Raw genomic sequence first — 236,410 nt, 5'->3', positions numbered from 1 at the left:
TTCACCCTGTGCCATGATGAGTTCACAGAGCTCCTTACTGAAGTCACGGGACTCTCTTGGGGCTCAGCATCATGCTGGACTTGAATTTGCCTGCAGAAAGTGAAGATCAGAGTCTTCTGCACTTACAGTGCCAGCTCCTGCTTCCATGACAGAGCAGGGCTCCCTGTGAGCCCAGTGCTCATTCACATTTAAAAAAAAAGCTGCTAATTACTTTGCTACAGCATGAGCAAGGCAACAACCATGTGGTATCTGCTGCCAGAGAATCTCCAAGTACCAAGAGGCTTGTGATGAAGTAATCCTTCCTGCAACCCAAGAGCACACTAAGCCTACCAGTCCTTGGAGGGACAATGACCTGCCTTCTGCAAAGCAGCCTTCAGCTCTGAATTCTCCCCCTGACAGAGGTTTTTCAGTCACCTCAGATGCCAGCAGGAGGATTATGCAAAGCTTTTTCTCCTAGTCTCCTGGTCTGGGCTTTTGGTGCTCAAGTGCTTCTCCTAACTCATCTCAAACTAAATGTTGGCCTTGCCAAACATCAGGCCACTTCCAAACTACACCTCTACCCACCCCTTGCACCCATCAGAGCACCTGTGCACAAAGATTTGGTACATGCTTAAATCACAGCACTTACACAGAATTGGCACACACTGCAAGCAGAAAAAAATGGTTTGGGATGAAAACAGGCAGTAGAGAATTAGTTTTCAGGCACCCACTGACACTAAGGTAGGCAAAACTGTCTGTATATGTGTGTCTGCCTCTCCCACACATTTCTAAAGAGGAGTGGAATGTATTTCTGGAATACTTGTGCTAAAAATAAAACCATCCCTTCTGTCTATGAAGAGAGGCAGGTACAGCCCTGCTTTCTGTAAACCCATGAACTTGTGAACTGCTGGGAGTCTGAATCACTAGAAAGACCCCTATGGAAATTGTAATTGCTAGTGCAGGAAGGGTGACAGATTGCTTGGAAAATACAAACCAGGCTCTCACATCAGCATCTGGGGTTAGCACTATTCATTGTGATGAATGTGCTTTACAGACTGCAGCTTTGAAAGGACTCAGATCTTGGGATAGGCATTATACTTGTTCAAATATGATGATTATACATACATACATTTGCAAATTCAGTGCTCAGATGAGACTAGGGGATCAGATGGCCTGTCATTAAAATGAAACCACTTCTGGGGAAAATTAGTGATTAACACTCAGCAATTACAACCCAGTGGCACTTAGATGTTGTTATGCTGCTCCCAGTAAAGTTAAAAAGCAAAAATTCCTGCTGCTTCCTTTCAGTGAGTGCAATAACAGATCACACTTAACTTTTCCAGACAGTAATTTGAACTGTCATTCTAAATTTATATGAAAAGAGTATGCAATTTGCACAAATTTTTTCATGGAAAAAGAATGTATGAATGTATATATATATATATATATCTATATAAGGAAGTCCATCTTTCACACACACTTAAAACTTTGTATGCTTGGCAAGGATGAGAATACAGACATGAAAGCCTTATGGAGGAGCAGTAGTTTTCAGCCTTTTCTGACTTGTATCCCATCCCTTAACACTTTCTCCAGGGAAATAAGTGGTGTTATGCCCTACTGAGAAAGAGGTTTTTTTTCTTTATTACTTTAGCTGCAAATCCCAGAGAAGAGGTATGCAGACCCCAAGGGGTCAATGGACTGATCACATGCACAGAGTCCCTAGTACATGAAAACAAAAAAGTGGAACTGATTATAAACAGAAATAAAAACATCACACCCTGGACTAGGAAAATGCAAGCATCAAACTGCTTTGGTTGGAGAAAGTAAATGGTTTATAATTCTCCAAGCAGTAATGAGCAATGGGCCTATTTAATAATCTATGAGAGCAATATGACTATATTGAGTTTTCAGTTGTTTGTTTTTTATCCAGCAGACCAATATAGGTTCAGTTCTTACCTGGCAGCCCCAGACTGAATTGTTTGGTGACTGTTATCACAGTCAGTGCATTAACCTGATCTCTGGGCACTGGGCAGGTGAGTTCAGAGCATTGACTGAACAGAGCAGCCCCAGGGTCATATTAACTGAAAAAAAGCAGTGAGCTGAGGACTGAGACATGTCCCAGAGCAGGACAACACTTTTGTCTGCTCTGCATTTTGATCGCCACACTTGCAGGTAGATATTGCTGTGTCCCACTCCAAGTCTTGCAAGGCAAACATTTCTCTGGGGGTGTTTCTAGCACCTACATGCCTGCTTCTGGATGTCTCCAGGAGTGCAGCAGCATTCATGTTGAGCAAGGAGTCATGGTGCACAGCAGATGCTGTTCCACTTGCCCCCTTGGGACAGCCCAATATCCTTAGCTTTTTTTGCAGCAAGGGTACTCCACCTCCACAAAATCTGTCTGGATGGGGAAGCGCGTAGCAGTTCTATCCCATTCTTTCAGCATGTCAGCAGCGTGGACCCAAATCCCTTCCCTGATCTGAATGCACACCTCCTCTAATGACAAAAATGCTCCCAGTTTCTGGGGAGGATGTGTTCTACTCATTCCTCCTCTTGCAGCCTCTGCATTTCACAACCTGTTGGAGGAGAGAGAATGCCTGAAAATGAGTTGAAGTCTCCAGTTTTCCATTCTCCTCTAGGATGCATAGGACTTGCCTTATCATCTGTATATTTTCTACTAAATGTGAAAGCATCACTTCAGTTGGATTTTGTGTAAAGGTTTGGCCATACCTATCATTCTTCCCTGATTCTAGGATGCAGAAGAGACCTGAGGGTCATAAGGAAGGAAGAGGCCTCAGTATTGCTTTACATATTTTCTCACCCATAGTTGAGCAAGATCAAAGCTTTATTTTTCGCTCAGCACCTCCTGTAGCCACCACAGGCCATGCTGCACATGGTATCAGGGGAAATGACAAGTACATCTCTGTTATATTCCTCTCTGACTGTATCCTCTTCGGGGTCCAGCCTCAATATGCATCCAGTTTTGAGCCAAATTCTGTCCTGACAAACCCAGATGAGTAGATGTAGGTGAGGACAGAAGGGTCCCCTTCACCTAAGCAACAGTAGCAGTCCTGTGGCCTCTTCCCTTGGGGCCTTTTCTCCACCATGCTCAAAGGGCTTCTTATCCACCCCTTGCACAGAATCTGTGCAGTGAGACAGATGCTCAACAAACTTTGCTACATTAAAGGTTTGCCTTTGTGATTGCTGGCAGACACTGATTCCATGGTCTTTTTGTCCATTGTTTCAGCTCTGTGAATACAGCCTTAAGCTCAATTTAAAAATAATTTCTACAGTCTGATCTGCTCCACATGCTGCTGCCCCATCAATACCACCCAGACTTGCAGGTGACTTCTCTGGATTCCAGCCCTGAACACTCATCCTAAAATTCTGGGTAGTTCCTGGGCTGTGGCACCAGCCTGGGGCTCAGCAGCCCTCTTATGGCTTTCAGGGACAAAACTTGGGCTAGAAGGATTTGAAAGACATTGCCTCAGAGACAGTTTTAGCAAGGAGATCAGTAACAACCATATCCCACTTGCTTTCCCCAAATCACACTGACTCTTCAGTCAGGAGCTTCTGCTTTTGCCAGTGGACAGTCACCTCACATATATTGATCATATCTGCAGAACCCCAAAAGGATGCTTTTGTACAATTGTTTTACTATTAAACACAGTGCTAAGAGCAGAAGATAGGTTCAACAGATAAGAAACTAAAGGAAATTCTAAGCACCTAAGATGGCTAAATTATTCTGCAAGTAAAGGTTTAATCCCAGGACAGACAATGAATAAATTTTTTAACTAAAGGTTAAGAAATGACCACACTTGTAACAGGCCAGATAAAGAAAAAAATACCTGTAAATAGCCTGAGTGATCTAAAAAGTAATTTTTAAAAACACTATGTGGAAGTTTGTGACATTTAAAAGTATTAGGACAAATGCATTAGGTATTTTATAAACATAGCTATTACCCATCTAATATAAGAAAAGAGGTTGGAGGAATGTGGGGCCAGTGGTCTGGTGTAAATATTTCTTATTTACAAATCACAAATCAGAAACCACAAGCTAATTAAAATAGCTGGACAGCAATGATGGGAAACATAAGGTGCTATTTTTAGGGGATCATATGAGACCTCAAGCAGCTAGAAATCTAGTCAACCAGAGGTGTCACATGGCTGCCCTCAGAGTCCTTTGCACTGTATCACCCCACCACAGAAAACTACTCAGTATGATTTATGCTGCCCTACACCCTCATCCAGACTTCATGCAATACTTTGCATTTTACACAACACTGTGGCTGAGTTTCCTTCGAAGTTTCCACAGAACCATTATCCCTGTCCTGTGTCAGGTTCCTTTGCAACTGAGAGATGGGTTTGTGGCAGCATTTGCAGGGTTGACTTTTCCCCAGATGCTGGAGAATGCCATGTTTTACAAGAGGAAATTGTATTATGCTGCAGTAGAGCTGGTACAGCTTACTGCTTCAAATGTGGTCTTATCCCTGGAAAGAGAAAAGATAAAACAATAAAACTATTAGCTGATAAATTTGCCTGAATTACATGGGCTTCATTTTTGTGGTTTGCAGAATACACTTGCTGTGAGCCAGGAAGAGGAAAAAAGTGAAGCAAGAAGAAGAAAAGATGAGAATTGTAATCATCAGCAGTCACTGAAGTTTCAAAACATACCTGGATTATCTCAAGAACTTGGAACACTGCAGAATGTGTTCAGAAAATACTGGAATGCTCCCAGCATTCTTCCTAGCTCAAAACCCTTCCCAGAAAGAGAGTACTGGAAACCACTAAAAGTTTTGAAAAATACTTTAGTTTTGCATATCTAATCAGAAAAATGGGCATCACTATTATGTAAGCACAGAAAAAACAATCCCTAACCTGTTTCAAATCCACTGTAACATCAGAGCACTCCAGTTAACTGTGAAATGCAGCATAGCTTTCTTCCTTTTTCCCATTTCAGTAATTCAAGGAATTATAATCCTGCATTTCTAATATTATATAACTTCAAGTCACATATACAAAGACTAAGTAACCTAAAGCAGGCATTCGGTAAAGAAGGGAACTAGAGAGAGAATTAGAAGTTTATGCCCAGCCTTGCAGAAAAAGCCCACGTGTAATTGTTCAAGGCTTTGCTGAATGTCAGGAGTGGAAGATGAACAAACTGACAAGTAGTGATGCAGTGGTATTATCAGTGTTAAGAGGGAGGGACTGACACAAACACAGAAAGGCCAAGAACAGCTAAAAAGTCTATCTGAAAGATAGCAAATGTGCTTCTCTAACTGAACAGTGCTAAATAACACCTGAGAAGAAAGGAGACAGATGAGGAACAGAAAGTAACCACTGCAGAAAAATGGGAAAACAGAAATATGGCAATTGGAGACAGAGCTCAGTTGTGCAGATTTGCTGCAGAAATCAGTCACAGCTCTTCCACTTGCTGCACACCTGGGACTCATCACCAGAGTCCATGACCTGGCTGCAAGGTCCTTGGCACAATTTACCTAGGCAGTTGGGTAGACTGGAAAACTAGGCATGGATCTTCATCCTTTCCCTGCAGCTGACCTTGAAGAACAGGGTCATTGAGATATGTGGAGTAGATAGAAAGACAGCATCAGAGAACCTTCCATGCCTAAAAACTATGTCTCAGCCCCTTAATGAGGATTAATCAGATGAGTTGCGGGTAATCAGAGACTCCCCTCAGCAGTCAAGTGATTTCTGGAATTAAAATTCACTGTACCAAATATACTAAAGTGGCAGGTATTAGTAAACTGACAAATGCAAATGAAAGAATTCCTCTTTAATCTCATTCTATTAAGGAAAGAATATGTGATTTTAATTATGATAGCATAAATCACTGATTTCAGGCACTTTTTAAATGTCTGTAGTCTGCAAAAATCATTAGAAAACATATGCTGTAAATATTTGAAAAAAAATGTAATGTGAATATAGAGCTAAATACTGTCTTTCAATAAAAGTACCTGCTGGTTTCCTTTAAACTTTACAAAGGTATTTCAAGCAAAAAAAGATAAATGTAAAACAAATAATAAAATTATTACTGATGAAAATCCTAATTCCTGCAGAGATCAGGGGTCCTTCTCTTAGGAACAAAACCGAACATGTTCACAGAATCAAGGATCTAAGCAAATCCATGATATTAGGCATAAAGATATTCTCAGTGATTTCAGTAGAAGTTTTGACACACAATGTAGAGCACAGACCAAAGCATTTAAGCACTGAAAGCTCAAAGTCAATTTTTTATTGCAACCTTTTTGTTAGCAACAGAAAGTTAGCAACAGAAATTCCCAGATCCAAGGTATATCTGAAATCCATTAAGAAAATGACTGTGCATGCAGGCAGGCCTGATCCAGGAGGCAAAGTCTGATGTCTTCACGGATGACACTTTTAACAGTGACCATGTCATTTGGGATCACAAAACCCATTGATTTCAGAAGCCCAACACTGCCAAAGGACATAGCCTGGATGGGAAAGCCACCAAGGGATGATATTTATTAGCACATTCTGCCTTCTGCAAATTACTATGGTGTGGTCATAATGCCTTTGCACTTTTATCTACCTACAGGAAGTATTTAAAAAGTGCCTATTGCTTTTGAGTCTTGAGCTGCATAAACAACAATAATATTTATAATTAATATCTTTTGCAATTATCTTCTGCCAAATGAAATCTCATCTTCAGCTTCAACTAGATACATTAATCTGTTTTAAGATGTTGTCTAGGGTGTTGTCTATGGATCACCTAACTGCTGATACGTTCTATCTTGAAGGTAGCTCTTTGGGAAACTTTGAAGCTCTATAAATAGAAGACATCATTAGTATTGGGAGGGGGAAGAAATGTAACAGTTCAGCCTCAGGGGAGGAAGACTTAAGAATACTTGTTTCAGCATTTAGATGTACAGATGGTTCACAATCAGTGATGTGAAGAATAGAAAAGCCCTAGCACTAAATATCCTGTATGAGCAAGAAGATGAGATGCAGTGAATGGAATCCATCCCACCCAGTGCTGGCCTTTCACAAGTTTCAGCTGGACATTTAGGTTCCCTTTCTCATCAGTGGAGGTTGGGAAGTTTAAAATGTCTTTCTTGATGAAAGAAGAATCACAATTTCAGGACACAGTCCTCCCTAAGGATGAAAGAGGAAGCCTTCCTGACTGGAACTGAGTGCTGAGACAGCTGAAGAAAAGTGGTAGGATTCTGGTCCCCAAAAAGGAGACTGAAACCCAGCAATGGTGAAGATCCCCAGAGAGAGGAAATACAAATGAAATACTCACAAGAGGAGATATAAAGGGAATGGGGACACTGGGAAAATCCTAAAAAAAGATAAGAAAAGAATAAAGGGAAAATTATGGCAGGAAAAGTCATGTTTTTTCTTCTAAACTTTGCTGGTCTGGTCCTATTCAAGCTGACCCCTTGAGAACTTTCCCACAAGAAATAAGAGCAGATTAAGATTTCAGATTATCAGGCCAAAGGTGCCTAAACAAATGAAGCATGATCCTCCAAGTCTCTTCATTTCAGCCTTTCTTAGCAAACCACACCAAACCATGACTCTGCCTAAGAAGCCCTGTGACCAGTCCTGATGTGCTCTCAGTACTGGGCAAGTGTTTTCCCCCCGGGATGTCTTTGCCATAAGCTTTTGCTTTCAGATATGACTGTCATTCTTGACCACTGCAATGCTGTGGGATTTTAGAACTAAGCTAAAAAGTGGGAGAGAGAAGGTGGATGCTGAAACCATTGGTAAATTTGAGCAAGACAGGGTGACGTCTCTTGCCAGCAAGAAGTTCACATAAGGGAATTTCACTTCAAAATCAGTCAGGAAACAGACTTTCATGAAAAAAGATTAACCAAAGAGATATGTACCCAGTTATCCTCACAGAGAAAATCTGCTCGTAATGATGCCCTCCTTCTCTCACAGTTTCTAGGAGGACTGTAGGAATTGGCAGTCGCATGCCCTGAGCAAATGAGGGGTTCTGAGCAGTACTGGGTGTCTGAGCAGTACTATATCCCCCAGGACAGACACCTAATCCCTCCCCTTCCCCCATCAGCACTATGAGTGTTGCAGTATGATAACGTTTCTCCTCTTTCTACATCTACAGTCAGATGCCAAAAGGGCATTTTGGGCAGAGGCCATGCTACTGACAGGAGCAGGAAGCAAACACTGCCTTCACCTAAATAGACAGGTGCTGTTTACCAGTTAAATGAGCCTTTAAGTCTGCTTTCTTTCACTGTTAATCTGACAGCCCTGGAATGAGTACCTGTCCTTAGTTTTCAGTGTGCTGAGCACAAAGGCTGAAGGATGGAGGAGGGGGAGGAAATGGCTTTACCCAACTCAGCAGCTCTCTGCCTGGAAGCAGCTAAGGGGGTGACTTGTTACAGTTCAACTCCCATTCCACCCAAATTAAGAATTTGCATTAACAATCTCTCACTTTTCTCCTGAATAAGCCCCAAAAAGGACTAGGCTAATATAACCTGCTTCTGCCCAGACGTGGGCAAAGACATCAGCAACTCTCCTTGCTCTTGCTTGTTCCCACAGCTGGGGAGCTCAAGTATCAGGTTAACACTCACAGAACAGCATGGGAGCCAATGGGCTGAGAAGAGTCATAAATCTATAGCCCTGAGAAATGGCCATTTGTCCTGGTTTGGGCCAGGATAAAGGTGATTTTCTGTTTTGTACTTTTACTTTTAGCTAAGTCTCTTGTAAGTAGTTGCACTTGATGAAATTAACAGCAAGTTTCTCAGACAGTGTGTGTTTCTAGGATTGATAACACTTGATGTTTATAGTTACTGCTAGAGACTGGTATGCAGAGCCAAGGACACTGCTCAGCTCTGAGGAAAACATTTTACCATCCAGGAGGATACAGAGGTCCCACCTGAGCCCTCCTTTGGGGAGGAACAGACAAGATAGATGCCAGAATTGACCAAACAGAGTATTCCATCCCATATACGTCACGCTCAGTATAAATTTGAGGCATCACGAGGGCCGAGCCAGATCTTTTCCGGATTTCCAGATTTCCAGACTTCTGGATTTCCTGATTTCCCTTCCTCCCTTCCTTCACCCGGCATCCTGGAAGGATCCCATCCGTTCGTTTGTCTGTGGTCGTGATCCGTGCAAGCCCATATCTGTGTGTTCCTGCCTCCGGTTCCCGACTGCTGCCGACTCCAGGAGTCCAGCCTGGACTTTCCCAGGGCTGCCCTGCAGCCTCGGTGGTGACGTGAGAGTTATTGGGGGAGAAGGGGGAGGAATGTGGTATCCATTTTCCTGTATATTTGTATATATTTAGTAATTTTACCTATTTATCATTACTGTTTCATTAAAGTTGTGTAGTTTAGTTTCCAACCCATAAGTCTCTCTCCCTTATTCTCTCTCCTTTCTCTATCAAGGAGAGAGAGATTAATAGAGAGCGTCTGTTATTCGGTTTAATTGCCGGGCCAGTGTTAAACCGTGACACCGTTGGTAATTTGGCTCTGAGAAATGCTGCTAGTTTGAATATCCTTGATTAATACCACTAAAGACAAGAATTCCTGCCTACCTAGAACTGGTCATCTGCTGCCTACTAGAAATGAGACTATTTATGCAGCCTGTATCAAAGAATCAGATATTATTGCATCCTCTGTAAGAGCTGTACTGTCCACACAATGAGGTAGGTCACCAAATCCAAGTGAATGTAGGTACCATGGTTCAGCCCAACCTTTCCTACAGTAGTCTGGCATCTGTCAGGATATGCCTCAGCAGGTTAGCCAAAGAAGCAGCTTCAGAAAGATCCTTTGTGCGCCCATTTGACTTGTCTTTGTGACGGGTGACCAGCACAAACCCCAACCCTCTCTCCCAAGCAACCCTATTATTCAGTGTTGTGCAAGAACAGAGAAAAAAATATCTTGTCACTGACTGTGGCCAGGATTATCATCCCATTAGTATTATGTGGTCTGTAGTTCCTAGATTGTGGAAATGGTAAATAAACATTTCCCATCAGTTGTCAGTCTTCTAAGATGAAGAATCCTACTTATTTTATCTTTTCTCATGGAAAAAGGTATTCCATACCTCTTCCCACTCTTAATATTTGTACGTTCTCTAATCTACTCTTAAGACTTTTTTGAAGTGACAGCCATTACCACAGCCAGTACTCAGAATGGGGGGGAAACAATACTATTCTTGATCTTTTACCCTGTTTTCCCTTTGCCTTTCTAACCAGTGAGTGTGAAGCAGACATTTTGGAGGCATAGGTCCAGCCCACCAGCACAGAGAGACAGACATCAAACCTAACACAGCAGTACGCTTCAGAAAAACACCTTGGAAAACCCTGCTCCTTTTAGCTCTCTGTCCAGCCAGTGTCTCCAAGCTATCCCTTGAATGTGTGCTGCATCCACAACAGAGTCAAAGCTTCAGTAACTCTTGATGCAGTGTGTGAAATTGGATATTTGTTTTAGCTTGTCCATGATCCCCTTAACTACTCCACTTCTTCATGCCTGATACTAATCCTAGCAACCATCACTAACAAAAAACTTGTTTCTTTTTCCAATGTATTTGTCGACCATTGCCACAGCCCCATAGACAGAGAGCACTAAAGTCATGCCCATTAATTTGTGTTCAGTGTAAACTGTACCACTGATGAAGGATGAGTCCTGAAAATGCTTAAGCATAGTGATAAAGGAGTGAGTAAGATAAGGAAAGTTATTTGCAAATGCCTACAACGTAGGCTGGCACTGGTGATTTCAGGGCTTGATGTTACAGTCACTACAAAGGGCTGCATTCTGTCAGTCTTTGATGACTTAGCTCATAAGTTCAATTTGATTGGACATTTCTAGGTCCACATCTTAGTCCTGGAACTGTTTGCAGACTTATGAGTATTTGGTCTAGGTTGCACTGAACTGAATTCAATCCCACTGAATGCCTTTCTGTTAACTGCTGCTGGGTTTTGGGTTACCCAGCTGAGACAGCTGACATCCAAATCATTTAGGGGCTGAGATACCACCTTACCAACTCAGCATGTGCTGTACTGGGGGGTTTGCTGCAGGGACCTCAGCCTGGCACCTAGCACCCTCCCTCTGGCACAGGAAGGCATCTGAGCCTGGCAGAACTCTTAAGAGCAAATTGGCTGCCCAGAGCAGTCGTGTCCCAGGGGATGCAGCAGCTCAGGTGTTGTTGCTCAGAGGTGTCTGCACCACGGAGACACACAGACTGAGCTCATGAAAGCTAAGCCCACATACCATGGCAAGACACCTGGGAAAATTTTCCACTAGAAATTCTTGCATATCTGTCATGTTGCTAATAATTTGATCCCAAGCATGATCTGATTGCCTTGAAGTCAGAATTGCCTTCCATGTGGAGTTAATTCACTGTCTTAACAACACTAGAAGGCAGGTTTTGTGGTCAAATATATTACCACATTAATAACTTCAGAATATTAAATGAAGTATGAATAGAAAAGAATAAATTAACAGAAGAAGCCTGCATGGCACACTAGAGAATTCAAGTGCCATTTTATTACACACACCTTAGAGTTAAAGTTTTAATTTTCTTTTAAAAATAGCAATATATAATTTTCATCCTCCATATTCAAAAACAATTGGAGAGGATGATATGTTCTTTGTGAGGGTCCTGTAATGTACAGAGCAAACAAAGCTATAGTCAGGTGATGTTGACCAAATTCCTGCAATTTCACAGTGATAGAAGAATTATGGTTGTGTTTATCATTGCTCTAATAAGGGACTTTTCTCCAAGGATCCTGACGTGCTTTAAACACAAGTGAATGAACCATCCCTGATGTCTTGTGAACGGTTCTGTACTCTTATTTTATAAAGAGCCTGCAAAGGAGTACACTGAGTCAGAGAGAGGCTACTGGCCTTATTTTCACAGCAGCTGACTTTGAAACAGTTCCTAGTTAGTGTCTGGGCTCAGGTCAAAGCTCCTGCTCAAAGTCAGAAGCAGCTCCAGGAATAATTCGTAGCCTCCTGCCTGGGACATGCCCCCTGTCCATACGTATGGCTGCATACATTCATACAGTACAAAATACAGTAAGTGCTGTCACTTGGGGCTTTCACTTGCTCTGCTGAGCCGGCAGTGAGGAGCTTTTAAAAGTAGAAAGGCATTCAGAGGCATCTTTTTCTTTTACAAGCTGCAGACATTTGTCTCTTAGCAAAGAAGGTCACCAATCAGGCGTAGAGATCTTGGTGGATATCACTGCATTACAGTTTCCAAATGGCTCCTCCATCCAAAAGCTCACTCCACTGCCTTATATTGCAGACCAGCAGAGCTATATTTGGAGACAAATACAGGGGTTATGTTCCCAAGAGCCTCTGATGGAGTAAGCTCAGAGTGTGTTGTCATGATGGACGTGCACACATGTGCCCTAGCAGAGTAGAGGTCAGTCATCATTCATGAATATGTGGAGACCACTGTGGAACAATTGCTAGAATTGTTAGAAATTACTCAGACTGCATTTGTGCTCTTTAAGTAAAGGTACAGCATTTGGAGCCAGTGGAATGTGGCCAGTGTACCATGACCACCACAGACATGGCCCTCCCAAGGGTACTCGGTGTGGTAATTCCAAGGGAAATTTTACAGAGGGCTGAGAGGAGTGGAGACCCCACAGCCATTCTCTGTGGCAACAACCCCAACTACCTGCTCTTTGACATTCCGGGCCAACAACCTGCCACCCTTTGACAAATGCTGTTCCTGGAGTGTATTTTTGCTCATTATATTCCCATTTTAATATACAAAACAGACCTCCATCCCTAAAGCTACCCACGCCTAAAATGTGACCACCCCTTATGGAGGCTGCTCACTGAATTTTTTGTAGCCTATACCTTTAAACACGAAGCAAGAAACCTTTGCACCAATCACAATAAAGATCTGCTTGACTAGTCACTCAAGTCCCACCTGTCAGGTAAAACAGTATAAAAATAGTTAGCAGGGGAATGGATGTTAGGGAAGGACACCCCTGGAACCAGTCAGCAGGCTAGGCCTCTCTTCTGTTCCATTGGGACATCTCTGGTTAAGATTTGAACAGTAGTGTACCCCTTTCCTATTCTCCCTTTACCTCTGTAGAGTCTCTTGAATACTATAAATCTCTACATGCATAGTTTCTGGCTAGGTTCTTCCCCTTTCCCCATCCTCCCGAGGGAATCTCTAGAGTACTCATAGCCTGGGTATTTTGCATGTGCTTCTTTTTGCAGTCAGGAATCTATCACTGGTAACCCAAAAGAACTTGTGTACTGTTGCTTTAATAAATCACACTATTCATTAATCTGGTGATAAGAAACCTCGTTTAACGTAACTGAGTCCCAGTGCTTGTCCACAGCAATTTCTTTACTAGATGGTGTTAGCAGTGCATCCAGACCCTTATTTCTGACTATCACTCAGAATCTAAGCCCAGCTCCTCTCATATATAAGGGTCAGCTAGATTGCAAGGGGGTTTATTTTCAGCCAAATTTCTTTACTCACTTTAATGCAACAACCACTTGCAGTCCAGTTACAGCATTCAGTACTAACGTGTTTCCTACCCACCCTACTTTCTCCTCAGTAAAACTGCAATATATTTAATGCCTTAGTTAGCTTTTGCTCATTGCAGCTCATGGCAAGCCAAATGGCTAAAGATTTTGAGATGAGATTTCAATTTCAGAAGAGGAATCCTGCCCAGCCAACCCTACACCTTTAATATAATTATTAATTATTCATAAATAACTACAAATGCACCTAGTTCCTGCAGTACCATTTGTCTTTGGAAATGGCCTTGCTGAAATTGCAAGTAGGTGTCTGGCTTTTTCTCTGTCAGTGCATCCACCTGTAAAGCAAGGTTGCAGGCCTCAGTACTTCTATTGAGAGTCAAAATACTCAGCTTTTAATACAGATGTGTCCCCAAAACATATAAATTTTTTGCACTTCTTTTGGCACACACAAAAAAAATCATTTAAAGGGAGGACAGGGCAGTTAGATGCTTTCTACATAAAAGTCAGACCTCAGCCCCTCAAAACTCCTTAAGTTCACATTCACAGGTACAGAAGCAAAACCTGAAGCTGGCTGATGTTGCAAAGGCTCAAAGTTCCAAGGAAATATAAATAATATGAAGCATCTGCTTTCCTGAAATCTTGTGTTTTTAAGAGATGCTATAAGCCCCACCAGCAGTGGTAGATGTGCTCTGCTACGAGATAAAATGATGTTTCTCTAAGTGCCATGTGATTTAGTCTGGGAGCATGAGCCTATCCAAGGGACTTAATTGAAACATCACTGACAATATGAATTTTGTCATCAGAAGTTGGCTCAGTTTTAGTGAGTTTAGTAAATTCTGGTGAACCATATAATCTGAGTTTTGGGAGGCCTTGGTATATTCCCAGACATGGAAAGAAATATTTACTGATAGGAAAGAAAAACCAAGTGAAAGATACTTGTGTGGCTTGATGAAAGTTTTAAGAGTTTACTGATCTTAACCTTAAACAACAGTTTCATTCAGGGTAAGAAATGTGACTAAACTGATCGTTTTCATTCTCTAATACTGTTAGCTGTAGGAAAACAGGAATGCTGGCTCCATGAAACCTTGGGGCAGTTCTCTTCCTGTTGCTATTATGCTCCTTTCTTGATGGTGCCCTTCCCAAATAGGACAGAGCTGAACAATAAGCTGTGCTTCCAGACGAGGGAAATGGTCTTCCATCACATCACACATAGCTGTGTATGCAGGCAGAATAAACCTGTCACACTGTCAGGATATGATTCTGATACTCTTTTCAGTTTTCAGTTCATGTGAGAGCTTATCTTCACTTTTTGCAGATGAGCAAGGAGATAGCATGCTTCCTTTCCCTCCCTATCTCACAGTTACTGAAGGGATAAGACATGGTCTTGCTTTTTCCCACTTGGGAGCAAGCATGTTATTTTCCTACAGCTTCCTAGCAGGAGTATTTCGGACATTTCATCTTGCTGACAACATGCTTTTGGAGTTTACTATTCACAGTTCTACTCTAGTGCTACAACTGAACAACAAACTCTAGTAAACATGACAGAAACTAGCACAAAAGCATTACCAAAACCAAATCATTGATATAAACCTTCAAGAAAGTTCCATGACAGATAATTTTCTGCCAAAAACTCCATGCACTGATGTCTTAACAAAAATTAAGAAAATGAGTCTATCAGTCAAGATACCTATCCACTAAAGGTCAGTCAGCTAGGCTAAAAAATGACCAACCAACAAAAAAAAAATTACATTTTAAACCAGATGGAGGTGTCAAATGTTATATTTACAAACCTGCACAGCTGGAGAGAACACTGTGACCACTGAGCTAAGTCCTGAAACTCAGTATCCAATCTGTCTCCTGGATGATTATTTCAACAGCAACAGCAGCCAGTGGATACCCTAATGATGCAACTTCTTTACTACACTACTGAATTGCTTTGGTTTTCAAGTAAGTCTGTGATACCATAAAATGCCTAGTTTAGGTATAGCAGTGTTTGTTCAGCTGACATCTGCTTGATGACTTCTTCAAAGAAAATGCTCTGTGAGGACATTCTTCTTTGAGAAGGGGTGACTTAGAGGAAGTGCAAGAGGGGAAGACTGCCAGCATCAGGCTCCCAGAGCACTTCCAGCTCCCCACTGCCTAGGGCCATGGGGCTGGAGCTCTGCAATCAAGTCATTCATTGCCCTCTTGAACTTAGACTCTGCAGGCAGAATCAAAGCAAGCAATCAGACCTCACCCATTTATCTTCATGCTCACACTCCAAAGTCCTATTTTCTAAAGCAATGTGAGTGCTTAGTTGAGAATTACCAAATAAAAATTATTCTTTGCAAGTGGCACAAAGTCTCTTTGGCAATTCCAGAGTCGTATCTTGGCCTCTGCTTGTGCACTATGGCTGGCAGATGGATTTATGACAGTCCTTTTGCAGAGCACAGCTCCTCAGGCTCCTAGAAAATATTAATTTCTATGCTAGAGAAAGCCAACATTGACCAGACCTATCTGAGTGGGAGTCTGGACTAGAAACTCTGGAGGTTTCTCTCTACCAATATTCCCATGAATTCTGACTCAGAAAGGAGAGTGTGCTGGCAAAACTAATCCTCTCCAGCATCCTTCAGCACAAATATCCCCAGATTATCTGTAACTCAATTTATTTCAGTCTCTTCAAATCACTCTCAGTTCAGGAGCTGAAACACCGAAGAATGTGACAAAAAGACTCACTTATAAGTCATTCCTATCGGGGATTCCACTGTGTTGAGAGGAGACTGAGATGTGCAGTTTTAGATCTGTGCTGGGAAGAGCAGATCACACCCTTCCCCTACTGAATAAGAATTAAGGAATGCATTTTTGTTGAAGATTTGATAGATCAGGCATTTCTGCTTTAATACCATGAAGTTCAAGAGAGATTGTATGTATGTTCAGAGGAATGACTAAAACTTTGAGTTTACAGTAGACTGTAAATAAATAAATGAAGTATTAATCATCACTGCCATCAAACTCTGGGAGAAATATATCTTTGTATTATTTGGATGAGGCTCTGTCATTAGTTCAACCTTGCCATTTTTAGAAATTATTAGAGTTTTATAGCAGGTCTGAAGCTCTGCCAGTGAGACTGTGATTTGAACGCATATTAATGGACAAATAGGGGAGGGGAAAGGAAGTTGGTGCAATTCCCTTATAGAGAAGAATGCTAAATAAGAAGATTCCAGCTGTGCAACAGGAAAGTTAAAATGGTTTGTTTGCATCATTAATATTGCAATGAAAACTAATTAAACCTAGAGATACAAGGAAGAGCTCATCAGAGATTTGAATAGAGGCAGCACAGCACTCAGCAGCCTCCAGTTTTTAGCAGTTGTCTTTATCACACCATGTGGGATACCAGGAGTTCACTGAACAGATAGAGGATAGTCTGAAGAGCCAATGGAATATGAAATCCCAGTCCAGGGGATGCATCTGGAAGATGTACCTGACTGGAACAGGCCTTCTTGACAAAACCTTGTGTGAGTTTTGTAGCCCTGCAGACGAAGCCCTTTGACTGGGTGTCTGCTCAGACTGACACCAACACCACTGTGCTCTTTACTTCCACCTTCGGCTGCAGCCTTGTCTTCTCCAGTGCTATGAAATTGTCTTCTTGGCTCACTTGAGGCAATGTTTGAAACCTGAGGCTTTACCTAAAATTTCCTGAGGTAATTAAGGAAGAGATTCACGTATCCCTATATTACGGGGCTTCTGTGTGGAGCTGCAAGCAGGGGTTCTGTGGGATGCAAGGAGGCCATGGGGGGTGGAAAAACAGGATCAGAGGTGAGAAGAGTGAAATAGCTGTAGGAGGATGTTGATGTTCACAGACTTCTCTGCAGCTGCTGAAGAGATAACAGGTGCCTCCTGTCTGTTTAGCACTGTGTAACAAATCAAACTGAAGTGTTTTACAGAAATGCTCCCACACAGAACCCAGACCTATGACCTATGGGCAGAAAACTGCCCCAGAGACTGGAGGAATGGCACTTCTGTGAAGACATCTACAGGCACCCCAGGAGAGGATCATTTAAGTGGCATTTAAGGATGTGCATCCCCAAAGGGGCACGATTTTGATTTTCTGTGGCAAATATGGGCATATGTAGATGTGACCTCTTCCTCAGTCCTCATCCTCCAAACTCTGGCTTTGCTGAACCCATGAAGAGATGTGGTGCCCACAGGCAGGTTTGGGCTACACCAAATCCACAGAGATAATAAGAGTCCACATGATGAAAAAGGGTATTTCAGATTGCCCTTGACTAGGAGTCCCAACCTTAATTTAGATACATGGGTGTACACTGAACCAGATTTATACAAACTCTGCAAAATTCTCACCAAGACACCTGAGGTAATGTTATCTATACTGTTCCACTTTTTCCTTGCAGACAAATAGGTGAGTTAGTGATGATGGCACTTCTGCCTCTGAATGGACTACAGTCCTGAGGACCTACATTCCACTTTCTATTTTCCCCTCCCTGATACTCACCCTCATCAACATAGTTTTGGAATGACAAAACTTGAGTGACTGCAGTAACCTCACATTCCCTTTTCTCCTGCAGTGTGCATAGTACAAATTCACATAGCTCAGTCAGCCCTTGAATACTTCACATGCTGGTTCTGCTCCTCCCTCCCCTGACCTTGACACCTTTAAGCAACCCTACTGCCTCTGAATTGGTTCAGCTTGTGTACTTTTGTCTGACAAACAAGAACAATGACAAAAAAGGGGGAAGGAAATTAAGAAACATGTTATAGCCAAGGGCTTGGTTTCCTGCAGAGCAATAAAGACCAGAGAACACTGGCTGTGTTCAATGGCTACCACTCATTTGTTTTCACCATGTAAGGTTTTTGAGGACATCTTCAAATAAAACTAATTCACAAGGTGCTTTTGTATAAGGGAAAGTAGGGGAACGGGAGACCTCAAGATTGATAGAGATGAACAGTACAGGGAATGGCATCTACCTGAATCTGTGGTGCTTCAAGGATTTAGTGGGAAAGGAAGTCTTGTTTCAGATTCCTCCAAAACAATTAATTTGTGTTGTGACACAGGAATACTTTACTAAGGCAGTAAAAATTTAATGTTTCAGCTGTCACCTGATTGTGCATTGTGATGATTTTACTAGCAAGGTGACAATGCACTGAGATACAGTTTCTGCTAATTTCCCATCATTAACACTGCAGCCACAGGAAGGACCTCAGGTCTGATCTGCCAGAAGGATAACATTGGTTAAATTCTCTAACCTTATTTACATAACTTAAACCATAATCTAGGTGCTTAAATTCCTGCTGGAGGCGATAAAACAGATGTTTAAATACCTAAATCTACATATAAATGCTTAAAGAGAGCAGAGTGGTTAACAGAAACATATTTAAGCCTCTCATTTCAGGCATCCAAATTTGGATGTTGGTGCACTTCTTCCTCATTTGTCCATAAGCCTCTCCTTACTCTGACTGGCATTCCAGAGCAAGGCAGACACAGCACTACCACGCAGAGCTTGGGATTTTGAGAAGCCTCTGTTTGGGGCTTAAAGCTTTCAGCTTTCCTCAGCACCATATGCAACAGCAAAATTACTGTCTTCACAGGTAGATAACATATTTGCATGGAATCCACATGGAAATGAATGATGAATGATTGCTTTGTTTTAACTTGGTGATTTTGAAGATTGCCTAATGAGTTCTGGTGCTTTTCAGTGTTTGCTAAATGAAAAAAAAAAAAAGAAAAAAAAATGAAAACAAACAAACAAACAAACAAACAAACCCAAAACCCAATATAATTTGAACCGCAAAGCTGGGAAATTGGTTTATTTATACCTATTATATTCCATTAAAGACGAGTATCTGCTTTATCTCAAGACAAATGACATCCTATTTATTCCTAGTGTAATATTAGCACTAAACTAGGAAGCAGTTAGGTCTAATGTCATGTCACCAGCATTGCTCATACTATATAAAAAGTCAGTTGTCATTACTTTGAGGCAGAACTGGATAATTTGTTTCAGTGACTTTGTTCTATGTGCATTCAAAATCTGCTTCCAACATCAGAATTTCAAGAGTAAAGTGCAATATAAATATACATTTGAATAATACTACAAACGTGCCTGTTTGTCTACTATTCACTAGTCACTGCTGCCCTTGTCTACCAGTCTGACATGAAATTGTTCCCTTATTAAAACAAACACCAAAAAAATCCCAGCTGAAATTTCTACTCAGAAGCTTACCAGACTTTCTTGTGGAAGTTGCATATCCAACATTTTGTCTTGTCCTTTGATAGCTGAGTTCACCATAATCAAAAAAGAAAAAATCCCTGGATTCATCAAATTGTTGGTGTTCCAGAGCAATGGATCTTCCTGTCCTCTGGTTATAGCATGTCATAACAATGCAATTCAGTGGTGACCCAGTAAAAAGAGGTTAACAGGGATGTGAACTACCTGAAATATAACTACTGTGGAGCACTGCATATACATTCTCAAAACTGAAAGCCTTTTTTTTCAGAAATTAATTTCTAATAGAAGCTCAATCTTTACACATTTACATCACAGTTTCTTGAAAGATTTATTCTCTTGAAAAACCTATTTTACACATAGGAACAGAAGAGAAAAAAAGTTTCATCCATTCCATTACCCATGTTCCTCAATGGGTCATTTGGAGGAAACAACCTGAAGACTTTTGGCCACAAAAAAATCAGCTTCATCCATCCAGGAGGAAAAACAGCAATGGACCCTGAGCCTTCCACACATTGCGTGTCCACTGAAGCTGCAAAGTGGCTTTGGAAGAGCATCAAGTATATATTAGTACTCTGTACCTGCAGCAGGGTGGTCGTACAGAGCCCCACAGTCACTGAGCCACTTTGCCATTCAACAGCAGCCAAAATTGTTCTTGCTTTAGTTGCAGGTGCAGTGGGCCTAACATTGTTCTTGTTTCACTAGCAAGGGCAGTAGGCTGATATAATTCCACATTTTGACACTGTTATTCTTGAAATACTAATAAACCACTTAAATCACCACATGGTGAAGAGCTACTTTCCCCACATTCAATGCCCAGCACAGCAAGTGATCTTTTTGTTGCCCACAGAGGCTATAAGTGTACATTCTCCTGGACCAATTGTAAGGAGGAGCCAGATGAAATCCTGCTGTCCTGACCTTTCCCTGTGAAACACTGAGGCTGTTCACTGAAATGCCTCTGTTGACTGCAGCTGTTGCATGGAAGAAATGTCCCTTTTGGCTTTATTTGTGAAAATGGTGAAATTAAGTTTCTCAGTTCTTCCACCACCCCCAAAAGCTCCATCCTGTCTTACACAGGACTCAAAGGACCTATTCTACTTTCCTGACACACACATGCAGGTAAGAGTAAACCACCAGATAACCTTCACTAAAGCAACTGAAAGCAAAAGCAAATTGTCAGTTCTTGACACCATCTCCTCCCATCCACCTCCCTCATTCTTCCCTTCAAAGCCTAACTGACTGTTAAATTAAGTGTTATTATAGGTGGACAATTCATTATTCCTATCCTCTTATCGTTTACCCTTAAGAAAAAGGATACTTAGTAACTCTAAAACCTGTTAATAACCCAAATCCTTAAGATATTGTGCTGTTGTGCAAACACAGTGAGAGAAGATAAAGCTAAAAAACAGTAACCAAGTGACCTGTCTTGCTTGTCTCATATCCTTTAAAAAGGTAAATAATATGTATGTAATACCTAAAAATGTAAGTGTCTCAGAAAAAACAATAGAAACATTGTGATTTGACTATGGTGCTGTTACTTTCGTACCTTTTGATTTCTTCATTTCCTTACCATGCACCTTTAGGTTTATAGGAACACAGGTGTTTATGTTCGTATTCTTACAAACACTGGCTAGAAATTGTGCTCCATATCCGGAGTTAGCACTCATATAAACAGGATGATTTTCAAAAGTACAGAGCTCCTCTTGCAGAGAAGAAAATTATGAAGCTCTGTACCATGACAGCAGCATCAGGAGGAATTTAAGGTGAGCAGCACACAATCTGAGAGTGACTGGGATCTGCCTCCCAGTCCTGAACCAATGAATTGCAAAACTCTACACATTATCTGCCCAAAACAAACAAACAAATAAACCAACCAAGTTTTCCTTTGCAATTACAAATCTGTGCTGCCTGAGGAGGGCTAAGCAAAACCTTGTGTCTTTACAGGTACTTCAAAATTTCTGATGGTTTAACTTCCTCTACAGTATAGCTCCAGATTGTCAAAATCTCTGATATTTTTGATTCTTTTTTTTTTCAGTAACCCTTGGAAATGTCCTTGGAAATGCTTACCCCATTTTACTGATATGAATTACTCATAATGACTTCAGTTGAATCGAGTCCAACAGGCTTTTACAGAGTACAGATCAACAGGAGATTAAAGGATAGTGGATGAGAATTGGAAATACTTTGCCCTTTCTTTCTCTTGCTCTGGTTTTTCCGGGCCACTGCATTTTTGCTCCATCACCATACATGCCACCATCAAAGAACAGACACGCAGCCATTTTCAGAGGTTGCTTATAAACTTTCCAAGTTATCATCATGCACTTCAATGGTATTTTAAGACAGCTGATTGTATCAGAATGTGCAACAATGACAAAGTCAGGCTGCCTGGGATGTTTTGGTCATGCTGTATGAAAACCTACATAGGAAAAATTCCAGCAGAGCTGTCTCATCAGAGAAATTTTATCAGCACAGAGCCCTCCAATGACTGAGAAGTTTGCTAATTAGAGGTGCAAATAATATGATCTGGTGAGTACTGAAGCCTTCACTTAGGGTCATCTAGCCCTAAACCCATTGCTCAGAGAGCCACCCTTACCCTAAGGACATCTTTAATTAGGTTTGTGGGATTACCTTCCCCCCACTGCCTCTCAGCTCAGAACTTCTTTTCAAATGCTGTGACTTGCAGTGCTGCTAAGAATATACAATATGTGGAGAAATCTCCTCATCCAGTAGCTCACTCAGATAGATGCAAGCAATGAGACAAATGCAATGCAGAGAAGTTTTCCTACTGGCTGTGGAATATACTGAGATTCACAGGCTTTCTAAAGAGGGTCCCTTCTCTCCCTGAGAAGACTCAACTCCAGCCTGGAGCTGACCAGAGCTCCAGAGAGGAGCTGGTAGCCAAAGCCAGCCAAGGAAAACAAGCGGACACCTCCTTCCCCATCCAAACTTATCTTTATGATGAAGTCAGACCAAATGGTCAAAGGTATGAGCTGGTGCATATAATCAGCTTTGCAGGGATTAATACAAGTTTGGCATGGGAAGGCAGATAATAAATAAGGCCTGATAGTCTCACTAAATGATGGAAACAAAGAGGTATATTGGACAACTGCCTTCTTCACTCTACCTCATTCATTTTCCACTTCAGATGAGATGAGGATCAGGGAGGACTGTGTGCCATAGTTCCATATTACTAGTCCATACTTTCATGGAAATATGCAACAAGTGGCATTAACATGTCTTGGATCTGAAATTTCACATGGTAGCATAAAACAGTAATTCCAAAAAGCCCCAGTGCAATACAGTGCTACTGTTATTTTGGCAGTGTTTCCTAGGTGTATGTTTTGGTTTTAACTAAATAAATAAAAATCCAGACTTTGTTCTTTGACTTTATAACATGTGTTCAGACATCACCAGAGGAGTTAGACTCTTACATTTTCCATACTGTAATAGGTATTTTCTACTCAATGAAAGAAATCCACCTATGCAATAGAGTAAAAGCAAACCATAAGAAAAAAAAAAACCAGTCAAAAACTGAATGTGTAGTCCACATGGGAGTGCACACATTTTCAAGGCAGGATATTTTCAAGAGGTCATGTGGGTGAGACTCAGAACCTACAGGTTCTCTATGGCACGTTTCCCTGGAGCAACAAAACTCCTATGATCACAGTCTGTATCTGTGCTCCTCAGTAGTCCCAAAGGTATCTGAACTTACTGAACAATTTCAACCAAATTTAAGAGAGAGTTAAGAGCTTTACCAAGTTGGTGAAGTTTTTGTAATTTTAAAAGAAATACCTCTCTAAAAGATACCAGAGAAGAAAAATAATCCCTTTCAGGTGAGAAAGAAAGTCAGATCAGATGGTCTCAAGTTGATACTAAAATGTGACCTGGTTCTAATGGAAATAAAATATCAAGCTACAAAGAAAACAGACCTTCTGCTTCTATTGACTGTTATTTGGTTTCGAAGGAACATAGACCTTTTTAGCATAACACAGAGTCAGTTTACATTAGAAATACAAAAAATCTTCACTGGGAAGCAAAGAATAACAACACATACATGCAGTCTACTAGAATGAATAATCCAAATGCCACTGGTATGGAATAAGTTAAGTTTAGTAAAAGTGAATAAGCTCAGTAAAAGTGAAGACACAAATTTTATAAACCTAAGAACACATCAAGATCTGGTGCAGGATATCTACAAATGAATAGACTGCTCAGAGGAGCTACGGACTGTCTCAGCATTTTCTTTCATGATGTTGCATGAAAGGTGCTTGAGTACTCATGTCACAGGGATTTTTATTTTGCCTTCTTGCACCTCTCTTAAATGGCAATATGTACTAAGCTACAGCGTTAAAGTAAAATCAAGTATTAAAATCAAGTAAAATCAAGTATAATTATAGTATTAAAGTAAAATCAAGAAAACTTGTTTTTAAAATTCACCATCTCTGTCACATAACATATTCCTTCACAATGAAAAAAAACTAAACCCAAAACCCACAACAAAACCCCCAAACCAACAAAGGAGCAAAACCAAAATGTTTAATGGTTTCCCATTATACTTAATGTCAAGGGAGGAAGGCACAAGAATAAGTGGTGCGGGCACCACTTTGTTAACACACCCGACATCTGTGATTCTGCTGTTTGCTGAGATGTGGAATTCCTCCCAGTTGTCCCAGTGGCTCAGAACCCTGACAGAGAAGGAGACGGAGAAAATAGCAAAGGAAAAGCAGCTGTGAGTTTTCAAACATAGTTCCCATTTGTTCCGGATGCCCATAGCAAAAGGGCCTTGATTGTTGGCAGTAACCAGCCTGAATGTGATTTCTCAATTTGTTCTGTGATGTGAGATGACACGTCAGGCACATCATGTCCAGGCACACCACACTGCCCTGAGGTTGCCTAATGCCCACTGATAACCATCAAGCTAAGTGGACAAAACCTCAATCTTTTTCTAAGACTCTTTTTCAAGCAGATTCCAAGACTTACTTCAGCATGATCTGAAAGCAGGTTTTGGGCCAGAGGACTGGAGTTTTCATTAAGAGCTGCTTATGAAACAAAGAAAATTGCTCTTCGAATCAGACGAACAAGCCATTTCATTCCCTGTTTTCCTGCAGCAGTCAAAATAGGAGCTGTTATCAATGGTTACACATTGGTCAGTCAGAATCAGAACATCATGGTCAGTCTGGAGGTTGGGTTTTTTTTTTTGAGTTGTTACTTAGAGACTGATATCCCTGACTCCAATGAATCCCATTGCACTGGAATTTCCTCTTTCTCTTCAAATAGGCTGTATTGACATTGTTTAATGAGTGTGTTTGCTTTTTAATGTTTCATGTGTCCTGCTGGAATTCTTCATTTCACACTTGTTTTCTCTTTTCTTGTACATTTCTGTGAGATTCTTTAACTCATGCTGTCTATGGCTCTGTTGTGCTTCCTTATATTATTGCCATGCTTTTGCTCTTACAAAATCATGTGGCTAGTCCTTGTTCAAACAATTAACTTAAATGAGAAAATATGAAAAAATGTGAATAAAAACTTTGAAGAATGCACTCCTAAATGCCCAGATTTTAGTTATTAGAAAATTTTAGTTAAGCAGTATAAATCAGGCCATCTCCACAAACAAAAGCCATGTTACACCAGTTATAAAAACAGGAGGGGGAACAAGTATATCTAGTCCCTCAGAATCTAAGATCCACTTTTGAACCCACTACAACTATCCTGGCACCCCACACAATCATAAGCTGCTGACCTGGACTCTGCTTTGTCCTGTTTAGTGCAGTTTGATTCAATTTTTTCACACGGGACAAATTCCACAGAGAATCAAAGTTTGCCAGAAGTGCAGGTTTCTTTTGAACCTCAGAGAGGGAGCAGCATTTTATGTGTGCTTCTAACTGCAGACACTGTGGCAGTTCATATGTGTAGCAGTAAAAATAACCATAAACCTACCTCATCATTAAAGTAAAGCAAACAGCTCCTCTCTGTATCATCATACACAGGCACTGGAGTTGCTAATAAACTGAGAAAAGCACTGAGGCACTGGAGGAGCATCTTTCCTATCTCCACAGTTTCTTAAACAACTTTAGAGGCATATTTTTATTAAGTATATGCAAGGCAGATGATCTTAAACCTCAAAAAGAGTCTGTATAATAATTGTGTGTTCTTCTAATGCTCTCCAAGGACCTATTCAGAGTCCATTCTGAAAGACAGTAATATATCAAGAACTTCTGCAAACTTCTTCCTAATGAACACATGCCAATTTGAGACCAAGAATTCTGGCCTCAGAGGACAAAATAACCACTGCTCTTAGTCTCTGGGTGGTTTGCTACTTTATTTCAGAGTGATTCAAAATCTAATTAGATTTCTAAACTCTAATGAAATTACAGAAGAAAAATCATTTAGGATTATATTATATACAATTACTCACAGCTGAAAATTACAGTTAGCCTCTTTCACCAGGATAAGGTCTCCTGAGAAATCCTTGTTATTCATATAACATATAAATCTGATATTACTCCCACTATTTACAGGTCGAAGGTAAAAGCAGAATTAATTAAAAATATATATCCTGCCCAGTGGCCAGATTGTGGGCAGTGGGTAATAGAAGGAAGGTTGATAATGACAATGCTAGAAACCGTATTTCCCAGCTTGGTCAAAAATAAGAATAAAACTACTACAAATCAGGATTTTATCAAGCCTGGCTTATTCTGCTTAGTGCTTTTCCTTACTGGAAGTATGCTATGAATGAGAATAGTGAAGCAGACATAATCAGCAGGGTGTGGCCAGCTAGCTGAGCTGTCTGAAGCATTTTTTGGGGAAGTGGCAGCAGAATAAACTAAGCAGCTTTAGAGTTTAGCCAGATACTCAGATGTTTGGTTCCTTCTTTGAAAAATTATAGCCCTTGAGATCACTGACTTGATCTTGTTATTCTGTTCATAAGAGGTTCTCATGAACCTTGGAGGTTGGAATCATTTGCAGATGAAATTTAGGATGTTCCTTCTTCTGGTCACCAGGGACTTCACCTGACTTGGCAACTACATGTGCCAATTTTCTCAGGACTCTGGGATGCATCTCATCAGGTCCCATAGAATTATCTATGTTCAGGCTCCTCAGATGGTGATGAACCTGATCTTCACATACAGTGGGAGAGATTCTGCTGTCCTGGTCCCTTCCTTGTGGTTTTTTAACTTGGGAGGTGTTGGGAGAGAGGTGAAAGCACTTCTGCCAAGTACTCCTCTCTAGCAGGTTCTCTTTCTGAGACACAAAACCCACTCACATCTCCATGGATTTTGAAAACTTCAGCAGATACCAATTCACTATAGTAAGACTATTTCTATTTTGTAAAAATAAGTGGTAGCATGTAAAGGTCTCTTAGAGAGCAAAACAGCTGACCTGGACTGTGACTGTTGGCTGTCCACCTTCTTCACAAAACACTCAAGGGTTGGACTTCATGATCTCAGAGGTCCCTTCCAACCCAGCTGATTCTATGATTTGCAGGAAGGGATTTTATTTATATGTTGAACTTAAATGCAAAACCAGAATTTGTATGCAAATATAACTACTCAGGATGTCACTGTAGTTTCCCAGTATAATCACATGACCTGCTGAAAAGGTTCTTTCTGTTTTTCTCTGAAGATTCTACAGAAGAGCAAGTTGCCAAAACTCCAAAACTTCACAATGACCTTACTAATAAGCTGGATAACAGTCCTTATGGCATTTCCTCTTCTCTTACATAGGTGATCTATCATACTTCTTTTCTGTCCTTTCTGAGAGTGTTTTTTATTTTCCTGAGCTTGGTGAGGTTACTTATTTCCCAGTATTATATATGTATATATCTTGTATTTTGTTGAAAACTCCATTAAGAACTCTGTTTCTTGAAGAAAGAACACTTATGAAGACTGTGGGGTACTTTGCTAAATTTTCTAGCTAACATTTCCTAGACTGAGTGCTAGGGCATCAGCTGTACATGGTCCAGAAGATGCCATGAAGTTTGACATCTGCATCTTTGCAGCTGAGATGACAGAGCTGTTGAGCATCCTGTTTAGTAATGTATAGAAAGTTGTACTTTAGCAGAGCATAAGGAAGAAGATGATCTGTGTGCATGCTACCTGCAAACCACTTTTGTGCAATGTGACTTGCAGGACTTTGATGCTGCTGACCCAGGATGCTTTTAATGCTTCCTGCCAGTGCAAAGCAACTTCTCTTATCCTCACAGGCTGCCTTTTCCTTCACAGTTACCTTCTCTTAGTGCAGGGAAAATGTGGGGCTCGTGGATTGGAAATGTCAGCAGGAATCACATTAACGCTGGGAGTAATGCGGTTTCAATGCGTTACTGCTGCCTCCGAGACGTTGGGTTGGCACCCTCTGGTGGCAAAAGTCTCCTCTTTGCCTAAGGGACATCACTCACCCTTCACGTAGAAAATTCTTAGAGAATCATCGTCTATCCTTGAAGAATTCCACAATGGCGCTTTGCCCCATCTGAGGTGTGCAGGCCAAATATTTCAGCTTGCATCCACTGGATATCCAACTCCTGCTTAGGGTTATGCAAGCAAAGCTATGCATGGATCTACAGCAGGCTCTTTCCTCTTAGTCCTTCTCAGGAAACACACAAAAATTTGTTGCTCTCACTATTTTATTTTATTTTTTTATTATTATTATTTTTTATTTTTTTGGCTCTGTAAGCCCTTCTAAGAGACCAGAGGAATGGAGACTGTCCCCCCAACAGGACACAGGTTCTCACAGAGCTCAAGTCAGCAATAACTGCACCCTGTTATTGGTTTGTTATTGCTCAAACATCAAATGGCAAAAGTCCCACTAACACAGCAGCATTTGCTTAAAGTAGAAAGATGCAAACTCAAGAGCAGCAAGACATGTTCTACAGCAAAAGGCACTTCACAACAGATGGAAGGAAAATGCATTAACATGCCTCCCAGTATCAGATGGATAGATGCAAGCAATGACAAATCTACAGACTTTGGCTGGAGGGGTGCCTGTCAAGGACTAGAAAAAAAAAAAAATCCTGTCTTCATGTAAGAATGATTCCTGTCCTCATCTATTACTACAAAGGAGGATTTTGCCTCTAATTTGAGGACTGAGGAAGGGCTCCATTAGCCTGGATGCCAACAGTACCTGTCCTATTAAATTTACATATAGCTAGGAATTTTGCTACAGTAAATACCAATCAAAATACTTTTCCTTTTTTTACTAATGGGTTTCAGGAATGGTTTCCAGCATGATCTTTGTCTTCAACCTCTTCACTATCATGGGCGTTTCTTGTGTGACTCTGCAGTTACTTAGGCACCCCACTGTGAGCCATCCCTTTTTTTCCATCTTACTTCTGATAGTTGCTTCCTTTCTCATTTCCTAAGCCAAAGATGAATGGCACTAAACCCCTGGCTGCTGCAATGCCTCAAGATCAGCCACTGTCTGTTGCAATGAGGGGAAACCTGAGATGGGGGAGAGTGAGAATGTCACATGGAAGCAGAAGGCAACAGAAGTAAAGGGATTAAAGAAAGTGCTGTCCACTAAGACAAGGCACATGTTGCTGTTTGTCACTGCAGGTTGTGCTGGGAGTTGTTCACAATATCAATAATAAGGGGGTGGGGGGGTAAATCTTATGCCCAAATTGCATTTTGCACCACTTTCCTCACTTCACTGCCCCGCAGGAAAGGCACCCCGTAAGCATGGGTACATAGCAGAGGGCACATGGAGAACAGCATGTCCCTCAGGGTGGCTCAGAAGTTGTTTTATGTTTAGCCCAGCTCCATGCACAGCAGGTCTGAGAAGGGCTAAGCCTGCTGGGACATTCACTGAGCTCACAGGCCAGGGATTCTCAGGCCAGTGTATTTATTTGTGGGTACATCACCCTGTCAGCAGATGGACCTTGAGGGTGGCAACTGTGCTGGCAGCAGACTGCAGTGGGCAGGCAGAAGAAAAAGCTTCCTCAGCTGCACACCTGGTTGCACCATTCCTGACCTAGCCAGGCTCCCCAGGCAGGCTGCTGCACCAGATTCACACTTGGAGTTTCTCCAACCCCACCTCTAATGGAAGGCCTGCCTAGCCTACAGTCCCATCTCTGGACCTGCTGCCAACACCACGTGCACACAAACTTTCCCCCACCCATTGAGGATACAGCCCATGTCTCCCCCCAGCCTCCTGGTACTGCCAGGGCCCAGGAGCCACATCCCTACTGTGCTGCCAGCTGCGAGCTATGCCTGAGCTAGGCTCACAGGAGAGAAGAGAAAGAACCATCAGTTGCCTTGAGATCCTTTGAAAAATGATCCACAAGTCACTCAGGTATGGATATCAAATTCATCTGCAAGGCTCTTCCACTCAGAAGCAAATATTCTCCAAGTCCAGGGGGTTTGCTTGAGGCATGGGAATCAGTCAAAACCCAGGACACAGAGACAAGGAGTCAGAAAGCTTGCACCAGGAATGGATGCTGCAGAATCTGAGGCATAATTTCTAACCCCCCCCTATACAGACATGTTTGTGTACATAGCCAAAAGACCTAAATTGAAGATAGTACAAACAGAAGCCAGGTGTCTAACACAGTCCTTAAAAGCAAATGGTACTTAAGCAGCATTCAATAAATTATATTAAACCTTAATTAAAACCACATTAAAGTATGAATTTAAAATGTTCTTTCCAGTTCTGTTTTCAGACATTTCCCACTCTCCTTTTTTAAAAAGAAACTGTTCATTTAATCTCAATATTTTGAAGTGACCTACATAAATTTTTCCATGTAAAATATTGTTTCTGCCATAAGCCACATAAGTTGTCAGTGGTTTAATTCCATTAGAAAGTATACTATAAGCTATATGTATTATGATAATTAGGATAATAATAATACAGTATCAGTTTTATTACATTTGAATTTAAAAAATTCTTCATATGAGCACAAAGAATAATAAAAGGCATGGAATAAAGTGTGGGTTTTTTTGTGTTTTTTTTTTAATTTCTAATGAAATAGATTCACAGGTCAGAGTTAAGAGACTGGTTTTTAACCTGGAAAATGAGGAGCTATGCTTGTCACACACACTGGATAATCTTAGACTTTTTGTTTCTAAATTCCCTTTCCTTTTTAACTTTGATTTTTGTCATTTTGTATAGCCAGCTTTTGTGATCATAACTGAAACTGGATTCTCCACCTCTCCCAACTTTCTTCTCTGAGTATCTTGGGGATTTTGGAGAGGAAACATTTCTGTCTTTATAAAATAAGCTTCCAGACATTTTAATCTTGAAGAAAAGTTTTGGGAAAAAAGGACTAACAGAATTACAACTGCTCAGAATTACAGCTACCAAAATAAATCTGTTTAAAGCTCAAGGGTTTTTTTTTAAACATCAGGTTTTTGAAGCTTGGTTCATAATTTATGAAATCCTGGGATTAGAAATGTGATTAAGACCAGGAAATAAAAGTAAATCTGTTGTGAACCACCCAAGATGTCAGATTTTTCTGAAATAACCACAGAAGCTCCAAAGCCCACACTCAGCTTGAGAGTTTCAGCATAGTTTCATGCTTATAACATTCATTTTACTGGACAAGAAATGAGAGCAAGAAGATTGTGATTTCTCCACAAGAAGTGTAAGAGAGCAATTTCTAGCAATCAGTTTTGTAGCAATAATAATCCACTTGATAAAAACACAAATTATTTACAATATCTTTGGAGGTAAGAAAAAAATACTCTCAGTTTCTTATTCAGAGACCTAGATCTGTTTATGTTCTGATACAGCAGTTCTGAGCTTCAGAGTTAGGAACTGTATATGTTCTACAGCTCTAGTCCTTTGAAGAACTATTTTAAAAGTCTCTGAAATGCTGGAGTCTCTGTAACTGTGGATTCACATTTCATCATATCCAACTCTGCTCTTTAGCCTTACAAAAGATTTCATTTCAGCATACCGTCTGGGTATCTTTTTGGAATAATAAAACTTGTGCCTATTCAATATAAACTAAAGAGCCTGTTGGATGGACAAAAAGGGTCTCTCACTTCTAGGCAAAATTACTATTTGTTTCACTGATTCCCTTCAAAAGTGACTAAAAAAAAAAAGCAGTTTCCATCAGAACAGATAGCAAAACTCTAACTTTTCCATTGTGATTGATTATCAGTTTGCCACAGGAAAATGTTTTTCATCTGAAATAGGCAAAAAGTTTTTGATCTAACATAACAGACAGTAACAACAGCTCCTTTTGACTTCAGACCAACAGTTTACAGTCCATGGCTTTGGATGCAAATCCAAACTCGTGAAATCAAATTGAACAATTCCCATCACTTCAGATAGACAGAAGTAAGTGACTGGCAGAATTGTTCCCCTGGGCCTCCCCAGAGGTAATGCTGGTCTGTGGCCCTTCAGGCTCTGCACAGAGCCCCTCTTGACAGGACTCCAAAGTGCTTCATACAGCACTGTAGAGCAATTAACTGTGATGATTTCTTCCACTGCTGATATACAACTATCATCTGTGGAATAATGTAATGGCACACAGTAACACTCAACTGCAGTTAAGAGCTGGAAATAAAAAAGCACAGCAAAAACAATAGCAACAGATAGTGGCTAATGAGGAAATGCAAAGTCCTAACAGGTTGACCAGAACACTATAAGCTGCTCTTTTCTGAGAAAAAAACAAACCAAAACCAAACCAAAAAAACCCACCCCTCACCAAACCAGGGACATTCCTAAAGCAAATCTTTGCAACATATATTTTGCTTGTCAAGAGGTCTGTACTTAATAGCACGTAAAAATTTGGCTTGGAAGAAAACCATAGCACAAATGGAAGAGAAGCAATTCATAAAATATGCAGGGAAGTAATCCTTACTGAAAGAAGAAGGACTATAATAAGAGAGTTTGAGGACTGAAGGTATTGCTCTTTGTGTGGCATCTTCATGGTGAATTTCAAAAGAACACTTTTGCAGTTCTGGTTGCATGCTGCACTGTTTTAATGCTGGGCCAGCAATTAACTGAATGTCAGATGCTCTCTATTAATCCCCATCCCCTCCCTGATAAAGAAAGGAGACAGAGTAAGAGAGAGAGACTTATGAGTTGGAAACTAAACTACGCAGCTTTAATGAAACAGTAATGATAAAAAGTAAAAATCATCAAATATATACAAATATTCAGAAAAAAAATACCACATTCCTACCCCTCTTTTGACCCAAAGCAGAATATTGATGTTATCTGGTGTTTTTCTACTTCACTTCTAAGGGAATAATTTCTCTTACTTTTGTTAGACTATGCTTGGGAAACACAAGGTACTCAAAATCAAAGCATTTTTAGGTAAATAGAGGAAGGCTTGGAGTATTATTGCACCTTGAAAACCTTCAGTATATGCATTGTATAACTCTAAAAAGAGTGCCAGGGGTCACAGTGGAGGTGAAATCATACACTTGGAAAATACAAACATCAGAGATGGATGCAATGCATGTGTCAGCCTAAACATTTGAGGCAAGAACATTTTTCAGTGTTCAGGTCTGCAGCCAGCTGCAGGGACAGACAGGTTTCAGTAGTGTTTAAGCTCAGGTTGGATGAGGCCTTTTGCCACCTGATCTAGTGGGAGGTGTCCCTGTCCAAGCAGTACAGTTGGCTCTTGATCTTTAAAGTCCCTTCCAACTCTAACCATTCTATGATATTTTCCCCAGCAGTAAGGTATCTCAGTTTTCACCCTGCAGATACCTTAAATGAGGCTATTTCATTCTTTTAGTTTCATTCAAACTATAGCCTTCCTGCTAAGTCCCTCATGAAAAAGTTAACGTAGGATTTGTCTGGACACCTTTGCAGAGGGAAATCAAATCAATGACTTATTACACAGAATGTGTGACCACTGAATTGTCAATCAGTACAAAGCACTGGCATCACTGTCAACTGCAGATGGATATGAAGAAGCATGTATTTGCCTAGACATAAAAGTCTAGTTCTATGTCCCCAGGAAATGGGTGCTATATCATCCCATCTATACCTGCAAGATTATAGTCTATACTTTCCATGTTTTCTATTGCTTAAACATGTTCTCTGAGGTGCTTCCAGATGTCTCTTATCTTCCTGGTTCACCTCTTCCAACACATGCAATGCAAGAAATACAGGGATAGGAAAGCAATGTGTTAAGCACAGTCACTTTATTCTGAGGAAAGCACTGGAATGTTATCAATCTTCTCAGAAGATCAAGTCTTGGTACTCAATGGTTTGAAAAGGCGAGCTGGCTTAGCCTTTCCCACAAAGTCCCAGCTGCTTGGTCCCTTCTCAGCCTGGCATTTGAACATCAATAATGAAGAATCCCAACTTTGAAAATGTACTTCCTCCTTTAAATGTAACATGATTCCACCTACCATTCACTCAAACATTCTCAAATTGCAAACTCAACTCACTAGCCTTGCAAAAAAAGGAAAGAAAAGAATAGTGACTTATGAAATGGAAGAGTTATAAGAACCAATTCAAAAACAAAGGCACTTAATGAGTCTCTCATGAGCAGTCCTTCCTGAGGTGTCTCATATTTCTGCATTAGCAGAACACTGCCTGGAACAGACTGAATCCTCCAAGATGCTTTTCAACAGCAAACATAAAAATCAAGAGTTCCAGCTGTCAGAAACTACAGCTGCTATAAAGACACCCGGCAGAAGGCAGCTCACACTGCAGCACAGATGGGACTCCCTGGGACAACAGTCACTTCATACAGTCCCACAAAACCACACCACAGTGAAATTGTTTCAGTCCCCAGTTACTCCAGTTACCTTCCTTTCCCCTCTCAGCTCAGTTTTGCCCTTGTTGCATACAGCCATGGAATTCCTACCACAGAAAAAAACCATCTGATCTGGAAAGGGGAGGTCTTGGCAGAGGGGCATGGGAAAGCAGAGAAGAAAAAACACTGGAGAACATATCAAAAACCTGTCTGTGACCACCACTATCAGCTGACAGAAATGATAGAGTGCTCTTGCCCCTTAGTCTATCTGTTTTCCCACCTCTCATCTAGCTATCTTTCCCCATGCCCATGGGCTTTCTTCACCTCTCATCTGTAGCCTGCAGGTGTCTGTTTCTTCCCATGTGAAGGAGTAGACATGGTGGTGCTCATAAAATACAGTACGCCACAGGTCTCCCCATACCTTGCAGATCATGGTCAGCAGGTTGGCTGGCAGGTACTGGCTAGGTACTGACAAGCTTCCCTCCTTCCACTTTCAGGAGACACCTCTGGGTGCCCTGGAAGGTCCCCAGGGGCTGGGCAAGGCAGGCTGAACTGAACTGTGAGAGTGCTGCAGGACAGTACAGGCACTGCCATGCCACTTTATAGAGCTATGTTGACTCACCCTAGCCCCAGTCTGGAGAAAGGAATAAGAGAGGAAACAGCAGAAAAAAACAGGTTTACCTCTCTGCTTCTGGCCTATATATACCTCACCATATGGTCTCCCATGGATTATGTGTTAAGTTCAAACTAGAAAGATGAGAATCAGGTCTTAAATCTTTATTGAAGACACTAATGCTTAGTGCATTATAGTTCATGTGAAAAGAAAATTTCAGCACAGCTTTTTAAAAGAGAGATGTGACAAAGTTTCTCTCAGAAGGGAAAAAAGACTGAGATAAAAAAGGACATTTTTGCCTGCCAAATGTCCTGAGTTCTTTTTCTGGCAAAGACACCAGAGAACACTCAGCTAGTATTGAAGGGACTAAAATGGATATATACAATTTGAGAGCTGCAACGGTATCTTATTTCCAAGCACTGACGCTAGATGGAGTAAAACTGAATAAAAGATGAAGAGCAGTGAATGAAAGAGTGGAAAGTTCCTCAGTTTTTCCCAGCTGTTTCTTTGGATGCTGATCTGGATTACTGCTCTGAAGGACACAATTAGTATCTCATTCTCTATACTTTGCCAGTCAAATATGGGACCATCCTAAAACAGGTATGTTCCAGAGGAGTCTTGGTGGAGTAGGGAGATGGAGTGACACAGCAGAGGCAAAGATACATTTATGTAGATAGAGGAAAAGGTTGCACAGCAATAAAAGCTGTGGCGTTACCATGAGTTCTTACTGAGAGCCCGTATCTGCCTGCCAAACACTCTGCATAGCCTAAGGCAAGTAGTTTAACTGCCTTTTTCTCCAGCTTTCTAGTAGTTTACCTGGTGTATCCTAACATGAGGCACAGGCATGCTGCTAGGCTGTCTGTGTTATGACATGATCATGTTGCAACACAGCTGCCCCCTTGTTAGGAGGTACTTCTAATGGTGAGGTCAGGGCAAGATGCAGCCACAAGATTGATCCAGGCACTGATCAGCTGCTCCCTGCTCATGTGATCAGAAAATACTGGGAATTGTACTGAATACCTTGTGATGACGATCCGGAGTCTGTAATGCTGAGAGCAGTTCTCATAATAGGATGCTACCCTAAGATACACTGATTGCTGCAAGTGGATTCCTACCTGGCAGGAGAATCGCACACCTGTTCTGTTAATTCACTTGTGAAGATAAAGGTTCCTCCAACAATAAAAACACCTAGGAAAATAAAGATTAAGGGGGTGGAACTGCAAGAATGCAATTCCTGCAGCTCCATTAAAAATTTCCTGGAATTCCTGTATTTTTTTATCTGGGAATCTCCCAGCTCTGCTTTTAATATGTTACTATGGATCATTCCAGGTAAAACCAAAGTCAAAAAGTTCTTATTAACCTATAATGTTTCTTTCTTTTCAGAGGTGATGTTAATGTACTAAGCAAACAATGTACTGATCAATAAACCTTTTGAAATCCACAGTTACCTGGTCTGAGGATCAACAGAAGTCTCTTCTGCACAGGCAGAAATCTCACCGATGCTAATTCCTTTCTTTGTTCTTTAATTGAAAGCCTGTGTGATTGATTACAGGAAAAGCTCACAGTGCATACTAACCTCAGTCACCTGCACAAAAAGAGCTTGCAACCCCCAGCAGCATGTGTATGAAGGGAACGTATGAGGAAAAGAGATTAACTCTGCTCATTAATAAACTACGTTTAGTCAGTGATAAGTATCTGATTGATTTCTAAAATCAGTTAAATAAAGGGTAATAAAAAAGTAGCAATACATTTCAGCAGCAGAATTCATGGTCATGCCCATATTTCAAGACAGGCAAATAATGACTGAAGTAACTTTAAAAGCCATTAGACACTGAAGCAAAACAAGGCCTCCCAAAATTCTCAGGAAATATTTATTTTGTGTTAATAGGAAAATATTTCATTCACCTTAAAGAGTTTTTTTGGTTTTGTTTTTTTTTCTTTGCTGTTGGACTGATGCCTTTGGTTTAACTGTAGGTGGTAGTGACAGTTTCAGATATCTTAAATAAATTGTGGTCATCTAAAATGAAAAAAATATTTTGAAAAAGGGGTTTTCATGTTTTGTTTTTAGAATGCATTTTTGTATACTAAAAAAAGTTACTGGACATCTGAAACAAAACACTTCACTTTTACAAACAAGTTAATCTGACATTTACAAAATTTGCCCATCCCCTTATTTTAAGTATAAAACAATGCACCAAATTCAGTCAGTGAATATTTTCAGCCTTTTAGCCCCTTCATTCTTGTTCTAGCCTTATATATTCTGTTGAATTTGATTTTATCAAAATAGCTTCACCTGGCTCCAACTACAAGCTCTTACCGTGGGAGTGACAGTAAGAAAAATGTCTGAGCACATTTAGAATACTTTAAATAACTTTAAATTGTTTAAACCTGTTACTTTTTAAACACAAAGTAACCTTTTGCCAAAGCTGTAAACCCTGTCTCTGGACTCGGTTTAGAAAATAATGCTTTAGATTCCATTGTGTTTAATACACTTCTTTCAAGAATGCTGTACTGTAACAGCATCATTAGGTGCAAGAAAAGCAGGAAGTTTTTTGTATTTCAAGCCAGGCTTTGCTTTCAGCTTGTGAAGAAAAGGTACCCGTGGATGCTCAGTGAGCACTTGGCTGGCAGTAATACCACACTGGGCATCCTCTGCTATTCCTACAGCTCCCCTCAGGAAACCCAGCAGGACTCAAAGGCTTGAGAGCCTCAGGCAGATGTCACACACAACATTAAGTAACATCACAATATTTCACAGGCACATCTGCAACATCTGTAGTTTCACAGGATGACTCCAACAGGATGACTCCATATTACACTATGGAAATTTAAAAATAACCACTATCTCAGTCCAAAGACCACAAACTGTATATAGATGGGATCTTCCTAAACTTTAAGATTAGGGCAATGCCTATAAACATCTGGATTTTTTTTAAACTCTCATCTAACAACCATTCCTAAAGTTAGCTTTTAACCTAGTGTCTGCTCTCAGTTATGTCATGTGGCAGATTATATTAAACCAAGTTCTTTCCAGTTCTTCACTACTGTAATATAAGAAAAAAAATAACCAAAACAAACAATGTTAGACTGAAATTCAACTTAGAAGTTCTGTATATAATTAAGAAATATCACTTAAAAACCCATGGAAAACAGGGCCTCCTGTTCGATGATAATTTTCAGATGATGAAGAGCTGCAATTAACCCCACACATTACAAGCAGAGATGATGTACTGAGTCAGGACCTTAGAGTCAACAAACTACCAGAGCATAAGAGCAGATACATCAGAATTTTGTTCCTCTGAAGTTTAGGCTACTGTACTACTTGTAACTGCAACTGAAAAGATTTGAATGTTTGTGCAAAGGAAACTGGGTTGTAGTTTTCCTGCACATTTTGAACAACAAAAATTAAAGTTTATTTTCAGAGAAAAATAGTATATTGGAAAAATTCTCCTGGATTCCTAGATACCTGTTACTCAGTTCAATAACAATGCAGTTTATTAGCAGCTTTTGCTAAAAGATAAATGAAAACAGTAATGTGATACTTAAGAGTAATTGTGTGTGAATACATGTGGAAGTGAATGAAAGCATCTTGTAAGGAACATGTTAACTGATTTGTTTCCTTTAGTACTATTTTATTTAAGTCTTGGAATGGAAGAGAGCATGTACACAGGGAGGGAGGATATTACCTTCCCTTATTTGTGTGAACAAATGTTTATTTTACATAATGTCAGTACACTCTGGGAAACTTTATTTATTTAAATTATATTTAAATTTATATTTATATAATATATATATTTATATAATCAACAATAAATGGTAAGTTACAAGGAGTAGAGGAAAAAGTCCTACAGAACTAAGGTTAGTAATCTAGATCAGGAAAATGAGCTGGGATGGTGAGTAGATGATGAGCTATCAAAACCTTCTGGTGCATGCCTTGTCTCCCTCATTATGGAAAAGTACAGGCAGTGCTGAGAGAGATTGCTGGGGACAACACCCACCAAGCTGCAGCTTCTGCTGCCACTGCAAAGTTTGGGCTCACTCAACTGCTACCCCTGCATGGGGCTGCCCTGGTGGCAGTAAGCAGGACCCCTTAAAATGTAACTCTCCCACCCCATAATTATAGCAGCCAGACTGGCTCTGTACAGAGAATCAAGGTTGCCACAACCATTTTGCCACCCAAAGGAGATGCTGGGCTTGCCAGTTCTTACAACAAGCAGCATGGCTTGCAGCATCAGAAGCTCCTGAATTTGGGCCATGCTGCATGGCACTGCTTGGAAATAGTCAGTGCAGGAAAACTTGGTGAAAAGGGAGCATTTTGTGTAGAGAGACATTGTCAACCAGGTGCCTCGAATTGCCAGTGAGTGGGTGTGAGTCCACCTGTGCCTGATTAGGACAGGCCCCTATTGGGCATGAGCAAGGCCAGGGGGCCAATAAAGGTGGAACACACACCCACAGAGAAAACCTCAGCTCACTCTGGTGCGAGGCATGGAGAGGCCAGCAGCTCGTCGAGCCTCTGGAGCAAGAAAGGCTCTTCCCACTACACTTCTACCCTGGAAGTGCTGTGTGGTGGCTGGAGTCCTGGAAGAGACCAGCAGCTCATCGAGCATCAGGAGCAAGAATGGCTTCTCCCGCTACATTTGGTGGAGAATGCGGGCAACATAGAGAAGCGGCAGTGTGAGAAGCTGGCAACAGGAACATTATCCCCGATTTGAAAAAATGCCTGGGCTAACACTCTCCCTGAAAGGTATGACCAGCAAGCTCTTTGGTTTGGAAACCCCTGAACAGAGGGAAGCCAAGATAAGGATTCTCTCTTTGGAAGCCCCTGAGCAGAAGGAAGCCAGGAGGATGGAATCCCATGGTATGGAATCCCACGGAGGAACCAGAAACCCATGAGGAACCAGAAATCTCTTTGGAAACCCCTGAGCAAAGGGAAGCCAAGATAAGGATTCTCTCTTTGGAAGCCCCTGAGCAGAGGGAAGCCAAGAGAAGAGCAGATACAGGAGGGAGAAAGAACAGAGACTTTGTGAAAAAGTGCCTGGGCTGACACTGAACGGTTGCCTAAGCTAGGGTTAAATCCCGTAAGTTGTAAGTGTATTTTTGTGTAAAAAAAAATTTTTGTGTGTAAAAATCCTGTATGTCTATGTCTAAATCCTGTATAAGTGTGTTCTGTACTGCCCCTCAGTGCCCCCTCAATGCTCTTAGCTGAGTGTCCCGTGGGGCCCGAAGAAGTGTAAATATTAGTAAAAATCGTGTTAAATTGTGTTAAAATGTTTGTAAAATGTTTGTATTCTGTAATCAGTGTTAAAAAAAAAAAAAGGGGGGAAATGTAGAGAGACATTGTCAACCAGGTGCCTTGAATTGCCAGTGAGTGGGTGTGAGTCCACCTGTGCCTGATTAGGACAGGCCCCTATTGGGCATGAGCAAGGCCAGGGGGCCAATAAAGGTGGAACACACACCCACAGAGAAAACCTCAGCTCACTCTGGTGCGAGGCATGGAGAGGCCAGCAGCTCGTCGAGCCTCTGGAGCAAGAAAGGCTCTTCCCACTACACTTCTACCCTGGAAGTGCTGTGTGGTGGCTGGAGTCCTGGAAGAGACCAGCAGCTCATCGAGTATCAGGAGCAAGAATGGCTTCTCCCGCTACAATTTTGGATGCATATAGTTAAAAGAAAAAAATGCTTAGCTCCACTAATTCATGATAAAGGATGCAGCCCAGGCAGTCCACAACCAGCACAATAGACATCTGCACTCACCTATTTACCTGTCCAGCACAGATTATCCCTTCCCGTGCTGAGCACCCCCAGCTCTTCCTGAGCTCTCTGGCATTTGTCTGAGTGGATAACTGTGGGAGGGACTTCTGAGTCAGTGTTTGTAAATCAAGTAAATCAGACTTCACTGAAATAAATCTACACTGAAAAGTGTGAGGAAAACTCTGATTCACCTCCTCCTAAACAGAAAAGATGACAAATGTTATAATAGACAAAACAGTATAACATGAATCTTTCTGGGCCTCCCTCATGCCCCGAAATGAAAAATCAGATCACTTCAGTCAAGTATTTCTTCTATTTCTTGTAGCTGTACTTAAGCAAATACAAAAGACTGACTTAAAAATGATTTGACTCACCAGCCAAATACGGGAAACCAAGCAAAGGAAAGAACCTAACTAGCAAGTCTGATAACAAAAGGATGTCTATCTGATAAAAATAGGAATGATTTTCAGACTTCTGAAAATTGCAATTGTTACTCACAGGGAATATTAAAATAGCCATCCAAGGTCTGACTGAAGTCTACCTTCTCCGATATCCTCTTTGCCACAGAGGCTAATAGCAAACTTCTAAATGAAATCTAAGAGCACTACAAGCATGTGCCAATGCTCTCCTGGAAGACCCTACCACTCCCTGTCCCCAGCAAAATTCTGTTTAGAGTCACAAACCAAAGCGATCCTGTTGAATTTAATATCTTCTGATATCCTTTCCTTCCATTGTCAGAAGTGGTTTGTTCCATAGGTACTATATATTTATACATAAATCATAAAGGCCTTTGCCCACCCTGTCACTAAATCAGTGAATTTGCATGGTCATTACTAATACAGTATGAGAGTAACTCATGAAAGGAGGCAGATCCACTCTTTACAGAGAGGGGAAGTGAGACATGGAGCTGCCCAAGTGTTTCATCAAAGGCAAATGCTGGATCAGCAGAGCAGGGAATACAGACAAAAGCTTCCAAGTTCAGTGGGAGTGACCTGATTATCATTCTTCTTTACTGCTGCCTCCAACAAAAATTCTGGGTTTGGATTTAGTAGATTTAGACATCTGGGTTTAGGTATTAAATATTGCAGCTGATTGAACATATGTGGTCTTGATTCTCGTATTTCAGGCTTTAAGACCTAGAAGAACCCTGTGCTTTCATTCAGCTGCATCAAACAGGAGCCTCAGCAAGGTCAGTGACATTACAATGGGGTTGAGAAATGTGTGAACTAATAACAAGAATATATTCTTCAAATTCAAACTGGCAAAGTGCACACATTCAGTCTTCTGCATTCAGTCAGAAAATACATTTCCTGCTCTGCAATACATGCAGTGCTTGCTGGAGGCTGGTGATGTTTCATTCACATCCCTCACACCACTGCTGATAGCAGTCTGTCCTCATGCAGACAATCCACAAGGCATTTCCTCTTGTCACAGTTTAATGCTGGGCTGGCAATTAACCAAATGCCAGATGCTCTCTATTAACCCCCCTCCCCTCCCTGATAAAGAAAGGAGAGAGAATAAGGGAGAGAGACTTATGGGTTGGAAACTAAACTACACAGCTTTAATGAAACAGCAATGATAAAAAAAGGAAAAATTACTAAATATGTACAAACATACAGAAAAACAATACCACATTCCTCCGCCCTCCCCCAGTAACTCTCACATCACCACCGAGGCTGCAGGGCAGCCCTGGGAAAGTCCAGGCTGGACTCCTGGAGTCAGCAGCAGTCAGGAGCTGGAGGCAGGAACACACAGATTCAGGCTGGTGTGGATGAGGACCACAGGCAGAGGAACGGATGGAATCTTCCCAGGGTGGTAAAGCAAACCGGGACAGGTGAAGAAGGGCGAAGGTGAAGGATGAAGAGGAAGACCAAAGGAAGGTGCATGACCTTTATGATCCCTCAAATTTATACTGAGTGTGACATATCTGAGGTGCAATACTCTGGTCAAATTTGCTCATTGATCTTGTCTTCTTCTCCCTAAAGGAGGGTTGCAGGTGTGACCTCTTTATTACTTTTCTCTTTCTGGAGCGTAAGATGTTCCTCAGAACCAAGCAATGTCCTTGGTTCTGCACACCATTCTCCAGCTGTAACTATAAACATCAGTGTTATCAGTCCTAAAAGCAGACACTGACAGAGAAACTTACTGTTAATTTCAGCAAGTGCAGCTACTTACAAGAGGCGTATCTGAAAACAAAATACCAAGACAAAAAAATTGCTCTATCCTGGCTCAAACCAGGACATCTCTACAGATCAGATTCTACTCAGAACTATCAGAAATCTTCCTGACTCAATGGGCAGTTAAGATAATTACCTTTAATCATATTCTTCAATTACTCCATAGTACAGAGGAAGGACTCACATGGCTGGGACCAGATGCAAACATATTCTGTTGTGATTAAAACTGGCTGAAATGCTTCAGTGAATCTAAAATACTGACTATTCATCCCTTTTGGGAACAACCCCTGTATGTTTTAAGCTGCTGGATATTTCTATTCATTAGAGTGGTACCAGGGAAGAAATGGAAACCTGCAGCAAGTGTACAAGGGCTCCTCCAGGGACCTCTTCAAAGGAGCTGCCACCTTGAAATGCATACAAACCACAAACCAGCTACTTTCCTCATATTCATGGTATGAGCCCAAGAGCAACTAGCAAAGCAACTGTAAAAACTGGGAGGTTGGTTGGTGAATCTGCCCCTGACACACTGGGTATCCCTGAAAGCTCTGGGACCTTGCTATTCCAACCCAGGTCCCCCTTTGGGAAACTACTGGCATCTTTTAGTCCTGAGGGAGGGTCCCTGACCTCAAGTCTCAAGGATTACCTGTACCCAGCTGTTTCCTTTGGGCCTATCCCCACTGGAGGCTTCAGTTACTTCTTTCCAAAGGGATGAAGTGCCAAAAATAGAGCTGAAGAGGCTCTGAGGTACCTCTGAGAGTCCTGGTATGGGAAGCTAACAGGATGCCAGAGCAGAAGTCCTTATCTCCCATCTCAGCACCAGTTTGATCCCCGATCTGTGCCCAGATGGAATGGTTGTACCAGCACAGAACGCCCCATGGCTCTTCTGTGCTCACAGTTGGAGCTTGAAGCTTGAGCTACAAGCCCAGCAACATCCACTAAACCTGAGCAGCCTCAGTGCACACAGAATGCTGAAGCCTTCTCCTAAAGGAGTATAGCTATGTGCAGTGTAGTCCCTTAGGTACACTGCATTGAAGGGCTTAGAAACACTCTGCCTTCAGAGTCAAGCAGAGCTACCACTGCTTTTCATTTCTCCACTGAGTTTAATAGGAACAAGGTGAAGCTGTGACAGTACCTTCTGTGTAAGCCAAGTTTTCCCACCATGACTAAAGAAAAATAAAATAATTCATCTCATGTCCTTACTTATTTAGTAAGCAGAAACCAGTCATTGGCCTAGAAGTGTGTATTTTCAGGTGTCCTTCTTGGAGACACGGTGCTATTGATTTGAAACAGTCCAAGGCTCAGAGCACATGGGGGAAAGCAGCAAAAGGTGGCTATGACTGCTGCATGACTTCGCTGTGGCAGGAGCAAGAAAATCACAGAGGGTCAGGGTCAATCCAGGAGCAGCACCAAGCCCCAACCCGAATAACAGCTGCTAGTTCTCTGCTCCTAAGCCTTCCTACTGACTTATTTATTATCTCCTCCTGCATAATTTGTCATAATCTCTGACTCGTCAGGCAAATTAATCATGCTTCATAAAAAAATGAGATTTCTCAGAAGGAGATTATCTGTCTCTGACAAACAAGGGATAATTCAATTAGCTTCCTTTTCTAAACATTTATTAACTGTTTTTTGTAAATTAGTCCTTTTTGCAATTTAGCTATAATTTAGGAAGATCTAATATGTCATTAGGCACACTATATTCCATGTTAATATAACATTATGGCTGCGATTTTAATTACCCCAGAGTCAGGAACTGTATACAAAAGTGGCTTGATTCCCACATGAAAGCAGCTGATAGTAAATATACACAATTCTACAGAAATTCTCCTTAAAATCCCCTCTTCTTTGAGCTAAACACACCCTTAATGACTCTGGAGAGGAGAATGCTTTCTCTGACTTGGGTAAGAATACCAAGAATTAATTGAGAGAGGGAAATATTTACCTATTTATGTGCAGAATTTCTACATACTAAAGATGTAGTTACCCTCAAAAGGTAATCCTTCCTTCAAAGGGAATTACCTTTGGCTGTCATCTGCGTGTGGTCATAGGATGTGACAAATACCAAATCTGGTTCTGGGCTCTCCAGTTCAAGAGAGACAGGGAACTACTGGAGAGAATCCAGCAGGGCATGCCTGTGGAACTCGAGTCCAAAACATCAGTATGTGACATGGCACACAAGCCAAAACCATTTAAAACAAAGAATTGAAAACAAAGTGAGAGCCATCATTCTGGAGGAGAAGGCAAGCAAGCCCTGGGAAGTTCAGCAATGGTAACACCAACACTTCTGCTTCTGGTTAAGTCTGGAGAGCATGGCTATAAAACATAATTTGGCTGCCAGCTATGGGATGCTAACTCATTTTGCCTCTGATGGGCAAGTCAATGCAATACCAGGAACAGTATAAGCACTACACTGTGGGCAAGATAGATCAAAGTCAAAGCACATAAAGAACTGTGAGAATCAGATATATGGACAATTAAAAAAATATAAATAAGACAAATTTCTAAGACGAGGAAGAAGGAGAACCTTATTGCTGTTTTTAACATGGTAAGTCTGATCAAGACAGAGCATCCGTCAGAGAAAGAATGACCAAAACAACTACAGAAAAGCTTTAGAGATACCTTTCAAGAAAAAAGGAAGCTCTCAGAGTGCTGACCAGAGCTGAAAGGATAAAATTACTCTAAGACACCATCTCTCATGAAAGCTCTTCTTGCCCTGAAGAGGAGACAAGCTTAGCCCAGTTCCTCTGGGAACACAGGGAAGAAGTATCAGGCCAGTTGTTGAACATCTGCTCTGGTTGCTGTAGGGAACAAAACAGACAACTCATGGAAAGCCAGGAAGTCCTTGACAATATGTGCTGATGTAAGCAAAATAGAAGCATGGCTCAGAGTATGGTAATTTTTTAATTGAAATTTTAAATGTGTTTTTGCACGTTTTATTGACAAAATGTGCAGCATTTAAAACTGGAAATATCTTAGCTAGAAAGAACTACAGATGTTAGTAATTAGTGGCACATTACTCACATTTCACTGTAAAACAGATGTGTGTATTATTTTAATTATAATGACTAATATAACATATGCCTTAGACAAATATATAAGCATAATGATTTCTTTAAGGAACTGCTTTAAGTATGATATTGATTTTATTTACTTCCTTCTGCTTTTTGGAAAAGGTAAGTGTTATTTGCTACATGCTAACAGACAGAAAAAAGCAAAGAAAATCTTTGTATATTTTCAGAAACCTGTTTTTTGACAGTATGCATTTCCAATTGGGAAGTGGAATGTTATGATCGCCAGATTTACTCAAATTACTTCTTTTTAACAAGGATATTTTCCTACCTTGAGGGTATACCACAAACAATTATGGAGCATTTTAGAGCCTACATTGTGTGCTACTACTTTTAAAAGATAGTATCCTTCTTACCTTTTTGCCCTACAATCATTTTTTCTTTAAAACAACTGTAAAGAAACACTCCTTTTATTTATTGATTTGCAAATTATTTGCAGACGCCATGGCTCGTACTATGGACATTTAGCACTGTGGCAATTTACTGTATGGTTAGCTTTTCTTTTCAGTCAAATTGTTGGCCACAGCACTGACAGTCATTTAGGTGTCTCTATATATTTATAAAAAAAAAAGCAAATCAGATGTCAAGAGCAGAATTAGTACAAGACATTCAACAAGGTACTAATATACCTCCTATGCCATTCAGGGAGAAATTAGGTGCTTTCACTCACCTAACCTGTTTAATTTTAGTTGTTACCACGTTGCAGACTTCCTAAGAAATCAGCATTGGTGTCTGTCATGAGTCCCAGAGAAGGAGCTGAGTCCTCCCTTATTCTTTGCATCTCTGCATACCCACTCAAACACACAGAAACCTTTGAGTTCCTCCACCAGCCTGTTGAAGTCTACTCCAAGTGTGGGACATAACGGTTTACACCCTTCAGCATAAATGCTCTCAACTGGAAGGCCTTTGCTCAATGTCAGCTATGGACAATGTATATTTTGATAAAATTGCTACTCCAAGTTACAGCATTGCTTTTCTAAATATAATCCCACAGACACATAAAAGGCAACAGTGTGGTATTGACCATACCTATGCACTGATCTTTACCCTGAGGAGGACAGGATTATTTTGAAGAGCCTGAAGCACTTCACCTAGAAGTGATGTACTAAAAACAAAGCATATTACAAATTTCACCCTTTCATGCTCCCCTTTCAATTTTCTCCTGTCCAATTCAAAAAATAAAAAGTGGATGAAGCACTGTCATGGAGCACCTTCTCAAGGATTTAGTAGATTGCAACAGATGCAAATCAGTAAAGACACCCTTCTTTCCTAACTGCTGTCCAACAAAGTGCCATGAAAAGTCCCCATCCTGCTACAGTTACTGAGATTCAACAGAGACAAGAAGCCTTGGATAACTGGCTTGTTGGTAGAACCTGATGTGTGTCAGCTCTGCTGCTCTCAGCATTGCTGATACAATGTTTGCTGGCAGCCTCCCTGAAATTTTTCTTATCTGACTTCTTAAAAATTTCTCCCTTCAATGTTCACATTGCTGTACCACCTCTGCCATTGCACTCAACCACTGCTTACTGGCATCCTCCATCAGTAATTCTCACCATAACCCTTCATTCCTATTATTAATAATGTTTTTCAGATCTATCGGAGTAGAAATTTTCTATGCACAAGTTCACCATGAGTTTTGGTGGGTTTTTGTTTTGTTTGATTGATAGTTTGGCTTTTGTTTTGTTTGGAGTTTTTTTTAAAATTTCAAATTTTTTTTCTTCACTCCTATGGACTGAGCAATTAATAATCCATTTGAAAAATAAAATTAGGGATCTTTGGCAACAACTGCCTTAAAATTAATACAATAAACTTTTAATACCTTCATATCTGGGAAAAATAATTTGTCATGTTTCCAAAGGACAATCCTGCCTGAGTCATTGTGAATCATTTCATACAAGGTTTCTGCCATTTAGAAAGAGCAGGGGAACAAAATCTGTTTTTATTTGCACAAAATAATTCCATGGATGCTCACTTGTGTTTCTGCCCTCATCCTTGCTGCCCTGCACAGACTACTGTTTCACATAGCCATGGAGCCAGCAAATCAGATGGGACAGAAACAAAAGGGATCTGGCTGCTAATTCACCACATCAAAAGCCCTAATTTTAATGGGTCATGATCTTGCTTCTTTTATTAAACAATGCAAATAATTTGGAGCCTTTCTAAGGCCCACAGTCAAAGCAGCCATCTTCTCCCTGCTTTGGAGATACACGAGGAGCTTTGCCTATTGCATTCTGAAAGGAAAGGAATGCAGGAAAAAAACATTGATTCCTTGTGGTTTTTTGTTTGGTTTGTTTGTTTGTTTGTTTTTTGTCTGTTTGTTTAAATAAGTAGTGCAAATTCTAAAGCTTATAGGAGGCTATTTTTAAAAGAGAAGAAATACAGAAAAAGAATACAGAAGAAATACAGAAGAAATGCTAATTTTGTGATATGGCAACCCTACATCTTTCCACATGGCCACATTACTAAGAAAAATATCTGTGTTTGGGTAAAGCGTTCATCCCAGCATACGGTATGTTTGGTATGAAAGATGTGGCTTCTTTCATATTCTCTGCAAAGAACTATTTCAAAACTATCACCAAACTTCTGTACTTAAAAAACCAATCAAGCAACAACAAGAACCCCAAAAAACCAAAATCAAAACAAAAACCAACCAAAGAAACAAAAAAAAACCCAGATAAACATTCTCTTTTGCTCCTTTTTTTTTTTTTTTTTTCAATCAGAGCAAATGTAGGGTTCAGCAAATTGGAGCATCTCTCTTCTGAGGAAAGGCTGAGAGCTGGGACTCTTTAGCCTGGAAAAAAGAAGGCTGAGGGGAGACCTTCGTAACGTCTACAAGTATCTAAATGGTGGATCCAAGGAAGATGAAGCTGGACTCTTCTCGGTAGTTCCCAGTGGCAGCGCAAGGGGCAATGGGCACAAGCTGGAACATTGGAAGTTCCGTTTAAACATAAGAAAAAACTCCTTTACTGTGAGGGTGACAAGGCACTGGAACAGACTGCCCAGGGATGTTGTGGAGTCTGAAGATACGAAAAACCCACCTGGATCCTGTGTGATGTGTTCTGGGTGATCCCGCTTTAGTGGGAGAGTTGGACTAGGTGATCTCTAGAGGTCCCTTGAACTCTGATAATTCTGTAATTTACTATATCCTAAAGTATTCCCTAATTGAAGGACATAGAATAATTTGGGTTGCAAGGGACCTCTAAAGGTAATCTGCTCCAACCACTCTATAGTAAGCAGGGACACTCTCAAGTAGATCAGGTTGCTCACAGCCTTGTCAAACCTCGCCTTGAATATCTCCAGGGATGAGGCCTCTACTGCCTCCCTGGGCAACCTCTTCCATCTTTCCACTACGCCCATGGTAAAGAACATTTTCCCAACACCCAATCTAAACCCACTCTTCTTTAATTTAAAACCATTGCCCCTCATCCTATCACTCCAGGCCCTTGCACACAGTCCCTCTCCAGCCTTCCTGTAGGCCCCTTCAGATACTGGAAGGTCACCATTAGGTCTCCCCAGAGCCTTCTCTTCTCCAGGATGAACAACCCCACCTCCCTCAGTCTGTCTTCATGGGAGAGGTGTCCCAGCACCATTATCATTTTTGTGTCCCTCCTATGGACCTGCTCCATCAGCTCCACGTGCCTCCTGTTCTGAGGGCTCCAGAACTGGATTCAGTACTTCAGGTGAGGTCTTACCAGAGCAAAGTGGCAGAGTTCCCTCTCTCCATCTGCTGGCCACGCTTCTTTTGATGCAGCCCAGGATGCAATTGGCCTTTTGGGCTGCAAGCTCTCACTGTTGGCTCATGTTGTCAAATATTTTGTTTATTTAAAGCACTTCAGAGATCATCTTAGAAACACAAGTGAGGTACCTTTTTGAGCAGTTCATGGACCTGACAGATATTTGAATGGATATTTGTTGCTTATTTCCCTTCTCAGTGGGAAACATAATCCTTGTCTCATCCATAGCTTCTCCTGAAGCTCAGAGTTCCAAGTTAAGCCACTACTTAATCCTATATGGCATAGAAAAATTGACTGGAGCTTACTGATTAAGCTGTCTCTGGCAAAGATCTTTACTGAGAGAATTCCTTAAGAACAGTAGGGGTTTACTTACATTTTTAAATGTAAAGAATCTGTTTCAAAGTTAGCAGCTTCCAAACTGTAGCAATACCATTTCTGAAAACAGAGAAAAGGCAAGGACATTTTCCAGGGACATTCCTGAGGTTAGAGAAAGATTCCCTGCTTTTCTGACAACAAACTCTGGTTGTGAGTACATGTGCGGATACTTTTTTTTTCCAGACAGGAATGTTTTTAAAAAATGCAACACACAGAGTGGCAAGATTTAGTATCCAAACTTAAGAAAAGCAGAAACAGAAGAAAGTCTTGGAGATTATGGTAGAAAATCAAGGTAAGAGGGCAAGATGCTGTTTGTGTCTGAGTAGTTCAAAGTAGGTCAGAAACAAAATGTTGATATTCCTTGGGATGTGAAGACCTTAAATATATTTTCTGTGGTATATTTGAGGATTTAGTATTTCTACTAAGGGAGACAAAGACAGCATAAAACAGTGTCAAAGAAAATAAGGCCAAGAAAGCTCCAGATCTGATTTAGTCCAACATCCTTCTGAAAAGCTGACCAAGTATACTTATCTGATTTCTGACAAATATTTTTTCTAATCCATATTTGAAAATCTTTAATAAGGAGTGCCCCTCACCCCCCTATTCCAGCCCTTCACCAGACTCATGGTTAGAAAGTATTTTCTAATATCAAATCTTGTTTCCTGTAATTTAGTTCTGCAGTTTCTAATTCTTCTGTTAGTGGACATGAGTGGTTGTTTATTCCCCCTCTTTACAAAGATCATACAACACCTGAAGCATTAGTATGCTTCTCAGGATTCATTAGGTAATCCCAGTTTTTCAGTGCTTCCTCACAGGCCATGTTTTCTAGAGCCATGATCTTACTTGCTGGGCACTTCTCTAGGGTCTCCCCAGTTGGTGTGAATGTTTTTTTCAAATTTGTAGTTGCTTTCCAGCTGTGAAATTCATCTCTTCCCAAAGGTGAGTAAGCAACTTCTAAAGTGCAAATAGTAAGTTGGCTCCACTTGTTAGACAACAGAACTAGCATGAGCTTCACAGTCAATTTTCCTAACAGACTTCCTGGAAAAGTCAGGCTCTATATATACTGTAACTCTGCAGGTAGAAATAATACCTAACACATAGGGAAAAAAGTCATATAATATCAGTTAGAAGCAGTTTTGGTTCACATATCATCCATCTCTTCACCTTAATTCACCTTCATCCAAACCCTGTGTTCCACGACCATTTGTTTCTGTGCTTGGATGGTACCTTCATCTTTCTCTTCCATGAATGTGGCTGGGTAAGGGCAGACCTGAAATAGATCGAGGCAAGGGGCACATCTCCTGTGATATTTCTGGACTGAGAAGAAGCAGGAAGGCTGAAGGAATTTATGTGTAAGCTTTTATTCTTAAGACACATTCCAGGGTAAATTTGCTAATTTAGGAAAATTGTTGAAAAAATGTTTGAAAACGTGAGATAATAAATGTAAACATAACATACAAATGTCAGCAAGTACATTATACCCTCTGATACTAGTTCACTTCTTTTGCAGTGGGACTTTTCATGAGCAATGTAACACCAGCTGACAGCAGTGGCTGTTTAATTGTCCTCATGCAGGTTCAGTGACTCTTTCATGAGCTGCTTCACTTCAGAAAGCTTTCTCTCTGTAACCACCAGGCTTTATTCTTATCATGGTGACATCAAGCCACAGAGGCACTCTGGCCAAGGAGAAGGGATACATTGGCAGACTTCTATCTCTTCAGCTCAGAATGAAGTGAGCAGGCACCACACAGTGTGGTCGGGTCTGATCACTGAGGTCAGACAGACAGCATCTTACTGAGGGAGCCAGAGCTGCAAACTTTCATATGGAATCTTGGAAGAGTCTCCTGGGAACACAGTAATCTGTGTTTGCCCTGCCCATTCTACACTTCCTGAAGTGTTTGGTGTCAGCCACAGTCAGAAAGAGGAGTGTCATCATTTGAACAGGAGGAACTGAAGAGGAGGGCTTTCTGAATGCAGAGGGAGGGATCAATTCCCTCCCATTTCCTGCCATACTCTATAAAGATCGGGAAAGCCAGCAGCTCCTCCCTCTTTTTCTTTCCCGTTGCTGCTGTTTGCGCTGCTCTTCCCCTCCATTTTTTTACCACCAGCTCACCACATGCTTGCCAGAGCCCATATTTATCGGGTTATATATATATATATATGTATATTTGTATATGCTTGTATTCTTTGTTACTGTATCCCTTATATTAATACCTTTGCCCAGCAAATCTGTATCCAATTGTTTCCAGTCTCCAACTTAAAGTCTCCGGTCTTTATTCCCCTTTTATCTTCCCTTTTTGGGGGGATAGAGAGATATTCTGTCCTTTGGTTTGTGGTCTGCCCAAACTGCTCAGCTGTGACAAGGACCTCAAGCTACATGGATCATTGCTCTTTCCAACTTCTGTCATTCTTACCTCTCTTGTTGACAAAGAGGCAGTGGGATGTCTCTTGAACTGAAGATCTAGAGATGAACTATAGACACAAAGTTTTTAATATGGTGCCTGCACAGACCAAAATTCCATTAGATACAGGTTTCACAGATAAAAAATGGCAGTGCTTAGTCCGTTTGGATTTTATCCATCTCTAATAACGGAGCATTTATTTGTAATTGGGATTCTTTGGGTCATGGAAGCTATTAGCTGGTGGAGTCCAAAGACCTGTCCATAACTCACCCATGACTGGGTTCAGGCAGGCAGGAACCCATCTCATCTTTGCTCACTGCCTGGATGAGACATGGGAAGATAAGCTGGTAAATGCACTGATTATTCCAGGTAAAGAAGAGAAGTTGAGAGAGAGTTTATTGTTTTAGGTGGGTAGAAACCCATTCAGAACAAGCATAACTCTCCTTAGCAATATATCAGGTATAAAAGTAGGCAATCAGCCCACCCCAGTCTATCTACATGCACACAGATTGAGCATAGCAGTCCCAAAGACATTTCTCCCAGTGTGTGAGTTGCAGTGGATGCTGCTGTATCCCCCCACTGCACTGCAATATTGCTACCAAGGCAAGCCACAGTTCTGCTCACAGGAATCTTGCAGAAGGTTTTGGAGGCAGATCTGGGGACTTTATTAAGACTTTTCAATAGAAGACCTCAGGTTAAAAATATCAGCAAGGGAGGGTGCACAGGACAGCACAAGCCAAGAGGCTGTAGTTGCTTCTCCTGATAGATGTGATTTTTGCAAGGAGACAAAAGGAGTTTACACAGCAGGTCTGCCCCAGAGTGTCTGATAATACTGCCCACAGGGTGTGAGAGGCTCCAAGCTCTGTGAGCAAAGGCAGTCTGAGCTGTGTCAGCTGCATCAGAGTGCTGAGTAAGCACTTTCAGCATGAGAACATACTTGTTCCAGCAGGAAACAAGGCCACGTAGATGCTGCCAAAGCCAAGAAAGATATATCCTGCGGGTCAGAGGCTCTGCTCACAGACACCAGCACACTTCCAGAGAAGCTAAGGGAGGTGCACCAGATTACTGAGCTGTGTGCCTGGCCTGTGGGTGAAAAAGGGAATTGTACTGCATGCTCATTTGGCCTCTGGTATTTTTGGTGCATAGGTAAACTGTGATGATATCCTGTACGATGCATAAAAAAGCCTGAATAAACATTTCACAAAAGCAGAAATATCTGATACAAATCAGTTAAAGAGATGAAAGACCAGCAGTGAAATAAAGCAAACTACATAGTTGAAACCTTTTCACCAAGCTTCAGCCCAGAGGTTGAAACTGATTTGCATCAAATAATCCAAAAAGTCAGCAGCAAATCTGAGAAGATGTCAGCAATCTATGTTTCTCCACAGCTCACTAGCCTGACTAGCACTGTCTGGCTCATGAGCATATCCCAAGAGACTGGCAAAATGTAGATTTATTTAGGTATGTTAGGTTCTGTGTTGCTTAACGAGTGCTGCTGACAGTACATGTTAATAGCAAGAGAGCAACTCATGCATAGAAACTTGTACGTTCTGTTCCTAGCTGTGGAAAGAACTCTCCCTTGGTAAAAACTCTGAAAGAGCAAAAGTATCACCTGAATTATTTATGCATTGAAGAGTATAAAATATTTTAGCCTAAACCATTTTAAAAAGTACATTCTTAAATTTAGAAATGTGCCTTTAGGCATAATAAGGAATACTGTTCATGTTCTTATGTTAAGAAATTTCAGTGGAGGGGAAATGAATAAAATAATTCTACCCAAAAAAGAATCCAGAGACAGGGAAATCATCAGCTGCAAAACAAAAAAGATATGTTTTCAGTAAATTGGCCGGCATGTGAGACTGAAGAAGCCCAGAAAGACCTCAGACTCTTTTATCTAACTTCTATCACAGGGAAATACATCATAAGAAGTCTTTTCACCAACCGATCAATCTAGCTCTGTCCCAGAACTCATTAGGATTCTTGATGCAATTAAAGAAACTGGTAATGCCATTGGTATCTGGGATGGCTGATAAAAAGTGAAACATTGATACTGATTCTCATAGGACTTCTTTAAGGTCTGTAGGGTTCAGAAGCTCACATGAGAGCTTAGACAGACCTTACTGATATCTTTACATCAGTATTTTGCATACACCATTAAAATATTAATAGATTTATGACAGCCATGAAGTGGGCCATGACTGAGCCTAGCAGAATTCTCTGAGAAGGTCCAGAATGTCCATCCACCCTACTATCTTTTATCCAACAATGGCTGGCAGGAAATACTTTGGAAAAGAATATGCAAAACCAGTCATCCATGCTTTTCCTCTCAATCAGCAGTTCAAGGACTTCCTGAGCTGGAGATTCCATCAGGACTATTAAATTAAATAACTGCTGGTACAGGGTTTTTTGTTAATTTGCCTGTTTCTTTTCAAATTAGCTTATCTCTTAGACAGGATTTCTCTTTACTATGTTAAAGGAGCAGACCTGAATCTACAAATCTTAATTAACTCCCCAGGCAGTACAACTTTTAACAACTCCCTCTGTTCCCTCAAGTCTGAGCATAATTCAGACCGGTCATTCTCTTGAAATGAGGATTTGCTGTATGGACACAAAAGCCTGTTTCTGAAGTAAATTAATTGCATGATATTAAAGGCAGTGTTCAATCTCACAAGGATCAGATGAAGCACACACTAAATTTTCTGTGATACTTAAATGTAGACTTGTATTACCCTGCCTAAATGATTACTAGGAGAGGGGTGGAGTAGCTAAATTGGTACTTATTGTCCTATCCAGGGAAACCAGAATACCAAAGTGTTTTTATCATCCATGCAACATTAACACTTAAATCAGGTATAACCCATCATACCTGGTGGCATGAGGATTAAGACCATGTCTCTGGAGGTTTGTGGGCTTTCAAATGGCAAACACTTTCAAAACAAGCAAAGTGGAAAGGCAGGAGAAGGCTGCCAGGTTCCAACTTCCCATGCCCTTTCTGGCCTAAAGCTGTAGGCAAAACAAGCACAGTAACCTTGGGGAGATGCAATTAAGATGCTCTATCAATTAATTTAGGACTTTTAATGAGGGTGTCAGTGGTCAGTAGTTGAGCAGCCACGTCATTGGACAAAATCTGCCAAACAGCAGAGCACTGTGTGATGCTCTGTGTGATGTATGCTCTGTGAATGAATCCCCATGACAGCTAAAGGGTCTCTCCTGCCTGCTAGAACTTTTTATTCCAAGGTTGCCACCAACAGGGCCCCTCAGCAAGGGAGACAGCCCTTCAGACTGCCTGGAAACTGCAGTTCTGTTCCAGTTAAGGAGTGGGATGAGGGAAATAAGCATGAGGGCCTGCAAAATTTCAAAAGCTTTCAGGAAAGCAGAGAGCATGCATAACACAGTCTTACCTGTCACAGAATCAAAGAATTGTCGTGGTTGGAAAAGACCTCTAAGACCACCACAGGCAACTCAGCCCAGAGAAATAAAACCCAAACAAACAAAAAACCAAAAATCCCAAAACACCAAGCAACAAAAGCCCATCACAAAAATACACCAAAAAACCCCCAAACAAAACAAAACAAACCCCATTATCACACTATCATGCCTACTAGAGCATGCCCTGAAGAGCTGCATCTACATGTTTTTTAAATATCTCCACAGATGGTGACTCCACCACCTCGCTGGGCAGCCTGTTCCAGCACTTGACTACTCTTTCAATAAAGAAATTCTTCCTAAATGTGGTTTAAACCTCTCCTGATGAAACTTTGGGCTATTTCCTCTAGTTCTCTCCCAGCACCCTGCCTCACAACCCATAACTGCCTGTCTCACCTGTTTGCAAAGAGACTCAATGTGCTCAGAAAGGTGAGTTTTCCACTTGCCGTCTGTACAGATCCATGTCCTTGAGGCAGGGACAGTGCACAAGGGAGGAATCTCAAAGACAGCAGATGGAGCAGCCCTATCTCGCCCTAGTGCCACCCCACAGGCCTGGGTGCTGAGTGGAGAAAAAAAAGAGAATGAAGGCGAGAAAAAGGGGAGAGCTGAAGAAGGGGCAGGACGGTGGGAAGAGCAGAGAAACAGGGAGGGAAGGAAGAAAGCGGAAAAAAAGGAGGGGAAAGGGGAGGAGATGAAAGAGAAGGGGAGAAGGGAGGACCGGGCGCGGAAGAGGCGAGAGGCCTGGGAGGAGAGAAGGAAAGCGGCTCAGCAGAGAGGGAAGGGACGGGACGGGACAGGACGGGACCCGGCGTCCCACGGGCCATGCGCCTCCTGGCCACTGCGCTGGCCGCCCTCCTGGCCACGGCCCCGGCTCCAGGTAAGCGGCACCGCGGGGACGGAACGGCCCAGAGCCCGGGCTCGGCAGCCCCTTCACGGCTCGGACGGGACAAATCCTCTCCGCCGCCTGCGGAACCTCGGGCTCCACCTCGGGCTGCCGCCCGCCCCCTTGCCCTGCGGAGCAGGGTCTGGATCCCCTCCGCGGCGGTGCCACCAGGGCAGAGCTTGGGGCAGCAGTTTGGAGCCGACACCCTGGGGTTCGGGCAGCAGGAAGGGGTCCCGGTTAGCGGGAGGAGAGGTGGGGTCTGCCGCCCAGGCACTGCCGAGAGCGGGAGTCCCTGCCGCCCCGACCCGCTCCCCCACTCCGCTCTCTCGGCGCTCCCGGGGCTCCCGGCGGCAGCGCTGCCGCACGACCCGACCCGCAACTGTGTTTTTACAAAAAAAAAAAAAACAAAACAACAAAAAACCCCAACAACCCTTCTTATGCAGAAGTTTATGGAAACGTGTCCTCTGCCACCTTCTGCGCCAGGCGGGACTAAGCTTAAGCTGCATCGAGAACTGCAAGCAAAGTTGAGGGCAAGAGAGATTTGGCATTGCGTTTGCCCCAGGATGCCGCAGGCATCCAGTGGAAATAGAACCCCTAAGTCAGTTCTAAATACCTTCTCCAGTCAAAAGCCTTCTGCCTCTAAAAGCAAAGGCCAGCGGTGTGTGCTAAAGCTGCAAAATGAACACGGAGTCAAGATCTGAACTTGAGGATGTAGTGAGAGTAAGGGGGCGAGGAAGCCCTGTTTGCTCAAGGTTAGTAAACAAAGCTGGATTTGGATCTTCACCTCAAAAAGGCAGATGATAGAGGCAGAGGCTTGGTTCAGGTCCATCTTTAGTCACGGCAGCAGTTTTCCCAGAGAAAAAGCGTCTGACTTGTGAAACTTGCAGACAGATCCATTCAACTGAAAACAGCTGGTTGATTTTGGTGACCTTGCTAACCAGTGCCTCAGTATTTTCGTTCATTCAGAAAAAAAAAAAAAAGAAAAAAAAAAAGAAAAAAAGAAAAATAAAAAGAAAAAGGAAAAGAAAAAGAAAAAAAAGCTTTGCTTCTTCCTGGCTTATCTGCACTTCTTACTTTTTAATTGTAGTGAAGACAAAATAAAATAGGCTTTGCCAAAACAAAACAAATTAAAACAGGGGTAAAACCAGTCCCATATGTTTCTTGTCAGGCAGATCTGAGATCAGAAGGTAACAATCCTGGTAGCATGTCTCTGTAGTTAGCATGCCTCCTAGGTGTCAGCAGGGGCTGAGGACAAAAGTCCTCTCAACCCTGAAGGGTCGGTTGAGTTCTGCCTGCCAGTCTCCATGGAGGAAGGAAGAGGAACTTGAGTTGTGAGTAGTAGTGCATAGAAGCAACTCTACTCCTGAGTGTCTCCACTGAAGTAGCTTGGGTTCTTCCATATAAATGCAGCTATGCTGAAACTGCTTATCAGATAGAAGGACCTAGCAGTCACTGTGGGTCCTCTGCTACTACACCAGTACAGACAAGAGCGGATAGCCCAGTCAGTCAGAGATGGGTTTCTGGTTCCTACAAGTGTAATTTGATACTCTTGGCAGTGCCATGGAAGTGTTTTAATATGGTGGACAACTAAGTCCAAACCTAACTAATACCTAGAACTGAACTCTCGTTAGCAGAGGTGCACTGTTTTCATAACAGGACTTTTGATGTCAGAGTTTAGTCAGCAGTAACCTTCCACGATTCCCAATAGGCCCGTGTGTGTGGGTGGAGGGTACCAAAGAAACAAACAGCTAAAACATTGGGATGGGGACAACTAAGTGGGCTGGTTGCAAATAGGAGAGAATTGTTTGATGATTAAGCACACTGCAAAGGAATCCTCAAGTCTGTGACTCACTCTCCTCCCCTTTTCCATAAATAGTCTCCCTTTGCAAGCAGAAGCAAGACTACAACTCTTGTGAGATCCACCTGAGCAGCTACATCATGCCATACTGGGAAGGCAAGTGTAGAAAAACAATTATTCTGTACTAGAAGCAGCAATCTGAAATCTAGAAATTCAGTGCTCTGTTGACACACAAGGCTGCTCTCAAGTTGTGAAGGAGTCTCCTATCTTGGCAAGAAGGCCATTACAAGGGTAAACCTTATGTATGGGGTGATCCAGTGCCTGCTAGACAGGAGGAACATTTCCACTAGTGTCTGGAAGCCCTAAATGAGCTCTCTCTTTCCAAAATCCACCACTGTTCCCACTCTGGTGACAATGGAAGGACAGAGTAAAAAGGGCACTGTTTTTTTGTTTTATATGGAGCATCACCTGACCCTGTTCAACATGGAAAAAGCATCAGGAAATTTCCAAAACTCTCCTCATTGCTGCATTTGTACAGCCTCACAATAGGAGACACAGAAGAAAGATAAGGAGATGGGTTCCCACTGATCAGACAATGTAAAGGATGCAAAATTTGTAATTCTTAATAAAAAAAACATCTCCCCAGAGGAAAAGTAGAAGCCTTAGGTATAAAGTGTCAATGTTTGTATGACTTTAAATAGCTGGGAAGGGATCAGAGGCTTCACATACAATGATTTTTTGTCTTCCTGCAGAGGCTTCCATCAGCACCACATCGGAGTTCCTTTGTATTTTCTCTTGGGTACCTTTTGGCAGTATGTTCTGCTTAGTTTTGAATTTAGCAATGAATCTTTAGCTTTTTATTTTGGGACTCAATTCCACAATTAATTCTAGCCAGCTTTCTCAACCAAGAAGCTCACATGTCCAGAAAATGACATAACTGTTTTTCTTTACAGTTTCCACGACATGTTCATAATTTCAGTAGAAAAGGTTTGTGTTTTTTACTTACCCAAACCACATTTTTATAAATTATTTATTAAACATTTATTGCCTAAGTAATTATGAGAACCCCCAACAGTGCTGAAATTCTTAAACATATCCTGTGTTTACTGTGCAGCATAACCTTCAACATTTAACCTTATTTCTATGGCAGAGGCAACCATCTTCACATGTGCCTGTAAAGTACCAAGGTCAAGTAAATCCAGCAAATAATAACTGAAGTTTCATGCCTGGAAAGCTTTTGGTGTTACTCAGCCTTATTTTTAAAATTTCAACATCCTGTCCTACTTTTGTGTTTTCTACAATCCAAAATAATGTCTTGCTTTGCCTCTTACCTGAACTGCACACACAAATACACTGCAGATAGTTATGTCAGTAATCCAGGCCATGCTTAGCCAAGTTTCTTAAAGTTAAAAAAAAATAAATTCCCTCTTCTTCTTCATAAAAAAACCCCCAACAGTATCTACTTAGAAAAATACACCATTCAGTAGAGATTTCTGTTGTAATGACACATAATCTTTATTATGCTAATACTTCTTTTTGGTTTTTATAAATCAACTGCTATGTAACTAATTTCGTGGATTTACCTTAAGTAGAGTGATAGAATTCCCCACTTCTTTACAGCCTCACTGGGACCATAAAACCAGTGTCTCTGTCTCCATTACTCCTTCATAAATAGAATGGAAATACTTTACTTTGTTATTTTGAAGATAAATATATGTTTGTGTTTCAAAAGCTGATGTCAGACAAGAGTCTCTGCCAAAACATTCATCCCTTTTGTTAAAGTGTTCCTAGCTGATGTGCTTGAAAATGTGTCCAGATATAAAAAAAATTAAAAAAATAATATATATAAAAAAATCACTCTCTCAGAGTTGTAATTCTTATCAGTATTTGAGTACAGTATATTCACGTAACAGGAAGCTTAGTATTCACATTTTAGAAGATATTTCAAGTTTCGTAGACTGCATATCAGGGACTGCTTACTCACTGTTGAAATATGGATGCTATCCATAGTGGATGCTATCAGACTGGTAGATTACACATAACCAGTTACTTAGGGAACCCTTTGCCACAGTATACCATTTGTTAAAAGTTGATCTGTTTCTGATGCGATTGATAAGAATATTCTTAATGTACAAACCTACTCTCATTCTATGACAAGGTGACCTGCTTAGTGGTTCAGGAAAAGGCTGTTGATGGAATCTGCCTGGACTTCAGTAAAGCCTTTGACACTGTACCCCATAACATCCTCATGGAAAAGCTGGCTGCCTATGGCTTGGATGGGCATGTACTCTGCTGGGTTAAGCATTGGCTGGGTGGTCAATGGAGTTAAATCCAGTTGGCAGCTCAGTCATGAGTGGTGTCAAGCAGGGACCAGTGGTGGGGCCACTCCTGTTTAACACCTTTATCAATGATCTGGTTGAGGGGATTAAATGCACCCTCAGTAAGTTTGCAGATGACACCAAGTTGGGAGGGAGAGTTGATCTGCTGGATGGTAGAAAGGCTTTACAGAGGGACCTGGACAGACTGGATCTTTGGGCTGAGACCAACCATATGAAATTCAATCAGGCTGAGTGTTGGGTTCTGCGTTTTGGTCACAACAACCCCAGGCAGCACTACAGGCTTGGAGAAGAGTGTCTGGAGAGCTGCCTGGCAGAAAAGAACCTTGGTGTATTTATTGACAGTCAGCTGAGTATGAGCCAGCAATGTGCCCAGGTGGCCAAGAAAGCCAATGGCATTCTGGTTTGTGTCAGAAATGGTGTGACCAGCAGGACCAGGGAAGGGATCCTGCCCCTGTACTTGGCACTGGGGAGGCCCTACCTCGAGTACTGTGTTCATTTTTGGGCAACTCAGTACAAAAAGGACATTGAGGTGTTGGAGCAAGTCCAAAGAAGGGAAACACAGATGGTGAAGGGTTTGGAAAACATCCCTTATGAGGAGTGACTGAGGGTGTTGGGACTGTATAGTCTGGGGAAATGGAGGCTGAGGGGAGACCCTATCACTCTTTACAAATACCTGAAAGGAGGTTGTAGTGAGAGTGGGGTTGGTCTCTTTTGACTGGTGACAGATGACAGGACAAGGGGAAATGGCTTCAAGTTTTGTCAGGGAATATTTAGGTTGGATAGCTTTACAGAGAGGGTTGTTGAGCACTGGAACTGTCTCCCAGGGAGGTGGTTGAATCTCCGTCCCTGAATGTGTTTAAAAATCATCTGGATGTGTTTCTTGGGGACATGGTTTAGTGGTGGGTCATCAGGAATAGAGTAACAGCATTAGGACGAGGTTGGACTCAATGATTGTGAAGGTTATCAGTTAGGTCAGAAAAGAAAAATCTTCCTCTAATTAATAGCTATGAATTTCTTCACCTATACTGGCCTGGTTAGAAATAAAGCAGGCAGGCAAGTAACTGGTCTAAGCTAGGTTCATGATGAAGAATGGGAGAAAAAAGAATTAAACTAATTAAAATCAAAGACAAACTTTAAACCAGAACCAATGAATGGAAGTGCTACTTAGGTGAGTAGAGAAGTGGAGATGGTACTTTGCTAGAGGAGACTAACAAAGCTTGGCTTCTTCAGCTCAATGAAACAAAGTCTGAGACAACAGATAATCCCTTTCTATATGGAGTTAGGAATAGAACACTGGAGAAGAAAACACTATTAAATCTTAAAGTTGGCACAGGAACAAATAGGCATGAACTGACTTGAAAAAATTTAGCCTGGATATCCTAAGAAGGATGCAAGTCATAGAACAGTGTTCCAAAACACATTCTTGGCTCTTGCTCCAAGCTAGTTTTAGATGTTCAGACTGATGACAGATTATGTGATGTTTGGCCTATGACTGCAGCAAGGTGTCCACTTCAGCCCCAACTTAGTAGTTAGCAACAGCAAGAACACTAGAGCAGAGTCACTGAAGAAGGGCCTCATACCATCTTTAACATTCACAGAGACAGATGTCAGGTTCTAAAAGCCCTGTTAATGCTGCACACTGCATGAATGCTATCAGTTGCTGGGAACTTGTGCACTGGGACAGATTATGGCACTGGTTGTGGTGATACGGGGGATTCTCACCATCTTTTCTTTCCTTTGCAGATGTTTGTGAGGCTTTAAATGTGACAGTCTTTCCAGGACCAACAGTGCAATACTCTGAAGGAGATAATGCTACCCTTTATTGCCACATTTCTCAAAAGAGAAAGACAGACAATTTGCTAGCTGTGCGGTGGGTCTTTGCTGCATCACCTACACAGGAGTATCTGATGATCAAAATGACAAAGTTTGGGTCTGTTCAGTATTATGGAAATTATACTCATCATTTCCACAAGCAAAGACTTCATCTTCTTAAAGAGAAACATGGAAGCATGTACAAATTTCTTATTCTAAGCCTCCAACCAACAGATCAAGGACATTATATATGCAAAGCCCAGGAAATCGGCAAACGCAGGAATAAGTGGACAGCATGGTCAAATGGCACAGCAGCGACTGAAATAAGAGGTGAGAGACTACTGATTTCAGTTCTTGTCATTTTCTTGGCACATCTGAAGTTCAGTTATTTTTAAGCATTATCTGTGAATAAGACAGGAAAACCTAATACTCAACTTCTTTACTCACACATTACAATTTAAACATTATTCAGCCTATAATAAAATGTCAAGAAGTGATAGATTTGTGGAAGATGGTCTATTTCCTTTGCTTTTTACCAAATGACAGTAATTAAAACTCCTATACATTCAGTTAAAGTCTCTACAGCTTTGCTAGTCAGAGTAAACAAATTCCATTGTTATTTGAATACAAAGATCCAGAAACAGAAAGAAATATACTTATTTCCTGAATAATAGTCTAGTCCTAGTCTAAACTATTTGGCCATGTAGGGTATGCAAAACTTGTCTGGAAAGCCTCTAAGATATTAATATGGGATTTCCTCTGCTCCCTGGTTGCAGTCAGGAACATAACTAATGACAGCAAAACCGAAGTTCAAACTGTAATCCCAAGACTGAATTCATTAGCTTCACATCTCAAGAATAGTTTCTTGTTTAATTTTTGTTGCTGTTTTCCATTTTTGTTTTTGTTTTTGTTTTTTTTTTAATGGGTGGGAAGTAAAAACACTAGATCCCAACATCCCCTGAACTTAGCCTTCATCACAGGAGGGCACCAAGTTTTACAACCACTGACGCCATGTTGAGTGGCTAGAGCCAAGACACAATGGTTTGTCTTGTAGCCACACATGAATATGAAAGTTTATTGCACACATGATTTAGCCCCACAGACTTCAGGCATTAGCTTATTCACATGCTCAGCAGTCTTTCTTCCTTGCTGTTCTTGTGTTTGACTAGGAACTGGCTGTCCTCCTCCTATCTCTATCTCATTCTCCTTCCTCCTTCTAGATTTGGCTGAAAGAAGAGATTCAGTTCCTGTTGAGAAGAAACAGGCAAGCAGGGGGACTGATCACCCCAACTGCCTTAGCTTGTTACCTTTGGGAAGGGGTAAAGCTGGTGACTGGTGTGGTGAATGGAAGCCAAGAAGGAAAAGCAATATAAATTATTGTCAGGCCACCTGTCATACACCTCCTCACAAGAAGCCATTCTGCATCTTTCATAGCTGCTCAGCGTGTTGCCAACTGTAATACATAAACTTAACATTGCTCTTCCTAGCTGAAGTGTGGGCTTCTGATCAATTCAGTTACTGCAAAGAAGGAAAACTGAAGCTGTTCAGTCCAGCCCTTCAATACCATCCCCCTCATTTTTAGTATGATTTGTAAATATATAATCAGGGTTGGGATTTGAGACTCATGACTGCATCTTTCTCACACTGTCCTGGATTTCTTTTCTCTGCTTCAAATGTAATGTAAAGCAGAGCAGGAAGCTTGAGGCAGAGGAGGAAGGCTGTGGCCCACCTGTAGACCAAACACATCAAAAATATGACCTGTGGGGGTCTGAGGCTGGCACCACCACTACCCCACCCCCCAATTATTAGAATTATTCTTATTCTAAATTAAGATTAAAAATATTAAAAGACTTCTGGAAAATGACATACCTTTAAATGCCATAGCAACTGTTTTACTGTTAAAAGCCTCTTTATTGCAAACAAAGGACAACCTTAGCCAGTGTTTGGTTATCACACTGTGAGTGTACAGGACTTGCTACACATGGGAGGGAAGGAAACTCTTTTCAGGGTGGTGATAAGAGTCTCCAGTGTCCTCACTGGTAACACTTGGGCTTTTCAAGGAAATTTTCTTCCAAACACATCTTGAATTTTATATTATGATTGGTTATGTTTTTTATTGCAAAGGGATTTACTTATATTACAGTTAGGCCCAGGATGCAGCAAATGGAACAATACAAACTGCCTTAAGCATTTGGATGCTTAGATTGTATTGCTTGTGCTTTATCAAATAAGGTAACAGTATTCAAAGAAATCACAGTTGCTTTCTTGTCTAACATTTTGTTCGAGTTAACGTGTCTGTATCTATATAAAAATTCAAAATAACATCTTTAAGCTAAAGCACTACACAGATTTCTTACAACCTTGCATTTCAAGTGCTCACAGAAATAGCATTTACTTTTTTTTTTTCATTTTTTTAAAAATAGGAAAAAGAGGTCACTGTGAAAGACAGACATTTCCAGTAGGAATTAAAGATTCATTCTGCTGCTTCTAAATCTGACTTGCTCTAGAAGGAGAAAAAAACCTGGGGAAGTTCAGTTCATAGCCTTTGTCAGTCACCAAGAATTCAAAGGAAGCTTTACCAGATTACAACTGGCTCTGTAGTGTTAACTTACATTCAGATTTTTATTTTCATTTTTTATTTGCTAGCAAGTTTGCTGGTGTGAATTGCTATAGGCCATTAAGAATCTGCAAATGCATTTTTTCATAACACAAGTTTATACAGATACACATACTGTAAAAACAGTTTAGTTACAGGCAACAGTTTCTTAATGTGTAATGATGGAGGTTAAAAGTTTAGTTAAAAGTGTCTTCTTTAGTGTTGTACAGCTCTTAAGACATTGATGTTCATCCATTTGCTCAGGGCTCTGTATTCTGGTCCTCCTTCTGAAACATCACAATTTTATGCAAAATCTGCATCTATTTTTCCTTTGTTTAATTATAACATAATAATTACCTCAACCCTTTTTTTAGGATGAAAAAGCGAGCTGGTACAACTTGCGGTCATACAGTCTTTCTGGGAAAAAAAACAATCCCACCCATAGGCAGGAAAATTACTCCAGCTGAGAATTTAAGCTATTCAGCACTCAATAGTCAATTACTGTAATACAGCAGTTACAAAACAATTTAATTAAGATGTGTGTCCTTCAGTAAACCTAATGCTCTTCCAATTACTTTTTCCGTAACCTAAGACTTGGAAATAAACAACAGTGTTAAAACCCCTTTGTAATATATAACTACAAGGGAAAATATTCCCATTCCCTTGAGCAAAAGTTGTTCATCTTTTCTCTGAGAATCAGAATCATCAAGGTTGGAAAAGTCCTCTAAGATCATTGAGTCCAATGGTCCACCACATAAACCCTAACCACTAAATCATCCACTGTAGATCTTCATCTTTTGAAGCTCTGTCTTTTGAATACCTCCAGGGATGATGCCACCCCCACCTCCCTGGGCAACCTGTTCCAATGCTTCACTACTCTTTCTGTGAAGAAGATTTTAATATTTAAGATTTAATATTAATATCAGTATTTAATATTAATATTTAATATTTCAATGTTTAATTTTTTAATATTTAAGATTTAATATCCAACCTGAACCTCTCCTAGTGGAGCTTTAACCCATTTCCTCTTGTCCTGTCACTGGTCACAAGAAAGAGGAGGCCAGCGTGTGTCTCATTACCACCTCCTTTCTGGTAGTTGTAGAGAGCAGTAAGGTCTCCCCTCAGCCTTCTCTTTTCTAAGCTGAGCAGCCCCAGCTCCTTCAGCCTCTGCTCATAAGCCCTGTTCTCCAGACCCCTGATCATCTTGGTTGCCCTTCTCTGCACCCTCTCCAGCCCTCCATGTCCTTCCTACGCCGCGGTGCCCAGTGCTGCACACAGTACTTGAGGTGCAGCCTCGCTAAGGCAGAGTTTAGGGGCAGGGTCACCTCCCTGGTCCTGCTGGTCACACTGTTTCTGATGCAGGACAGGATGGGGTTGGCCTTCTTGGGCACATTGCTGGCTCATGTTCAGCAGGCTCTCGATCAACACCCCCAGGTCCCTCTCTGCTGGGCAGCTCTCCAGATACTCCTCCCCAAACCTGTAGTGCTGCTGATGGTTGTTGTGGCCAAAGTGCAGGACCTGACATTAGGCCCTTGGCTACAGCCCATCAATTGAGCCTGTCCAGGTCCCTCTGCAGAGCCTCCCTACCCTTGGGCAGATCAACACTCCCTCCCAACTTAGTGTCATCTGCAAATTTACTGAGGGTGCACTTTATCCCTTCATCCAGATGAGCAATAAAGACATTAAACAGGAGTGGTCCCAGCACTGAGCCCTGGGGAACATCACTTATGACTGGCCACCAGCTGGATTTAACTCCATTCAGCACAACTCTTTGAACCCAGCCTTCCAACCAGTTTTTTACCCAGCAGAGCACATTCACTTCTAAGCCATGAGCCGTCAGCTCCTCCAGGAGAATGCTGTGGGAAACCTTGTCAAAGGCCTTGCTAAAGTCACAACATCCACAGCTCTTCCCTCAACCAGTAATCAGTTTGCTTTATCATAGAAGGAGATTAGGTTAGTGGAACAGGGCCTGCCCCTCGTGAACCCAGGCTGACTGCCTGATCACCTGATGGTTCTGCATGTCCTGTGTAACAGCACCGAGGATGTTCTGAGCAGTCAAATTCTCTGGGACTGAGATCAAACTGAGAGGCCTGTAGTTTCCCAGGTCATCCTTCTGTCCCTTCTTATATATGGGGATTACATAAACAGTTTTCCAATCTGCTGGTATCTCTCCAGTGAGCCAGGACTGTTGATAAATGATGGAAAGTGTCTTGGTGAGCACTGCCTCCAGCTCTTTCAGCACTCTTGGGTGCATCCCATCTGATCCCATAGATTTACACACATCCACATGGTGCAGCAGGTCACTAACCATCTCCTTCTGGATTATGGGGGAATCTCTCTGCTCCTGATCCCTGTCCCCGGCCTACAGAGTTGAATTCCCTGAATACAATTGGTCCTGCTATTAAAGACTGATGTGAAGAAGTTTTTAAGCACTTTTGCCATTTCTTCATCATTTGTTACCATGTTCCCTCCACATCTATCAGGTGATGGGGGAGTCACCCTGGTCTTTCTTTTATTGTTAGTATATTTATAAAAGCTTTTCTTGTTATCCTTAACCATGCAGGCCAGATTAATTCTAGCTGGACTTTGGATTTCCTAGTTCCCTCCCTGCATAGCCTCACAGAATTTTTTTAGTTTTCATGAGTGTCCTGCCCTTTCCTCCAGCAGTTGTGAATTCTCTTTTTTTCCTTGAGAGACAGTCAAAGTTCCTTGTTCAGCCAGGTTGGTCTTCTGTGCTCATAAGTCACCTTACAGCTCTTGGGAATGACCTGTTCCTGTACCTTCAAGACTTTCTTCTTAAAGAGGTAGCCTGTTTTGGGACAGAAACAAATTGCAACCCTAGAGGTACAAATTCTGGGTAACTGAGAATAAAAAAAACTGGATAAAACCATCTACATAGAGCATTAATAGCAGCCGTTTCCCTGGGCTACTCAAACAGTCCCCAGAATGCCATTACAGACCTTAGAAGCACATGGCCACTCAATTCTAAGGGTTGGCTTTTCTAAAACCATGTTTCCATCTTCTTGCTGTACTTCACCGCATTAACTTTTGATAGAAAAGCCACACATTACATCTTCCCAGAATAAGATGACAACAGTGAGGCAGTCCCACAAGCCATATAGCACTTAGGAGGGATGTCAAGCCACCTTCTGGAAGACAATTTTATAATGCTGTTTTACAACTGAAATGTTTCATTGAAAGGTAATTATCCTGTGAGATAAAGCAAGGTCTTAGTGCCCTGAAAACAGAACTACATTTACTTGAAGAGGTGCCACACATTTTCAGTTCTTGACATGTTGCCTTTTTTTTTCAGTGATTTCACCAAAATCTTCTGATGATCCCACTTTCAAGAAAAGCCATGAAGCCTGGAAGTTTTTTGAAGGTAAAGATACATCTAACTGCTGCTTGTTTTTTACAAGATGTTACTTTAGTTCATGTTACAGTCCAACTAAAGTCTTTAGTTCCATGTTACAGTCCAACTAAAGTGCCCCAGTTAGGCTCAATTTTGCTAGTTCCTGTGCAAATGCAGGTCTTGCCAGAGAGAGTATTGCACAGAATACAAGGGGTACTGGAGCAAAGAGAATGGGGCTGTTACAGTGAATGAAAAAATAACCTATGCCTGGCTAATCATGCAGTGCCAATAAACCCCCTAATCCAGGAAGGTGCTGAAGAGATACCAAGCAATCTGCACCCCCATTATCTTAGAAACTCTCATCAGACATGCTCTGTACTGCAAGAGCAGCCTAAAGCTCCCTTGATTTTTTAAGGCAAGAGGTATTTTCTATGTGGATTAGTAGACAACTGTTCTAGAAGACTGAAATCTAGAACTTGCAGGCAGTTGGGATTTCCTTCTGTCTGCCCTAATCCAGAGCACCAGCCAAGCACCAACACAGCATCTGCAGCCACTCTGCTGTGCTGTCAGGAAGCAGTGCTTGCTCACAGCCTGAGCTGGGTTCTGTGGGAAGCTATGCGATTTAAATAACAGTTAACAAACTATATTATTGTACTGTATAAGGGCAACAAAGCACAGAATTGCAGGTCAGGGGTCTAGTTCCAGCAACGCTATTTTCCACATCAACACATGACCTCTGAGGCTTAGTTTCCTCTCTGCAAAGCAGGAAAGAAGCCAGTATTTCTCCTTTAGGAGATTTCAAGGAATTAGCACGTAGAGAATCCAATCTCTATTTAAAGTTCTAGTAAAAGCAGAAGTAAGTCATTAAATATTTCTTCTGAACAAAATACTCCATCTTGGTCTGCCACAGCACAGCTCATATCAGCTCCAGAGGGAATGTGTTATGGCATCTGAGTAAAACCATAAGGGGAGGGTGAGGTGGTAGATAAAAAAAAAATAATTAAAAATATATCTACAAAAATTTCAAGCCAGTGATACCACCAGAAGCAGCAATCACAGATGTTCTTCCTTTCAGTAGTCCCCTCCCGGAACTTTTTTGTTTTTTAGAAACCAGTTTGAACTGGGAAATCCTTTTGGTTGCCTCACAAAAAAAAAAAAAAAAAAAAAAAAAAAAAAAAAAAAAAAAAAAAAGAGAGAGAGAGAGAAAGAAAACCCCAAACCAGCTCTTGTAACTACACCTCTTTTCATTTATGGAGACTTCAACAAAATTTCACCCTGAACAGGATACCATATAAAATTTTCATATGATTTTTCATAAAGTTAAATTACTTCTGAACTGTTACCCTAAATCTTTTGAGCTAGAGTCTGTTTAGATCTTATAAACACAACTTTTTTTCTAGCCTGGAAGCATGAAGCATTCAGTTGCAACACTGACGACCATGTGTGTCTTGCTTTCAGATCTGTATGTATATGCAGTCTTTGTGTGTTCCATAGGAATCATCAGCGTCCTCCTTTTTACACTCGTGATTCTCTGTCAGTCACTCCTGAACAAGAGGAGATCCACAGGTGAGTGAAATGTCATTCTTGCTTGCTGCAAGGCTCTCATCAAAGGGGGAGAGGGGTTACTATTCCCAATCCCTGGCTCAAAGGCTTGGAGTATTTACTATAAGGCAGAACAATACACACCTAGAGATGCTCAAAAGCGTGGCAGCAGGGTACATAAGCATCCCCATACTCCTGAAGGGTCAGGCCTACCTACAGTCCAGCCCTACATCTGAAAAGGGCCAGACAGGGAGATGGGCAGAATAAATGGACATACTGCCTCAGCTGGCTTAGACATGGCCTTTGTGTTAGCCTTGTTCCTAGTGGTCTCAGCTCCCCTTTGCTTAGGACTAAAATGCACCCCCAGGAGCTCTGTAACTTCCTTAGAATGGGACAATTGAGGTGATACCAAATCAGAAAACTTTTCTGTAGAGAGGCATAATCATGTTGTCAGGTTTTCCTGACCTTTCAAAGAACCCTGAATGTGAAAGGAGAGGGGTGTCTGTGCTGTCTTCAACCTGCTCACCTCATGGCCTAGGGATGCTTCCTCTTCTCCTGAGAAGTAACTTGGCAGTAGGTCAGCCAGAAGCCTCTCCTGCTGCCTTTATGTCTCTGCCCTCAGCATGTGGCACGTCTTGGGCAGAACACAGAAGCCTCTAAGCCACAAAAGAGCATCTTAATAGCCCTGGCTCCTAAAAGGCTGCGGCAGGGGAGCTGTTCTTGTTCAGGAACAGGAAGCAGAAGGATTTATCCAGTTTGCACACACTGCTGTCACAGAGAGGATAGTGGCTGGACGGGATCTCTGATTGCCCAGAAGGCAATTCCTTTATGCCTGAGTCCATAGTCCAACTTAAATGAGGAACAGCAGTGGCTCCTGTGGGTGAATGTGTTATTTCTGACTTCTGGAAATAAACAGAGGCACCACAAGGGAAATAGAAGGCTTCAAAGTAAAATTACTAGCCTGCTGTGCTATTCCTTAGCAATCTGTATTTTGGCTGGGCTGACCACTGGAATGTGTTGCCCAGCACTTCCACAGCTGATTTTTGATGCTGTTTGATACACTCCCCTCTCCCAGGTCTAGCTGTGTCTTTGGGTCAGACTACATTTTAATGCACAACATAATGTATGGGGATGATTAGCAGCTCTGCCAGTGTAACAACTTGGCAGCTCCACAGTTTCAGCAGCACAGGTCTATCTGCAGTGTCCATTTGTGACTCATAAATTTTGTAGGTGTGAAGACACATTTTCTTTTTTTTCTTTCTTTAACAGTGAAGCATTACCTGGTGAAATGCCCCCAGAACAGGTAGGAGATTACACTTGTCTTTACTATAATCCAAGACACTAGTTATGGGGTTTTTTTGGGTTTTTTTGCTATGTATGCTGAGGAAGATGAGCAATGTTTTGGATGGCAGGAGGATAAAGAGTCCCAGGTCCCTGACTCACGAATGTGCCAGCAAGCTGACATCTGCTGTGCTTGATAAGGGAGATCTATCTGCTCCTGCAAGTGCTTCAGTGGCAACCCTCTCATTGAGGTTCTGAATTTCTTTCTGGAGAAGCCTGCTTTCATCCTGTGACTCTTTCTAGGGTTTCTTAATAACTACCCAGATGATAGTCATTTAAACCATCCATGTACATAGGACAAACCACAAAGTTACCCAGTGATTTCTGCCCTCAGGAAAAGGGAGTGGGGCAGCAGAAGACTCGAAGGGATGGGAAAAATTCTATTTCTGCTGCAGCCATTAATCACTGTCTTGTTAAACACCACGGATTGCCTAAAGTTTTTGATTGTGTGGTTTTGTAAAACTTATTTCCGTCGCATGATCTTCCTGAGATAAAAATGCTGCTAGAACTTCGTTAAAGAACCCCAAACAAACATAATTTTTTGCAAACAAAAAAATGAAAGAAGGATGCCTCATAACACAGAAGAAAAGCTGTTTCCCAGCTTTCAGTGACAAAAGCATGTGTTTCTAGCTTTGTAGTTTAAATCCAGTGTCACTTGGTATCACTAAAATACTATTTCTCATACTATCTTTTTAGATGCTATGAGATTCAATACCGAGTATAGCATTCCCTAGATCCTCAAATAATGCAATTTTTTCTCATTGGATTATCACTATATTCAATCTAATCAACACTTGGATGTCAGTGAAGTCACAACAAAGCAACAGAGAGGGCAGGAGAGGCCAGTACAAACTAAAACATTAATGTTATTCATGGATAGATCCTGGTTCTGTGAACTTGACCAGTCATTGAACCACACCAAAAAATTGAAGAGGAGGTAGCTTAGCATTTTTCCATGGATGTTTTCTTTTGCCCCTTCTTTATTAGATACTGGAATAAAGTTGGAATTACAGAAGCAAAAGAAGGAAGAGGGGAAAGAATTCAAAGTAGATTGGTATAGAACACAAGAGGAGAAAAATGACACCTGACTGAAAAGATGGCTGAAAATATAGGTATTGAAAAACGTGGCGGTCAAGTAAAAAAACTCATACTACAGGATCTACCTCTCTGGGAGCAGATGATGTGGTAGTGTTGCTACTGCAAATACTAAATTTAGGAGGCTGAATAGCAGGGGGGGAAAGGAGTCAACATGATTTCTTCAAAGTACAATGGAATCTCCGAAAGCAAAAGGAATATATGACTATATGGATAACAATATGCTTTCATATATCTCAGTGTGACAAGATAATACTAATGAAAGCCCTGATTCCATAAATGCATGTCTAAAGAGCATTGAGTTCAGGGCTTTAAAATTAAATTTGCTGTGAAATTGGTGCCAGGATCATAATTTTTATTATGTTTCACACTGGATGCTATTTATTTTCCACTCTCTGCTCAAAACACAAACCATTAATTCTTTTGAACTCATTTCTCTTTACCTGCACATTTCTTACCTTGAAACTTAATTCAACACAGTTAGACCCAAAACCCAGTGTATAAATATCCATGAAGCCAAACCAATGAACTAATTCACACGAGATTCCTGTCAGTCAAAATTACTACACTATGCAAAATTCAGCTTTGATTAGATAGGCTACATTCCACCTCCCTTAGTGATATTTCAAATTTAGAGCAGAATCCAGTTTCAAAATAACATTAATAGTCTGGTGTCTAAAGAAATGTCTACTTCCACTGCAGGAATATCTAAACATTTTAAACTATTTAGTGTCTTGACATCATAATGGTGTTTTTACTTTATTGGAATCTGAAGCACAGAGGGATAATTGATTTACCCCAGATCTCACAAAATGGCCTTGGTAGAAAATAAAATTAAATCCAGATATCCTGAGTAGAACAAAGCAAATGTTTGGGGTTTGGTTTGGTGGCTGACCAATAACAAGGGAAAAAATAAGTTAACCAAACCCCATTTCTTTCCCACATTTTAAAAATAAACGACTAAATAAAAAGTATAGTTCTTTTGGGTTTTCCAAACTACCTAATTCCATTTGGTGGATTTTCTTTAAATGTCCTCTTTATTATTATCTTCCTTGTTACAGATAATTTTGTCAGTTTTCAGATCCAGAGGTCCCTTTGAAAATAGGAATTATTTTTTATATCTTTGTTACTTGTTTTGACTTGAACTCAGTGACTGCCCTTTTGGAGACAAATAATTTGAGGTGAAAAAAGCATTCATCTCAGAAAGCTGTCCATCTCAACACCTTGGTTCACAGTACCAGTCTAACATTGTAGGAGTAAATACTGGCAGACTGAACCAGAACCAAGTACCCAGTTCATTCCTGGCACCTTTTCACACAGCTCCCTTATTTGGAAAATATAAAAACAGCCCCCAGTTCACTCAAGTGAATTTTGTGCAGACCTTTGACAACAGCTGACTTAGATGACAGCAGGAAAAGTCCCATATCCATTACTCTAGTAAGGATAGTAAAGACAAAACTGTATCATTTTGCCAACTCTTGGTACAGCCATGACTTCCAGGGAAACTGCTGCCCTGGTAACCTTGATTGTTAGATCACTTCCATAGGTTTTTCCTCCAAACTCCTGTATTTTTCCCGTTCTCTTCATTAGATATTTTGAGAAATGCACAATGTGACACTGCTGGAATAGAAGTCAGGAAGCTGGAGGAGGAGATGGAGATAAAAAGTTAACTTTCCTTTTAGACATAAAACAAGGCAAGCTCACAAAGGGGCAGTGTTTCAGAGCCAAGGAATCTTTTCTGAGCTGCCTTGTTTGGTTTGAGAAGACAGCAAATAACAGTTATTTTGTCTCCTAGAATTAGTTAACCCTGTATGGCCCTGGCATTTAAAAGAAAAGCCTAAGCCACAAATATATTTCTCTGTAGTTTCTCTTTTTCAGTGGCAAAGCTGGAATAATAACTAATGCAATGAGTTGACACAAAGCCTTTTCATATGTTGTGCTTAAAGTAATTATACCAGAAAATACTATGTTTAAGATACACTTCTGCCTTAAGGATTATCAATGATTATTAAACCCCAAAATATTAAAGAAATAATTCTCATCCCCTTTTTGATATCTTTGTTCTTTGCAGTTTGCTGTATTTGGGCAATGGAGCCAGGCAAGAGAGTTTCATTTCCTGTTGTTTTTTAACCATTTCATGTTTTATTTTTAATATAGAAACAAATGGTTGGTGTAGGATAGACAAGCAATAGTGCAGGCAGACTTTGAATGCAAAACTGATTTTACATTAATGACGTGATTTATTTGTAAATCATGAAAATATTTTACCTTTAAAATACTTTAAAAGACATTCAACAGCAGGCCTATGTTTTGGACTGAGTAAATGGAACAGAACTCAGGAAAATCAACAAACCAAAGCTTTTTTATAATCTATGCAAGTGTAAATCCTGAGTGGTGTTACCAGTGGCAGTGACATTCAGCTTTACAGATTTAAAGCTGTGTAAAATGATGTCTGTTATTTTGTTATTCTTGCATGGCCAATAGCCGAGGCATCTTAAGTCTCATTAAGATTTTGGTCCAGTTTAAATACTTTATTCTATTAATATAAAGACAATGTTTCATTGTGCAAACAAAACTGGAGGGGAACAGCAGCTTGGGATAATGATTTAAAATTCAATGAAATCAGTGTTGTCAGTGTTATGATTATTGAGACCCTGGTTGGATCCCATAGTATAGCTCACCATACAAAACAGCATCTGAGCAACAACAGGTTACCAAGTCACCTCCACCACCTTAGTCATCCTAACTAACTGCCATATACCTCAGCTGTAATTTAAGGGTTTTTTTTCTCATTACCAGTTAAGCCAATATGTTTTTATTTTGGTTTGCAAGGTAGGAGACAAACCTGCACAGTTGGTTGCCACAGCTCAGCTGGCACAGGGTGACAGTCACTGCAACACAACTGTGTATCCAAGCAATAAATATTCAAAGCAGGATATACTACCTCAGCCTCTGGGAGATGCTCAGGGTAAAATACACAGATTTAGAGGATGTTATACTGTAACAGTCCAAGCAGAGAAGCTTTCTTGGGTAGGAGGCTACTTACAGTACAGCTTGTACCCTCATGCCTACTAGTGCTTTTCCAGCATGGATATACTTGTGGATGCCCAAGTTTATTGACTAGGACATGGTTTCTCCAAACTTTATGCGCTGAGCACACGAGCCACTTTTAAATAGCTGGATTTTTCAAATGTGGGTTTGTGAGTTCTCTGCAGACATACTGCAGACCCTCCTGGCCTGATGACCCCTCAGCCCGTCTTAGCCCAGAAACCTCATTGAAGACCTTGCTTTTCCATACTCTCCCTCTGTGACTTTAATGCAAGTCACCTAATCTATTTGTGCCTCTTGTCCTTGAGGACAGAAGGGTACAAGCTCATTCTGGTGCAGCAGTGGGGTCATATATATTTTTAAACAATAGGTACTATGAAGAGAATCTTATTTAAATCTGATGCTTTACATTTTCTGCCTCAGGACAGATCAGACTCCTGAGTTTCTCAGGCAGGCTGTGTGATTGAAAAAGACCCACATCATTTCCAACCCCCGTAAGAGATTTTTCAGTTTATTCCCAGGTCAAAATCCAGACTTTTGAGCAGAGCCACTCACAAGTCGAAGGTGATGTGTTTGCATGAACTCATGGGGACAAACTGTCTTTCCTTACGTTGCCTTCACATGTCCTCACATATGGGTCTCTGCTTTGCAGCTCAGGGGAGACAGTGACCAGTGTGACAAGCATGTCCCCTTTACAGCCCAAGAGCATAAAGAAAAAGAAAGTGGAGCAGCCACCAGCCATCCCAGCAAAAGGTATGAAAACAGAGGTGCAGGGGTATATCAAATCCTGAGTGCAGCCTTAGAGGGAGAGAAGAGAGTGGGACATCAGAACTCCTGCAGTATCCCACTGACTGTCCGTGACCCATGCTTGCTTCTATCTGTGAGGAAAGAAGTGGCCTTCTGATGGCACCAGGGCTGTCACCTCCCTGCAGCTTTAGCTATTGGAAAAGTAGTCATTGAATCCAAGCAATAGGTCTCAAGCTGCCAATAATCAGAGGAGGAAAAGGAATCTCCATAGCAATATTCACCCTGGTCGAAGAGAAATGAAATTGTGAAAATTCTTTCCTGTAATAATCCAAAGATAAACAATGTTAAATGTCATTAGAAATAAGGAAAGTACATCTCCCTATAGATTAAATGATTCATCTTCCCAGTAATGTGTCACCACCTGGCACCCTTTCTTCAGGTTAAAATTTTGTGTTGGGAATAGACTGGAGAAGCCAGCATACTGCACTCTTAAAATTGCAGGTGCACTTAAAGGCAAGCAAGCTGAACAGATAAAGATCAACCTCTTGGGGAACATGACTTCCAAAGAGAATTTGCTATTGCTTCCAGGTTCAATCACACAAACTCTCAGCCCCTGAGCACTATTGTTAGTGCTGAGTTCCTGGGAGAGGGGAGAGAAAGGATCTGAAAGTTTGCTATGTGTTAGATCAGAAGTGATCAGTTTTCAAGAGGTATATTTGCTCTGGCTTCTGCACAAAACCAGCATGTTTTGAGTATCAGATTCTTTAATCTAAACCAAAACTTTTTTTAATTCATAAGCCCTGTGCTTCATTGTAAATTATGTTTATGGTTATGTACATGTTTGTGTAAATTGTAAATGATGTAAAAATAGTTAAACTCTGGTATATGTACATGTATTTGGTCCTAATCTGCTATTAATCTGTAATTTATAAAATGCTAATGCATGTATGAAAAATGATAGTGAATCATGATAATATGAAATCAACCCTTGATATTTATTTCTGTAGCTCCAATACCCAGTAATTTTCCTAAGCCCAAGCTCTTGAAACCTCAAAGAAAATTAATCCTGGTAAGTAGTCTTCTATGACTTTTTTTTTTCTCCATATTCTTCTCTTTCAATAAAATTGCCGTAATATTGCCAGAACTCAAGGTTCAGAAACTATAAACTGGCTTAAAAATCATACAAGCCAATTGTTTTAAAGTAAAACTTTTTAAAGTGATGAATTCTTTTGGCTTTTTTAATTTTTAGCATTAGGTTACACTGGATTATGTTTTCCAACTTCTGGCAGTTTTGTTTGCAAATTTAGCTTGTTCTTAAATGAAACCTGCTATTGATTCTCACGTGCTTCTGGCAGCTGTTGTTTTGGGAAAAAGTACTGGTTCCTGACAGATACACAACCATAATGGTCACATTGCTCTTGACACTTTTCAAATCAGAAATGGGGGAGCTGATTCTGCCCTAGTGTGGTGTAACTCAGGAATACCTGAAGTTGCAGGAATAAGATGCATGTATATAGCTCATATCAGGGGAATAAACAACTCATGTGGTAATTTCTGTTAGATATGAGTTTCTGTTTGAAAGAGAAACCATGCAGTTACATGCCAGACAAATCAAATAGATCGTGAGATGTTTCTCTGCTTCAATAACAAGGCAGTACCTGGACAACATGTCCAGGGGTTAGAGATGCTTTTAAATGGTTTTTCAGTGAGGCACTAACTGAAGTAAAAGAAGTTTCAACAAAGATACAAAATAGCAAGAATTATGGAGGGAAAGATGGATCAAGTTCATCTAAAGGAAACATTTTATTGATTTTCAGCATACTTGCTTCTCTACGTTTTAAATTCTAAATTTCTCAGATTATAAATTTTCCATCCGCTTTGGGAAAAAAATTACTGTCATCATCCTGTGAGATCTCCAAAGGATAAAATATTTTTTTCTTTCCAAATATAATTATTACACAGCTGGTGTCTGCACAAGGTCTCTTTTTCATTGATGGCACATGGTTACCAGTTAATCACTGCAAAAACAGACTCAAATTTTTTAGCTTTTGGGCTGCTTCTGCAGCTTCCCTTTGCAACCCAAGGAGGATACCACACCAGGACACCAGGAGAGTATTCTATAAAACTAAGCAAACAAGCTAAAGTATAAGGGAACATTACAAAATAATTCCAGTGTTCTGGGAAATTTTTTGTAATAACTTAAATACCAGCAAAATTATTTCCAGAGGACATGTGCTTCTGGTTTCTTGAAAGATGTTTATAATAAACTAGAGAAATTCTGTTGTTGTTAACGTGCTAGAGTGGGTTGCAGTATAATTTTACAAGAACACAATAACCTGGATAAAATATGAACATAATCTCAATGAAAATTAAAGAAAAAAAAAAAAAAGGAAAAAGAGAGAAAGCCTAATATCTTGTTCAATCGCACAGCCTTGAGTAAATACTTTTAAAAAGTCTGCTTAAGTCATATTGCTTTTGCTTTAGCCGAAATAACAATTCTATTCTCCCCTTGTTGCAACAATATTCCCCATCAGTGTCATTCTCTATTAGCATCAGTGAGAAATGGGTACAGATCAAAGGAAATAGAGATGCTGAAATGCAAAAAGGGATGTTTTTTTTATAGCATGCAAGAAGCACAGAGAGTCATTAGGAAGAGGAAAATTCTAGGGGCCCACAAATTCTGCTCTCTAAGGACTGTTCTACTATAGCCTTAAGTACTTAGACCTTTGAGTTGGTAGAGATAAATCTTACATTTCCTCAGCCAAATTTTCTGTTTAGCCTTTTATTGCCTCCTAGAGATTGGTTGTCATAGCCCAAGAGTTTCAATTGTAGAATATAATCTAAATGAAAAGGTTTCTGTGTCTTTTCATGAAGGTTTGCACCACCAAGCTTAGAAGCTCCTGTGTGATTCACTGGAGACAGTGGAAAGGGTGTGAGACTTCAGGGTGGACCAAATCCAAACTTTATTTATGTAAATTTTTTGTTGACTTCAAAATTTTCAGACTGGATAAGAGGTTATAAGGAACCTTCCTGATTTTGCTACTGATTTATGTGGCCTATGCTGTCATATAATTGTCCAGGCTTGAAATCAGGTTGAAATCAACATATCCTGAATTACAAAGTATTCCTTTGGACTTTGTTCTTCAAGCCCATGGTACATTTTAATCACACAGTGCATGGGTTGGCTTCTGCTGCTCCTACACTGAGTAACTGCTTGAATAACCTCTTTACTGAAGCACATCTGGCTTCTTCTGTTCCCCACCACAAAACACGTATCAGTCTTATGACTTCTGAAGCAGAGTGCTTCAGTGACCATAGCTGAGCAATATAAGAGAACCTTAAATTCTACCTTGAGCTCATAGAGCATAGATGGCATTGCTTATCTCAGCTACTGAAGAGTTAGGAAGGGTCTGTGGTTAGCTAAGACTGAAGGAAATTTCTTGAAATAATTTTTTTAACTTTGAATGAAAGCATAAACTTCTGCACTTGTTCTGCCTGCCTACCTTTTCCAGGCACCACTTGTGTATTTTATGGAGAGATTTGGAAAGCCAGCTTAGAGATCTGGATTCCCAGGTTTTTATAAATATAAATGGGAAAGCTTATGTTTCACTCTCCAGATTTTAAAATCCCATCCTTATTTATCATTACAGGCTAAGCGCTGACAACGTACTGAGTGCTTACTCTGTAATGAGTAACATGTCTGAGTCTGGAATTTGGAAGTATTTATTCAAAGGACAGCTTCCCTGCTCCTGCTATGTCCAGAAAGCAGGAGGGTATTGTTTTGAGTGGAAACCTGACATAGGTTTGACTGGGGAACTGAAAAGGCTGTGACTTGGTCTCATCATCTGCATGTACCCAGCAAAACCAAGCTTTCAGCATTGCACATTTAGTTCAGTGTTCTACATTGGTGTATAATTGGGAATCAGGCTGGCAAGAAGCTTATGTTTACTTCACTGGAAAAAGCCTTTTGATTTCTGTTTGCCGTTGTACAACAAATGAGCCCCCTCCCCTATATGCCAGAACAAGTGACCTTTAATTCCTTTTGGGAAATAAGTCCAGATGTTGGAGTGAATATCTGAAGTCTGATTATCACATCAGAGCTGTGAATGTGAAGAACTGCTTTTGTTTTTTGATTGCTGGGCAATTTGAGCCTTCTAAGCTAAGCTCTGGCCTGCTGTCCTGCAGCTTCAATCTCACAGCAACCTGGGAGCCAATTTACACATTTCAGGATTGTACTTGATGGGCAGAGTTGATTTTTTCGCCTGTCTTCTTTTTCATCTTACAATTAAGCACCATGTAATTCACTCTTATGTAAATGTACAAAACATTTTTATAACCATTTGCATGAAACTAGCTAGGAAAGGTGGGCTTTGCACCACTGCTTGTATGCTCATTAGTCTTACCAGGTGTGTACCATTGTTCCTTGCTTTGAGAAAGAAAATGGAAGTGAAATACATCTGTTCAGTAATTTGTGGATTCTGGATCTGGGAACAATCAAATCTTTGTATTTCGTGAATGATTTTAAATGAAAAGCTATGCCACCTTCTGTCAGAAGAGTTGTTTTTTCCACAATATGTGACGATGGGTGATGGTTTAAGTTCCTAATTTCTTAAGTTATTATTGATCTCCACAGACTTGAACATACATATGATATAAAAAGAAGTGGTAAACATTTTTTTCCTTGATTCCTTGTGATTCTTAAATGCTTCCATTCAATCTATGTAGTTTTTCTCTCTGCAAGGTAAGACTCTTTAGGATGTAAGATGTCTATAGGAACATGGACATAATTTACAGATTCAGGTTGACATTCAGAACACAGGATAATCAAAACTGCTGAGTTATGCCTGCTTTCCCATTCATATTGGAAGTTGCTGTCTTTATCCTCAGGAAGGAACAGATTGTATAAATACAGAAAATCAATGGCCTTGAGGAGAACTACTGATTTCAGAACACGAAAGACACAAACTGGTTTTCCAGTGTACATGAAAAATGAGGACTGAAAGGCTAATCCTTTTTTTCTGTGAAGCTGCAGTGAGCTTTCTCACTCTTAATTTAGGCAAAATCCTGCCAAACCCCACTGCTGGCATGTGCTATCTGCCCCTGTCCTGTCCTGCTGGCCCAGACAATGGAGTTGCAGCATGTCCACCAAACAAACTTCATTGCAGCACACTCCTGTCTTCAGCTCCATAACTCAGCCTTCAGTGATGGCTATGCTGGCAGCCATGAGCCATCCCCTCCCACAGCTTAAAAAAATAAAAATAAAATAAAAATTAAAAAAAAAAAAGAAAAAAAAAAAAAGAAAAAAGAAAAAAAAAAAAAAGAAATACTTATGAAAAGGAGATATGCAGAGGAGAAGATAATCTTTTCCTTAGGTTGCACACAGTATGCAGTTTCCTCCTATCTGGGCATTCATGCAGGGAGAAGCAGCAATATGTTCCTCTGGCCAAAGTCAGTTCAATTGGCCTGAGAGTCCTGTCTAGACATTTTCTGACTGTGTGTGCTCAAGCAGTGACACAGGATGCTCCTCATCTGTGCCATCTGGACAGTATCTGTATTTTTCCTTTGGATCTCTTTACCAAGTGTCAATACAAACCAGGATGTTTTTCAGATATGAAAGAATAAAGGCCAAAGTAGCCTTTGCAAGAGAAAGGGAGAGAAAAAAAAATGTAGTTCCAACATGTGCTTGATAAGCAAAAGCAATTTCATGGCAGTGGGGAAGGGCTGCATGCTTGGTGCAGTGGAGCCATCTGGACAGAAGTGCAGTTCCTAGGGACTGGATCAAACAAACTTCACCACCACATCTTGACTCTGTACTTTTTCCATTTTTCTTGCCTACAGCATCCCCTTGGCACCACAGAACAGTGTGGCCAGAACATAGGTGGCAATTTGGCATGTACTGGCAATCAGAGCAGCAAACCTGTGCATAACTGGCAAGTGTTTATAGTTGCTGACCAAATCCAATCCCCCATGAGTGTAGGGAATGCCAATGAGGGTGGGGTTTCATTTTCAAGTGAAGCTGCAGGAAATCCAAGTTACTGAAAATATTATGAAGCTCTGACTGAAACTTGAGACATGTGCCTATTAGTTCCAGAAAACTCAGAGGCAAAAATTCACTTTGGTGTATAAATATTATTTTCTTGCCCTGATCCAATGCTGAAGTCATTCTCCATCATATCCCAAACAAAAACTCCATCATGGGATCATAAAGACACCAAATTCCAATGCAAATATATGGAGCTAGGCATTGAAATACTGAAGATTGAAGTAAATTGAGAAGTGGGCCTTTTTCTGCTTATTTTTGATAGTAAACTAGAACCAGATGGATTTCTTTTTTTTATTAAAAAGCCACATTCATTTTGCTGTATTTTTGTGCTACAATTTTGTGCTACAATTTGTGCTGTATTTTTGTGCTGGTGGTCATGGAACAGTAAGATTACAGCAATCCATAAATCCAAGGTGGCATCAGTTCTTTCCCAGACAAATTAAATTTATGAGATTATTTGCTTGTTTTCTTCATACTTAATTATAGTTTTGATAAAAAGGATCTTAGTTGAAACTTTCAGAACTTTCAGTCTGTTGATGCTGACAGTAAACATCCTGAAGTCTGAAAAGAAACAAACCAGCTAAGCCTGGGAAAAACAAAACTGATATTCCTAGTAATTGTGACATAAAAATCTGAGTAATTTTCATTAAAACCCCAGCCTTTATTGGTATTTTCTAATGTATTTCTTTCCTGGACAAACACAATAAAAAATATTTGAGTTTATCTTAAGTTTCACATGATAGAATTTGCAGATTTTTTATTGAGAAAATATTACTGTATTTTACTCTTTAAAGTAGTTGCACATGGGAAGCCCTGTGACTTGAATAAAGAAAAATTAAACTGGAGGAAATCTGGAAAAGGAATCATTTTGCATTTGCCAGAAGATGTGCTAGAAGATGATGAATTTTCCTAATTTTATATTTCTGCAAAGTCTGTGATCCCAAGCTGAGAAAAGAGACATACAAGATAGAGCCTGCATCTAGAAATATCACTTTGGAACAGAATTCTATTTGAAGATATTTCAACGTTATTTTAGAAAAAGGATGTTGTGTTTTAGGACATGGTATTGTAGCCACAGAAATCCAAGTGACTTCCTAACGAAGAGACAGGAAGGGAAGAGAAGGATGAAAGGTCAGGCATTCACTGTCTCTTCTGAACAAGTATCCGTCCCACCTGTAATATCTAAAGTCATGATATTGTTCTAAAAAGGAGGTGGTGGCAGGATTCCAGGTTTACACTACCAAAACACTATCCAATCTGACTGAGAAATTAAATCATAGAACTTCTTTTCTTACCCTGCCTGTTAAAAAAAAAAACAAACCAAAAAACAAACCAGCAACAAACTTGTTTTGGATGAACAAGCCATCAAAATTGAATTAAACATGTGGCTGATAAATGAAGTACAGGAGAGTGTATGGAATAAAACTGGCTATCATAGCTACTTTAAAGTAGCGTTGGCTTCCGTGCATGGTTATTACACATCCTTTTCTGAAAACTGTATACCCTTCACAATTTTGAACCTCCTGTGTGTTTCCTCATATTTTCAATCAAATTATTACATACTAGAAATATGCATAAGGGAAATTATTCCACACATTTTATGGTGTGCAGTTACTTTTAGCAGTAATTGAAGTACCTTTTCCACTTATGAAAGTACTAATTTTATTTGGTTTTATTGCTTTTCTAGATGCAATTATTTATTTAGTGTGTTTTGGCTTTATTAAATTATGTTTACTATAGGAACATCATAAAAATGTATGAAAGCAACGCATCAGCTACTACTGCCCAATGACCTGTTTTGGGGAATCTAGTGTTATTTTTCATATCCAAACATAATAGAATAAAGTAAAAATAAAGAGATAATCTACACTGGAAAACAATGCAAGTTTGAGATAATGTAATAAAACACCTGGACAATATGATTTCATAAATCTTAGTTCTAAAACTTACATGAGCTGGTTGTTGGGTTGGTTATTTTAGGACATGGGGCATTTTTGAAAAGAAAACATAACATGAAATACAATTAAACAGCAAAGGGGAAAGCATATACAGGTTTAGCTTGTTCTGAGCAACTGATTTCTACAGAACAATGAAAATATTTCTTCTTCAAAAAATACACTGTGTCAGTCTTAGGAAACACAGAGTTTTACTCTGTCGGTGACCAAAAGCTTGCTTGTAAAGTTGTATCGAGTTCATTTATCTGTCATAAACATGCAGTTTATCATTCTGCTTTTAGGTTCTGAGGTAACACCCACTGAAGTTACCAGCAAAATTCCCAAGACCTTCAAATAGATCCTAAACATGTTATCATAAACCAAGAATTAAATCTTCAGCATTTGCTGGTGTTACTATGATGTCCAGCATCAACTTAGCTCCTGTGTTTAGTCTCTGCAGTACCTACTAAAGAGATGGGAAAAAGGGATATTTAGCAAATCAAAAAAAAGACAAAACCAAGTAGCAATTAAGGCTGATTCTCTCACAGGCTAGAAAGACAAAAGAAAAATCAAAATTAAGTATTAGAGCACTTGACCAAGAGTTTTTTCTAACTCTTTAAAATAAAGCCAGGATAGATTACTTTATAAACACTGTGGTTCAGTTAAGTCTTGATACATGAACAAAGAAAAGAAATCTGTGATTTTATTTCTGTTACATTCAAGATCAAGCTGTGATCTACAGGAAGTCCTTTTATATAATCACACCAGAGAACTCAGTGAAAGCAGGAAATCTGTGTAGTCAGTCAACAGAGGCTAATTTGACAGTAACTGAGGACCAGAAGCTGAGATCAAATAGGAAAACCTATGGAAGAGGGGGAAAGAGGGAAGACCTTGTGAATAATCACGTGCAAAAGATTACAGTCCTGCAGTGAGCCCTGGAAACAACCTTTATTCCCATGTAGAGATCATCTGAGTTCAGTGACACCACTTGCAGCAGCAGCAGATGCACAAAGTATTTCAGAATCAGATCTGCAGAGAAGAAATAAGATTAAACTAATGATGGAAAAATGTAAGCTGCTCCATCCAGAGGGAAACAATCTGAAATCCAGAGTGTGAACAATTGTCAAGTCAAAATGAGAGGATTCCAGTGCAGTACAAAAGACAGGAAGCAGGGAGCATAGGGACTGATTTCAGAAGAAACCAGATGTTTATCTTTTTAGACATAAGACAATAATTCAAACAGATTTCAAGGAAACAGGGGTGTTTATGTTAAATCAGAAAAAAATAAATAGCAGTAAATGAAACATAAAGGAAATGCTCGACATTGGAAAATAGGAAAATGTTGTCAATTTCTTCATTATAACATTTAAGTAATGTATGGAAAAGCTTGGTTAATAACTTTGATTCAGTTTTCAATTTAAAACTGTCAAAGCCTTTTTTGGTCCCAAAATGAAACTTCTTCTATAAGCTGTAGTCCTGTAACTGCAAAAATTTGCATGGAGGAAAAGTTTTTTGTTTTATTTTAACTGTCCTTTTTAGGCTTAAACTTGAGGATACCAGTTATATTCAGGTAGAGCACAGAACCCAAGAAGATAAAAGAAAGTTTTATAGTTTAAATAGTCAATCAGATAGCTTTGGTGTTATGGTCTTTCTTCTAAGCTCTGAACTCATCTATAGCATGGCAAAAGTGATGACATCCCACTGAAGTGACAGTAACACAATTCTATCTGTTTTTGCTGCCATCTGCATAGTTCTAAAATTTTTTTTGTTCTCTTAATAAACACAAGGAAGGGTATCTAGAATGGTTGTGATTAGAGATGTGGCAGGTCCAAGATTTACAGCTGGGAAGCAAATCTTCAATATGTATTTCAAATTGTGAAATATGAAATAATTAAATTAAATTGGAAATTTTAGGATGAAAGATGCTGAATACCCTTCAAAGTTGAAATATTTGGGTTCTCCAATTGAAGTGTTCTGTGTTTGAGAAACAAGGAGAAATTGGAAATGAACCTGAAAATCCTAGTATTTTCTGTTTCCTATTTTTAATTTTTATTTCATCTTTTATGAACTAACTCTAGCACGGAGTAAACTGATTAGCAGCACAGTAGATTACCACGTGTGAGAAAAGTATGGACAATTCTGTAGAATACTTAAGGCATCTTTTTCATTCAGTGTTAACAACATTATAACTGAATGAACATTAGCATTATAACTGAATACATTAATAATATAATAACAATATAACTGAAATTTGTTGGTTCTGTTTCCTAGCCGAAAATTGCAGAGGAGAATTTAACATATGCTGAACTTGAACTTACGAAGCCAATTCAGGAGGCTGAAGGCATTCCCCGTGTGACAGTCTATGCACAGATACTCTTTGAGGAGAAGAAGCTGTAATAGTTCATGCCTGTGTTAATGTCTTTTGTCTGTGTTCTATTTAATTCCTTCCATTCTGTTTATTTATAAAAAACATATAAATGTTCTTTTTTTTTTTTTTTAATTTCCATTCATGCACTTCTGTTTTTCTACGAGGCTTTAAAAAAATGTATTTAGAAGTAATCATAGAAAAAACAACTGGTCTACAAGTAACATCCCAGAGACAACCTTTGTAGTGTTTGTGCTGTTGTGTCTGTCCCTTCCCACCCCGTTTTAAAAGGAATGAAGTTCCACATTGGGCATTTTCAACACTAAACTTTATTCCTTCTTTGGTGCTAATGTAATTAGTCCAGATGCAAATATGAACACCTCAGCAAGCCTCAGAAGAATTAGTAGCAGGATCCATGCACATCAGCCTGCTGCTGAAGACAAGTGCTAGTGACAAGGAAATTTGTCAATTTAATGCTATTTTTCCCATCAGAAAAATATTAACTCACTAAGCTGAGCATTTGGGGGGTTTTTATTCAGAAAAAGAAAAACTAAAATTATTTTTTCTGCTTTTTTTCCACCTTCAGAGATGGTTATAAAAAGGTTTGGTTTCTACATTTTCAAATTCCCTTCACAAATGACATTGTATTTTTAAAATTATGTTATTTTTAGTAAAGTTCTTCTTAAGTGCTTGAAATCAAACATTTCAAAATAATCCAAAGGAAAAATTAATAGCTAAAACCCAGTGATTTGAAGAACATTTTTATCTTTGCAACATTTCCCACCGTTTGGTCTTTTTAAAATTCTGATGGGGAAGGAAAAACTTGATAGTGAGTAAAAGACTTAGAATCAGAACACTGCTTTTAGCCTTCATCAAAACTGACGCTCCAATACCTGCAAAAGTTTCATCCTGAAGTTTACAGTACTGAACTTCTGATCTAGAGGAAAAATCACACAGCTTCTCCTCTAGTATGGAGCAGAATCCATTAAGTCCATGTTCATTTATTTTAAAATTATTTCATTGGAAAGAGCAGGGTTTGGGAGATAGGGACGTGAGCCTGGCCTCTGTGTGAGAGCACAAACCTCTTCAGCTCTTGATAACTGAGAAATGATTCTGATTCTTCATTTTTTTTCAATATACATTCATGGAAAATGGGCTACTCCCCATGGCATCATGGGCATTTCAGCTATGATGGATAGCTACATTGATCTTTCCAGCTCCTAAATCTCCAGTGCCAAAATTTCATCAACTCTCAGGGAAGGTATCCAAAATCTTTCACCCCATGGGAAGCTTTAGCCCTTGGTAACTGCAGAGTTAATGGAGAAGTAGAAGCTTGGCTCTTTAGCTCACCATCAACGTCATGAATATCTTATACTTGGCATCTGCCAGGTCCCCTCCAGCTCTGGAGAGAAGCCTTTCCCTAGGCTATGCATTAAGTACTATTTAATGTGGATTTTGGAGTAGCTCTTGCAGACCTTGGGGTTATAAAATCCCAACTCTGGTGGATCCAAGTTACTTCCTTCTTTATAGATCAGGCCTTTTTAGTGATCCACCACCTTCTCACCAGGGCTCAGATCACAGCTGGGAACAGCCACAAGAATACTCATGCCTTGATTCCTGTTACTGCATGGAAGTGCAGGGGAGGAGGGCAGGGATGACAAGGCAGCTATGGGGGCATTCAACAGAGGGAAAGAGCCCATCACTGCCTTTTGAAGGGTTTCACCAAAATAAGCAAGTCTGTGTAAACTGCTTTTTAACTTTTTTTGAAAGGTGGGAGAAATCAGTTTATGTAATCTGTAACTGTGTAGCTATGTTGTGTACATGATCTTCTTCCACGTTAGATAAAAAATTAACTTAAGAAAAGATTGTCAGGCTGGCCATTATGTATAGCACTAATTGCAGCTCTAGTCTCTCATCAAATAGTTCTTCTGAAACTAAGGGCACCTTTTATAAATAGGTTTGCTAATAATTATTTGCATTTTTAATGTTTGCATTTGTGAGCTGTCAAGAAAGTGTTTGTTTCATCATTTCATTATTCCAGGAGTTCAATCACCAAAAGGGCCTGGTCTCTTTCCTTTGGGTGATTGCCTTTAAATGGCAATAGTAATCAACTTACTAACCAAAAAGAAATTAGTGCTAAATAGTGATCTAACATTCTGGAATCAATTTCTGAGCAGCCAGAGTTTGCCTGACTATTCAGAGAGGGCATCTCTTATGCCTTAGAAAAGTATAGAATTTATTAGTAATGTCTTTGGAATGAAAAAAAAAAATCTAACATATTAATAGTTCACACCAATATTTCACACTTAGGTGTGAAAACTTCTGGAAGTTTGGTATGTAGACATTCCTTTTCCATGTAAGTGGTCATTGTGCCCATTGTTCAGAAAAATCCTGAAGAAAGGTAGGTCCTGTTTGACAAACCTGATCATCTTTTATGACAAGGGTGACCTGCTTATTCGATAAGGGAAAAGCTGTGGATGTTGTTTATCTTTTTAGTAAGGCATTTGACAAAGTTTCTCACAGCACTCTCTTCATGAAATTGGCTGCTCATGGCTTGGATGGGCATACTCTTTCCTGGGTTAAAAACTGGTTGAATGGCCAGGCTCAGAGAGTTGTGGTCAATGGAGTTAAATCCAGTTAGTTGTTGGTCACAAGTTAAGTCCACCAGAGCTCAATACTGGGATCACTCCTGTCTAACATCTTTAACATCAATAATCTGGATGAAGGTATAAAGTGAACCCTTAGCAAATTTGCAGAGGACACTAAGCTGGATAGAAATGTTGACCTGCCTGAGGGTAGGGAGGCTCTGCAGGGCATGTTTACAGGCTTGATCAATGAGCTAAGGCCAATTGCATGAGTTTCAATAAGGCCAAAAGTCAGGTACTGCACTCCAGCTACAACAATCCTCAGCAGTGCTGCAGGCCTGGGGAAGAGTGGCTGGAGAGCTGCCCCTCAGAGAGGGATCTGGGGGTGTTCATTGACAGCTGGGTAAGCATGAGCCAGCAGTTTGCCCAGGTGGCCAGTGTAAGGAATGGTGTGGCCAGCAGGACCAGAGAGGTTACTCCTGTGCTTGGCACTTGTGAGGCCACACGTCGAATACTGCGTGCAGTTTTGGTCCCCTCACTACAGAAAGGATATTGAGGTACCAAAGTGTGTCCAAAGAAGGGCAACAAATCTGATGAAGGGTTTGGAACACAAGTCTTACAGAGAGCAGCTGAAGGAGCTGGGGTTGGTTAGCCTGTAGAAAAGGAGGCTGAGGGGAGACTTTATTGCACTCTACAACTGCCTTAAATGAGATTGTAAAGACGTGGGGATCGGTTTGTTCAATGAAGTTACAAGTGATAGGACAAGAGGTAATGGCCTCAAGTTCTGCCAGCGGAGCCATTATACGACTCTATTACTTACTTCAGATGACAGCAGAATCCTGAAAGGCAACAGACCATCTGAGTGAAAGGAGGTCATGAATACTACTCAGGAGAACAACTGTCTTCTTGAGCAGACATTTCCTATGCAGTGTCCACCCAGATTTAATAATGTTAGATCATAACTATGAAGAAAGAAAACCATCATTCTTTACCCTGCGATTAATTGTACATATTTAAGTGTAGAAGCAGCTCACTTGAAAGACAATGGAGAACAAATGTTGCCTGAGTATGATGGGTTTTAGTAAGAGAAATGCAGAGTAAGTTGGATTCAGCTCCTACTAACAGGAAATGCGAGGCCAAATTAATCTCCAGCCTACCTTCCTTTTGGCTTCAGCAAAACAACAGCAGAACTGAATGTCATCCACTGTTCTTTAATGACAGGAGCTCCCATGAAGACTCTTAATACCTTCTTAAGCAGCAGTTAGGAGTCTGCAGAGTCATACTATTTTGGTTACTCCTTCTGTTGTCATTGGTAAAACAAGGCCTGTCACTGAAATGTTAACAAATACAGTTCTATTAGCTTCACACCAATTTAGTATCAGATTGTTAAATGTTAATGTAGTGTGGCCTATACCTTTAAATAGAATTAGAGATGTTTACAGCTTTGTTTAAACGCATCTTGTTCCTCCACATTAAATTTTATTACTTAAATCCTCCATCAGCAAAAAGGAGTATATCATATTAGTGTCATGGGCTCTGTGTGGGTTGATTCTGCAGCTCAAGGAAAAGGTGTTTTATTGCTCTTTATTACAACTTTCTAAGGTGTAGGTGTGGTAAGAATATAATTATCTCTGCAATTACAAGCAAAATATTTGTTTTAGAATAACTGTAACATAATTGTGGGGTTCTCATCATTAAGAAATTCAATAAACTGCTGTCCTTAGACAGGGCTTGGCCAGGTTCTGCTGTCGAAGGACTCGGACCAGATGAGGTACTATTTCATACCTGATTTATAGGTCAAATTCTACTTTTTGTGAGCTTCTCCAAAACATCTCTGGTGTGTGACATTAGGGTGCAAAGATCTGTTTTTGGCTTCAGTCTGACAGGGTAAAACATAAACCCCCTAAAATCCACAGCATAACAATTGCCCTTCTGACTTTCCTGCACTAATCTGAAATATACTCATTTAGAGTGCTTTGTTCCACCACCTGGTTTGACATCATTTTACTACTTGAATAACCACATGTCAATAAAAGAAACAGATTTTGAGATGCCAGCTAGTCTGTCACTTGATCTCAAGACTGGACCAAATTAGCCTGACTTAACCTGGTAGAGGTTGGTGTAGCCTTTTCTTAGAAACTTACAGTGATAATGTTCCATACTCTCCTCACCATCCATTTCCACAGCCCTAATCATTAATGATATTTCCAGCACATTGGCTTTATCTTGCCTTTTTCCCTGTAGACACACAGAACATCTCCCTTTCCTCTTTACAGCCTTCTCCATATTTGAAGACTGTTGACAGGAACATTGAAAAGAGAATTAACAGCCTCAATTCTGTCAGGCTTTCCTATTGCAAAAAACCAAATGATTCCCAACACTGCTTCTTTGGAAAAAAATTCACAATTTACTTCAGAGAAAAGAGCCCTGGAAATTTAGGGAAAGGTTAGCTTGGGTTCTGAGCTGGCTTACCAGATTCCATTCTGAGCACAGCCCACAGAGGAAAATGCCTGCTGAAACATTTGCACAAAACACACCATAGCTCCAACTTGTGGATCTCAAACAACCCCTCTCCCTAGCTGACCCAGTTCCAGCAAACTTCACAGCAGCTTCACCTTTCAGTATTTCCATTCAGAGGCTAAATGCTGAAGCAATGGGCTCTACTGACTGCACAGCAATTGGTAAGGCAAGAATCCTACCTGTCCTGGCACCATGTTGTGTCAGGGTCTCTCTTCATCCTCTCCAGCACTTCTGGGTTGTTTGCAAACCTCACAAGAGGCTGTTGAGTCTTTAGTCTCTCCAGTAAGAGATGTTCTGGTGGCAATTTTTGAGCCTCCAGCTGAGACCTGCTCAGGTTTTCATCTGAGTACATAACACATCTGGTCAGTGCAGTTGCATTTCTCCCTGCTGTGCAGGAGCTGGGACTCTCCTGCATCTCACACCAAGGAACAAGTAGGTTGCATTCACAGAGTTCCCACCTGGAAACTGCTCAGCACCATCTGTGAAGGTATTTTTCAGGCAGCCAGTTAAGCAGCTTTACCAATCTCATTCCCCTGCACTAGTCCTATGGGAGACAAGTAATTGGAGAATCCTGACCTAAGTGCTCAGATCAGAGAGAATCAACAAGACTGACAGCCAGCTGTTAGTATTTTATATGACACAAACATCTGAAATGGTCCTTCTCTGCAATGGTACTGTCCTCAAAGTGACACATGCCCTTCAAATCCCTCATGCAAGCATGGCTATGCTTATTTCTACCTCTGCTTCCTCCTCGCTTGCTCTCAAAGATTAACCAGAGGACAGAAGAGCTCTGTCCTGCCAGAGAACTAACTCAAAAGCCAAAATTAGTAAATCACTGTGAACGTGAAAATGGCAAATCAGAAAGTCCATTCCTATGTATCACTATAGAAAATAACATTAATTGGTATTGTTTGCAATTTCCTGTACAACTCGTAATTAGGTTAGAAATAAACTAGGAGTGTCAAAGTGCTATAATTGCCTAAATTAAGTTATTTTGAAAGTGGCTCGCACGTCGACAGTTGAGAGTTCAGAGTAATTGGGGTATAGAAATCAAATTGCTTCTGTTATTTAAAAGGTCATTTTCTTCTTTGGTTAGATATATGAGGACTATTTTCCACTCTACTGAGCCGTTCTATTTGGCACAATTAGACTTGCCTGAGTACATTCCTAGTGGGCCTCCTCCCACTTATCACAATCCCAGCACTGCCACAGGGAAGGGCCTGTAAATATACAGCCCAAATATGGAGTATATGTTCAACTCATAGCTGGGCTCTGAATAGCCAAGAACTGCCCAGAGCATCTAAACAAACACCCAACATGAGCACCTCAGGATGCTACACCCAGCAAGCTGGCAAGTAAGTCCCTACATAAACAAAGTCACCAACAGCAAGTTACAGGGAGAAGCCAGTCTGTCATGCAAAGGCTTTGGAGTAAATCAGGATTTCACCTTTCCAACCAAATTACCTCACAGTCTGTCAGCACCTCTTGTTCCTTCAATAATACTGCTGGAATTCCTTGGCTATTACATGTATGTTTCCCCCCTGGAAGTTGAGCATCCCACCAATACTGGAGTATCTGTGGAAGCATGAATCTTCATTGTTCTCCTGGACAGGGAGTAGGTATATGAGGGAGAAGCAAAGTCCTTTGAGCCTTCTTCCCAAACTAGACAAGCAGACCATTTCTGACCCGAAAGAGGGACAGCTTCTATGCTGCTGTTGCCATCACTGGCAAAGAGACAGCATCTCTCCCAATAGCAAGAAATCACAATGTTCTTTCCACCATAGGACCCACCTGAATCAAGCTCCAACCACCCACTCAGCACAATCCCTGTTTCTCCCCCAGTGACTGCCCTGTGCCAACAACTTTCCACGTGGATTGGATTGCAGCACTTGAGTGTGATCACTGAACACAGACACGTTACAGGGCCTACAGTTGCTCAGTACTCATTACAGCAAATATTACTCATGGTCACCAAGATCCCAATGTACTGCTGAAGGCTGCTTGGTTCTGGATACCAGGTTTCCATAAGACATTGAATTCCAGTGCAGAGAATGAGGGGGTTCCTTTTTAAAAATTTAATGCAACAGTTTTACAAAAGCCTTTCCCTAATTCTCAGGAAAAAAACCAAAAACAAAAAACAAAAGAAAACATGAGCATGGTTTGCCTTTGTTCCATGAGGTTACTTGTATTGCAAAAACACTGGTGCTTTTGGGCCTGTTTTCAGTGTGTTTCTCTGACCACAGAAAGGTATTTGAGTCATCAAGTCACATATTTGGAGATTAGAAAGAACAACCAGCCAGGTCATCTGTATAGACTTAATGCATCCTTCCTTGTATGTCTGCATCATAAGCTAGCCTCTAATTATTACATTTTCCACAGGCAATTACCTCACTCACTGTGGAGGTGTGGGGTAGGTTGCAGGGAGGACATGGCTCAGCACTGTGTAAGGAGGAAGCTGCTTGCCATAGGAAATCTTGCTCATTCAGCAATATAATTCAAAAGAAGCCATGAACAAAGCAGTGCCCTACAGGAAAAAGGAAGTTGTTGGTGTACTTAAAGGAAGACTGGTAAAAACCTGTCTTCTACTCCAGATTTTTCCTAATGATGCTTGCAAATAGCTAGCATGAAGATTTTGGCATGTAGCAGTGCCTCACGTGCCTCAATCTCTGGCTGTCCTGGAACACACAGGATTTAACTCTTGCAAATCTAACCAGCCCCAATGCTGTGGAAATCAGGGAACACTCTTTTCTCTGTCTTTTCAGGGGTGTGTTTGGTGTTATGAACACACAGGAGCCTTCCTGGACATTATGTCCTTTGTGTTCATCCTGGCTCTGCCCTGACCCATTATTAGGCTGTGTGGCTTTCTGACATAATCGGGGAAGTTTTATTTGCTAGGTATTTTCTGTGAAATACAATGTATTATGCAAAATTCAGTATCTAAAATAACATTTAAAATACAAAAGTTTTCTCAGGACCAGTACTGCAAAGTCTCATTGTATATGTGCATGTCTGTCAGTGTCTCACAGCTTTGTAGTCCATTCTCTAATTTCAGAGTTGACTGGACAGTCCAGCAACTTTGATATCCAGTCCCCAGCCATAGACTTCCAATTTCTTTGTTTCTTTCATGCTCTGTAATTTTCTTTCTATCCAAAAGCCTGAAAAAACAAGGATTCTTGGCTATTTCTTCCTACTAATCCACAGACCAGCAGCAGACTCTTCCCCAGTCATCACCAACTAGGATCTTGGAGGAATTTCTTGAGAAAGAAGGAAAGAAAAAGACAAAAATGTTTAAGAATAAGATGCAAATAGGATCAAGACTTTCTCTTGCATGTGTAGCAATTAGGACGATGCAGCATTCAGGGAACCAGGTTATTGTTAATGTTAAATTTGAGCAATAATGTTATAAAGTGGACAAAGTTTTGCACTTCAAAGACTACATTAGAATTGGATCAAAACTTTCCTGGAGGTCAGTGGGTTAGTTGTGGACAGTTTAGTCATATGAGAAGCTCCTACCCTTCTCTGGGACTCTATAATGTTAAATAATCTGGTGGCCAAATTCAGACTTGTGAGCCCATAATGTCATGGCTTCAGAAAGTGAGATCTCTGCTGTCTGCAGTGCCACAGACATTATGAAATTAATCCTTCCTCTAGAAGCCCCCGAAGTAACACAAACTCCAGAATAAAACTGAATGCCTGCAGGGGAGGCAGTCAGGATGCAGAGGGACAGACAGTACCTGGACACTGCCAGCGCTGTCACCGCGGGGCTGCTCTTACTGAGTTTTCCAGTCAAGGCAAGGCTGGGATTCAGCTCCTGACACAGTACAAGATGTTTGTCACGCTTGTTACCTGTTGTGTGGTTAAAAAAGAAATATTTAGAAAGTGTCCAGGGGCAGCATGGAGGGGATTGTTATTATTTATGGTCAGCAAGTTGTTAAGTTGAAAACAAATATATTTAATCTCAGCCTGTGCTGTAGCAAAATAGGCCCATCCCAATTTAATTTGTGGCTATGATAGTTACATGCGCTGACGTGAAGCTGTATCAATTGTATACTAAATTGAATTTGTGTATTATTGCTTTCTAAATTGCATGCCTAGTTCAGCAAAATTGTTCATCAGTTTTCACTGGCTCTGTGCTTAATAAGATGCCTCACAATACCTTGCTGCCAGGATATAATACAGCCCATAATTGCCTAGTAAAAAGAAATTACATAAAGCCCTGGTATTACCAACTTACCTAAATCTGCTCATAACTGAATCAATAATTAAATGCAGGCAACATTGCACATACACACACATACATATATACACACACCTAACAACATAACGCAATAACAGTTACTCTGGTGTTTTTAATGACTGTTTTGTACTAATTTTATTTTCTTTAGTGCATAAAATGAAATTTGGGACTATTTGGACATTTTAAATAATTCTGAAATAATCTGATAATAGTAATAGTGTAAAGGATCATGTCACTGCTTTGACTACACCTCTCAACTCTTTAATAAAGAACACTGTTGCTATATGCATTTGAGACCATGTTTCCTTATGTTCATGTGTGAACAGGTGTGTGTATGTCTACACATCAACAGATGCCTGGTCAATGCTTGTCTTGTTTTATGATCTTCTCCTAAAAAGGCACAAACAGGAGTGCTGTGCTCCCATGGGCAGCTTTGAAGCCCTACTTTGGAGAACTCTTTAAGATATAAATTTTTAAAATATCTAAAATCTCATTTTGCTCAAAAGCATTCCTATGCAATTATACCTCAGTAAACAGGACATGGAAATAAATGAGACAAAAAGCTATGGGCAAGAATGTAGGAAACTCTTAGAGCAAATCAGATGTTTGTACATATAAAAAGAATCTGCAAAATGGCCACATAATACTACAAGGATTTTGTAAGGAATGTGAAGTCTTTTGCTTTGATTTACAGCAATGTGATTAGAGACCACAATCATAACAAATACGTAGCTACCACAGTCAGACTATGTTACATCTACCACCTCTGCTACTCTTGCACCTTCCCCAGAAGCATCTGGCTCTAGCTACTCTCAGAGACATGACAAAAGGTAGGGTGGGCATCTGGTTTGGCATTTCCAATATGCCTCTCTATGTAAATATTTTCACATAGCAATCTAAATAATTTACATGCCAAGCTCCACCAACAGCTGATCTGCTGAGGTTCTCAATGGTAATGCCCAATTACTGTATAACATATTTTATGCAGATGTTATATCTACAAGTATATATTTATGCAAATCGTGTGCCTAAAACTGGAGTAGTAATGCCTGTAACAAGGATCACAGCAAATAAGTGGTGTAAATTATACATACGAACACCACAATTCCTTTATCTTATAAAATGTGATGTGAAGCAGGCTGTGCTATTTAAGATGTGCCTTTAAAGCTCTCTGGCAGGTTTCAGCTCCTGTAACTGTTAGAACAGAGAAGTGAGCTTGAGTTGTTTTTAATACCAGTCAGCACTGTAGCCACATCATCTTGTTAACCTTGGCTCTGAGAACTCGAGGGTATCAGCTTCAGCTTGGCACAGCCTTAAATAAACAGCTCCATGAATTAGAGCATGCTGCTGTCCTCCCCCAGTTTGAAGGGCCTCTGACCTTGTATAAAGTGGCAAAGGCAACAAACTTCAGTACCAGGGAAGGATCTGACAATCCCCTTTCTGAAATGCCAGGATACTTTAGTACAAGCCACCACCAGGAATGCCAAGGGAACAGGCTTTCTGGAACCAGTATACTTTATTAGTTTCATAGTTTTATGCAGAAAGATGATCTATCAACCTTGACACAACTCATGGCAGAGCCTAGGAAGAAGCTTTCAGCTTGGTTCAAGCAGGATGTGTCCTTGAGACTGGTGGCTCAGAGGTGCTGTCTCTAAAGTGAGGCAGTGGCTACCTAAAACTTCTGCTGCTGGTTACAGTAACACCATTACCTGTTGCATTTTCCCTTCACACCACTGTGCTCACACACCTTCTTCTTCCTCACAACTAAAAAAGGCCTGCAGCACACAGTCACACTGCAGTTCACATGCTGTGGTCATACCCATCCTGCCTGGCTCTTCCATTGTGCCTCTCTGCAGTCTCGCTCCAGTAGCTTGCTCTGGGTTATTGGTATATTCAGTCTTCCACAGCTGTGCCAGGAAGGAAATGTAAAAAGTAAAAATGGAGAAAGAAAAGATGATAACAATGCAACAAGAGAGGGATGTAGCTGTCTGCTTTTCAGCAAGGGGTGGAAATTGGATTTCTAACATCAAAATAGGATTTCACAGTGTCTCTCCCTCTGCCACTGTGCTGCAGGGAGTCACCTGTGAGAAAATATGCAGGGAGCTGGTAGGGTTGTGAGACTGACACTGTCACAAGGATCCCAGTAATCCACGAAGCTTTTCCATGAGAATGGAGATAGAACCAGCAGTGATTTCCTGCTCTCTAGAAAGACTGACTTGATAAACAGAGCTGTGAATCAGCTCTCAGAAACCAGAGTCAAACATATTTCCCATGGCCAATATAATTCTTTATTTTAAACCAATGTCAGAATGAAAATTTTTGAAACTCTTTGAAAAGAGACTCCTCCATTTAAAAGCTGGTAAGAAGCAACATTTTACTTTTCAGCTTTTGCCCTCTGCTGCCCTGTTAAGAAATTGGCACAGGCTGTTAGCAGCTCTGTTCCTCCATTTAGGATGCAAAATTAGTGTACAACCTATCAGGATCCCCTTCCCTGCCTCCCATCCACCTACCCTCACCACTCCATCTGTGCTCCCTGTGATGATGATGCTGCGGATGTCCCAGTCCAGCACCTCAGCAAAGCAGCAGCAGCTGACACGGCTTTCAGGACTGCAGGTGGTGGTAACGTGTGTAAGAAGCTGCCCATTGACTGTCCACAGATACAGGTAAGATCCAGCACAAGAGATAATATCACCCTGAAACAAAACAAGAGGCCATGGTTCAAAATCCTACACTCATCCTACTCTAAACTCTTAAGTGCTGATTATAAATTACAGAGTTGCTCTCACTGTCTGGGGGAACTGGGGAGTGTTTAGTTTGGAGGAGGCTGAGGAGATACCTGATTGCTCTTTACAGTTACCTGAAAGGAGGTTGTAGGGAGGTGGGTGCTGGCCTCATGTCTCAAGATAATAATGATAGGACTAGAGGAAATAGCCTGAAGTTGCACTTGGGAAGATTTAGACTAGATATGAGGAAGAATTTCTTTACTGAGAGAGTAGTCAGGCTCTGGAACAGGCTGTCCAGGGAGGTGGTGAAGTCACCATCACTGGGAGTAATTAAAAAATGTGTAGATGAGGCACTTCGGGACACAGTATAGTGGGCATGGCAATATAGTTTATATTGTATTATATTATATATAATATATATTATATTTTATATATCATGTGTTATTACATATTATATTACTACATTATTACATTATATTTATTATACTACACTCTATTTGTATTAAATTATGCTTATTATATTTTATTTATTATGTTATATTTATGATATTATACTGGGGGGTGGATGTTGATGGTTGCACACAGTGACCTTAGGGGTCTTTTCCAACCATGACAATTCTCCATGATTTTGTGTGTCACTTAAATTCTGACTTTTGTTTTCCTTCTGGGCAGATGGTATAAAACAGAGCTGACATTTTTTTCTCATGAAAAATCCTGACAATTTTGCATTATAGAAACTCAAGCCAGTCCTCTCAGATTTAGCAAGATAGTGTGGAAACAAAGGTGTTTTCATTCTTTAAATGTTCCCATTCTATTTTCCAGAAAATCTACGCTTTTAGTAAAAAAAAAAATTGACTGACAGGGACTGCACACAGGTGATCCACAGCACAGGTTATGGACAAGGACTCTTGTTCTTATAAGTTTCACATGAGCATTCTCTTACCCAAGGACATGGTATTCACCTGCTTAGCTGTGAAGTCTTTGGTGTTTTCCTAATACTCCTCTGCCCCTCACAGGGAGCTTAATGTCATCACATTTTTAGATGCTGTTGTGAGTTTGACCAACGATCAGCTCAGCATTAAGTGAGCTGCAGTTCTGCAGAAAACATTCTTTGCAACTGAATCTCTGTTTTTCCCTCGTTTCCATGCAGCTTTATAGATTTACTGCAGACTGAACAAATGCCCAGGTAATCTCTTAGGGGCAAGAAACATACAGAACCAGGAGCCAATGCAGCAATTTTTTTTTTGCAAAATGCAAAAGTGCATTTTGATCAAGTTGCTAATTGAAATTCTACCTAACCTTTTCACCCTTGTTGCATGCTAAGAACAAGCTAAATAGAAAACCATAAGCAAAGCCATCTGATTCTGACAAAAGTCAGCGTGCCCTTAGATTAGTGGCACACATCTGGTTTTAATCAGCTAACAGTACTTCACCCCTGCCTGATTTGGGGCCAGGGTTCTTCACACTGCTGGGCAGAATTCTGAAGATAAGAACAAGAATAGCACATTTCAAACAGGGTTGCCAATAATTAAATTTCAGGTACTTTATCTGCATGAGAGTACATAGTGTCCAGGCATTTGGTAATGATCTACAGTGTTTTTTAAGCCTAGATCAGGGATTTAAAACTAACTGAATTTAGTTACAACAAGCTTTTACAATCCTCTTTAGCTCAAACTTTTTGGGACAGCCTTTTTATTTTATGTGTATATGATACAAATACCATGAGGTCTGGATCTATAAATGGAGTTTACATATGTTCAAGCAAAGACAGAAACCAAGAATCACATAACAAGGAGCTGCATAGAGTTTTATTTCACAGAAAATTACGTGGTTCAGATGTTCTTTTACTTTCAAAACTTTTCTTCAGAAGATTCTGAATTTTCGAGGTATAAAACTTTTTAACAAACATGTAATTTTGTGTCAATCAAAATATTTGTTAGCACAATGATTCCATCTTCATGTTGTATGTAAAAATGTATTAAAAAAACTAAACAAAATCAGATTTCAGAATTAAACATCCCATTTTCCTAATGTCAGAATAATTTTATCATCCATAACAGATGGACCCCTTAATTCTTTTTTTCCCTTGAAGCTTCAGTCATCATTTCCTAAAGTTTTTCCTCTTTTAAATGAACATTTCTGAACTTTTCTATTGTCCAGTCAGTTTAATCATTTGCAGTTCAGCAAGCTGGTGAACTGCATTTGAGTCAATCACCAGACTGTTCTTGGCACAGACAATCTCATTTTTGGACAGGTCCAAATGAGGAGCTAAAAGCTACTGATAATGGTGGGGGGGTACACAAAAATATAGAGCGGACTACATGCTCTTGGGGTTTCAAGCCCATGCTCTGTGCTAGCCCACCTACTCATTTCTGAATGCTTGGCACTGGTTTAGCTGACTTCAGAGGAGACCACCAGGACTGGATTTTATACTAACCAGGCCCCTTGGGGCAGGGATTTGAGCTGGCACTAAACAGACTACTTAGTTCCCACCCTCAATTACTAACCATCCGGTTGCATGGTTAATTAATCTCTGAAATGAGATTACTGGTTTTGCACAGAGTAAGTAGAGAATTTCTGCCTGGTTTCATACTGCTACAAACTCAATTTTACCTCTCTTGGTTCAAGCTCTGGTGCTTGGTCCAGCCTTGAATTATCTAGGCAGTTGGAATCCTGTTCTAGTATATTAAGAGACAGAAGATACAAATGTACAAATGACATTTTTTGGAAGGTAAAAGCTTGGGAAAAAATCCCATCCAGTGTTTACTGTGAAATCCAATACAGAGATTTTCTTATTGGCATGCATGCAGTTCAAGCTGGGCACAGACCCCAGCAGACTTACTCCCATTGCTCTCAAGACTGCCTCCCACTCCCTGGGAGTGGAAAGGAAAGCAAAAAGTCAGCACTTTTACTGCAAGGTGTAAGGAAGTTGTCAGTCAAGGTGACAGACCCTGGCCCAAGATACCAGAGCTGACATGGCTCTGCTGCATGAATGTCAGGAGAAATTAATGAAATAATGGAGGCAATAAGATAATGGGTGAGCCAAATCCAGGAGGTAGTCTATGGTCATACTTCATGCTCAGTAAACTAAAATTTCTTTAAGCCTGCTATCTATCCATCCAAAGATGCTTCTACTTAGCTACTCAGTCTAAGATGTTGCTTTTAGTGCTTGCCTCTCATCATTAAGAATACTATTAGCAATTTCTGTAGAAAGAAAAAAAAATCAATGTATCAGACTCTCAGGATGTTTTTATGTTAGGAAGAGCACCCAGTAAATTATCATTAAATGTTCATGGATACATCAGAAGAAAGATGATAAATTAAGATCTTACCGTTGAATTGTTGATGGCAACAGAACAGAGGTTTGCCCTGTGGGCAGGAAGCTGGTTTATGTATGTCAGCTGGTTCAGGTCCCAAATGATGCAGGTTCTGTCATCAGATCCACTCACAAAGATGCTATAGGTCACAGATGCAGCAAGACAGGTCACTGCTTGAGTGTGCCCATACAGAGCCTGGTGGGGAAAAAGCAACCAATAAATCACAGCAGAGGGTGGCTGATTTCCTAGGGGATTATAGTGCTACTGTCATTTGCTTAGTAAGAACAGGCAAAGTAGTCATTCTATGGACAACTGAAAAAGGTATGTGGGGGGAAATCCCAAAGGATCCTATAGAAGCATCCTCGTCCTCAACTTCTGGCTGAGAAAAGTTGATCCCCAAACATAATATGCATTATATGCCCCAAGCTGCATACTGACTGTGTCATACAGTTAGTCTCTTGCTCAGAAGCAAATCCTCATTTTCCACTTTAGTCCATTTAGTTTAAATAAAATTTATGCTTGGAAATTATTATTTCCTAAGATTGTAAAAAAACAAACAAACAAATAAAACTTATCAGGATGTATTTTAGCAACCTTCTCCAGTCTTTTTTTTCTGTTTTTCTGAACATGTACCAACATTCTTCCAATTTTAGTTAAGAAGAAAAACAGTATTTAAGGATAATTTTGGATGATTTCATATATGAATTCCTTTCTCTTTTATCATTATCCAGTATCCCTCTTTTAGGTTTGTTTTGTAGGTTCTAGAGACACAAAAACCAGTTCTCACTTTAATTTAGCCTTAAACGGTTTCATAAAAAAAGACTACACTTAGGGCAACTTCATAGCACAGATAGAAGCAATGGATAGAAGTCTACTGGTGACAATTATTCAATGCAGCATTCTCAAATGACAGCAGTATACATTTTTGCTGCATAACCACCAATGGCAGTACAGCCTGTAGGGCAACAGAGAAAAAGTCCTTCACACCTTTCCTCAAAATATTTTCAGGGCTCAAATTTTAGTTTCTTTTTTGTGAAAAAATCAGAAGCACCATTTTCAATGGTGGTTTTAAACGTAAATTCATAATCCCTGATGTCTTTCTTTACATAACATAAGTAGCCCATCTTCAGGTTCTGTCTCAGTTCAGCATGGGGCAAGAGAGCCATGTGTCCTGGATGATTTTTTGCAAAACACATCTCCTGCTCTTTTCCAGTGTGTAATTGTGAGGCTGCACTCTTGCCAAACCTGTGCTGCCATTTCCTAAGGTAACTGGGACAACAGTATTCAAACATTAATTCATTGGTTAAGAAGCCAAGCTGCAGCAAACTACCTACTACTGAAGGTGACCTGCAACTGAGAGGGATGAATTCCAGCTTGTGATTTATTCCACTCACAAGAGCTGTTGACTAAAAGTACTGACACAAAAAAAGAGGTTCTCAAGAGTGGTTTTCAGAGGTCAAAATCATTCTCAACAAAGCACAGAAAAAGAGGTTTAGCAATAGCTTTGGAGTGGCAGAACAGTCTCTTTGAAAAGGACCAGGCATAACCCTGTGCCATTGTTTGAGAACTGTGCAAGACCCCTGCAAAAGGACAGGGCAGGTTCAAGGGCTCCAAACTTCTTTCCTTTCTCCAAAGCATAAGAGAATATGTACTCACTGTGACAGCATCCAGACTGCCAAGTCAATCCAAGCTAAGCTTCTGCTCAAGTTCTAATAAAACACTTTTTTCCTTTTTATATCTCAGAAAGGTCCTACCTGGTTCTGAAGTGTTTTTAAATACAATCTGACTGTGGAAGAGAGGGCTAGACCTGAGCCTGGTTGCAATCTCAGCTTCAGACCACCAGTGTCTCAATGCATATTCATGCAAAATTTGTCACGTGCTTGTAGCTCTCTACCATCTTCTCATTGCTGGTCTGCAAAGACTGACAGGTTTTCCCTTAATGGGAAATACTCTGCAGCATATCTACAGCAAGAACTGTGAAGCCTGTGTCCAGAGTAAATCCACAAATACCAAGACAAAAGAGATGAACAACTTTACTGCAGGAATGATCAGCCCACTAAAATTAAACCAAGTGTGACCATCCCACTTAGCTGCCTGACATGGACACTGCCACTTCATAGCTGTGCTCAACACACATTCTATGTGGCAGACAGCACAGCTTGCCCAGATACTTCTTGAAGTCTAATATTTCATTTAGCCCAGAAATTCTGGGTCCTGGATTTGTACAGATTCCTCCACTCTTGAACACTGAGGGAAATGGTGAATCGCATGGATCAATACTGAGGCTATTAGACTCAGTCTTTAACGTTCCACAAAACTGTGGAAGCAGCCTCTGCTAGAGAGGTAAAGAGACTTTTTCTGCTGAAATATAGTTTCTATACTTTACCGTACTCCAAACCAGAATGTGTAAGTCCCATGAGAGAGCTGGAGAGTGAATAGTATCCACTTTATAGCACATCAGCTTTACTTAAACAAAGCTTCCTCTCGGGAAAGATGATACATTTTTTTTGTTCAGCAGAAAAAGCAGTCACTATGAAACAGTGAATTACATGAAAGCAGCAAGTAATTCACTGAAAGACATTTAGAACTATAGTTTAAATTAACATCTATGCCAGACAGTAATATATATATAAAAAAAGTAAAGAAAAAAGTGCTTTTGCTAGCAAAGAGAAGGAAAAAACCCAGAATTTTTCATAGCATGATCTCATGCCACTCTTTGGACTTTGGGTAATGCCAGATTAATCACAGTGAAACTCAATAGCAGAGCCGATTTTACAGTGCTAAAGAGAATGGCATTATATTGGAGATAAAAAGCAACCTCTTCAAACAGTTGTCTGAAACTCAAAGTGTCCCTGACCCCCTGACTGTATCATTTTGATGTGTTGATGAGAATTACTGCTTATGTTTTTCTCCACTACTATGTCTTCCATGTCTGTGCCTGTGTCCTGGTTTGGAATAATAAATACAAATAAATAAATTAATAATAATGGGATAATAACCAGAAAAGGTAATCTCTGAAGGTCTTGTCTCATATTTTGGGCAGGAAACAACATAAACCTCAGAAGATAGAATACACTAAACACAGTTTCCCCTTAATGTCAACACACAAGAACTTCAGATAAATGAAGATCTATATAGTTCTTTGACATCCCAGCAGATATTGAAGTTTTCACATAATTTAATGACAAAATATGTTTTGGCTCAGGGAAAGCAAAGCACTGAAGTATCATCTGAATATCTCTCCAGATCTTCTCACAAGAATCCTCTAACATTTGCAGATCTTGCTGATCAGTGAATCCTTTATTAGTTTCCTTAAAGTATCAGAGCACTTTCTGTCTCTTGATTTTTTAGGGAAATGAGTCCCATGCTGTCTTTCAGATATGACATAGTTGTACCCAATCTTTACTTGTAAAGCTGAGAACTTAGCATAGCTGAACCACATAAACCTTGCATGAAAATTCAGTTTGTAACTGCAACAACATTTATGCAGCTGTTGGATGACTATACAGGAGCTCCAAATCAGCTACCACTAAAGGACTTTGGACAATGAGGACACAACCTATGTCACTCTTCTTAGGTGCATTCCTACCTCATAGAGTGACCTTTTGCATTCTGAATTCAGGTTGAGATAAAAAAATCAGTAACTTTGCCTAGCAGACCCTTCACCTCCATCAGCTAAGGTATTTCCTCTGCCAGTCATCAAAGGAATAAATTAATATTTTGTTTCTCACTTGGTTTCTATAGCAAAAGAGCTACAGTACTGACCTGTCTCAAGTTGAGATATTTCACTTTGTCCTTGGCCAAGGAAAGTTCCCAGACACACACAACTGAGCTTGTTCCAGATGTGATGATGGTAGTTGCTGAAGGGCACACAGCACAGAGGCACTTTCCCCAGTCTACCATGCACTCAAATGTAGTCACATTCTGTACAAGAAAGCAGCTTTAAGTCAAATATTCATCTGATGATACCATGAATTTATTAATGCCAAATTGCAGATTCAGTTTTCAGAACTGAGCCTCCACCTCTTCACACCCAGGAAAGAAAAGCTCATCTTTACCAGTCTCTATTCTCCCAGTACAGCTGCAAAATAGTGTGCATGCACAGGCTGTGGATGTATTCTGCTCAGCCCTCCTCCAGGGACCAAACAGGAAGGCTCCACAAAAGTCAGTGGTTATGTTTGGACACCCAAGTCCCAGTCCCTCTTGTGGTATATCCTTGCTATATAACTTCAGGCAGGGTCATTCTGCCACCATATAGTGACAGAATGCAAACATTCAATGTAAATTAAAAAGAAATCTCAGGTTGTGATACCCACCACTAACAGAGATAGTGCCAGGCTGCACAATCCTCCCCTTACTTCTACTGAAATGCCAAAAGCCAAAGCACCAAATTCTTTTGTACCAATGGTTCTGTTAGAAGCACCCAAACCAGCCTAAACCAAGGTCAGGTCTATTACACACTGCTGCAATTACAGCACATTCTTTTGCTCACATTCTGTATCAGCTATCTCCCACACAACAGGGACAACACTGTGGTGTTAATGATTCTGGTGGAACTGGATGGCACAGCTACAACAAACCCCCATAAAACAGACAGAACTACATTTACTACTTACAACGAAGACAAACTTTTCTTTTAAACTAATGTCCAGAGGCACTGTTGACCCACAGAGAACTCAAGTTGGACTCCATGCTACTTCTCATAGTGGCTGTGTAGCCATGCTCAGTGTCACTACCTTCATTGACACTTGGACTTCTGAAGACTCAAATAATTCATATGTACAGCAGCACTATGAATTGCTAAGAACTGATTTGAATTGAAATCAATGGAGAAAACTCTCAATAATTATATACAGGGAATAGAAAGTAATATACTTCTAATGGCTTTTTCACTTCCATTGACTGAGGATATGTCTGTAAAAATATAATTACATGGCTTACACAAATACCCATTAGTATTTTACTGAATGCTGTATTCTACTCAAGAAAACTCAGATGTCCTTGCATGTCATAACATTTCCCCCAAAATATCAAAACATCAGTCTGTTGGTGGTAAAAAAAAAAAGGCCCTGCCAAGTGTCCTAATAAGCAGTGTGATGACACAGACTGTTGATTTTTAACAACAAAGAAATAAGTGTATTAACTTTGTAGAACAGAAGACATCATTATTTTGAATGAATGCACTGGGCTAAGCTTGTGAGCAAGAGGGGTACTGCCAGATGGTCCTGTCTTAATTCCAGCAGAAAGTTCTGTACTATAAAATTTCTATTCAGTGGTCAGGAGACCTTGTGTTGTCCTTACAACCTATGAAATAGGGTTTCTCCTTCATTTGACAGACAACACAGTCACTTAAAGGAAAACTTCATATATATCAATTTAGTAGAGAAATACCACATTTTCCAGGAGTTTAGCAAATACTGAAAGTGAACTTTGTTGAGATATCCAACTTAAGATTCCTCTAGAAGCTTGACTATGAGGAAGTCCTGTATGGCATCTGCTGAAATCAGCTCCCCTGTGGCCTCTGAAATGGATGCCCCAACCAGCCCACTTATCATTAATTTCTGGAGTGCTTAGACCTCTCCTTGTTTACCTTCTCAGACCCATAGTTGCCAAAGCAGCAGGTGAAGTCCTCGAATCCCCAGCAGAATGTTTTGCTCCAAAGAGGAGGGATCAAAACTTTATTTTTTTCAACAGCCAGAATGCCTTTCTCAGTATGAACGATGTGCCCAATAGCTCCCTTGGGATAGTCTGTCAGGACAGAGAACATATTTAATTCTGTTGTTTTAGAGCACTAACATGAAGTTTCCTCCTTGCACAACTTGTGTCGTGGGGCTGGAAAGCCCCAGAACTGGGATCAGTGCTGTCTGCCCACAGACAGAAATCCACTTTACAAGTGAAATTCCAGACAGAATAGTGGAAACACTCCTCTGGAAGGGAACACATAAATCCAGGACGTGCTCCACAGGAGGGAGTTTCACAGTAGTGTCATTAAGCTCTTTTTCATTGGCAGGCTGCCTTATGCCATGCATTACAGAGGATGCTGGGCATGTCAAAACAGCCTCTGTAGTACAGTTATGGGAGCCCTCTGTCCCCACAAAGATGTGTCATGTAAAGAATACCACCATGGAATGAAAAAACAGACATGTTGAAATTTTCCAGGCTTCCTCATAGAAAAGAGGAAAAGTAGCAAACTAAGAAAATGATCAAGAAAAAGAAAAGTTTGGAAGATTGAGAAGTGGGGAAAGACAGACAGTATTTACTTCACTGCTGAACATAAAAAGAGAGAATAAGAAGGGAAAACAGTGAGCTTTATGTTTCAATGTAACATTAAAAATGTAGAAGAGAGAAAACATTTAGTTATTTTACAAAAATAGAAATGTTAAGAATTATGGTATTTGAGTGTTTTCAGCACCTGCTCACAAAATATACAAAATAGCAACTGTCAGAAGGGACCATACCACCCCACATAAAGCTGTGTGACTATTTTTGTGGTCTTGAAAATTCAGATTCACCCCCTCAAAGAATTCTGCACTTAATATCTCAGAAACTGGAGCACAACCCCTGAAGCACCTTTTGTTGTTACTGGTGAGAACTTCAGATTTTTCAGGCTGCTCATAAAAGGAGGGAGAATTCCACTTGAGTGAAGGGATAGCACAATCTCTCTTCCTGATGAGCTTTTCCCATGGGCATTCCTGGATGGATGTGGTTTTGTGAAGAGCTAGAACAAAATAACAGCACTGAAAAAATTATCTCTATTTGCTAGATCAGTCAGGATACATACCTTAATCATAGACTCCAGGACTCTCATACATAAATCTCTTCTCTAAAATAAAACTATATCTTATATTTTCATCAAACATCCCTTCCTCACAGAGACAGGAAGATAATCTTAGTGATCCAGGTGAGGAGAGAAAAGTGTAAGTGATAATTTGAGCAGCTTTTATTTGACTGTACCCATTTCCAGACTAGTGATTACTCATGTGACTACTGAAAGAGCAGAACCCAGATTTGATGCCACAGCTGTATAGCATACAACAGGAACAGCATGATTAGAAAATGGAATCATACCCATGTGAGGGTGCATAATGATGTAGTACACAACTGGGACATGTCTGTAGTCTTTCATTTGATTTAAATCAGAAAATGTCATTGATTTAAGTTTCTATACTTGCTTTCCAGTTTAAATACCACAAGATCAAAATAAATTATGCTCTCTTCTCTTATGATAATATGGTACCTGCTTTGGTATCTGTCCAAAGTTACTGATAAAGCCCAGAATGGTGCTCTTAATTAAAGGATCTTTAATGTTGTTGAGTTCCATCTTGTCTCCATAGAAGTAGGGGTGATAGGTGTTAACTGCCTCCACTGCAGCTGAGCCATGTTGCTTGTATCCAAAAATGAGATCTATCCAGTGATGGAGGTGTGCACTGACATAGTCACTTTCCAGTGCCTGAAACAAAAAAAAAATTAACTCAGTAGAGTGTATCCAGTACAAATATGCTATCATTTTCCAGTCTCTTCCGGAGACTTAAATTCTCTACAAGTGAATTTTCGCACTTTCAGCTCCTACAGTACCATCCTTCAGAGCACACCCTCACAAAATATCAAAAAGATGGAAGGTGCATCCCCACTAGAAAAGGAAAAGTGGATCGTAGCATGCCTGACTTAATAGACATGAGGAGTATCCTTAGAGACAACACAGGCAGGTTCCAGAAAGGAAAGTGCAGGAACTCCAGAGTTTTTGGCATTTCCTCCAGATTCCAGGACATATGAAAGGCTGTGTCATCATATCTTCACCAAAACTGTTACTGAAAAGAGATGGTTTAAATGAGGGAAACATTTGCTAGCATTTGTGTCCTGGTTTGGGCCAGGATAAAGGTAATTTTCTGTCTTGTAATTTTTGCTTTCAGCTAAGTTTCTTGTAAGTAGCTGCACTTGCTGAAATTAACAGCAAGTTTTTCAGTCAGTGTCTGCTTTTAGGACTGATAACACTTGATGTTTATAGTTACAGCTGGAGAATGGTATGCAGAACGAAGGCCACTGCTCAGTTCTAAGGAACATTTTGCCTTCTGGAAAGAGAAAAGGAGTAAAGAGGTCACACCTGCAGCCCCCACCTTAGGGAGAAGAAGACAAGATCAATGACCAAAATTGACCAGAGTATTCCATCCCATATGTGTCATACTCAGTATAAATTTGAGGGTCAAACCCCTTCCTTCCTTCCTTTTGCCCTTCCTTCTGTCCTTCCTTCCTTCTTCACCTGTCCCTGTTTTGCTTTGGCATCCTGGGAAGATTCCATCCATTTCTCTGCCTGTGGTCCTGATCCATGCCAGCCTGAATCTGTGTGTTCCTGCCTCCAGCTCCCAACTGCTGCTGACTCCAGTAGTCCAGCCTGGACTTTCCCAGGGCTGCCCTGCAGCATCAGTGGTGACGTGAGAGTTATTGAGGGAAAGGGGGGAGGAATGTGGTATAAATTTTCCTGTATATTTCTATTTATTTAGTAATTTCTCCTTTTTTCATTAAAGCTGTGTAGTTTAGTTTCCAACCCATAAATCTCTCTCCCTTATTCTCTCTCCTTTCTTTATCAGGGAGGGGGATTAATAGAGAGCATCTGGCATTTGGTTAATTGCCAGCCCAGCCTTAAACTGTGACAATTTGTTACCATCACTTTGGGCAACAGACAAATGACAGATGAATAAATGTTTTAATCTATTTGTAGAAATATGTCTTGGTTATGGATCACTCTGAGTAGCAGAGATTTTATTTGCAAAGATATATATGAACATATGACTGGAAAGGAAGAAGACTCACAAAAGGGTTTTAGGTTTGGTCTGAAGGATTCAGCAGCAGAAGCTGCATGCCATGAACCAGCAAAGAGAATGCAGATCTTGTAGTCAAGTGGCAAGGGGTGCTGCAAGCCAAAACAAGGAAAAGTTTTTACAATAGCAGAGTTAGGGTGCAGCAGGACAGCTGTATGACAAGTTTCAAGAGTGCTTGGGCTTGCAAACGTTTTGCTATCCTTGCAGAACTGAAGCAGACAATCATAGCACCAGGTTTCCTCATCCTGGAAAAAATAAGGATCTGAACTTTTTTCTACAAAATAAGAAATGTTTAACTTTGATTAGATTTTCCACTCATAGTGACAGGTATGTGGATTAATGGGACCAGAAGAAGCAATTACTACTGAAGAAAAGTGGGAGAAATGCTATAATGCAATATACCCAACACAGTGTGGGCTCCCTAGGAAAGCTCAGTGAAACCCTAGTGGAAAACTTGTGCTTGGAAGAGCCAGACAGTAAGTTCATAAGCAGTGAACACAATTTTCAGTTAACTTTTGCCCACCTCCAATTAGCCAGCTTTGCCCATGAGGCTTAACTAAATGCTACTGCTGCTCCCATCACCTGCCTCACCAAATTTGTTTGCAGTCCCAAATGGCCTTGCCCAATGACTGAAGCAGCAGTATTAAGCATTATTAAAAAGACTTTCCTATCTCCAAATCACTTGACTGTACAATACTCCCTGATGCTCACTTAAAGGTCTCCCAAGCAGACCAGCTCACCCAAAGGACACCAGAAATAAACAAGCTAATGGGATCCAGGACAATGGCTCATTTCACAGAGCAGACACTTAGCCCACTGCAGCTGGTTTAAATGACCCTGCCCACAGCTGTAATGATCACAGGGCAGCTCAAAGAACAAACACAGCATACAGTCTGTCCCCTGCAAACAACTGGAAAACACAAGCAGACTCAGAACTCATCCTCATTAATAAAAGCAGTTAGTCCATGAATTATAAACTGTAAATTTTGTCTGGCATCACTACCAGAGCAAAACAAAGCAACCAACACAGTTGCAATCGTGCTGCCTCTCAGTATTTCACTAAGCACGACAAGCCCAGTCACAGAGGGAGAAGTTGTGGTCTAAGGAGGAACTAAACAAATTTTTTTAGTAGACTATATTCCTAATTTATTACACACAAAACAGGGAGATACTCAGGGTTTTATGTCAAGAACAATTCTTTAAAGCAACACATCCTTTAAATCAACATGTTCTTTAAAGCAACAGCCAAACCTCAGAACAGTGTTGACTGATCTGTTTAAAGCATTAAATTCACTGTAAAGGCTTCTAAAAATGATGATGATACCAGTACATCCAACAAGTATATCCAGTATATACCCATTCCAGGTTTCAGAGGAGAAAGAAATCCTCATGTTTTAGAATTCAAGATCTCTAACTCTTTACTTCATGGTTAGACAAACTTTCTCAGGCAGGCTAATCAACTTTGTTTTCGTGGCAAGATTTCTTGCACCCTGCAGGGTACATCTAGCACTAGCTATATTGGAGAGAGAATATTGGACTGACTGTACATGAGCTACAGGTGTGGCAAATCATTAAGAATACAAGTCTGTAAATGTGCTCTTTATTTTGCTAACTGTCTCCTGCTTGAGATTTGAATTAATTTGTGAAAGTTGTGTGGCTCTATCAGCTGTGCCAATGTTATCAAACAGTGAAGCTCAGTGAAAGCCGATCTGTGGAACAGAACAGATGGTAGAGAGGGCCCAGTATCCACATTATGTGCACTATGGGGACTTTATTTCAAACTAGATCTAGTATGCTCCCACAGGCTGAATGCCACCAGCATCTGGAGTGCACAACTGGGGTGCAGCTTTTGGTTTAATTTCATCCAAAACAAATCTAGTTCACACAATCTGAGATCACTCTTCAATGAGAGCAAACCCATGCTATGCAGGGATGATTGATATATTAATTTCCAAATAGCACCCACACTCCAAAGTACAAGGTGAAAACAGATGTTACCCTTTTTGTCTAAGCACCTCTGGCGTGCCCACAAGCAATTATATTTTACTGTATACTCCAAAAAAGCCACAACATGAGAGACAGCATTTCTCCAACCATGTTTCTTTAAAAAACATCACAGAAAATTTGCAGCAGCATTCAGACATCCATGGATTTCTGTCTCCACCACCTCTGTTAGGGAAGGACAGCATTGTCTTTCCCATGTCTGGGAAACTTGAGAATGGAGACCAAGCACTTTGGAAGTTCACACAGACAGAATGAGACAAAGCAGAAAAAGGAACCAGAGCACTCCAAACCCGACATACCTTAATTAGAGTCATAGAATCATAGAATAGGCTGGGTTGGAAGGGACCTCAGAGATCATCGAGTCCAACCCTTGATCAGCTACCGCCACAGTCACTAGACTATGGCACTGAGTGCCATATCGAGTCGCTTTTTAAATGTCTCCAGGGACGAAGAGTCCACCACCTCCCCAGGCAGCCCGTTCCAATGTCTGATCACCCTTTCCGTGAAAAAATTCTTTCTAATATCCAACCTAAACCTCCCCCGGCACAATTTAAGACCATGCCCTCTTGTCTTACTGAGAGTTGCCTGGGAAAAGAGACCAACCCCCGCCTGGCTCCATCCTCCTTTCAGGTAGTTGTAGAGAGCAATGAGGTCTCCCCTGAGCCTCCTCTTCTCCAGGCTGAACAGCCCCAGCTCCCTCAGCCTCTCCTCATAGGATCTGTGTTCGAGTCCCTTCACCAGCTTGGTTGCCCTCCTTTGGACCTGTTCGAGGACCTCGATATCCCTCTTGAACTGAGGGGCCCAGAACTGAACACAGTACTCAAGGTGCGGCCTTACCAGTGCTGAGTACAGGGGCAGAATCACCTCCTTGGACCTGCTGGTGACACTGTTTCTGATACAGGCCAGGATGCCATTGGCCTTCTTGGCCACCTGGGCACACTGCTGGCTCATGTTCAGCTTCCTGTCAATCCAGACTCCCAGGTCCCTTTCTGCCTGGCTGCTCTCCAACCACTCTGTCCCCAGCCTGTAGCGCTGCGTGGGGTTGTTGTGGTCAGTGGGGAATATCAGAGAACTGTTGCATGTTTGACCTCAGTGGCCAAAACCTATTTTCAGTGGGTGGTGCTGAGTTACTTCTCTGCAAGGGAAGGCCACTCCCTCAGTGTAACCCTTCATCTTAGCAACAAGCCTGGAGTGCACACAACCCCTACACAATGATCTCCTTCCTCATGGTCAATTTATTATCATGAGGTTAACAGCATTGACAAAAACTCAAACCTCTCTTCTCCTCTGCTCCCTTTCAGTGTGACTAGAACTCTGAGTTTCTGAATCATTCTCTGGGCACACATCTCTGTAGATGCCTGACCCACTGATCCCTGTGATTCTGTGCCTATGGGAACTTAAGCAGTTTGAACATGGCTCTTAATCTTCTGCATCTCAATTCTTTGGCATAAACATTCTCTCCTTATCTCCTCAAACTAACAGTCTGCAAAAAAGCAGGGAACAGAGTCTAACTTAAATATGGAAGTTAGGTTCTGGGGGAAATTCAGAAACTGAATAGTGCTTTCTTTCAAGAACAAAAAGCCCAACTTTGTAGTAGTCTCATGTACCAAAATCCACCCTGCTCAATTCTGAATTTGGAAAAACTGTATCCCTTTACTCTAATGAACCTATGCAACTTACAATATTAGCTATAACAGCTACCTCACAAAATATTTTCAGTTCAGCCAATAATCTAATATAAACATTGCAATGAAAAGATAACTTTGAAATGTTTTGGTAACAAAGACAGAAAGTTGAGATGATTTATTGAGACATTTTCTTTTTACTAATGACACACTTCCATTTCAACCTGAGGTTAATTTTCTGGTGAAAGACTCTCCGTATTACTTTTTTTCCCAGCCAGGGCAACACACTGTGTGCTAGGAATACTGGGCTATGATCTGAGCGGCACCTGTAACTGCTACAGAAATAAAAGGTAAAACAAAGAACAAAAAGTTTCATGTAGCTTCTGTAAAGGAACTGATCAGTTACTAAATATGCTGTAAATTCAATGTGGTGGCTTAGGTTCCTAAGCTGTGTGAGAGCACACCACTGAGTCATGCTGCTAGGCAAGGAGACATTTGAGACTTGCTATTAGTAGGAAGCAGCTATTCTCCACACCACATAACTTGGGATGTCATTAATTCATCAGCTTTTGTGTACTGAGGCAGGATTCTGGGGCAAAAAGTGACTGTTTTCAGTCATGTTTTTAAAATTATGAAGTCAAACACCTTTAATAAGTATATACATAACATCGATTTCAAAATAAGTGAAGTAGCAAGACAGAAATGTAACTTATTTTAAAAATTTTTTTAGCATTACAGTTCTGATAAAGACTTAAAGTGAAATGTTCAGGTCATGAATTCACAATAGAGATTAAAGGGAGTCTCTTAATAATTAAACCAAGAATTAAAATATTTCAGTATATGCTAAATAGTCCCAAGAAACAAAGGCAAGACTACTGTAAAAAAAAGTAGGCAAGCACAGTTCAGATCATATCCATGTTCACTCACTGAAGTGGACTAAGGATGTATAAATTAATGCAGTGTTGAACAGGCTCAGTTTTATACTCACTGTTATTCACAAGCCAAAGTGCAACATCAGGAACCTATAGAGACAGCATGGGATGCATGTGCTACAAAGCACTGACTTGTGTTTGGAATACAATGTTTTAACAAAAAGTTTTAGTAAAATATGCATATGATACACACTGTTCTCTTAAACTTGTTTAATAGAAGAAAGTTTTATTCAGGATGGATTCACAGCCCACAGAACGCCTTAGAAAGGACTTTTATTTTTTTAAACATGGGTAAAAATGACATTGCCAAACATGAGAGTAGGATAGATGCTGGAGAGATCATGAGATGTAAGAAGAGGCCAGAACAAGTAAATCAAACAGATATATAGGATTTCAAGAGGGAAAGAAGAAACATTTTAGGGATGAGGAGTGGAACCATACAGAAACTAAAAATATCAGGGCATGAAAAAAGAGATTTGTAAACAGTGCCAGACTATGAAGAAAGTCTTCTATTTGTCTCTCTACTGATTGGAAACAAAGTATCCAGAGAGCAGAAAGAACGAGACAGAGATTCAAGACAATGACCAAGAAAAGAATGGAAATGATTTTGAATTATGAACAGTCACAAAAAACATAGACTTTGAATGCATCTGTGAAGTGCAAAGTGAGGGACATGAAATTAATGGTAACTTAATGGGAGCATCATGGTTGCTGTTAATGGTTAAGTGAACAGGGGAGAAAAGATAATTTACAAGACAAGAACACAGCCACTTAGCAACACCATGGAACTGTATACAGATAAATACCATGTGCATGCATTACATTCTGTTCACATTTGCTTAAGGACTGAGATAGGGCCATGCCACAGACCTAGATACACATGCAAAGTTCAGAACCCACAGAAACTCTGCAAAAGCAGGAGGTGTTTGGATCTATCATATGGGGTTGTGACACTGGCCTTCACAGTTTCACTTTCAGTGGGACACAATTCATAATTTTGCCACAAATCTTGATATTCACTGACCTGTCTGTGCAGGAGAATGAATTTATGGGGGTCTCCACCTGACCAAGGAGGAAGTTGTACATCTCCCAGTACTGTTCCATCCTGCATGCAGCCTGCAGGAATTACAAAGGGAGAATTTTAAACAAGAATCCCACACATTGCAGATAGGAACAGCTTTTCTAAAACACTGAATTCAAAGAATACTGAGGTGATTTTCACACATATAGTTTCAGGTTCTGCATTAAATATAGTGCCATTTAACACTGCAGAACCAATTTATCCTGAGATTTATGTTCTAGAAATAAAGCACTGAGAAGATGTTTTAGTAACTGTTACTAATACAGTAAAAACATGCATGACCTCAGCACAAACCACTTTAGTACAGATGACAGATTGAGACAAGACAAATCTGTTGTCATAACTTGATTTTTCATACATAATTCTGTGGGTCCAACTGCCAGATATTCCTACTAAAGCAGCCACTCTGAGGGATTTTGTTCTCAAGACCTTTGCAAGCTGATTCCTTTCAGAAGTGGAACATATATTCTTTAATCAGGGCACAGTATTGTGCAGCTGGATGAATTAAAATTTAAGTTAAGGCTCAGGTCTGGGACTTCAAGCTATTTATTGTGTAGCAGTGAACAGAGAGTTCGTGGCTTTACCTACTGCAAAATATTCCTGTATATTTGCTCTCTAGCTGCAAGATATTGGTGTGGTTTTTAGGTCACTTCATTTGATTCCACACAAGTAAGCCTCAGGATCTTCTTTTCCACAAGGCTCTCAAAATGAAATTGCTGTAATTCTTTTTTTTTTTTTTTTTTTTTTTGATATCTTCATATCTAACATATTTTTCCGATTCTACTCTTTTTTAGCATGTCTTATTTCACCGAAGTAAATACTATCATAGTTCAACACCAGGAGTTGAGCTGCCTTTGCCATTACCAATTTAGGATGATTCTTAAGGTATTTCTTCTCTGATAATGTTAATCAACCTGCATTCACTACAAAAAGCAGCTTTGCATTGCAAAAGATGTGAATTTCTGGTAAAGTGGAGTAAATCATAACTGATGTGCCTATTCCTGAATATTGTTTTTTTGGATCTTCTCTGATCCTTCAGCACTGATGCAGAGAGGTCTAGAGGCAGTGTATATTCAGGAGGGATTGTGATGTTGCTTGAGGCCAGGGATAATGTATCAAGTTCATGCCACTTGTGCAGAACCTTTCAAGATGATAGTGAGGACATTTAGTACTTTTAATCACTCAAGACATAGGATCTAAAAAAACACTTTCTACCAACTCCATTTAACAACTGTTTTGTCTCTAAAAGTCAAATCAAAATTAGTATTGCTCATAGATGTCATGACACAGAAAAATTTTCAAAACTAGCTATTTTATTTGTATCATAAATCCACATTTGTCTGACAAAATGTGTAATTCCTTTGCTCAGTAATTAGTAGGAACCACAGCCTCTTCTGAGCTAGAACCATGGTTCATCTCATATCATTCACATATAAGAAGCTTCTATTCTTGAGCCTTACTTTAATAAAAATTTATTTCTCATTGCTTGAGAGACTAATCAGTTTGAGGGACCAACTCTCAGCATGTGATATGGATCCTTTCCCATTCGCAGGATGCCGGGGGTCACTGAAGTCTCTTCTAGAACTTACCAAGTTCAGAGTCATTCACATTGGTTAGGAACTCTGGCAAGTAGAAGAATTCTGGGATGAGTTCTCTGACATCACTCATGTTGTCCCTTGATGCTGATTCCCATGTGCTCTTGACACTGTGAAACATCCTGTCTGCAACATCAAAACTCCCACCCTGTGAGATGGAGACAGTCAGATTACTGCAGTATTCTGTCATGTATAAAGCAGATGTAGAATTGCAGCCAATTCTACAATAATCACCTCATCACATGTTTGATTAGGTGATACCTCCAGATCTGTCCCAGATCCATTTACTGTGATGTTATATTAGGTGCCATCTTAGTTCTGATTTGTAGATATGTAGCTTGAGAATACCATAAAGCTTGGAGCCTTAGCAAAGCTTCCAATAACACAGAGGCAAGCAGAAATGATCATGGGCAGCTTGAGAATATTGGTATACCCATTATCAGTGCTTCTGAAGGCAACCCATTGCTTTTATCCCAGAGTGCTTTGCAAACACTGGACACAACTTCAATGTTTTCCCTTCAGCTGTGACCCAAAATAATCTCATGTCCAATCCTCTGGAAAAAAACTTTGGGGAATGCACAGTTACCACTGAAATAACATTTATAACTTTCATTAGATCCAGACAAACAGGAAAGGTTCAGTGGTCAGGGGCCTGCAGGGAGTGTTCATTCTTTATGGGAAAGAGGGACACTGTGAAGAGGGGAGGAAAGGATCCCAAGCTGAATTTATGTGTGAGGAGGTAGAAACAAAGTGCCTTATGTCCTGAGAGCATTTGAACATCTTTAGTTAAATGAGAGTCAAACTCTAGACAAAAGCAGCCATAGGTGTATCCCTGGACATCACTCTGAATTGAAGCCTCAAGAAGAAAGAAAAATAATAATAAAAAAATAGCACTAAATGAAGGGTATATGCCTTACATTGGAATCTTATTTCTGACAGCATGTTCTAATGGGATCTCAGGTACTGTATCCATTTGTTAAAAGCCAGGTTCACCTTTGCTTAGAGATCCCTACGCAGAGCATGAAATGATTTATTTTACCATAAAATTTCTACAATAATGGAAATAACCAAATAGAAAGCAGTTTTTGGAGATCATATGAATGATTTTATCAGAACAAGCAAGCTGTTTCAGAAGAAAGATGCCTTTTTAACTGGATAATGTTACAGAACTAAATTGTTTCTCAATACCTACTTCAGGTACTGGCAGTAGTTTAGCTGCCCAAGTGCAGCATTCTCCCAGACTACTGTAAGTGTTTCTCATCAGGGTTAATTAATTTTGGATTGTATGTCATGGGACATAACACTACATCCCACTAATAGGGCTCAAGAGATTGTCAGATCAAGCATCTTTAAACAGTTCTGCAGTGCAGTGAGGATGTATGAATGATTGCTCAGCCTCAGCCATTCAATCCTCAAAGCTGTTTCACTAGGCAAAAAAAAAAAACTAGGGGGACTGCAGAATGAAGACACTAAAACCCAAAGATGGGTTAATCTGTCAATGAATAAGAGATGCAGTCAGGTTCTGCCTATGGCTGACTTCTCAGGAAAACCTGGCACCTTTTCGTTTTCTCTTTGCCTGTGGACTGTTGCATGTGCCAGATGCCAGGGATGCCACCCTGCACACTAACAGTGAGCTGAAGCTTTGACTTGCAATCTATTAAACAGGTAAACAACATCTAAACATTCTCATGCTGTAGGGGTGCTTTTGAGATGACTCCCACCAGAAGCCAACACATATTCTAGACGGAAAGACTATTGCTACTTCCCTTGAGGTGAATTTTGACTAAGCTTTTAGTCCAACCTCATCTCTGAATAACAATATAGTTCTACTTTATTTCCTTGTATTGCGTGTCCTTTTTCCTTAGATCACTGACAGTTGTGAAGCCTTCCCACACCCACTCAAGGGACTGAGTGAAAAAGTGCCTAATCACATGAGTAAGCCTTGCTGGAGTTAATCTGATGCACAAGGTCATCTTGTTCTTCATCATTATTAAGCAGGGACCCTTGGAGTCAAATTCAAATTGAAATTAAAACAGAGTAGAAAAAGAACTATAAATAAATCAACAGCTAACAAGTATCTCATTGAAGAATATTAAAGGGCTTTGTATATTTAATCTGCACACAGCACACAGTGCCTGGTGGTAACTGATGCTTTTTCATCTTTTTTTTGCAGTTTTTATGAGAGCTGATGGTAGTCTCCTGAGAAACAATATGATTTGTAATAAAAAGATTACCTGCATTAAATAAAAATAATATATACATAGGAAATGCTGTTAGCGTGACAAATCTGGTTAAAGATATTACCACCACAAAACAATGTGATTTTTTCTCTGGCTGTCTAATTCATTTTAGGGAAAAGTAATATCTTTAAAACTTAGGCCTGTATTATTTATAAAGGAAGCAATAACTGATTTTCCCATTTCCTATATTAATGAATTTATTTGCATATATTTATATCAGAATTAATGAGTTTTCTCTCTCCATGAATGCAAAAACAGCACTGAAAGGGAAAGAGAACAGAGATTTGCTTTATGACTTTAGATTGAAGTCAACATAAACTCATGCCTTTTCTGTCACTAGAGACAGCAAATGTCTGTTTCCTTTCAGCAGAGGCCTTACATTGTCACCAGGAACACTGCAAAAAATATGCTTTTTAAAACTACAGTTTAGCAGGGTATATCCAAACCAGCTAGTCAAGGGGGTCTTTAGAAAGAAATTAGAACTTCTCATATTTGTAAAACTAAGCATAACTGATTCTTGGTGGTGCTTTAAACCCAAAGGCCTCTAAGTGTTTCTGAGAGGCCAGGAAGGTACAAAGACCACAAACCTAGGGATGCTGAGAAGAAATTACCTAAAGTCAGTGCCTAAATGACTGCTCAAGACTCAGTGACACAACAAAGAGTAAGAACCCTATTGTCTGGAAGTGCCTTTGAAAGGCAAATGTCAGGAAAACAGATGAGGCTGATAGCTGAAATGCAACAGGGGGATAAGAATACAAGGGGGTAAAATCTGAATTGAATCCAAAGCAAGTGTCACTTATTATAGAGGGCATGGGGTCCTAGAATGCCTTTACAAAGAAGACATTAAACACACAAACCTTTGCTGTTTTATTGTGGTACTGAGACCAGTTTCTGAAAGGAACTCAAGAAAGTCCTTGACTAAAGTGAAGAAGAAAGTACCATCCAACAGCTGTTTACTGGGTCAGCCTGTCATCTATTCTAGTTTAACATGCAAAGCACATACACACTTTTCTCCAGAGTTAGATCTCAATACATTTAAATAAAATGTGAAATAAGGTTTTGTAAATTCCTGTACAGTTCCCTTACTAGAGGCAATACTTCCTCACTACCTTTTTCTGTAGTCAGGTGCCAATCAATTCTTTGGTGTGAGAAAGAGGATGGTATGTCAATATCAATTTTTCACAAGGGGTACACCCAGGGTGTTGCATTTCCTTGTAATTTGCATTCAGACTGACAGTTTGCAGTTATAAGAATAAGTTTTCCACTTTTTAAGATGCTAAGAAGCTGCATGCTTCCAGGATCTTAAGTTTGGAATTAGCCCTCTTCCATCTTACATTTGACTTGAACATACAGATTTCAGGAGGGCATTTGACACTGTCTCCCACAGCATCCTTGGAGATAAACAGAAGTGTGGCCTGGATGATGGGGTAGTGAGGTGGATCAGGAACTGGTTGAAGGAGAGAAGCCAGAGAGTTGTAGTCAATGGGATGGAGTCTACTTGGAAGTCTGTTTCTAGTGGAGTCCCCCAAGGGTCACTACTGGGACCAGTACTATTCAATATATTTATTGATGACCGGGATGAAGGAACAGAGTGCACTATCAGCAAGTTTGCTGATGACACAAAACTGGGAGGAGTGGCTGACACCCCAGGAGGCTGTGCTGCCATTCAGAGGGACCTGGACAGGCTGGAGAGTTGGGCAGGGAGAAATTTAATGAATTACAACAAGGGCAAGTGTAAAGTCTTGCATCTGGGAAAGAACAACCCCAGGTACCACTATAGGTTGGGGACTGAGCTGTTGGAGAGCAGCATAAGGGAAAGGGACCTGGTGGTGCTGGTGGATGGAAAGATGACCATGAGCCAACAATGTGTCCTTGTGGCCAAGAAGGCCAATGGCATCCTGGGGTGCATTAGAAGGGAGTGGTTAGTAGGTGGAGAGAGGTTCTCCTCCCCCTCTACTCTGCCCTGGTGAGGCCACATCTGGAATATTGTGTCCATTTCTGGGCCCCTCAGTTCCAGAAGGACTGAGAACTGCTTGAAAGAGTCCAGTGCAGAGCACCCAAGATGATGAAGTGAGTGGAACATCTCCCTTATGAGGAAAGGCTGAGGGAGCTGGGTCTCTTTAGCTTGGAGAAGAGAATGAGGAGTGACCTCATTAATGTTTATAAATATGTAAGGGACAAGTGGCAGGAGGACAAAGTCAAGTTTTTCTCCGGGGTGACTGACAATGGGACAAGGGGCAATGGTTATAAACTGGAGCACAGGTGATTCCATATAAATATTAGGAAGAATTTTTTCACTGTGAGGGTGACAGAGCACTGGCACAGGCTGCACAGGGAGGTTGTGGAGTCTCCTTCCCTCGACACATTCAAAGCCCACCTGGACACGTTCCTGTGCGACCTGCTATAGGTGACCCTGCTCTGGCAGGGGGCGTTGGACTGGATGAGTTTTTGAAGTCCCTTCCAGCCCCAAACTTCCTATGATTCTATGGTTCAATAATGGAAGAAGGTCACAGGTTCACGGGATCCACATCCAGACAAAAGCTGAGTGGTACAGCTCTCAGCAGACTCTGAGGACAACTGTCCCCACAAGATATGATTAATTTAAAGAAAAATAAATAAATAAATAAATTAAAAACCCCAGCACAACTGCAAAGTACTTGGTAAGCTGCAAGAGGCATGGCCTGGCCTCACCATACAGACAGCAATCTCTGAGTGTGGAAGGTTCTAGCCCAGCTGTGTCCCTCACATCCTTCCATAAGGATGGGCTGATTTCAACACGAGACTCCTTAAATACACACTTTTGAGAACCTGTTCTCTTGGTAGATCCTGCTGTAACACAACGCATATTACAGAAATAAGGATAATGTTTGTCAGCTGTAGCCCAGGTGTCTGTGCTTGTGTCACCAACTGCCTGCTGAAAGGGTGCTCAGAAAATTTGATGGCCCTGTATGCTGACCAGCTGGGAAAAACAAGCACAAAATTAAATTTCCATTATATTAAATTCTGTGACAAATGCTTTTGATACCAAAAAACCATCCTGAGTAAGGAACAATCTAAAACAAACTACTCCTTCTAGAGCACTGAATCCCCACTTCTCCTTCAGGGAGTTGATCCCATGATCCTTATCATTCCCCATCCACCAGAACCTGTGCATCCTCATCTGGCTCTTTATGTCATCACAGCCACATCTGTTTGCCTGCAGATGCGTTACTACATGGGCAATTTGGCTTAGAATACCTACTATAAAAGTCTTACCTGCCCCAAAGTCAGAAGCTTATGTTCAGATAGCTAATAAAATAATGTTTAGGTGTTTACATGCCTGAGCGCTCACAAAATGCATCACAAGATCAAAACTAAATAATCCTTCTTCCACAGAAAAAAAAAAGTTAATCAAGCATTGATTATGCTCCTATTAAGATGTTGTCACTGACTTCAACAGACAAAGCACCAAGCTTTCAGTGAGCCCAGAGTCCACACAGAGTGTACAGAAAATGTCAAAAAATTAATCCACCTTCATTACACTGCCACTATAATGTGCTACATTATAGTGATGGTTCACAAAGAGCTGTGAGGGAACCTATCTTGCCCCCTTACCTGCAGAGAACAGAAAGTCTTTGTAAATGGTTCCATTCGGACGAGGTAAGATGCCACTATTATTGCTGATGAATAATGAGTACAGTAATGGCACTGGACAGAGAGGTCTCCTGGAAATTGGACACAAATCAGATTTCAGTTCACAATATAACCATCTCAAGCCCATAGCATCCAGGTACCACAGGACAACTAAAGAGGCAGCAGATGTGTTCAAAGATTTGTGAGCAAAATCACAGCTTGCATATTTGCATTGAATTTAATATACACAGTTACTACTATCTCTATATGTTCTTTTTTGCCTTCCACATTACATTTTCTGAAGTGTACAGCCTTTAGGTTTTCAAACTACCCCCTTTCCCACTAATACCACAAAAGGTCTTGATCTCCAGAGGTCAACAGCCTCAACCTCCTGTTTCCTTTCCTTACAGTAGCTGTTAGCTTAGCTGTGCACAACAGTCTTCTACATGCAGCTTAGCTAATACCACTCTGTACAATTTAGCAAACACAGTGTCTTTTCTAGGGAACACTGTTTTTTGCTGTAGCTCCTCTTCCTGCCCAAGAAAAGAGGACACAGTGCAGCAGTACAAGGCTTGCAAGAGACTTTTCTCCTTTAATCCTCAACCAGTTTGTACCCAGAAGTGAGAAGATCTCTTTAGTAAGATGCTTCCATTAACCACAGCTATGGAAAGCTTTGGGTGACCTTTTCCAAGGGATTCATTCCCAAAAGCCTGAGAATCAAGCCTCTCCTTGTTAGTCTCTTAAAACACTCACCCTCACTATTCTCCACCTCATTGTAGCGCTGGATGAACTTGCATTTCCTCTCCATGGTCTGTGCTCCCATGGGCTTTGTCAGGTCCCGAAACGTACGAGGATCAGTAAGGTTTAGAGTCTGAAAGTCACAACAAAGATGTGAATTTTTAGACCCCTATGATTTAGACATTATGACTAGCTCAGTGACCTTGGACAACAGCAAGGCTGTGTTGGAAGTTTCACCTGAACAAGATTGCCATAGACTCAGTACCAGAATGCTACACTGGGATGGGAGAATGGCAACACTTGCCATTGAAATGACAGCATGTACATGCTATGTACAATGAGCTTCAGAAATAAAGGACCTGGCAGGCCGCACGCTACTCACAAGGCTCTTCTGTTCAAAACTCTTGGTCAGGGGTTGCAGAAGCCTGCCTATCTGCTGAGCCAGTGCAGCCTGCCCTTAATTATGTGTGTATTTAACAGATGTTCATCCACCTTTCTAAGGCAGAATGTGATTCTCAGTATGCTGATTTGAAGATACAGCTAACCCATAAAGAATCAGTGCAGTTCAAAGTAACTATCTCAAATTTTGAACCCTTGGTCTAGACCCTTCTGCTTCAATGGCATAATTCAACAAGCCTGTGTATGGTTGCTATGACAGAAAGTAGAGAATGCTGCAGCAAACACTGACCTCAGAGTGATAGTCAGCAAGGACCCATGGAAATACAGGATACTGCATGTAATCATTGTAACTGCGGCCAGCCACCGTGTTCAGGTACATGAGGTAATCAAAGTTGCTGATCTCTCTCTTCTGCCAGGGAAAGGAAATAAGCTTTAAAACCTCCTAAACAGACACCTGAAAACCATGCCTCAAAGGCACTCTTAGATCCCTGCTGTTCTCAGGGCAAGAATTATAAATAATCAATCACCCAGTGCAATTCAGATCAGCACAATATGTCTCACACAATAATCCATTAAATGGAATCTGTGTCTTCATTCCGGCTCTTCTTCAGACAAGTAATTTTTATTTCTCTATAACCACCCAATGCTTTTATGCTGTATTTGCATAACAGAGCACTTTTTTCCCAACTTTAAAAGTGAGCCAAATGCATGCAATGTAAACATTGGAAAATCCCAGACAACTTCCTGTACAGAAAAGTTTGCACAAAGTACTATATATAAACAGGAAGGTACAGATTTATTCAGTGTGTCTTAAGTCATCAAGATCAGTGGTACTGGAAAGAAAATGCATTTCTCAGGTCAGCAAAACATCTGGGAAAATGAGAATTACACTGATACAGATGTACAGGTGATCTGTAAACAGTCATTCAACTAGGTGGCTCTCTCTGGTCTCAGTTTAAAATGTGCATAAAATCACATGTAATCTGCCATCAGTAGCACCATATGTTTCACATCAGGAAGAGCAAAACCTCTGCAATAATCAGTATAAATCTTCTGGTCCTCTTGCCAATAACCTCACCTCCAGCAGTGAGAAAACATCTTGGCTCTTAAAATACATATGTACACATACACAAGTATCTGTGCCCAAACAGAAGCTGTTGCTGAAAATCTCTGCTTAACCATGTGCAAGATTTGGCTTACCTGCCACTTGTGGAGCATTGTCTTTTCCCCTCCTGAGCCTTTCCTGTATGAAACAAACATTGCACTGAAACAGCCTGCTTCAGAACAACAGAACAAACAACAAAGTCAATACATTAACCTTTGTGCCCCTGGTGCCCCCAGCTTCCATGCCACAGAAACAAGAGGACATCAAGACTAGAACAATGTTCAGGTTTCATGATTGACCACATAATTCCAAAATCAGAGTGTCAGTAGTTTGGTTAGCGCTGCATAATAGAAATGTCATTACTGCTTCCTTTAGGCGGGAAGGCTCTGTCTGATGAACAGGGAGGGCCAGGTTTCAGACAGATGATGATTTTTTCACTGTCATCCACTCTTCCTATGACTCTCCCTAAGCTACTTTATAGTCTGGTCCTGAAGTAAGTGTCACTTAAAGTGTGATATTTAATAAAGAAAAAAGAAGGAAGTGGGTGCTAAGGATGGATTCAGTTTGCTTTAGGAGATTGCTGCAAGCTGCAGCAGTGACGCCACATGGTAAACTGCAAGAATTCAGAAGCTGACTCACAGGTAGAGAAGATGTCTCTGTAACAGAGGTAGAAGAAAGGTGGTTACAGCAACATCCTCAGCTATTTCAAGATAATACACACTGCTAACCAGTTTGTGCTACCAGTATTATCCCACTATAGAGCTAGAGTGCTGGTGTCAGGTATCAATAAGGCTGCCTGTTTCTCTTCTGAAGCCTTATTCTCAAAGGCTCATGCTTTTCTGAAGCTTTCTTAAACTACTAGCTTGAAAAGAGAGGTGTTTCAGTCTCATTGCAACAGATCTTTTTTGCATGAAACACTATGAAACTAATGCAGCCCTTAAAAATAGTTTACCATTTTAATTTTTTTTTAAGTAATGGAGTAAATATGGCTTTACCACTTTCTTTGTTCTCAAAATACAACTTTTTACTGAAGCTAGCGGAAAGAGCCCTTCTTGCTCCTAGGGCTGATCCTGAGGCCTCGGGGCTTAGCCCATTCCTGGACGATGTCCTAGGGCTGTTCCTGGGGCTCCAGGATCTACCCCTTCTTGCCTGCTCCTGGGGCTCCTTGAGCTGTGGGCTTCTCCATCCTTACTGAAGAGTGAGAGCTCTCTCCGTGGGTGTCAGCTGCTCTCTTATTAGCCTCCTGCTCCTGCACATGCTCAGGAGGGAGGCCAGACACAGGTGAACCCACACCCACTCATCAATAACTCAGGGCACCTGGTCCTGTCTCACTACAGAAGCTTTACACAATAAGACAAACCACCTGAAGGTAGATTCTAGACAAGGGAATTCACCTGAAAATGTGAAATGGTCAAAGGTTCTGAGCAAAAAAAAGTAACATTTCAACTATGCTGAGATAGAAAGTATGTCATCCTCTGAAGACCATGGGGTTGCTCTTGTCAATTTAAAGAGAACAAAGTGAGATAAGTGACAGCTTCTAAGCTAAAGGAATTTTTGATCTGCCAATGAAAGCAGGGTTACTGACATGATATATGATATAGATGGTAGGGGATGCTTTTCAGTTTGAGTGTACAACTTAAAACTAACCATGAAGTCCTAGCTCAGAGACAGGATTGCTAACTTCATGAAGTGTAAGAAAATCAGCTCAGCCATAGATTATAACCTTGCTATAGCCTTAGCTATAGCACTCTTATGCTCACACTCCACGTCCACAAAAATAATTTTAAAGCAGCCTCAAAGATCTAAATAAAATACTAATATCTACTATATAATAATAACACTATAATCCTTACCGTTTTATCAAATTTGCAATAGGAAATTCTTGTAAACTACCTCTCATGATTATGAATCATTATTTTACTGCCCATTCACTCCTGGACTAGTTACTTGTGTACATAAAGGAGAACCACTACAGTTTATTCAACATAGTATTTAATTTCTTGCTTAGGCACCCTCATCAGATAAACATTTGTATCTGAGAGAAGGATATTGGACAGCCTAAGTAGTAACCAATTCCACGAACAAACAAGAAACCCAGGACTGTTTCTAGCTCATGGTCTAGTGGTTTTATGTTTTATTTAGTTCTCCTAATAAGCATGAAACCTAACAATGATAGGCTACATTTATAGAAACCAGGCAACACAAAAAGGTGTAGTTTGTATTTGATACAGGAAAATAGGTTTTCCACTCTTCAACAACAGAAAAACCCAAACAGATTATATGATGATCTAATTTGTAGACCAGAAGAAAGTCTATTGGCTAGAGTTATGTTGGCTTTGCACTCACTCATAGCTCAAGAATGTAGGACTTCTATATCACAAAACACATACTTTGAGTCCTTATTCTTTATAATTCTGCCATCTTGCATTGTTTGTAGATTTCACAGATCTTTGCTGCTCTGGCCTTTTTAATGTCTCCAACAGACATGTGGAACTCATATGGGATGGAATGGGATAATGATTTCTGGCACTGTTTGAAGTGTTGTTGGATTGGGATGCTTGTCACTCAGGGATCAGGTTAGGTTCTTCCCTTTCCACAAGAGCAGACAGACTCACTAAAATTTCCCAAATTTATTTTGAAATTATGGCTAAGCTAGAAAACAAGAGACTATGTAATATGCAAACATGTTCAATCCATCAGTCCTCCTACACTGTAAAGGGGAAGCAATATAAAATATTATACACAGGATTAACCTGGGTCAGTATGTGTGCATGTTTCACAAATATGCATAATACATTTTGACTTGTGGGTGTCATCATCCTCCAGTGGAACTCCTGCTCAGCTTTTCACAAGCCCTAAACAGCTAATAAGGACTCACGTGGGTAAAACAATCCTCTCTCTACTGACTTTAGGAAGTGCTATATATCTCAGAGACATTGATGAAAATACACATGGCTAAATGTAACCACTTCCCTGTAAGAGCCATACTTCTACATCTCAGGGAACCAGGCAGGAGGCTGCCTTCAAGTCTCCAGAGATCTGGAATTCTACATTTTCCTTGTCGATTTACAGGGGCTCAGAACATGAATTGCATTACAGGCAGCTCAAGCCTATTACCCCCTCCTTGGTAATCAATCAGCATTCCTCCAGAAAAAACATCTCAGCACAACAGGAGACAGCACAGCAAAAGCTCAAAGTAGATCAACTTCAACAGTCCAACCACAGTAAGTGGTTTGTTTATTTATTTATTTGTTTATGAAATAAATAAATAATCAAAGGCTGATTTGAAAAAGAAACAGAACAAATGCTTTATAAATGTAAAAAACAACTTCAAAAGGAAGTGAAAAAGGGAGTGAAATTATGTGAAGTCAGAAGAAGTACCCACATATCTAGGTATATCTATAAGGTGTTTGTAGGCCATTAGCTACAGCAGAATCTAAGCATGATTTATACTAATGATGATCATCCTTTGCCTACACTATACTTCAGTGTATTAATCCCTCTTCCATTAACATCAGACTATGATCTCACTCATGATTGCCAGTCCTGTCCATTTACTAGAGACTGGTGGACCTCTACCCATTTGCAGATTCATTGCAGATGAGATAATCTCAAAAGATCAGATTTTGTCCTCCTCTGAAATTAATATTAAAATTCAAAGTTTATTTGAATTTATTTGAATTGGGTTCTTAGATTCCATAAAGCTTCTTTCATTTTCTTCTTTTCTTCCACCCTCCAGGCTTAAGTCTGCAAAACAGTGCCAAGGCTCTCCTAAAATCACTTTTCTTAAAGAATCTTTGCAACTTCCAAAAATACTCTGAGGAAAATCCAGTTCCTGGCAAGCCATAACCTAAACCCAAGTGCTAATATTAAAAGGTAAAAAGAAGGCAAAAGGAATTCTAGCTTTTCCTGTGAAACAATCAAGTCTCTTTCAAATTGAACTAATAGGTTCAATTATTCTAGATTAAAGGTACAGGGTCCTCCTTGTTTGATTGTACTAGTCCATCTTCTGGGTCTTCTTAGTCTAGGTTCAAAGAATAAAGATATAATGAAAAATTTATAGAATCGTTGAGTTATAATAAGTATAATAATTAGAATAATAAGTATATTATAGAATTATAAGCAAATGTAATATTAAAGTAGGGTTCCTTGAAGTTGGATGTCTTGACGAGGCTACAGAGGGAGCATCTCCTTCATTTACAGAATAGTGTTTGCACCATGTGTATTCACAGGCTTAAATCAGACACAGGGATAACATTTCCACTGTGGAAATGCTGCACCCAGGCACACTCCAGGTTGCAGAAGAAAAACATCAAGTAGATGAAATAAATATGCTGAGGAAATGGAATGCAATCTCCAGCCCTGGAATCATGCAAGCACATCAGCTTTATCAGCTTATGGACCGATTATGAGCAAAAGAGGGACGATACCTACCACAAAAGACACCTATTTCTTTTCCATAGTTCATTTTTGTAGATACTATTATGCAGTTACTGCAATCAGCTCGAGCTTGATAGAGTCAGAGACATAGAGAAAACCTGCAGTAAATTCATGGTACAAGGGGAACTGCACTTTTGAAGGGCCTCAGATAGACAAATATAAACTGCAGCTCAAAACCTTTCTGCTGCACTTTTGAATGAGCTTTCTCCTCTTTGTTTCTGTCTATCCAATCTGGCTCCTGCTAGGGATGGTGTCACAAATGTCCCAAGTTTTGGCACACACATACAAGTATCTCACACCGTGTTAGGGCCAAGTTACATCAACCAACCAAGCGGGCTGTTACAGGCAACATTAGAAGCTGACAAACAGCTTCTAGTCAGGCCCAGATGCTTTTTCTTTCTGCGTAGTTTGAAATATAATATTTCCAGGCATGGAAAGGCTTTTCCCTCCAGCTTGAACTTGCATGTTGGAACCAAACATTATGCAAATTATCTCCAAGGACCCAGTGTGTCTGTTGCTTAGAAACAGAAATTGCACAGGCTGGGAAAGGAAAACTGAACAGAAACTGAAGCTAGGGAAGTCCTTTTTGCTACTCGTGAACACTGACATACTCAAGCTTCTTGAAGGGCTATTTTCTGTCAAGGAATGCAATTTAGAATTTGAAAGATTGTGAAAAAGAAATTGTCCTCTGCTCTTTGCACACAGTTTCATTGAAAGATTAATCCATTACTCATTACTTAAAGAAGAGCAGACAGAGGACAACTTCACAGCAACACACCATGAAGGTTCATCTCACACTACTGAAAAAACCAAGGAGCTTGTGACATCTGAAGCTAAGACTTCCTAGCTGCTAGTGGTAAGAACTTACCCAGGGAAGGAGGGGAGGTGTAGGGTGGTGAGGGGGAAGAGCAGGGAGAAGAAGTGGGGCAGTCTGGCAGATATGTTATAATGAAACAATATTTCTGTTCATACTTGGTGGGCCATGGTTTTAAAAATGACCTTGCACTGTGTGTTAGCACAGTTGCTTTGAAATGATCTAGAAAAGTAAGAAAATTAAGGAAGGAAACTACTATCTAACTGTTCATGACAGTACTTAGCTTAAACTTTTAGCAAGAAAGTGTTTAAGATTGTCAGTGAATCAGTGAATGAGTCTCTCTTCCACAACAGGTTATAATCAGCAACGCAGAAATGCTAACAGGTTTCTGAGCAGAGAAATAAAACCATATGGCTTCATGTAAAATCATTCACTGTATATAAATCCTGGTTCTAAGTTTTATATGGAAGTATTACCATAGAACTCTTCCATGGGTGAACTGGATTGTGTTACCTCGCTGCCTTCCTGCCTCCAGAGAACTGCAGGGCATGTGCAGCTCCTCTGGGCTTAGCAAGCCTGCTCTGCAATAAGCAGACTTCCATCAGGAAAGACAGGGGAAACGTTTCTCACAGACCAGTTCAAGATAGTATCAAGATGATTCTGTGCAGCTTTGGGTGCAGTGAAGTAGTAAGGAGCAACCTATGGGAGTAAAAGGCAGAACCATGGGTAAGGAGGTTCTGAAACACCCAGTGTCACAGAGAGAAGGCCCATTCTGTTCCTGCTACCCCTTTGCTGAGAAAGGAAGAAGAAAGCTTCAGGTAGATAAGACTGCATCATCAGGGTCCAAATCTGTATTCTTCGGAGATCAGAAGTCCTAGAAGAGGCTTAAGCTACCGGTCATGGTTCCCTCTTGTCATAATAATTTCTTAGGTAGTAGGGAAACACATGTACCTCTCCTGATGCTATCCCAGGATATGCCTTGTGTGTAGGAGATAGAATGGGCATAATTAACGTTTATAGCAAGAAAGGCCCCTGTGATTCCTGAAATTTTAGTATCAGTAGCTACAGAACTGGTCATCTTATATAGAGATGAAGAAAATGAGACGTGGCTAAATAAGTTCCATTATCTCTAGTTACAGCCCTGTGAAACACTGATACTTAGTTTACAAACTTTCAGAGACAGGAGAGCTATTCAAGGTGTCTGGTGTGCCACAGTGTTTCTGCAGAACTCCAATGCTAGTCTTTATATTTGGGATTAAAAATTAACTTTTTCTAAGTTTGAGACATGACTCAACTTTTAACTGAAAAGAAATAGCACTTGGGAAGCATGAGAACCCCCTAGGGGCTCATGTTTTCCTGATCAGAGTAGAGGTCTACAATAGGACTTTAAAAAATTCATCTAAGGGAAGTAGTTAAATGTCTTTGAAATGTGGGCATTATCCAGTTTATCACACATAGATCTCTCTTCAGGAAAATTGTCCTGATCTGCTTGTTTGGATTTCTCCAAAATTTGAAAGGTCCAGGCTCAAGCTTTGTAACAAGCTGTCAAGGCTTATCGACAGAAAAGCACCAAAATCCCAAAAGATTAAACTGTACTGTTCTTGAAAAGCCTCCAGCAATTACTGTTCTACATCAAGGCTCCCCCTAGTACTCCCAGCACACAGAGCACAGAGGGACATCAGCAGTGGGAAGCAGCATTGACAGCTGCAGAACAAGACAATTTTTTTGGCTAGCTGGTTTTGGATCAATGTTTCCCCCTTGGATTTTAAATGAAAAGTAATAGAAAAAAAATTACAGGGAATTGAACATTTTTCCCTTCTTTCTGAAGATTCCTAAGATGTTTAAAAAAGCTTTTAAAAAGAGATAATTTTTAATTTAGAAAAAAAATATTCTCCTTCAAGGTTCCTTTCACTTTTTAAAAGGCATTTTTGGCTGAAAAAATTCACTGATCAAAATAGACTAAATGTTTTGGTCACCCCATCAAACACAAAATTCAGACAAAGGGAAAGTTAGACCCAAATTCATAGAATTATAGAATATCCTTGGTTGGAATAGACCTTCAAGATCATCCAGTCCAACCTTTGACCAACACATTAAGCTCACCACTGAACCATGTCCCTAAGGATCAGGCTCACACACTGTTTAAATACCTCCAGGGATGGTGACTTCACCACTGCCCTGTGCAGACTATTCCAGTGGCTGACAACCCCTTCAGTGAAAAAATGTTCCCTGATATCCAGCCTAAACCTCCCCTGGCATAGCTTCCATCCATTTCCTCTGGTCCTGTCACAGGCTGTTTTCCTCCTCACCCCAAACTCCCTTGAGGAGTTGAAGAGACCAATAAGGTCTTCTCTCACCTCCTCCTCTCCAGATTAGGCACCCTCAGCTCCCTCAGCCTCTCCTCACAGGACTTGTGCTCCAGGCCCTTCAGGATCTTTGTTGCCCTTCTCTGGACATTCTCCAGCACTTCTGTGTCCCTCTGATAGTGAGGTGCCCAGAACTGAAGACAATATTCAAGGTGTGGCCTCACCAGAGCTGAGTACAGAGGGATGATCACCTCCCTGTCCTGCTGGCCACAGTGTTCCTAATACAAGTCAGGATGCCATGGGCCTTCTTGGCCACCTGCACACACTGCTGACTCATAAACAATACCCCCAGGTCCCTTTCCAACTTACAGCGCTCTAACCACACTTCCCCAAGTCTGTAGCTTAACACAGGGTTGTTATGACCCAGGTGTAAGACCTGGCATTTAAACCTCATTTGAACCTTTGACCTTATTGAACCTCATACAAATATTCTTAGTCCATTGGTCCAACCTCTCTAGATCCTGTAAGATTCCTTACCTTGGCTAGATCCTAAGGTAAGAGTCCTTACTCTCCAGCAGATCGACACAGCTACCTAGTTTGGTGTCATCTGCAAGTTTACTGAGGGTGCACTCCATCCCATCATCCAGATCATTAATGAAGATACTAAAGAGAACAAGCCCTAGTAATAAACCTTGGGGGACACGACTTGTAACTGGGCACCAGCCAGACTTAGTTTCATTTACTACCCCTCTTCCAGCCCGGCCATCCAGCTGGTTTTTTATCCAGTGCAGAGTGTATTTATCAAGGTTTTGTGCCGTAAGTTTCTGAAGACAAATGTTGTGGCAGGCTTTACTAATGTCCAGGTAGACAATGTCCACAGCTCTTCCTTCATCCACTAAGCGAGTGAATTTTGATTAAATTTTATCTTTAGAACTTCCTACCCACTGTCACTCCTGGAAAAAATATTTAAGCTAACATCATAAGCTGTACAGGACTTTGCTTCAGTTATCAATCTATACTATGTGAAGAATATCATTGACATTTCCCCTGGGACACTGTAAGGTTAACTACAGCAAAGGGTAAGAGGCCTTCAAATATAATGGTAATATGGCCTCATAAGTACTGGTGAGAGACAAAAATGTGGTAATGACAGACACAGACAGATTTAACTATGTTTAAGTATTGTGATATAAATTAACCAAGATTTAATTTGGAACATACTCTCAGGGGAAGACTGACCCCACTGTGATGCTTGCAGGATTTTTTTAAGCATCTGACTCATTAAAGAGCTCCCAGGAGGGTGGGTGGTAACTGGCAGAGAATTCCCTTGATTTTGCATTATTTTTGGCTATGACATGTAATTGAAGGAGATGAAATCCTTATCTGTAGCCTGAGCTTCCCCTTCATGTATTTGCACGTGATTAATGAGTTGCCAAAAAGCCTGAAGGGTTTATAATGAAGTCTTTGTAACAGTGAAATGCACTGTAGACAAATCCATACTTTGTTCCAAACAATCATTTGTCAAAGGTGCAATTTGACTCTTCACAATTAAATACCAGAGTACCCAGACTCATCCTGGAGATTAGCCAGCTGTAACCCATGCTCCTTTCTGGGTTCTGGCTGAGAGGAACACTGTCATCTGTTTCCAGGAAATCAGTCTATTTCTTTTGTCACTAGCTATAATTAAGTGTTGTATTTGCTGGCGTTCAATTAGAGAGATAGCTCAGCAAACCTGAAACTACAGTGGACTGCTACTGGCCTCAATTCAACAAATTGAACATGAATAGGAGTCAGAAGTCTGACCAGGACAACCACATGCATTTTTCAAAGGCAGGACACCTTCACAGTGGGAGTTCATCTATCCCACAGCATGGGTGGAATGACAAGGTTAGAGTATCTTGTGTCTGTCCCTGAAAGCACAGGGAATGTTTACTAAGGTCTGGTGTAACATGGCATTAAGCAGCACTGGCAAAAATCCCCTGTTGCAGTCTGCTCTGAAGGTGGTATGTGAGCTGCAAGCAGCCCTTGTAAATCAGGGAGCCCACTATACTCCTTAGGTTCTGGTCAAAACAAGATTCATTTGCTTTAAATATTTAATCTTTCAGTAGTGTCCAGAGCCCAAATCTCTCTCAGGCCTATAAAGAAGTCAGCCCACTGATCTGGTAGAATAAGTACAATTTTGGATAGGTTTTTGAGTGCAGTCATAGAATCATAGAATGGTTTTGGTTGGAAGGGACCTTAAAGATCATCTAGCTCCAATCCCCCTGCATGGGCAGGGACACCTCCCACTGGATCAGATTGCTCAAGGCCCCATTCAACCTGGCCTTGAACACTTCCAGGGAGGGGGCAACCACAGCTTCCTTGGGCAACCTGTTCCTGTGTTTCGCCATCCTCAAATTAAAAAATGTCTTCCTAATGTCTAATCTAAATCTCCCCTCTTCAAGTTTTAAACCATTTCCCTTTGTCCTCTCACCACACCCCATGTAAAAAGCCCTACCCCAGCTTTCTGTTAAAGCCCCCTTCAGATACTGGAAGGTTGTTATAAGGTCACCTTGGAACCTCCTTTTCTCCAGGCTGAGCAACCCCAACTTCTTTAGCCTGTTTTCAAAGGGGAGGTACTCCAGCCCTCTGATCATTTTAGTGGCTCAAATTTAGTGGCTCATGGCCTAAGGACTGGATTGAGACCCACAATATGTTTTGCTCAGGTTCTCAAATACCTGAGGGATAGCAACACATTTCATTCAGTTTCACTACATGCCGAGCTCAAGTGAGTATATAGGGATAAAAGACAGCAATTTTTTCTGACTTGAAACTCTAATGCAACGTAGCTGTTACAATGCAATAAAATAATATTGTAAACTACTAGAATTTCACTCAAAATACTAGAAGTACTTTCAGGAAGAACATTGAAAGTTGCAGATCCACAGCTAAGAAATCCTGACCTTAACAAAACCAACAAGATCTCTGAAGAATCCAGTAGTTATATGTTAATTTATAACCAATTTTCTTGGGTTTAATTAGGTAGTAATAGCATCTGCTCCCAAAAAATTTACTGGAGTTCCCACACTTCATCCACAGAGTCTGGTGTGTCTGTATCTCAGTGGAGAGATGGGGAAAGAAAAAGGTCCAAAAGGGAAGAAGATCACCTTGAAAATTGCCAAAAATTCCATTCGGATATCTTTTGATGGAGGACGTCGTCTTGACTTAAGCAAGATGGGTATCACCACCTTTCCCAAGTGCATTCTGAAACTGGCTGATGTGGATGAGCTGGATTTGAGCAGAAACATGATAAAAAAGATTCCAAGCAGCATTGATAAGTTCCAGAATCTGCGCTGGCTGGACCTTCATAGTAACCAGCTGGAGGACCTGCCCAAGTCAATAGGTACACTTCAGAGTCTTTTCTACCTGAATGTAAGCAACAACAAGCTGACCAGCAAAGGTCTACCAGAAGAGATAACCCTTCTCAAGAACTTGCATATTCTCAACCTTGGCTTGAACTGTCTTGACAGTATTCCCCCAAGTCTTGGAGCCCTGAAGGAACTTAGGGAGATAGGTCTCTTTGACAATGCCTTGACCACAATCCCAAACAGTCTAAATAACCTCCCCAAGCTCAAGAAATTGAATGCAGATAGAAACCCTTTCCCAGTTCCAACAAATGAAGAAGAGCAGGTCGACTCCATCAAACGCATAGAAACCCTTTACTTAGTACAAGAGAAAGACCTGTGCCGTTCCTGCCTGAAGACATGTCAGGATAAGAAGGATAAGCAGAACAAGTTTAGGAATGTGACACCCAGCCCCCCAAGAAAGCCAAGTTTCCCTTTACTCATTACACCCAATTCCTCTGCAAAGGATAACCAAGAAGAATGGAGAATAAGAGGTGAACAACTCTGAAATCAACCAAGGCACTCCACAGACCGTGACCCATGAACTCCAGCCCAGGTTAATAAAAAGCTAATCACTTTCCTCATCCCTTGTCCTGCAGTTGTGTTCCTTAAAAATCTACTCAGTTTCAGAAGAAGCAGATCTGTGTGGTCTCTAAAACAAAATCCAAATCAACTAAACCAGATGCATATTTGGGAAAGAAAGGAAGGACTATTCCCTAGCCTCTGGGTCTATTTCTGCAGGTTCTCCATGTTTGGGTTTGTGGTTGGTTTTGTTTTTTACTTCTTTTGTGTCCAGTGAAGGAGTCTTAAAGAAATTTTCGAAAAGTTTTTTCCAGTAACTCTACTCCCACAACTGAGCCCCAAACATTAATCTGTTAATTTTCATAGAGCAAGACACGGTTAGGTTCCAATTCAGCAGAGGCACCAAACACAAATATCATGCTAAGTGCAAATATTATTCACCAAGTAGTGAAAATACAATGCTTAGAGCTAACCAACCAATGATATTGTTTGCAATAAAGGGGCCAGATTTTGCATAAGCAAATTATCTGGGATTTTAGGTTCTATACCTGTGTGCAGTGATCTCTACTTGCATGACACAATAAGCATAACTACTTATACTAATTGTTTTGTTTGTCTCTGAGACTCCCTTCAAGAAAGGTAGAGAAGGAGAAAGAGGTAGGGAAAAGGGTTTAGGACGTATCATTTAGGCAGTGACTAAGAGATGAGTCACCCTCTTCCCATGATCCAAGAATCAGCTGGTGAATTGATGAAATCAGGTCTGGTGTCCTCACATACTTTTAGCTTTCTGTTCACATGTGCACCTCAGCACACATTAACTTACTCAAATCACATTCCTAGGGCAGTGAGCTCTTTCAGCTGGCAAACAGCAATAGACATGTACAAGCAATAAGCAGATTATAAGAGCAGTCAAGCATGATGTGAGAAGAGGTGATGGCTGTGGCCATAGTCACATGGTTACAGCAAACATTCAAGTATATTTAAATGAAGAATTAAGTGCCACGGGCAAAATACTCAGTTGTTCAGTAACAGCCCATTATAATTTTTCCAAATGACTGTAGCAGAACCATTAGAAGAGAGCAACCATTATAGCAGAGAGTAATCAGAACTCCTGTATATTATACCTATGGTCTAAGTGCAAAAACTGGTATGGAGTTTCCCAAAAATACTGCTACCTTAACATTATATGATATATCAAAGTAGTAATATCTTTTTTCCATGCTTCATCTGTGTAATTATTAATAGTACATCTGGGGAAATTGCTCAGTTTGGCTCACCTCCCAGTCTGAGATGGGGCAAGAATAGCTGGGATGCTATGGAAGATGGCCATTACTCCCTAGATGGGGAAGAAGCTCCTTGAGCTACTCTTGAATTCTTCTGAGAAGTGGCTACAGCATTCAAACAAGGGAAGAGTAAACTCAGCAGGCCATCCATCCTTTAGGCTCTTTACTTGGTAGAGAAACATGCGCACAGGAGTAATTTTCTCTAACTTTCTACTTAAGCACAACTTCTGTGGGATCATTACTCAGGCAGTGACACTATCTTATGTCTATTGTCTTTTAGCTCATGCTGAAAGAAGCAAGACTCTGAATGAACAAGTTATCTGGGATGTTGGGTGCTATACCTGTGGGCAGTGATCTTTAATTTGCATGACACAATCAGCATCACTGTAACATGCCAAAACATCTATCACTGCCCTAACCATGCAATAAAGAAGCCATTATGCAGAAACATGATGGATTAGCTCTAACCTCACCTTACTGTCTCTTTCCTTCACTAACCATCTTTGTAGAGTTTATCAATAGAGTCATATTAAGGGGGTAATAATTATTAATCAACTATACACAGTCAGCTACTAAAACATTCTTCATGTCTTCATATTATGTCTGTTTTACATTAGAATGCTTTTTGGAATTCTGAGGACACCTTTGAATTTTTAAAAAAGGGAACACAAACAGGTAAATTGTTAGATTATTTTTTCAAGGTGCAATTTATTTACACAATTGCACATTTCCCATGGTTTACCTTATATTCAGGGACTCTTCTGTTATCCCCTTTGACTTCAAAGAAGGTTGGAAAGAGCAAAATCTACAGGAGATATAAAAGGAGATATACAATTATTCAAATGGTTATCTGTCTACATTACATATGTATATAATCTGTGTCATGTCCTCCCAGTAACTTTATTCCTGAAGGGTGCCACCACATTTAACTGAGACTTTAACCCTGGACAAAGCTGGAAGACAACAAGGCAGAAGTAGACATTTCATGTTAAGAAGTTGACTATGGGCAAGTTAAAAGCAGTTTCTTTCCCAAATAAGCCCTTGAATTGCTATAGGAGTCTATGGACCTGTGATCAGGTGTTTTAGGGTGTTATTAATTAAAGTGAAAGAATGAGAACTCAGACATTTATCTAGCAAAAATTACTTTTTTCAGTCATTCCTATTTATTTTCTCTGGAGGTTTATGATGTCACACTTATTAAAAACTTGAAATACAAAGGGTTAGTAACCTTCAGCTGAGGGGCAATACAGACAGCTGAGGATCAAAACTTTATCTTGACCTGCCTTTGCAAGATTCCACCAACAGATGTTAGACCTGAAAGACAGCAAAGGTAAGGGCTGAATAAAGCAGCTAACTCTGGGGTAGAACCTTGTGATTCTAAGTAGCTACACTATGCATCCAATTTGGAGAGGAAAAACAGGTAAATTTGCATCAACTTTTTAAGCAATTCTCCATTAGAAACTGTGTAGTGATTTCAGGAGCAAAAGATGCTGTTGTGATTGTTTATAAATTAACAACACAGTTAATTAGTTACAGTTAATTACTCAGTCCAGTAAGCAGAATTTATCATAGAAAGTACTATGTATTGAAGTATTTTTCCTGTGTAAAGAACAGTGAAAATAAACCTGACATTCAAAGGAAGCATGTCCAGCTGGTTGAGGGAAGTAATTCTCCTCCTCTACTCTGCTCTCTTGGAACCTCACTGTGTTATCACAGCTACGACTGCAGTTTCCTGGGATGCAGGAAAATACAACACAGGACTGGGTGCTAGGAAAGTCCTCCACATACATTAGTTCCCTTGATAAATCAAAGGATATAAAATGCTCTGAAGAATTCACAGGTCAGTAAAGGAAAATTTCTGAGCTTTGCTGAACTGTAACCCATCAAATACCAAGGAGCCATAATTAAAGGAAAAGACCCTGGGACAGCACAAGAAAGACAGATGCAAGGATAAACAGAGGTGATAGACCAGGTGTGTCACCTGGGTGTTCACATCTTATTATGAAGTAGTGGTTACCTCTTAAATATCTTATTTCGGTCACTGTCATGGAAGACAAGAAATCTGGAGTAGCCATTTTTGAAGAATACTTCCAGGGCGATCTCCTGGAAAGATAAATCATTTACAGTGTGAAGAGCTGCACAGCAAAACCTAGTGCTTCAAAGTGTCTGTAATGGCCTGTCCAATTCTTCAGGGCTTTATAAAAAAAAGGCCTCCACTATGCATCAAGAGTGAAGAATCATAGCAAAAATATGAATAATTTTCTCTGTTTTTCCAGCAGTAGGAATGGTCATGCTTCTCTGAAGCAAAACCAGACTTTGGATACTGGTTCCATCACCCACCTCCCCTTGCTGTTTCTAAAGCATTTTTGTCATGAAATGTCAGTATGATCAACAAGACACTTGTATCATTATCTTCTAATTAGGTGAGAAAGTTAACATGAAGATGGGATGCTAAATGAGAGTTTAATTTAGAAAGAAGCCATACATCTTTCTAAGTTAATAGTGAGCTCAACAGAAAAACCAAGGAAATTTCTCCTGACTAGATGCAGCAGAGGAGGAAGAGAAGATGATGATGTTTTGAAATAGTTTTGAAATAAAGATGAAAACTTCAGCCCCTCTTTTTCCTCAATGTCTCCACATATCGGAGACCTAACCACTGAGATACACTGTAACCAATTCTCACCTACAAAAACTGTCCATTTTGCATACGTAGGTAAATCTAAAATAAACCAGGGCTGAGTCATGGATGAGTGCCTTACTACATGACATAAGGAAATTTTCATCCCCTTTTTCTCCAACTTTTGAATTTTATGAATGTTTTCTTAATTCTCCGTTGAATATCAACCTTCCAGAAATGGATTAAAAATAACAAAATGGCTTTAAACCACCATATTTTTGTCAAATGAAATCTGTGTACTCTTTAGTGCTCTTTAGCTTGTATGTCCTGGTCTGGGCCAGAATAGAGCTAATTTTCTGTCTTGTAATTTTGCTTTCAGCTGAGTCTCTTCTAAGTAGCTGTTCTTGTTGAAATTAACAGCAAGTTTCTCAGTCCATGTCTGCTTCTAAGACTGAAAATGTTCAATGTCATAGTTACAGCTGGAGAATGGTGTGCAGAACCAGGGCTACTGCTGGGTTCTGAGGAACATCTTATGCTACAGAAAAGGAGTAAAGGGGTCACACCTGCAACCCTCCTTTAGGGAGGAGCAGGTAAAACATATGACCAAAACTGACCAAATGGAGTAGTGTCTTGCAAATGTGTCATACTCAGTATAGATTTGAGGGAAGTCTATGGGATCTGATTGTTACTGAAAATCAGATATTTATTGGGAGCTTCCATCAAAATACAGGAAGCTGACATCAAGTCTTATTTTCAAAATCAGTAAGATAAACTGTGAAGAACATTGTTAGCCTAGCAACAGATAAGCCAGCTACTCCAGTAAGGTTGCTTAAATACTCAGGTGAATACAGAAAAGAGTCTGCATTATCAGAGGCCAATGAAGCACGGGTGGAAGCAAAAGCATTTTGGGAGTCAAGCAAAGAAACCTCAGCAGACTTGGTAAAAAACTTGGTAAAAAAGTAGCTTTTAGTTTCATGTCATTAGTGCTGTTTCAGCTTTCCCTCAAAGGACCAAGGATATTAGTTCCTACCTGCAGAAGAAAGCGCATCAGATGAATCTCCTTTATATCATGATATGAGTAACGGGAACACTTCTGGTCTCCTACAACATGGTCTTTATGACATAAGTTGAAAATAAATGGATCACTTATGCTGGAAAAGAAAAATACAAAGAAAGAAAAATTAATTTGAAACAAAAAGGATCATGAGACTCCTCATGAACACCCAAGTCCTTCCTAAAGAAGAGTAGAAATACTAAGAGATAGCAAGATCAACTGGAGCACACATGATTTGAAAACAATGCTAAACACAGAATGCAGATTTTGTATTAGCTCCCAAAATAAAATGAAGAGCCTGTGGAGGCTACGGGAATAGTTACTGCTTGCAAATAATCAGATAGCGATGTTTTGCACATACTGAACTCTGAGAAGCAGATAGAAAAAGAGCTGGGAGGGAGAACCTGAAAGCCTGGATCAAGAGTAAGCATCATGTGGATACACAGGTCTTATAAACAGCAACAATTGGAACAAATAATTAAGTGATTAATTCATTATTACATTACTTGTGTACCTGTACTGCAATTGCTATCAACAGCCTAAGCCATAGCAAGTCCCCTAGAAAAACAACCTTGGACCCAGTCCAATCAATTCTAACTTGATCAGATTGTCTGATACTGGACTTTTTAAGATTTGTATTCAAAGCAGACAATCAGGAAGTAAAAACACTGAGTTACTACTCATGGTTCCACTTTGCACATGAGCTCACAGTATGTGAAAAGAACTAAGACTAGCAGACTCATTTTCAGCATTGATCAGCTTCAATAAATCATGAGTCAAAGATGATAGCAGTGTGACAAATATTAATTATGATTCTGCCTTGGAGAAACAAACAGAATGAGACAATGAAGGTAAAGGCTCTTGTAATAACAGTTTCATATAACTGAATAAAAGATGGAAAGCAGTGGGAAAGAAACATAAACAGCATTTGAAAAGATCTGAAAAGCAGCAATGTGCATGTTAGGCTGCCCACCATCTCCATCTGTTGGAGCTGAGAGTTCTCGTTGCCTGTGCAAAGCCTGTGAAGAATTACCTATGTTATATATTAAACAATTCTGTGAAAAGCTGGAAAGGATGGCAAAGTTCTTGCTGTACAACTATCCCTCTTGAAATCCCCTCAAAGTCTCTAAGAATTCTAAGTATTCATGTGCCAGTGCTGAAGTTAACCATGCAGGTGTCCATGTAGAAGGAATGACTCACCTGGATAAGCAGTGAAGTGTACAGTAGACTTCTTCTAGAGGGGATAACACAAAGCACTCACAGATGTAGAAGTGTTCTTTGCCAAAGAGCAGCACTCCTTCCAGTGCTGTATGTCCCTGCACAACTGCCACAGAGCACTTGAATGTGACCTAGTATGGAAGCAAACATAAAGCCAGGAGTGGGTAACACAGGAAACAGGGACAGCAGAAAGCAAGACCCAGTGATGCAGAAGGACACATGCTTGTACTAAAACAGCTGCCATCATGATTGGCAGATCTATAGACACAGAATCATAAAATTGCTCATTCAAGATTATCGAGTCCAGCCTCATCCTAACGGTATTACCCTATTCCTGATGACCAACCACTAAACCATGTCCCCAAGCACCACACCCAGATAAATTTTAAATACATTCAGGGATGGAGATTCAACCACCTCCCTAGGGAGCCTGTTCCAGTGCTTAACAACCTTCTCTGTAAAGCTTCTCCTGATATCCAACCTAAATATCCCCTGACAAAACTTGAAGCCATTTTCTCTTGTCCTGTCATCTGTCACCTGTGAAAAGAGACCAACCCCACACTCACTACAACCTCCTTTCAGGTATTTGTAAAGAGTGTAAATAAGGTCTCTCCTCAGCCTCCATTTCCCCAGACTATACAGCCCCAACACCCTCAGTCACTCCTTATAAGGGATGTTTTCCAAACCCTTCACCACCTTTGTTTCCCTTCTTTGGACTTGCTCCAACACCTCAATGTCCTTTTTGTACTGAGGTGCCCAAAACTGAACACAGTACTCGAGGTAGGGCCTCCCCAGCGCCGAGTACAGGGGCAGGATCCCTTCCCTGGTCCTGCTGGTCACACAATTTCTGACACAAACCAGAATGCCATTGGCCTTCTTTGCCATCTGGGCACATTGCTGGCTCCTATTCAGCTGACTGTCAATCAATGCACCACATTTTCCAGTCTCTAGTCCAACGGGACATCCCCAGTTAGCCAGGACTTCTGAGAGATGATGGAAAGAAGCTTGGCAACAACATCTGCTGACTCTCAGCACTCTAAGGTGTAAACCATCTGGCTCCATCAACTTACAAGTGTCTAACTTATGAAGCAGGTCCATAATCCTTTCCCTCATGGATTACATAGAGCTGAATTTGTTCCCCATCTCTGTCTTCTATCTTAAGGGACTGTGTGCCCAGGGATCAACTACTCCTGCAACTAAAGACTGAGGCAAATTAAGTATTAAATACTTCAACCTTTTCTTGATCCTTAGTCACCACATTTCCCTCTGCATCTAATTCTGACATGCAGTCAGAAAATCACCATATGACTGATATGTGGTACTAGTAGTGGGAAGGTCTGATGCCCTTTTTCCCCAGTAACTCTGTTCCTTCCCCATCTATCTGTGACTGTATTTAGCAAGATGACTACAGAACATGAAGAGCTTGAAAATTTTGTAGGGGTTATCACTGCAAAACCTTGTTAAATAGCAATATTCACAGGGGGTTGAAACATTGAGGAAAGAAGTGAATTCCATAGCTTCACACAGGAAAATAGTGGCATATAATAAATATATGTATAATTAGAACACAGACGGAAGACATACACTTTTACTTAGATCCCAGTGCAATATATAGTAGAAAAAATCCTTCAAAGCAATCCCATGGAACAATGAGTAAAGAAAGGATCTAATATCCTATGTATCTACCTCACTGTGGCCAGCTGAATCCAGCATACAATGGACTGAAATTTCAGTAACACAAAGCTTCTTGCACTGACACTTTGCTGTCCTATATTATACAGAAGGCCAGTCTGAATATACGAGTCTATGATTCTAGTTGACTTAAAGCTTTAGTTAAAAATTCTGGAATAGTCTAAAAAACCTCCATTGACATCCTAAGACTCATTTTCTTTCTCCTGAGCAAATTAACCTGGAATTTTTAACCCACAACTTAGATCTATTGGGAATTTTTCAACTCAGTACTTGTTTCTTCTTGGAGTTCAAGAGCCAAATCTCCATAGGAATTATCTGCCTGAAGATGCAAATAGTCTTTTCACAGTTTTCAAAAACACTAGTGGAGGGTGGCTGTCTAGTCATGCAGACTCTAGTAGTGTTAGCACAGCCCTTCCAGGCAAAAATACAATGCAAGGATATTAAAGTCCAAAATCACATAACTGGAACACACCCATGCCACACAATTTCTGTAGCATAACATTATTTACAGAATAGGGACAAAACAAATGACTACTCTAAACCAGTTCAGAGGTCCATCCAGGCAAGTATCCTGCAACAGGAGCTTGAGGAAAGAGTGTAAGAAACATGCCAGAGACAGACTCATTCTTAATCTTCATGTATCTTCTCAGCAACCAGTGGCTTAGGGACTTCCTTGAGTCCATTTGTCCTCCTCATTGTCACATACCGTGTTTCCCTATGAACACTTACAGTTGCCTCTAATACCATGCTCAGCCATGTACAGACACTTTGTATGGTATACATAAAACAACACATTCAAGTAGCATTGTATCAGTAATCAGAGATGAAACCTGTAGTTATGTACTCTTTCTGCCATTCCTCCTTGTGTACTGAGGAATTCTAAGGTGCATCAGCTACAAAGGACCTGCAAGTAAGCTAGGGTCAAGGTTATTTAGGGCCACCTAAATATCTAGGAGTACATGAAATAAAATACATTGCTTTCACAGCTTTTGCTTGGGAAACAGATACATGTTATCATGGTGAGAGCAATACAGGACTGACTTTGTGCCACTCATAAAACCTTTCCAGTAATGATTAGTAGTTTGCTTGGTGAAGTCTCATCTTACTTTGAAATGCTCACACGTGCATCTCATTAATCTCAACTGAAGAATACATGACAGATTGCTTAATTCTGTCCAGCTGCTCAGTGACTGAAAGAAACTAAATCTACTTGACCTAGTCCTTAGGGGTAGTAATTCTGGGCTCAAATTTGGTCACATCTGAACTGTTAAAAACATTGGATCAAATTTCTTCTGCTCAGACTTGAGAAAGCCATTGCAATCACTAGAAAGCAAGCCCTATGGTCACAACTTTTTTTGGAAGACCCAGAAAGACATTCAAGACATTTTGGAAAACATTCCTTTTTTTCTTGCAGGTAGCCTCTATCTACCCTCCCTCTCTTAACACCATGTATGTTTCTTCAGCAAAAAGTCCATGTGTGTTTCTTCAGTGTGCATTTCTCAGGTTTTCACAAATTCCCAGCTGATACAAGGAAATAATGTCAGATATTTAGAAGAAAGGAGGAGTGGCATAAGAAAGTTCTTGTCTTGTACATGGTCAGGGCACTTGGACTGCTTCCTGTCTTTGCTTTCTGTGATGAAAGCTGCCATCTGTCCCAGCCCATCCTGTGAAGCTGACATCCCTTAGCTGATAATAGCATCTGAAAGCCAGTTCTAATAGGATTATATTCATACCTCTTGCACATCCAGGCTGCTCTCAAACAGAGAATGCTGCCAAAAACTAATATGAGTCCTTAGATTTCCCCTTAGGTCAGTTCACTCAAGTTCAAACCCAGCCCCCTGTTCCCATGACTCTCTCAGGAATAACAGCAGTGAAGTCTGATGCTTCTTTCTCTTTTGTATCTTCCTACAGGAATCAAAAAACTTAGGGGATCACCTGTGCTTGCTTCAGGTAGTAGTCAGGACACTGGGGTTTGTCAGAAGCTCTGTGGCTATCCAGGGAGCAGCTGCAGCCTTTCAATTGAAAGATGGTTTTCATCAAGTTCACTCCAAAAAAAAAAACCAAAAACCACCCAGAAGCAGATATGAAGTGGAAATACTCAGTGGTATCCATGGAGCTCAAGTAGCACAGTGAGAGCATGCCTAAAAGGGCAGAGATCTGACTAAAGCTGCTCCGTTTTGGGCTTTTTTCTTTGGTTGGTTGTTCAGTTGGTTTTGTTTGTTTGGTTGGTTTTTTTGGTTGCTTTTAGAGGGTTGTTTGTTCGTTTGTTTTTGGTTTTGTTTTGTGACACTTCCAGAATGAGTCAGATCCTATCCTTTGCACCTAGTAGCACATTTGGGGTTAAGGTGGAGTAGCATAGGCTGGCCAAGCATAGGCTGATCCCTACAGCCTTTCTAATCTAGCAGAAACCTAAATAAACTACATTAGAGAAGTAATAATCTACAACACCTTGTCCTTCTTCAGACACTCCCAAGTGCACTTCTTATTGCAGTCAGGTAGCAGTCACAATCCCTGCTCCCACAGCAGGGATGGAAGAGGAGAAACTGAGGTAAAGAAAAGGGAAATGGCTTGTGCCAAGGACCTGGCTTCCTAATCCTCTGCTTTGGCCACACTGGCTAATCCCCATTCCTTCTTCATTTGAGTGTATGTAAAGTTCTTTACTGTTGCATACTTGCACTGGGATGAAGTGTAACAGTGCTGCCTTCAAACCAGGCTTTCTTGTTGTCATGTATAGCTGTGAGGTATGTAAACTGCCCCTAGAAATGCTGCCTATACCAACGGGATGCAAAGCTGTTTCATCATTCTGTCAGTCCTAAATGCTTAACCTTACACTGTTCCTTCTCAATTGAGCCTGTTCTTTAACCAGGTCCTTTCTCCCAGACATAGATTGAGCTCCCTCTGATTTATGCTAGTGCCTTCTATTATTGTCCTTGGCACCTCCTGTTCTCTCTCCAGTCTTTCCTTCAGAGAAAGGTATTGTTTCCAGATTTCTGCCCAGATGCCCTCTAGTTAACTTCAGATTCATTACCCCTTCAGATTCTTACCATTTCAAATGACTTGCTGGCAAACTAAGATTTAATTTTCTTCAAAATTTCTACACCAAATAATTCCCAAAGCCTTGTAACACATTCTTCATCTATTACGTGCTAACCACAAATCAACAGCCTGCTAGGACTACTTCAGACTTGTAAAGATTAGGAAGGCAATCTTGTAGCTGGAGACTCAGGCTGCAGATATAGGAATGCAGTCTCCCCGTCTCTGCTGCTAAACCAGGGTTATTTAAAAGTTTGGTTCTGGCTTTTGGTAGATAAATTGATAGATCAGGTCAAGACTGACCCTATTTCCATTTCTCTTGTGGAATTCTGCAGCACAATGTGTTGTGTAACATCACCCACATCACCCTCTTCCTTCCATGCCTGTTGTATGTGCAGTCAAATTATATTGAAGATAAACACAAAATATAACCTTCACCTGAACAAATTACAGCCTTAGGAGGAGCCTCTTCAAAATGTGTAACCAAAGTGCTGGAGTAATAACAATTTAGCAACTTCTGAAAACACAGCCCTGACAGCAACTTCTGTAAGTCTATACCTGCAGTCTGCTTAATCTACTGAATTTACACACATCAGCTTCTGTGTGGAGGAAAAAAAAGTCTTGTGATTTAGATATAGACACATAGATATGACTCTACGCTGACAGCACAGCATCAGTTCCAAAAATTCAGTGGTGAGGTGACTAAATTCCCAGCTTTGAGATCAAAGTACTATTTTTCCCAAGCACACTAATAGCAGTCCTTTTGCCCAGTTTTCACAAATGGTCCCTGCTGAGGCCATCTATAAGGTGAAGCAACAAAATCTCAACTACCAGTCTACCATTCTTTAGTCTGCACACAACCACCTCCACCCTCCATCTCTTGTACTCAGTGTATAGTTGAACCACAAACATATACAGTTCCTCTGAATACCCACTTACTATTTTCAGTACCTCCACAGAGCCATATGGAGTCTTGCATATTACCAGGACTACATACAAGTTTTTTGGCTTTTAGAACTGGACTTAGCAGATCACTGAAAGCTGATAAGGACTAGGGGAAATTGGTCCATAAGAAAGAAGCAAACAGAAAGAATAGTAAGAAGCCTAATATCACAGGAAATGACACTACATGGAAAGTGATAGTAGAAGAAAGATTAGGGCTCCCTGGGTAAGGAAAACAGAATGAGATCAAGAGCCCTGAAAACTAAAGGCTCCACTATGCAGGTGAAGAGAATGGGACAGACAGCTCAAACATGACAGTAATGCAGGGGCAGCTAAAAGGGACAAAATAGCTGAAGCTAAAACGTCAAATAATCAAGTAAGAAATGGTGCTCATCTCAACACTCGGTATCTCTTCCAAATTTAGAGTTGGGACATATGGTAGAGATTTGTGAACCTCCTCTCTCTATAGTACAGCCCCAAATCCAGGATCGAAACAAACTCCAACTGTCTCCTCCAGCTGCCACTTTGTCAGAGGCCATTATAATGGCCTGGAAGACACTAAAATTGCTTTTCCCCAGGAGATGCCAATGTCATACCCATAACTTTCAGCAGTTCTGCTGCTGACTGGCTGTTCTTGGGAGGTCTGACAGAGGCTTGCATTTTCAAGGTTTGGGAATGTCACAGAAAATTTAAGATAGCATTATTATGACTACAAAGTCATACAAAGTCATCTCCTCAAAGGTCAGACAAAATTTAGCCCCTTTGTATATGCATTGTTACCATGTAACTTCATGATTAAACACTATTTTTTTCACAGTGCTTGCTCAGAGTGGACATATTCTAGTGATAAATTAACATTACGTGAGGAAGATGACTGGAGTCTATAGCATTCCTGCTAGCTACAGAATACAGAGGGTGCAGTTATATGTATTTAAAGAATCCTGGCTGGAAGAGGCTTTAACTGCATTTATCTGCCTATAATTTTTTTGTTTCTGACATTTCCTAAATTCAGGCTGTTTGACTTTGAAATCTGGGAAATGTGTTCCTCTGTGGGTAGTTTAGCACATTAAAAAAAGCAACAAAAAAGGGCATATCTAAAGGCTGTACTTTGTATGATCTGGGTGTTGTTCAAACACAGAATATGAGTATACCCACAAACGACTAATATCCATTTCTGTCAGACTCTCACCTTCACTCTCTTCTCTCAGTAGCCTTACACTAAAGCCTTAGGCGATAGTAAATCTGAATCCATTTGCTTTCTCTTCTATAGTCCCTTTCTCTGTCAGTTCAAGCAATAAACACATCTTGTTTCATACTTAAAATTAATTTTGTAGAAATGCCTATGAATTTTTTCTAGTCTCTTTGGCAAGCAAATAAACCAAAAGTCTAGATTATTTTACCATGACACCTGCAACCATATTCTCCTGATCAAACTTGCTAAAAATAAACTCTGAACCAACAGCAAATATCAACAGCATTCCATCTGCTGCTTCTGCAAAAAGCCATCTCACATAACTGAATATGTCTCTTTAAAAATAATGCAAAAAAATTAGCAGAGTGACATCTTTAAACAGTGACCACTTTCCAGAGAAGGGCTATACTTGTGTTAAAGAAAGCAATCTAGTAGCTGCCAAAGCATTGCAATGAGTTTTTTGTGCAGTACAGTAGGTAAGATGATGGTTCCAGTTGCCTGCTGAAAGTGCAAAAGCTCAGATGGCAGCCATTTCCAAGGCAGGACTGCAGAGCACTAAGTGAGCACAGGACAGCCAATGTCACCCCCTGCTGCTGTTTTTAATACTTCTGTCAGCTTGGGCAACACAGTGCCTGCCACTGGAAAAAAAAACACGCCTGGCATTTCTGACAGCTTCCTGCAGAGTTACATGGAGAAGAGACAGCCTGAAGGCTCAAAATGAAATCACCACACAGAAAACATGTCTCAAATTTTCATGCTTGTCTCCTTCTTCTGTGAAGAGGTATTGGGGGGGGGGGAAGAAATAAGAAGAGGCAGGGAAATGGATTATGTTGTATAGACAGTGTACTAACAGCCCTAATAGCATGAGGAAGCCACTGGGTCAGAAAACACAGATGTGGCCCCGAGCCACTGCCAAAAAAATCAAGAAAATTTGGTGATGGTATTGAGACATAAAAGTAAAATTATCATTTCTTTATCTGTGTACAAATATCATAGTGTTCTCCTGGCAGAGTTCAAATACTCCAAGTCTGACCCTTGGCTTCCAATATGGAATGCTCCCTCTTGGGCCAGCAAAGGAAATGATTCCACTGGAACACACAGGTGCACTGCAAAAGATCAGAGAATGAGGCCAGGTCTACTCCTCATGACAAAGTCCTGCAGAAAATGGCTGTGAGCCATGCATTTGCACATCAGGGCTTTGATTTGGAGTAACTATTGTGGGGGCTATGCTGAAAGTAAAGGGCAGGTTGCTGTCTTTTGAGCAAAGGGATTAAATTGAATATACCAGACCAAAGTTACTGTCTGCCTGACAGAGACACTCTTATTTAGTCCACAGCCCATGTACTCTTCCAGAGTTCCTGAACTTGCATCTTCCTTCTGTTGACAAGAAACCTGGGAGAAGGGCATCCAATCCAATACAGGGACAAAGAAGTAACAGCACTATTCTGACCAGATGACACACAGTAGAAGCATCAAACAGGGAACAGGGAAGTCTCTATGGTTTTAGAGGGAAGAATCTGTCCAGTACTCACGGAGAGGCAGAGAAGAAAATGGTATGTGAAGGGGAGAAGAAAACATTTTCTGGTTTTAGGCAGGAAAAGATTTAAACACCACTGAGCTGGCAACCCAGACAACATAAGCCTACCTTTTCAGAGATAACAAATAAATATGATCCAGATACTGTTTTGATCATGAATGAAGATGGGGAAGCAACACTGGAATTCTCAGAGTCTCATAATTTCTATGTATTAGGCAAATTCAGATTACTTTCTCACAGGTCCAATAATACCTTGGTTGCATGCCAGAAGTTTTTTCTGTTACTTCAAAGAGTTAATGTTAAGTGCCCTTCCAGAATAGGTCTATAGAGGAGTTCATAAAAAGGCTGAAAAATTGTAATTGCTCTAAGGAAACAGACAGTAATGATGGTTACTGTAGCTTGAATCTACCTGAACCACAAACTGAAAGGAAAAGATAGGTCTCCATATCCAAAGTGCCATCTTTCCAGAAAAAAAAGTATCTAGTTTATCTTTCCTACCTTTTCATTCTCTGCAAACTCCTGCAATATAACTTGTCTCTCCACACAGAGTTCTAAGAAGTCTTCTGAATGGAAACTTTCATGTAGAGCAGGGAAGAATGTTAGTTGATTACAGTCTGATCCCTTCTTATCCATATCCCTTTCTGCTCCATTTAACATCATCTGTCCTATATAAGGATAAAACAAACTGCATTATTAGTTGTAGACAGATGACACCAAGCACGTGCAATTTCACCCAATGTGTTCTACCTTGGGAAATTGATTTATTTGTAAAAAGAGAGTCGAGAAAAGTAAAATCTGTGACTGCTAAAGAAGGATGCTTATTTCAGAGAACCAAAAGGAATTAACTGTACTCAGTCATAATTCAAACTAAATTCCTATAATCAATAAAAATTCAAATATGTTGAATGAATGTATTTACTCTCCTTTCTGCACAGTGTTGGACTGATGGTCTGATAATCAATTAAAAAAAATTTTTAAAAAAAGAATCTCTTCACATAGCCACATAAAATTAGGAAAAACTGAAAATTATAGTCCATTGCGAACATGTGCACAGCAGGATCTTAAGAGAACTGAAGGAGAAACAATCCACTCATATCTTGCCCAATTTGTGTCACAAGTTTTGCAAATTTTTGTACTGTACACGGTTGGAAAGGCATGATCAGCCTTCTTATCGAGGTAAACTGTAACCATTTTCATACAGAAACTAAAAAGTACTTCAATCTTGTTTGAAGTCTAGAGCAAGCTCCACTCTCATTTGATAGCTGGACCCTGACACATTAAAAAGTATACAAAAATACTACCTGCTTCCACCAGCATACACCAGAAGCTTTACTGGGAACAACCACACAAGTCTGAAATCCACAGCCTTTGACCTGGCTGACAGTTCCAGACTACAATTCATTCTCAGTGGTCTGGGGTTTTCCCCTCTCTGGAAAACTATTAATTTCTGTACTTCTCATCCCCTCCCTTTCAATATCTCACATAACAGAAAACTTGGCCTTGAAAACTGAAAAATGTTCAGAACATATTTTGAAAAACTTGGTTCTATTTTGAATGTTGAAAAACAATTTGTCATGTTAATTTTCTTGGTGATTTCCTCCCACTCTCCATTATTTTGTCCACATTCGTGGAAAGTTACAAATCCTATTACCACTTCTCTGAGCCATCTATCACCTGGTTTTAAATGCTATTTCAGAGGTAAAATTGGGGTGTCTACCAAAAACATGAGGGAAGGCTGCCCTTTTCTTTAAGAGTTTAAGCAGCTGTGATCTTCTCTGATGTACAAGAATGCCCAAAGATCTCATTTCAATGTAGCTTTTTTTTGTTTTCAGGTCTTTCTGGTGTCAAAAAGAGAGCATCAAATTCTGAAGATACTTTATATACCACCTATAGCAATTGCATCAGTCTTTTCCCAGATCTTCAAGTGTCTTTTTAGCCCAGAGTGCGGACAATATTTGGTTTTTTCAATAAATGAAATTCTGACCTGGTACTACATACACAAACTCCAAATCTCCCTGGCTGTTTGTGCTCACTCTCTTGATGATATATTTAGACCTAAAAGGTTACCTGGATTCACTTCAGCAGGGGAGGATGTTTCATTTCTGTTTGCTAGGAAAACCTGAAAAGAGACTGGGTATGACTAGAGTGGAATATCCAGACAAATAAAAGTAATTCAGGACCAGAGAAAAACACAGATTTAGAGCTAAGGTGTAAATAAATGCCTTGGAATTTCAAATAAAGTCATTGAAAAGGACTCAAAGAAACAATTACATGCAAGAAAAACATCAACAATTAAGCAAAGGGGGTACTTTCTTTTCAAAGACAACTGTGCATGAGGCCAGTTGAAGAAGAGAAACCATACCACCCAGTCTACAGAAAACATCCAGAATCCAAGCTTCACATAAAAGCTGAGAACATCCTAAAGGTGGAAACCTTCTGATACACTGAAGCTGGTTGCTAGGATTTGGCACTTTGACACTATGGAGTGACAGTAGTAAATACCCCACTCATACAGTTCAATGCTTAGTTCAAAACACTGAAATTCTTTTGACCATCCACTAGTTCTAGCTGCCCTAAGAAGCATTAAGACTAACAGGACAGTTCCGCCTTCTAACTGGACTCCATTGCATACATTCAGAAGTGCATACCATTGATGTATTACAAGTAGAAAAGTATGCTTAGGTTTTAGTCTCATGTCTTCAGGGAGATCTGATACCAGAACAGAGGGAAAATAATTCCGTTGCTGCTAAAGACATTTCAGACCCTCTTACTCCCTCAAAACTGGACCTGTTCAGTGGATTTTCTATGCCTGGCACAGCATATTGATGGGAAACAGAGGCAACAGGTGTGTATAAAGTCACCAGCAACTGTTAAAGAAATTGTACACCTCCTGCAAAGGCTTTTTACCTCATTCTTCATTCGTATTGTTGCCACTCGGGTGTTCACATATTGAATCCTCCTCCTCATTCGTGAAGGCCCTTCAAAACAATCAAGAATCCATCGTGGCTCTAGGGCTTGTGATGCATCTCTCCACAGGCCCCTTCCATAGAAAAGTTGCTCCTCAAGTATCATCCAGTCCTTGGCTGCTTTGCTGTAATCACACTGCAGCATCTGTGGGAGAGAACCCTCTGTGCCACCTTTTGCACACTCCTCTGCTCCCATCCAGCAGTGGCACCACCACACTGATTCAGTCTGATCTATTCTGTATGGGACCTCTGCACAGGGGGTGATGCAAACCCAGCAAACAGAGGCCCTGCTGACCTCTGAAAATGTTCTGTTGGAGATGCTACTAGTCAAACAAAATACAGAAACAACAACAAGCATGTCACAGACTCCAGCCTCCTTGAACATGGAATCGTTCACTAGGTCTACAAATAAAATTTGTGAGTCAGGAGAAGAGGATCACAGGGGTTTTATTCACTCTATCTTTTCCTGGCAAATATTTGTCTCAAATGGTAACAACCATACTCACTGAAAATGCAACCTAAAAGTCTCAGTCAGAAATGTACTGTGCTCCCTCCGAGTATGGCATGAATTTAATTATTTCTGTTCAGGAGGTGTCTGCGGGGAGTTGGGAGGCATTAAAGTATCCATTGAAAGGAGATAAGAGGTGAATATTTAAAAGAACTAACAGCCTGTTACTTTCTTGTGGCCAATCCTTAAACAGAAAGAGATCTGTGAGATTTTACTGGCTGTGAACTTGAGACTTCTTAAAAAGTTTTACTGAATGATAAGGAAAAAGGTCAAAGTCCTCACTTTAATTTCTGCCACCATGAGAGTGGAATAATTAATTTAAACAAAATAAATAAAGTGAGGATCTGCAATCTGACCGGTAAGTGATGCCATGTCACCCTGATGTCAGGAATGAAATATTGACTCATTAGCTCTGTATTTCATTAGGCATACTACTCCTCTCACTTCCAAAATGCTCGTCTTGTTAGGGCAGTCCAAGAGAATCCTTTCAGCAAGGAAAGAGGTTAAACAATATTCTTGTTTTTTACCTGTATGTGGTTCTTGTACAGAGATGCATACAGCTCCTGCCCACTTCTTCGGTACTGTTCCATACATGACACAAATCCCTGGAAGAAACATCAGAACACATGACACCAAGGTGCTGCAGGTGTAAACTCTGTGAGGGATAGAAGCAGGAATCAGTTGCTCCTTCTTATACAAGAATGATTTGGGAATATGATCTGTGTCTGCAAGTCCAACATCCCTCCAGACTGTATAATGATGAAGTAATCATCTGAGGGCAAGGTGCACACTTACACCAAGAAGATAAACAGATTCATGATATTAACAAGGGTCATTAATGGAACTGCTCAGAAAGAGAAAGCAAACAGCAAACACAGTTTAAAGCTCCTGTTTCTGAAGCTGAATTAGTTAGTACTACAAGTGACATAAAAGACAATTGTCATATTATAGAGACTTTGAGGAAGGGATCCATAACTATACACCTGCTTCTTGCTGTCATGGAATAATTGCAATAATTACTAGAATTGATTTAGATTATATTTGCATATAAGGTACAGCATTTGAAGCAGGTGGAATGTGGCTAGTGTACCATGAGTACCTCAGATGTTGCCACTACCAGGGGTACTCAGTGTTTTAACTCCAAATGAAATTTCTTGGAGTGAAGTGGAGATTCTGTGGCCATGCTCTGTGGCAGTAATACCAAGTAAATTTTTGATACTGCAGGCCAACAACCTGCCACCCTTTGACAAAATACTGTCCTCAAGGTGAACTTTGCTCATTATAATACAACACACCTCCATCCATAAAGCTATCCACCTCCCACGTGCAACCACATCAATTCAGAGTTCAGAGACTGAACTCTGAATTTTCTCTAGACTATACCTTTAAATGTGAAGTGAGAGAAGATTGCACCAATCATAATAAAGATATTCTTGACTAGAGTCATTCAAGCTCCACCTGTCAGGTAAAATATTACAAAAACAGCCAAAAGGTGAAAGAATGTCAAGGTAGATACCATCTCAGGGATACTCCTGACTTCTAGGACCAGTCAAGAGGCTCAGCCTCTCTTCTCCCCATTGGGGTTGTAATTGGGTAAGATTTGATCATTCGACTGGATCAGGTGTTTCCTTGGGAATTATATGAATATCTGTAGAGTCTCTTGAATAGTGTAAATCTCTACAAGATCACTCTCATGTGTGGTTTTGGCATGATAGTGGCCAAAATCTTATATTTTGGTCAGGTTGGCCCCACCAGGAAATCTCTATAGAGTCACTTACTTTCTTTGTGGGCTTTTTGGCAATGCTGTATCTACTCATAACATATCATCCTCACTGCAATCACACAGCACCTGCAGGATGGGCAAGGGATCAGACCCAGCCAGCACGGGTTTAGGAAGGGCAGGTCCTGTCTGACCAACCTGATCTCCTTTTATGATCAGGTGACCTGACTGGTGGATGAGGGGAAGGCTGTGGATGTGGTCTACCTGGACTTCAGCAAGGCCTTTGACACCGTCTCCCACAGCATCCTCCTGAAAAAACTATCAGCCCGCGGCTTAGACAGGAGCACCCTGTGCTGGGTTAGGAACTGGCTGGAGGGCCGGGCCCAGAGAGTGGTGCTGAATGGGGCTGCATCCAGTTGGCAGCCGGTCACTAGTGGTGTCCCCCAGGGATCAAGTGTTGGGCCCAGTTCTGTTCAGAATCTTCATTGATGATTTAGATGAGGGGATTGAGTCCATCATCAGCAAATTCGCAGATGACACTAAGCTGGGGGGGAGTGTGGATCAGCTGGAAGGCAGGAGGGCTCTGCAGAGGGACCTGGACAGACTGGAGAGTTGGGCTGATTCCAATGGGATGAGGTTTAACATGGCCAAGTGCCGGGTCCTGCACTTTGGCCACAACAACCCCATGCAGCGCTACAGGCTGGGGACAAAGTGGCTGGAGAGCAGCCAGGCAGAAAGGGACCTGGGAGTCTGGATTGACAGGAAGCTGAACATGAGCCAGCAGTGTGCCCAGGTGGCCAAGAAGGCCAATGGCATCCTGGCCTGTATCCGGAACAGCATTGCCAGCAGGTCCAAGGAAGTGATTCTGCCCCTGTACTCAGCCCTGGTGAGGCCACACCTCAAGTCCTGTGTCCAGTTCTGGGCCCCCCAGTTCAGGAAGAATATCAAGGTCCTGGAGCAGGTCCAAAGGAGGGCAACCAGGCTGGTGAAGGGACTCGAGCACAGACCCTATGAGGAGAGGCTGAGAGAGCTGGGGTTGTTCAGCCTAAAGAAGAGGCGGCTCAGGGGAGACCTCATCACTCTCTACAACTACCTGAAAGGAGGTTGTAACCGGGTGGACGTTGGTCTCTTTTGCCAGACGACTTTCAACAAGACAAGAGGGCATGGTCTAAATTGTGCCAGGGGAAATTTAGGTTAGATACTAGAAAGAATTTCTTTACAGAGAGGGTGATCAGACATTGGAATGGGCTGCCCACTGAAGTAGTGGATTCTCCATCCCTGGAGATATTGAAAAAGAGACTGGATGTGGCACTCAGTGCCATAGTCTAGCAACCGCAACGGTGGTTCAAGGGTTGGACTTGATGATCTCTGAGGTCCCTTCCAACCCAGCCAATTCTATGATTCTATGATTCTATGATTCTATGATTTTGCATGTGCTATGAAGACAGTAAATTTATCACTGGAAATCCACAGAATTTGTATCCTGTTGCTTTAATAAATCACATTATTCATTAACCTGGTGGTAAGAAACCTTATTAAGCATGACTGAACTCTCATGTGTGGCTGTGCTATTTCCTATTAAACACAACTGCACAGGTAGCATGGTGTTAGTAGTGCATCCAGACCCTTGTTTTCTGGCTTACTAAAGATAAATTCACCATCACTCAGAATCTAAGCCCAGCATCCCCCAGATCCTCTAATATCTGAGGATTAGCTGGATTGCAGGGGATTTATTTTCTGCCAAATTTCTTAACTTTCTTCAATTGCAAAAGCTGTATAAAAAGTTCATAGAAATGAATAGTCTATGTCCCCTTTTTGGAGACAGACATCCATTTATTTGTAAAAGGTTTTTTAAGATTTAGAAGCCTAAGTCCTCTGGAAGCAAGTGACTTGGAGTATGAATACACTATTTAATAGGACAGTGAAGCAGAGATGTTCAAGCTAGTGCTAGAACTGGAAACTTTTAGAGCTTTACTAGCACAAGAAGACACCTGTAATAACTGCCTCTGCTTCAGTACATAGTGAAGAATGTCCTAAATCCCAGTGCTACTCATATATTTCTGGAAATGCATGTTTTTCAAAGCAGTCTGACAGGACTTCCAGGCCCCAGTATTTCTTTCAGAATGCACTAGACTCACAGAACAGTGAACCCACACTGACAGTCACACATTTCATCTGCCATTTATTGGAATGAGCTTGTCAAGCTAAGGGTGTCTCTGTAAATACAAGATTTATGAACTCCTGTCAAGAGACTATGCCCCACTCTGTAAGCAGACTGTTATGTGATACTCAGCAAGATATGCAATTGCCCTAAGCCTCTACATCTCCAACCATAAAAAAGAGACTATCATAATAATCCCAGTGTTATGCAGGATAAGATCATGAACAATGGTCCAGTGTGGTGGAATCCTTCAGTTCAGGGAGTAGTGAAATGAAAGGGGTTTCATTCACTTCTTACTTGCTCCACAATAACCAACAGATTTGGGGTTGCAAAGTTTAAATATCCAAGCCAACAGAACACAAATCAGCCCTTTACAGAACACAAATATCAAACTTTCTATCTGAGCCTCCCTTTGGAAAATATCAGCAGAAACATTATTAAACCAAATTGAATCCCTCAGGTGCCAAAACAGCATCATATAAATAACAAAATACAAACTAGAATATACATTATCATACTAATTTCTCAACTTCACCTGTTAAACCTTAATCAAAGACAAGTTTCCATTTTCAAGAATGCTAGTTTTATCCCCTCCTGGCCTTTGTCCTAGATATCTATGAAATTCTGAGTCCCAAAGAGACTTGAAATGTTTGTTCTCATTACATTTTTTTTGCCTGATCAGAGACACAAAGCACAATGATGGGCTACATATATACCTGAAACACTGCTGAGTAACCCAGTGGCTTGTTTTATCTTATTGCACAAAGACAACTGATGAACCAGCACAGGACTCTGCTTTAACAGGCTTGTCCAACACTCACCAGATTGTTCCACAGGCCTGTATCTCAGATCTCTTTATGCAAACAAAAAGACAGATATTCCATCTTTTTGCTCAACAAAAAGTGGCTACTGGAAGGAGTTCACTATCATAGCCTTCTTAACTGACAGTCACAGGTAAAAATTCTCCTGTTTAACAACATATTTCCTGGAAAAAGATTCTACCTTTCCTATTACAATTACATGATACCATGTCTGATATTCTTGGCATGCTTGCTTTTAAAATTTTCCAAACAAAAACTCTCTGAAAGAGCAATTTTAATTTTTTTTTATTTCCTGAAGTCAATGGTACAGTAAATTGAGACTTGTCTCAGGCTGATGCTCCTAACTACTACTGAAAGAATCCCAAAAGTCAGAGAATCCAAACAAACCATAAATACCTACTCCATTTACCAGCTGCATACATAGGAAAGATGCAGGCTTACTTGAACATGATTTTGAAACCAAAATAAGATTATTTGCACTTCCCAGGAACTTAAGAAGGATAAGCCGAAGTCAAGAAATGAAAAAATTAAAAACCATAAAGGAACTAGAGTCTGAATCACAGAGTAGCAGAAGTATCTGTTCCTTTGATAGATTCCTAGTAATTAGTGGTGGGAGATAAGGCAGATGATGTTCAGGGATTATACAGGAGATGCTGAAGCACACCCAGTGCCAGGCAAACAAGGTTCCCCGAGAAAGGTGAAATTGTTGTGAGTCACACCACGAGGCTAAACAGGCTGCAGAAGTCCCAGCCTCTCACTACCTAAAGACATGGATCAGATGGGTAACTCTTAGATGCACAGACTCTGTGTCATGCTGGCAGTGATTCCTCCCAGCAAACTGCCTGGCTGCTGCTTGCACTGGGCTATAATTAAGTTAACACACAAGGTCTATGTGATGTGCTTATTACTGCTGGCTGCCAGCCAGGTCTGTACCCCTGCTGAGAAGTCACATTTATTGGTGTTTCCCTGCAGGAAGCTCTTGTTTTACACTGATGAAAGTCATTAAATTTTTGTTTGTTTAAAGCATCATTAAACCTGTAATCACAGTTGTGGCCTCACAAAACTATTCCATAATTCATATAAAACTCTCATAGAAGTCTGACCTAGAAAGTGTTCGTATCTCTCTGATGTTGAGCTGGGATCAGTACAGAAGAACCGAGATCCCAGCTCTAAGTGGACATAGGGCAAAAGCCATTCAAAATTCCAATTCCTTCAAGCACTAACAACCGTTTCATATACCCACAGGCTATTTAAGCCAAGTCAGTGCTCTACTGGCAGCTGTTTCAAAGTTGTTCATAGTCTATATTTTACCTGTGGTTGCTGATAAGACCCCTAAGGTTAAAGCTTACACTGCAAAGATTCTCACTGACCCAGCTCCTTGCCTTTGAAACATGAAGAGAAGCAGGGTTGCCATGTCTGGTGAAGACTAACCCCTTTGGTTTCTAAAAGATCTATAGCTAGACATCTTCAACATGCCCATGATGATCAAATGAAACGAATAGCTAACAAAATTGGAGGTCACAGTGACTGGAAAACCACCACCCACAAAGCAACAAACAAAAACAAAACCTGGAAAACATTCCAATAGACACGGACAACATAGGCCAAGCTATTCTGTTTTTATGAAGTTTTCAGTCACAACTATTACATTGTGATCATTAATAAATAACTCGTGCAAATAAGTTTCTAACAAATAAAGAGTTTCCATTAAAAATTGTAGGCGATTATCCTTTAAAATGGCATATCCTTATGGAAGAGATTATTCAATAATGCCAGTAAACTATTCATCTTGAACAAAATCAATATGCCAGCTTTGGAAATTGTTAATATTGTGTAACATAAGATTTGAATTCATAAACAGAAAAGCTGGTGTAAGTACAAGAAATATGACCTGCACCTTATGGAAGAGCAGACTAAAGGGTCATATTGTCCACCTTGGCCTAAAATTTTGAATAAAATGTTAACTTTTTTATACAGACTTCTCTATTTTGCAGCCTTAGACATCTGCATTCGAAGTAGAATTAGTCATTTTGCTGCCTCAGATTCACCAACTAGCATTTAGAGCTTGAAAAAGTGATGGAATTTACAATCTATTTCAATAATGATAATAAACAAAACCAAAAACCAAAACCAAAAAAACCCTCACAGGATAAAAAAGTGTTTTTCCTCTTGCAAATAAAAGAGAAAATTATTAGTGCTGGGGAAAGATAAAACTAGCAAGGAGGAAAGCACTGCCAAAGAGAAATTAGCATGCCAAAAAAACCTAGGGAGTGGATTTTCTATCCTTTTTTTTTTTTTTACCACAGCAATTGAAAGTTTGCTTGAAGTGGTCAAAATGCATGTTTGAAATGGTCAACAAAAAGGCTAAGGTGTGACTTCTAAGGTAACAGTACTCTACTGAGTTCTGGAATGTTTCAAGTCTGACCTTAATTTCTTCTGTGTGTATATATATGTATAAATATATAATATAGATCTTTTATAAATATATATATCACTTGACACTCCTGCACCCTATTAATATTCAGGCTTATTGTAATAAACTCATATGCCACAGTTCTCTCCTAAAGAAACAGTGTCATTGAAATGCTGCACTTTGAGGATTTCTGTGGAGAACTGAAGGCTATGTGCTGTATTTTAGAACAAATATGCACAAAAAAAAAGTGCCAAAACTAAGATGAGTGATAGGAACATCCCACCATTAATGATTAGTTACAGGGGAGGGGAGGTTGGTGATGTGGCAAACCCAACCAAAAATAATTTGAAACAGCCTGATAATCCCAAAGGGAAGCTGAATGTGGTGACAGCATGCAGTAGAGGGAAGGGGAAGCAAATTGCTGAACCAATTTGGAAATCCTTTCTATTCTTACATTCCCAGTGCCAGATTCTATTCTAGTATAGCTGGTTTACAAGGTATCACATCTTATATCACAGGAAGAGTCCACATACCTTATTCCTCTAACCCAAACTTTCACAATTTTGCATGGAATCTTTTTTGGTCTAATTACAGCTATTCAAGTAATCCCTAGGTTTTATAGCAAGCATGCCCTGGGCATAGAAAGGCAGAACAGCAGCTAAAAAGATTGTAGGGACACAACAAACTGTATGTGAATTGCATATGTGAAAGTGGCAAAAAGTTTGTGCATGGCAGAAACAGATGTGATGTACCTGAGGCAAGAAATCACTGTTTTAAGACATGTTTAGGCATATAATTCACAACCTTTATATACAGGTTGAGAGGCAGATTTGCCTTTAATAGAAGCAGTTAAGACACAAATGTGCAGATAATACATATGCAGCACGTAGACCTTAAAAGTGAAAATTAGACATGGTTAAAACCTCTGTAGGTGATGACTGCAAAAGACTGAAACAGGAAATTGGCATCATTAGAATGAGAAAAATTATACACTGGTGTGATGCACTCTTTCCACCATGAATAAAAAAAAAAAGCTTTTTTTTTTTTTTTTTAAATTGAATTAAGAAAATGCTATTTTATAAAAATCAATTTTTTTCAGTTTACTTAAGGATATATTGCCCAGCAGCTCAGTCTTAAAAGGCATCAATACATGGTGCAGCGTTGCTACTTGCAGCAGCCTCATGTCCCATCTCTGTTCTCTGGACTGCATTCCCTGATCAGTGAGGTGCTCTTGTCATTGACGATGTGACCTAGTCAGGAAGGAGCACTTTCTTACAAAATCAATTGATTTTTACAATCACCATCAAAAGTGAAAATCTGAATAGAAATTTCCTAAGCCATTATGACTTAAAGAGCTACAAATCCAGACTATTAATAGTTTTGAGCCTAAACTCTTCTGATGTGTGAAATCATCTTGTATTCCCTTCAATTCTCATGCCTCTCCTTTTTCCACACATCTAGTGAGATGATAAACACAATTAAAGGCCAATAGTTCCAGTACTTTCCTGCTAAATCAGCACAAATAAATCAAACCCTTCTTCATCAGTCTCACAAGCAGAGGATTGTATTACAGCTAATATGCCAATTTTATTAAAGAGAAAAAAATATTGTTATATTAAATGACTAGAGCTGGGTGATGTCTCCAATTAATCAGCCCTCTTGTATTCAGATACCAGGACAAAGTTCATGACATCTCCAAGTTTACTACTGCTACTTAACCCAACAGAGCGAATCAGCGACAAGTTACACTGCTACCCTCTGCAAACATTAAGCCACCCATCTTGTGACTACACTACTTTTCAAGTAGTCTATGCACTAGGAAGCAAGAAGGCTCATTTGATAAGAGAAGAATTTGTTTCCCTAGTCAGCAGGTAACAGGCATGAAGCTAAGGCAGATAATGTTTTCCTTAGCAGATTGAAGAGTAGTTTCTCCTAGTCCTTCATCTACGCTCTCCACACTGAGGACTGTTTGCAGGCTCTTTTGAATGACAAAATTGTTATTACCATGTAGATTTTATTGTTGCTTTGCCAAAATTCATTTAGTTTTTCAACAGATTGTAGTTCCAGCAGTTAAGTGTTGCATGGAAGCTTCATGCCTCAACCCACTAGGAGGTTAATGCACTGTGCCAACTGCTACTAAGGATCATGGATGGATTCCTGGCATCACCAGTTGGTTGGGGAATAGCAGACAATGAGAAAAACCTCTGTATTTCAGTGCATCATAAATGTACCCACACACGGGGTGGGTTTCAAGAGGATAAAACCAAAGTATGGTGTACATGTGATGAGACTTCCACATTGTATTTAACAACTAAACTTAGGCGATACAGAAGCAGCTCTACTTTTATAGCAACTACACCTATATAGGTATCTATCTGTGCACACAAACAGGTGTCAACTCCTTTGACAGGTGATGCTACTAAAGAGATGAAATCCTGTCAGAACAAATAACTTGTCTCCTAATAGCAAAGAAATACTATGGGAGGTGAAACATGCTGGTTCTTTAATTCTCTCTAAAAATTACATCCATGACTTTGGGATAATTCACCTGACTTCCTGAGGGGCTGGGTTCCATCCTCCTACATCCCCTTTTCGCCTCTACTGAAAGATGAAGGTCAGACTTTGGAATTATGAAAAATAGCAATGAGATGTCTTCTTGTCTTCACTCATCATCTCCCTATTTCTAATTAACATGATGATTTGCTATGAAGTCCTAAAGATGTATGTAACTTAGAGCTTTTTTACATAGTATTTCAATGCATTTATCTGAAACCCTCTTGCATGTCATTTACTAATTACATTTGAATTATGGCTTTTATTTAAGAAAAATGTGCATTTTTAATCCTTTAGCTCATGGAAGAACTATGTAAAAATTAGTGCCTGCTTAGATCTCAGAGTACAGAATACAAAAAATATCTCTTCCCCAACTTTTAATACTATCAATTTTCCTAAAATGGCACATATTTAAAGGTGAGAAGATTAATTCTGGAGGTTTTTAACACCTGTAGAACAAGCCGGGGCTCTACAGGCAGTTCTGCAGTAGAATACACGAATGGAACACAGGCACAACTAGGCTTTATTTCTAATTTGGCCGGCAAGGATGAGAACAGTAAGAACTGAATGGACATGGACTTCAGCACAGGTATGCAACCTATACCCTTTGTATAGGAAAAACATTTAGGTTAATATTGCAGATTTCTAACACTTGACTTCCTGTTTTCTCTCCTTGCACCTAGCATCATCCAGCTCACACTCTCAGCTATTTTCAGTCTCTGATGTCCCATAGAAATTCAGACTTAGTTTTCTAGGCTCCCAGATTCCTGTGTGCTTTTTGTGCTGCATGAGATGAGACACCATACGTAAACTCATAACTTGCTGATGAGCAAATCTGGTCATAATTCTTCTTCTTACAAATATTTCTAATAATAAATAGAATAATTGAGAAAATGTAGTATTTATCTTTAAAAATAGAAAAAATATAGGCTTAAAAAATAATGAATACTGAAAAAAATATTTTCTTGTGGGAAGCTGTGGGTGACATTGATCATTCCATCCAAAGTTTTAAACAGAAAATACTTGTCTTTCCAGCTATTCAGCATAGACAAGAAAAACCTGTTTCATTGGCTACCACTTGTTTCTGTGGTTCCTCTGCAACAAAGTACACTCTTCTTTCACCCATACTAACACCATTCAACTCATTTGACATAATCTGTTTTATATGAAAATACAACTCTGAAACCAGCAGCTCTTGAATGATGAAATTTCAGAGCCAACACATTGAAATATTAAACTCCACTCACTGAAATCCTATATTTGAACCAGACACAATCTCTAGATTGAAAGGCAAAACCATAAAAAATTATGCAGAAAACAAAAGTAAACATCTTTTCATATAATGTGTAATTAAGTGAAAGGGTTTTATTGCCACAGGGCACCACTTAGTTTAAAAATATATAAAAAGTCCCTCTGAATAGTTATCCACAATTTTTTTAAAAGAAATATTATTTCCTGTATTTTATGAATTTATTTGAAAGATGAAACTTATTTAAATCAAGAAAGGAACAATTTTGATAGAACAGATTTTCTACTGTGCCTTTTGCTGCCACACACCATCTCCTCTAGCAGTTAGTACTGGATTTTTAGGGGCCAGACTATGGGGTGAGCAACCTGTGGATCTAAGTCAGCCTAATGTGGAACTAAGTTAGATCTAATTTTTTCATCATCATACAGCCTTTATACTCCAACTTCTCTGTGGAATGGTTGTCTCCAATGAATGCAGAAATTATTCCCATATATTTCAGAAGGTTCAATGATTTGTGTTACATAAAATTAGATAGCTCTGCATTTTATGTTTTCTTGGAGTTCTTATCTAACTTATTGACATGTTGAATTATTTCTTTATGATCTTGTAAACAGTCTAAAAATGATAAATGAGCATTGTGAGATATCTGCTTAAGAGGACATAAAATTTTCTTTGTTCAGAGTTAAAGAAACTTTTTCCAGCTTGCTGCAGAATACTGTAATTTAGCTTTGAGCCAGTTATTAAACAAGACAATAATATTGTAATGGAAATTGTTTAATATACATCATTAATAGCAAAGTGCCTGCTTTCACTGAAGTAAAAAAAATGTTTGCTGTGAGCAGTATTGAAATGAATATTTGATTCCAAACTTCCCTTGTGCATTTAATGACATGCTAATTTACATTTTAATTACTTCCTAAGAAATCAAAGCGTTTGTTGACGGAAGAACATAATGTCAACTTCACGGTGCACTGTTGGTGGATAGTTAATGAACTTAATTAGATAATTAGTGATGTTAATTATCCTTCTATTATGAAGATAAAGATGTTACACAAATGATGTACTTTTCAAAAGAAATATAATATTTGGGGTTTTTTTTAACTCAGCTTGAAAAGCTGTCAAAAGATCAACTTCGTGACTCGTAAGAAAAATGTTTAAGTAATAATTGTGATTGTATTTCAAATATTTCTATCTTCTCCATTTTAGCTACTGTGAACTGCTGGACTGAGCTTGTCCCTCCTTCATCTCAAATTAGCAAACTCCTTCAACCCTACTCTCCTGTTCACTACTTCACATACCTTCCCACTTTAAACAACTCTTATGCTCTGCTATTGTTTGAAAACCCAGGCTGGTTAGAATCCACCTCTATTACTGGAAGATGCTATAACAACACTGAAGAAAAGTAGCAGTCAGTGTTTGAAGGCACTATTAGTCCACTATTTAGCTCTAGGTTCAGGTGCTCTTGAGTGATAATGGCCAAGTATCTATAAATCCATGTTTGCCAGCTTGAGTTGAGTTTCTTCCTTACAGATTTCAATTCCCACTGACATAGCATTTTGACCTAGCACTTATTGCTGCAGCTGAGTTTTCTGTGTCCTGACATGAGCCTAGGAATATATTATCAGCCACGCAGTACAACAACAAAGAACAAACAGCTTGAAAAGGCTCTTTTAAAACTGCCCTCTAGAATACAGCCTCTTGCACACAGGCATCTTACCCAAGAACTTGTGAGTATGATCTGTACACATTCATTTAAAACTGACTATTTCTCCATCTTCTCCAACAAAAATGAAAAACCTGTGAAGATGGCTGCAAGAAGTGTGAAGCAAGACTGACAACCAGAAGCAAATAAAACCCCAGTGGTCTTTCCTGATGGAATCATGTGGGATGACAGCACTGCCCCAGGCAGGACTAATTCTGAATCTGTGCTGCAGCTATTACTTATACTAGGTAAGTAAGTCCTGGAACTGTACAAAACACATTAAAAAAAAAGTCAAAAACCTCCTGTTGAGAGCTGATGTAGAAATTAATATTTCCAGCATATAAGGAATTTAATCCTGTGATTCAAACTCCCACTAAACTGAATTGAAATTTTATATTTCTCAATATATATTGCAGTACAGTCACCAGAAACACTAGCTATATGTGAAACAATTAAAAAAAAAATTGCTGGCTATGAAACAAGAAAAGATTATTTTTCTTGGTATAAAAAATGGATAATTTTCAGTAACAATGCTTTTAGCTACTGGCCTAAGAGAAGCCTAGTGAATAAACACAAGAAAATTAAAAAATAAATTTCCTTTAAATCTAAAACTAAGCAAAGTCCTAAAGAATTTGTAATAACATGTGGTTTGATACTTGCCTCTGTCTTTCTCAGGCTTTAGAAGACATACTAAGTCCTAGATGATATTTGAGAGGCTGTCTGTTTTCCTCCTGGGAATCTAACTATAGAGGCAGGATTCCACTGTCAGTGTAACTTGCCCAGGAGACATTTGCTATTACTTCAACTAAGGGTGTCTGTCCTTAGCAATCTTGGGGAATTCAACCGGTTCTTGGTCATATCACTATCTTCTTGCTCAATGATAAGATGAGGATTTACAACTCACTTTCCTAAATAAGTAAATGAACTTGCAGTTTCTTTTCAGCACATGTATTAATAAGAGGAATTTGCAAAAGGACTAGAGTAGATTATGTATCTGACAGTGACTTAAGTCTCAGCCAAAATGTCTGGTTTCTGGAGCTCCTAGGTTCAGAAAGTTATCACAGAATAATAGAATGGTTTGGGTTGGAACAGACCTTAAAGATCATCCAGTTCCAGCACCCCTGCCATGGGGAGGGACACATCCCACTAGATCAGGTTGCTTAAAGCCCCATCCAACCTGGCTTCTATCCACAAAGGTAAAACATGCTGACACATGGTTATTCAGACTTTCAATAAATCACAAAATAGCAATTACCAGAGCAGATCATGTCCATTCTACTTCCAGAAATGTGACTCTTCTGCTTTCTGAATGATCACACCTTCCAGACAAAGTCCAGAGTAAAGCATGAGATAAATTAGATTCAGAAACATGTGGAAAACACAGCTGCATTTAATTGCTAATCCTGACATTTGTCACCATATAGCAGGGAACTGGATTCAGTGATGCTGGAGATCCTGAGTAAAAGTACAGCAGAAACATAGGGTGTGATATTTTGCTGGAGTCAATAGTTAGAGTTTTGCTTTTTTTTACAGACTGAGGACTGGGTCATAAAAGCACTCTTGCTATCTAATAAATGACAACAGGGAAAAAGTTGATAGTTTTGAGAGGAAGGTTTCTTTTTTGTTTGTTTTTGGGTTGGTTTTTTTGTTGTTGTTGTTGTTATTATTAGTTTTTAATCTGCAGCAAATGCTACTACTCCTTCAACCTCTTTATTTTTAGTCAATAGAGGAATCAAATCTAACCAATCTATTTCTTCTTTCTTCCAGGCAAAGCTTTGAAATCCTGGCTGAACTTGACACTTTCCTCAAATTTATTAAGTTGTGCTTAGTTAATAACAACTGGCTTTGTCCCTCTCTATGTGGTTCATATTGCTACTTTTCCTTTTATCTCAAGGTTTCAACCAGGTGCCTATTTCTGTAGGACATTGGTCCATAATCAGGAGTAGCAAAGACAGAGATCTGAAGATTTTTACCAGGTAAATACAGGCACCTGAGACACAGCAGATGATACAAAATCACAATGCAGTACTCTCCAAAGTCAACACCAGAGTGAAGTCAAAATATGAGTTAGAAGCATAAATACCCATTTACCTTTGATCTAACTTGTGCTCCTAACTTCCTGTGATGCTGAAAATCCCACCTTATACCTTGCTTGTGAAGTATACAAAGAAAGGGCTGTTGAGAAAAGTAATTAATTTCTTCCTCTTAGATTTCATATCTCTGAAAAGTGTATCAAACTTTTTCAAAGATAGGCTGGAGGGAGAAAGAGAGAGAGTGGAGAAGAACATTTGAAACCTTTTGCTTCACATCTAATTTAGATGAACAATTTATCAGAGCTGTGGAGCTGTCAGTCCTTGACATGATAAGGAATAACACCTAATGAATAATGTTTCCTCCAAACCCAGCTCCTTTAATTAGAAGCCGCTTCCTTGCAGAAGAGAAACAGAAGATGCAGAAACACCAATTTCATGCACTTGTGCCCGAATAATGTCTCCATACTGCCTTTTCCAGATGGCAACCTTTTCACTGGAGGAACTAATGATGTGGGCATATTTAGGGAAAAACCAATAACGGAGTCTTTAACCTTCAACAGCAAAAAGCATGTTGTACAAAATGTTCCTTGGGATACATTTACAAATATAAATTACATTGCCCACTGAGGTGTAATCAGCTGTAATAATCAAAATTAATTTTAAAAAATAATTAAACAGACCCCAGGGCAAATACTCAATGCTCTTGTAGTATGACATCAGTCTACATATGCACCTGGGAAGAACCAGCTCCTTTAGATTTTAAGGAATGAGAAGGATGGTGTGACATGCTGAGGAAAAGCTTTCAGCTCAGTAAGGTACTCTCTGACAACATTGCCATGGACTTCCTGACCAGGACACCTGGAAGTGAACCAGTCACCACTGAGGATAAAGCTGCTATCCCATACAGCTTGAGCAAGGAGGTTAAGACTCCCTAAACTGATGCTGTAACAGACAAGCTCTCTCCTCAAGGGGAGTAAAAAAGACCTTAATATGTTCAGCACAAGCTAAGTCCAAAGCTCTGAATATTCTCAATGCATTATTGCTCTACTTTATAGCTGGTTAATCTGGCCATAACACACATTTAAACAAGTAAGATCCAAGTGGTGCTTTTTATTTGTGTTCTTCACAAATTGTCAACAAAACCATGGAAATGGTCCTCTCAGCAAGAGGGGTTTACACATGGAAAAGATAGTCCTGCTGCAATGCTGGCCCCATCCCTGGTTTATATAAGCACTTGTTTCTTTATCTCTTGAGGCTAAACCAAAACTTGGACCATTAATGAGTAGTCTTCAACTGAGTAGAAAATGAAAGGACAGTACTATGGTAATACCTGGTCCTCTCTACTAATTCAGTGTCTGAAGGACAAGGTTTACAGAAGTGATAAAAGTCAAAATCAGCACCAAAGCCAGCATCTCCTTACCTTGTTCTGACCCAAGCAGAGCTCTGTGATCACAAACACATGCACATTGCTTAGGTTTTTCCTTTCCAGTGTAATAATTCGGCATAATGCAAAATGTAGGCATTAGTACATTGTATGTTAAGGCTGCCAACCAGCGTTCTTCAGATGATATAATCATAGAATGTCAGAGTGGAAGGGACCTCAAGGATCAACTAATGAGCATTTCTTAGGGGCAGTTTTTAGCAGTCTAGAAAATCAATCAGCTTCAATAGGTGTCTAGTTTACAATAAACTGTCAACAGACATACTCAGAAGCTTCCCAATTCCAGACAAATTCTCTAGAGCCATACTAAAGGCAGATCTGTGACAGTGACAGGAAAGCCAAAGAGCAGCAGCTACCTCAGATTTGCATGTAATTTCCTTTGTGTTTCGGCTGGGCGTCCACTTAACAGCTGAGGAGAGCCTCCAGGAACTGTGCTTGCTCGGTAGCAGGCTTGGCCCAACTTTATTTTGGAGAAGCTTCTTTTCAGATGCTGTGGGCCAGAACAGACAGAAAAAGCTTGTAAGACTTCAAGTGGAGCTGTTGGAAACACAAAGGGTTTGTATCCCCATTACACAAGATATAACAACATGGCAGAGCCTTATTGAGTTAATGTTACTTTTCAAGTCTTTTTTTAAAAGGCTCACATAAGTCTGCCATAGATAAGTTGCATTATGCAGACATGAACTTTGAATCCCTGCAGCACTACACACATCGGGATGTCCTTCTTCATCCAATTATCCTCCCTTTTAAATTCTCCTATGAGATACAATTGTCTAAGATTTCTCTTTCTTGTAGCACAGCACAATGTTACCAGCTGATTACACAAGGGCTGGGCATGACACAAAAAGCAATCAGTATTCTGCATGAGAGAAACTGAGATTATATTTTATCTTGCAGGTTATGTGCAGAGGAAGGGTATAACCAAGGAATTAGCAGGTTTCCATTTACTGCAATGTCTTTGCTTGCTACAGTAAGTGCTCCATAAAAGAACAGAGACCTATCAAGTGTTGCCAAGCTTTTATCATTATTTCTTCCCATAAAGGAGTGATCTCCGTTATCTTCACATCCCTTTCTTTGTCGTTTCCTTTAACAGAAAGATCCATCTTGTAAGTGTCCTCCAGAGCCTGCCTCCTCTGAGCAATTAGCTGCTTCCAGATGATTTCTACTCTTCTCAGAATCTCTTGATGGACTAGGAAACAAAAGAAAATACAAATGAAGAACTGCTGTGTGTGTGTGCCCGTGTGTGTGTATCAGAAATCAAGCAGCAAATAAAGGAAAAATATCTCTTTTGGAACAATATTAGTCCAGAGTAAGTGCTGGAGTCACTGGAGTTGCTCCATTTTGTCTACTACCCCCCCAGGTTCTACGCCAAATTAATTAGTCTAATACAGAAAACAGCAGGACATTTCTTTTACTGTATTTCAACTCTAGTAAAGAAACAAAGGGAAGTGACACATGATTCTAAGTGGTTTCTGTCTTGAAAAACCATGTCATCAGAATTTTTATCTTATTATCATACATAGAATGCTAAAGCACATAAATGACATATCTTTATGTTGCCAAACCTAATTAGAAACAGTGAAGTGGAGGTAACCAAGTCATGAAACCATCTGACATAGCAACAGGATGCTTGATGTACAAGGAACTGCTGTATTTCCCTGGAAATCATGCTTATTTCATAGAATCATATCCAAGCCAATATATATTAAAAAAAAAAAAAAAAAAAAAAAAAAAAAAAGAGAAACATACTGCTGTAGGGTTCATCTAACAGCCCTCACACTGAATACAGCCCATTTTTTCCCCAGTGTTTCTCTTAAAATAGCTAAGTGTTTCCTCTATATACAACAGACAGACACAAGCTCTGTAGAAGTCTTGAAAAAAGAAATAGTAGGTATCTGGGCACTGATACTGGGCACAACATGGGAAAGAGATCTCCAAGCTGATATCCATAGCTCCTGACAATGTGGAGTGTGAATGTTGAAAAAAACCCATGATGCAAACACAGGTCCTGTTTAGCACAACTTTTCTTTTTCTATGCTGTGCCTGCCTTGACCATATACAAGGAGGGAATGAAGTAGCACTTGCATAAGCTACTCTGAAAACTATTTAGGCCAAGAATTTTCCTGGTCTATAAACAAAAGGCAACATGTGCCATGAATTACCATTATCTGGACTAGGCAGGCTGCCCTTTTCCTCTTCACTAGGTGCAAGGAAAATTTGGTGATATGAAGACAGCTTAGGTTTTGCATCCATCCTAAATCCTTCTGGAGAGCTGTGACAAAAAATTAAAACAAAACCATAAACAAACCACAAAGAAACAACAAAAACAAAACAAAAAACAAACAAAACCACGAAAAAACCAAACAAACAAACAAAAAAAACCCCAAACAAAACCCAAAACCACAAGCAGGAGAGCACATGAGAAAACAGAACAAACTGAAAATAGTGAAAAAGCTCAAGCTATTTCTACACATCCACTCGTACTTAATTTTTTTGGTAGACACAAGGTATCTTTTTGGTATCTTTGGTATCTTTTTGATACCAAAAAGTTTACAGGGAATAGAAACTAAACCATTGACCGTCCGGTTTTTAGAGTCATAGAACATTCAAGATCCTATGAATCTGTTGCAAATGCCTTATTCCTGCTTTTCTCAGTGCACTTGTATCTAGAATTCATTACAATTAACTGGAATACAGGAATGTACTGATGCAGCCAGACAGCATCCAGCTTTCTTGAACCTTCCCTGAGTATCCTGATTTGCTCTGAATTTTTTCACTCAAGGTATCGCCCATTATGTAGGGAACACTGCCCTGTCCTACCCTACAGCTGAACTGCTTTGGACCAATGACTGTTTGTTCACTTTATAGAGCACTCAGCACAAAAAAAGGTGCAAATTTCAACACCATGATTCTATCATCGTGTAAAAATAATTATAATGGAAAATATCTTCATGGCCAAAAAGAGCAGTACTTCTTTGTGGGTTGATTGGAGTATGTGTCAGATAATTTACCAGTTAGTAAGACACCAGGAATTTCAGCACAGCCGTAATACTTACAAATAATGCAACTGGCTTAATTAAGGGATCTAAACAGGATCACAGGAGTGCCATCAATAAGATATAAATTATAAATAGCAACCAGTAGGAAACCACATTCTTTCAATTGCAACGAGGCACTGACAGATGGGAGAGTCCTATGTCTTGGGTAGGCAAAGGTGACATTTTTATTTCTGATTTTCTTTTAAATACCACAATTCTGATTTCCTGGATCTGCTATATTTGGCTGTGGATTACTCAAACCCTTCTGAAATTTATTTTAAAAAAATCTTTTTGCTCTTGTTTCATACAAGCAATCCTTAACCCATCTCAACAGTTTTGGCCTGAAAATTATTATCTGACTGGAATAAGAACAGTCAAGAAAAGACCTCAAGGAGTACAATTTGTTTATCATGTGAAACGGTATTAATGGCTTCAGTTCAGACCATCTAAGAAGCAAAGAAGGTTTCCACTGAAACAGCAAACACTATGGTGAATAAATATTTATAGTAACAAAATATCCCCAGTTTACCTCCCCAGTAAGTGTCCCTCCAGGACATTACCTGTAAGAATTGCTAACAGAGTGGGCAGGGATATCCCAGTCCTACTCAAGTCAATGGCAAAACTCTCAGCTTCAGTATGACCAGGATTTTGCAGCTCAGACCCAAGTAATAGTAACCACAACAGAAAGATTCATAACATCCATGAAGTTTTAAGTACGTTTTAAATGTACCCACAGAAGAATAGCTGCTACATCAGAAAAGCCATCATCCTAAACTAGCCCATGCAAATATCTCTGTTAATGGCCACCTGCATGCTTGTGGAGTGATTCTAGGCCACATCCCAAGAAGTTTTGCAGATTCTCATTTTAATGATGATCTTGGGAGCCAGCTCTACTGAAATCAGTTCAGGCTTGCTAACTGCAATTACTACTCGAAAGTGAGTAAGTTGATCTAAATGCTGGATGAGTAAACTAGATACAGACACAGATGTTTTGTTTAATAAAATGTAAGGGTTCTGCTTAGATAAACATGCAATTTTGTCTGTGTCTCTGAATTGAAACACATTGTTCAAAATTACAAATGAAAACAAAACAAAACAAAACATAGAATTAGGTGTAATGTTATGACCATCCACTGTGCATTGGTTATTACACCACAAATACATGGACTAGCCTGCCTTTGAGCAAGAGAAGTGGCAGGAAATATTCTGTTCACTAGTATTTAATTAAAAACAGCCTTCTGATTGTAGAACAGTTTATTCCTTCCACTTCTTTTTCTGAAAGACAACCCATTGCCTCTAGAATACTGAGCACATAAATAACCTTCCTCGTCTCCAAATGAAGTTACAAAAAACTGCATCAAAACATTTATGTTTCTGCTTTCTGTTTTTCTCTTTAAGTTTATAAGGTAAACCATCTTTACCCAAGTGTGTTTACTCAGACACATCAATGGATTCCAAACCAGAGCAGGTTTGCCCTGTTTAAAGCAGAGTGGTGTTTAAAACCCCAGAGCACTGAGCCCACTGGATTAAATTGGATACAATACATATATTGTATCCAAAATCCTTAGTCTTGTTGACTCCATCTCAGCCTCAGCTTCTCACAATTCCCCAAAATGCATACTGCCTATGTTTTTTGAAATCTCTCCCTCTACATCACCATCATAGGTAATAAAACAGATACGAAAACAAATGTCAAATAAAGATGAACATTTGTACCTGTTAAAATTCAGTTGGCAAAGGCAGTACATTAAGCAGACAATGAAATTATTATTTGAGTTGTAAGTTGCAAAAATAATGTCCCAGTACTCCTGCAGAACACTGAGAGTGTTCAGGACATTAAGCTTTTCCATCAGTGATTGTTGTGGTCTGGAAAGGCAGTACAGGATGGCTCTGTTTAGACAGCTGTACAGGGCACCAAGTACGACTTCTTTTTGAGAAGCAGTGCTTTCCAAGACCTGTGAAAACACAAACAGCAGAATGCTTGACTTGTTCAAAGAACGCTCTCCCCAGGGATCCCACTCCTCTTACTTTATTTAAGCTGTTGAAACTTATTCCAGAAAAATTCTCCTGAATTACCTGTTAGACACGAATTAATTTTTCTTGTATACCTGTTCAAGTCCCCAGAATTGTGGAAGATATTAATTTGTTCCTGCTCAGCAACATGTACATAGCCAACAAGTCATAGAACAGAAGAACTAACAATCCCTTCTTTATGCTGCACCATCCAGCTCTGATTGTCATTTGAAACCATTATGTACTCATGCAATAAAATAGTAATAATCACAACAACCAAATGGATTACAACCATCTTCTTGAGAAGTGCTTATCATGACCTCAGCATGAAATGGAGCATATTTCAACATTTTGTCAACAATAGGGAAAAAACCAATAATCGTGTGACTCACCCCCATAATCTGTTTGGCAGTAAAGAGCAGAATTTCCTTGGGATCAGCAGCAAACATTCCACTATTCAGCTTCTCTACCAGCTTCTGAGCAAAATAAACAATATTCATCATGGATACTGGTGCAGTTGTTTCTGAAGTGCCATGAGGATCAGTGCTCCCTGATAGGGATACAAGATGATTGTTTAGGCCAAAACAAGTTGAGATGCAAAAAAATGTGGGATGCAAGGTTACCAGAGCTGAGAAGGAACAGCCTCATGCCATAATGTCTCAGAGCTGGGGCATCCCTGAGAAATCTCTACATCTAGCAGTGTAGAGAGACATTGTCAACCAGGTGCCTTGAGTTGCCGAAGAGTGGGTGTGAGTCCACCTGTGCCTGATTAGGACAGGCCCCTATTGGGCATGAGCAAGACCAGGGGGCCAATAAAGGTGGGACACACACCCACAGAAGGTACCTCAGCTCACTCTGGGGTGAGGCATGGAGAGGCCAGCAGCTCGTCGAGCCTCTGGAGCAAGAAAGGCTCTTCCCGCTACACTTCTACCCTGGAAGCGCTGTGTGGTGGCTGGAGTCCTGGAAGAGACCAGCAGCTCGTCGAGCTTCAGGAGCAAGAATGGCTCCTCCCGCTACATAGCAGAAAACCCTTAATCAGACTGCAGATGATAGCCTCATCCAAAGGACAGAACCAGTCTCACTAAAACACTCAGGAAAGACTGATCCAGCTAATGACTCAGAAAGGAGAGCAGCAACAACTGAGCTACCAGGGTTGTTTCCAGAAGCATTCAAGGATAAGCCTAGATTTCTTTTTAAGTATTCACTATTTATTTTCAGAATCTATTCTTAAGAGAAAAAAAGTGAAGAGGCTCTCTAAGAAAATGGTAAAACTGTGATATTTTACCCAAACTGGCCTACAGCAGGCGTGAATGGACAGCCCAGTTTAACACCATGGGCTGTCCTTCTAGCTACTCCTTTGAAACCTTTCCAGGAATTACACCTAAGTGGCATCAGCTGACTAACGATCTGATTTTTACCCCTCACCTCTTGGTCTTGTTTTCCCCTTGCCTTGGCTGGTAGCCTGGAAGACATCCATAGAAGACAGCAAAAGTTTTGTCTGAAAATGTCTCCTCTGCTCACTGGTGGCCTCCTCTGGAGAAGCCTATATAGTGACCATAGATACATGTAAGTGCAGGAAGAAAACAGACAGGAAATCAAACTCAAATTCTCTTTCAGCCTTTATCCAAAGACCTCTGACTTCATTGGATCTTTGACAAATTATGTCTGCCAAAGATTCAAATTCAGTTAGCAAGCAGAAACTCCAAGACACACTCAGCACTAACTGAGATAATTCAAAATACCCAAAATTTGCCTATATTAGCAACAGAAGGTGAAAACCAACAAACTTAGCAAGGACAACTACTCCACCTCCCTTGCACACTTTAGCCCTTGCACACTTTAGCCCTTGATGTGGACATGTGAAACAACTAATCCAGGCAGAGAAGTTATACATGACAACTAAACCACAGTAACATGTAAATGCAGAGATATAGTCCTCTGTGAAAAGGTAATGTCACTTGTTTCCAGAGTTCAGCACGAGTGTGTGTAAGGACTGTTACTGTGTAGTAGATGAGGTGGCAGAGCCTCATACCCTTAGCTGGGAAAACAAGAAATCTTACACAGGTCCCCACTCTCAGGTTCACACAAGGACAGAGCCCAGTTTCACAGGTGGTTCCCAAGAGACCTTGCCCTCATGGAATTTCAGCTCCATTTAGCAGGCTTGGCATTCAGATAGTCAGAAGAGCTATTTTATGTTTTAAACTGTACTAAGCCTTGAGATGTTATTGTGTAATTCTTGGGGGAAATTCTGCTCTGCAAGATGATTTAACTAGTGACAATTGCAGTCAAGCTTCTGTTCATTACTATTTGTTTTACTAACTCACATCTGAGACCACCTGGACTATTGGCAACCTGAAGCTGAAGCTTAAATCTTCCAATTTCACTTTCATCAGACTGTTCTGACTCTTTCCACTGCTTTAATTGGTTGTAATCAGTAATTCAGTCTCGGATGTTACAAATTGTAGTAATCTGTCCTAAAAGTGGAGACAGTTGCTTTCAGTTTAAATGAGAACTGAAAATAAATTACTGTCTCAAAAATCATTATTCAGTAATGCTCCATGTGAAACCTTCCGTTCTCAACAAATTTAAGATCCGCTCCAATGACAAGCAGGTATTACTAAGGAAAAGGGAAAAATTTATGCCTTACTTCAATGTTGCCTGAAAAAAAAAACTTTTTGTTGGTATCTGGGGTCAACAATTAGTTTACATGAATGCAAAGCAGTCAGAAAAGACTGTTCTTCCTTGCTGAAAAGGTAGAAAATCCATGCCACTAAGTGGGCTGTCCTCATCTGCCAGGAAGAAGTGAATGCTCTCTCAGAGCTGTGAACCCAGTCTTCTCCTAGATTGTTGAAAATGCTGACTGAATTCATCTCTTTCTCACTGTTGGCACCTTTTTCTCTAGGCCACTAGCAGGATACCTCCTGTCTTTCCACCCCCAGTTCAAGGTAGCAGCAGAGCCTGAAGACTGCAAGAGACCTCAAGAAGCAGCTCAAGTGGATGCCCTTGTTTGGTTGCTGGGATGGTGAGGAGACTGTCCTTCAGGAGGACTTGCACAAAATCCCACACTTGTTTCTTGGCAGGGTGTGGCAGAAGTGGGAGAGAGGAGGGATCAACACAGTCTTTCCCTTCAGAAATGGCTGTCCCATTAGGAGACAAAAGGCCTTCAGAGCCTCCCTGTGAGAGCAGAGAACAATGCATTTTAATTCATTTAAAATTTATTTTTCCTTCTAGCAATCCATCTCTGATCTAAAGGACTTGTTCTGGCTCAGATGCACATACCTTGGGTGGTTCATAATGGAAAGCAACCATAGCCAAAGTTTTCAGGAAGTCAGCACAGTGCCACATGGGGTCCTGAGTATAACTGTGATAGATCAAGCACAGAAACTGGATAATGTTCCCTGGATACGTAATCTCCCAGGAGGCTTCTGTATCTGCAATGTGCTGAACACAGACAAATGTGCGTATGGTTAAGGCAATATTCCTCTCACTCATATAAGCTCATCTTTGCTCCTCTGCAGGTATTCCTAAGCAATGAAGCAAACATGATGTGGCCACAGAGAAGTTAGGTAAGGAACAAGCAGCCAACTCCCAGCTAGCAGACCTAATCAGAAAAGTGGCATACCCTCAGCATCAAGAATGAACAAAATGTCAACTCATATGGGTAAATCTATCTCTGTGTTCAGCCAGCATGAGACAAGGTAATGTCATGGAGACCACAGTACATTGAAAATTAAAAAATGCCTCTTGAATCAGCAAAATTACATCCAAGCTAGTATGAGGGGGTGGTGTCACCATTTCTCTGTTTATGCTCTTTAAAATGTATCAAAGTTATTTTATATCAACATATATCCCCCCCTCTACGCCTGGCATCACCTTTCTCTCTTTACAGTTCTTAAAATGTATCAAAGCTAATCTCATCAACAAACCCCCCTCCTCTGACAGGACTAAGAAGATAAAATGCCAATCAGAATGGCTCCTGATAGAGTTGTCCGACAGGTAATGCAAATTGGTATCAAATACAGGAACTACAGAACTCCGGGAAAACTTGAATACCAAAGAGAAGGCCTGAAGTTACCAATTTGCAACCTCTGGCAATAATTGATGAGAAGAAGAGATTCTTGACAACAAAAATTCAGAGGAAAAAGTAGAAAACTCAGCAGTGAAAAGAAGCAAAAAGCAGCGAGTAGCAGCAAAGGAAGCAGCAAGAGGAAGCAGCACCAGTGACTTGAGAGAGACAGCAGTAATCCTTCAGAGGGTGAAAAGAATGATAATCTGTTCCCTTTCTTCCTTTTCTTCTCTTAAAATTTTATCCCAGGGGAGTTCAGTTTAAAGACCTGTTTTCCTCGCATTTTCTCTCACTATTAACTCCTTCCTAAGATTCCTTTCAGCACAGTGTTCCCTGAAATAAACCATTGAAATTGGTTTAATCCATGAAGCTGGTTACTTTGGCAAGTCGTCAGACATATATATGCAGTGGTTAATATTTCCTCACAAACAAAATATAAAATAATAATAGTTACGGACTGTGACAGTCCATCACACCATCTGCTACTGAATGTAACCAGGCCAAGAGTAGTGCTGATGCTTTGAAGTCTCTGCTCTTCGTTATGCTTATATTGCCCTGCAAAGGCAGAGGAAGGCTAAGTGGTACAGGTAAAGACTGCCACTGACATCTGAAGCTCTCAGGTTTTTCTGCTATTGACATTTATTCTCCTTGCAACAAAACACTTACCCTGTCCACAGTGACTCTAACCATTTCCAGCAATAAAGAAGCTGCCTCTGCACACAGCCCAGTTTTGAGGACGTTCTCTGTAACATGGTGCTGAAAAATCCACTGCAACATAGACTCAAGATTTTTCTACAACAAGAGGAGATGTATTTCAAGACACAGGAATTATTTATGATACACCAATAAGTATGTCTGCCTTCTCCACATCAGAAACCCCCCCAACTATCTTAATTTTCAGCAGCTCCTCCCTCTCCTATGAAATGTGCTTCACCGGGATAGAACTAATGGATTGTCCTTTTCTGAAAGATAACTTTGTCACTTCTAGAGGGAAAACATCTTATGGATTCTCAGGATACTGGGGTAAAGTACTCAGATCCACTAGTTCTGAGATTTTAATGAATCCTGACAATACAAAACAGCTAACTTGAATTACCTTTTAAATTGTGTTGGTTAAGTGAAATTCAACACCTGCATAAATGAGTTTGTTCCAAACACAAATTCCCTTAAATCACAGTTAACTTACTTAAGCTTTTAAGTATGACTGACTAATTTTAACTGTCACAAAACCCATGTAACCTTAACTTGCATTACAATACTCTCACAGAAAAGACCACAAAATACAAAGTAGTAAAACAATATGAGCTTCATGCTTGTCTGTTATTTTTTTCATACCTTGGCTGCTTCAGGTGGTTCTAATTGTGGAGTTGCCAGAAATAACCCTGCCACGAGCAAGTAGATCTCAGGAATGTGGACATGATCAGTCAGACATCTTTGCAACACAGAAAACCCAAAAATCAAGAAGGAGCCATTGTCAGGCACTGGAGGATGAGTTTTTAAATTATCTTTAAAGGAAGAGAAAAAGGAAAATACTCTGAGGAAATGTTTAAAAATGAATGCCATGTTAGAGAAGGATTGCCAACCCAATTTCATCCTCATTTGTCTGTGTCCCAGGCCACTCAGTACTCTGCTAGGCTGCAGTATCAACAGTTCCAGAAACTTCTTCAGACTAACAAATAAATCTTTTCACCACTATCACTTTTCTTACAGGAGATTCTTCCCGAATTCTTTTTCTTCTTTTATCTTCCCATTCTCAGAACCATAAGTCTAGTTATCAAAAAGCAAGCTGAACAAATACTAAAAAACTGAAGGTTTCAGGGCACAAGCTGACATCTGAACACCTCACAGGCTTAAAAACTAGCCTGGTTTTATGCAAGACAAAAAGGTCCGTTTCTCTTCAACTGCTAATCAGAAATGCCAGCTATCATGCAAATGAGAAGCAATGTTTTCCACTCTTTAGCACAGAAAACCTGAAGTACTGGGAACAACCTTGCCTTAGAAAGTAACTCAATTTAGATGTACTGAGATCAGTGGGAATTTTTGTATCACCTACTTCAGTGATCTCCTGTCACTGAGCTGGATCAAGGAATTTTTTTTTGAGGATTAAACCAACACATACCCATTAGAATACTCAACCCCACAAGGCTGTTTTTCAGCCAGCGTCCAGCCACTATCCCCTCCTTGAATTTGTTCAGCAGTGAATGGTTGTGGAGGAAGGAGAGAAGTAGCCTGATTCCCAGCACAACTGTGCTAGAGTGCAAGTAACTTTGTGTGAACAGCAGAAACCAGTCTGGCCCCAATGCCAAAAATGTCTCTTCTTGTTCTCTAGGACAAACATGGAAATAAAAGAGCATGAAATGAGACATGGTGAAAGACGGAAAGGATATTTTATTTGAAATTATTTCTAGGTGATTCAGAAACATTAGTTTCTATAGAAAAAATCTGATTAAAGATTTAACACAATACAAAATTGCAAAGACTTAATGACAGACTCGTTCACACTGTTCAAACCACTTAATTCCCACTAAATCCAATCTTATATTACTGTTAGGCAAAAAAGCTTATTAACTTGAAGCTCTTTCTGAGATTATATATCAATAACTAACGTAAAGGACATGACAGACAAGCTTTCAAACTATAAAATTCAAACTTTTCTTTTAAATTTTGAACTCAGGGTATTCTAGCTAGTGAAAATGCAGGTACAGCACCTAGCACTATGAATTATGCCTTTCAGTTACACAAGATAGAACTATAGTAACTGCGTGTTTGTGGTTATGATAGAGGGGGTGCAAGTAACCCCACATTAGATTGAACTGATTATCAAAGACAGATGAAATTTCTTCAACCCTTGCATTGCAGAAGAAACAGCAATATCTGAGTTACTCATTTTCTGAAAACATTATACTTTTTTTCAAAATGGAGATCAGATGTGTGATCTGCTCTGATTGGCATGAATGTCATGTAAATCATTGACAAAAAGGGACTCTACATCCATCCTGCTCTTATTGTTTTGCTGAGACTCAAATATTATCAGTATGTTTAGTCCTGGTCAGACAAGTAAAGAGGAGATCTAGAACACAGAGTCACTTACTCATGTCTTATCTTTTTCTACTTACTCAGAGCACAGATGAAGCTTGTCTGAGTGCATAACATCTAACAGCACCCTCAGTAATTGGTTCCGGAGCCAAATTGTCTTTCCAGATGGTTGACTTAAGACTACAAATAACAGAAAGTAAGAAAGAGTAATGAATAGACAAAGCACATGTTCCACTGCTTTGATGAACAACATTGCTTGCACCAGATTAACCTAATGGAAGTACTTATATCAGTCTTTTGCACAGTAAAAAGATGCAGACTTCAGGCAGAAGAATTCCTGCAACCATCAGAAATGACCAGTGTAAAAGACCTTCAGATCATCAAGGCCAAATCCTAACTTAGCACTTAGCTAACTTAGCACTGCTAGGTCAACCACTAAACCATGTCCCTACAGATCACATCTCCACAACTTTTAAGTACCTCCAAGGATGGCAACTAAACTCCTTCCCTGGGCAGGCTCTTCAAGTCCCTGATAATACTTTAAGTGAAGTATTTTTTGTGTGGTGTGGCTGACACTCAGGAGAGAAGGGATACCATCCAGAGGGACCTTGAAGGGATACCATTCAGAGGACCTTGAGAGGCTGGAGAGGTGGGCCCATGCCAACCTCATGAAGTTCAACAAGACCAATGCAATCCCAAGCACTGATATAGGCTGAGCAGGGACTGGCTTGAGAGCAGCCCTGAGGAGAAGGACTTTGGAGTGCTGGGGGATGAGAAGTTCAACATGAGCCATCAGTGTACACTTGCAGCCCAAAAAGCCAACCAGATCCTTGGCTGCATCAAGAGCAGCATGGGCAGCAGGACAAGGGAGGTGATTCTGCCCCTCTGCTCTGCTCTTGTGTGACCCCATTTGGAGTACTGCATCCAGTTCTGGAGCCTCTGTTACAAGAAAGACATGGATGTGTTGGAATGTGTCCAGAGAAGGGCCACGAGGATGATCAGAGCGCTGGAGCACCTCTGCTATGGAGGCAGATTGAGAGAGTTGGGGTTATTCAGTCTGGAGAGGAGAAGGCTCCCAGAAGACCTTATTGTAGCCTTCCAGTATCTGAAGGGCCTACAAGAAAGTTGGTGAGAGACTTTTTAGGATGTCAGGTAGTGACAGGACTAGGGGGAATGGATTCGAACTTGAAGAGGGGAGATTCAGATTAGATGACAGGAAGAAGTTCTTCATCATGAGGGTGAGGAGACACTGGAACAGGTTGCCCAGAGAGGTGGGGAAAGCCCCATTCCTGGAAGTTTTTAAGGCCAGGCTAGACAGGGCTCTGAGCAACCTGATCTAGTGGGAGGTGTCCCTGCCCATGGCAAGGGGGTTGGAACTTGATGATCTTAAAGGTCCCTTCCAACCCTGAAAATTCTATGATTCTATATTATTTAGAGATGCAACAATCAATAGAGTCTCAACTGAATATGACAATGAAAGAGCCACATGGCTGGATGTTTTCACACACAAAATCAACGTAAGTACACAGATACTTCAGAAGGTGCAGAGCCATTATTTGCCACCATTATTTGTTACAACTGTAACTGTAGCAAAGTGATCACAGAAAATCCAGGATATGAAATGAAATTTTATTTTTCTGTGTTTGTCTGTGAAATCCTACCTTGTGTAGGCTCTGTCCAATGCAGCCAAAGCACTGCTGGATTTTAAGCAGAGAGGGGACAGAAGGGGAACTCCCTTAGCAGGAGGAGGATCTTCCTGTAGGTCAGGTCTTCCAGAATACATAGCAACTGTCACTTTACTAGTCTTCACATCAGACCTTAAGTTTTCCCCACAATTTTAAGTCACCCCAAGGAAGCCTGTCCCTTTCCAGATGAATTTCCAGATTTGAATTGTGTCCCTGCCACTGGAGGCAGAATCACTATGTTGCATTTAGGGTTCATCACTCCCTGAGGAAGCAGGGGAAGTCCTTTAGCTTTCCACAGAAACACACCAAATGTAGGTCCTCACCTTCATTGGGCATATCAGCCACACCGTCCAGGCCAAGCTGATTTTCATCCACAGAAGAAGGTTTCAATGTGTAAACAAGGAACAATCCAATCCTTACACAGAAAGAGGGAACCAGTTTTACTCAGAAGAAATACATTAATTTAATTACTTTGGGATTATATGCAAATCTCAATGCTCATTAAGGATGATTGTTAACAATAACCATTGGAAATTCTAATGGCTGCAGAAATTGGGCTTGAAATAGGAATGCAAAGTTCATAAACTAGGAAGCAAATAAAAGGACAACTATCCAAAAATACAATTGCAAATGCAATTAATATCTATTCTACTAGAGAAACAGTTTTCTTTTTTGGCTTTAAAGGTCTACCACCCTGGGGAAAGCAATACTAACTTAAGCACTCTGTTCACACAAAATATTCTGAACTCCCTGTGGTATTCTGATATCACTGTTCTCACCACTTGCTTTTCAGATTCATAGAGGTAAGCAAAGAAACCTCAGCAGCTCCTCAGTGAGGAGGACTGGCTATCTCTTTTCACCTGTAGTTTGGTTTAACACATCACCTGGTTCTAAGGTAGATTAATGTGACTGTGAAAGTGCATAACTTCCTCCTCCCCATAAGAAGGGTATTAAGGGACCAAATAGCATTTTTCTGCAGGAACATACTTTCTGCACAAGTTTCCATCAGATGTGCCAAAAGTCTAGGACCCACAAAAAACCCAGAATCTTTCACTGCTGCTTAGAGTCTGCTTAATAGCCTCTCTACTCTCCTGGAGTTGGAAGGATAGGGACTGTCTTTATGCACTTGACTATTCACTCATAGGCCTGACAACCAATCAAATTGCCATGGAATAATAAATAATTTTTAAGAAAAATGATCATTTGTACTCCTTATCACATTGATGATTTAGCGTACTAAATTCACTACTCACACCTGTATGAAAAAAGAATATGCCAACCAATACAAGCCCAGGATAGAGACTTACATGTATGTAATTCCACAAAGCACCTGGCAAGCTAAGTTTAAGTGTTAGCTGACTCAACAGTAATTACTTGAGGTGTTCATGCTCTTCAACAGGGCAAAGGGCTGACTGCAGAAACCTCAAGTTCAACATGCAACTCTGTTTCTTTTTGACAAAGAGCTTTAAATCCAGGACTGTCATCTGTAAAGTACATTTTTCTGTAGACAGCATTGTGTGCACCTTAGTTTGTAGGCTACAGGCTGATGCAACTAGACTAGCAAGAGCCTGAGATTGGACTGAATTCTGTTTTGAGGGCATGCAAGAATGTTTTGTCAGTGGGAAACCTGCAGCTGCCAAGGTCTGGCAGCTCCTACCAAAGATGAACTGAGGAAAATTCTTCTGTAGAGCTCTCCACAACACAGGCAGGAGTACAGTTCAACTACAAACTGAGAAAAAGCTATAGACTTGAAGGTTACCTGAGAACATCCCGTGTGTTAAAGTATCCTTGCAACAGATGGGAGAGAATAGTGCAGGCCATAGTGATCCTGGAGTTACTGATTTCAGGGTCATTGAAGAGGAATATGAGCTTGGGTACCATTTGTACCTGGTAGGCAACTGCAGCATTCTGACATCCACCTCTGTAAAAAAACACAGGGAATATTTAAAGCTTTTACTGGAAAGAACCAAATTTGCTGAGTTTCAGGCCAAAGGAATCTCAGGTTGCACTGATACTTTGCACCTTTGACTTCTAATATTTCCTTGGCAACTTTTGTCAGCAAGGGAGACCTAAAGACCTCTTTATGTGTTCTCCACCCTTCTCATCTGCCCTCTGCCCCTGAAATTGCTGCATTTCAACTGGTTCAAACAAAACATTATTGAATTTTCAAGAAGTGTGTTGGTAGTAATAAATGCTACTCTTGTAAAACTCAGTAAGTGACACCAGACAGCTCTGCATAGAGCTTTCTGGTTTACTCAGCCCAGTGCCGTGCAATGTCTTTTTAGATACATTTAGCTCTGGTGTAGCTGCTGATTAAAAAGGTATAATTATAATAAAACCTTCCTAGGTTGTGTTCTGGTGTTAAACACAACTTCACTTACAATATTTTTATTACTTCATATTTAATTCAGACATTCAGATTTCCCCTCCCCAGCAGACATTTGAACTACCATCTTACAATAATCATTCCATGTGAACCAGGCCAACAGCTTATCCCAGTCTGGCCCACAGTCATCAGGGGCTGTCAAGAAGTCAGTCAGGGGCTGATTAAATCACCACCTCCAGCCTTGAAAAAGCAATACAGGAATGATTCACTTTTAAAGTCCAGTGTTTACAAGTAGGATTGGATGCTTTATATCCATCTCACAGTTCCCATGTCAAGGTACAGATGAGCTTGTCCCGCTGTAGCGCTAAGGCTTGGACAACGGCCCTAAGCCAGAGCTGTCTTGTATGGAAATAGCAAAAGTAATTGAAATTACATCCTTGTACTAATAATTAAAAATATTATTTATAAAAAATAAATCATGTTTCTATGAGAGTATGTTAAAGAAATCCTGCCAACCATGCCCTGGATTCTGGCCCAGTCCTGGTCATGGGTGGTCAGGAGATAAACCAGTTGTTTCTGCATAAGGTGATCTGCAAAGTCATCCTGACTTGTTGGTTTTTTTAATATATAAGGTTTAATCCTCTTGCAGCAACTTTGGATGCCCCACCTATGGGTGGATGCACTGCATAGGATTTTCTCACTTGCTGGGAAGGGTTCTCCAAACCCTCACTGCAACCAGGGCTCCCCAGTGACTGTGGATCTGGATGATGGTAACGTATGCAAGTGGTGATTTATCTTTCTTGATCATTATCCTTTTTCTTATGCAGTAATGACTTGATGAATTACCCTGTATATTTTCTATCTGTCTGCTCTAGGTACTTTGCTCTGTATTTTTCTTTTTGGTTGTATTACTTAGCTATTATGAGTAAAACATGTCTACTCTTTTCACTCTGGTGTCCAAGTCTCATTACCATCCACAATCAGCAAACACCTGCATGTTTCTGATTTAAATGCTAGCCTGTGTACCTGGAAGACTGCAAGATCTCCACAAGATGTGAAAAAAGAGCAAGGTCAAGATTTTCAGGTGCTTTCATCCAAAGCTGAAAGACAAAGAAAAGCAGAGGTTTTACTGCTTCACTGATCTGAGCTGACAGTAACCTGTGGCAGAGAAGCAGTTATAAATAATTCAGGGAGGTTAACATTATAAATTCAGTCATTTCTTCAATTACAATCTGCAGGCACTGGAAAATCCCTGCCAGTGTGAGGATTTGCAGCTCCTCAGCTAGCCTTGAGGAGCTGTCTGTCCCTCAGGGTCTGCATGAACCCTGGGGCACAGTGGGGAGCCATGGTGACTGAAGACAAGTTATTCATGGACTTACCACCTCTCCGGGTAAGCCACAGTGTGGAATATACCACCTCATCCCAAATATTGGATTCTAGAGTTGCTATGAACAAGCAAAACTTCATCTTATAAAGCCATCTTTAATTAGCCAAACCCACAAAGTAAAATCAACACTTTTACCTCAAAGTTGCAGAGAACATACTGGAACACACTATAATTCTTAATGACTGAAGACTCAAAGCCAAGCTCAGCTGTTCCTGCTAGGGAGAACATCAGCTGTAAAATCCTGTTGTTTAACAAATGTGTCTTCCTCTTCAGTAGATAGGCCAGCAACTGAAAAAAAAAGACTTAATGAGTGTCTGCTGATTCTATATCTGTATTTATAAACTAACGTTTCACACTGTTATTTAATGCAAGACAGTTTAATTAATTTGCTTTAGTCACATAATCAGGCATGCATCCATTTTTCACAAGCATCAGGAAGTAAGTGGAGATTTAAGCCTTGGCATAAAATTTTGTGCAGTAAGTGAAAGAGTAAGTTTTTGAAGGAGTTTGACAACTATATATATAATGGGATACCTGATATAATAAAAATGTTCAGAAAAAAAATACATCTTGAAAAGAATAAGCATTCAATTGAAAATATGTACACAGGCACAAATTTTGTTAGTTGGCTGTTTGAAAAAAAAGCTTCAGACATACATACAAAGACCACAAATGCTCCATTGCAACATGATGATCAGTCACATGGAGAGAACACTATACAGCAAAAAGTCAAAAGGAACAAATCATACACAATCTAAAATCTGGCATTCATTTATAAGAATAGATTGGGCAAGAAATTTCTAATTATGACAAATATATTAATACGAATCAGGATCGGATCAGTTTATGAACAATTCACAGGTGGGGAAACTGGGAAATTTATAATAAATCATTCAGGAACTCCTGATGTTATGAGTCTCTTCAGCAGAGATGATTCCAAATGAGTCTTCTCTGTTCCACAAGACATTGCTTAGCCTATGCAGTAAATCATAGAGTTGGCTGGGTTGGAAGGGAGCTCTGAGATCATCAGGCCAACCCTTGATCCACTACTGCTGCAGTTACCACACCATGGCACTGAGTGCCACATCCAGTCTCTTTTTAAATATCTCCAGGAACAGAGAATCCACTACTTCCCGGGGCAGTCCATTCCAGTGTCTGATCACCCTCTTGGTAAAGAAATTCTTTCTAATATCCAACCTAAACCTCCCTTGGCACAACTTGAGATCATGCCCTCTTGTCTTGCTGAGAGTTGCCTGGAAAAAGAGACTGACCCCCACCTGGCTACAACCTCCTTTCAGGGAGTTGTAGAATGATACTGAACTGTAATTTCCCACTTGAGCCTTAACAGATCCAATATTAGGTATATAGAGCTTAAAATTTGCCCTGGCTCTCCTAAAGCCCTAACACAACCAAGCTCTTCAATCTGCATAGCTTTCAGATTTGTAAGATGAATTTAAGATAGACTTAATTAATGAAATACAGACTACACTTAGTTATATCAGCAGAATTCCTAATACACAGTGAAGACTGAGCCATGGGAATTCATTATCAGGCCAACACTGAGCAGTCTATAAGTAGGAATCTAGGGCTGGATGAGAGGGAAGAAATATACCTGCCTGAGAAGTGGTCTCTTCTGTGAGGGATCAAGTGTGTTGGTAAAAGGTGAAGGGTGGACAACTGAAAAGTCTTCTACACTAGATTTACGAAGTATAGCCTGCTTTCTGTTTTCCTTTCTCTACTATTAGATCACATCTAACCAAGAGACATCTGTCCTCACCTTTCCATGAGCAGATTTATTGTTGTACGGGTTCCCAGATATTGCAGGCACAGGATTTAGAGCACTATCCTATATGTCTCTCTCAAAGATCTCAAAGTTCCAGCTCTGAGTTCTAACAGCCAGCATATGCTTTGTTCATTGCCATTGATAGGTTATGGGAAAAGGTTCTCTGAGAGAAAGATTATAACCATCTACCTGGTATCCATGAATGTGCCTCATCAATTTTTCACTCATGGGACTACTTTTCAGGATGGAGTTCAGGACTTTGACAGCTGCATACATGGTGTGGTCATCATGGGCCATAGCAATGAGACTCAGAAGAATGGAAGGGCCTCCAATGAAATTCAGGCTAGTAGCTGCTGGAGAGGACTGGAACACTCTTACCCCTAGGAAATTGCAAAGTTACTCTACCAGGAAATTACATATACTAAATCTGTTACAGGATAGAGAAAAAAAATGAAACATTAAGGCACAGCGCATTTACCGTGTTGTCCCGCAGCTATGGACCCAATCGTCCGCAAAGAGCCTGAGAGGTGTCCAGCAATATTCTTAGCCAGGAATATTGGAGTTGAATTGTCACGAGAGTTAATCCCAACCTAAAACAGATAAAAAAAGATTGATCCTAGGGAAAACTATGGTAGTACTGTGAAGGCAAAAGATATTAAGCAGATACTCTAATGCTTTAGATTATTTTATTACTTTTAGACTGTGAGAACCATTTGTTTTTCCTTCAAAGCTGATTGTTAGGAAAAATATTCATCCACTTAAAATATACCACAAAATCATTTATTGACATGTCAGTGCACCTGACATTGTCAAGAATGCTAGAATAACATGTGAAAGGTCATTAGGAAGGTATTCAGAAATGGCAAAAAAAATATTTTTAGACCTGAAAAATATGGCTTCTGGTTTTGTTTCAAGAAATCATGGAATCACTGAATTATCAGAGTTGGAAGGGGCTTTTAAAGAACATCTAGTCCAACTCTTCCACTAAAGCAGGATCACCCAGAGCACATCAGACAGGACTACATCCAGGTGGGTTTTTTGTATCTTCAGACTCCACAACGTCCCTGGGCAATCTGTTCCAGTGCCTTGTCACCTTCACAGTAAAGAAGTTTATTCTTATGTTTAAATGGAACTTCCTATGTTCCATTTTATGCCCATTGCCCCTTGTGCTGTCACTGGGAACTACTGAGAAGAGTCCAGCTTCATCTTCCTTGGATCCACCCTTTAGATACTTGTAGACATTAAAAAGGTCTCCCCTCCACCTTCTCTTGTCCAGCTCTCTCAGCCTTTCCTAGTAAGAGATGCTTTAATCTGTCAATCATCTTTATCATCCTCTGCTGGACTCTCCCCAGTAGTTCCCTGTCTCTCTTGAACTGAGAAGCCTGGAACTGGATGCAGTAGGAGGCATGGTAGAGGGGGAGAATGACCTCCCTCAACCTACTGACCACACTCTTCTTTTTGCAGCCCAGCATCCCGTTGGCCTTCCTGGCAACAAGGGAACACTGCTGGCTCATGGATAAATGGAAGCTACTAATATTGTGTTCACACTGTCAAATCTGTTCCTATCTACAGATGAAATCAAAAGCACAAATAGAACGGAGTCAAGGAATTGGGAGAGAAGCTGGTAAAAAAAAAAATAAATTAAAAAATCACAGAATGTATGGAACTAAAGCAAAAATCACAATCTTTCCTCTAGGAAATCAGTCAGAAACAAGAAAAAATGTGTTTAAGACAAATGATGGAAATCTATGACCTCTTTGGCAATCAGCCGGCCATCCACTTCGTTGTAGGAGGTCTTTATGTCTTGGACAGTAGTGAAAGATGAGCATTTGGCATTGATTCCAAAAGAAATCTTCTCTTCTGACACCAGAAGTGTAGGATTATCACCACTGTACTGGTCCTCACCTAAAACGAGAATACAAATCTCTGAAGGAACTTTGCATGCTCAGCATGTGAGACAGGATGGAGACAGCTGAAAAATAGCTGGCAAAAGCCAATCTTTAAACAGGAATTTGATTTTGTATTAACTATAAGGATAAGAATTCATCATCTTCCATGTTAGTAGGAGCTTTCTCACGGGTACTAGAAAAAACAGAGAAAGAAAAAACAGGCAAAAGTTCAGAGCTGCCAGCTCACAGCATATGGGAAGCTTCTAAAAATTGTCAGTCATCAGTTCAACGATTATATGAAATTCTCACATGTTTTTTCTAAAGAATTACCTGTTCCTGCTCTATATCTCTTTTTACAAAAAGTCTTGTAGTTTTGACAATTTTATTGACTGGGAAAATTGTTTATGCTGGTGACATAGTCCTTACAGGAAAAAATAATTAGCATATAGTCAGAGTGAAGAGTAATGAGATGGAAATGCCACCTATTTCCTTTTCAGTAGGACACAAACTTATGGCCGAGCGTCCACATAGCTGATGCTGGTTAGTGAGAAGGAATGGGCTACTGGTAAGATAGGACAAAGCAGTGATGAGAGAATTCAAAACCTTATTATTTGGGGATTTTGTGCTGAAACTTTTTTTAAAGTGGAAATTTCCATTAGGAAAGTTTCATTGGGTCTTTTTAATGGAATATAGAGATGCTAGGTATCACCTCCCTTTCCTGCCCCCTGTCCTTGTTTCTATCTCCCCAGAAGAGAAGCAGCGATTAGGAACAGAATAAGAAAGATAATTTCACAATGATGAAATCACAACTTACATCTCTGGGGTGAGATAGGCACAATTCATGGTTAGTGCTAAAGTTCCACTGGGAAGACCAGTGGGCACAGGAGAGCAAGAACCTCAGACTTCATAAGGACTCAACAACTCAAAAAGTCAAATTCTTCTGACTTCTAATGGCATTATTTTTATTTTAGGACTTCATTTTAATACAATTACTCTTTCAACAAGTCCACCCCATGCTTGATTTGTAGTGGCTTTTTGGTGTCTAGATAGACAACAGTCTGAAGGAGTACTTTCAGCCAGTCTTTTCACTTTGCTTTAGGCTGAAGCATCACCAGGTGGGATTATTCTATTCTTTTCAAATGGGAGATGATCATTCCATTTCATCTCAAGCTCTAGTACAGAGGTACACTTGTTGAACAAAGCGAAATCAATAACTTAAATGTTTTTGAAGATAACAGTATACTTTAGTTAAAACACTTCATTAAATGAAATTTAACTTATTCTCATACCTCTGTCTGCCCTGTGCATTCTCCTGCACTGCAGGCATCTGCAATTGAAGCCAATATTTCTTTTTCTGTCATGTTTTTTGGTTGCACCATAAATGCAGAATACCTCAATTACAGAGCTGCTGCTTTCCTGTTGTGCAATGGAAACTACAATCTTGCATCTCCTTAAGAACATGTTATGGCTCTTTACCCTCCAGCTCTCTTTACTGCAGGATTCCCACCTTTTACTTCTGCCAGACTTATATTATGGTACAAGATCTGCTTGGTATCTTACTACAATATTGAACAACATTGAGTAATGCAGAGTCCCAGGCTTTCAGAGTAAGCTCTGGGCACAGCTGGAATACTAACAGTGGGTTAAAAGAATAGAAGGAGCATTTCCCTGACACACAAATGGTGGTGGATATGACAATTACCACATACCTTGAAGCTGTATAGCTTGGAAATTGCTACAGTACTGTGGACCAAGCTTATTAATCACCTCCACAGTTTCCACTGAGATGGCTTCTTCAAACAAATACGTAGGGCCAAGACGCCAAGTCAAGGAGGACTTCTGTTTCCAAATTCGAGGAGTGGCTATGTACCCATAAACATCAATAAAGGAAGAAGTTTCCATGGAAGTACAGCTACCTGGAAAGGGCTGGATATATAGGATCTGCAAGAGAAGAATTCATTGAAGTCAATCAATAAATTTGGTGTGCCTTAAAGTCTTGTTCTTGAAAGGTTTGGCCTGCAGACTCCTTACTCAATGAACTCTTTGACACTTGTGCAATATAATTATCAAAACCTGTTTAGAAATTGGACTTTCAGAAGTGTCATAAATATAAACATTTTGGGAAGCTCAAGCCTACTTTTTGATCAAAAAACAGTGAAAATAATTTCAAGTGTTCACAAAGAAAACCCCTAACGATTCCAGGCTTAGCTTTCCTTTTCTTTACTTCCTAAAACTGTGATTTTCAACACACTAAGCTAAGTTACAGATTATACCTTGTACTGAGCAATTAGAGAATAAGCAGTTTTTGAAGAGTGCAGTCTCTATGTGCATCAATTAGTTTCAGTGAAAGCAACAAAGTTTAGGAAATTGGATCATTTATTTTTGGTATCAAAATAAGGATGCAGTCTCCTAAACTGAGTCTATAATTTTATTTAAATGTGGGCAGCTCTAGTAGGAAGCTATTTTGAAAGCAGAATTTTTTTGGTAAAGAGAAACAATTTTATACTTCTGGGCTTAGTAGTGCCTTTTTGAATTTGCTTTCAGATTAGAGATTTAGCATAGGCTGGTCTCTGACTGTTGAGCTGTAGAAGACAGGACTGGTGAATACCAGGAGGCGAGACTTCATGCTGGAGTGAACAATATTAGGCTTGATGCAATGCAGTAGCCCCCTGCCACCCACCACAGCTCCACCGCTCAAAAATTGTTGGTATTGTGAACAACTTTTGTGCAATTCTAATTTCTTACACAATCTTTCCTGCATAGTAGGCGTTCAAGATGAAGACTTGAGTCATGTCAGAGACCTCAGTACTAACATCTTTTGTCAACTAAGGGCTTGTTTTATTTATTATGAGCTGTTTCACCATGTGTTAAACACATTTGCTGTGAATTCTTTAATCAACTGCAATGATTAGGCTTAGTTTCATTGATGATTTTCAGTCTCATTTGAAGGCAAATTAAACTAAATTCTCATTCTTGCAGCGGATATAGGTCCCAAAGGCATTTAGAACACAGCTAATTTTTCTCCACTACAGGAAAGAAGATCTTTGGAATTAAGCAGGTTGCTTTTATATGGGAAGTTTAAAACACAGAAGTTGTCTCTGCATGCATTTAGATTGATTTGAAATGGGCAGCAAGAAGGAATACACTAAGCTTAAAAATTTCAATTAATAAAAGTAGTCTATTCAAAAACAAAACAAAAATAAACAAAAAACCATGATCCCAAACAGAGCTGCAATAGAAACAGGATGCATTTTCAACATTGATAGCCTGGAGCATTCAAAACCCAAAATCTAATCTCAGAAATAATTTCACATTAGCTTCAAAGCCAGCTGCATGATGATCGTATAAATGAGGGGCTCCTCCCATTTACTCTGTAGGCTGCAAACCCTTCAGGTACATTTGGATTGCTTTATCACATTATCTCATTCAGCCTGAGAAATTCAGCATTTGAGAACTGACTCCTATGCAACAAGAAGATCACAGGAAATTGTAAATTAGGGAAATACTAGATACACTAACATTTGCAATGGAATTACAAGTTGATAACACACAAATTGAAAAATTTGCCCTGATTGAAACATTTCTTTCCTTTTTATTAACTTAAAAAAATTATTATTTTAATTCATGAGCTATCTCACACATTGAACAAATAACCTGTTTTTGAATGCTTAGAGAACCAGTGCGAAAAAGAACACTGACTCATTAGCTGACTGTTCAATGGCTGTACCAGGAAGAGAAGAGCTTGAAAAAAGCCAATGTAAGATGTTTTAGAAAATTCCATCCATCTTTGGACTCTTGCAAAGAGCTGGCTAGTCACAAAATCTTATTTCTCTGTGACTTTTCCCCTTTTCCAGGCCCTCCTTTAAAAATGGAATCTCACTACACAACTCATCACCTTTGCAAATTTTAGCGTAAATTCAAGGCACCTTCAGTTTAGGGTTCTCTGGTCATAACTTCATATGATGTACTTTTTATGGCTGACAACCTCTCAAAATCTTGAGTGTAAACTGAGAGATCCTCAAAATCACTAGTCAGTTCATAAAATTTTGGCCTATATGTACAACTGAATTCAATCATCATAACTATGAACTACCGGAAAACCAGGTAACCCCAACTCTCAGATGAGTGTAACCACCTAAAATTGCTTTAATTATCTGAATGCCAGGATGGACAGGAGGGTGGGGAGGGAAACCAGTGTCAGTATAAGCAGATAATATGCTTCTGAAAAGAAACACAAATACACCCTAGTTTGTATGGATTTCTGATTTCACTCATGCACAGCACAAAGGGATGTTATGGACGCAAATCACCATCTTTGCATCTCTTAGTCTATGCTGAAAAGTCAGAGTATGTGCATGGGGGAAGAAAAAGAAAAGTAATGAAAGGTAAATGCCAGGCACAAGATCTATGTAGAGAGCCTTACCTTTGCAGAGCCAAGCATCTGACCATTTATATAAGCTGACACAATGCAGTTCTTCTTTTCTTCCTTAGCAACTGTCACTGTGAGATGGTGCCACTGGCCAGTGACTAGACGCTTGCCACAGCCAAACTGGACTTGCCTTGGAAATAAGGAGGGATTGAGGATCTCACCCTCAGGTTCCATGATGTCTGTAACAACAAAACCAGGAGACAGTCAACAGAAAGTCTCTCATCTTCTCCTGCTCCAGAACACAACTATCAGATGTGACACAAATACATCACTCTGGTATAGAATGATTTGTGCTATTCTGTTCAATGTCATTGAAATATTCCCTGAAGATCTCTTACCAGGACCTGAGACTTACACAGCTCTTAAGATCCCTTGGTATACCATGTGACATACTCCCATATAACACCTGCTAGCTGCCCCAATGCTGCAAAACTAGGCTAGACTAGGACAAAGCAAACATGTTCTTTAGAACCACTCAGGATATTCACTGAGTTATCTGACAAAGAAAAAAATTCCTAGCAAATTCATGAAGTGATAAAACTCTACATTAATTTGTAGGTTTTTATGAAAAGAGCCGAGCAGGGATTTTTAACATCATCTAAGAGAATTAGAGCACTCACAGGATGCCAGCTATGCATGAAAAATCCCAGTTACTCGTCCCATTCCATTTCTAACTTCCCCTGCAATATTCAATCACATTCATATTTGAAGTACCTACTGTTTTCAGTAAAGAGAAGGAGATAAAGGTCAACAAGGAAAAAAAGATTGGTAGGCTGGGATGATAAAAAAAAAAAAAACAATCTAAAAGTGAGGAAAGTAAAAGAGCTGTCTGATTTGGAAGCTAGATCACTCCCAGACTCCTCCTTGCTCTCCTAACTTGCCTAAACACATGAAGCAGGGAGCAGCTGGTTCAAGTCCAGTCCACACAACTGCACACAACCATATTACTGACATTCAAGAGTTTTCCTTAGCATAATTCTAAATTTTATCAAATATTGCATTGCCACAAAATAATTCTTAATGTCCACAGCAAACAAACCTGAAAAGACCAAGAATTACAATCTCAACAGGCTGCCAAAAGAAAATCAAAGAGATAAAAAGCTTCCATGTCCTGGGAACTTATTAGAGGAAATTTGTTAGTGATAAAATCCAGATATTCAGAGGACAGAGCAGTGCATCTTGACAGAGTCTTACCGAGTGGCTGAAATTCTACTTCTTCTGTGGAAATGACCAAAGAACAGTCCTGTGGTAAGAAGCTTACTGAAAAGCAAATAAATTCTTGCTCTGTTCTTGACATGTGCCTCACAATTGTGAGGAAACGGAGTGGGTGACTGTTGTGCACCAAACCAAACTTGCTAACCAGAAACCAGCAGGAGAGGGTCAGACCATTCGAGGGAGGGAAGATTCTGGTGCCTGTTGACAGGAAACAAAAGATCAGTAAGGAACTTGATTTCCCTGTGCAGATGTTAACAAACTGCTGTTTCATCTGTAGTACAAACCATGCAGAACCAACACTAGAATAAGAGGCTTAATTTCTGTTAGATTTCACTGCCTGTCTTCAATATCATACAGACTGCACATAGGAGTGTGTGCACATGTAGAAATGACCTAAAATTGACTGATGAGATGTGACCACTAGATCTCCATGCCATGGAGCTCATCAATTGGGAAGCACTGAACCAGAAACAATTTTTCTTAAATTTAACAAAACTGAAGAGGCAAAAGTTCACCCCTCAGAAGATTTTTATCTACAGAAGAATCCCATTTCATGTCAAGTGACAGTTCCTTTTCCTTCCATGGGATACTACGCTAAAGTCTGGTGGCTCTTAAGACTGTTTTCTTAACAGCTTGCTTTAAATTCATATTGCTGATGTCAATGCTAATTCACCACATCATAAAGCTGCATCTGATATTGTATTTTGTAGAGCAGTAAGAGTTATACAGCTTATACATCTATATAGCTGGACTGGGGCACAAGGATGGAAATGTTTTGAAACACACAGCTTATTTGCCACCATTTTTTACAAATGTTGAATGTTTTTAGTAGGTCTGAAAATTCAGTGCTTTCAGGAAAATGCTTACCCACACCAATTCCTCCTGAGACAGATTGCTCTGTGCTGGGTCCCATGACAGTAGCCAAGGTAGGTAGGTATAAACATCTACAAAAGCAAGGAAGCAGCCATTAATCAGAAAGGTAAAACCATCCCTGGAATTAATCAGTGCAGAATCACAGCAGCAAGGCAGAGTCTCAGCTATGAGCAATAAGACAGTAACAAGATATTATGGTAACATTGTTGCAAGGAAGGTGGAAATAGAACATAAGGATTGACTAAGATAAAAAAAGAAATTATTAGTTGCTGTGTTCAGAATAAAGGGCTGGAGATTGCAGAGCAGCTAAAGAGAAAAGACAGCAGCCATACCCATATCCTTCCATGGACATGTCAAATTCCACAAATGATGGAGCCAAAGAAGTGCTGTGGAGCTGGAAGTTTCGAGGTGATGTCATGGAGATGAGACTCACTGCAATTTGGAGTGCTGATGCAGATTCCTTAGACACCCCAGGGGAGATGCTGACAGGCACAGCTGTCTGAGGATCACTTTTATTGTCCACCTTGTCCTCTCCTGAACCTACAAGACCAACATAGCACCTAACCCAATCAGTCTCTGCTATTCTTTTTTTTAATCACAGGCTTTGCCTGTATTAAGTTTGTCACTGCAAAAAACAGCACTGCAGACTCTTTGAATAACACATACTCATCAGCCTGCAGAAATCCTCAGTAATACACAAAAATATTGCACTGAAGGAATTTCAGAATGGGAGGATAGCAGGAGAAATGAGCTTACTGAAGTGATAGCTATATTCTTTCCCCACACATCTTCAGATAATTCCAAACTTTGCCTCTAGTAAAAAAGATTCCTGACCAATTGGTTCCATTTTCTTAAATATGGACCATTCATTTCTGCCATATCAGAATGGTTACAACCAACACATGGGGAAGGATCTGAGGAATGCCTGCTTAGAATGTAAGACTCAAATTTGCACCATGCTGTATAAGGTATTTCATAGGCACCAAGTACTACTGTTGTAACCTTTCACCTGCAAAATGTGTTAGCACAGAGAAAGAACCAGACTTGGATGGAAAATGGCCTGTATAATCAAGGCAGACCTCTAGGATATCCTAAGGATTGCAAAAAGAAGTGCTTTTCATTCATATTTTCATTCTATTTCTAGATATAAACCACAGGGTAAACATTCTGCAATACCAGGAGATAGTCCTGTTCATTTGTAGAATAAGATTAACATTTTTATAGATTTTTATAGATTGCTTCCCAGCAAAGTCTGGAAAAAAATATCAGCATCTGTCTTCAGCACACATATTCTAATTTGATCTCTGCTGCTTATTAGATCAGCAAGTACCACCCCACCTGGGCAACAGCCAGTGTAAAACACCCTGGCCGTGGTGTTTTACTGTGACTGGCTTGGAGAAATCTACTTGAACAGCCACTTCCTCTCTTTATGGAGACATCTACAACCCAGCCACTATATCAGCAACAGGCTGTTTATTGTGTGCTTACCTTCATTCCAAGCTTCGTTAGCAGAAACACTCCCCTGACATGAAATAGCCTTGGTCTTGTTTGTCCTGGGCCAAGATAATAGTGGCAGAGGACCTCCCAACCACAGAAACTGCCTAATGTAAAAAAAAAAACAAAACAAAACAAGAAAAAAAACCAAAAAAACTCAAAAAAACCCCCCAACAAAACCAAAAAACCCAAAAGGATGAAGAAAGGACGAAGAAAGCAACCAAAAGAGGAAAATAATCAAGACAGAAAGCCAGGCACTTTGGGGCTATAGTGAAAATGCAACCCCAGATTAGCACTCTGGAGACCAACTTTCTTGTTGGATACCAGATTTTAAAGACATCCCAAATAAACCAAGGAATATTATTCATTGTATCACTACAAATATTTGTTTTACTTTACACTTCCCCTTGAAACTGAAAAAATTAAAGGTTTATTTTCTTCAAAAATACTTCTGAATTCTACACACAAAAATCTACATGGTATTTTTTAGAGGGGGGAAGGGAGAAGGTTTTGGTTGTTAGGTTTTGTTTTCTCTTTTTAAGCTTATGTTCCATTTTTGAGTAATACATATCAAATCTTCCACTGCATATCAAGCTTCAACTGGACTCTGATCTCTGTTGAGTACTCTCGTGCCTAGTATTTGTTAGCATTACAGAAAAAATAAATCCTCAAAGTAGAAACAATACAGACTGAAACAAAACTACATGATTTTATTTCTGCATCTGTCATTAACATGAATCCAGTCTAAGAGGAAGTAACTTTTATTCTTTGGTAAACAGCTTCTCCATATGAATATCAGGAGAGAATAATCCCAGTTATTTTATTATTACTTAATTATTTACCATTCATAAATAGCTTTACAACTCCTGCAGAGATGATGTAGCAGAACACTACGGACTCATACAGTCTTGAGTAAGTCATTTAAGCATATAGCCTGTGATCAATATGTAATTAAAACATTTGAAACAAAAGTCTAAGAGTTTTGCTGAATTAGAACAGTACATGATGTATCCAATTATCACAAAAACATTTAAAAGAATTGCACCATTCAAGCAAATTTGTTTTGCAGATAGAATCTGATACCTTAACACATCTGGCTCAATAGCCTGTGATGCAAGCTTCTCAAACACTCTGGTGAGGGGCACATGGAGTGGATGATTCTGACTGCAGAAGGCATCCTGACAGGAAGTTATGATGGTGCTCAGCAAGCCAGATCCACACATCACCTGGCGACTCTTTTCTGACTTCACCAGGGACAGGATATGATCAACCAAAGCACACTGGATTTCCTGTGAGAGCTGAAATGGACACAGAACAGAAGTCAATGAGGCTGGAGGGCTGGAGCTAAACTGCATGGTGACTGATTTTTTTTGTGATTTTTGTTTGTTTGTTTGTTGGTTGGTTGGTGGGGTTTTTTTGTTTTTTGGGGTTTTGTTTGTTTGTTTTTTTGTTTTTTCAGTTGTAAAATCTGAGGGTTAAAAATCCATCCCAGAAAAGAATTATCTATGTCCAGAGACTCAAGTGCATCTGCATGGCTGTGCTATGAAGCTCTGCACTTGAACGGGGTGTGTATATCCGTCTGAGTTGGTGCTCAGCCACCAACAGTTGATCTTCTCTATTGTGACACTATGGTAGTGAAGGAAAATAATCTTCCCCTATTCAAAGAAGGGATCACCATCTGGGGTAGGTTGTTAGCTCCAAGCTAAAAACATAGTAACTCAGAATGTATTTAATATTAAGCATGTGGAGAGTGATATAAACATGATGTACTCTTTTTTTCTAAACATACTGTTCTTAACAAAACTGTATCTGGCTACATTATGAAACACTCAATTTTAAGCACTTCTCTATATGTTTTGTTGAATTTAAGCTTTGCTTCACTAGTAGTCTTAAAGAAGTACCTCAGTTCTCAGAAATTATCTTTGAAGCAATTTGTTCCAAATAAGAAATGGAGCCAATTCCACTGACCTAACAAAATTTCACGAAACACTAATTGTGTATCACATATTTAAACATAAATCCTACAAAGCAAAATGTTTTTCACCTTCAATAATTCTCTAGCTTTCTCATATGCTCTTCTAGGAAATACCTATTATTAATAAATTATTAAAGCAAAAGGCAACAATGTTGGCAGACATGCATAATGGAACACTGGAATTTGATTTTATAACATGGATGAGAAGCAGCTTCACTGGATTTGAAATAAACTAGTTTATTTAGTGCAAAGAGGAATTAAGCTCTTTTGCATCCAGACCAACCTCAAAACCAGAGCAGAACAAATTCAAAACCAACGAGCAACTTATTTTCAAAGTGCTCAGCAACCAGAAGCCCCAACTGCAGCGCTTACACAGTACTATTAGCAAAATTCTATCCGATATACAGAATATATTGGTTTTCTAAGCTCAACAACTTTTTTGGTATCTGCAGGGTGAGTTCTTTGGATAACGTTCTCTTCTCTCTGAATAGCATCCTGTTCCTGTGTCTCATGAACCTCATGGTGAAGAACTTCTTCCTAACATCTGATCTAAATCTCCCCTCTTCAAGTTTGAATCCATTCTCCTTAGTCCTATCACTACCTGACATCCTAAAAAAAAAAAAAAAAAAAAAAAGAAAAAAAAAAAGAGCCTTCTCCTCTCCAGACTGAATAACCCCAGCTCTCAGTCTGTCTTCACAGGAGAGGTCGGATCATCCTCATGGCCCTTCTCTGGACACATTCTAGCACATCTATGTCTTTCTTGTAATAGGAGCTCCAGAACTGGACACAGTACTCCAGGTGGGGTCTCATGGGAGCAGAGTAGAGGGGGAGAGCAGAGGGCAGGGCAGAGGTAAACATATAGGATAATCTTGGGGAAATTGACAAACTGAGCCTCGTTAGGGTTAAACCAATGTGCAACTTGCTGGGAGGAGGAACACTGGAAAAATTCATGCCTAAACAAGAGCTAAAACTAGGGGAACAGGGAGAAGAGGTGGAATTTTTGATAGACACAGGAACTCCTTTCTATGTTTTGAATCAAGAATTGGTATCTGTATTTAGTGACTCTGTAAATGTGACAGGGATTACTGGTCAATCAGAAGAGGCACATTTTCTGAAACCTTTACAACTTGAATAGGAATAACAAATTGGAATACACTGATTTTTTTATTTGCCAAATTCTCCTAAACCCCTGCTGGGTCAGGATTTGTTAGAACAATTGAACTCTAATAGTTTTCAGTCAAGGACAAATAGAATTTAGAGTAAAGGAGGACCAGCTGGATGAAATAATGAGTCTGGCCTTAATGAACTCTGAAAAATCTGTTGAACTGACTCCCAAAACTGAAGAAATTGTTAATCAGGTTTACCCAGGGGTGTGGACTGCCAGCATCCCAAAGGGTGGGAGAAAAAAATATATTGCAGTGCCTACAACAGTAGATCTCTAAGAGGGAGCAAATCTGATATGACAAAACCAGTATCCATTGAAACTGGAAGATCACAAGGGAATAGGGGGACTGATCAATAAATTTCTAAAAAATGGGCTGTTATAATATGTGGATCAGAACATAACAACCTAACATTGCCAGTGTAAAAGCCAGATGGAACTTAAAGGGAAGTGCAGGATAAATAAAATTGCTAAGGATCTGCACCCTGTGGTATCTAAGCCCTATACTCTGCTTACTGAACTAAAGTATAATTAGGTATGGTTCTCTGTATTGGACCTACAAGATGCATTCTTCTTCTTCTCCTGGCATTTGGCCAAAGAAAGTCAGAGGCTATTTGCCTTTCAATGTGAAAACTGTACCACAAGTAAAAAAAAACAGCTTACTTGGACAGTATTGCCCCAAGTGTTTGAAAACAGTCTCACAATTTTCAGAGTCCAGTCATCCTGGGAACTTGAAATGTGGGATCCTCCCCCTGGGGAGGGAGCACTTCTACAATACCTGGATGCTTGATTGCATCCAATGAACTGTTAGCTTACTGAATTTCCCAGGACTAAATGGTTATCAAGGCTCTCAACAGAAAGACCAAACGGCAGGTGATGTACCTTAGACAAGAGCTATCTGGAGGACAATGTGAAATTTGAAACTAATGGAAAGAGGCAATCTGTAAAACCCCTCTTCCTCAGATGGAGCTAAGGAGCTAAGGACCTTTCTAGGAATGACAGGTTGGTGCCGAGTATGGATTTACAACTCTGTGTACTCTAGTTGACCAGACCTGAGTCCCTGGAATCCTGGCTCATGGACAGTAGGAGCTGTGTGACATGAGGTGTCCGAAAGGCTGGATGTGTGGTCCCTCTATTGGAGGGGTACAACCACTGGCTAAAGGTGGCATCATGCATTGCCCAGGTCACCTAAAGGTTGACACTGACCAAGGAAGAGGTAACAGATTGGCTGCTTGTGAGGCTAAAAAGGCAACAGAAGAAACAAAGGGAAAGCAGGTTTTGGCCTTGATGTCAGAGAAGAGAAGTAAGATTCTAGATGAACAGGGAATTGCTCAGTATTTCAAATCCAATCAGAATTCATACAAGAATGAGGAGGGCAGATTCCTTCCAAAGGCTGGGCCTACTTGAGTGATGGCAGGATTGTGGTGCCTGCTAATCAAGTATGGAGAATTGTTAGGGAAGAGCATTATAAGACACACTGGGGAGCAGACTCTTCATATAAATTTTTGAATCAGAAATTAGGGAAAAACCTGTGTACAATAATTCAGCAAGTGACCTAGTAGTGTGAAATATGCCTGAAAAACAATCCTAGTACAGGTAATTGAGTTAAATTAGAGACCACCAGAAAGGAAAAATGCCAGGACATCATTGGCAAATTGATTTCTCTGAACTCCCAAGGAAAGGGGGTACAGATATTTGTTGGTACTTAGAAGTGCCAACAGAGAAGGTTGGCACCTTCTCTGGATGGCCAGAGGCAGACCCTTGCCAAACTACTAAGGCAAGGGAAGTCTCAAAGATACTCTTAGATGAAATTATCCCTAGGATTGGGATACCCTCATGAATGTCATCAGACAGGGATTTTTTACAACCCATTTTACAGCAGAAGTCATACAACAAATTAGTAAGGTGTTGGGCATTCATTAGGGATTAATTGGCAGTTATATACCACTCTATTTTTTTTGTGGGTCATTTGATTACAAACTCTTCAGGACTGTCTTGGGCAAGTGCAGTGGTGTTTTGGAAGTTGAATCTATTTTTTGCCTGTTACCATAATTGGAGAATGAAAACCTTCCTATCCTTGTCCCAGTTAATCAGCCTTTTGGGTGGATTTTCTCCTCTCTGTCCCACAGTAGGGGCAGAGGATGACCAAAGGGAGGCCTGGTTGGTACCAGCTGGGCCCAAACCGTGACAAGGACATCTTAACTCTCAGACAGTGTCTGTGTCAGGACCCCCTGTAACAGTGGTCCCAGTTTGCCTGACCTGTTGAAAGCAGCAATACTAAACAGACACTGTTAGTAATGATTTCTTGAAAAAGAAGTAAAGACTTGAAAAAGAAGAAAAGATGACTGCACTTCAATACATAACTGAAATTGCTAGAATTTGTGCTCTCACCCTTCATACTTTTAAAGAACATTGCCATCTACTGATAGTCTGAGAGGCTCTCATATTCCTCAGCCTTAGAACCAACCCTGATTGGTATTTTCTTAATGACACACTTTCTCATCCAATTTGCCATTGTATTTTTTTTAAACAGAATTAATTACTGTAATTAAAAAAAAATTCACTAACTGCAGGCTTGGTTCCACTACAAAGAGTTGGGATGTGCAAGCAGTTAGTTGCACTCTTACCTTCCCTAGCTCTGGATGAACAATGTGATTTTATTTAAATCCCTCTGAATGCAACTCAGCTGTATCCAAGTATTTTAGACCAGATAGTAGATCTGTAGACCCAGTGTGGGCAATACACTCCTCTAGGCAATATACTCCTCCAGAATTGGTGGGTGTAGGGAAGGTTTGACAAAGCAAAGTAGATTCTAAACTGCACTGAAAGTTCATGGACTTTCAGGACTTACTAACCAGAGTGTTCTGGTTGCTATGTCCATTAGCAATATTTTAAACAGCTTTAAAGGGAATTCTGCACTTCTGTCTTTGCATTAATTAGTATGGGAACAAGACCCATGCCCTGCATCAGACAGGTATGGAAACAGCCAAAAGGATAACCAAGAGCCTTTTTTGTTCTTATATCTGTTGACTCAGTGAATTTTGTGCTGTTCATCCTGACGGTGATCTAGGAAAATATTAACACTTCCACATCTGCAAAGAGTAAGCGGTTTGTGGAAACGAATTTGCAGAGAAGTAGCAGACACTGTTTACTTGGCTTTTTTTTATGTTCAGACTCACCTGAGCGTGTCCCTCTTTGTACAGCTTTGGCAGCAACCTCACCATAACACAGACAGCACCTGGATGTACAATGGAGCAATCTTTCATTTCCCACCTGCAGGAAATAGATCCATAAGACTTATCACAATTATTATTAACAAAAATAAAAGAAGGCTCAACAATGTATCCAGCAGAGTACAGCATTAAGTCCTCCTAGCAGTAACTAGACTCAGCATTTGAAACTAAGCAAACAGTGCAGATGACCTGAACACCTGCAAGCCCCCGTAGAATAAAAAAGACAGGACATAACCTGCTCATAAGCTCACATCTCAGGAACCTGCATATTCAACAGCATCTTGAAACAAACCTTGTCTCTGAAGATATTTTCAGTGCAGAGAACAGATAACCAAAAGGATCTGTCTGATTCATGAGTCCAGAACTAGTCTTACATTTTCTGTTTTCAAGCACTTTGTAACTGTTCAGACAATAACTTCAGTACTTTCAACCCACAATTTCAATAAGCTGAGATAGAATATCTTGACGAAATTACTATTCCACCCTTTCCTTCCAACACCAGAACCTGCCTACTCTTGGAAAAGGAATTAAAAAATCTGTTTTCTTTTTTGCCATGTTTCACCTTTGTACATTTAGGTACAGGATGGAACTGAGGCACCAGAAAAGACTTCAAAAATTAAGCCACAACACAGCAGCACCTCTACTTTAGGCACTGTGGGCTCATCGTGTTCAGAGTATAATCAGCATTTCTGTGTGCAACTCTGAACTGGAGTTGTGATATGCACTGTCAGAAGAAACATCTGTCCCAAAGACAACTCATGAGAAAAGCAACATCTGTAATTAAATTAAAAAAAAAAAAAAAATCAAAAACCCCACAAAAAAAAAACAAACAACAAAAAAGTAAAGCACAGTATGCTTTATAGACTGTATAAACTAAGGCTAAAACAGTGAGCAGTAAAAAAAATCTTTTACAAGGGACCAAAAGGAAGTAAAAAAAAGCTGTCATTAGCATGTGAATCACTTCCAAAGAGGCTTATCTGAGACCTCAGAGCATCGAGTTATGTGTAGAACACTGCCACACAGTGTCAAATAATTCTTACTGCACCCACAAGAAAGAATGAAAGAAATCACTCATTTGCAGTATTTTTTTGTGTAATGAATCAAAAAAAAGCTCATAAATATTAATAAATACAATAAATATTTATTGACACAGCAGCTCCAGTGTGGACATGTACACCTGCACTTGACATGAATGTGAATGAGTTTTTAAATGTTAAACATGAGAAAAGTACACACTGAAAATACACTCTATTCCTATGTCCACCCAAAAACCTTAGCTCCCTTTGAAGAGAAAATTCTGGGCCTACTGGAATCAGAAGACTCAAAATTTACAGTCTCTTTTCTGTGGCTGTGCTCCCCAGAGCAAGTTCATTTTTAGCCTAAGCCACAGTATTCAAGGACTGACTTTCCAAACTTCCAGTCCAGGTCAAACTTCCATCTATAGCACTGACTTAAATCCAAGGTAGAGCTACAGACACCTGATGTGGAAGAAGACCTCACAAGTTACAGTATGCAGGTTTTTCAGAACTGCTTCACAGGACACAGCTGCATAGATTTTTGACGTAGTCTTAACTACCTGCAAAATATATATAATTTTATACAATTCTTCATTATATGGGGCAGGCAGCATTACTATTCCTTTTCCAATTTTTTTCTACTTCAGATATATTGGATGTATGAGGGAGAGTGTGTATGTCTGCGCATGTGTGCATGGGGGAGCATTTAAAATGACATAAAATACTATTTATTGTTAATCTACCAGATGACTGGAAACAGCTTTCCACATAATTGAAAAAGTTAAAATCAGCTGAGGCAGATTCAAGCAGAGACAAAATGCAAAATTCAGGTCCCAGCAATTCTTTCCTTAGGGCTCAGTCCTGCTCCCACTCTGTGTGTGTCAGAACCTCCAGCACAAACTCTGCAGCTCTTGGGGGGGGTCTGTCCCACTGCTCCACTGAACACTAATGCCCCAACATTTACCTTTCAAAAAGAGATTATTTCTGCCATCTGTAGCCTGGGAGTTTGGACTGAGGCACAGATGTGTTTCTTCTAGTCAGACTATATACACTTTACCTCAGTTAACCTCAGTTTACTACCTATCAGTTGTACTTATTTTCTGTAGTAAATACTTACTTATCTTCAGGATTTCCCCATAGCCTATAGGCAGAGATTGGTAATTTGTTTCCTGGTCTTTGGAAAGCAATGAAATGTTCTTCTTGAGCTTGGGGTCCCTCCTGAACATCTCTTGATGTCTCTCTGATCTCTGGCCTTCTCTCCTTGAAATAGTTCTCCTGATGGAGGGTTCCTTTGGCCATGTGATCAAGAAAATTCAGAATCCGTATGCAGTTCTTTAGCCACATTGGGAAAGGTTCTGAAATACAGAAAGCTGCATCCAAGAATTCTTCAAAAGTCCTTGTATTCTCAAGGCTCAGGGGGATTTGCCATTCCCTTTGTGTACCGAAGCATCCAAGTGACCCGAGATCCTCTGCCATCTTTTCAAAGAGACCATTCCTCTGGAAAAAATTGCTGTTGACAAAGTCCAGGTGCAGGGCTGCTGTTATCCCCTTAAGAATATAGAAAACAAGCTCCAATATGCAGTTCTGTCCAACTGCTGACCACAGCCCAGATGGAGGGTCCTGCAATGCACCTTCCATGTCTGAGAGAAGGGACAGGAGGCCATGGAATCCGCTGCAGGTTCTGAAAGCTGAATGGCTCTTGGGACTCTCCAGTATTCTCAGGAGTGACTGCAAACATTGGGAAGACAGAAGAAATATGAAGAAATTAAACCAAGAGACAAAGAAGCTTTATTCCAGGTATATACCAAAATTCTTTCACTGAAATTTTACTCTTTGAAGACAAAAAAACCCACAACTTGGTCAATGTCGCCACTGCACAACTTTTCTCTTCCCCTCCCCCATGTATGCAAACAAAAAAAACCAAAATTTGAATGCACCCTCAGGAGCAACCTATGAGATCAGCCAGATAGGTAGGGAACAACGCTCACAGAACTAAGCAAAGTAACCCTATTTCCTGCATTACATATCCGAGTCAGTTTGGCCAGAGATAGTTTCAGACCCTTAGCTACTCTTCCATCTGTCTTCTCAGACTCTTTCAAGAAATCTGCCTTTGCCTAAAATAAATGAAATCAGAAATGGAATTGTAAACAACTTCATACAAAAACTGAGAAGATGACACAACTTTCTCTTGGCAAGTCTTCCTATATCCCTGAATACATGAGCCCCTACACCAAAATTTTGCTCACATGACCAAGCAGCCCCTTTCCCAAGAGGCATTGTCACTGGATGGCCCAAAGAATACTGCAAGCAGCAGGCTATTCTTATTAAGAAAGGCAAGAATATTTCCTTTTCTCAGCAGAGGTTTTTTTAAACTTTGCACAACACTTGGAGGGAAAAGGGCATAGTCAGATCCCAAGATAATGAAGTAACTAGATTTTCTGCAACTTCAATGGACTTAAAGCTGATTAAAAGTGAGTGCCACCTGACAATATTGCACAAGCATAAAAACCAGCCTATATCACTTGTAAATTTTGAATGCTTATGGACTTGCATTTTTAAAACAAATCTAGAAGAGTCATTAAGGTGTAGTGGTGGAAATGAAATTAGTGAGAAAAAAGAGCATGAAAAGAAACAGACGACTGCATTTGAGTAGAATCCATCCTAGGTGTTTGGTATGTTGAGCAATTCATTTTGTATATACCACAGAATAACAGAATCATTGGAGTTGGAAGGGACCTCTAGAGATCACTTATATTCAGCTCCCCAGACAGAATCTTGTCAAATGCTTTACTCTAAGGACAGTTGGCAGATGCATTGCTAGAAACACTTTTTTTGTTGTTTTTTTCTCTATGGTCATTGACTGTTTTATAATCCAATTTAGCCTTTTGATCTAGAAGTGCTCTGTGTTCCACTCATGATTCCTCAGCTGCTTGCTTACTAATGAGTTTATATACTGTTACATTCCAATGGTTCTCTCTTAGAATTTCCTATATTTTTCCTTCTAAGGAAACAATAACCTCTTCACATTTTTTGGTCAAGTGCTTAAAACAAAATCACTGAACTGCAAGCAAGACTTTAAACACAGATTTAAGAGCAGTACAAGGCAGAGTAGTGTATAGATTGGTTAGCGACGCACAGGTACCATCAGTCCTCTGTGTCAAGTCGAGGAAAATCAAATTCATGTAGAGATCCATCTACAAAAAAAGCTTAACTTCTTTAACTCAATGACAAGTTTACTTAAAACAGTGATGTGGTATTACAGAAGGTTGCTGGAGCAATGGATTTAACCTAGAATATGATGTCATATCAGTGTTTCAGATAGTGATAAATAAGGTCAGTATGAATGATTTCAAATAGTGCTGTAGAAATGAGAGCTTTGAAGGCTGTGCCATTTCCAGATTCACAGACCAGTTGAATTTAGGCGCCTTTGAGAAATCTAGCCCTAAATTAGTATTCTGTATTCAACACTGCCTCCTATCTCTACCTGCAGTAAGAGTTAAAGGCTCCACCTTGAAGCTAGAAAATAATTTGTCTTCATGTAGAATTCAAAGGAGGTTGGCCTAAGCCTGCACCAAGGAGATCATTATCATTAGCAGATTTGGTTTTTTTGTATACCTACACTTTCACATGTAGTCCTTTGCATTGTCCTCAGGTGCAAATGGTACCCACAGTGTGGTCCTGAAAATTCTAAATTTTAGTTTGCACTTTAGTCTCTTTCATTTCTACTGTTTCACACTGAGTCAGTGTATCTAAGTTCTGGTTCTGGTCCCATCAGCTTTGAGAACTCCTATTTCCATATGTCCACCCATATGGATTAAGTTGTAATGGAGACATATGTAATTCATTTTTCTTCTTTGCCATGGCTCTACATCTTATTTCTGAAGCAATGAACTTGTTTTCATAAACAGCTTTTGGAAAAACACAAATACAATGCTCTTTCAGGCACAGTGAACTTTTAAATTGAAGGCTGTACCTTTTCACATGGGAAAGGTTTAATTTTACTTATAATGTTTCCCAACAGATATCAAATTAAAGAGGTTCACTTCACAACCTGCCAAAGAGGAATGCTTTCTAATATAAATATATCTCCCTGTAATGGGATTTAGGACTGTGAAAAAGGGGGAGGGGGAACCGAAGGGGGGGAGGAAACTCCATTGCTGTCATTCAGTTTTGCATGATAATGTATCAAACCAAGCAGACACTTCTGAAAAGGGAGTAAATTTAATAACTCAGAGTTGAAGTTGTCAGGATGGCTTTATCACACTTCAAGAAGGTCAACAGTAACCACATTTTCTCCAGCTGTAACTTAGTGAGAATTTAATCGCCTGTGAGCTAGTATTCCTGTCCTGAATCTATAAAACTGATGTCTGCTGGAAACTCCCTAACTCAGTTAACATTAACAGAATTTAATTCACATTCCATTATTTGTTATTCCTCATAATTGTCCACGTGCTGTGCTGGAATATGGCAGTGCTAATTACATTTGGTCTCAGGCTTTAACAGCTAAATATATATTAGCATATCAATCTAAATTTGTGTGTAACACAATCACAGTCCCAATGGATGTAGATAATAAATTCATTTGCTTACATTATGCTTTGATACAGTTATCATTTGTCAAAATTAGACACTGAAGTTGCATTTATTTTCATATTAGTTTGGACATAATACCCGAATTTCCACAAATATTGTTAAAGTATACTGCTCCAAATTAAAGCTATAAACTTTGTCACATTTTTGGTTTTTTGTGTTTGTTTATTTGTTTGTTTTGAAGTAACATAGTTCTTTAATCACAGAAGCACCTTTTGATGAAAGGTGAACTCAGTTCATACCTGGCAGAGAAGCTAGAATGAAACTTCAAATCAGTGCTTACAACACTCCTGCTTTTCATTTTGAGGTCTATGATCTAAACAAAAATAAAGCACACTGATTCTTTCTCCTACTTCATCGCTTATGGATCAGACCTTCTGCATAAACAGAGGTTATGAATAGTTCTAATTTCTTCCTCCAAACATTCATAGGACTCCTTCTTTCCATTATCTCACATCTCTTTTTCCCTGACACTGGTGTATGTGAGAGATGAAGAAATTAAGGATGGTGAAGTTTTAGGCTTGGAAACTTATCAGAATCAAGCTGTTCATCTCATGCCTACCTTGCCCCGTACAGTGTTATACCCTTACCTTTTCTCACATCCTCCCTCCACATCCATTCTTTCATTCAGATTTGTTTCTCCTTTTTCTGTCGCATTAGACAGAATTGCTCATACAATTGTGTCTTTTGCCATTTCCATTTCTTCATTGTGCATTGCTATTTAAGTCTTTAAAACACTTCACAATCTGATACTGAGAGGAGGAGTCGGTCAAACTCGTATCACTAAAAACCAAAGTGCCCATTTTACCTGAATCAAAAATCAGTCCATGGCTCTTTTTCTCTTCTGCACTTACCTTCTTGGAAAAAAAAACAGCGCTAGGGGACAGACTGAGAACAATTTGTCACAAACCAAGCAGTTTTCAAGAAAACCACAACCAAACGGGAAGCCATATTAATTACCTTCAGCAGATCTAGTTTTAGATGTAATTCCCCTTGAGTAGAAGAACAGAGGGCCCCAATAATAATGCTCATATATTCTTCATAGTTGAGAACTGAGAGCTGCTCCAAGATGCTTAGAGTAGCACTCCTGTAGCACTCATCATCCAAAAATATCTTGAGATATGGCACCATTCCATAGTCCTTCAGAACAACTGGGGACAAATACAGTACTGTTTGTTACTTAATCTATCCTTTAATTGTAGCTTTCACAGGCAGATTTTTAGTGTTGGCATGAAGCAAAACATTTCTACAAATACAGCAGGAGAGGCAAGAAGCACTTGTAAGCTAAAGACAAGACAAACTGAACAGCATAAGAACAACTAGGGGTAAAGTGATGAATAACCAGAGTTTCTAATCATCAGAGATGACATCTTCCCAACACAATAATGACTGAAAAGGGAAAGGTGTCATTATTTTTCACCCTAAACATCCCTTTATTTTATGAAGGGGACTGTTTGAGAGTTTGCGATAACATATTTGCACTGTGTAAGGTGCTGCAAACATGATGATTCTAGGATTCAAGAGTGAATTTAGTGGATTCCAGTATTCAAGAGTTCATTTTCATATTATTATAGTCCAAAAGATTCCCCATGTGTACCCTTCTTAGGTATGCCAGGACTAAATGTATGAGCATTACCCAGCATGCATTTGATTCCATCAAGACTTCAAAGATAGATATTGCAGAAGAAAATCTGAACAAACAATACACAAAACTCACATGTACAGTTGTTTTTTCCACAAGGTAAATTTGTGTTTTCTGTGTAAACACTACAGGAGTATCCACATGGATGAGAAGCAGAGTAACTACTGGGATAAGGTTCATTTTGAGGAATAAGTATTTTTGCCCCCTTTCTTTCTGGTGTAAAATTGTTAGTCCTACAATTCTAGATTTTGTCCTCCATTTTTCACTGAGGCATAGAAGTTGTTGTTTCTCAGGTGCATTGTGGCCACTTATCACCAAATATCACAAAGGTAATGCAGTCATATGTCATTTCTTACCAGTATTCCTCACAGACCCTGCTGTAAGGGCAGCCACCATCTTCAGCATCATGGCATTTAATTCCTTCTCAATGCCTTCTTCCGGATCAGGCAGATGGGTTCCAGCTGTCAGTATATTAAGAGACATAATGCAATTTATATAAGACATGGCTAACTGTAGCTAAAATATATTTGAAACAGAAAATAGAAGAATATTTGAAACAGAAAAGAAAACAAGTTCTCCAGCAAATTTTAGTTTTCTCTGAAGTATTACTTACAGCCTGTACAAACCCTGAAATGAGCAATAACATACAGACAGGACATTTTCTAGTCATCAGAGTCTAGTCTGGGGTTGGGAGATACAGATCTAATTCTATGCTCTGAAGACCAAATCTTCTGTAGAACTATAGCTAATACTGGTAGCGATAATGCTTCTACTTCCCAACTGATGTAGTGTTACCAGACTAGTGATGCCTGGTAGGAACACATGGAAATGAAATAATGTTACAGATTATGGCCTATGAAGTGGCAAAATATTACAACAACAAAAAACATTTCAATACTTAAACTAAAAGTGAAGAACAAACCTTGCCCCTCCCACCCTCCCAGCATGGTTAAAGGCAAACATTTCCATGATCACACAGTAGCTTATTTATAAATCTAAAAGTCTTGAAGCCTGAAGGCTCTAGAAACCAAAAGAGGGAAGTGGTGATCACTTCACACAGTGTTTTTCCACCTGTTACTCTTCATCAGTGTGTCAAAATTTACAAAACACAGTCATTCAATCCCTCAATTTAGATCGATGAGTGATCTAAAACAGTGAAATGAACGCAAAGACATCAAAATGCCAATGCATCAGTCCATATGCAAAAAGTACATTTCAAGAATCTTTTGTATTTATCTGGATAATCATTGTCTAGGTACTTTTGTACAAAACTCTCAGTCTCTGATATCAAGAATACAAAAATAAGTGTCCTTGCAGGTAATGGGTGCCTGCACTCCAGAACTTCTGTTGCAATTCCTTCTGTTGCTTAGAACAAATGTGTATAAATAATTCAGTTGTCCTTGCTGCATCAGAAGTTATACCTGGTACTTTGAGTCCCCGCTCATATACTAAGTCACTATTACAATGATATTTAAAGTCATTTCCCAATTCATATAACAAAAAAAAATTTTTCCCTTGTTTAAAATAACAGTAATAAGCCTTTAAATATGTTTCAGTTCATATTTAAGTCAGTTGTTTGCCACAGTTGCCACACCAGGACTATTACCCTCCTGTTTGCATAACAGAGGATAACTGTATCAGATGCAAATGGCTGGTAGCAATTGTGGGTAATACATAGCCAAAATTCAGGAAACTGCTTTCCACCACCAGTCCTCAGGATTAAGTATTATTTTCAGAGGAACTAAGCACTGTGGAAAACTCACTCTCTTCTCCACTCTCATGCTGTCATGCTGGAGAACTCCAAATTAAGAACTGTTCAGAAGTGTAGGCTGAAAGGTACACTTGAGAATAATTCATCGTACACTGGTGTAGAATAGCCCAGAATTGTTTAGGCTCATGAATAGAACAATGCACAACTAAAATTTCAGAAAGTACCCATCTTTATGTCAAGAATTTAGGCCATTTAGCTTGAAGACAAAATCTAGCTACTCAGTACAGACAATCTGTAGACTGCAGAAAGAAATTTATTCCTTCCTATTGATCTGCACACTTCAAAAGTCATTTTGAATGACATTAAATTGTACCTGATTTCCTCAGGATCTTGGCTTGCTTCCTCAGATATGCCAGCAGAAGGCCTAAGAGCCCAGAGTCACGGAATATGTCACTGAATAACACGTCCTTCTCGGTCATGCTGAGAAGGCACCGGAGAGCTGTCAAGGTGCAGAATGGCACCGTGTTTTCTTTTATCAAACTCTGAACCTTCTTCAAAATTTCATGGGGGACATAGGACAGTTCTAGCACTATCGACTCCACCAGTCTGAAGAACTGGACTTGGACTGGGTGTGGTTTTAAATGGATTACATCAGTAAACTGGCTGATAGGCTGCAGCGTCCATTCCAGAACAAAGAAGTTCATTGTGTTCCAGGCCCATATGGTACAAATTGCTGTCAATATTCTTCTACACAGGTGCTGATCATTACTTTTCTGGAAAATGGACTGCAACACCTGAAAAGCCTGGAGGTTTTTCACTGTCATTCCTGTGGGATAAAACCAAGTGAGATTTTTTTACATCAATGTTATTTAAGACTACAAGCATCATAACAATAATAATGTTAAATCATGTTTGAGAGTAGAAACAGAAGTCACAGACACAAAGGATGTGATTGGGAGGCATGGTCTCATCTTTGGTTCAGACTCTACAGATGACACAGTTCAGTTCCATGTAGGTAGCCTTCTGGTTCCTGCAATGTGAGGTACCTATAACTTTCTGATCTATTTCTTACTCCTTCCACCATCTTAAGACAAACTATTAATAGTTTAATTTTTCTATGAGCCACCTACATAGCCACATATTTAGAAACATATAAATATATATATACACATATACTGTACCAGATGACCACGTTCGTTCAAAATCAAAGTGTGGTAGTTGAGGGTTTACAATATTGCCTGAAACTTTCAATTCAGTTTTCCCACAGGTTGTAAGGCAAGTCAGCATGTCCAAGATCTCATCCAAATAGGGGTCTCCTTCATTTTGCTCCAAACTCTGGCATCTGGGAACAAAATTCAGGACAATCATATGTTCATGCCTTCATAATACAAACATTTTAGATATATTACTGAGTACCAAGCACATCCATTTTACTCACTGCTCCTTTATCTTACTTCTGTGACTTGTTCAACCATCTTGCAAACAGCAATTTGTGACCACGGTCACATATTCTGAATCAGAATAAAACAAAACTGAAGAAGAAAACTGAAGTGACATTGAAAGAGTGTTCTGAAGAAAAGGAAGATAAATGTTGGAATGTACTTAAGAAAAATACATCTCAACACAGGTTATTTAAAAGGGAAAAACAATCTGTGGTTACTAAAGAAAACATCACCAAAGAAACCCAAAACTTTTTCCAGTTTTCAGTTAAAAATTCTGTTCCACCCAAAAATGATCAGAAATCATACTCACCTATTTATATCTTTGGTTTTTTAACTCAAATCCCAATCCTCTAGATACAAATTACAAAATATCCTTCTTCAGTCTAACGTACTGATCAGGGACCAAAGTTCTTGCAAGTGTCGGAAAAGTACAAGAAAGGTAAAGCCAGAATGGAAACAAAATAGATGAGAAGATCTGGAGATGCTCTCTTCATTAGATATTAAAGGAAACCAGAACAAAGCTCCTAAGAACTTCTGGGGAAGTGGTATAACATAGTGTTTTGACATAGCAAACTCAAAGCCAGGCTAGAAAATGCAGGGAGACGAGGAGACTGAAAAATTCTACTTTATACCCTTGATTAGGATAACTAGTGGAGATGTGTTCTGGTATGTTCATATTCATCTCAGTTATGAAGAATGTTATCATTTCAGATATAAGTTTGGGTGGGCTCCTTTGTTTGACTGTTTTCTGCACAGCAGAGATCAGCTTTGCCTCCCTAGGTGACTGCGCTCCTGGATCGAGAGTTCAGCTTCACTGAACATTCACAAATGTTTCTGACCTACACTCCCCCAAGTACGAATTGCTGAAGAATCTTGTGTTTGGAAAGTCCCTATCCCATCTGTAGGTTAACTTCTCCTACTGTACTTTTCTTTTATGGTTTCAGCAGAAGAAGGTATGTACTGCTTCCATTCCTAAAATAGCAATGAAAGACCCAATATCAAAGTCTGGTTTTACTGGTTTTACATATGCACAAGATAACCTACGTGATTTGTATTTTAAAGAAGACCACCGTGCTTTCTGAAAATGAAAAAAAGTTTTATTATCCTCTAGAAGCCCACTGAAACACTCTGCTTACCTCAGCAAAATTTTCAGCAGGAGTTGGTAGCCACCATTATTTTCAAACTCCATTAATAAAGCTGATGATATGGGATAAGAATCTTTCACAAAGCACAAGACAATACTGGCAGCTTCACACACATCACAAGCAGGTAAGGTATCAGCCAGTTTAAAGAGATTCTGAGCAGCTATTTTAATGCAATCTGCAGCTGTGGAAAAAAAGTACAACTTGTATTTAAGAACTGATAGTCATACAAGTTCAAAGTTACTAAAAAAATGGAATAACAAATTTGAAAATTAATTGCCAGCAAAAGAGGAATCAGGTAATTCTTTCTCTAAAAAGAAAAGACAAGACTATATATGAACATCACACTCATTTCAGAGGCTCGACGAAGAGCAGTTCTGGTTTTAAAGTGGCATGCACATCTTTGCTTAACCCTCAGAAGCTGATTCAGTCTCAGGAGTATAAACTTCCAATCCACCCACTCACCAAAATTCACATACAGGGAGCTGTCTGAGTACAAGGTAAGTAGAGGCTGATTTATATAACTGTCTTGTACCAAGTCAATCACACATTCTGTGCAAAGTTCACAGATTAATCCTTTTTTCAATTAAACATATGTAGTGGGGTATGCACATCTTCCTCTGAGTAATGAAGCCTGTTTTTCTTGTCCAATCTGATGTCCAGTCCTTCCAGGACAGCTTCAAAATGTCTAAACAATATTTTGTTTAGATATTTTTTCAAAATGTCTAAATAGTTTAGTAGTTTCTCAGTCTTTTAATCTCATCCAGGAAGAAAAAAAATATTTAAAAAAATTAAAGTATCTCTTGTCACTTCATGGTAACTCAAGTGAGTTACTTCATGACAACTCAGTTTTGACACTGTCAGGAACATGGTGTGATCCTGGGAGAGCCCTACACAGGGACAGGAGCTGGACTTGATGATCCTTCTAACTCAGCATATTCTATGGTTCTACAATTCTATGAATTCTGGCAATGCCCTCAAACCTGTATTTAGAGTGTGAGTGAACCTTAAGCTCACACATTCAGTCATACAGCTTAAAAACTTTTATACATCTTGTCCTCACCTACATCATTGTGATCAGGTAAGATTAACTCCTGCATGTAATTTTATTTTTGTCTAGAAAATAATTCCGTTTCTAGATGGCTATAAGTACTAAATAGAGTGTGTAGAAAGCCAAGAGCCTGTGCTTTGCAGTTGACTGACTAACAATGATGTAGAGATAAAAATCTGTCCCAGGGTGACTCTTCTTGAGAATTCATTCCCAGTAGAGCCATGAAAAGGAGAAGAAGACAAATTATTAAACCAAACCTTGTAGGTACACAATGCTGGTTTTTGTCTGAGCCTTTGAAATTGTTTTCAACACACGGCCTGTAGGTACTTTCCAAGAGTGGCTACACTGGTCCCAGAGGGAAGCAGTTGCTATAATCAATGACTGAAGCTTATCAGCTGCCAGAAGTTCCTCTACAGCTTGTTCCTCTTTGTACATGTTAAGCATTATCTGAAAAGTGAACAAACATCAGCTACAAGAAACACTCTACAAATATCTGAGAGATGAAAAAAAACCTCATTGTGGGAAGGGACTGGAGGGGGTGGGGTTGGGTTACTAATGCCAGGAGAAAGGATGAAATGAACAAGTAAAACTACAGCTAGGATATTCTCAATGGATTTTTTTCCTACTTACAAAGTCATGTTTTATTTAACAAAAGCCCCAAGATATAGCAGAGTCATCTTAGTTTAATTTCTGTCCCAATTTACTCCTTTTTTTTCAGCAGTTTGAATTGATCAGCAGCTAAAAACCTAAGCAAACAGTGAACATCTGAACATCTGGGAAAATGAACTCCCACAGCTACATCTCACCTTAACAAGTATTTCCTGAGTTTGAGTGTCATCCTCACTTGTCCCTCCATCATGACTTTTTCCCTTCAGAGGAAAAGCAAAGAACAGGTACAGGCACTGCATCAGAGCAGCTGGAAGGCCAGATCCAATCATGGTCCACATAGTTCTCTAAGTAAGGAAAATAAAAATCAGTCCATCCAGAAGCTGACTGCAGTTTCCTTGTGTTTTTATACACTGAGTTTAGTCATGGCAGACCGAAGAACTACTCGAGCATTTCATCCTTACCAAGGACACACAAGCACAGCAGTCTTATAGTATTGCTGCACAAATCCACTTTGCAAAACTAAACACACTCACCATGTGTTGCTATAGCTGTTCCCAGGACTTTCCACTCCAGCTGAGCTACTGCTTTGACAGATACTTATGTCCTGGATAAGGAGACCTACAGCTGATGTAACATTCAACCTTGAGAACTAACTAGCAGCTAAAGCAGCAGTAAACCCAGGGACAGACAGTGCCCCCTTTATCATTAGTTCACAGGACACCCTGCAGCTCTAGAGGCCTGCTATGCTAAAAGCATGAATTCACCATTCCCCGCTTGACCCAGTATAGTGGCAATTAAGGTATAGCACCTTTGCTTTTGTGACATAGTGACTAATGGCACAAACATTTATATTTTATATAAAGCAAAAGATACTCTTTCTCCACAATGTTTCTTAATACCATATTTCATTCCATCTTTACTACTGCTGTGCCCAGCTGACAGAGGAATCCTGATATGCCTGCTTGGCATTCAATAATCAAATCAAAAATCAGCATCAAATCAAACAGAAGAATGAGGCTTTTGTGAGTATGTGTGCTACAAAAAAATAGTGATGTCTTAAATCTGTGAAAAACACAAACCTCATCAGGTTCATCACAACCAACTGAATACAATTTTATAGAGCTCCTTATGACACAGAACATGTCCGCTAGAAGCTGAGAGTAAGATTTTATTTTATCTGTATTTGAATAAGGATGAGACAAACTACTCAGCTGAATGTCAAGGATAAATGCACCCTGATGCCTGTCAGGAGGCTGAGCTGCTGATGCCAGACTGCATTCAGGATGTCTGTATAAGTACAGTTTGTGAAATGCTTTGAAATGCTTCAAAATGAGAGGCTGTCAGGCTGGAAAATCCACCCACAACATTATCAGACAGACACTGAAAAAAAAAAAAATCATCTGCCTGGTGATCAAACCAAAAAGGGATCTGAAAGCATAGGGCACTTGTTTCTCTCTTTTAGAAAAGCCTGAACTATAACCCTGGTGGTGTATCCTCTAGCTGACTGTATACCCTGGGCATACTGAAGCACAAAGTGCTGAGGATAAGACAAACTTTATGAGACTTGGGTGTTCCAGTGTTGGGATGACTATCCAGCTTCTCTGAAATAAAACCAAAACAAAACAAATAACACAAACAAAAAAACCCCACACAATCAAAAAAGCCCCTTTGTAGTAACTTTTCTTACCAAGTCAGTCTGTGAGAGCACATACACAGCTTTCAGGAGCAAATGGACATCTTTTGCTTCCCCCTTCTGTTGCAGCAATTGGTCCAAAGCCAGACGAGCTTCCTCTGTTAAAACAAAACCATCAGATTTCAATTCCTCAGTGAAAGATGAAAATGTTGCACCAGTCTTTTCTTAACACTTCTGACAAATTTTAATAAAATTACAGTACCGATAGTCCACTGAAATTAATAGAAGAACATAACAGGATTCTGTTTCAGGCTTCAGTCAGTTCATGTAAACTGCTTCATACTGCTAAGCTTCAGTGGTAAACCAGCTCAGTTCATGAAGTCTGCCAACAGGCCACTGTGAGGAATGTATGACAGCCACCAAGAGAGCCATGTGGGGATACCAGCACTTTTCTCATTAAAGATCCTCAGAATATTGTGCAGCCTACTCTTTTACAGCATAGCCTCAGTATTATACCTTTCCAGCCACAAGAGTTCCAAATCCAAGATCAGTATGACATACAAGGCCAGATCTTCACTGCAGTTATCCAAAACCAGTGCTAGCTCACACCTTCTAAAAGATCTGTTTTTCTGCACCTATGGTTTTCCTGTTCCCTTTATTCCCCTGATGGTAAGCATAGAGGACAGCTGAATGACAGCACATTCCCAGAAAAAGTAGATACTGTGGATATGGTATGGGATCATTACCTGCAGGCTTGCCATTGAGGTTCCTCTCAATTTCTTTTGTCAGAAGCTTGGAAACCTCACTGGCTAACAGCTGAATGTTGGGGAATACGATTACTCCAGCAGACACTTCCCAGGCCTGAAATCCAAGTATAACTGTTAAGTCTTTCTAATACAGCAAGTCCTTGGTAGATTGAGAAGTACTAATAAATATAAATAATCATAAAGGTAAAATTTCCATGCAAAATTCTCTCCCTGGCTTGAACATCCTTTCTTTGTGGAAAGACTGAGAACTGGGGCTGTTTAGCCTTGAGAAAAGAAGGCTGAGAGGGGATCTTATTAATGTCTATAAATATCTGAGGGGTGGGTGTCAAGAGGATGAGGACAATCTCTTTTCACTGGTGCCCATTAATAGGACAAGGAATAATGGTATAAGCCAGAACAGTGGAGGTTCCACCTCAACAGGAGGAGTAATTTCTTTACTGTGAGGGTGATGGCACAGGCTGCCCAGAGAGGCTGTGGAGTCTTCATCTCTGGAGACTTTCAAAACCTGCCTGGATGTGTTCCTGTGTGGCCTGCCCTAGGTTACCCTGCTTTGGCAGGGGGGTTGGACTGGATGAACCTTCCAACCCCTTCCTATGACTCTATGATTAAAAAACCACAGGGTAATACAGGATTCCCAGGTTTGCCTGAAACTAAACTATTTATTTCAAGTCCATAAATTTATAAAAATCACAGGACAAACAAATGAACAAAATCCTTTTGGTTTGGGGTTTTTGGTTGGTTGGTTTGGAGTTGTGTTTTGGTTTTTTTGTTTTAATATAATCAGAATTTTTCTGCCTTTGAGTTCTACTCTACTCTGGGAGTATAAAGCATATACACTCAGTATTTCTTGGCAGACAGAAATAATCTTTGTTGCAAAGTAAGGAAACAAAGGAAAACATGGGGAAAGGAGATGAAAAATATTTTGCCCAAACGGGACTGGATGTGATTTTACAACATCTAACCTGTCTGCCCATCTGAGATTAAGATGTAGCCTCCTAGGCCTTGAGTGAGCACTCTGCCTGGCTATGAATTTACAGCATTACAAGTCACTTTCCACCATGAGTATAGATCAGTTGTAAGAAAGCAAAAGATGCACTTCTAAAGTGCTGAGATTATGAGAACAAATATTAATGATCAGGATTTTTAAAAACATCCTATGCTATAATATGCACCTCTAAGTAGAAAGATATAGCCCTAAATGCATGCCCACTCATGGAAAACTAATTTATAGACAGGTTTATAAAAGTCTATAAATAAGCCTGCAAATTACTTGCTCAAGATTGGGTAAGCAATTCAATGCAACACTGATAAGAGGAACAACAGCAAGACTTAATGGTTCCATGCTCTGAGACTGACAGATTCTCTCTCAAATGTTTCTGAGCCTTGACTTGGGGAAAAAAAATACTTCAAAAGTAAGAAAAGAATTATTCAAATGGACTAAAACTGTTGCATCCGTCTGGCCTCCAAGAATCAGATACCATTACTTTTATGTGGAACATCTGATGCTCAGCTATCAAGCAACACCTACATTTTACAGCATTGACTCCACCCAGCTCTTTTTTTCTGGGTTACAAAAGCACTAAAATGCAGTCACACAGAGTGTTTGTCAGCTAATTTTAAATCCATTAGCAATATTCAAAGAAACATTTTTTTCAGACTTTGACCATAAATGATTTTCAGAGACCTTCAGCTGCAGAAGCAAGATCTACTAATACTTTCATTTCTGATGCAGAAGTGGGGGAAGAGCTGTAAATAACAGAAGCAAAGTGAGCAAATATAATGAAAAGAAACCCACAACCACTTAAGAATATACTGTATTTGTCATTAAGCTATACCCTTTTTCAGAAGAAATCAGTGATAGATCCCTGCCCCTCAGCCTCAAAGGGAAACACCCTCTGTATGCTTTGAAAAGGATTTTTGTACTCACTCTTCTGCTAACTGAAAGAAAAGGATAAATTTTAGAAGTTGACACCATACACAGCAGAGAGCAGTAATCAAAAATTCATAGCAATGCTACCACTGTGAACATAGTAATTAGTCCATCTCATTACAGACCAGGCCAGCAATGTTCTGGCTTGATTTTGTAGGTGATCTTCCTCTCTAGAATATACTTTGCTTTAACCATATCTACTCAGCTCTATATTCATCTTTGAGCCTACAAAAGATTTGTATCTGGAAGAATATAAACTTGACTGCCTTCAGGGAAAAATCAAATAAAATTATACCAATGAAATGTCATTTTGTTTCTTCCTCTTAAGCCTGTTTCTGCATGTTTAGAGTTCTGTGAAGTTTCCCAAGTCTGCTGTTACCATCTCTCCTTCCTATTCCATGCTTCCTGGAGAGATGGTGACTCTAAAGTCATCCATCCATATAACAGAACAGTCCCATACTTTCTGAGGCTCCAAGAGGGAATATGCAGAGGGCATATTAAAATGACTCCTGTGTAGGCCTTTAATTACATTTTCCTCCAACATCTTTTCCTTATACATGAAGAAATATGAGTAAGAAGCCCCCATGCCCCAGCTAAAGCACCCTATGACAAAAAGACAGAGATGCACAGGCATCCTTGTGATCAAACAAGGAAAGAGAAAGCAGATGAAAACTCTCCAAAGAGGAAGAGGACTTATGCAGAGTCCCTTTAAACAGAAGGCAACGAGGTACTTTCTGTAAGAACTCCCTAATATGTACAATTAAGACTGAGATATGTTGCCCCAAGACAGTCCAGGGATTTGGCAGAAAGCAGAAGGCTTTTACATGAAAGGAGTAAAAGTCATATGGTGGATTATACAATGACTCAGAGCTAAAGAGTCATGTTCTCCACAATCTATTCTTAATCAATGATGGAAGTTCAAAATGCTCTATTCACACATCTGAACCCAAAAGCCTACAAAGCACTTCAAATATGCATTGATACATCTAAGAAAAGTAAAGGGGATGAATCTCTTAGGGGAAAAAATCAAGTGTTAAACTAACAAGAAATTCACTTCTCCATTCTGAATATATTCTGTAGCCAAAATATCCTTTAGAAATTTAAAATCTACTCTTTACAGGCATTACTGCAATTCAGGAAATCCCTTTTCACAACCTAAATCATGTGTAGTTCAGTCCTACAGAAGAGAAACACATGATGGATATGAATAGGCACAGCACTGTCAGTCCTTTTGCAATACTCAGCTTGGCTTCTGGGTTAATAGCTGTCTTTTGGTCCACTGGTACTGAAGTTTATTTCTCATGTGTCATGAGAAATAAGCAGTTTCCTTCTTTGCTGCCCAGTTTTTAGTTCCTAAGACTTTTAGACTTTATAGCTTTCATCCCTTGCTTAGTTACAACAATGTCCTCAGTCCTTTGAAAATTTCATTCCAATAAATTATCTTCACATGGAAGGCATTCTTGCTATTCATACTTGGTTAATGATCAGCAAGTCTAAAATTGTCCTATATAATCTCATCTGAACAAGACTTGATTGCTTCATATTCATTATACATTATCCAAAAGCTAAAACCACAACAGAATTAAAAAAAAAAATGGGTATTTCAATTTCATTGTAAATTTGAGGCAGAAAAAATTCAGCCTAAGAAAAAAATACCTGCAATACATTGCTGACAAGACATGGAGGGAGAAGTCTGGAGACACTATATTCAACAACAAAGCCTATCTTTGTTGGGATGAATTTGTATCCTCAAAGCATTAAGAATGTGTATTCTGCATGGAGTTTCAAGAAGAAGGAAAACAGGAGGTCTGAAAAGAGCTCTAGGAAAAGCAGAATAGTTGGCTCTTGATCCATGCAAAAAGGTTTTGTCTTGTCACTGCCATGTCTTAGGAAAAAAACAGTGACCTGTTCAGTGGGTACTCACTTTGAAACATGCCTGTTTGTTTCATCAACATATCCCTTTATAGAATAATATCCCTTTATAGAATTTAGCCATTCAGGAAAGTAAAGCAGTGCTCCCCATATACTTTTCTCATGTTAACTTAGAAGGGTAGCTACACAAAAGGACAAGAAACTGTTTCCTCAGGCTCTCAATGGAATAAAAGTAATAATCACCTCAACAAAGGGATCATGCTCCAATTAACTCCACTGTCAGTTTGGGTGATCACTGAACAGATGGAGGAGCAGAAACTTGAATTCACAGCCTTGGCATTTGCACCAAAGCCAATAAGGAGAACAAACCTTTAAGAAGAGAAGAAGAAAGTCCAGAAGCCTTCTGTGCTGTTCCTCTGGGATTAGAAATGGAGCCACCTGCTCATACTCTACAAACTGTCTGCCTAGAGTCTCCCACTGGAGGGTATGGTTCTGGGTTATCTTGTCCTTGCTGTGAGAGGGGTCTCCCAGCAGTTCTGTGTTTTCTGCATCATCAGGGCTTTGCTTTTGCTCTCCTGCTTTACCAGATGAATCCTCCAGCTGCCATGTGAGTTCAGCTGCTTTGTCCATGCTGAAATGAGAACTGAAATTGAAGGTAACCATATTACTTACAGTTAGTGTCATCTCTTACAAGTCAATTGTCCCATGAAACTAGGGATTGACAGTTTTAACTTCTGGAGCTGGGGAGTTTAGAAATATGGAAACACTGACAGCCACTGACTCTTTTCCAATTCTGCCAGTGAAGCAGTCTGTTCCTGCAGAAGAGCATTGCTACCTTGCCATCACAACAAGCTCTCACCCATGAGACATGTGTAGGTGCTACACAACTCACCTGGGTTTTCACAGAACAAACTGGTAAACTGTACAGGAAATCTGGATTCCAGATCCAGCTTTGCCACTGAGCAAATCCTCTCCCTAAACTTCATTCACCCCACCTGTAAAACAAATCACAACTATCACCATAATCAGGTCTGCAAAAGAAGAGTACTACCCAAGAGCCAGTTTACACATTTCATTGAGTATGGATGATAAACTAAGCTGCACATCTCTGATGCAATCTCCGCTTTGAGTATGGTTGAATCAATGGCTAGAGCAGGAGCTGTGTGGAAAAGCCAAGTATTCCCCACATTAGTGCTGGCCCAAAAAGGCAGCAGCATTCAGCTCTTCTATATTGCAAATCTATAGCTCTGTACAAGAGGTAGCTTTTTTCTCTACAACATCACAATATGTTTTGCCATTCCTCTGAACTGAAATGGATATGCCTCAATGAAGGAGTAAGGTGCTTCTAGGAGCCTCATTTCCATCAGATTGAATCTGCAATGGGTCTATCTAGCACTATAGGTAGAAGGATCCTTCTGGTATCCCTATCTCATCCCTGAGTCCTCTCATTTACTTTGCACCTCTTTTCAGCCAGTCTTCTGGGAGGTCACTGTCACAGCCTTGAACCCACAGCAATCTTGCTGCTTTGCCACAGCCCTCCAGGAACTCACCCTGCTACCCAGAGTCTAAATAATAACAACACATCAATAGAAATTAACCTTCTGCAGTTTCCATCAAAACCAGCCATATGCTTACTGGTGTCTGGGATGTCATGTGCCTGCTGAAAATATGAGACACACATATTATCATAGTGTGGGCAGGCAGCTGGGGAGCTGTCATCAAGATAGATATATCTCATTGCTTTAGTTATCAAAAATAGTGTCTTTTAAGAGCCTGGAGGAATTTTTAGCACGTCATTACATCCCCTCAAAGAAAAACACCAATGTACCTCCATTTCTAATAAGTTGGTTCCTTCTCTTTGATTGCTTGTGAATATAAATGTTCAAAAGCAAACAAAACTAAAAAGCTGAGTCAGATTTCCTGAACTCCTTAAAACAGTGTTTTTTAAAAATAATATTTTAGAAATTTAGAAATTATGAGACAACACAAATTCTATATTTGGGATTCCCTGCTTAGCCATCTATCAGTTATGCAGCGTGCATCCTGCCCACTCCAAGCCAGATGAACCAGTTTCACTTCCACACTCATGCAGTAGCTCTATACTGAAGAGATGAAGGGGGGAAATTATTCTGTCACTGCACATCACACTACCTGAAGCAAGCTGATGGTCCCAGCAGACACATATCCTTGCAAATATGCAAATATGCAAATATGGATGCAAATACTGATCCATCACACTCCAAGTGGCTTCTCATACCACAGTCTATACTCCACCCTTGGCTAGCAGCTGGAGGGATATAAGACTTTGATCAGTCTCCAGGAATGGCAATCTAGAACTTTTTACCTAAGCAACATTTTCTGTTTCAATGCTCTTGTCTTCCTTAGTTATTTGTGTTAAGACAACACATCCCCGTGAGCAGAAAAATTGTGATGAGTGTCAGCACACAGTAAACAGGAAGACATGGTTCCTCATGACTCTATGAGAGTTACAGTTATCATATGTCATACTTAACCCTGGCATAGGATTTTGGCCCACTTTAGTCATCTTGAAGCTGTACAGTGTGTTGAGAAATCCTGGGTAGTCTTGGATAAGTTTCAGTGAGGATAGTTGGGTTACTTTCTAACAATGAGACTGCTCTCCCACCTCAGATGGCACCGTTCTCTTCCTAAGGGAAATATCTTACTTTGGAAGCTACTCTGCTAAGCCTAAATCAATCCTAGGTAACAATTCATTGCAAGGGACTACATTCACCTTAGTTATTTCTATAGAGAAGCCCAGATGAGGAGACTGGGGCATGAAGAAGTCAAATAAAGTGCCTACAGTGGCTTCAGAAGGTCAGTGACTGACCAGTCAATGGCACCATTTGAACTGCACTGCACTGAATGGCACTACAATTCTGTTCATCAATTGTCACTCTTTCTATAAATAATTTGCTTAGCATGCCTCTCCTGCAAGTGGCACAGCTAAGGTAAGCAGGGATAATCACAAAAAAGTCTTTATTGTAAGTATCTGCAAAAAAATATCAGATATTTGAGTGTACGTGAAAACCTTATTCTTCAGAGGCACATGAAAGCAAAATAAGGATTGCCTCCTTACTTACTCCAACTGTCCAGACATCAAGATGCATACTACACTAAATATCAGACCTCTAGTACTAGGACAACCCACTTTTAATATTCTTTCTCCTAATAGCCTTTTCTTGAATATTAAAACCCAGAATTCTTCTGATTATCAAAACACACAGCTCACAGCACCCCCAAAATCCACTCTTGATACCCCCTTCCTTCCCTTGGCAGCCAAGATAAACCTGGACAGTAAACAGTCAGAGCAGTCATTCATTTTAAATGATAAAAACAGGGATTGCTCTACCTCCCCAGGAAAGCTGTCTGATATGTAACAGACCCAAGAATTAGAAAGCATTGCTTGCTTGTTTTATGAACCACAAATTTTAGTTCTCTCCCAACTAACGACAAACTCCCTCTTTGTGGCTCACACTACTCTGTTCCCACAGGACATGACTACCTCAGAACACACACTGAGCCAGACAAGGTCCATCTTCTACTGTCTTACCTCTGTTCCTCCCAAATCACTTTGGGTCTTCCTCCCTGAGCTCCCTCTGCCTTTCTTAAATTACCTACACCTGTCTGTTCTAGGTCTAATGATCATGCTGGAAATTGTTCATGAGGAAAACTTAGAAACACCTCGAAAAAAATTTACACTTTGATGTTACTGTATTAATCTTCTCCAAGATGAGGACTGCAATGAATTAAAACAAATTGCAAAATTCAATATCCTACACATTTTTGCCAGACCCATTTAATTGTAAAATCTCCAGGGAAGGTATTCTTTTTCATTAAGTTTTGGCACAGTGCTTTATACAATAGAAACCTAACCCATCTGGTCCCTTGAAATACAAATAGCTAAAGTGTACAAATATCAAAGGAGTTTTAAAACAATTATGAGTTTGAAGAAGGTTGATTACTGTTCAAAGAACGAATCCCATCCCAGTAGGACACAACCTCTGCTTTTTCAGTAATATAAATGACACTTCAGCTTGTTTCAGGAAGGTGCAACACAATTACTACCAAAGGAGCTGCACTCATTTACTCTAGGACTTCATTTGTCCAAGCATATTTTTACTTTCTGAGTAAAATTCTTACTTTTCTGAGTAAAATATTTGCTTTCTAAGGTGGACAAGGCAGTTGTCAAGTACAGCCTCACAAGTCACTAATTCAGTTTCAAAGACTTAACTGGATTTCTCTTTATTTTTGTTCAAAGGGCATCTCCATACGGTCCAAAAATAGCTGTAAAACTGACTTAGGCTCTCCCTCCTTTACACCTTATTTTTTGCTTTCTGTTTTAAAAAGTAGCTTTGAAATATCTAATTGGGAGCAGTTTCTTCTCAGAATTGCATATACCGCTATTGCAGCCAAATGAGATGCAGGGATATCGGGTTTAATTGCTTTTGCAACGTGGTCCTCCTGGAAGCAGTGCCACCATTTCAAGTGCAAACAGAATGCTTCTGGTCAGCCACGAATGATACACTTGTAACAAAGTCGAAGGAACAAAGCCAGGGCAATTCTGATCATCTCAAAACAGCTCATTAGGTAAGGACATGCACTTAAAACAAACCCAGCAAGTCTCCACCAGCAGCAGCAACAGATACACCCCTTACACCTGGGTTTCTATTATCATCCCTAGATTTACTGTTGTAAGCAAACCACTGATCCTTTTTCCTCCTTGTGCTGCAGTTTAGGGTGAATTTGACTGAAACCTTCACTGTTTGTAAAACCTTCACCTAACACAACAAACCAGTTGCAGGTAATACTGCAGTATCCTCCAACAGTTAACAGTCACAGCAAGTTTCAACATACCTGGTGTCCTGGATTCAGCAGCTCCTGGTGAAGTCAGTAACCACATCCAGAGAAATGAGTAAATGAGTTACTGCCTCTCTGCTACTACTGCATCTTGGTGTATGCAGAAGCTCCCTCTCTGCTCTTTAAAATTTCCCCTGTGAATCACCTGATCAGCTGCTGCATTCGCTTCCTGGGGAAAGCAGAAGAGCAAAAAACCCCATGCTCAGGACCCAACAAGCTCCCAAAGCAACAATTCAGTTTATGCACAAACCTAGCAGCCATCACATGCTTCTCCCTGGGTCAAGAGTGACCAAGTATTTCTCCCCTTATGATATTCACAAAGAAAAGGGGTGTGTGTAGGGGTGTGTCCTTTGTTTCATTTTGGTTTTAAATTTAAGATTGACCAAAAACTACAGGAATACAGTACCACAAAGATTATAATTATAATCCTTTCTCTAATGTAGTACCTGTACAAGAAATACATTGGAATGCTGAGAGGAATGTTAAGTCCTTGATCTTTCTACTAAAATGGTTGAGGCTCAGACCAAGAAGTAAACAAGCATTATAAACTCACAGGCAACATGAAGATGCCTACATTAAGTACAGGGCTGGAAGAGAACTGCTTCCCATTTGTCTAGTTGCTTTTTTTCTCCCTAATAACACACTTGAATGGCTTTATAATTGGTTTTAAAAGGGAGGTTGAGTTTAAACATTTTTGCACAGGAAAATTCCTTAACTGCTTCTCCCAGAGAATTTTACAGTGATCTTGAGAATCAGTGGGATTCTTCTTACAGTAACTGAAGCCTGAGGGGTTTTTAACCTACGTGGTTAAAGCCATCTATTTTCTTTTAACATCTACATCTGAACCAGACATACAGTGGGCTTCCTGATGCAAGGATCTGGAGACAAGGTCCACCATCAAATAATGTCCTTTTTGTCTATTTGTAAACTCTCTTCTTTGCCACTCCAATCTCCACATGCAGGTAGGAAAACCCCTTTTCTTGCTTTTACAGTGATGATACCACCCCCATTGAGGTATCTGAGTTACTTTAATGATATGGCTAGAAGCACAGCAATTCTCCAGCTTGAGGATAGATGTCAGCTACTGCAGGTTTCTCCTAAACCACAGCTTGCAGTCCATTTCAGTTGCATTCTGTTCACCAAATGGGCTGACTGGTTACACCAATAGTGAACACATCCTCTGGAAATTGCTGTGCAGCTTTCACTGGCAACAGGGCTGATAATTCAGCCCAACTGCAAACCCAGATGGGCTGGAGTTTTGCCAAAAAGCCTGCATTTCTCCCTTCAGCAAGTTTCACTCATAGTAAACATAAAACATAAATGCAGCTGATTTTGCTGAGACAACAGAATTTTCTGATGCATGTTCATAACTTTCAGTCTATTAAAAAAAACATTTAAATGCATCATGCCCCTTTCAACACTGAAAAATGTCCAAAATGTGAGCTAGCTGCAGGGCTTTTATCGCACTCTGTCTTTTCTATTAAAATGCAGATGGTTTGGGGGTTTTTTTTGTTTGTTTTGCTTTGATGTGTTTTTGTTTGGTTGTTTTGTTTTTGTTTTTTTTTACAAAAAGAATGTTGATTAAGAAATGTTCATCAAATAATTTTTTCATCTCCTTAGTATCATAAAAGAAGCAGCTCCATTTCTTTTTCCTCCCCTCTTTTCAAAGACAGAGCAGAGGCTGACAGAGAGACTGTAAAGAAAGGCAATGTAAAATAAAAATATAAACCATCTTCTTAACCATCATTTTCACTCATAATTTTTCTCAGCAAACCTTGAAATCTTCACCGAGTTCAGCTCCTTCAGGAAGTCTTCCCAAGAAAGTCAAAGTAAAATTACAAGACAGAAAATTACCTTTATCCTGGTCCAAATCAGGACAGTAGGCTATGAAAAGCCACAGGACTGTGAGCTCAAGGAGCTCAGTTCCAGTCCCCCTGGCAGACACACAAGGTACACCCGGGGGGCTGGGAAAGCCACAGCACCTCTTTAGACAGGTTTTCCCTGGAGGACAGAGCCCTGGGGAGATGGGAAATAAAATATAAACCACAGTATATCCAATAACCTGCATCTTATAGGTCAGGCTGGGGCAGTAGTTTTCAGCCTTTTCCAATCTGTGCAGTCCTGAAGTAGCCTCCTATGAACACAGCAAGTGTTATTCTACTGCTTGAGAGCCTCCTCCTTTGCTCATCTTTTGTGACTCCTTTAAAAGTAGTCAGGGCGTAAGTGAGGATCACTGGACTATGTAAACACCCTTAATAATTTAAAATAAATTCTTTTTTAAATTTATGTATAAGTAAATGCCATCAAAATTATTCCAGAGCTAAAACAATACCAACTTTTAAAAACACAAAACAAAAGAAGCCACACTTTAAAAATTTTTTTTAAAAAGTGAAAACATTCTTGTTGAAAGTGTAAGAACCAAACATCTTGATCAAATGAACAGTATCTTTTCCCCTTCCTTCCCTCCCCGAAGAAAAAAAAAAAAAAAGTATCAATTATGAAAGTTCCTCTGGAAATTTACTATTATCTGGATAGTTATTCAGAAAGTTTCTGTTTTGATTAAGTGCCACCTACTGACTGGAAAAAAAAAAAAAAAAAAAAAAAAAAAAAAGGTAAACACACAGTACTTACCAGAAAATATCACTCTCAGACAAAGCCTCAGACAAGAACACAAGATACAGTTATATAAACACATACTGACCAAGAGCTATTCTCTTGGAGGATTTACTCTTTTCACTCTGAAGAAGCCAAAATCTCTGCAGAGAACACCAGTTTCTTAAGTCTCAGGAATTAGTCTAGCTCCTGTTTAACAGCCCTCTTTGGGTTGCTAGCTTTTGCCCTTTTGGCATACAAAATTCTGGACAGAAGGAATTGGGAAAACTGATGAAAGAAGTAGCTCTGCTGCTTCTGATACTCTGGTTTAAAAAACAGTCCTTAAAGCTGAATGGAGGCTGTGGCTTCCTTTTTTTCTTAGGAAAGGACTGCTTTTAGGGTTGTTCAGTTAAGTCTGTACTAGGCTGGAAAATAGTAAGAAAAATCTCCTGAATCACTACTTAATTTATAATCAGATTCTACATTCATGTATTCTATTATGCTACACATTTGACCTGTAAGGGTACAGAAAACCCTGTGCTGCTTCTCAGCAGAAAGTTAATATTAGACTTAATTTGAAACTCCAATGATAAACACATAAAAATACTTTGTTAAAGAAGCAGAGTAGAGGCAACAAATAACTAGTAATTGGTTAAGTGATTACTTTACAAGCTCAATATATTCAGCAGAACTTGAAAGCACAGCTTTCACATTAGAAGTAAAAGCTGCTACCCCATGCATGGAGTAAAGGGGGAACTGGTAAAAAAATGCAGAAGTTGTGCAGAGGGGCTCCTCATCTCAAGAGGGAAGTGCAACTGGCTTCTCTGAGGCTGTGAGTCAGACAGGAGTCCCTTATGCTCTAATGCCCTTCCAGGGCTGGAGGGCAGGGGCTCAGAGCTGAAAAATCTGCCAGTTCCTTCTGCAGGGCTCCAAGTTAAGATGCCAGTTCAGACAGAGGGCGTGTGGAGTTGTCTGAATGGAAGAATTGCCTCTGTAAGCAAGGAAATGTCAATGGCAGGCTTCACATGGAGGTCTTAGCAGGCTTATTCAGTAATAACAGTAATAGGAGTTAAGCTGTCTGAAAAACAGACCCCTATGAAAAGTAAAACTTAAATGGTTGTTTTACATCTCCTTACATCCGTCACTACACGATCCTTAGAGGAATGTGCAGATGCATCTAACATGAAGGAAGTAGAAGTCTACCTTGTAAAAGTCTGGGACCAACACACTTTCAGATTGTAATCTGCAAGGTTTGTCACCTTTATGCCAACTATTAGCAATGTAGTAGTAATAGTAGTAATCAATGGATTTCAGGAACAGCGTGGCCACCAGGTCCATGGAAGAGATTCTGCCCCTGTACTCAGTGCTGGTGAGACCACACCTCGAGTCCTGTGTCCAGTTCTGGGCCCCTCAGTTCAGGAAGGATATTGAGGTCCTGGAGCAGGTCCAAAGGAGGGCAACTAGGCTGGTGAAGGGACTCCAGCACAAGTCCTATGAGGACAGACTGAGGGAGCTGGGGGTGTTCAGCCTGGAGAAGAGGAAGCTCAGGGGAGACCTCATCACTCTCTACAACTACCTGAAAGGAGGTTGGAGCCAGGGGGGGGTTGGTCTCTTTTCCCAGGCAACTCTCAGCAAGACAAGAGGGCAAGGGCTTAAGTTGTGCCAGGGGAGGTTTAGGTTGGATATTAGAAAGAATTTCTTTACCAAGAGATTGATCAGGCATTGGAATGGGCTGCCCAGAGAAGTAGCGGATTCTCTGTTCCTGGAGATATTTAAAAAGAGACTGGATGTGGCACTCAGTGCCATGGTCCGGTAACCGCGGCAGTAGTGGATCAAGGGTTGGACTTGATGATCTCAGAGGTCCCTTTCAATCCAGCCAATTCTATGGTTCTGTGATTCTGTGAATGGTCAGACTATTGGCAGAATTACCATTAAAAATCTGGTCAAGGTCAATATCATGGCTTGTGTTTTATTATGCACAACTGGAAATGAGATCCATCTTAAATGCCATCCTAAATTCACAGTTGATGAGCGTACGGCTATATTACTTAATGTAG

The 236,410-nt window shown here is 40.1% G+C and overlaps 3 protein-coding genes across 3 annotated transcripts; 2 read left to right on the top strand and 1 right to left on the bottom strand.

Annotated features, from left to right (window-relative positions):
• Positions 1 to 56,659: 56,659 nt before the first annotated feature.
• Positions 56,660 to 86,824, top strand: VSTM4 (V-set and transmembrane domain containing 4). The gene is made up of 8 exons (XM_008502030.2): positions 56,660 to 56,727; positions 62,614 to 63,012; positions 68,592 to 68,660; positions 70,089 to 70,196; positions 71,442 to 71,475; positions 76,309 to 76,409; positions 77,411 to 77,472; positions 86,652 to 86,824. The coding sequence occupies exons 1-8, from the start codon at positions 56,673 to 56,675 to the stop codon at positions 86,775 to 86,777; spliced, it is 954 nt and encodes a 317-aa protein (XP_008500252.2). The 5' UTR covers positions 56,660 to 56,672; the 3' UTR covers positions 86,778 to 86,824.
• Positions 86,825 to 94,979: 8,155 nt separating this feature from the next.
• Positions 94,980 to 227,513, bottom strand: WDFY4 (WDFY family member 4). The gene is made up of 62 exons (XM_030453090.1): positions 227,253 to 227,513; positions 223,061 to 223,175; positions 222,369 to 222,472; positions 220,879 to 221,025; positions 220,330 to 220,519; positions 219,016 to 219,205; positions 217,619 to 217,779; positions 216,811 to 217,263; positions 215,083 to 215,187; positions 214,045 to 214,235; positions 209,612 to 210,222; positions 207,425 to 207,518; positions 202,192 to 202,406; positions 201,103 to 201,215; positions 201,027 to 201,037; positions 199,947 to 200,137; positions 199,609 to 199,685; positions 198,721 to 198,939; positions 197,521 to 197,705; positions 194,807 to 195,038; positions 192,962 to 193,113; positions 191,687 to 191,798; positions 191,398 to 191,588; positions 189,561 to 189,713; positions 189,065 to 189,138; positions 187,472 to 187,633; positions 186,036 to 186,127; positions 184,108 to 184,207; positions 183,111 to 183,316; positions 182,327 to 182,496; positions 181,658 to 181,783; positions 180,205 to 180,366; positions 179,902 to 180,099; positions 178,351 to 178,468; positions 177,318 to 177,475; positions 176,629 to 176,867; positions 174,037 to 174,146; positions 172,872 to 173,063; positions 172,231 to 172,364; positions 156,309 to 156,386; positions 155,215 to 155,418; positions 154,375 to 154,426; positions 152,806 to 152,972; positions 143,894 to 144,042; positions 142,670 to 142,790; positions 141,040 to 141,125; positions 139,765 to 139,827; positions 126,370 to 126,412; positions 125,459 to 125,578; positions 124,786 to 124,903; positions 124,015 to 124,124; positions 118,175 to 118,328; positions 116,529 to 116,620; positions 109,365 to 109,577; positions 108,698 to 108,845; positions 107,718 to 107,875; positions 105,893 to 106,051; positions 102,143 to 102,322; positions 98,598 to 98,780; positions 97,907 to 97,994; positions 95,585 to 95,696; positions 94,980 to 95,104 (listed from the first exon to the last, which is right to left on the bottom strand). The coding sequence occupies exons 1-62, from the start codon at positions 227,511 to 227,513 to the stop codon at positions 95,041 to 95,043; spliced, it is 9,576 nt and encodes a 3,191-aa protein (XP_030308950.1). The 3' UTR covers positions 94,980 to 95,040.
• Positions 136,943 to 137,725, top strand: LRRC18 (leucine rich repeat containing 18). Its single transcript, XM_008502064.1, has one exon. It carries the CDS (start codon positions 136,943 to 136,945, stop codon positions 137,723 to 137,725), a length of 783 nt encoding a protein of 260 aa, XP_008500286.1.
• Positions 227,514 to 236,410: the final 8,897 nt, after the last annotated feature.

The sequence above is a fragment of the Calypte anna genome, chromosome 6 (assembly GCF_003957555.1).
Source record: "Calypte anna isolate BGI_N300 chromosome 6, bCalAnn1_v1.p, whole genome shotgun sequence".
Taxonomy (NCBI): domain Eukaryota; kingdom Metazoa; phylum Chordata; class Aves; order Apodiformes; family Trochilidae; genus Calypte; species Calypte anna.
This window is presented reverse-complemented; position numbering and strand designations above follow the sequence as displayed.

Bases quoted from the DNA above. Each gene is read 5' to 3' on its own strand.
- VSTM4 (XM_008502030.2), top strand. From the start codon at position 56,673: ATGCGCCTCCTGGCCACTGCGCTGGCCGCCCTCCTGGCCACGGCCCCG. The intron at 56,728-62,613 runs GTAAGCGGCACC...TTTCCTTTGCAG, and splicing joins GGCCACGGCCCCGGCTCCAG to ATGTTTGTGAGGCTTTAAAT. The intron at 70,197-71,441 runs GTGAGTGAAATG...TTTCTTTAACAG, and splicing joins GAACAAGAGGAGATCCACAG to TGAAGCATTACCTGGTGAAA.
- WDFY4 (XM_030453090.1), bottom strand. From the start codon at position 227,513: ATGGACAAAGCAGCTGAACTCACATGGCAGCTGGAGGATTCATCTGGT. The intron at 108,846-109,364 runs GTACCATATTAT...ATTTTGTTCTAG, and splicing joins TTGGACAGATACCAAAGCAG to CTCTTCACAAAACCACATCC. The intron at 102,323-105,892 runs GTCAGTACTGTA...TTTCCCCACCAG, and splicing joins AATATCTCAACTTGAGACAG to GCTCTGTATGGGCACACTCA.
- LRRC18 (XM_008502064.1), top strand. From the start codon at position 136,943: ATGGGGAAAGAAAAAGGTCCAAAAGGGAAGAAGATCACCTTGAAAATT.